This window comes from Pipistrellus hanaki (genome assembly GCF_964339955.1).
Source record: "Pipistrellus hanaki genome assembly, chromosome: 6".
Lineage (NCBI taxonomy): Eukaryota > Metazoa > Chordata > Mammalia > Chiroptera > Vespertilionidae > Pipistrellus > Pipistrellus hanaki.
The window spans coordinates 19,473,522-19,754,787 of NC_140508.1; the positions used below are offsets into that span (position 1 = coordinate 19,473,522).

The 281,266-nt window shown below is 41.2% G+C and overlaps 7 protein-coding genes, 1 long non-coding RNA gene and 1 pseudogene across 16 annotated transcripts; 3 read left to right on the forward strand and 6 right to left on the reverse strand.

Annotated features, from left to right (window-relative positions):
• The first annotated feature begins 234 nt into the window (after positions 1–234).
• Positions 235–152,806, forward strand: LOC311624437. The gene is made up of 2 exons (XR_014795321.1): positions 235–407; positions 152,085–152,806. It is a non-coding gene; the product is annotated as an uncharacterized lncRNA (long non-coding RNA).
• Positions 6,480–55,569, reverse strand: SEC23B (SEC23 homolog B, COPII coat complex component). Of its 2 annotated transcripts, none has more exons than XM_084887631.1 (20): positions 54,619–55,569; positions 48,904–49,127; positions 46,587–46,644; positions 43,795–43,881; positions 42,164–42,400; positions 41,760–41,845; positions 38,574–38,718; positions 37,993–38,151; positions 37,054–37,169; positions 31,796–31,919; positions 30,204–30,284; positions 26,867–26,956; positions 23,358–23,464; positions 22,013–22,166; positions 18,145–18,222; positions 15,184–15,345; positions 10,671–10,757; positions 8,412–8,567; positions 7,952–8,017; positions 6,480–7,057 (listed from the first exon to the last, which is right to left on the reverse strand). In XM_084887631.1, the coding sequence occupies exons 2-20, from the start codon at positions 49,122–49,124 to the stop codon at positions 6,968–6,970; spliced, it is 2,304 nt and encodes a 767-aa protein (XP_084743757.1). In that variant the 5' UTR covers positions 49,125–49,127; positions 54,619–55,569; the 3' UTR covers positions 6,480–6,967. The 2 variants fall into 2 exon arrangements, with proteins under 2 accessions (XP_084743757.1, XP_084743756.1); XM_084887630.1 differs by having other exon boundaries at positions 48,904–49,138.
• On the forward strand, positions 58,951–71,695 carry RBBP9 (RB binding protein 9, serine hydrolase). The gene is made up of 5 exons (XM_084887666.1): positions 58,951–59,136; positions 61,250–61,292; positions 65,854–65,959; positions 70,812–70,897; positions 71,387–71,695. The coding sequence occupies exons 1-5, from the start codon at positions 59,035–59,037 to the stop codon at positions 71,620–71,622; spliced, it is 573 nt and encodes a 190-aa protein (XP_084743792.1). The 5' UTR covers positions 58,951–59,034; the 3' UTR covers positions 71,623–71,695.
• Positions 74,483–91,713, reverse strand: POLR3F (RNA polymerase III subunit F). Its single transcript, XM_084887660.1, has 9 exons — positions 91,544–91,713; positions 90,428–90,545; positions 86,400–86,467; positions 85,843–85,910; positions 83,484–83,596; positions 81,890–82,033; positions 81,588–81,695; positions 80,144–80,335; positions 74,483–77,998 (listed from the first exon to the last, which is right to left on the reverse strand). The coding sequence occupies exons 1-9, from the start codon at positions 91,603–91,605 to the stop codon at positions 77,921–77,923; spliced, it is 951 nt and encodes a 316-aa protein (XP_084743786.1). The 5' UTR covers positions 91,606–91,713; the 3' UTR covers positions 74,483–77,920.
• On the forward strand, positions 91,979–152,806 carry DZANK1 (double zinc ribbon and ankyrin repeat domains 1). 6 transcript variants are annotated; one of them, XM_084887633.1, is made up of 21 exons: positions 92,087–92,345; positions 94,496–94,609; positions 97,862–98,015; positions 100,371–100,485; positions 102,127–102,220; positions 103,232–103,299; positions 106,635–106,720; positions 117,038–117,155; positions 118,171–118,284; positions 120,382–120,474; positions 126,577–126,690; positions 127,509–127,673; positions 129,147–129,351; positions 131,261–131,364; positions 133,912–133,986; positions 135,650–135,746; positions 136,485–136,585; positions 139,049–139,129; positions 139,649–139,776; positions 150,700–150,774; positions 151,704–152,806. In XM_084887633.1, the coding sequence occupies exons 2-21, from the start codon at positions 94,501–94,503 to the stop codon at positions 151,825–151,827; spliced, it is 2,220 nt and encodes a 739-aa protein (XP_084743759.1). In that variant the 5' UTR covers positions 92,087–92,345; positions 94,496–94,500; the 3' UTR covers positions 151,828–152,806. The 6 variants fall into 6 exon arrangements, 4 of the variants coding, with proteins under 4 accessions (XP_084743760.1, XP_084743759.1, XP_084743758.1 ...); XM_084887632.1 differs by having other exon boundaries at positions 92,088–92,345; positions 94,493–94,609; XM_084887634.1 differs by lacking the exon at positions 118,171–118,284 and having other exon boundaries at positions 92,082–92,345; positions 94,493–94,609.
• Positions 152,807–154,273: 1,467 nt separating this feature from the next.
• On the reverse strand, positions 154,274–163,145 carry ZNF133 (zinc finger protein 133; the record flags this gene model as incomplete). 2 transcript variants are annotated; one of them, XM_084887638.1, is made up of 4 exons in its annotated part: positions 154,274–156,214; positions 158,101–158,196; positions 158,316–158,442; positions 163,047–163,145. In XM_084887638.1, the coding sequence occupies 4 exons, from the start codon at positions 163,047–163,049 to the stop codon at positions 154,614–154,616; spliced, it is 1,827 nt and encodes a 608-aa protein (XP_084743764.1). In that variant the 3' UTR covers positions 154,274–154,613. The 2 variants fall into 2 exon arrangements, with proteins under 2 accessions (XP_084743764.1, XP_084743765.1); XM_084887639.1 differs by lacking the exon at positions 163,047–163,145 and having other exon boundaries at positions 154,293–156,214; positions 158,316–158,436.
• A 40,368-nt stretch (positions 163,146–203,513) lies between these two features.
• On the reverse strand, positions 203,514–240,993 carry KAT14 (lysine acetyltransferase 14; the record flags this gene model as incomplete). Its single annotated transcript, XM_084887629.1, has 10 exons — positions 203,514–204,243; positions 206,944–207,134; positions 210,664–210,839; positions 211,964–212,100; positions 220,379–220,944; positions 221,061–221,477; positions 224,058–224,239; positions 234,649–234,770; positions 238,768–238,886; positions 240,735–240,993. 10 exons carry the CDS (start codon positions 240,991–240,993, stop codon positions 204,070–204,072), a joined length of 2,343 nt encoding a protein of 780 aa, XP_084743755.1. The 3' UTR covers positions 203,514–204,069.
• A 267-nt stretch (positions 240,994–241,260) lies between these two features.
• On the reverse strand, positions 241,261–245,195 carry PET117 (PET117 cytochrome c oxidase chaperone; the record flags this gene model as incomplete). The annotated part of the gene is made up of 2 exons (XM_084887668.1): positions 241,261–241,419; positions 245,046–245,195. The coding sequence occupies 2 exons, from the start codon at positions 245,193–245,195 to the stop codon at positions 241,261–241,263; spliced, it is 309 nt and encodes a 102-aa protein (XP_084743794.1).
• Positions 245,196–266,841: 21,646 nt separating this feature from the next.
• LOC311624130 (large ribosomal subunit protein eL6-like) lies at positions 266,842–267,938 on the reverse strand (annotated as a pseudogene). The gene is made up of 2 exons: positions 267,253–267,938; positions 266,842–267,045 (listed from the first exon to the last, which is right to left on the reverse strand). The product of its transcript is annotated as a large ribosomal subunit protein eL6-like (transcript).
• Positions 267,939–281,266: the final 13,328 nt, after the last annotated feature.

The following is a 281,266-nucleotide window of genomic DNA, read 5'->3' on the forward strand; positions in this document are numbered from 1 at the left end:
TTTTCAATTTATTCAATAAATAGTCTCATTTTCAGAACATAAACGTGAAAAAAGTTTTAAACTACTTTTTCAGCTTGAATTTACTCTCGAATATCCCTTTTTCCGTCTAGTGTATTTACATATATGCAAATTTACTGTGGATTTTACTTGTTTTTATATATATATATATATATATATATATATATATATATATATATATATATATATATATATATATATATTTTATCCCTTTGCACTCCGAACCATTCTGGACATTGGCTACCAGCTACTCGATGCTACTTTGCAGCGGAAACGTGCGTTGAAATAACTCAATTCCCCGTAATCACTAATAAACTGCAATGTCCCCTGAGAGGGGACATCCGAGTGATATGCTAGAATTCCGATGTCCCCTGAGAGGGGACAGCGGAGTGCAAAGCGATATATAGGTAAAAAAGTATATCTTGCCAAAACTGGTTTGGCTCAGTGGATAGAGCATCGGCCTGCGGGGTTAAGGGTCCCAGGTTCGATTCCAGTCAAGGGTATGAGGCGGCTGGTCGATGTTTGTCTCATCGACGTTTCTAGCTCTCTATCCCTCTCCCTTTTTTTCTGTGGAAAATCAATAAAATATATTTTAAAAAATAATAAAATAAAGCTGTGAAAATCAAATTTCTCAAGAATATATATAAAAAAAGAAAATCTCCTACACAAGATTTTATGAGCGCCAAAACCACTTGAAACCAGTTTAGCTCAGTGGATAGAGTGACAGCTTGCTTTGTAGACTGAAAGGTCCCAGGTTCAGTTCTGGTCAAGGGCTTGTACCTTGGTTGCGGGTACATCCCAGGCTGTGGGTATACAAGAGGCAGCTGATCAATAACTGATAACTCTCATTAATGTTTTTGACTCTTAAGTCTCTCTCTCTTCCTCTGTAAAAAGTTAATAAAACATACTTAAAAAACAACTGTCCAGGGAATTTATTCTTCCTTTTAACCATGATAATAAATGAGCCTTGCCGAAGCAAGGTCACCAAAAATTTTGGTTGCCTCCCAAAAAAATTGGGAAGAGAGAGAGATACCCAAATCGGGTGAGAGAGAGTTACCTAGCTACCTTATAGCACATTCCTCGGGTAACAGCAACTCCTATTTCACTAACGGTGACTAGTTGCAGTGCTTGAATAAAATTTTTGAATTTATTCAGTAAATAGTCTCATTTTCAGAACATAACCGTGGAAAAAATTTTAAACTACTTTTTCAGCTTGAATTTACTCTTGAATATCCCTTTTTTCCGTCTAGTGTATTTACATATATGCAAATTTACTGTGGATTTTACTTGTTCATATATATAAAGAATATCTCCTACACAAGATTTAATGAGCGATGAAACCGGTTTAGCTCAGTGGATAGAGCACCGGCCTGCGGACTGAAGGGTCCCAGGTTCGATTCTGGTCAAGGGCATGTAACTTGGTTGCGTGCACATCCCCAGTGGGAGGTGTGCAAGAGGCAGCTGATGGATGTTTCTCTCTCATTGATGTTTCTAACTCTCTATCCCTCTCCCTTCCTCTCTGTAAAACAATCAATAAAATATATATTTTAAAAAATTTTATGAGCAACTTGTTCTCACAAATACATACATATATGTATCTATGTGGCTGAGAGCCGGAACCACCTGTCCCCAAGGCTCCCAGCAATCCCACTCTGGCCCTCGCACTCCCTTCACTCACACACCCTCACTCCAGACCTGCGGGCCGTCATTCCTATAAATGGCCAACAAGCACAGGGACCTCCTAGTCACCACAGATATGTAAGTTAAAACCACAACTGGACATCATTGCACACCTATCAGAATCACTGAAAATTAGACTGAGAACTCCCAGAGTTGTAAGGATTTGGAGCAATCAGAGCTCTTAGTGGTGGGAACACAAAATGTCACAACCTCTTTGCAATACTGTCAGTTTTTCTCTTTTTATTCATCCTAGAGAAACATCAATGTGAGAGCGAAATATCCCGGTGCCCCGACGTGTGTGCCTGAACAAGAGCCCGTGCCCTTTCCGTGTAAGGGACACCGCTCTGGGCTTGCCTTTTTTTTTTTTTTTAATCTTTTATAATTTTGTTGTGGGTTTGTGATTTTGTTTGTTTTAGAATTTTAATGGACTTTTAGAGAGGGAGAGGAAGAAACACCTATTGGCTATCGAGTATACACCCTACACCCCCTACCCAGATCTGAGCCCACAACACAGGCTGTGCCCTGACCAGGAATCAAACCAGCAACCTTTTGGTGCACATGATTTTGCCCAACCACCCTTGCACAGGCCAGGATAATAATGGCCATTTCTTAAAAAGTTGAACTACACCTATCATGCACAACTCAGACATTCCATTTCTATTTACCCTCCCAGTGCCTGCCCCCCCCTCCCCCGTTCACACAGCACATGGACACAGAGCTTTAGTAATAAGAGACAAAAATGAGAACTCAACTGTCCATCAAATAGTGAATGGGTAAATGAAATGTAGTATACCACTCGCCAATGAAAAGGAACTACTGCCCTAGCCAGATGGCTCAGTGAATAGAGCACAGCCTGGGACTGAAGGGTCCGGGTTCCATGCCCAGGTCACCGGTTCATTCCCCAGTAGTGGGGAGGCAGCCAATCAGTGATTCTCTCATCATTGATGTTCTATCTCTCCCTCTCTCTTCCTCTCTGAAATCAGTGTTTATCTAAAAAAGGGAATTACTGCCGAAACTGGTTTGGCTCAGTGGTAGAGCGTCGATCTGCGGACTGAAAGGTCCCAGGTTCGATTCCGATTAAGAGCATGTACGTTGGTTGCGGGCACATCCCTGGTGGGGGGTGTGCAGGAGGCAGCTGGTCGATGTTTCTCTTTTATTGCTGTTTCTGGCTCTCTATCTCTCTCCCTTCCTCTCTGTAAAAAAATTAATAAAATATATTTAAAAAAAAAAAAAAGGGAATTACTGTTACATGAAAAATCTGGATGACTCTAAAATGGATTATGCCATGTGAAAGCCAAACCAGACATATAATTCTAGAAGCAAATTAATCTGTAGTGAGAGAAAGCTGACCAGTGGTTCCCTGTGGCTGAAGAAAGGACTAAAAATGGGGCCTGAGAAAACATGGAGACAATGGAAATGTTCCTTTAAGTTGGTGGTGGCGGTTTCATGAGTGTACACAGTATTGTCAAAACTTACCGAATTATACATTTTATTTATTTATTTATAATATATTATATTGATTACTGGGGATGTGCCCGCAACCAAGGTACCTGCCCTTGATCAGAATCAAACCCGGGACCCTTGAGTCCGCAGGCTGACACTCTATCCACTGAGCCAAACCGGTTTCGGCCGAATTATACATTTTATATGGGTGCAGTTTATTGCATGTAAATTATACCTCAATAAAGTTGTTAAAAACAAAACAGAAGAATCAATATTCTGTTCCAAGCTTCCTTTTCTTATCCGAGCAACTTTACCCCACCCAAGTTATTTACTTCATGTTAATGACCCTCAAAGCCACTTAGTCCTCCTACAAGCAAATCCATATTAATTACTGCCATCCTGCTGTGCACTTTCAGTTATAGCTCACAATGTCGAAGATTAAATGTATCAGTGCCACCCCCACCAGGAAAGACACCTTTCCTTCCTTTTCTGCAAATCAGAGAATGACCCAAGCCAGAAACCTGAACTCATCCTCTTGCCTAAACATCCCATCTGTAACCTGTCTAAACACATACATACCTCTCTTCAGACCACTCTGGATTCCAGACTCCTCCCATCTATCCTGTCACTTTTCCAGAGTTTTAAAAACTTATAACTGATCATTTCATACTCTAAGCCAGTGGTCGGCAAACTCATTAGTCAACAGAGCCAAATATCAACAGTACGATTGAAATTTCTTTTTTTTTTTTATGGAAGTTTTTTTTTTTTTTTTTTTTAGATATATTTTTATTGATTTTGTACAGAGAGGGAGAGAGATAGAGAGTTAGAAACATCGATGAGAGTCATCGATCAGCTGCCTCTTGCACACCCCCTACTGGGGATATGCCCGCAACCAAGGTACATGCCCTTGCCCGGAATTGAACCCTGGACCTTTCAGTCCCCAAGCTGACGCTCTATCCATTGAGCCAAACCGGTTTCGGCTGAAATTTCTCTTGAGAGCCAAATTTTTTAAATTTAAACTTCTCCTAACACCACTTCTTCAAAATCGACTGGCCCAGGCCGTGGTATTTTGTGGAAGAGTCACACTCAAGGGGCCAAAGAGCTACATGTGGCTCGCGAGCCGCAGTTTGCTGACCATGGCTCTAGGCTAAATCAGAGGCTTTCTTTGCCTTGAGATGGAGTTCAGAGTCCTTGTCCCCCTCTTGGGATGGTTGCTCTTCATAGAACACTAACCCCTAACCTCCACATTCCACCTGGAAACAGTCACATCTTCTACATTAGGTCACCCAGTAGCATCCCTTCTGCCCCAGCACTGCAACTCATTTCCACCTGGAGTGAGCTGTGTCTGTCACATTCTTCTGTTAATTCGAAACAGAAAGGCCCAAGGAGGAAGTTTCTTTTTTTAAAAAAAATGTATTTTTATTGACTTCAGAGAGGGAAAGGGAGAGAAACAGCGATGAAAGAGAACCATTAATTAGCTACCTCCTGCACGCCCCCCCACCCCCCACTGGGGACCAAGTCTGGAACCCAGGCATGTGTCCCTACGTGGAATCCAATCTGGGACCCTTCAGTCTGCAGGTTGGTGCTCTATCTACTGAGCCAAATCGGCTAGGGCCCAAGGAGGAAGTTTCAGCCTTCGTCTGTATACACAGTTTTATGTACTCTTTCAGATGATGTAACTCAATTAAAAATTATATCCAAAAAGTAAGAAAAGTATCCTACGGAAAAGTTACAGAAAATAAAAGCTCTTGGCATTTAAATGTAACTGTTTAACAACCGTAAGACGGGAAACCCAAGAATGCAGAGCAGAGGCAAAAAGACAGTATGTACCTACAAATTCAAAAGACAGAGCATCAGAATCCAATTGGTAATAATCCAATTAATATGAGTTCCCAGCTTTACTTTTCTACATAGCACTCATTCTAATATATTATGTAATATACTTCTAAAGTTTAATTGTTGGTCTTCCCTCACTAGAACATAAGCTCCATGAGGGCAGGAATTTTTTACTTATTTATTTTTTAATATATTTTATTGATTTTGTACAGAGAGGAAGGGAGAGAGATAGTTAGAAACATCGATGAGAGAGAGTCATCGATCAGCTGCCTCTTGCACACCCCCTACTGGGGATATGCCCGCAACCAAGTTACATGCCCTTGACCGGAATCGAACCCGGGACCCTTCAGTCTCCAAGCCGACGCTCTATCCATTGAGCCAAACTGGTTTCAGCGAAGGCAGGAATTTTTGTCTTATTGGCTACCTTCCCAGTGCCTGGAAGACTACTCCATACATAGCAAATACATAAGAATTACTTGTTGCATGAATTAGTCCAAAATTCTGAAAGATAAATTTATTTGGGGTTTAGAATTTTACAGTCAGCAAAGCTGTCAAATATGAAGACAGAATGATTCATTGAATTATCTTCCACCTACTTTTTTTAAGGAAAAATTATATTAGGTGGGAAAATGACTTAGGGAACAGAAGAAAAAGTAGAACCCAAGAGTCCAAACAAAAAGGAATTCCGGGATGACAGCTGTCATAGCAATTGGCCTATGTTTAAAGGGAACATCAATAACCTCTAATACTCCATTTAGTAGAATATGAAGCTGGAATTCCTCAACAGAGAACAAAATCTTCTTTCAAAGAACAAAAATTATAAAACCTAGGGAAAAGAATAGCAAATATAAGATGACATCCTTTATTCAACTTGAGTCAGGCGATTTTTTTATTTTATTTTTTTAAATATATTTTATTGAGTTTTTACAGAGAGGAAGAGAGAGGGATAGAAAGCTAGAAACATCGATGAGAGAGAAGCATCAATCATGCCCTTGACCAGAATTAAACCAGTTTTGGCGAGTCAGGTGATTTTTTAAAAATTAAATTAAAAATATCGTGGCATGTGGGGATGGCTTCTGTTTTGGATGTGTGGCAGGTAACTGGTTAAAAGCAGAACCTGTTCAAGTTATTTTACTTATGCCCAAGATAAAGTGTTGTCACTCTATTAGAGCCACTCCTCCTTATGTCTACCTAGGCTGGACGGTTTACATGGAATGTTGTGAGTTAGGCACAGTGCCACTCTAGACCAATCTACCTCAACAAAGTCTCCCTTATTTCAAACTTTTTCTTGGTCTGTTAACAGACAGTAAATGAGGATTAAGTATAGGAAACACCTTTTGGGCCTATCACTTAAAAAAACACACACACAGACATCAGGAAATCAAATTTGTATTAGCATTATTTTAGCCAGTGCTTTCTTCATTCAAATGTATTTCCCTTTCCGACCATTATGGTTTCCACCAAAACAGGTTGCCAAAATACATTACTTTTTTTTTTAAAAATTAAAAAAAATACATATATTTTTATTGATTTTTTACAGACAAGAAAGGAGAGGGATAGAGAGCTAGAAACGTCGATGAGAGAGAATCATCGACCAGCTGCCTCTTGCACACCCCCCACCGGGGATGCGCCCGCAACCAAGGTACATGCCCTTGATAGGAATCGAACCCAGGACCTTTCAGTCCACAGGTCGTCACTCTACCACTGAACCAAACCGGTTTCGGCTACTTTTGATTTTATATGGACTGTAAAGTTAGAATAGAAAAAGCATATAAACATTTATAAGTACCAAAACATGTATGAAGTTATAATTTTTTTAATGCAAGAGGCACAGATAAGAAATACAAATAAATTATATAAAGAGTTAGATACAACACTTCCTTTGATTATTTATTTAAATCCACAAGAAAAGGAATGCTATTAAGCTTTTATAAACAACAATGAACACAATTGACAGTGTTTTCTTTAATTTGCAGCTCATGTGCTCAGCTTAAGAGGCACTAGAGACAGCCAGTTTCTTCAAATGATCCATGAATACCTGCAAGCTAACGTCGTCGGTTAGGATGGGTGCTCCCGTTTCCTGAAATTTAATGATAAAGGTTAATTGATAGGTATCTTGAAAACTATTTAGAATTCATGAATTAAGGACTCAGAACGTTCACAAAAATTGTCCAACTCTGAACATTTATAAGTGCTGTCCCCTTTGCTATGTGAACTCCCGTCAAACCCCATCCTTTGCCTAATGCATTCAAATGAAGCATCGATTCCTCACAAAACCCTCCCCTGACCCACTAAGCTCATAAGAAGGCATAAATGGCTGGAATAATTAGATAAAGAAGGAACCAGAGGCTGAAAAGTAAAGAGGACAAAGAACAAACAGTGAGCATTTGTAGATGCTTTTGCCCTGCCCTATTAGAAAAGAGAAGGGGAGGAAGGGAGCCGGGAGAGGAGAGACTAAAAAAAATAAATAAATAAAATAAAAGGAAAAGAGAAAGGAAGAGAGGGAGGACTTGGGGCAACTAATGCTGCTGGTCTATGAGAGCCAAAATGGAGGCCACACTATGGTGTACTGTCCTCGGGCCTGAACCTTTCATATTATTTTTTTTTTCTTTTAAAAAATATTTTTATTGATTTCAGAGAGGAAGGAAGAGGAGAGATAGAAACATCAATGATGAGAACCACTGATCGGCTACCTCCTGCACACACCCCACTGGGGATCGATCCTGCAACCAGGCTGAACCTTTCATATTATGCTGTGTATTGCAGAAAGGGATCCACACTGGGTAGCCACCCCCAAACCCCAATCTATGTTCAAAGTTTCCCCCCCAACAAATTATCCAAGTTATTCTGTCTCTGTGTCAAAAAGAATCCAATTTGTAATTAGTTTTGTGTGTGTGTGTGTGTGTGTGTGTGTGTGTGTGTGTGTGTTTTTAAGTAGCCAGGCTACTTCCCCAAATACCTGACAATTTCTTACCTGTCCCCAAGCATATAGGTTATTGTGTGTCTGAGACGGGTTCACTTTGGACAAAAGGAAGCGAGCCTTTAAAAAAAAAAAAAAAAAGATTTAAAGATTAAAGTGGCATTAATATTAGTATACTAGGGGGGAAAAGTTTTACATTTCTTTTGTTACTGAACAGGAGTCCATTTCTTTAGCTTAAGGCCAGCTGCTGATTTATTAGGGTTCCAGAAACACAAAACGTATTTTATATTGGCGATCCTCTACTTTTACACTAACATATTCTGACCACTCCTTTAAAAAGAAGTCATTATTGGAAGTTTATCTGCATGTCAATTTATGTCACCACATAAAATATTAACCATCTACTATTTGGATTTGCCATAATAATATATCATAAAAACAAATAATTAACCATGCTATTTGAATTTATAGCCATAAAAATATATCATAAAATTAACTGAATACCAAAACCAACCTGACTGCCTCCATGCTCTGTGTTAATGTAACGTGGCATTGGGAAGCGTGCTTGCAGAATTTCTTGAGCGTCATCTACTGGTGCCTGCAGAAGGTGCTTGAAGTTTTCATATTCAGGCATGTCCTGGTACCCAGCTTTACGCCACTGGGCGATGGTCTACACCAAAACAAACAAACCAAAATTACTGAGGAAACACTAAACCAACAGTCTTCTTTGACACTTCTGACACTCTAATACCACCTCTCCACCCCCAAATTTGCTTCCAGTGAAGAAGCCTTACATCAAGAATGACAAGTTTAGCCCAGCAGCAAAGCTCAGTGGTTAAGTGTTGACCTGTGAACCAGGAGGTCATGGTTTGATCCCCGGTCAAGGCACATGCCCAGGTTGCAGTCTTGATCCCCAGTATGGGGTGTTCAGGAGGCAGCCAATCAATGATTCTCTCATCAATGATGCTCTATTTCTCTCTCCCTCTCTGAAATCATTAAAATATATTTTTTTGGTGGGAGAAAGGAATAATAAATTTTTGCCCAGCCAATGTGTAGCTCAATGGTTAAGCACTGACCTAAGCCAGCAGGTGAACATCCCCCAAAGGGTCCTGGATGCGAGAAGGCGCAGGCTGGGCTGAGGGACACCACCTGATGCTCCCAGTGCACGAATGTTGCTCCTGATGCTCCCAGTGCACGAATGTTGTGCACCAGGCATCTAGTATCTATAAATAAGCTGAAGTGCTTTCACGTGTGAACTGTTAAACTGTTAATCTAATATCAGAAAGAGGATTCTCTTTAGATGCTTCCTTCTGCAGCCTCTTTTCCCTTCTGTGAGATTTCAATACTATTTTCTAGGTCTTAATTTTTTGACTGACTGGTGGCATGAAGGAAATTACCATAAGCTAACTTGGGCCATAAGAACACCACCTACCAGCAGACTCAGAGCTTACAGAAGGTGCGCAATAAATGTGTGAACTTTTTGTTTTTAAAGGAACCAGTGGGAAAGGCAGCTGGTCACAAACAGTCTTTGGTCTAGTCCTGTAGTTGGCAAACCGAGGCTCATGAGCCACATGCGGTTCTTTGAACCCTTGAGTGTGGCTCTTCCACAAAATACCACGGCCTGGGGGAATCTATTTTGAAGAAGTGGTGTTAGAAGAAGTTTAAGTTTAAAAATTTGGCTCTCAAAAGAAATTTCCATCGTTGTACTGTTGACATTTGGCTCTGTTGACTAATGAGTTTGCCGACCACTGGTCTAGGACCATTACTGATGGCTTACCACCTGTGAGTAAGTGGCTGGCAAATTGGGGGTTAATATGCTGAAAAAGTTTAAAGTTATAAAATGCTCATTAGTATTAGAAAATAAATTCTAAGTTATAAACAGAATTCTGAAACACAATTTGTATCTTTTCAGGATATCTGAAATCACTTCTAAAGTATAGATACTAGAAAGTCAAGTCAACCACCAAGGCAACTAACTATAGGTAAAGAATGCACAATAGAAGAAAAAGAATATCTCCCTGGCCGAAACTGGTTTGGCTCAGTGGATAGAGCATCGGCCTGCAGACTGAAAGGTCCCAGGTTCAATTCCGGTCAAGGGCATGTACATTGGTTGCGGGCACATCCCCGGTAGGGGGTGTGCAAGAGGCATCTGGTCGATGTTTCTCTCTCATCGACGTTTCTAACTCTCTATCCCTCTCAATTCCTCTCTGTGTAAAATCAATAAAAATATATATTAAAAAAAAAAAAAAAAAAAAAGAATATCTCCCTGAATATAATGCTTAGTTAAAGAATTTTCGTTAGAGGAACCATTCCCTTTCTTAGGGAATGAGCCACTTTTAGAAAGAAATGGACTGCCCTAAAAGCCTTCCATAGTCCTCCTAGAGGTCCACAGGCCCAGCCTAAGGTTCACTGAGTCACATTATCTCAAATAAAATCTTTAGTCCCAAACACGTGTTTACTACTAACTCTGACATAACTCTGAAAGGGTAATAGTGCATATAAGTTTAATGAGGAAAAGAACTGATCTTGCCTGACAACTCAGAAAGTAATAACTTATGGTGATTTGAAAGGATCACTTACAGCAAATGTTATTGAAATTACTAATATACAAATACCCTAAGGACCTGAAAAGAGATTTTATTCACTAGAATAAAAGCCACTGTACTCATTATAATAAACTGTGGGTTTCTTAAGTCCAGATTCTTGTTGCAAATGCATAAAAACCTATATTAATAAGTAAAAACAATAGTAAGAAATTAGAATATCATCTTACCTCACCAAGATAAATGACAATTTGGAAGAAAGTATCCATCAGCAAAATTCTGTCAGCTAGAATGCTGCTGCTGTCCAACAGTACTGGCTTAAAGAAAAAGGGGAGAGATGACATGGTCTTCCCTGTTCCCCACATGGCCAAAGCAGCAACCCCGAGCAGCAGGTGCGGTGCCTCGCCCCTTCTTGTCATCCCCACTTTCTGCTCCCTGACTTAGCAGTTCTCAGTTTCAACTCCGTGAAGGAAAGAAGCTCCAAACAACCTCTCATCAGTTAGGAAGGGAGATTAATGACATCTTTTGCTCTAGGAACCAAAAGTTATTCCAAACATTCTGTTCCATGCTGAAAAAGGATTTTATCTATCAGAGACACATTCTATCAAACCCAGTACAACTGCAGATGACACATAGGGATGGCTTTATGAAAAAGTACAGCTTTTAATACAAGTTTGAAAAGTTTACTGCAAAATGTATTTTTTTATGATTTTCATTTCAGTAATAAAAGTAGCTTATACTTATTAAAGAAAATTTGAACCCAGTGACAATAAATATTGATAGTTTGGTTTATTTCCATATAGTTTTTAAATCTTGCAGAATTTTTAGAAAGCATAATTTAGAAAATTTCCTATCTTAATTTTTTTCATGTATCGTTTTTAACATAAGGATTATCTATTGTATTATGTTACATAACCTGTGAATATTTCTTATTTTTTTCCTACTATTGAGCATTTGGATTGTTTTTAAATTTTCTATTCTAATAGTTCATTTACTATTTCTTTGAACAAAACATTTTCTATATATATAGGAATATATTCTTCAGACAGAATACAAGACATGGAATTACTGGGTTAAAGTATCTGAACACAATGAAAAAAGTACCTAACCATTTTTTAAGTTTTTCACTTGTAATCCTGCCTTCCACAAATAGCTTTACACGCCTATGACTTTTTCATATATATATATATATATATATATATATATATATATATATATATGACTTGGAAATAGCCGAAACCGGTTTGGCTCAGTGGTAGAGCGTCGGCTTGGGGACTGAAGGGTCCCGGGTTCGATTCCGGTCAAGGGCATGTACCTTGGTTGCGGGCACATCCCCGGTGGGGGTTGTGCAAGAGGCAGCTGGTCGATGTTTCTCTCTCATCGACGTTTCTAGCTCTCTATCTCTCTCCCTTCCTTTCTGTAAAAAAATCAATAAAATATATTAAAAAAAAAAAAGACTCGGAAATAATGTTTAACTACTATAAAGACTCAAAAGTTTTCTTTCTTTAGTTTTGCTCTATGAATAAATTTGCTAGAAAAAAAAATACAGTAAAACCACAATACAATAGATTAATTCAGGCAAGGGGGTGTCCGCCCGACGTGGCTCACAGGTTGAACGTTGACCCAGGAACCAAGAGGCTGCTGGTTTGATCCCAGTCAGGGCACAAGCCCCGTTTCAGGCTCAATCCCTAGTGGGGGGCATGCAGGAAGCAGCTGATTGATGATGTTCCTTTCTCGTTGATCTTCCTATCTCTCTATCACTCTCCCTTCCTTTCTAAAAATCAGTATTTTTTAAAAAAGCCAAAAGCCCATTATATAATAAAGTGGGTTTTCCAAATGTGTATGTTTAAAAATGGACAAATTAATTCGTGTATCTGTTTTTACTTATGTAGACATATTTGTGGGGTTAAAACTAATTATGTATGCCGGGACCAGTTTGGCTCAATGGATAGAGCGTCGGCTTGGGGACTGAAGGGTCCCGGGTTCGATTCCGGTCGGGGGCATGTATCTTGGTTGCGGGTATATCCCCAGTAGGGGGTGTGCAAGAGGCAGCTGATTGATGACTCTCTCTCATCGATGTTTCTAACTCTCTATCTCTCTCCCTTCCTCTCTGTACAAAATCAATAAAATATATTTTTTTAAAAACCAAAAAACTAATTATGTATGAAAAATTTAATTTCACAGAAAAGTTTTCTATATATTACAGTAATTTTAAATTTATACTGAATAAGTCTAGTAGGTGCGTGCATTCACCAGTTACCAAGAGTAAGCAAAAGCACACGGCTGGGGCATTACTTAGTTCAAGTACATCACTAGCACTGTAGATGGAAAAAATGCTGTAGATGGAAAAAAAGTGCTGTAGATGGAAAAAAAAAATCCAAGAGAAACCAAGATGGCGGCATAGGTAACCGCCTAACTGCAGCTTCACACAATAATTTCAAAAAATACAACTAAAATATAAAGTGGACATTATCCAGAACAAAGTTGACTGATGAAATTCTACAACAAGAAGGAAAGAGAAAACTAGAGGAAAATCAGAGGAGCTGTAAAAGCCTAAGGTACGGAGACACGTTGCATGTGTGGAGAGGACGGAGCCAGAGAGGAGGGGCAGCTGAGTGCCTGGCTGGTGTTCCCTAGTAGGAAGGAGATCAAAGCTCCGGACTGTGCCAAACCCCAGTTCTGACAGCACTGAACCCCAGTTCTGAGCAAGACCCTGGGGACCCAGACACATACAGAGGGAATCTGGGCTGTAAGGCGGAAGCTCAGGGAAGCGGCGAAAGGCAGAGTCACGCATATTTCGCGCAGAGAACAGACTGTTGATTGAGCCGCAGATTGCCCTAGCGGGAAGGAGACATAAGCTCCAGACTGCTCTTAACCTCACTTCCAACTGCATAGAAACCCAGCTGCGTGCTCATTGGAGGAGAGACTAGACTGTCTGGTAGCGGGCGAAACTCTAGGGCACCTTTCTCTCAGAGGTGCTTGCAGCAAGTACCAAAGGACACTGAGACTCAGGAACCTCATAGGGCAAGGCTAACTGGAAGCCAAGGCTGTAGGCTCCACCCTGAAACTCTGCCCCATCCAAGCTGAGCACAGAGGTTCTTGCAGTTTTCCAAGACTAGTCGAATAAGGCTGTCTCCTGGCATAGATACAGCTGATCCTCCCACCCTACCAACTCAGGAAAGCAGCAAAAATGCCAAGACAAGGAAACAGATCACAAACGAAAGAAATGGAGGACAAAAAGCGACTGGATATAGAGTTCAAAACCACGCTTATAAGGTTTTTTAAGAATCTCCTAGAAAAGGCTGATAAAATAAAGAAGACCTATGAAGATATGAAAAGGGATCAACTAGAAATAATAAAGGATCAACTAGAAATAATAAGGAATCAACAAGAAATAAAGAATACATTCTCTGAAATAAAAAATATTATACAGAGTTCTAAAAACAGAATGGAAGATTACAAGAATCAAGTCAAAGACTTGGAACACAAAGAGCCAGAGGACACTCTTCCACAGAAGCAAGAAGACAAGAGAATCGAGAAAGTTGAAGATAGTCTAAGAAACCTCTGGGACAACTTCAAGCAAACCAACATCAGAATTATGGGTGTCCCAGAAGATGACAGAGAGCAAGATACCGAAAACATATTGAAAGAAATAGTGACAGAAAACTTCCCCCACCTGGTGAAAGAAATAGACTTACAAGTCCAGGAAGCGCACAGAACTCCAAACAAAAGGAATCCAAAGAGGACCACACCAAGACACATCATAATTAAAATTCCAAGAGCAAAAGACAAAGAGAGAATATTAAAAGCAGCAAGAGCAAAGCAGGTAGTTACCTATAAAGGAGCACCCATACGACTGTCAGCTGATTTCTCAACAGAAACCATGCAGGCCAGACGGGAATGGCAAGAAATATCCAAGGTAATGAATAGCAGGAACCTACAGCCAAAAATACTCTACCCAGCAAAGCTATCACTGAGAATCGAAGGCCAGATAAAGAACTTCACAAATTAAAAAAAGCTAAAGGAGTTCATCACCGCCAAGCCAGAATTATATAAATTGCTAAAGGGGGTTCTTTAGGAAGAGGAGGAAAATAAAGATAAAAAGTATGAATAACAAATATGTAACTATCAACAAGTGAATCTAAAAACCAAGGGAATTAAAAAACCTGATGAACAATATTAACTGTTGAATATAATAGAATCAGAGGTATGGAAAGGGAGTGGACTGACAATTCTTGGGGAAAAGAGGAGAGGGGGGTGCGGGAAGAGACTGAACAAAAACTGTGCACCTAAGGATGAGGACAATGGGGGGTGGGGAAAGGGCAGAGGGTGGGGTGGGAACCTGGTGGAGGGGAAAAAAAAATGAGGAACTTTTGCAATAATATGAACAATAAAGATTTATTAAAAAAAAAAAAAAGTGCTGTAGAAAGTCATACCATGTGACAAAAGAACCAATTACCATAAACAGTGTACTGTGATCACATGCTAATCATTCCCTGAAAGCTGTTTATGAGCTGTCATACCTGAATTTAAATATGTACGCTATAGCTCTAGATATATAATATTTATTTATGTCAGTGAAATTACTAGTGTTTATTCCAACATAGGACCTATTGCTAAAATTTGTTAAAAATAACAGTGAATTAATAACCAAAAAATAACCTGGTAATATAATTATAAGCAAATCTTAGTTAAAAGCATTTTAAAATGAACTGGGAGAAAGGCATTCACATAAAGCCTTACCTCTGGTGGTCCATGGAATGAATAGGAGTAGAGAATGGGCTGGATCATGATGAGGGACTGGGTCAGATCTTGTCTGGCAAAATGGTGTCTGTAGTATGACGACTCATCAGGACTGTTGTTAAACACTTGAAGAAATGGAGATCTTCTAAGATGGAACATGAACTGCATTCACAAAGAAAAAGACAAACCATAGAGCTGTAACCTTAGATACCCAAAAGAGTAGACTTGCTTTAGCTCCCTAAAGCAGAAGAACCCAGACTTTAATGCTGGTTCCAGGGGCTGCGGGAAGAAGGAAATAGAAAGTTGTTGAATGGATACAGCATTTTAGTTTTGCAAGATGATAAGTCTATAGATTTGTTGCACAGCAATATGAATATGCCTAAAACTGAACAGTACATTTAAAATTGGTTAAGATGGTAAATTTTATGTGTTTTTTACAATTAGAAAATTTTTAAAAAGTATTTTTAAAGAGTGGGGGAAGCCTCTGGGTGTGTCAAAGGTTCCACATGAAATGGGCAAGATAAAGCATTTATTTCTGGAGTCACTGGGTTGGGTTGCAGAGGCAGAATGTTTGCTGTCAAAGGGCTCACAGCCCAGTGGGGAAAAGGCACATTTGGGGCGGCATGTTTTGAGCCCCTGTACAGGCAAGTACTGCTACAGTGGGATGGGGCTGGAGGGTCAGCAGATTTCCCACAGCCACTGGGTCTAAAAGAGGTTCCTGAGGGGGCCAGAGAGTTTGGGGAGAGGGGACTCCAGGCACAGTAACAGCAGATGAGCGGTTAGAACTCAGACCCAGGCTAGTATGTACAGTGAGGTATGTAAAGGAGAGAGGGACAAAATGATGATGCTCGAGAGGTATGTGCTTTAGCCTGAGAATTAGAAAGTGGAGGGCAGACTTTTAACTCATTCTGAAGAGTTACCAGAATATGAAAATCAGTTGCCTTGAGAAGTATAAAGCTTCCTGAGACTCCATATAGTGAAGCATTGTTCCTAAATGATTATCACAGCTGACATTCCATGCGTCCTATGTGCAAGGCATAAAGCACTTGACAAGAATTATCCAATTCTTCCAATAAGCCCAGGAGGTAGGTTCTCTTACCATCCCTAGTTTACACATCAGGAAACCAAGGGGCAGGTAGGCAACTTGCCCAAGGCCACCACTACTAAGTGGCAGAACCAGACTCTAATTCAGACTGTTGGCTTCACTGGCTGGGCTCTTGATCTCTATCTTAGATGCCCCAACAGAGGGGATCTTAAAACCAACTTATTCAGTGGTTTCCATACCATGCTCCTAAGTTTTAACAAAATCACAAGGCCCTGGGAGTGAGGTGGTGGAGTACTGTGGTGGGACCCAGTGGGTGGGGTGGTGCCGGGCAAAACTAGAGCAGCACCCAAGTCTGTCTGCTTATGTACTGGCTTTTAAGAGAGTCCTCTGGAAGCAAGGGTTCCACAGCTGTACAAAAACTCCAGACCAACTCCTTCCCTTCAACACGTTAAGTGCCCTGTCAGTCACCGGTGATTGACACTGTACTTTCTGTCCAGAAGACAAAACAGGACGGGCACTTAACGTGCTAAAGAGGAAACCAGCATTCACAGGGGTCCGGGACCTCATCCAGGATCAGCAGCAGCAGAGCCAGTGCTGGAACTTGGCCCTGATTCTGGCTCTTTCTACAACACTACTCAGCCTCAACCGCTCGGGCACAGGCCGGAGAAGAGGCACACATCAGGTACCACACAGCCCTACCCTGGGCCAGGGGTCCAGTGGGGTGACCTCTGAGCTCCCTTTTAACCCTAAGAGTCAAAACTATACAAGTTCAAGAATGAAACCTGTGTCCACTTCCCAAAGCAAAAAGTATTTGAAAGGATAATGCAAATTTGCATATATAGGTCTGTTTTTTTTCAAATTTATTTCTCATTAAGGTGTCTCTGAGGGAAGATGAAATAAAGTTGAGTTTCCTTCCAGTGCTAGAAAAGGTGCACCAGCAAGGAGCCCATCCTGAAAGGCACAGGCCCCAGCTGTGAAGACACAGGTTCACGTTTACAAAGCATTAAACATTAGGCTGGCCTCAGCTCATGTAATCCTCAGAGCCATCCACTGAACTAAGCTCTACTTTCTTCATTTAAACATGAGGGTGAAGCCGAGACCGGTTTGGCTCAATGGATAGAGCGTCGGCTTGGGGACTGAAGGGTCCCGGGTTCGATTCCGGTCAAGGGCATGTACCTTGGTTGCGGGCATATCCCCAGTAAGGGGTGTGCAAGAGGCAGCTGATCGATGACTCTCTCTCATCGATGTTTCTAACTCTCTCTCTCTCTCTCCCTTCCTCTCTGGACAAAATCAATAAAATATATTTAAAAAAAATAAAATAAAATAAAATAAACATGAGGGTGAAGGTTCAGAAAAGGTAAATGTCCAGATCTCTGACAACTTCAGGTTTCCCCCCAATACCCTTCCTTTCTCTTGTCCAATGACTCCCAAATGCTTAGTTTCTGCAAAAAGCAGTTATTTACAGAAGCTGCTTATTACTGTTTTCCCTAGTCACGATGCAGCCTAATAACCATGAACTTATCATTAAACATCTGTCATATTAACATGGTCTCCTTTATTATATTCATCTTCCTATGTGCTTCATTTTTTTGTCTGTCTGCTGCTGAAGTAGATGACTGTCCAGCCAGAACTTCTACAAATTAGAGATATTTGTTGGGGCCTTAAAGAACGACCTTGTTTTGCCTTTCCATGAAAGTTTATACAGTTCTTTTCTCTGTGTGTCATCTCTGTCTTCTGTTGGGCTCAGGAATTGCCTCTCACAGAGACATAGTATTTGTCTTGAAGTGAATAACCTTCATGTCCTGTAGCTTGAGTCGCAAAACATGCCAAGTCTTCACTTTGCCCTGAGAATAGCCAGTTTTATTTCTATCACAATGTATTCTTCTATTGTTGTTTTAGAAATGTATATTTCTTACCTGAGGATACAGAGAGAAGGAATCTGATAACCGAAAAGAAGTGGGATCTTCCTTGTTATACTGTCCAAACTTCTGACACTGTTGAGAGAAAACAACAAAAATCAGGAGGAAAACCCTAAGTTAGTGTCACCTGGAAAAATCCTTGGAGTACGAGAACTACATTTCAATTTCAACTCTGCCACTGACTGACTGTGAGTCCCAGACCAACACTTCTCAGTCACAGATAGGCAGACATATTCCCTCCAAGGTTATTAAAATGCAAATTCTAGTTTGGCAGATTGGGGAGGGACTAGGGATCTTACATTCTAAACACCACTCTGACTATTGAGGGGCTAGATAAGTTCTCGGGCACTTCTTCCATTAAAAACAAACAAGCAGCCAAAACTGGTTTGGCTCAGTGGTAGAGCATCGGTCTGTGGACTGAAAGGTTCCAGGTTCAATTCCGGTCAAGGGCATGCACCTGGGTTGCGGGCACATCCCCAGTCGGGGGTGTGCAAGAGCAGCTGGTCAATGTTTCTCTCTCATCGACGTTTCTAGCTCTCTCTCTCTCCCTTCCTCTCTGTAAAAAATCAATACAATATATTTAAAAAAACCCAAAAAACAAAAACAACAAACAAGCAAGCCCTGGCCAGTTTAGCTCAGTGGCTATATCATTGGCTTTTGACTGAAGGGTCCCCGGGTTCAATTCCTCCATGAGCACATTCCTGGGTTTCGAGCTTCATCCCCAGTAGGGGGTGTGCAGGAGGCAGCCGATCAATGATTCTCTCTCATCATTAATGTTTCCCTCTCTCCCTCTCTGAAATCAATAAGAAAATATATTAAAAAACGAAAAGAGCCAAAACCGGTTTGGCTCAAGTGGATAGAGCGTCAGCCTGTGGACTGAAAGGTCCCGGATTCGATTCCGGTCAAGGGCATGTACAAATTAGAGATATTTGTTGGGGCCTTATAGAACGATCTTGTTTTGCCTTTCCATGAAAGTTTATACAGTTCTTTTCTCTGCGTGTCATCTCTATCTTCATGTACCTCGGTTGCGGGCACATCCCCAGTGGGAGGTGTGCAGGAGGCAGCTGGTAGATGTTTCTCTCTCATCGACATTTCTAACTCTATCCCTCTCAATTCCTCTCTGTGTAAAATCAATAAAATATATTTTTAAAAAAAGAAAAAGAAAAAAAAAGAAACATCGATGAGAGAAACATCAATCAGCCGCCAACTGCACAGTCCCTACTGGGGATGTGCCTGCCACCAATGTACATGCCTTGACCGGAATTGAACCTGGGACCCTTAAGTCTGTGGCCAATGCTTTATCCACTGAGCCAAATCTGTTAGGATTCAATTCTTTCTTTAGAATTAATTCTGATTCCAAACCTCCTCCCACTTTACTTGTACTGCTGCCATCCTAGTCTGACCTTCCTTGAGCCTGCAAACCCCTACATCAGTCTCCTTAATAGTGTAGTCTTTTCTCTTTCCAAATTTACCTCGAATGGAACTGGTAAATGTAAATACAAGAATCATGCTGTTATCACACTCCTGCTTGGGAACCACACCGAAGTTCCCTCTCTCTCTAATGTTAAGGCAATGACAACTTAAAATGGAAGACATTTCCTAATTACACTGCACTTTCACTGCCTCCTTCCCCACTGCACGATCTGGCCTCTGTGACAGCCCTTTTGCCAAAGTCCCCAGCATAAGCTGAAGTGCACAGCCACCTCCCACAGGCTTGGGCCCCCCACTTGGCAAGCCTTGCCTAGTTCTCTCCTACTACCCTACTTTTTAAAAGAATTGATTCATGCCCTAAACAATTTGGCTCAGTGGACAGAGCGTTGGTCTGTAGACTAAAGGATCCTTGGTTCAAATCCAGTCAAGGCCATGTATCTTGATTGTGGGCATATCCCCAGTAGGAGGTGTGCAGGAGGCAGCTGATCTGTTTCTCCCTCATCGATGTTTTTGACTCTCTATCTCTCTCCCTTCCTCTCTGTAAAAAAAAAAAATCAATAAAATATATTTAAAAAAATAAAAGACTTGATTCATGGTTCACTTTCTACATAAAACCAACCACTTGCTCAATTTAAAAAAAATATATATATTTTATTGATTTTGTATAGAGAGGAAGGGAGAGAGATAGAGAGCTAGAAACATCGATGAGAGAGAGTCATCGATCAGCTGCCTCTTGCACACCCCCCACTGGAATATGCCAGCAACCAAGTACATGCCCCTGACCGGAATCGAACCCGGGACCCTTCAGTTCCCAAGCTCCATCCATTGAGCCAAACCGGTTTTGGCTCAATTTTCAAATTGTGTTTGAAATGTTGATATTCCCTGAAGGAAAAAAATGGTTCCACTAAACAGCAAGGGCAAACACAGAGCTAAACAAAGTTAAATATGTTTCTCTACTGGGCTTTCAGTGCCTCTGATCATAAATACCTGTCGTGAATTTCCAAGACAGTAAAATCATGAGGTATGACAGTTATTGATTTTTTTCTTCATGGCTACAAACTCACCCTTTCTGCCTGGGCTCTTTTAAAATGCTTCCTCTGCTAGTGGCACAATGCTGAGCTTTGTCAGTAGAGGATGCTGGAGGCAAGGGTTTGCTTCTGGGTTCCAGTGTGTCAAACCCAGCAGCAGCCTTATGGCTTCCCCTGGGCCCAGCTCCTGGAGCACATGGTACCCCACAGCTTTTCCTCAGCACATCAAAGTGCGGATTTTCATCTAATTCTAGAGGGTGAATTTCATGGCACAACACCATGGTAACTACTCTGCCGTTAGGACTCAGTGAACCATGGCCATGTCCCACCTAGGTCTAGACAAGCCCAGGGGGAGGAAAGACTCTTCCTTGGGTGACCTACCTCAGCCTAGAAGCAGTGGCAGTGCCTTTTACCTGCTATTCCTATATTATTTGCATTCTCTTTACATCTTACTACACAGCTCTCATTATTCCAATTCCAAGGTAGTAATTCTTGATATAACCTTTCCCTGTTGAAATTACTGTGTGGTTTTACTCTTCTGATTCGGTCCAGATTGACACATTAGACATCTCCCAACATTCACTGGGCCATCGACCACTATTTGAAAAATAAAAAATAAAAAAAATATCCAAGATCTGGATTGAAAATACAGAACACAACATTCACAGTGACTCATCTAAATCAACTCTCAAACACACAGCTTTGCATCATTCTCTAAATGTCCTGTGCGTGTTGTTTCTTCCCAAATGTAATGTAAGCCCTTGAGGAAAATGCCTATTTAATACTTAACACTCTCAGAATGTTCAGTGTTTGGTATTTATCAGGTAAGCAACTGATAAATTCTTGTTGACCTTGTTTTCTCAAAAGTAGAGCAGAGCCCTGAGTGGTGTGGCTCAGCAGCTAGAGGACTGGAGGATTGAGGGTTCAATGCCCAGTCCCGGTTGGGGTGTGTGAGGGAAGCAACCAATCAATGAGTCTCTCTCACATTAATGTTTCTCCCTCTTTCTCTCTCCAGCCTTCCTGCCTCCCTTCCATTTTTTCTTAAACTCAATGGAAAAAATATCCTCTGATGAGGGTGAACAAAAAACAAAAAAGAGAGCAGAGGAAAAAAAAATTTTTAAAAAAATATATTTTATTGATTTTTTACAGAGAGGAAGGGAGAGAGATAGAGAGCCAGAAACGTCGATGAGAGAGAAACATCGATCAGCCGCCTCCTGCACACCCCCTACCGGGGATATGCCCGCAACCAATGTACATCCCCTTGACTGGAATCGAACCTGAGACCTTTCAGTCCACAGACCGAAGCTCTACCACTGAGCCAAACCGGTTTCGGCAGAAAAAATTTTTTTTTTATTAAGTAGAGAGAGACCAAGATGGAACCTAGTGCCACACAGTTCCCAACTTACCAGTCGAATGAGTTGTCGGTCCAGCCACCGGAGTATATCAGGCCCCTCCTCTGACTCCGCTCGGAACACTCCTAGCCGGGCCATCAGGACTGCTGCAGCCTCCTGGTCAAATGCTGCTTCTATGTGTTTGAACTGACTCTGTGCATCTGCCCAACTGACAATCATAGAGTTAATACATGCTTATTACTGAGGAGACCAGAAAGCCAGCTCTTCACTAAGATAAAGAAACCTAAGTCCTGTGCCTTCATCTAAGACAACACAAATTCAAATTTCACTGTTGGTAAAGAATCACAGCAGTTGTACACTCATTTTCATTTACCCTCGTGTGATTTCTGAAGGCTCTAAGTACAAAATAAATTTATAGGGAACTTTCCTATATTCTACAAGACATCATGAAAACAGATACCCAAAAGGTACCAGTGTTCCTTCCTCTAAGTCAATCTTACAAAAATCTAAGTCTTTACAAATTCACAAAATGTCTTCCCTGACACCATGGTAAAGAGAATGAGCATACATACAAGTTTTCCATACAAATAAAGACAATATGAACAAAGCTAAAAGACAAAAGATAGACCAGGGACAGGTATAAGCAACAAACAAAATACAAGGAGTCCCTGCAAATCAATAAACAAGGAAAAATACAGGTTTTGTAAAATGAGCAAAGGCTATCACAGAAGAAATGCATTTGCTTAATAAACATGGAAAGTGCTCAACTCATTGATAAATGAAATAACACATATGAAAGTGGCATATTGCTCTATATCTGCATGTTAAAGATTAATAATGTCATTATTAATAAGAAGCCAGGGTATTCTCCTTACACTACTAAGAAAAACACAAATTAGCTTCTTAAGTAGTTTTGCAGTATCCAAAATTCCGCTTCTATGAAATGACTGGAACTATGAAGGCAGCACTGCTGGAAGGAAGGTAAGACCTGCAATGGCCTTTAGTAAAGGAGTGGTATAATATATCCCATCCAAACCATGTAACAGCCATTAAAATGAATGAGATATTACCTTATCATGAAATTGACAAAGAGGTCCTTGATATATTATTTTTATAAAGAAAGGTCCATGAACTTTTTTTTATTTTATTTTATTAATTCTGGGAGTGGGGAAAAGGGAGACAGAGAGAAAATATTGATATAAGAGAGAAACATTGATTGGCTGCCTCCTGCATGCTCCCGACTGAGGATCGAGCCTGCAACCCAGGCATGTGCCCTGACCAGGAATCAAATTTGTGATCTTTTGGTGCATGTGTTGATACTCATCTATTTGACAAATTATCTTGCATGGGGCAAAACATTGGACAGTAGCTTAACAGAAAGGAAACTGGGTCTACTCACTTTCGGGCAATGGTAGTCACACGGATGCGTCTCTGGGTGCTGGAGTGTTGGTACTGCGTGACAAACTGGATGGCACCTCGGCCACCTTGGGGGATCGGGGCGTTGTGCTGCAGGGTGAGAGACCATACACTGCGTTACTGTTACATACATGACTCAGATACAACATATAGAGCCTATCCGGCTCTTCCTGAAATGACTGACATGGTGGTGTTGGTAAGGTTCTTGAATTCTGAATGGTACACTTAAGATTTGTTCATATCACTCTTTATAATTTTTACTTCAATAAAAAAGAAAAGAACCAAATTCAAATAAATACTGACATCAAGTTAATGTTACCCATAAAGAAATGTTTGGGGATTTAACCACTGCTGATTCAATTTGCTTTAAAATGAATAAAAAATAAAGTGGATGGATGAATGGATAAATATGTGAAACAGCAAATACAGTAAATGTTAATTGTGGGATCTAAGTTGTGGGTATATCAGTATTTGCTGTACAATTTTTTAAAAATAAATCTTTATTGTTCAGATTATTACAAATGTTCCTCATTTCCCCCCTCTCCATTGCTCCCCTACACCAGGTTCCCACCCCACCCTCTGCCCTTTCCCCACCCCCCATTGTCCTCATCCATAGGTGCACAGTTTATGTTCAGTCTCTTCTCACATGCCCCCACTCCCCTTTTCCCTGAGAATTGTCAGTTCACTCCCCGTCCATACTTCTGATTCTATTATATTTACCAGTTAATATTGTTCATCAGATTTTTTTAATTCCCTTGGTTTTTATTTATTTATTTACTTTTTAAAATATATTTTATTGATTTTTTACAGAGAGGAAGGGAGAGAGATAGAGAGCTAGAAATGTCGATGAGAGAGAAACATCGACCAGCTGCCTCTTGCACGCCCCCTACCGGGGGATGTGCCCGCAACCAATGTACATGCCCTTGACAGGAATCGAACCTGGGACCTTTCAGTACACAGATCGATGCTCTATCACTGAGACAAACCGGCTTCGGCTCCCTTGGTTTTTAAATTCACTTGTTGATAGTTACATATTTGTTGTTCATAGTTTTTATCTTTATTTTCCTCCTCTTCCTAAAGAACCCCCTTCAGCAATTCATATAATTCTGGTTTGGCGGTGATGAACTCCTTTAGCTTTTTTTTTTTTATTACTGAAGCTCTTTATCTGGCCTTTGAATCTCAGTGATAGCTTTGCTGGGTAGAGTATTTTTGGCTGTAGGTTCTTGCTATTCATCACCTTGAATATTTCTTGCCATTCCCGTCTGGCCTGCAAGGTTCCAGTTGAGAAATCAGCTGACAATCATAAGGGTGCTTCTTTACCTGCTTTTCTCTTGCTGCTTTTAGTATTCTCTCTTTGTCTTTTGCTCTTGGAATTTTAATTATGATGTGTCTTGGTGTGGTCCTCTTTGGATTCCTTTTGTTTGGGGTTCTGTGTGCTTCCTGGACTTGTAAGTCTAATTCTTTCCCCATGTGGGGGAAGTTTTCTGTCACTATTTCTTTCAGTATGTTTTTGGGATCTTGCTCTCTCTCTTCTTCTGGGACCCCCATAATTTTGATGTTGGTTCGCTTGAAGTTGTCCCACAGCTTTCTTACATTATCTTCAACTTTCTGGATTCTCTTGTCTTCTGGCTCTTTATGTTCCAAATCTTTGACTTGATTCTTGCAATCTCCCATTCTGTTTTTAGGACTCTGTATAATATTTTTTTATTTCAGACAATGTATTCTTTATTTCTTGTTGATCCCTTATTATTTCTAGCTGATCCCTTTTGTTTTTCTTTTTTCTTTAAAAAAAAAAATATATATTTTATTGATTTTTTACAGAGAGGAAGAGAGAGGGATAGAGAGTTACAAACATCGATGAGAGAGAATAATCGATCAGCTGCCTCTTGCATCACCCCCACTGGAGATGTGCCCGCAGCCAAGGTACATGCCCTTGACCGGAATCGAACCCAGGACTTTTCAGTCCGCAGGCCGATACTCTATCCACTGAGCCAAACCGGTCTTGGCGAGTTGATCCCTTTTCATATCCTCATAGGTCTCGTTTATTTTATTGGCCTTTTCTAGGAAATTCTTGAAAAACCTTATAAGCGTGGTTTTGAACTCTAAATCCAGTCTCTTTTTGTCCTCCATTTCTTTTGTTTGTGATCTATTTCCTTGTCTTGGCATTTTCGCAGCTTCCCTGAGTTGGTAGCCTTAAAAGTCTCTGTGTTCAGCTTGGATGGGGCGGAGTATCAGGGTGGGGTCTACAGCCTTGGCTTCCATCAGCCCCGCCCTATGAGGTTCCTGAGTCTCAGTGTTCCTCAGTGTCCTTAGGTACTCGCTGCAGACACCTCTGAGAGAAAGGTGCCCTCGAGTTTCGCCTGCTACCAAACAGTCTAGGCTCTCCCCCAATGAGCCCGGAACTGGGGGTCAGTTCAGTTGGAAGTGGGGTTGGAAGTGGGGTTCAGAGCAGTCTGGAGCTTTTGTCTCCTTCCCACTAGGGCAATCCAGAGGCACAGTCAACTGTCTGTTCTCTGAGCGCAATGTGCAAGCCTCCAGGATTTCCTTTCGCTGCTCCCCTAGGTTTCCGCCTTACAGCCCAGGCTCCCTCTGTATGAGCCTGGGTCCCCAGGGTCTGGCCTAGAACTGGGGTTCAGTGCAGTCGGAACTGGGGCTCAGCACAGTCTGGAGCTTTTGTCTCCTTCCCGCTAGGGCAATCTAGCAGCAGAGTCAACAGTCCGTCCTCTGCACGTAATGTGCGCACCCCTGGGACTTCCTTTTGCCGCTCCCCTAGGTTTCCACCTTACAGCCCAGACTCCCTCCGTATGAGCCTGAGTCCCCAGGGTCTTGCCCAGAACTGGGATTCAGTGCAGTCGGAATTGGGGTTCAGCACAGTCCGGAGCTTTTATCTCCTTCCCGCTAGGGAATGCCAGACAGGCACTCAGCCTCCCCCTCCTCTCCTCGAGCGCAACGTGTCTCTGTATCTTAGGCTTTTGCAGCTCCTCTGATTTTCCTTCTGGTTTTCTCTTTCCTTCTCGTAGTAGAATTTCCAGTCAGTCGACTTTCCTGTAGTTCTAGGTAATGTCCATTTTGTATTTTAGTTGTATTTTATTGAAATTGTTGTGTGAGGCTGCAGTTAGGTGTTTACCTATGCAGCCATCTTGGATTCTTCATTTGCTGTACAATTTTTCTAATTTTTGCGTTTTAGCTTTTTAAAAATAAAATAATGGGGAAAGAACACACCCCAAAATTCACCAATTAAAAAGAAAAAAAAGTTCACCAATACAACAATGGCTGATAAAAGCCATTACGTTTCTAAGACCTTATCAGTTCAACAATAAGTGAGGAAACAATTTGCTGCCTAACTCTGAACAAACCCTGAAGGGAATTAAAGATACCATGCCAGACTGGCAGCATCACTTTGTGCAGAAAGAAGCCAGAAGCCACCAGTCTTGTAATAAATCAGAAAACACAACAATGAGACACAAATATTCATGAAGAAATCCTACTCACCTGATTGACTACTTCAAAGTAAATGCCGAGTGTAGATGTGGCATCTAGGGCACAGATTTTCCACTGACTCGTGCCACCGACACCAAGCTCCTAAGGGTGAGAAGAGGAATTAAAACAAAACAAGAAAAGCTATTCCTGTTGTTAAATGCCAATGAAGAAGCAAAGACACTGAAAAAGATAGGGCACTTAGAATATCTCATTTCAAATGAAAATTTAACTGAAAAAAGTACAATTATGGATTATAATATGGTTAAACATTTATATTTACATTACTTTTTGTACTGGTATTCTGATCAATTTTCATTAATCACAAAATATATCTGTATACTTACATGTACAAACACATCTTATACATACACTATGGTACCTAACACTAAAGTCAAATGAAAGAATTAAATCATGGCTGAGAAAAAAATAGTAGAAAAGAAAAATAATTATCTTCTTAACTTGAAAGTTTTATGCACTTCTTTCATCATTACTAGAGTAAGAAATAGTTACAGAATGTTAGCTCTTAAATATTAATTAATTAAATTTTTTTTAAAGTCTTCGTTAACTTTATTTATTTTTAATATATTTTATTGATTTTACACAGAAGGAATTGAGAGGGACAGAGAGTTAGAAACGTTGATGAGAGAGAAACACCGACCAGCTGCATCTTGCACACAGACCTTTCAATCTGCAGGCCAACGCTCTATCCACTGAGCCAAACCGGTCCCAGTATATTATTTAAAAAAATATATATTTTATTGATTTTTCACAGAGAGGAAGGAAGAGAGATAGAGAGCTAGAAACATCAATGAGAGAAACATCGACCAGCTGCCTCCTGCACACCCCCAACCAGGAATGTGCCCACAACCAAGGTATATGCCCTTGACTGGAATTGAACCTGGGACCTTTCAGTCCATAGACCGACGCTCTATCCACTGAGCCACACCACAGTCAGGCAGCAGAATGATTTTTAATCACCAAAGACAACATCAGATGTTTATCAGTCCAGAGGAATCTACAGAACAAACTTTGCTGAAATAACCTTACCTTCCATTAGTTCCTCCCATATATCTACTTTTCCTACAATTTGACACCTTAGAAGCTCCAAGTCCCTTTTCTCTGTCTTGTCACTTTTCTATATTGTTCTTTTGTTAAGATGATACTTAACCAGCCGTTTGAGTTACTCATCACTGAGTATATATGTGTGATGTATATATGTGTGGTACACATATTAACCCTTTGCACTCCGCTGTCCCCTCTCAGGGGACCTCGGAATTCTAGCATATCACTCGGATGTCCCCTCTCAGGGGACATTGCAGTCTATTAGTGATTACGGGGAATTGAGTTAATTCAACGCACGTTTCGCAAAGTAGCGTCGAGTAGCTGGTAGCCAATGTCCAGAATGGTTCGGAGTGCAAAGGGTTAATAAACTTATTTGTTTTCCACTTGTTAATCGGTCTTTTGTCAGTCCAATTTGTGGAGCCCTAGTCAATGAAGCTAAGACATGTAGAGGAAAACTTTTTTCTTCCTCTATAGCTCCAAGGCTCAACATGGCCACAAACCCTGCAGGGCTCCAAAGGTACATTTTTTCAAATTCCTTACATGAGCATTTGCCCTGCATTTATCAGAGGAAATATAAAGATAGAACTAAGAAATTACCATTTTATAATCTCCAATGAAATATACTGATTCCAAGTAAGGATAATTATTGGACACTAAAAATATTAGGTGAAAAGCAAACAAGATTTTTCTTGCTAATGGCAAAGGGAAAATGTGCCCTTATAATGGAAAGATGTGGGACATTAATCACCTTCACCACAAGATGAAACGCAAGCTCCCTAACACAGGACGCCAGGACTGAGGTGCTTCTGATGAAACACAGCACAAAGTATACAGATCACTCACCAAGTATACTGGACAAAAGGTTCAGCATGAATCTAAGCATTAGATTATAAAGGATAATAATGCCAAATGCAATGCTAGTTAGAGGGGGGGGGGAAACAGCTACAAAGGGCATTTGAGGGAAAATTAAGGAAAGAAGATGGGTTAGATATTAGGAAATTATTTTCTTAGGTTTGATAATAATGTGGTAGAGAACATCCTTATTTTTATAAGATGCATATTGAAGCACCATAAGACTAGATGCCATGATGTCTGAAACTTGTTTTCAAAGGTTCTGAAAAACCAGGTCAATTAGCAAATATGGAAAGTAGGTGATAACTAGAGAGATAAAGCACATGTAGCAAAACATGACAGAGCACTTATGACAAGAAAGTTAATTACTGCCCTACCTGGTTTGGCTCTGCCCTACCTGGTTTGGCTCAGCACAAAGTATACAGATCACTCACCAAGTATACTGGACTGTATACCCTGCAAACTGAAGGGTCCCAAATTCGATTCCGGATAAGGGCATATGCCCAGGTTGTGAACTAGGGGAATGCAGGAGGCAGCTAATCAATGATTCTCTCTCATCATTGATGTTTCTATCTCTCTCTCCCTCTCCCTTCCTCTCTGAAATCAATAAAAATACATATATATTTTTTAAAAAAGTTAATTACTCATTCTAAATGGTGGGTATATAGGAGTTCATTATATTTTGCTTTACACTTCTCTGCATGTTTGAAATTTTTACTCAAGGAACACAAATGTCTGCATATACAACAGTGTCATCCACTGCCCAATCAACCCAAAATGCTATGTGAGAAGGGAGACAAAGGTATCTCTAAGAGCAACAAGCATAGGGGTTTATTACTGAAGGGTTTTGCTGAACGCTTACCTTGTGCTAACTATAATGCTTTGTAACTCGTTGACCCACTGAACCAAACATGGGTAGTAGGGTCAGAAGGCCCTACACTGTAGCTCTTCCATATCAGCTATAACCCTGAGCAAGATACTTAACCTCTCTGCACCTCAATTTCCTCCCCTTTGACCTTTAGACAGATGGACAAGTGGTAATAAAACCACCTCTCAGAGTTGGAGCTTTAGCCTTTCTCTCATCAGCAGACACATCCAAACAGGTAACACAAGGCAAGGTCATCAAGCTCCGACATTTCTTTATTCTTTTTTTAATATATGTTATTGACTTTTTACAGAGAGGAAGAGAGAGGGATAGAGGGTTAGAAACATCAATGAGAGAGAATCATTGATCAGCTGCCTCTTGCACAACCCCTCCTAGGGATGCGCCCGCAACCAAGGTACATGCCCTTGACCGGAATTGAACCTGGGACCTTTCAGTATGCAGGCCGACACTCTATCCACTGAGCCAAACCGGTTTCGGCAAGCTCTGACATTTCTAATGGGCTAATCCCAGGGCACAGGAGGTAAGGGTAATGGAGAAAGTTTTCCTTACATTTTCTGACACACATGGTCCTTTCACATTCAGAGATACACAAGGACCAATGGCTCCTGCGATCTTCAGTTCCCGAGAGGTCTAAAACAGAATTAAATAAGAGTATAAAGTTAGATATCATTGAGAACCACCCTGCTCTCACAAAGGCCACTACTAAAGACTAGAGGAAAAACATGGCAGCATTATCATTCCACCAAGAGGAAACCCCACATGGATCATGTTACAAGCTTTTCCAGGGCCACTGTGATCTGATTAAATCACTGTAAAAACCCTTCCTTAGAAACTGTATTATCTTTGTTCCAAAGTTGATGCAATATTTTCAACTTACTCAACATTGAAATCATTGTGCACACTGTATAATTCTATTAACAATACTACATTCTTTTCTAATTCCCCGTATACAGTCATAATTATTTACTTCTAATCTGTGCATATACTGCTTTGCGTTGCTTTAAAAATAAGTAATTCAGGTGCTCTCCCTCTCGGGAGCACGCTTACACCTTCCTTCCCTCTCAGGCGTGCATCTCCTAAACTCTTTTGAGTCACCAAGAGACTTGCAAACAGGAAAGTAACGGGCAGCAGCAACTTGTCCTGAGGACCTGGGCTAACCCCCCTGAACCTGTCCCCTTTTCTCTGACTTTCCTGTGGGCAAAAGCAGCCCCACCTGGGTTAATTTCTTTCCTGTAAGATTTCTAGAGAGCCCAAGCAGCCACACCTGTTGCTTCTTCTATCGCTAGCACTTCCTTATTTCACTATCTTGCCTGACTTTTATTTCTTCTTTCGCTAGCCCTTCCTTATAGTCCCCAGCTTTAATAAACACACTCTCAAAAATCAGTGGGGAAAAAAGGAAAAGAAAAACAACAACAACAACACAATTAATTCATAAACTCCAACATGATGACAAGGCCAACAAACACACGTAAAACTTTTTAAATGAAGTTCACTTTAGCAAAGTCCATTCTTCTTCATATTAAAAAAAACAACCTTAAACATTTGAGAATGTTGTTTAAAGTTTAACAAAGATGATTTAACAATCATCTTCAACTCTCAAAGTACTGATTCCAATTGAATGTTATAATAGCCCCTTTTAATGTTTTTGCAATTTATAATCAAGTGTATAGTACTCTCTCAATCCTAATGGAAAAACAAAACCCAAACACAATCTGCACTATTTTAGAGCACTCTCGCTTCACTTCGGGCAGACATTAAATGTAACCAAGGTTCTGTGCATGCAGCCACCCATACAGACAGCTGGGAGAACGCTCCACTGTGTGTGGCTGCCTCTGTGCTCAACCCACCACCCCTTCTAAGCCTACTGCCCAGGAGCAGAGCCTACAGGGAGCCAGACAACTCTTTTTTAGAGCATTTATAGGCCATCCTCAAGAAGCCGAGGGATAGGAAAAAAGGGGACATCTGTAATATTTTCAACAATAAAGATACATTTTTAAAAAAGGAAACAAAGGAATGGAATGAATACACGTTGTTCACAACCTTTAAGTTGCCCGTGTCTCACAGGTTGGGGCTTCCACAAGTCTGACTACTAAAAAGTAAGAACATTATTTTTCCATTAAAGTTTTACCAATTTATTGTACCTTTACTTCTAAAGTAGCACCAAATGCCATTCGGAAATCTCCATTAAAGTCTTTACTAAAAATTCTTTGGAATGTTTGCTTGAAGAGAGATGTATTGAAAGAATCTCCCATCACCATGTAGCCTCTAGAAAAGAAAAAAAAGTTAGTACTTAGAAAGCCTGAAAGCCATTCAGATGTTCACTCAGTACTTACAAACAAGAATTTAAAGAGGAAGGAAGAAAAAATAAACCATGTTCATAATAGCGCTAACTTAAATGGAAACAGAAAGTTCAATTTGTACTTAGAAAAGACACTACTTTTTAAAAAAATATTTTATTATTTTTTTTACAGAGAAGGGAAAGAGATAGTTAGAAACATTAATGAGAGAGAGACATCTATCAGCTGCCTCCTACACACCTCCCAATGGGGATGTGCCTGCAACCAAGGTAGTACATGTCCTTGACCGAAATCAAATCTGGGACCCTTCAGTCTGCAGGCTGACGCTCTATCCACTGAGTCAAACCGGTCAGGGCAAGACACTACTTTTAAAACATAAAGAAAAGAACACTTTGGAACAATCCTGTGTCTCGATCACTGTGTCAGTTATACAAATCTATAGGGATGGCAAAATCTCAGAATTATACACACACACATGCTTGTAAAAACTGGTGAAATCCAAGGTCTGTAATAGAGCTAACTGTATTGTGCCAATGTCAATTTCCTAGTCTGACATTGCACTCTATATTTATGTAAGATGGTACCAGTGGGAGTAAACGGATGAACTACTTTGTCCTATTTTTTTTTTAAACAATTTGTGAACCACAATTATTTCAAAATAAAAAGTAAAACAAAATAAAAAACAAAACCCAAACATCTAATCAATAAACCCAAGGGTGCAGGTTTTAATAGGTCATCTACTGAGAAAACATCCCCAACTCTTCTCAGACTTCTTGTATGGAAAAATACCCAGGCCTGTGGGAAATCCTTTTTTTTTTTTTTTTTCCAGTTTAATTCACTGCTCAAAACAGTGAACCCCTGGCTTTACATAACTTACTTTTTCTAATTTGCAAATATACATATTCATCTCTTTTTGAAGTTACAGAAAAACATTGTTCAGAATTTCGGTATTTCACCCTAGCCAGGGTGGCTCAGTTGGATGAGCATGATTACATACACCAAAAGGTCACTGGTTTGAGTCCCAGTCTGGGCACATGCCAGGGTTGTGCACTGGATCAGGTGGCAGCAGAATGATGTTTTCCTCGCTCCCCCCCCCCGCCCGGCTCCCTCCCTCCTCCTTGCTCTCTGAAGTTAATAAAAACATATTAAAAAAAAAAAAAAAAAAAAAGCCAGCATTTCATGTTTTGGCAGATGAGCACAGCTTGATGCAGGTTATGCCTCCAGCATTAAACAGGATCTCAAGTGCTAGCCAGTTTTGCTCAGTGGGTAGAGTGCCAGCCCTAGGACTGAAAGGGTCCCGGGTTTGTTTCCCAATCAAGGGCACGTACCTTGGTTGCAGGCTCCATCCCCAACACCCCGTGTGTGGGAGGCAACCAGTTCATGTGTCTCACACAGATGTTTCTCTCTTTCTGTCTCTCCCCCTCCCTCCCATTAACTCTAAAATTCAATGGAAAAATATTCTCGGTGAGGATTAACAAGTTAAAAAATTTAAGGCCAATAAATATAACCCCCCAAAAAACACACACACACACACACACACAAAACACAACAACACAGGATCTCAGACTAGGGAAGAATACAAAATAATCTGGTCCAGCTATTTGTCTAGCTCTTGCCCTTATAGTGATTGCTATTTGGACCCAAATATCCACCCTCCCAACCTTCATTATCATGGTTTCCTGGAATAAAGACTATTTCCCAGACTGCTTTGCCTGTGGCTGTGTGACAGCTTTGTCTACTGGAAGTGGCCTTTGTGATTTAAGGAAATAGGGATGTTCTTACAGGAAGGGACACTTGCTTCTTCAATTCCTCCTCCTTCCTGCTGTTATAACATGGCTAGAGCCTAGCAACTATGTTGAACCAGAGCTAGCACATTAAGGTAGTGGAGCAGCACAGGAGCCTTAACCTCTGATAATGATAAAATCAATATACCTGCCCCGCTGCCTACCTCCAGTGAGAGAGAAAAATCTGTTTGGGATTTTCTTTTCTTTCTTTCTTTTTTTTTTTTAATGAAAAAAAATTTTTTTAAAAAATATATTTTATTGATTTTGTACAGAGAGGAAGGGAGAGAGATAGAGAGTTAGAAACATCGATGAGAGAGTCATCGATCAGCTGCCTCTTGCACACCCCCTACTGGGGATATGCCCGCAATCAATGTACATGCCCTTGACCGGAATCGAACCTGGGACCCTTCAGTCCCCAAGCCGACGCTCTATCCATTGAGCCAAACCAGTCTCGGCTGTTTGGGATTTTCTGTCACAATCACACAAACCTAATACTGACTCACACCCACCCTCTACCAAAACACCTGCCAGGTTATCATCCAGATTAGATGCTCCCAGAATCGGAAGCTTACACCCTCCAGAGGCAGTTCATTCCATGCTTAGACAGTGCTGATTGCTAAGAAAGGTCTTTCTTTACAATGAGTCAAATTGTTTCTCAGCAGCTCCTACCACTGGTTCAAGTTCTATCCTTTGGTCACATACAGATCTGATTTCTTCTCCACTGAGCAGGCCTGCAATTGTTGAATATAGCTCTCACACCCCATCTGTCTTCTAGCTCCTTCAAGCATTCTCCATATGGCATATGTCTCTGTCACTCTTACTGCTCCATTTTGAGTATCCTCAGTTCCTCTACACAGCCCCTTTGAACTGAAATGCTCAGAATGGAAGATGATACAATGGAGATAAGGCGTGACAAGCATCAAGGAAATCAAGACGATGATCTTCTTTGAAGATAATCAACTCCTCTAGCACAGTGTAGGATCACCTGTCTCTGCTGGAAGTCATCCCAAACTGTTGGCTCATTTTAGGTGAGCTACCCATTAAAGCCTCTAAATCTTTTTTTTGAAATGTTACTGCTAACACACTTCCCTGATACTAGTACAAAAGATGATGTGAGCCCTATCTGGTTTGGCTCAATGGATAGAGCATCAGCCTGTGGACTGAAGGGTCCCTGGGCTTGATCTCCAATAGGGGGCATGTAGGAAGCAGCCAATTAATGATTCCCTCTCATTATTGATATTTCTATCTCTCTCCCCCTCTCCCTTCCTCTCTGAAATCAATAAAAATATATATATTTTTAAAAAGTTATGTGACCTGCCCTAACTGGTTTGACTCACTGGATAGAGCATCGGCCTGCAGACTGAAGGGTCCCAGGTTTGATTCCGGTCAAGGGTATGTACCTTGGTTGGGGGCACATCCCCAGTAGGGGGTGTGCAGGAGACAGCTGATCGATGTTTCTCTCTCATTGATGTTTCTAACTCTCTATCCCTCTCCCTTCCTCTCTGTAAAAAATCAATTATATTAAAAAAAAAAAAAAAGTAATGTGACCTAAATACTAAACTCATTCAGGAGTCAAAGGCCTTACTGAAAATCTGATGGAAGTGATGGTTCCTCTCCACAGAAGAAACATACATACATAAACTCTGGTGTACAAATTTAAGGATATTCACAAAAAACACTACAGCTTTTGTGTGGCTATTCCAAGTCAGGAACTGCTGGTGGGCACTGTAGGAATTCACCATATTAAATGTGGCTCTCTGGTACAGCTAGTGTCACCTAACACATCTGCTGCTCTCCAAAACAACATCAGGTGACTTAGGCTCCATCTTCTTCCCTTGTGTTTTTACTCAGTGAGGACCAGCAGCATCACAGGCCCTCCACAGCCCTCCACCAGTGCTTCTCAACCTATCCTGTGCATACACATCACCTGGGATCTTATTCAAATGCAGGATTGAGTCAATAGGTCTAAGGCATGGTTGGCAAACTGTGGCTCACAAGCCACATGCGGCTCACAAGCCACAGTTTGCCACTCCGTAGACTAGTGAGTTTGCCAACTACTGACCTAGACTCTCAATTCTAATTACAGGTTGTTGTTGTTCCTTGTGATTAAGCCCCTATCCCAGTGGTCGGCAAACTCACTAGTCAACAGAGCAGTCAACCATGGCTCATGAGGCGCAGTTTGCTGACCACTGGTCTAGGGTAAGGCTCAAGATGCTGTGCTCCTAACAAGCTTTCAGGTGGGCTGATGCTGCCTGTGCTCAGCCACACGAGTACTCAAGGTCCACACCAGTGGTTCTCAAATTCTGCTCTTCAGTAGAATCACTTGAGGGAACTTTAAAAATGCTGATGTACAGGCCACACCCCACACTAATTAAGTCAGAATCTCTGGAAACAAGATCCAAAGGGAAGAGTTTTTCAAGTTCTCAGGTGATTCCCCAGCTTCAGATCAGTGCTGTGCATCAGTGATTCACTCACTTTCACATGCACCAGAATTCCCTGGAGAGCTGGTTAAAAAAGACTGCCAGCCCAGGCCAGTTTGGCTCAGTGGGTAAAGCATTGGCCTGCAGACTGAAGGGTCCTGGGTGCGATTCCAGTCAAGGGCATATGCCTGGGTTGCAGGCTCAATCCCCAGTAGGGGGTATGCAAGAGGCAGCCAATCAATGATTCTCTCTCATCATTGATGTTTCTCTCTCTCTCTCTCCCCCTCTTCCTCTCTGAAATCAATATAAATATATTTTTAGAAAACCACCCGACTGCTGGGTTGCACCTCCATAGTTCCTGATTCAGGTCTGGGTGAGGCCTGAGGACATACATTCCTAATCAGTCCCCAGGATCCCTGAAGGTTGCTGGCCAGGCCTCATTGCACTTCTCACACTGTGATCTGAGTGCACGTTATGGACTTAGGATCTAAGTCTGTGTGCACTGTGATGCACCCTCTAGGCTTAAGTCACTAAGCCAGGTGAAGGGTCTCCTAATGGCTCTGGCATTCGGACACAATTTCCCTTCTCACAAGGAAGTGCTTTGCTGAAGGCCACATACTTCATGTTTCCTTTCTTTCCTGCTCTAGTATCTTTAACAACTCTAAGAAAGGAAGTTAATCTGACAAAGATTTGTTCATAGTGAACCCTTGAGACTTCCTTTTCACCACTGTTTCTTCATCTAAGCAGCCCACACACCTTCCCAGCCATGGAAGCCACAGTCTAGAGCTATCTAACTACTTAACTAAGTCAGCCTTGTCCTTTCCTATTGTTGCATCACACATTTCTTTTTCCTTAAAATAAACACTCTCACGTTTCCAGGTGTTTGCTGTCAACATACCCAGTAAGATTTGCACAGCATTTCATCTCCAAAAGTCCGGTTTGATCAAGGGCACAAGCATAAATATCAATGCAGTGGCCATTTGCAGCAGTTCGATTAGCAAGCATTTCATAGTGCTGTGAAGAAAAGTAAACCAGCTTTAGGAAACAGTAAAATTATTCACCAGATATGCCTTACTATACCAAAGGGATATAATCAAATATAGGCATATGGAAATACTTTTTTTAAAAACATCCAGCCGAAACCAGTTTGGCTCAGTGGATAGAGCGTTGGTCTGCGGAGTGAGGGGTCCCAGGTTCAGTACCGGTCAGGGGCATGTACATTGGTTGCAGGCACATCCGCGGTGGGGGGCTGTGCAGGAGGCAGCTGGTCGATGTTTCTCTCTCATCAATGTTTCTGGCTCTCTATATCTCTCCCTTCCTCTCTATAAAAAAATCAATAAAATATATTAAAAACAAAACAAAAAAACAACAACATCCAAATAGACCTAACTGGTTTGGCTCAGTAGACTGAGCGTCAGCTTGCTGACTGAAGGGTCTCAGGTTCGATTCCGGTCAAGGGCACATGCCTGGGTTGTAGGTTTGACCCCCAGTAGGTGACGTGCAGGAGGCAGCCAATCAATGATTCTCTCTCATCATTGATGTTTCTATCTCTTTTCCCCTTTCTCTTCCTCTCTGAAATCAATAAAGATTTATTTTTTTTAAAAAAATCCAAATAATTAAGTGTTTTCAATCTCAAAACATTTTTGACAGTTTTAAAGCCACCGACTCTAAGTTCTCAGTAATTTAACAGCTGCCAAGATCAGCAAGGTCATTCCAGCAAGAGCAACTTGCTGACCATGAAGCATGGCCTCAGCAAAGTAGCTGCCACTCCAGAGGAGCCTAAACCCAGCACTGGGTTACCACAACTCGACTACAGCCTGTATCCAGAAGCACCTACCTTGGTTGCTTTCTTCATGAAACGTGCATTATCTTTCTCAATATCATGCCAGGAACGAATAGGAACTTTTAATTCATCTCCAACCACCATTCCAGGTCCCTGGGTGGGGGGACCTCCTGTAAACAACATAATCCTGGCTCCGGTGTTTGGAAAAGTGCCCTAAAACAGTAAATGGCAGCATTTTAGAAGCAGACAACTCCACCCCCAGTATGTTTCTGTTTCCCTAAAAATATACTACAAATATGAGTTCTCATCAGCTATACTGAATACTAATATTGCAGAATAACACAGATGACAATGCCCAGAAGCAGCCATCTCTCTTCCAACCTGAAGGTTGTGTACATTTTTATTAATTTACTGTGAACACTTCTCATTGTCCTAATTGCTTTGTGTTTCTCATGAAAACTTGATAAATTTTAAAACATCGAGGGGTTCTTTGAGGTGGGTAATAATAACTGAAGCACTTTCTGATAAATTAACAGTCAGCTGATTAGGTTGCAACTGGTTTTCAAGCACAACTTGAAAGCAACTTCTGAGAGCGAGTGTACATGGTTTGAAGAGTCCAGTCAATTCCCAGTTACCTCCAACAAGCCAACAGCAATAGACAAAGCAACACCAGTGGATCGCAAAGGTCTCTTCCCTTGATTTACGGGCCATGGGTCCCTCTGCAGCTCCCCCAGAAGGTCAGTGAGGTTCATGTCAATCTTGTGAACAGGCTGCAGAAACCTGTGTGATTTTGAATAGACACATCCATCCTGGTTTTAAAACATACTGTGGTCTTCAGCCCTAAGTAATAAGTAGTTACTGCTCTTCAAAATAATTACTCAGAATAACAAAACTTACAATTTTTTCTTCTAAGTTATCTCTAACTACAAAAACAAGTCAATTTTATTAAAAAATACATCTTAAAGCCTAATGTATAGCAATTTATATATGTGTACCATGGAAAAAAATCAATTTAAATAGGTACAAATCGTAAGGTTCATTATGTGGACAATCGTCATCCTTCTCAAGATTCATAATTTGTGTTTCTCTTGAGCCTTGGGAGTAATAGAAGTAACACTGGTTTCTTAACAGCATAAGAGACTGACCACAGCAGGTCAGACTATGCGTTTTATCATGTTTGCTGAATATTAACCCGGCCCAGGGCAGCCCCAGACACTCAAGGGGTTGAGTAAAATAAGTGCCTGATTTTAGGTTTGAGGACACCGAACAGAAGCCTTTTCAGTTTTCCCAGTTTTACTTAAGAATCAAAAAGGACAGCAGCCATGTGTTTAAGAGGAGGGGCACAATGGTCTGAAACCCTTTGTAATAATACAAGGCTAACAGGAAAAGCATTCTTATGTAAAAACATTTATAATTCAGTTATACGTATATAATATACATATACTGCTGTGTTAAATACATTATTTTTTTTTTTTTTTTTTTTTTTTTCTTTTTTTTTTTTTTTTTTTTTTTTTTTTTTTTAAGTTTTTATTTTTCATATTATTACAAATGTTCCTTCCCCCCTCCCACCATTGCTCTCCTCCACCAGGTTCCCACCCCACCCTCTGCCCTTTCCCCTCTCCCCATTGTCCTCATCCATAGGTGCACAGTTTATGTTGAGTCTCTTCCCACGCCCCCCTCTCCCCTTTTCCCCAAGAATCGTCAGTTCACTCCCCTTCCATACCTCTGATTCTATTATATTCAACAGTTAATATTGTTCATCAGATTTTTTTAATTTCCTTGGTTTTTAGATTCACTTGTTGATAATTACGTATTTGTTGTTCATAATTTTTATCTTTGTTTACTTTCTCTTCTGAAAGAACCCCCTTCAGCAATTCATATAATTCTGGTTTGGTGGTGATGAACTCCTTTAGCTTTTTTTTATTATTGAAGCTCTTTATCTGGCCTTCGATTCTGAGTGATAGCTTTGCTGGGTAGCTTATTTTTGGCTGTAGGTTCTTGCTATTCATCACCTTGAATATTTCTTGCCATTCCCTTCTGGCCTGCATGGTTTCTGTTGAGAAGTCAGCTGACAATCGTATAGGTGCTCCTTTATAAGTTACTACCTTCTTTGCTCTTGCTTCTTTTAATATTCTCTCTTTATCTTTTGCTCTTGGAATTTTAATAATGATGTGTCTCGGTGTGGTCCTCTTTGGATTCCTTTTGTTTGGAGTTCTGTGCGCTTCCTGGACTTGTAAGTCAAATTCTTTCCCCAGGTGGGGGAAGTTTTCTGTCACTATTTCTTTCAGTATGTTTTCGATATCTTGCTCTCTCTCCTCTTCTGGAACCCCCATAATTCTGATGTTGGTTCGCTTCAAGTTGTCCCAGAGGTTTCTTACATTATCTTCAATTTTCTGGATTCTCTTGCCTTCTAGCTTCTGTGGAGGAGTGTCTTCTGGCTCTTTATGTTCCAAATCTTTGACTTGATTCTTGCGATCTTCCCTTCTGTTTTTAGGACTCTGTAAAATATTTTTTATTTCAGACAATGTATTCTTTATTTCTTGTTGATCCCTTATCATTTCTTGTTGACTCCTTATTAATTCTAGTTGATCTCTTTTCATATCCTCATAGGCCTTATCCATCTTTTCTAGGAAATTCTTGAAAAACCTTATAAGCGTAGATTTGAACTCTATATCCAGACGCTTTTTGTCCTCCATTTCTTTTGTTTGTGATCTATTTTGTTGTCGCATTTCGCAGTTACAGATGGGACGGGGTTTCAGGGTGGAGCCTGCAGCTTTGGCTTCCGTCAGCCCCGCCCTATGCGGGTCCTTCAGTGCTCGCTGCCGGTGCCTCTGAGAGAAAGGTGCCCTCGATTTTCGCCTGCTGCCAAACAGTCTATGCTCTCCCCCAATGAGCCCGGTATTGGGGTTCAGTTCAGTTGGAAGTGGAGTTGGAGGTGGCGTTCACAGCAGTCTGGAGCCCCAGTCTCCTTCCGGCCAGGGCAATCCCGCGGCACAGCCGACCGTCCCTTCTCTGGGGGCAGTGTGCGCGCCTCCGGGACCTCCTTTCTCCGCTGCCCCGGGGTTCCGACTTACAGCCCAGCTCCCTATGGCTGAGCCTGAGTCCCCGGGGTCTGGCCCAGAACTGGGGTTCAGAGCAGTTGGGGGCCCAGCACAGTCGGAGTTTTATCTCCTTTCCGCTAGGGAACGCCCGCCAGGCACTCGGCCTCCCTCCTCTCCGGTTCTGTACTCTCCGCGTGCGCCGCGTGTCTCCGTACCTTGGGCTTTTACAGCTCCTCCGTGCTTCCTTCTGGTTTTCTCCTTGCTTCTTGTTGTAGGATTTCCAGTCAGTCGACTTTCCTGTAGTTCTGGGTAATGTCCATTTTATATTTTAGTTGTATTTTATTAAAATTGTTGTGTGTGGCTGCGGCTAGTTGCCTACCCGAGCAGCCATCTTGGATTCTCCCCTAAATACATTATTAAACATTCAATATTGTTGACTTATTTTTCTTTTTTTAAAAATATATTTTATTGATTTTGTACAGAAAGGAAGGGAGAGAGATAGAGTTAGAAACATCGATGAGAGAGAGTCATCGATCAGCTGCCTCTTGCACACTCCCCACTGGAGATGTGCCCGCAACCAAGGTACATGCCCTTTACCGGAATCGAACCCAGGACCCTTCAGTCCCCAAGCCGACGCTCTATCCATTAAGCCAAACCGGTTTCGGCTTAATTTATTTTTCTCTGAAAATAAGAAACTAAAAATTTTAACATTTTTATTCCCTTGAGTGGATTCCCCTGCATGCCAACGACTGTATGTGCAACACTATATCAGTGCCTCACCTGCTTGAAACAAAAGGGTGATCCTGTGGTTGAGCAGGTCTTGCTTGTTGCATGGGCATGGCAGGCTTGGTCAGGCCAAGCATATCCTAAAAAAGAACAAAAAAAAGACTCATTTTCTTTAACACTGAAAGTAAAGGGGTAATTTTTAAAAAAATACTCTTGCACCCAGCCAGTGTGGATCAGTGGTTGAGCATTGATTCATGAACCAAGAGACCACCAGATCGATTTCAGTCAGGGCACATGCCCACAGGTTGTGGGCTCAATCCCCAGTAGGGGGCATTCAGGAGGCAACCAATCAATCTTATTAATGTTTCTATCTCTCCCTCTCTCTCTAAAATCAATAAAAACATATGTTTAAAAAAAAATACTCTTGCTCCTGCTTGTGTACAAGTTAAAGCACAAACCTGTATCTGCTTTGCAGTTAAATCCTTGGTCCCTCGGAAGACATAACTTTTGGAGATTCCTTCACAGCTGAGTTCATGAACCTGCACCATCCTCCCAAATGTGATCAAACCCACCAGAGCATCTGGAGGAAGGAGACTCAGGGACATTTGTAGAGATTCTTTGAGTGCTTGAAGGTCCTCTTCTTCTAGGCATGTGTCGATCACATAGAGGAAGACTAGAGGGGATTGTGGACCTCGCTTTATGCAGAGAAAAACAACACAGTAATCAATATACAAATCAAATCAGGTATGTAAATAACAAGTCTTCAAATATATTTACTGTCCGGGGATAAGATCCAGTTCTTTTAAATTAAATCAGGTATGTAAATAACAAGTCTTCAACTATATTTACTGCCCGGGGAAAAGAACAGCTAAACAAACATCATTTAATAACAGGTTCTTTTAAAACAAACTGGGGGGCGGGGGTGGGGGGGGCGAATCTAACTAAAAGAAAAAATATTTGTATCTAACAAATTATTCCACGTTTTTGAAAACCTTCTAAGTATCAGACATTGTTCTAGATCCTGGGATACCTCAGTGAACCAAAACAGCAAAGATCCCTGCCAGCCTCACGGAGCTAACTTTCTGGAAGGAAGAAGGTAAGGGGGATTGCATATGCCAGGAATGTAGGTAAGGGGCAGGTTCTAGTATTAAGTGGCAGGTCAGGGTAGCCTTATTAAAAAAGTAACATTTGGCTGAAACCGGTTTGGTTCAGCGGATAGAGCATTGGTCTGTGGACTGAAAGGTCCCAGGTTCGATTCTGGTCAAGGGCATGTACATTGGTTGCAGGCACATCCCCGGTATGGGGTGTACAGAGACAGCTGGTGGATGTTTCTCTCTCATCGACGTTTCTAGCTCTCTATCCCTCTCCCTCTCTCTGTGTGGAAAATCAATAATATATATATATATATATATTTAAAAAGTAACATTTGAGTAAAAACCTGGAGGACAGGGAGAGAGGAGAATAAGAGTCCAGGTGAGCACAAGTGAGAGCAAGACCCACAGGCAGAGCACTGCAGCATGCTTGTTCCTGGCATGCTTGAGGCAAGACAAGGAGGCCCATCTGGCTGAATGAGGAAACTAGCAAAAACTGAGGTCAGAGTGGTAACACAGAACTGGCTCACAAAGGGCTGTGAAACTGTTTCTCTGGACAAGGGTAAACATGAAAGGAGAATTAGAGAAGGCCCCAGTAATTCAAGTGAGAGGTGGTGACTGGCCCAGGAAAGCAGCAGTGGGAAAAAAGTGGATGGATTCTGGATAAATTGTGAATATAGACCCAATGGGGTTTCCTAATAGATTAGATATGGGATGAGAGGGAAAGTCAAGGGTGGATCTAAGGTTTGTAGTAAGTTGAACAATTAGAAGATGAAGTACCATCAACTGAAATGGAGAAGGATGTGAAGGACAGGGTTTGAATTTATTCAGTGCTACCTCTTTTTTACAGCCTTCTCCCAAGACCTGAAAACGCCAGAAAGTATACATGAATCATAATTTAATGTTTAGAATCTTGCTGCCCTCACAGATTTAAAGCCATATGGAAGATAAAGCATTTCAAGAGAATCTCACTATTTAACATTAAATGTGCAACAAACCTGTATCATGTACTCAATTGTAGAAAACTGGGGCATCAATTCAGCGGGCTGATTCACCTCAGATATGCCTGTGTAAGCTGGAGGAAACTGAAGAGATGAAAACAAAGCCATGTTTTATTAGAGCTGAAAATTTTCTATGCTATACCTTTTATTTCCCATTTATAATAACAGTTTATTATAACATATTCATTCTGAAAACACAAAATAAGCATATGCCTAAAATACCAAAATTAGTATTTAAAGTCTATAACCATGCCTTATATTTACATTACAAATTTTTTTAACGCAGCTTTAGGTTAATTGTAACTTTTATTTTTATTTTTAAAATATATTTTATTGATTTTTTAATTTTAACTTTTAAATGAATAAAAAATGCACTATCGCCGCAACCGGTTTGACTCAGTGGATAGAGTCAGCCTGCAGAATGAAGGGCCCCGGGGTTTGATTCCAGTCAAAGGCATGTACCTTGGTTGCGGCACATCCCCAGTAGGGGGCGTGCAAGAGGCAGCTGATCAATGACTCTCATCAATGTTTCTAACTCTCTCCCTTCCTCTCTGTAAAAAATCAATAAAATATATATTTTTAAAAGTGCACTATTAAAAACCATTTTTAAGTGTTGTCCTGCAAACTAAAGGCAGAGATTTTAGCTGTCTCATCAAAATCTATGCGGAAGACCAAAGCTTTTATTTGGGTTTATTATTTCAGCTATTACCAATATAGTAATAATGTTTGCTATAGAAAAATTGGAAAGTATAGAAAAATATAAAAAAACAGAAAGAAAAAACCGTCACAGTCCTATCACTGTGAGATAGTCACTGTCAGCGTCTTGGCATTTTTTTTTTTTTAATTATTTATTCTCTTGGTTTTTTTTCTCCCCAATATATTTTATTGATTTTTTACAGAGAGGAAGGGAGAGAGATAGAGAGCTAGAAACGTCGATGAGAGAGAAACATTGACCAGCTGCCTCCTGCACACCCCCTACGGGAGATGTGCCCGCAACCAACGTACATGCCCCTGACCGGAATCGAACCCGGAACCCTTCAGTCCGCAGAACGAAGCTCTATCCATTGAGCCAAACCGGTTTCGGCTCTGTTCAAGATCTTTACCTATTTTTAAATTGGGTTGATTGATTGTTTTTTGTTCTTGAGTATTAGGAGTTCTGGATATTAATCTCTTATGAGATATATGATTTGCAAGTATTTTCAGCCATTTTATGGGTGTCCTTTTTACTGATGACATTGTCATTTGATACCTTAGAATTTTCACAATAAATTACATTAAAAATTCAGAATTGAAATCTGTGTTTAATGTAATTAAACAGAATTGAAATCTATGTTTAATGTAATTAAACAATGGATAGAACGTTGGCTCAATGGATAGAACGTTGGCCTACGGACTGAAGGGTCCCAGGTTCGATTCTGGTCAGGGGCACATGCTTGGGTTGCAGGCTGGATCCCCAGTACGGGCAGCCAATCAATGGTTCTCTCTCATCATTGATGTTTCTCTCTCTTTTTCCCTCTCCCTTCGTCTCTGAAATCAATAAAATATATATTTTTTAAATGTACTAGAAGGTGCCGAAACCGGTTTGGCTCAGTGGATAGAGCGTCAGTCTGCAGACCGAGGGGTCCCAGGTTCAATTCCGGTCAAGGGCATGTACATTGGTTACGGGCACATCCCCGGTGGGGAGTGTGCAGGAGGCAGCTGGTTGATGTTTCTCTCTCATCAATGTTTCTAGCTCTCTGTCCCTCTCCCTTTCTCTCTGTAAAAAAATCAATAAAATATTAAAACAAAAATGTACTAGAAGGTAGAAATGTTTAAGACTTGTATGTACTTCTGAATCTCTCATGGAGATAATTTGGAAATGGTATCTGCTTATAGTTTCCATGCCTACAGTTACTTATCAACTGTACATTATTCTTTTCATCCTGGGCTTATTGTTGCTATATCTGAGAATGAGACTGCTAATTATAATTATAATAAAATATATGAATAAATAAATGCATGTTTTTATACCTTAAGATCTACTAGAGCACTGTACATTATGTTGGTCACAATTTTTTCTGACAACTTTATTGTGTTATAGTTTATATATCAAGAAAAACCATCCATTTTAAATGTACAATTTAATGACTTTTAATAAATGTACAGTGTTGTACAATGATCACCACAATCCAGTTTTAGAACATTTCCATCATAGGCACATTTATTTTAAAGAGTCTTTCTTATGATTTGTGAGCTCCTTCTAGCTTTGTAGTTTAAAATTTTTTAAGTCAAAAGCAGCTCAACACTGATACTTGAACCCTAAAAGTTAGAAAGATCAGAAAATGGAAATTCAGTAATGTATACTATCCAATTAGAATAAACTGAAGTCAAATGAAATATAAACAATATATGTTCTCTTATGGTAACATACTCGCTGCCTACAGAGAACTTATTAGATCTATCACCTTGAGTTTAAATTGTTACCTGCCAAAGCACAATTCAACATCACTTAATTTTTTTTCAGAGTAATACAATTCAAACAAAGAAAATACATTTAAAAATATTGCCGAAACCGGTTTGGCTCAATGGATAGAGCATCGGCTTGGGGACTGAAGGGTCCCGGGTTCGATTCCGGTTGGGAGCATGTACCTTGGTTGCGGGCATAATCCGAGTGGGGGGTGTGCAAGAGGCAGCTGATCGATGACTCTCTCTCATCGATGTTTCTAACTCTCTATCTCTCTCCCTTCCTCTCTGTACAAAATCAATAAAATATATTTTTAAAAAATAATAAAATAAAAATATTCACATACCTGATTTCTTTGGAAACAGAAATTACAGGCCCAAAGTTTTGCCCGATAATCAACTTGACTGTAAAAAAATCAAAAACAAACACAACTAGGTAACATGTTCATTTTTAAGGTAAAAAGCATTCAGATGTAAACTTCAAGTTTAATAAACTGCATGAGTGATTCTGTACGGGTGTATGGATAAAGGTATGTAAAACATTCACTGCAGTTAGAATTCTGCCTGCTAAATACAACAAAGGTTTCCCTCATACAGCAGTAATGAGACATTAATAAGTCCTTTTTGATTCTTTCCCAATTTCCTAGATAATATTTAAAATGTCATTTTTATATTATAGCTCATATTCCTTTGCCCTGTTATCTTAACATAATCTTTGTAACTTTTCTAACATCTTTATTGCCCAGATATGTGAAACTACTAAATTTCAATACTAAAAAGTGTATTTTACACGAGAATAAACTTCCCAGACTTTCACCACATGTAGCTCACTTGAAGAAAAGTTGAGCAGGCATGCTTCTGAGTTGATAGAATTCCTAGAATTGGTTCAAGATACGTTAGTTGCCTCCCTGCCCCACTTTCTACATTTAGAAAATTAACAATATGTGGCACCTTAACCAGTTTGGCTCAGTGAATAGAGCATCAGCCTACAGACTGAAGAGTCCCAGGTTCGATTCCGGTCAAGGGCATGTACCTTGGTTGTGGGCACATCCCCAGTAGGGATGTGCAGGAGGCAGCTGATCGATGTTTCTCTTTATCCTTCTCCCTTACCCTCTATAAAAAAAAATCAATAAAATATATTTTTAAAAATCCACAAAAACATTAAGTGGCTATCATTTTAAAAGAAGGCAGCAACATCTTATATGTGGATACATTACATAAAAGCAAGGGAATGAAGTAAAAAGGTTCCCGCATATAAGAATTTTATCTGTTAAAAAAAATATATTTTATTGATTTTTAACAGAGAGAAAGGGAGAGAGCTAGAATGCTAGAAACATCGATGAGAGAGAAACATCGACCAGCTGCCTCCTGCACACCCCCTAACGGGGATGTGCCTGCAACCAAGGTACATGCCCTTGACCGGAATCGAACCTGGGACCTTTCAGTCTGCAGACCGACGCTCTACCACTGAACCAAACCGGCTTCGGCTGTTAAAAAATATTAATGACACTCTTCACCTATTTAAAAATTCTCTCAAATAGTACCCACATTTAAGAGAAATATCATAGGGACAAAAAAATTATACTTAACAATAAAATCATTGAGTTAAAACTTCGTTCGGAGCTCAGTTAATTAGAGTGTCATCCTGATACACCAAAGTTGCGCATTGCATCTCTGGTCAGGTCACATAAAAGAGGCAATCAATGAATGCATAGGAGGGTGGGGCAACAAACCCATGCATCTGTGCGTGTATCTTTCTCTCTCTAAAAATCAATCAATAAATTAAAATTTATAAACAACAAAAGAGTTAAAATTTCTTCTATATCATCAATATATTAGCTATGTATGAAAAAACTGTCTAAGTTTTTTGGTATTTTTTTTTTAATGCTTTAAAGGGCAGTAATAAAATCTAAATAACCTAAATACAAACTGAATCGCTTCTCAGCCTTTTGGCTAAAATCAAGTGTAGTATCTAAATACAAACTGAAACTCAGCCCCCAAAAAGTGAATTTCAAATCCTTTTCCTCTACTTCCACCTTATTCCCTCATAAATTCTAATTTTATCTGAAGAATTATGCCAGGGAGATCACTTTATTTTTAATTTTTAATTTGATTTTGAGAGAGGGAAGGAGGAAGGAAGGAATAGGAGAGAGAAACATTTGTTTTTCTACTTTTTATGCATTCATTAACTGATTCTTGTATGTGCCGTGACCGGAGATTAAACCTGTAACCTTGGCAGATTACGACAATCCTCTAACCAACTGAGTTTCCTGGCCTGGGTATCAGGGAGATTTCTAAAAGCATTCATCAACTAAGAATCTCACCATCGCCCGGCCAGTGTGGCTCAGTGGTTGAGAGTCTACCTATGAACCAGGAGATCATGGTCAGGTCACATGCCCAGGTTGCGAGGCCAATCCCCAGTAAGGGGGTGTGCAGGAGACAACCAGTCAATGATACTTTCTTATATTGATGTTCTCTCTCTCTCTACCTCTCCATTTTTCTCTGGAATCAATAAAAAAAAAATATTTAAAACAAAAAAAGAATCTCATCATCTACTAATCTCAAATTTGATGCCTTGCCCAAATCCAATCACTTAAATGAGAATCGTGGAAATGTCATAATTTACTGTATTGATCATTTACTAGTTTTTAAATGAATTCATACCAAAGTGGATTGAGAATGGCTTTGCAAGTTGGCCTGCTGCACAGCACAGGTTCATACTGTACAGGGGGCAGGTCTGGACGTTCTTTCAAAGGTGTAAGGAGACAAGCCAAAGGTACCACCATTCTCGTAGCCTCGAGACGGCTAGAAGGCCACACATTCCAACTGAAACGCACACCGTCCCGTTCTTCATTCTGCTGAATGAACTCCAGATACGTTGCCATCGTCTAAAAAGAAACTGAAGATAAGAGTTTTAATTATATGTGAAATTGTTAACTAAACTTCAAAAACAAAAAAATAAAAAAAGGTCCCCTAACGCAATGTTTCTTAACACTAAGTCTGGAAGAACTGTCACCGTAGGATGACAACATCTTGCTTCCCGATGACCCCCCAAAGCTGATTGACTTCAGTTATCTTTGACTACTGTTCCTTTCTCAACCCTCCTCTCTAAAACTTAAAAAAGTAAAAAGAGCAGGAGGCTCTTTTGAGATGATCATTTGATCATCTCTAAAATGCATTTAAACCTCCTCATATCATCTCATCATCTCAGCCAAGCTAATTTCAGCTCCTTGCCCAAGGGTTAGTCTCAAACTGTGTTTCAGGATCCAGCTACCTTCCTCCCTAATCCCTTTCCTTCCTTGATCTACTAAAATAAAAACACTACTAAAATTTTCATGCCAAGTGATCTTACTTTTGTGCCCTTTTCCCTCCTTCCTTTGTTACCTCTGGAGGAAACTGGATATTGATGTGGGAATCCAATTCATAATGGGAATAGCCACCAGTTCTGAGTGAATTTTTACTTGGAATCACCAAAATTACAAAGGAAAGTTTGCTATTATGTTTAGTGATTTCCTCACCAAGACCTCTTTACTCACCATGGTTGCTTATGTCCGTGCCTTGAAAGATTCCAGTAATAAAATAGTCATTCAGACTAACCTTTCAAACCCCAATAACACCAACTCCATCTAATGTTTTATACATCCTGTTTACATCCTAAAATCTAGGCTAACACACATTTCAGCTATTAGGGTTTAAGAGAACAAGCACCTCAAGAAAAATGGGGGAAAGGGAGAGGAGGGAAAGCAAATGAAAGAATCTAGAATATCACTAGCCTCTAGTGCTCATTTCATACAGTTCTGAATAATAGTCTCCATGTTATTATCAAAAGCATCTTACTGTAATGATTTGAACCAAGATAATAGTTATATATGGCTAGAAAAACGAATGAATGATTGAGTCTACTATACATAACCTATCCACAAGTATTCCAAATATTTGTTCCAATGAAATTCTATGGCATATATTTATTTGCTTTTTTTCTGACAAAAGTGGGAAATTGAAGCACTGTACACAGGAAGCACTTCTTCAGCTTCCTGGAAGGCAAATGGATCTAATTCTAAGATCACAGTTCTCAGCAAGTACCTCAACAGGCTTCACTGGCTACTTCCTCTCTCAAAACAGTTCATTATTAAAAGGTACTGGCTCCATCCAATGTCCTCAAGCAACTACATATTAAAACCCGCTCTCTCAGTTTCCCACTGTCTCCTCCCCTCATGCCTTCTTCTACGGATTATTTAACAAAAACCAAAAAACATTTTTTATTTTTCAGTTACAGTTAACATTTAGTTTCAGGCATATAACCTTGTGATTAGACATTTAGGTAATTTACAGTGATCATCCTGATAAATCTAGTACCCATCTGACATGATATGTAGCTACTACAATATTATTGACTATATTTCTTATGCTGTAGTTCAGCGTTTTTCAACCGCTGTTCCGCGGCACATGTTGCCTGGTGTGCCGTAGGTGCAGACAAGACAAGAATTTTATAATTTTTCACTATTTTGTTTACTTAATATTTCATAATAAAGTAATTATAAAATACTTTCTTTGTGTTTATTTGATTCCTATTCAAGAGAATTACTTTATATATAGTCAATATAGGCACAGAGTTAAATTTTTTAACATTTTCTAATGGTGGTGTGCCTCGTGATTTTTTTCATGAAACAAGTGTGCCTTTGTCCAAAAAAGGTTGAAAAACACTGCTGTAGTTTACATCCCCATGACTACTCTGTAACAACCAATTTGTACTTAACCCCTTTACCTTTCTCACTCATTTCCCCAAACCCTCTCCTATCTGGCAATGATCAAAATGTTCTCTTTATCTATTAGTCTGTTTGTTTTGCTTGCTTGTTTATTGTTCTTTAGATTCAATTGTTTGATAGATAACTGTCATTTTATTGTTCACATTTTTTATTTTTTCTCCTTCTTTTTAAAGGAGAACCTTTAACATTTTATGTAATAATGATTCAATGGTAATGAACTCCATTAGCTTTTTGTTGTCTGGAAAGATCTTTATAGGTTCTTCAATTCTAAATGACAACTTTCCTGGGTAATCTTGGTTGTTGTAGGTCTTTGCTGTCCGTCACTTTAAATATTTCTTGCCACCCGCTTCTGGCCTGCAAAGTTTCTGTTGAGAAGTCAGCTGACAGCTTTATGTGAGCTCCCTTGTAGGTAACTAACTTATTTTCTCTTGTTTCTTTTAAGAATCTGTCTTTTAATCTTTTGCATTGTAATTATGATATGTCTCAGTATGGGCCTCTTTGGGTTCATCTTGTTTGGGACTCTCTGTGCTTCCTGAACTTGTATATCTATTTCCTTCACCAGGTTAGGTACGTTTTCTGTCATTTTTTCAAATAGGTTATCAACTTCTCACTCTTTTTCTCCTCCTAGCACACTCATGATGTGAATGTTAGAAAGCTAGAAGTTATCCCAGAGGCTTCCTACACTATCTCCATTTTTTATTTTATTTTATTCTTTTTCTTATTGCTGTTCTGATTGGGTGTTTTTTAAAAATATATTTTGATTTTTCACAGAGAGGAAGAGAGAGGGATAGAGAGTTAGAAACATCGATGAGAATCATTGATCAGCTGCCTCTTGCACACCCCCTACTGGGGATGTGACCGCAACCAAGGTACATGCCCTTGCCCGGAATCGAACCTGGAACCTTTCAATCTGCAGGCTGACGCTCTATCCACTGAGCCAAACCAGTCCCAGCTGATTGGGTGTTTTTTGCTTCCTTATGTTATTCGCAGTTTCATCTACTCTACTGTTGATTGTCTATAAATTATTCTTCATTTCAGTTAGCGTATCTGTTAGGTCTGACCAAATAATCGAATTCTAAAAGTCAGTTCCCCGAAGGGTGGGGTGGGAACCTGGTGGAGGGGGGAAGAAATGAGGAACCTTTGTAATAATATGAACAATAAAGATTGATTTAAAAAAAATAAAAGTCAGTTCCCATGTGCATGAAATTCATGCCCTGGGGGTGGAGAGGGAGGGTGTCCCTCAGCCCAGCCTGTACCCTCTCGCAGTCCAGGATCCTTTAGGGGATGTCTGCCTGCCGGCTTAGGCCCAGTCCCCTAAGCTGGCAGGTAGACATCTCTCTCACAATCCGGGGTCCCTCGCTCCTTACCTCCTTACTGCTCGCTCCTTACAGTTTGGCTCGCTGCTCCTTAGTGCTGCAGTGGAGGCAGGAGAGGCTCCCGCCACTGCCACTGCGCTCGCCAGCCACGAGCCTGGCTTCTGACTGAGCAGCACTCCCCCTGTGGGTGTGCACTGACCACCAGATGGCAGTTCCTACATTGAGCATCTGCCCCTAGTGGTCAGTGTGCATTGTAGCAACTAGTCATTCTGCCATAACTGTTGCTTAGGCTTTTATTATACAGATATAGATTAGGTCATCTGGAAAACCAAAATGGTGCCAGCATCCAGGGACAAGAGAAGTCAAAGATTTTAAAGGTCTGCCGAAACTGGTTTGGCTCAGTGGATAGAGCACCAGCCTGTAGACTCAAGGGTCCCAGGTTCGATTCTGGTCAAGGGCATGTACCTTGGTTGCGGGCACATCCCCAGTGGGGGGTGTGCAGGAGGCAGCTGATCAATGTTTCTTTCTCATCGACGTGTCTAATCCTCTATCCCTCTCACTTCCTCTCTGTAAAAAAATCAATAAAATATATTTAAAAAAAGAAAAAGATTTTAAAGGTCTTTGGGTGGGCTTTTTCAGGTGGAGAATTCTCTGGGTAGGTCTGGAGGGGAAAGATAATGGTTTTAGCAAGTGGAATGTGGTATAAGTAAAAGGGAATGTCAATTGTAAAGAGGTCTAAAGGTCAGTTCCCAGGAGGGAAACCTGCCCTCCGGTGCACAAATTTCATGCACCAGGCCTCTAGTTAACTCATAATTCTTTAGCCCTTTCAGTCTCATGCGTTCCTTCTCCAGGGACACTAAAAGTATCCTTCACACTGACTGTCTCATTTTAATAGTTTCCATGTCCACTTTTATGTTTTTATTGATTTTAGAGAGAGGAAGGGGAAGGGATAGAGAGATAGAAACACAGATAAGAAACATCTATTGGCTGCCTCCTGCAAGCGCCTATTGGGCAATGAGTCTACAACCCATGGGCATGTGCCCTTACCTAAAATCCATCTGGTGACCTCTTGGTTCATGGGTCAATGCTCAACCACTTAGCCATACCAGCAGGGCTCCATGTCCATTTTCATGCTGTTGAAGTTCTAAGTTCCTGCAGCATCTCTATAACCACTGTTTTGAACTCTAAATCTGGTAGCTTGCTTGCCCTCCATTTCATTTAGTTTGTTTTTGTGTGTGTGTGTGTGTGTGTGTGTGTGTGTGTGTGTGTGTGTTTTCCTGGAAATGTCTCCTGTCCTTTCATTTGGGGTTTGTTTCTTTGTCTCCAAATTTTGGCTGCTTCCCTATGCATCTTTCTATGTACTAGGTAGAGCTGCTACATTCCCTGGACTTGGTAGAGTGGCCTTGTGTAGTAGGTGTCCTGTAAGTTTCAGTGGCACAGCCTCCCAGTTCACCTGAGCTGGGTGCTCCATATGGGCACTGTCCTGTTGTAATTGAGCCTTAATTGCTGTTGGCATCACTGGGAGGAACTGACCCCCAGGCTGATCAATTGTGAGGACCTGTTGTGACTACAGCAGAGGTGCAGAAACCGGCATTCAAAGCAGGACTTGCTTCAGTGGGCTTTGGTGCTCAGAAAGTCTGCCCTTTGAGCATTTCAGTACAGCATGGATTCTTAACCCACCCAGAACTTGAGGCTCAAACAATCCTCCGAAACTTACGTGAAATTCTGTGCCTCAGTGAATTTGCATATAGAACCATCTAGGAAAATGGTTTTATGGCTTACACCAAATTCTCAAAGGGTAAGGGTATCTGAGGAGATTAACAGCTGAATGAATGAATATATGAAAGGGCTGGAAAGATCTGATTGAAGTGTCGGACAAAAAAAAAAAAAAAATCTGGACCACTCTTACCCCATCCACCAAGGCATATTTTCAAGACACAGAAACCAAGTTTAACCAAAGATTAAATCCAAGGCAGTCAGAAGTCCTGTGTTCTGGTTTCAGCTCTATCAAGAAGCAGAAGTCATTTCACTTGAAACGCGAGTTCAAAAACTGAAAAAGGGGCCTGGGTCCTTTCGCACCCCTCCTTTCTGAGACACCCCTAGTCAGAAGCCGGCCTGCCGCTGGGGAAAGTCGGCCTGGCGGGGAAAGCGTCACCATCAGAAGACCCCTGGATCACCAATCGCCTCCATTCCTCTGCCCGCCGGTTAAAGGATTCCCACCCGGAAGCAAACCCTTCGCCGCCTACACGCCCACGCCTGTGCCCTGACCTCGGGCCCCTCCGGCGTCCCCCACTCACCTGGCCGGATCCGTCCACCTGGCCGCAGGAGCCCGCACCTACAAGAGACCGGCTGCAGCTCCCACCGCCAAGTCCAGCTCAGCTCTAAGTCGATTGGTCAGCGTCTCTGTGCGTCACTCCCGGCGCCGCCCACCGGCCAATCAAAAAGCGCTTCCTCCGGCAGACAAGCGGAAGCAAGACATTCAGGGAAGCCGCGTCGCCATCTTGGAGAAGGGCAAGACACCCGTCCCTCGCTCTACAAAAGCGCAGTTCCTCAGAACATCCTTTCCTCCACGGTCACCGCTGAACGTTTCCGCTTAAGAAAACCCCGGCGCCAGCCGGACTGTTTTCTAGACGCAGCCTCAGGTGCACTCTCTGATCCAACAGGACGTCCGCTCGCCTCGGTGGGAAGTTGCTCTCATCACCTTAGTTACCGGGAAGCGAGAACGATGACGTATGGCCCCGGAAGAAGGGGTGGCCCTGTGCAGAGGAAACTGATGCCGGCTGGAAAGAGGCGTCAGCGCGCGGGAAAGGGTGGGGCGGAAGGCGTGTGGGCGGGGAGTGTGGGCACCGCCTGCGCATGCCCAGATGTGTGGAGGCAGGTCTCTGGGTCTCGTTAAGATTCATGGTGCCTTTTGCTGCATTGCTGCAGAGAGAGAAAGATGGGTCGCCAGCAATTCTACTGGAGCCATCCGAGGAAATTCGGCCACGGTTCTCGTTCCTGACGCGTCTGCTCAAACCGGCGCGGTCTGGTTCGGAAATATGACTTCAACATGTGCCGCCAGTGGTGTTAACGTCAGTACACGAAGGACATAGGTTTCATTAAGTTGGATTAAGTGAACTTCCATGAATAGGTCATTTAAGTCATATACCTTAAGACAGAATGCTAAAAAATTAAATTAAATTTAAAAAATGACAGAATGCTATCTCTTTGTATGTAAAATAAATCAAATATTAAAAAAGAAAAGATTCATCGTAAATGCCAGTGGTTTGGTTCTGCTTCCTCGCATCGCAAGGTTTCCTCCTTTCTCTCTCCCTGATGGCTCGTGCTCTCTGCGAAGACTGCCCTAGAAGCACAGTTTCTCTCTGCTTTTCTATCCCTGTCCTGTGAGGCAGTGAATAATTGAGAATTGTCATAGTCAAGCACTTTATTTTTTTTAAAAATATGTTTTATTGATTTTTTTTTTTTTTTTACAGAGAGGAAGGGAAAGGGATAGAGAGTTAGGAACATTGATGAGAAACATCTATCAGCTGCCTCCTGCACACCCCCTACTGGGGATGTGCCCTCAACCAAGGTACATGCCTTTGACTTGAATCGAACCCGGGATCCTTGAGTCCACAGGCTGATGCTCTATCCACTGAGCAAAACCGGTTAGGGTCATAGTCAAGCACTTTAGATGACTAAATGAACCTCATAACTATGCAGAGTGCAACTTCTACAGGCACTAAAACTGTTTTACACCTTTTTATAAGAGGCAAAAATGAGACTAAGGTTGTTAATCTGACCCAGCCTCTCTGTAGCATATAAAACTATGCTTAAATTTATGCTTAGAATATATCTAGGTATCCAAGAATTACAATTAATTAGCTCAATTTGGTATTATAGAGTTTTAAAATTCAAGTCAATGTACTATGAAAATTACTGTTAATATAATGTTTGTCAGAATAATGATTCGGTTTTGTTGAGCAAATTTACATTTCTCAATTTACATGTTCCTAAAACATTATGTAAGAGTAATGTTAGTTCATTTGATCATTACACTTCTATAAATTTAGGACATTCAAATTAATTACTCTCTCAGGAAATGAGCTCAAATAAATACATGCATTATACTTTACATTGAAGGAAGACATAGGTGTTTTGTTAATCAAACATTAAGTATAACTTTGCAAAGATTTGCTTTGATTACATGAATCCAGATTCTGTACTAGAAATTTCTGTAAGAAGGCTTTTTAAAAAAAATCTAGCACATTTAGAGTATTGGAAGTTTAGCTGTTTTATTTTCTGGGACTTTAAGGAACAGGTAATTTATATACAGTAAGTGTATTTATCTTCATAAGCCATTCACACAGAACCCCTTTAAGAGATGTACTAACTTGATTTCATGTTCTTCAGCAACATGATTTTCCTGGTTTTATCAAGTGGATACATTGGGATGTTGGTGCAACCTCAAAAATTGTTAAAGTTTCAAAAAGGGAAAATTATGTCCTGCATACAAATATAAGATAAGAACATGTCAAAGCTTCTACATAACTCATTCATTAAAAAGAGGACCTCTTGGCCGAAACTGGTTTGGCTCAGTGGATAGAGCATTGGCCTGCGGACTGAAAGGTCCCAGGTTTGATTCCAAGGGCATGTACTTGGTTTTGGGCACATCCCCAGTAGGGGGTGTGCAAGAGGCAGCTGATCAATGATTCTCTCTCATTGATGTTTCTAACTCTCTGTCCCTCTCTCTTCCTCTCTGTAAAAAAAATCAATAAAAATATATTAAATTAAATATATCATATTGGTTTTTATTGTTTAAAGAATTACAAATATTAGTACATATGTCTCCTTTTATTCCCCCATTGACCTTCCCCCCCGCCTCCTGATCCCCCTGGCACATGTCCTCAGCCCACCCCCCTAGTGTCTTGCATCCATTGGTTCTGCTTATATGCATGCATACAAGTCCTTTCCCCCAACCCCCGTCCACTTTGTTAAATTTTGACACTACTGCAATCAAGATAACAAATGTGTAGCCCTGGCTGGTTAGCTCAGCGATTAGAGTGTCAGCCCATGCACCAAAGGATAATGGGTTTGATCCCTGGCCCAAGTTGGGGTGCATGGGGGGTTGCGGCAACCAATCAAAGTGTCTCTCTCACATCAATGTTTCTCTCTCTCTCTCTCTCTCTCTCTCTCTCTCTCTCTCTCTCTCTCTCTTTTCCTTACCCCCCCTTCCTCCCTCCCTTCCACTCTCTCTAAAAATCAATGAAAAAAATATCCTCCTCAGGTGAGGATTATAAAAACAAAGATAAGGAATGTGTATATCACCCTGTAATGTTTCCTTGTGTCTCTGATATATCTATTTTTTTTTTTTTTTTTAGAGTTTTGAGTAAGTGGAAACATATGGTACATACTCTCTCTTTTATTTATTTATTTTTTTTGGCATCTGTCACTCAATCCTTTTGTGAAAGGGAGAGGGATAGAAAGTTAGAAACTTTGATGACAGAGAAAATCGACGAGCTGCTTCCTGCAAACCCCCTACTGGGGATGTGCCCACAAGCAAGGTACATGCCCTTGACCTGAACTGAACCCGGGATCCTTCAGTCCACAGGCCGTTGCTCTATCCACGGAGACAAACTGGTCAGGGCAGTAACACTGACCTTTTAAAAGAAAATCTGGAGTCTAAGATCCAAGAGGGAAAAAGGATGTCTTGCTCTTCCTAGACATACTGGGGCAGTGTATCATTGATCATCTACTTGCACCTGCTCAAAACATAAACTGCTGGGGTGTTTCTCAATGTCAGATCTAACACACATGTAATGTACACAGTGAATAAGTCCATGGGAAGAGCATGTACTTTCCTCTCCATTCCCATTTATAATACACACTCTGTCCACCTCAATTCAATAAGCTTTGACTATATAAGATAGGAACAGTTCCTAAAATTTCAGGATTGCCATATTATAATAGGCAAACCATTTAATTGTTTTTTTTTCTTCTTTTTTTAAAAAATATATATTTTATTGATTTTTCACAGAGAGGAAGAGAGAGGGATAGAGAGCTAGAAACATCAATGAGAGAGAAACATCAACCAGCTGCCTCCTGCACAACCCCCACCGGGGATGTGCCCGCAACCAATGTACATGCCCTTGACCGGAATCGAACCTGGGACCTTTCAGTCCACAGGCTGACGCTCTATCCACTGAGCCAAACCGGTTTTGGCTAAACCATTTCATTGTTATCTAAGTTTCCCTAGTCTCTAAATTGGTTTAAGTTATTGTTATTCATATTCTCTACACAAACGGTGAAACCTTTTAAAGGACACGTTTAAAGTAATAAAAAATAACAACCAGAGCTGAAATCGACTATTATACTAAATCAAAAGGAAAAATGATAAGGATTCCAGGAATCCTCAACTAATAAATAGGCTGTGTTCTGTATGTTTGAACTAAAAGCACACTTTCCTATGAAAATACCAAAAATTCTAGTAAAGAAATAACACATTCTGGGTATGTCACAACCTGTCTTAATTAAGGGAGGGAGGAGGGAACGTGAGTGTCAGTAAGAGGCAAGTAAAAGGTGATATCCATTGGGTGCCTTGTGGGTTAAGGAAGGCTGGAGTAACCCTATTGGCCCCCAAGAACTACAATCCCCAGAATGCCGCAGTGCAGGCTCCCTTTGGGCTCTGAGCACTGCAGGATCGGCTGCCAGTGTAGTCTGGCTTACCTGCGATCATGGCTTCTCCTTGCAAGGTGGTGATTGTTCCCGGGAACGGAGACGTGAATGTGGCGGACGAGGACGGATGGTATTGCTGGGTGAAGAAGAGGCTGGATCAGGTAAGACACACCTCGCTGCGCTGGGAAATCAGCCTGGAGCTGGAGGGGACGGAAGGGATGCAGGACTGAAATTTGAACGTGTCTCCCCACTCCTCCTAAACCCAAGCCCTGTGTATTTTCATTTCTCCCCTTTGCTACACTTCTTAATTTCGATAAAACTCCCTTAGGGCTTAGTCGTTAGAGAACAAGGCACCACCTCTTAGAACTGCGGAGACCGAGTCCCCTCCCCCTCCTGGTATCTGCTGCTGGTTCAGATTTGGGAGTGCCCATAAACCTTTACAGCTGTTCCCTTTGCTCCCTGGCTCAGATTCTTTAAAATTCAACATGTAATATTAATGAATGTATACAAAATATATGTGTAATATGTATGCAAATTATGAATCATAATGTATAAGCCCATGCTTCCTCTTTTAAAAAAAAATATATTTTATTGATTTTTTTACAGAGAGGAAGAGAGAGGGATAGAGAGTTACCCTGTTTCCCTGAAAATAAGACAGTGTCTTATATTAATTTTTGCTCCCAAAAATGCGCTAGGTCTTATTTTCAGGGGATGTCTTATTTTTCCATGAAGAAGAATATGGTACACATTCATTGTTAAATGAAAATAAAGGAAATTTATTACCTGTCTACCGTACGGTAGTACGGTAGTTGTCAACACAAACCAGACAAACTGTGAATCCTACAGTATCAAGAATTTACTCATTTATTCAATGACAATCATGTAATCATCTTCTGGAACATCATCATAACAATCCAATTCCTGAATTTCCTGGTGAATTTCTTGTGACTCCATTTCTTTCAGAATCAGTGGACCAAATCTCTCATGTTTAGCCTAGGGGGGGCCTTATTTTCAGAGGGATGCCTTATATTTCACTCAGAAGGAAACCTGTAAGTAGGTCTTATTTTCGGAGGATGTCTTATTTTCGGGGAAACATGGTAGAAACATCGATGAGAGAGAATCATCAATCAGCTGCCTCCTGCACAACCCCAACTGGGGATGTGCCCGCAACCAAGGTACGTGCCCTTGACCGGAATCGAACCCGGGTCCCTTCAGTCTGCAGGCCGAAGCTCTATCCACTGAGCCAAACCGGTCTCGGCCCGTGCTTCCTCTTGTTCTACCCGGAATTCTCTGTCCCTTGATACCTGCATGGTTTTTTCCTCCTGAGAATCCATCATCAAACTAAAATCTAGAACATTACCAATAGCCATCTGTGTGCTCCCATCCCATTTCCCTGCCATCCTTATTTCATTTTCATTTCCCCCTCTTTTTAAAGTTAAAGTACTTTTGCAACCTCTATTGTATCCTTTAAACATGTATTGTTTAATCTGGCTTCTTTGTGAGCTTTGTAGAAATGGCATTCTACTGTGGCAACATAATTGTGGTTTTTGTTTCGTTTTTTTAAACTCTCTTCCATAACCAAACAATAAGATCACTTCCTGGGTTGCTGACCCCTTGAGCACTGAAGTAAGTTGCTAAAATAAAATACCTGGGTTGTGGCTGAAAACCATGGCTAGAGCTGTCCAAGAAGATGGGATCTCCAACCTTCTGTATCACATTTTATCTACTCCCTGGCCCACAGTCTGTTTGGCTCCAGGTCATTCTGTCTAGAACACATTCAGTAAAACCCTCTCTACAGTTACATGTATTTCTATATAGAGACCTACAGAGCTGGCTAGGTATGGATTAACAGACACATGACATTTATGAGGATTGTATATTCATACATAATCCTATAGTGCTTTACCTGGTTCATTTCAAAACCTAAGCAAACATTTATTAAATAAAGATCATATTAGGTGTTTCTTTTCTTCTTTTTAATATATTTTATTGATTTTTTACAGAGAGGAAGGGAGAGAGATAGAGAGCTAGAAATGTCGATGAGAGAGAAACATCGACCAGCTGCCTCTTGCACACACCCCCTACCAGGGATGTGCCCCCAACCAAGGTACATGCCCTTGACCGGAATCGAAACTTGGACCTTTCAGTCCGCAGACCGACACTCTACCACTGAGCCAAACTGGTTTCGGCTAGGTGTCTCTTTTCTTATTAGCAAAGTATAAGTAGTAATGAAGCTGTTTATTATAGCTTTTTTTTCTCCCTTTCATGTCATAGATACCTGGTTTCCAGTGTTTGACTAAAAACATGCCTGACCCAAGTGAGTATTAAAAGTGTTTTAATTTTTATTGTTCAGATTATTACAGATATCCCTCATTTTCCCCCCATAGCTCCCCTCCACCCAGTTCACACCCCACCCTACCCCAGGCCCTGGCAACCCCACTGTCTGCGTCCCTATGTACTGCATATATGCCTGTAAGATCTTTGTCCAATCTTTTCCTGCACCCCCCACGCTCCCTCACCCTGAGAATTGTCAATCTGCTCCATTTTCATGTCCCTGATTCTATTATTCACCAGTTTATTCTGTTCATCAGATTTAAAAAAATATATATTTTATTGATTTTTTACAGAGAGAAAGGGAGAGGGATAGCTAGAAACATCAATGAGAAAGAAACATTGATCAGCTGCCTCCTGCACACCTCCTACTGGGGATGTGCCCACAACCAAGGTAGATGCCCTTGACAAGAATAGAACCTGGGACCTTTCAGTCTGCAGACCGATGCTCTATCCACTGAGCCAAATCGGTTAGGGCTGTTCAAATTTTTTATTCATTTGATTTTTAGATTCACTTGTTGATATGTATTTGTTGCCACTTTGTTCAGAATTTTTTATATTTACCTTTTTCTTTTTCTTCCTCTTCTTAAAGAATACTCTTCAGCATTTCATATAATACTGGTTTGGTTGTGATGAACTCCTTTAGTTTTTTCTTATCTGTTAAGCTCTTTAGCTGACCTTCAATTCTGAATGATAGCTTTGCTGGGTAATCTTGGTTGTAGGTACTTTTTTTTTTTTTTTTTTTTAAATATATTTTATTGATGTTTTACAGAGAGGAAGGGAGAGAGATAGAGAGCTAGAAACGTCGATGAGAGAGAAACATCAATCAGCTGCCTCTTGCACACCCCACACCGGGGATGTGCCCACAACCAATGTACATGCCCTTGACCGGAATCGAACCTGGGACCTTTCAGTCCGCAGACCGACGCTCTACCACAGAGCCAAACTGGCTTCGGCTGGCTGTAGGTTCTTGCTATTCATCACTTTGAATATTTCTTGCCACTCCCTTCTGGCCTGCATAGTTTCTATTGAGAAATCAGCTGACCGTCTTATGGGTACTCCCTTGTAGGTAATAGTTTATCTCTTGCTGCTTTTAATATTCTCTGTCTTTTGCCCTTGGCATTTTAATTATGATGTGTCTTGGTGTGGTCCTCATTGGATTTCTCTTGTTTGAAGTTCTCTGAGCTTCGTGGACTTGTAAGTCTATTTCTTTCACCAGGTAGGGGAAGTTTTCTGTCATTATTTCTTCAAATAGGTTTTCAGTATCTTGCTCTCTCTCTTCTTCTGGCACCCCTATAATTTGGATGTTGGTACACTTTTTAAAAAAAAATTTAATAAATTTTTATTGTTCATATTATTACAAATATTTCCCCCCCCCCAATTGTTCTCCTCCACCAGGTTCCCACCCCACCCTCTGCCCTTTCCCACCCCCCATTGTCCTCATCCATAGGTGCACAGTTTATGTTCAGTCTCTTCCCCATATCCCCATGTCTCCTTTTCCCCGAAAATCGTCAGTTCACTCCCCTTCCATACCTCTGATTCTATTATATTCACCAGTTAATATTGTTCATCAGATTTTTTTTTAATTTCCTTGGTTTTTAGATTCACTTGTTGATAGTTACGTATTTGTTGTTCATAATTTTTATCTTTATTTACTTTCTTTTCCGAAAGAACCCCTTTCAGCAATTCATATAATTCTGGTTTGAAGGTGATGAACTCCTTTAGCTTTTTTTTTATTAGTGAAGCTCTTTATCTGGCCTTTGATTCTGAGTGATAGCTTTGCTGGGTAGATTATCTTTGGCTGTAGGTTCTTACTATTCATCACCTTGAATATTTCTTGCCATTCTCGTCTGGCCTGCATGGTTTCTGTTGAGAAATCAGCTGACAATCATATAGGTGCTCCTTTATAGGTAACTACCTGCTTTGCTCTTGCTGCTTTTAATATTCTCTCTTTGTCTTTTGCTCTTGGAATTTTAATTATGATTTGTCTTGGTGTGGTCCTCTTTGGATTCCTTTTATTTGGAGTTCTGTGCGCTTCCTGGACTTGTAAGTCTAATTCTTTCACCAGGTGGGGGAAGTTTTCTGTCACTATTTCTTTCAGTATGTTTTCGATATCTTGCTCTCTCTCATCTTCTGGGACCCCCATAATTCTGATGTTGGTTCGCTTGAAATTGTCCCAGAGGTTTCTTACATTATCTTCAATTTTCTGGATTCTTTTGCCTTCTTGCTTCTGCAGAGGAGTGTCTTCTGGCTCTTTATGTTCCAAATCTTTGACTTGATTCTTGCGATCTTCCATTCTGTTTTTAGGACTCTGTATAATATTTTTTATTTCAGACAATGTATTCTTTATTTCTTGTTGATCCCTTATCATTTCTTGTTGATTCCTTATTAATTCTAGTTGATCCCTTTTCATATCCTCATAGGTCTTATCGACCTTTTCTAGGAAATTCTTGAAAAACCTTATAAGCATAGATTTGAACTCTATATCCAGTTGCTTTTTGTCCTCCATTTCTTTTGTTTGTGATCTATTTCATTGTCTGGGCATTTTCTTAGCTTCCCTGATGGGGCGGGGTTTCAGGGTGAAGCCTACAGGCTTGGCTTCTATCAGCCCCGCCCTATGCGGCTCCTGAGTCTCAGTAATCCCCAGGGTCTTTCAGTATTCGTTGCAAGCACCTCTGAGAGAAAGGTGCCCTCGATTTTTGCCCGCTACCAAACAGTCTAGGCTCTCCCCCAATGAGCCCGGTATTGGGGTTCAGTTCAGTTGGAAGTGGAGTTGGAGTTGGCGTTCAAAGCAGCCCGGAACTTTTGTCTCCTTCCCGCCAGGGCAATCCCGCGGTACAGCCAACCGTCCCTTCTCTGCGCGCAATGTGCGAACCTCCAAGACCTCCTTTCGCCACTCCTCCGGGGTTCCGCCTTACAGCCCAGCTCCCTATGGATGAGCCTGGGTCCGCGGGGTCTGGCCTAGAACTGGGGTTCAGAGCAGTCGGAACTGGGGCCCAGCACAGTCGGAGCTTTTATCTCCTTCCCGCTAGGGAACGCCAGTCAGGCACTCAGCTTCCCTCCTCTCCGGCTCCATCCTCTCCGCGCGCCACGTGTCTCCGTACCTTAGGCTTTTACAGCTCCTCCGCTCTTCCTTCTGGTTTTCTCCTTGCTTCTCGTTGTAGAATTTCCAGTCAGTCGACTTTCCTGTAGTTCTGGGTAATGTCCATTTTATATTTTAGTTGTATTTTATTGAAATTGTTGTGTGGGGCTGGGGCTAGGTGTTTATCTGTGCAGCCATCTTGGATTCTCGCGGATGTTGGTACACTTGAAGTTGTCCTAGGGATTCCTTACACTCTTCATCTTGGTTCTCCTCTTAAAAGTGTTTTTAAATAGCCTCATCTTGTTGGGTTTTGATCTTGTATTTTCCTGGTAGAGAACAAGAATATCGTAGTAGAGGAGCTAAACAGAATATGTACCTAAAAATGAATGATGGCAAGTAGTTTGGGGAGGAGGGTATATACAAAAAACACACACAAAAAAAACCCCCACAAAAAAACCCAAAACTAATAGACAATTCTAGTAAGGATCAAGAAAAGCACTTGGGCTGGCCAGTTGGCTCAGGTGCCTGGAGCATCATCCTGTACACCAAAAAGGTTACAGGTTGGATTCCCAGTCAGGGCACATACCTAGGTTGTGGTTTAATTCCTGGTCAGGGCATGTACGGGAGGCTATCGATTGATGTTTCTCTCACTCCCCTTTTTCTCTTTCTAAAACCAATAAAAACATATCCTTGGGTGAGAATTTAAAAAAAAGGGAATAAATAAAAGTACTTGGACTTGGTAAAATTTAATTTTTAACTTTGTAAGCAACTTGACTTTCTCTTCCATAAATCAACAATTATTTCCAGGCAAAATTTATGGGTGTTCCACTTGAGGCAGAGATAGGATAAAACTCTACAGCATTTATGAGATCCTAATATTTAAAAAAATATAACAGTGACTCTTTTGTTCTGAGTTTGGCTATGACTTGTCTCAGGAATTTCCGTTTTGAAAAGAAATAATGTATAAATTTGAAAGAGAACATTGTCCTTTAGGTTGGAAAGTTTAAAGCTTCAGAGTTATAATTTATTATCTCCGCAGTATTTTCTTACAATGGTAAAAAATAAAAACAGAACTACAGATTTGATTCTTTCAAACAGCAACATGCAATGTCTCTATTAAAATGGCTCCATTGCCACTGTGATCTGAAGTTTTATTTTATTTACTTTTTAAAATATATTTTTATTGATTTTTTTTTTACAGAGAGGAAAAGAGAGGGATAGAGAGTTAGAAACATCGATGAGAGAGAATCATCAATCAGCTGCCTCTTGCACACCCTCTATTGGGGATGTGCCCGCAACCAAGGTACATGCCCTTGACTGGAATCGAACCTGGGACCTTTCAGTCCGCAGGCCGACGCTCTATCCACTGAGCCAACCGGTTTCGGCATGATCTGAAGTTTTAAAGTTGTGAATAGATGAAGGCTGTCCCTGTCAAATGACACTCTTTCTTTATCCTGAACCTTAGTTACAGCTCGAGAGAGCATCTGGCTGCCCTTCATGGAGACAGAGCTGCATTGTGATGAGAGGACCATCATCATAGGCCACAGTTCCGGGGCCATCGCGGCCATGAGGTGCGATCCTTGAATTATCACCCTGTGTGGGCTCCAACCGTCTTCTTGGGAAATACCTTGTGTATATCTGGTTTCCACTGTAGAGGAAATAGTGCTGACCTCAAAAGTGGCAATATAATTTATCGTAATGCTTCCTGGTTTGGTTAGTGGGTTAAAACCTTTTTTTTCTTTTCTTGGGACCCAGTGATCTTTTTTTTTTTTCTTTTAAAAAAAAATTTTTTTTTTAAATATAATAAATCTTTATTGTTTGGATTATTACAGGTGTTCCTCTTTTTTACCCCCCCCCCCCCCCCATAGCTCCCCTCCACCTGATTCTCCACCCCACCCCATGCCCTTACCCCTGCCACTGTCTTCATCCATAGGTGTAAGATTTTTATCCAATCTCACAATGGACTGGTGAATATAATAGAATCAGGGACATAGAAAGGGAGTGGACTGACAATTCTCAGGGGGAAGGGGATCTGAGTGGTGCAGGAAGAGACTGGACAAAAACCAGTGATCTTTTAAACACATTAGTGATTCCATCCTCAGCTGCTGCACTTCTCTTTAGAAAAACTCCTAGGCCTTCAAGGCTCGGAGTAGTAGCTCCAATGTCATCTCTACCTTCACTGCCCCCAGCCTGGCTTACAGACTTCATTATAGTTCCTTAACGTGCTAAGTGTGCGCCTACCTTAGGCCCGTACTTGCTCTTGTTCTACCTGGAACTCTGTCTGCATGGTTCTCTCCTCCTCTTTAGGCTCTGCTTGATCGAATATTCCCTCTCAGTGATGCCTCTTCTAATCACTCCATTTCAAACAACCACCTCACTTCACTGGCTCCTATTCCATTTATACCTTATTATCCCCTTTATTATCTATACAGTTTTTTGCCATCTGATATCCTGTTTATTTGTCTCCTGCCAATAGAATGTAAGATAAATGAGAGGGGACTTTGTTCTAAAACCCCAGTGTCTAGAAGAATGTCTGGCATATAATCAGTGTTCAGTAAGTATTAGTTAGCGGTTAGAGGCTGTTACTCCTTTTCTCCTTAAACCCCAAGTCTTTAGTATTCATGGGCATGTTCCTGATGATCACCAAAGAACATGACATCTCTCACTTTAGGGTTGTGAAGCCTAGGGGTTAGGGACTTAGCTGGCTGAATAAGCCTGTTCAGGTTGGGTTTCTTGCATACTTGCCAGGCTAGATGACAAAGGATTGTGGTTTTTATTCATGTAACATCATCCCAAGCAGTCCTTCAGGATGTCACATGAATTGCATGTCAAAGAATCTTGCCCAATTCCATAACCTTTCAGCCACACTAATTGAAGTTATAAGAATAATAATGCTTTGCAATATGGAATTACAGAATTATGGTACAGTCATTGTTTATAAGCTGCCAGGACTTGTCTGGAAAATGAAGAAATTCCTTTATGCTGCAATATGTACCAACTCAAGGCCAACCAAATATCTCTCAAGCCATTGGCTAATAAAGGTGTGCCCTTCTTTTATTTATTTCTTAAATATATTTTATTGATTTTTTACAGAGAGGAAGAGAAAGGGATAGAGAGTTAGAAATATTGATGAGCTGAAACTGGTTTGGCTCAGTGGATAGAGTGTCGGCCTGCGGACTGAAAAGTCCCAGGTTTGATTCCAGTCAAGGGCACGTACATTGGTTGCAGACACATCCCCGGTGGGGGGTGTGCAGGAGGCAGCTGGTCGATGTTTCTCTCTGATTGATGTTTCTAGCTCTCTGTCCCTCTCTCTTCCTCTCTGTAAAAAATCAATAAAATATATTAAAAAAAACAAAACAATTTATTAAAAAAAGAAAAAGAAAAAGAAACATTGATGAGAGAGAAACATTGATCAGCTGCCTCCTGCACACCCCCTACTGGGGATGTGCCCGAAACCAAGGTACATGCCCATGACCGGAATCGAACCTGGGACCTTTCAGTCTGCAGGCTGACGCTCTATCCACTGAGTCAAACTGTTTAGGGCTAGGTGTGCCTTCTTTTAAAGATCCTTGAAACTGATTGCAGGGTTGTGAGCAATATTCTAACTTCTAAAGTTAAGGTAGACAGAGAAAAATAGATACCAAAACCATGGGGGATTGTAGAGGATTGACAGAGTCCCAGAGGACCACCCCACAGATTACTTGTTAATCACAAAGGGGAAATAATGTCTTTACAAGGAAAGGATTTGATGGATATCACCCATAAGCCAGCAATTACCAACTTGCATGCCACAGCAGGCACACTGGTGTGCCATAAGAATTTTTGAAACATGCAATACCTGACTAGTTAGGAGCACCAATCTTTTTTTCCTGAGACTATCAGATAAAAACAAAACAAAACACAAAACAGCCAACATAATAACCATCAGATGAGAATGGATCAAAATTACGCGTTTTTTTTTTTGCCAGACTGGCAAAAAGTATCTCTTTTTTGTGTGCCACAGAATTTTAGTAATTAGTTTATGCATGCCATGAGATAAAAATGGTTGAAAATTGCTGCCTTAAGCAAGTAATCAAAGTTAATCTCAGCAATAATGGGACCACTGGCTTCAGGTGCCTCTGATGGATGAACTGGGAGATTCACATCATCTATGTAATATCCTTGCCAAAAATGTCTAACCTCAGTCTAATCATGAGGAAATAGGCAAATTCAGGTTATGTGATAATGTACAAGACAACTGTCCTAAATTTTTAAAAACTGTTTGTTTTTAAAAAAAATATATATATTTTATTGATTTTTTTCACAGAGAGGAAGGGAGAGAGCTAGAAACATTAATGAGAGAGATACATTGACCAGCTGCCTCCTGCACAGCCCCCACCAGGGATGTGCCCGCAACCAATGTACGTGCCCTTGACTGGAATCGAACCTGGGACCTTTTGGTCCGCAGGCTGACGCTGTATCTACTGAGCCAAACCGGTTTCGGCTGTTTATGTTATTTAAAACAAAAAATTTAGTATTAGCTGGTTTGGCTCAGTGGCTAGAGCATTGGCCTGTGAACTGAAGGGTCCCAGGTTCAACTCTGGTCAAAGGCACATGCCCAGGGTTGTGGGCTTGATCCTGTGTGGGGCTTGTAGGAGGCAGCCAATCAATTATTCTCTCTCATTATTGATATTTCTCTCTCCCTTCCTCTCTGAAATCAATAAAAATATATTTAAAAAAATTTAAAAGTGACTAGAGTCATGAAAACCAAACGTACTGCACGATCTTTGGATCTAGGATTGAAAAAGCAGTTTTAAAGAGCATTTTTTGTACAATTGGGGGGAAAAATAGAGTTAATATGTTTCAATGTTAAATTATTCAGTGTAATAGTGGTACTGTTATATGAGGATATAAGGATACATGCTGAAAATGTAGGGTGAAAGGTAGCAAAATTAATGAACCTTGGTGCTTGTTATTCTAACTTTTCTGTAGGTTTGAACATTTTTCAAAACAAAAGGTTGGGGAAAGAAGTTTAGGCCCATGAACAAATATCAACCCTAAATCTTTTCTGGCACCATGGCTCCTTGAAACTGTTATCATTCTATTTCTTACCTTCGCCTGTTTTTTGAGGAAACTGTCTGCAAATAGTTAACTGTTTCCCAGGCAATGTTCTAGGCACCAGGGTCACAAAGATCAAGGTTCAGATGTGCCCTTAAGGAGCTGATGGTTTACATTGGGGAGATAGATATAAGACTGCATAAGTAATACAATGCAATGTGGAGTGTGTGGTAAAGGAGGTATATTTCTGCTATTTACAGAATTTCTTAAAATAGTGTTGGAAGAGGTGGCATGCCTTAAAATGCAGATTCCTGCCAAGACCGGTTTGGCTCAGTGGATAGAGCGTCGGCCTGTGGACTGAAAGGTTCGAGGTTCAATTCCGGTCAAAGGGCATGTACCTTGGTTGAGGGCACATTCCCAATGGGGAGTGTGCAGGAGGCAGCTGATCGATGTTTCTGTCTCATTGATGTTTCTGACTCTCTGTCCCTCTCTCTTCCTTTATGTAAAAAATCAATAAAATATATATATTAAAAAAATGTATTTAAAAAATGCAGATTCCTGAGCCACATTCTCAACCTTTTAAAAAAATTTTAGATATATTTTTATTGATTTCAGAGAGAAAGGGAGAGGGAGAGAGGAACATCACTGATGAGAGAGAATCATTGATTGGCTGCCTCTTGCACATCCCCCACTGGGGATCAAACCCGCAATCTGGGCATGTGCCCTGACCCGGATTCAAACCGTGACCTCCTGGTTCTTAGGCCAACCCTCACCCACTGAGCCATGCCTGCTAGGCTTCCCAACCTTTTGAATCATGCTTTGGGACTGAGACCGGAAATCTATGTGTTAATCAAATAATGCTGATACATACTAATGATAGATTGCACACATTTAAGAAAATTATACTTTTTAAAAATATATATTTTATTGATTTTTTTTTACAGAGAGGAAGGGAGAGAGATAGAGTTAGAAACATCGATGAGAGAGAAACATTGACCAGCTGCCTCTTGCACACCTCCTACTGGGGATGTGCCCGCAACCAAGGTACATGTCCTTGACCAGAATCAAACCTGGGACCTTTCAGTCCGCAGAAAGACACTGTATCCACTGAGCCAAACCGGTTAGGGCATGATTATACTTTTATGTGTAGTGTTGGGAAAGGATTGCAGAAAAGGTTTGAACTACCTTGAAAAATGAGTAGAAACTCATATTAAGTAACCATTGGGCTTACAGTTCTGCAGTTTCATTATTATTTCTCATATTAACTCCAACAGCATATAGCACATACTTCTTGTAAGCTAAACCAAATGAGGTAAGTGGTTAACCGACTTTTTGGTGATCAGATTTAACATTAAATATTAGCTGACATCATTTCTCTTTCTTCAGGTATGCAGAAACACATCGAGTGTTTGCGATTGTATTAGTGTCTGCATACACATCAGACTTAGGGGATGAAAATGAACGTGCAAGTGGTAAGTTTGAAGGCAGAAACCCCAGAAGAGCCCTTCCTCTAGTCACATGGCTGCTTGTTCAGGTTATAAAACAGCATTGTCTTTTGGACCGGCTAAAAAATCTAATAGCACATGGAAAATACTTACCACCTATCGTTAGCTGTAAGTTTGGCACTTTGAGAGGTTGTAACCATTTCTAATCCATGGTCTAGAATTGAGGTCTGACTGTATATGAGCCATACTTCCCTTTCACAAGTACCTATGATATCAAGCCCTACAGATCTGAAAACCATTTGGGTTTTGATTCTTTATGCATCTTCTATGGTCTTCACTAAATATTTCAGAATGGCTAGAATAGAAATTATCCATTGGCACTGATAGTTTGTTTATATATATATATATATATATATATATATATATATATATATATATATATCTTTAAAAAAATTTTATTAAGGTATTATATGTGTACATATATTACCATTGGGTTATATATATTTTTCTCCCTAGGCTACTTCAACCGCCCCTGGCAGTGGGAGAAGATCAAAGCCAACTGCCCTCTCATTGTGCAGTTTGGCTCCACTGATGATCCTTTCCTACCATGGAAGGAACAACAAGAAGTGGCAGACAGTTTGGAAACCAAATTTTACAAATTCACTGACCGTGAGCACTTTCAGGACACAGAGTTTCCTGAAATGATTGAGGTGGTAAAGGCTATACTGAAAATATCAGCACAAACAGAATGAGGTCTGCTATTTTGGCATACCAGTATAGTAGAGCAATGATCAGATTATAGGTAATTTATCAGAAATGCCTAAACCCCCCCCCCCCACAAAGTTCAGTGTTCAAACTAAGTTACAAATAACATTTCCATTTTCCTTAGAATCTATATCTTTCCAAATTGCTATGAATTAAAGCAGTATTTTCCCTATGATAAGGGACATAAGGGCATGTTAACCATCCACAGTGAATAAGACACAAATGGAATCCAGGTTTCCTGGTTTCTAGCCCAGATTAAAACAAAATTAATTTAATGTATAAGAGTTGTACTCCTTTTTATTTTATTTTTTATTTTTATTTTTAAAAATATTTTATTGATTTTTTTAAAGACAGGAAGGGAGAGAGAGAGAGAGCTAGAAACATTGATGAGAGAGAAACTTCGACCAGCTGCCACTTGCACACCCTCTACTGGGGATGTTCCCGCAACCAAGTTACATGCCCTTGACCGGAATCGAACCTGGGACCCTTCAGTCCGCAGGCCGATGCTCTATCCATTGAGCCAAACCGGTTTCAGCCTCCTCCTCTTTAAAGTGTTGGAGAAAGAAAACATGACTGAAGGTCCTAGAGTGTTGGCTTAGAGCTCAAAACACTAGTTAGTGTTTTGAGCTGGCCCAAGATATTAATCCCAGATTGGGGCCTTTACCTTTGACACCTTGCCCTCTAACCCATGATCCTTCAAACAGGTTGAGAGACAATGAAACATAAGGATGCTATGAGGCAGGGTTTTGCAAGGGTCAGGCAGGGAGTATGAGAAGTCAACTTTGTTAAGACCACAGTTGGGAGGATAAGGGCTATCTGGAGAATTCATGTCATGTGGGAATGTGACAAAGGTGTGGCCAATTTTCTGAGGAAAAAACTTTATAGAATGCGTTTATATTTAGGGAATATATATGCATGTATAAATAACGCATATGTACATGAATTACGTGTAGTCCATGTACCTAAGGATTACTTGGCAAGTACAGTGTAAATAAAAAATTTACAAACATTGCAACACACACAAAATCCAAGCCATCCATTTGTGGCCTCTGCCGTAATTAACTTAGCCAGGTGCCTTAAAAGATTCTCTATAGCCAAAACCGGTTTGGCTCAGTGGATAGAGCATCGGCTTGTGGACTGAAGGGTCCCAGGTTCAAATCTGGTCAAAGGCATGTACCTTGGTTGCAGGCACATCCCTGGTAGGGGGTGTGTAAGAGGCAGCTGGTCGATGTTCCTCTCTCATTGATGTTTCTAGCTCTGTCCTTCCTTTCTCTCTGTAAAAAATCAATAAAATACATTAAAAAAAAAAAAAAAAAAGATTCCCAGTAAAGCCTGAGAAATGAACATAATGTCAAAGAATAAAATCATGGAAACAATTTGGATTTTGTTAGTCTTATTTTTTTAAATAATCTTTTCATTCCTGAAATTTTTGTTCTGTAGAGTTCTACTTCTTAGCTCCCATGGTTCTTTAGATCTCTTTCATTTCCCATTCTTTTTCTTCTGATCATATTTAAAAAAACCCTTTTCATTTCTTAACAACTTTTGCCTATTACTATCTCTAATATTGCCTTAAACAATCATTAGCTGCCAAAACTGGTTTGGCTCAGTGGATAGAGCATCGGTCTGCAGACTGAAAGGTCCCAGGTTCGATTCCGGTCAAGGGTATGTACATTGGTTGCGGGCACATCCCTAGTAGGGGATGTGCAGGAGGCAGCTGGTCGATGTTCCTCTCTCATTGATGTTTCTAGCTCTCTATCCCTCTCTCTTCTTCTCTGTAAAAAATAAAAACAAAAACAAACAAACAAACAAAACATGACATGGTTTATAAAAAAAAAAAACCACACACACAAAAAAAACCAATCGTCAGCCAATTATCATAGAAAGTTCAATTGGACAGCACTGGAATCTAGGGCATCCTATCTAATAAGAGTATTATGCAAATTGACCATCACCCCGAGATACATAATGGCCACCCCCATGTGGACACAAGATGGCCTGCAGGGGAGGACCGTTGTGGGCAGTTAGGGGTGATCAGGCCTGCAATGGAGACAGTTGGGGGGGGGGGGATTCAGGCCTGCAGGGGACCAGGCCTGCAGGGTAGGGCAGTTGGGAGGAAACTGGCCTGAAGGGGAGCGCAGTTGTGAGTGATTACACCAGCAGGGAGAGCAGTTAGGGGTGTCCAGGCCAGCAGAGGAGGGCAGTTGGGGAGACCAGGCCTGCAGGGGAGAGTAGTTGGTGGGGACAGGCCTGAAGGGGAGGACAGTTGGGGGGGACCAGGCTTGCAGAGTAGGGCAATTGGGGGGAGGGGGGAACCAGGCTTGCAGGACCAGGACCAGGAGAACTGGGGGTGGTGGTGACCAGGTCTACAGGGAAGGGCAGTTAGGGGTGACTGGGGTAGTGAGAACAACTGGGGGTGGTGGTGACCAGGTCTACAGGGAAGGGCAGTTAGGGGTGACTGGGGTAGGAGAGGAGGGCAGTTGGAGGTGACCAGGCCTGCAGGGGAGGATAGTTAAGGGTGACCAGAGTGGCAGGGGAGGGCAGTTAGGGGTAACCAGGCCGGCAGGTGAGGGCAGTTAAGTGTCAATCAGGCTGGCAGGGGAGTAGTTAGGGGGTGATCAGGCTGGCAGGCAGAAGCGGTTAGGGGCAATTAGGTAGAGGCAGGTGAGCAGTTGAGAGCCAGCAATCCTGGATTGAGAGGAATGTCCAATTGCCTGTTTAGTTCCACTGGGATCAGGCCTAAATGGGTGGTTGGACATCCCTCAAGGGGTCCTAGATTGGAGAGGGTGCAGGCTGGGCATAGGGACACCTCCCACCCCCATGCACAAATTTTTTGCACCGGGCCTCTAATGTATTTTATATTCTTCCCTGACCCACCATCTAATATGACTCAATTTGAAATTACTTGACTAGTTTGCTTAGTTGGTTATCAGAAAAATCATGGCTCTGTAAAACTCATCACCAAACTAAGATCAGAGAAGCTTCATTGAAGAATCCCACATAAACTATTAGTTTAACTGCCCAACCTGGGCATGTGCCCTGACCAGGAATCAAACACTAAGTCAGGCATGCTGGGCAGAAGCTTACTTTCTGTTTTTATTGATTTTAGAGAGGGAGAGGGAGAAACATCCGATGAGAACCATTAATGAGCCATCGAGTCATAGATTCTCATTTTTGTATATGGCTCATTATTAACTATAGCAAGGCCTTGCCAGACTCCAGGGAATATCCAATCTCAGGTGAGCAAAATATCTTATATTAAATGAAAATCAACTGTAGGATCAGGACTTCACTCACAACTTGATTTTTTGGTGGTGTCACGAGTCTAGAGCCCCACTATTTGTTTTGGTCAAAGTTTACTCCAGTACAAAAATATACATTTGTCATCGAAGGTGCTGTATTTTTAAATTATTGTCTTTTTCCTTCAGCTAATTTTCACAATTTAAAATGTGCTATGACAAAAAGGTTTAAAGAGAATCTTTATTCTAGTGAGGCAAGGGACACTTTTATGTTTTAGCCATTGATTGTAAGCTTTAAAAATAAATCTCTGGGGGAAAAAATTAAGACATAATGCAGAATCTATATTTAAAATTGATTCCTGCTTTCCAATGCGAATTCTCCTCCAAGTTCAGTTTGCTTATTAAATAAGACTATACCTCTGTGATAGGCCAGGTCCCCCGAAGGACAGATATTATCATTCCAATTCTCACTAGTGGTAGAAGAGAAATCTGTACTTTACAGGCTCCTGGATTCTCTGTATCTCATGTATAATATATCCAATACTTAAAAAATGTTATTTGTTTCAAAGAGCTAGTGTCATCAAATGCTAATTCTATATAGCTGGCCACAGAATTTGATTCTTAAAAATTGGTTATTTAACTGAATTTATTTTACTAATCCCATTTATTTCAAAATAACCCTTCTGGTTGTCCACTTAGCAGGAGTGGGGAACCTTTTTTCTGCCAAAGGCCATATGGATATTTATAACATACATCTTTCATTCAATGTAAATTTATATTGATAAATTTACACTCCTAGATTTGTTGAATTTTGAGTCCCCTCTATAATTGCCTTGTTGGGTCAGACCAAATAGTTTTGTGGATCTATATAGCCCTCTTGCTGGGTGTTCCCCACCCCTGGCTTAAGAATATCTCCAAACTGGTGTTTGAACTCAGGCCTCAGGAGTAGCTGAGCTTGAATTCCTTTCCTCTGGTATCACACTTTTGGCCTAGCCAAAGAAACTTTTTAATATTATATATAATTATAATTTATTATATAGATGTATTTCTTGAGATATGTGTACATATCTTACCATTGCCCAACTCCACTCCCATATATGCCCTCCCTCTCCGAGTTTTGCGTCCATTGTTTATAAAATATATTTTTATTGATTTCAGAAAGGAAGGGAGAGAGTGAGAGAGAGAGATGGAAACATCAATGAGGAGAATCAGTGACTGGCTGTCTCCAGCATGTCATCAAATACATTTGATTGAACCCGCAACCTGGGCATGTGCCCTGATTGGGAATCAAATCGTGACCTCCTGGTTCATAGGTTGATACTCAAACACTGAGTCTTGCAGGCCAGGCACATTTATTTTATTTTATTGCTTTTAGAGAGGGAGAGGGAGAAACATAGATAACCATCAATCAGACACCCCCCCTCCCCTGCCCCCTGCCGCCGATCAAACCTGCAACCTGGACGTGTACCCTTACTAAAATTGAACTGGGGACCTCTCTGTGTATGGAGTGATGTTCAACCAACTGAATTACACTGCCCAGGGCAACACAGAAACTTTTAAATGGAGTTAAAAGGGAAAATACAACAGCTGAGATCCTAAAAAGTCCTCCAGCTAACATCTGTGGAACACTACAAACAAGCTAGTATTTTTTATATGTCTAAAGAATGAAACTGAAAGTGGTATTAGAACTAAGGACAATGACAATGGCTTTCTGCTCAGTTTAGACATATTACATCATGAGTTTTAGAACAGAATAAAGAAAAGAAATAAGTCTAAAATAGGACAAGAACAAACGAATGGTACCCCTTCCCAAAATAAAGTCTGACTAGAGGGCAATGGATTATTTTTGGTTTTAATGTTACTTAAATAATAAGAATATAGGAAAAATTCTATTAAATAATACAACTGAGCCACAGAGTGAATTTGTAAGACTTTAACAAAGAAGGTCTAGAGGGAAAAAAACCCTTTTGGATGAGAATAATAATATTTATGGACTGAAAACATCCTTGACAATAGTTATTTAAGTTTGAGGTAAATGCAGTAGCTTAATCCTCCAAAATATTCCTTTTTAAAAAAAATATTTTTATTGATTTCAGGGAGGAAGAGATTGAAACATCAATGATGAGAAAGAATCATTGATCAGCTGCCTCCTGCATGCCCCTACTGGGGATTGAGCCTACATCCCAGGCATGTGCCCTTGACCAGAATCGAACCTAGGACCCTTCAGTCCGCAGGCCAACGCTTGATCCACTGAGCCAAACTGGCTAGGGCAGTGGTCGGCAAACTCATTAGTCAACAGGGCCAAATATCAACAGAACAACAATTGAAATTTCTTTTGAGAGCCAAATTTTTTAAACTTAAACTTCTCCTAATGCCATTTCTTCAAAACTGACTTGCCCAGGCAGTGGTATTTTGTGGAAGAGCCACACTCAAGGGGCTAAAGAGCTGCATGTGGTTCGTGAGCCACAGTTTGCCGACCATGGGGCTAGAACAAGAATACTTCACATAAAAAGGAACAGAATGTGGAAAAGAATGTTCCAACTATCCTCTCTATTCATACCCCAATTTGCACAGACTGTTCTGCTATTTCTGCCTTTCCTGTTTTAATTTATTCTCAGTGGAACCACTGAGGAAACAGAAATGGTGACAGTGAACCAGATATAAACAATTTCCAATGAAGACCTTAATAAATAGCTTTACAACAAGCATTTTTAGGCTCCGGCTATTATCCATTGGTAAATACGCATTTGTTGGGTTCTTTTTTTTTTTGGACAGTCAAATCTTGAAAGCTTCAGATGTTGTCCTCCAGAACTTCAAAGTATTTTATTTATTAAAGAAGGGATTTCACTTACCTGCTTTATATTCTGGTGGCTACTCTACCAATATAAATTTAGTCTTCATAGATTTAAAAAATATATTTTCATAGCAGTAAGTCTGTATCCATTATTGTGAAGTTTGCTTTCAAGGGAAATTGATCTTTCATCATGAGTTAAATAATTTGTTCCCAAAATAACTTCATTTGAAAGATGTCATAAAGTTCCTAGCTCTATTAAAATTCAAGCCATTCTGTCATGTAAATGCAGTTAGAGGGCGAAATCTCACCACCTTCATGGCAGTCATCAAAAACCTTTAAAACAGAAAAATGTTTATATTCAAACTGAAGTTTTAATTTATTATACCAATAAAGTCAAATTAAATGTCTCAAAATTTTATTAAACTATCCAAGACCCAACCATTTACTTAAAGCACTATTAAAAACAAAACTTTCAAGTTGAAAGAGATTAGGTCTGTATTTAAGGACATACTAATTATTAGGCCTGCCCTGTGATCATAAAGTTACATAATGGGAAATCTTTTACTATAGCATTAAGATGACCATGCTCACCTGCCCACTGGGGAAAAGGCTATTAGCAGGTAACACAGGAATACAAGGGAGATCTATACATAAGAATGACTTAGCGCAGGGGTCCTCAAACTTTTTAAAGTGGGGGCCAGATCACGGTCCCTCAGAGAGCTGGAGGGCCGGACTATGTGAACTACTAATTCCTACTGTAACACCTCGGCTGAGCTCACTGCCCAAAAAACCTGGCGGGCCGGATTAGACTCCTCTGCGGGCTGCATGTGGCCCGCGGGCCGTAGTTTGAAGACCCCTGATAGCCGAAACCGGTTTGGCTCAGTGGATAGAGCGTCGGCCTGCGGACTGAAAGGTCCCAGGTTCGATTCCGGTCAAGGGCATGTACCTTGGTTGCGGGCATATCCCCAGTGGTGGGTGTGCAAGAGGCAGCTGGTCGCTGTTACTCTCTCATCGACAATTCTAACTCTCTATCCTTCTCAATTCCTCTCTGTGTAAAATCAATTAAAAAAAAAAAAAAGACTTAGTTTTGACTAATGAAATGTTTCCTGTTTAGCTACTTTCCTTTTTGTGAAGGGTGCTGAATAGAATTTCCAATATGGTAGCCTTTTTTCTAGTAATTGAAACCATGGCATAGAATGCTTAGATATATAAAAAGGGCCAGTATCTATAATAATAAAAGCATAATATGCTAATTAAACTGGACATCCTTCTGGACGAAGCCAGGGCTGCAAGGGAAGCCCGGGTCCCAGGTGCCTGCTGGCGGACAGAGGGAAACCTGGGTCCTGGGTACCAGAGGAAAGCTGGTGCCAGCAGCTGGGAAAGGAAGGCCTATTCTTTTTTTTTTTTCTTTTAATATATTTTATTGATTTTTTACAGAGAGGAAGGGAAAGGGATAGAAAACTAGAAGCATCCATGAGAGAGAAACATCGATCAGCTGCCTCCTGCACACCTCCCACTGGTGATGTGCCCGCAACCAAGGTACATGCCCTTGACCGGAATCAAACCAGAGACCCTTGAGTCCGCAGGCCGATGCTCTATCCACTGAGCCAAACCGGTTTCAGCGGAAGACCTACTCTTGCACGAATTTTGTGCCTCGAGCCTCTAGTAATGAAATAAAACAGATTAGCAGCCCATGAATATAAATGTGATGAGGGCTGGGACAGTCCCTATAGCACACAGTTGGCACTCATAAACTATACGGGAATGAGTGAATGAATGAATGAATGAAGAGTACTTGGGCATACTGCAGGGGAAAGAACATTACCTCTGAATTTGAATCCTGGTTGTTACTTCTAAGCCACATGCTCTTAGGTCTTTTTTGGCCTAAGTTCCCTCCTACTTAAGGGAAAATAACTCCAGTAGCTCAAAGGGACATAAGGAGGATTTAATGAAACCACATAAATCTTCAAAAACATGTCTATGCTATGTTCTCATGTTCTCAACAAATTTCATTTCTCACACTACTAAGGTTAAAAGATTAATAGTTGTCAAAAATTGTCCATTTTAGCCCTAACTGGTTTGGCTCAGTGGACAGAGCATTGGCCTGTGGACTGGAAGGTCCCAGGTTCCATTCCGGTCAGGGGCGTGTGCCTTGGTTGCGGGCACATTCCCAGTGGTGGGTGTACAGGAGGCAGCTGGTCGATGTTTCCCTCTCATCCATGTTTCTGGCTCTCTATTCCTCTCCCTTCCTCTCTGTAAAAAAACCAATAAAATATATATTTTTTAAATTGTCCATTTTAAAACACAGATCTCTTATGTAAGGCAATGATTTGTTCATTAAATATCAAGATTACATGGAGGTTTGATTAATTCTTGGTCAACCCTGAGAGTCAGAAAACTGGGGTGTGCTTATTGGTACGTTACATGGCATTTGCACTTGGAGGTAGTCAAGTGTAACGTGAAGTCTCTTGAACTCACCGGGCAGAGTCCACACGGGGCCCGGACCAAGCCCGTAGGTGGGATGATTGGATTGACTGCTCTGTACAATTTCATGTGTCCGTCTACACTGCCAACTGTGCCTTCCTTTGCAGCGATGATAGTCATCTCCACTTTCCCATCATATATGAGTGTATTCAAGATGGTTTCAATGTCCTCCATGGACAACTCTACCTGTAAAGGAAATATATTAAAAAGGAAACAAAAAGGACAAAGACACATCCTTTTGGAGGGAGTTAAAAACAAGTCATGGAAAACACAAAGAGGCTGAACAATGATCCAAGTTAGCACAAACCACTCAAATGCTACAGACAGAAAATCTTACCTCAAACTGACTTTCATATCTTTGCTCTTTTATGTAAAACCTACAAGTCTTGTAAAGTCAAGTTTGGTAAGAATTGGATAGAGATTTATAAAATGCTTGAGCAGAAAGGTACTTTAAACATAAAACAGTCTTTAGTCAAAATCACTAGTTTATTTATAAATGAAAAATCTGGAAAATGAAAAATGACTTGTCCAAATGTTCACTTCAATTTCTTCTTTGATCATGAAAAGTATTCAGCACTATTTCCTTATGTATAGGACCTATGTAAAAGTCTTCAAAAAATATGCCGATACCACCATATATCTCATAAGAGAAAAATACCAATAAATGACAGCTGATGTGATGAATGTTGGCACATATATTGAAATGTGCCTGCCCTAGCTGGTTTGGCTTTGTGGATAAAGTGTTGGCCTGCAGACTGAGGGTCCCAAGTTCAATTCCAGTCAAGGGCACATGCCTGGGTTGTAGGCTCGGTCCCCAGTGTGGGGCATGCAGGAGGCAACCAATCAATGATTCTGTCTCATTGTTGATGTTTCTATCTCTCCCTCTTCCTTCCTCTCTGAAATCAATAAAAATATATTATAAAAGAAATGTGTCTAAGAAAGTCAGAATAGCCGAAACCGGTTTGGCTCAGTGGTAGAGCGTCGGCCTGCGGACTGAAGGGTCCCGGGTTTGATTCCGGTCGGGGGCATGTGCCTTGGCTGCGGGCAAGTCCCCGGTGGGGGGTGTGCAGGAGGCAGCTGGTCGATGTTTCTCTCTCATTGACATTTCTAGCTCTCTCTCCCCCTTCCTCTCTGTAAAAAATCAATAAAAATATATTAAAAAAAAAAAAAAAGTCAGAATAAACTTCTGAAAGTGAAATGTACTACGGTACCAGGCTCCGCTCTGCTGCTCTGTCTCCCAAGCTCAAATACACACAGTTCCGATAATGCCAATGGCAATGACCAACTTTGCCTAACTGGCTCAGGATAGTACTTTTTCAAAGTGGGTTCTGCAGAATATTCACAGGTTATCCCCTGAAACAATGGTCTGGGTCAAATGTGTTTGGAATAAACTATAAGTTTTAAAAAATAAGATAAAAATTAGAAACTGAGTTCTGACCTTACTGATCCCCAATTCACAGATATATTTCCACACTTCATGGGATGAAGCAAATGAACTATTTCTTTGTATCATTGGATTCTGTTTGCTTTCTCGGGCTGTTTCTGCCTATAAGGATACATAAATCTTAGCAAGAACACAACTGTTTTCTGAATACAATTTATACAGAGTGAAATCAACAGAACATATTTTATTTAGTAAAAATTACCAATTTAATATGCCTATGAAACAAGATCTACAAAATTAAACATTCTTTATGAAGAAACTTAAAAAAAATGATTGTTTATTCAACTATGCCTTACCTTGGTTTGTAGGAACTTAAAACACTGTTGGTTAAGCACCTCTACAAATTCAGATTCAAAATCCTGGTCACTGTACCAGGCTCCACCAGTCACAGACCGGTCTGGCTGCAGGTTATAGAGCATATACACCTTTTTCTTTGAGGCCTAGGAAAAAGCATGCACAGAAGAGGTGCTTATAAGCTAACAATCTCCTAAAACTAAGATGTGAAAAAAGCTCAGAACATTAGATTTAGATTCACAGAATTATTGTGAAAATGGTATAGAATTCCAGTTACCTTATAATGTTTTCCCTATTATTAGCATCTTAAATTAATAGGATACATTTGTTACAATGAGGAACCAATACTAATATATTATTATGAACTAAAGTCTACACTTTGTTCATATTTCCTGAGTTTTTCCATAATATCATTTTTTTCTGGTCCATTTCCCCACCCCAAGATACCACATTAGATTTAGTTGTCATGTCTCTTGAGGTAAATTTTAGATTGTGACAGTTTTTAAGTGTTGTTATTGATGAACTTGACAGTTTTGAGAATTACTGGTCAGGTATTCTGTAGGATGCCCTTAATTGGGATGCCCTTAATTGGGATTTGGTCAATGTTTTTCTGATGATTAGACTGGAAGAAAGATCACAGAGATCAAATGACCTTCTTATCACATCACTAGAGGCCCAGTGCACAAAATTCGTGCTCTTATGGGCGGGGGAGTCCCTCAGCCCGGGCTGTGTCCTTTTGCAGTCCGGAACCCCTCAGGGTATGTCTGCCTGCCAGCTTAGGCCCAATCCCTGAGAAGCTGGCCTTGCTGCTTCGAGCTACCTCGGAGGTGGGAGAGGCTCCCACCACTGCTGCTGCACTTGTCAGCCGTGAGTCTGGCTTCTGCCTGAGGGGCGCTTCCCCTGTGGGAACGCACTGACCACTAAGGGGCAGCTCCTGCGTTGAGTATCTGCCCCCCTGATAGTCAGTGCACGTCACAGCGACCGGTCATTCTGGTCATTCCACCATAATGGTCACTGGGCTTTAATATATATAGATAGATAGATAGATAGATAGATAGATAGATAGATATAGATATTAAGGGTATCTGACTGTCACCAAGCGATGATTGTCATCAATATGACTTATCAGTGTTGACGTTAACCTTAATCACCTGGCTAGCTGTAGTGACTCACAGTTTCTTCACTGTACTTTTTCCCCTGCCCTTTCCTTGGAAGAAAGTTATTATGTACTACCCACAATTAAGGATTAGGAATTATGCTCTACTTTTTTTAGGGTGGAGTGTCTACATAAATTTGAAATTCTTCTCTATGGACTTGTCTAATATGTCCCATTTATTTATTCAAACATCTCCTGGTATGGACTTATGAAAATTTATACTACTTGGTTTTGAGTGGGTAAGAAGTGACATATCTAAGCAGTATCTCCAAACCAATTATGAGCTAAATTTTAAAATATATTTTTTGATCAGTTGTTTTAAATCACAGCACAGTTTAAAGAACAATAAAAACTTGAAATATAATTGGAGTAATATATAATTGGAGTAATAATTGGAGAAATATAATTGGAGTAATTGGAGGAAAGTGAAAACTACTCACTGCTACAGACTTAACAGCTTTGATAAGCTTTTTACTTTCCAAATTCTTTAAAATTTTGTTAATTTCTGTTAATGGCAAATTACTTTTATACCGGATGTCTCTGCTCCATATTCCTGTAAGAAAGTAAAATAAGTTTAAAACTATAAGATTTGTGCTTATAATACCATTGCTTATATCTCATTCCAAAACCAGCAAAATATATATCTATAATATATATTGTTAGGGCACGACTATAGGAAAAATTAAGTGACATGGAGGTAATAAGACTCCACATAAAGTAACAAAAGTATGCAAAACAATATATGCTATATGTTCTATTTTCTATAGAAATTTCTTAGAATCCTAGTGTGGAACCTTTTTAAAAACAAATAAAAAGGATCTTTTATAATGGAAGAAAAATCTTGAATGTTATTAAATTCATGCAGTCATGTGCTACATACTGACATCAGTGATGGACCGCATGTATCCTGGTGGGTCCAAACGATTATAATAGAGGTGAAAATTTCTATTATCTGGTGTCCTAATGTAGCCCAACTCATTACTCATGTGTTTGTGGTAGTGCTGGTATAAACAAACCTACCAGTCGTATAAAAATACAGCATATACAATTATGTACAGTACATAATACTTGATAAGTGTCTATTTTACTGCTTACATATTTACTATAGTATACATTTAATCATGAATTTAGAATGTACTCTTCCTACTTATAAAAAAAAAGTTTACTGTAAAACTATGCTGCAGAAGCCTCACTTATTCCTAGTCTCATACATTTCGGGTTTACTGTGTCTCTTGATTGCATTCTTTTCTTTTGTGCTTGATTTAATCTTGTGTTGTTTTTATACAGTAATATGTTGTAAAGGCTTGTAGTTTAGGAGTAATAAGCCATATATCATATAGCCTAGGTATGTAATAGGCTTATATCATCTATGTTTGTATAAGTAAACTCTGTGATATTTGCACAAGGACCATAAAATCACTTAACTATGCATTTTTCAGAACTTATCCCTGTTGTTAAGTGGTGCTTGACTGTCTCTTCCACTCCCTCCTGTATCCCAACCTCTGTTTTCTATAAATTTCACATCAGATTATATATGTAAAACACAAAATTAAGTTTGGGCTACAGTCAGCTGCAATCTTCAAGGGAGAGAAAAAAACTGTTTATGTGAGCACCGATGTCCATATTACAACACTACATTCAGGAGATGGAAAATAGGAAGATTATAGTTCTTACAGCCACTCAACAGCCTGCACAGGGAGGTATAATTTTTCTTTCAAAGAAAGAAAGAGTGTTATATGTGAAAAGGGAATATTATGTAAAAATATTTTGCCATATTTTCTTCCCAGTGCAGAGGCATAATGAGATAAGAACTTTTTTCAACACAGAACGGCTTTTTCATTCATCTATTTTTAGTGGTTTCACATTATAAATGTTAAAGCTAACAGCCGAAACCGGTTTGGCTCAGCGGTAGAGCGTCGGTCTGCGGACTGAAAGGTCCCAGGTTCGATTCCGGCCAAGGGCATGTACATTGGTTGCGGGCACATCCCCAGTAGGGGGTGTGCAAGAGGCAGCTGGTCGATGTTTCTCTTTCTTGGATGTTTCTAGCTATCTCTCTCCCTTCCGCTCTGTGAGAAAATCAATGAAATATATTTAAAAAATAAATAAATAAATAAAATAAATGTTAAAGCTAACAGATCAAATATATCCTAAATTGTAATAACCAGCAATTTATTTATTTTTCTTTATAAGCAGCAATTTAGACATAGTTCTTCAATGAAGTTAGAGAAACTAAATAGCTGTTCTGTGACCTAGTCAGACACTGCCATACTGCTCTATACATCTGTTTGTTTTTTGAAAAACCAGAGATTTTATTAGCCACAATTTACATGTGATGAAGAAACTAAGGCTTTCCTAAGTATAAAGAGGATTAAAAAAAGGACCTTAACTTTTATTTTGGATAATACATTCACATGGTTCAATATTTGGAAGTTTCTTTCCATTCCTGCTCAGTTATCTAATCCCTGCCTCCTTTGAAGCAACAATGACATCACTCCAGATGTTCTCAAAGCATATGCATAGTACAGGGTGGGGCAAAAGTAAGTTTACAGTTGTTTGTATTGAAAATAATACAATAATTAATAAAAAAATACACCGTTTCGCATACTCACAACTATAAACCAACTTCCTCTCCCTTCCCACTCTCCACCCCCGCCCATGTAGAAGTATATTATTTTCCTCTCCTTTTTATATAAGTGGCAGCACAGACACTGATCCATTTCCCAGGAAGACAGAATCTCAGTCCCTATATCTGGTCCAAAAGTCAATGTTTTTTTTCTGCTTCTTCTTTCACATGCTTACCTTTATTTCCTGCATCCTCTATGATCTGATATACTAGTTTTTCTTGGTTATCTGATCCCTTCATTTTACTGCAGGGGAATAAAATAGAATTAAAAAGGCAAAGAGGTACAGGATAATCTAATAATCTACATGACTACTCCAATGAATCAGCAGACAAGGTCATCACATTGACTTATTTACTAAAATAAGAACTTACCTTAAAAAGAATGAGACAGGACTGTATGTACCAGAATGAAAAGATGTCCAAGACAGAATAAGTGAAAAAAACAAGTTGCAAGACAGTATGAATAGAATGATCCCATTTTTTGTTAAAAAAAAAAGAAAAAAAGAGAGATTATATATAAATATATAATCATTTATATGTATTTATATATCTAGAAGAAAAAAAAAATACCAAATTATTATAAGCAGTTATTTCCAGGAAATGGGAACTCATGATAGGAGGCAGGGGTGATATGCAAGAGGTTTACATTATGCAATTCTGTATCGGCTTTTTTTCAAAACATATATTTGGTAATAATCAAAGTTTTCTTAAAATGATGTGATTACGTGCTTACCCAGCATTCTGAGAATCCTTTATTCTATACAGAAGACCTGTATTGCTCCGTAAGAGATCCAACTGACCCTAAAATTTTTAAAGATAGAACATAGCAGTGAATTACTTTGGAGATACATAAAATCTAATGACAAATGTTAATATATTCTTTATTATTTTACACAGACTATATATACTACCTCCCATAGTTATTTGTCAGTTCTTGAGATTTAAATTTCTCCCATCACATATGGTGCATTTTTAAAAATTTAGCTCTTTATCTCATCATTTTCTAAAATATTAATATCTAATAATTACTTATATGCTTGATCCTGGCTTGGTTATATAATCAATGTATAAAGAATTATAAACAAGCATCTTTAGAACTTTTAACAGAAAGTTCACTTGTCCTCAATAAATTGTGATTCAAATAAAAAAAAATTCAATAAATATAAGTATAATACAAATAAAATATAATTTACATAAAGTTCAAATAAAAACTAACATGTAAAAACATTTTAAAATATATATATATTTTGATTTTTTTTTTTTAGAGGGTTAGAAACATTGATGAGAGAGGAACATCGATCAGCTGCCTCCTTCACACTCCCTACTGTGATGTGCCCTCAACCAAGGACATGCCCTTGACTGGAATTGAACCTGGGACTCTTGAGTCTGCAGGCCCACGCTCTATCCACTGAGCCAAACCAGTTAGGGCTGTAAAAACATTTTTTTAACACAATGATTAAACTTTACAAAGTTAATAGTGACATTTACTGATATGTGTGATTTCTATTTGTTACATGAAAATTAGGCAGAAGATGCCGAAACCGGTTTGGCTCAGTGGTAGAGTGTCAGTCTGTGGACTGAAGGGTCTCAGGTTCGATTCCGGTGAAGGGCCTGTACATTGGTTGCAGGCACATCCTCAGTAGGGGGTGTGCAGGAGGCAGCTGGTCGATGTTTCTCTCCCATCGATGTTTCTAGCTTTCTATCTCTCTTCCTTCCTCTCTGTAAAAAATCAATAAAATATATTAAAAAAAAATTAGGCAGAAGAGTCAACTAATGAAAAAAAGATCCGCAGTTTTGTTTTTCTGTAAAAATCAAAAGTAAGATAAAGCATGTCTTAACATACTTCTAAATTTCCCTGGGTCTGAACTTAGGAGCACCCAGATGGCTGTACCACTGGGCTTCTGGCAGTTTGGGGAAGATGTGGCTAAGAGAGGCCCCATTTCCATGTTAAGACTGGGCAGACCCATGATTTGGAAATGGGTTTACATATGGCTGAACAGTAATACCCTCCCTCCCTGGACACCATTAAGTAGCAAAGCTGAACTATTATACGAAGCTCAATTTAGAGGTTCCATTTGGTTATTTAACTCAGCCTATGAACATTTAATGAACCAGTACTGTGATTGTTGTTTGTGGGTACGAACATGAATTCTAAAAGCAAATCATACACCTGACTTCAAACCATCTGGATGGCGTTAAGATAGAGGTGAGTAATGGGTGGGATGGGCTCTCAGAGGAGCAGCTATGGCCCAATCTGGGATTCAGGGAGGCTTCCTGGAGACAACCACAGAGCCGAGTCTTAGAGGATAATGAGGAGTTCAGTCTATTCTGATAAGCTTTTTACTTTAAAAAGAAGAGAAAGAAGGGCCTTCTAAGCAGGGAAGACAGCATGAGCAAAGGACCTGAGACATGCAACAGCATGATGTGGTCCCTCTGAAACCTAACTTATGAGACACAATGATGGCAAAAGAGGAGGTAGGTAAGGAAGATAGAGGCTCAATGGGGTCAACCCGTGAGTTTTGACTTGAATCTCTAGCACTGAAAGAAGTATTTCTGATGGGGAAGTGACTTGGTCAGATCTGTATTGAAGATACATCAGACTGCCTGCTCTGAGGCAGATGGAGCCAGGAGAGCCAGTTGGGATGCACTGGAATAGTCCAGGTAAAAGCCAAGAGCCAGAACACATGCAGGGGTCATAGGAATGGAAATGGGGGGATAAATTTGAGATGTATTTAAGAGGCAAAATCAGTAATAACTTGTGATTGATAATTGCTCTTGCTTAAAACTCTTCAATAGCTCCACAACTGACTACAGCCTATAGCCAACAGGACTGGCAGTAGGTGGGGTCAGTCACAGAGATAGTAAAAGAGAAGGAGGTACTGAGGATGATTTCCAGACAGAAAGGAAAGGGTTGAAAGAGTGGTCAAAGGACAAAAACATTTTCTATTGCCACAACCTCCCAGCATCCCTTACTCTATCTTTCCTGGAGCTGAAGAGCTTCATCATAATGAAATGTCTAGAAATCATCAAGAGTCTTTTTTCCCCTGGTGCTAAAACAAGGTTAGCAATCTGGCTCACTGCTTGTTTTTATAAATAAAGTTTTATTGGGACACAGCCACACCAATTTGTTTATGTGTGGACCATAGCTACTTTCGTGTTTTTTTGTGTTTTTTTTTAATTTTCCTAATTTCTTCTTCAGGAATTTTAAAAAAATATATATTTTATTGATTTTTTACAGAGAGGAAGAAAAAGGGATAGAGAGTTAGAAACATTGATGAGAGAGAATCATTGATCAGCTGCCTCTTGCACACCCCCTACTGGGGATGTGCCCACAACCAAGGTACATGTCCTTGACCGGAATCGAACCTGGGACCTTTCAGTTCTCAGGTTAATGCTCTTTCCACTGAGCCAAACCGGTTTCGGCCATAGCTACTTTCTTGAAGAGTTATCTCTTATAACAGAAACCAAATGGCCTGCAAAGCCTAAAACATATACTATCTGCCACTTTATACAAAAAGTTTGCCAACCCCTTCAACTAGTAGGTTGAAGGGAACATTTTAACAGAAAGTTCACTTGTCCTCAAACCTCCATATCCAGAGCCCTTAAAAATCCAACAACGCTGATTTAAAAAAGCAAATCAGCCTTAGCCCTGGCCAGGTAGCTCAGTTATTTAGAGTGTTGTCCTGATAAACCAAGGCTGCAGGTTGGGCCACATACAAGAAATCAATGAATGCATCAATAAGTGGAACAACAAATTGATAGTCCTGTTTTTCTCCCTCCCTTCCTCTAAAAATACATAATTATAATAATAATAAAAAGCAAACCAGCCTTCAGATGATTCCTTATTTTAGAAATATTTTACCTAATTGCTATTAAGATCAACATTCCTCAGGACATGGGAATGTTGATGATAGGGGATAGGAAGGAGAAATAGGTAGATTTCGAACATGCGGTACCACTAGGACAGGAGAGAATGACATTAGGGCTCCAGGAAAACTGAAAAGGTAAGAATAGGTAGGAGGGCTTCACTAAAAAACAAACAAACAAAAAAACAAACAGAAAAGGTAAGAATAGGTAGAAGGGCTTCACTAAAAAACAAAAACCCACTGCTATCACTGGGGGCTGAGCCTGCACTTCCTCCCAGGGACCCAGCACTGTTGACATTTAACTGGACTCATTCCTGCCTCCTGAAATGCTCAGTGAGATTGTGGAGTGATACCTTAATGAGGTGGTTCTGTGACGATTCACAGAAAAATCAGGGGATGTGTTTCATAGGGAATGGCCAACACCGGGAGTAGGAAGCAAACAGAAGGTCAGAAGAAACTATGCCTATGTGCCTTTATGTATCTTAATGACAATTAGGTTAACAAATAAAGCAGTCTGAGCTGTTTCCTGGTTTAAAATCTTATCAGTCACAACCTAACACACTTTCAATGTTTCTTTTTTTAATAACAGTGTTTTATTTTTTAAATGTATTGATTTCAGAGAGGAAGGGAGAGAAAGAGAGAGAGAGAAACATCAATGATGGGAGAGACTCATCCATTGGCTACCTCTTGCATGCCCCACACTGGAGTTTGAGCCCAGAACCCAGACATGTGCCCTGACTGGGAATCAAACCGTGACCCCCTGGTTCATAGGTTGATGCTCAACTACTAAGCCATGCTGGCCAGGCTCTTCCAATGTTTTTATGACTAATAATAGGAAATAATGACAATGGTAATTAAAAAATGTAATTACATTAACTAGTTGGATTCACCTTACCATAGACAACAGTCTATTGATTGCCACTGCCCGCTGCTGAGCTTCTATATGAGGCATTTCATTTTGAATTACTTGGTCTGTGATTCCATGAGGAAACTGATGACATAATTCTATAATCCTAGGAACAAAGGCATTAATGATATTCTTATTTCAAGTGGGGGGGGGGGGGACTAGCAGAACAATTTGAAATTGTGTCTTCACATTTAGCAGACAGTCTGGGTTTCTATGATGGTTCTGAATCAAAGCTTTCAAAATACATGTTTACATTATTATTTAAGGGAAAAATTTTTCTCACTAATATAAATTCTAAATTAGAACAAAAGTCAAGTGAAAAAGAAAAAAAATATTAACGCTGCAGCTTCAATTTTCTCAGATGCAAGTACACAAAGTTAGGATACAGTGTATTGGGCAGCCATAAGTCTGCAAGCAGGAGCCAAATCAGGTATTTCTGGTGGGAAGCCAAAATTTATGACAATTCACAACTGGGACCCGTTTTTGGAATTATCCGTACCAAACAGAAATAAGCCCAAATATTCACAATGTCATGGGATCCTCATTTGCTATTCATACTAGCTTGAGAAAACTGGGGTCTTTAAAAACTATGTGGTAATCTAACAATAGTAGCGCACTGCTAGAGAATTACAATAGTGAGAGGCTTTAGGTGCCCTACAATCTTGACTTAAATTCCGCACCGAAACCATTTGTGGCTTAGTGTTGCTTTGTCATCACAAACTGCACCCTGATTTCGCCCACACGTCCTGTCATGGGAGTTCCCAAAGCGACAAGGGCCACTTGGGAGTCAGAACACGCATCCTCCTCAAGTCCTTAGGTAAAAACGCCATTTCCTGAGCGTCGATCACCTTCACACAGGAAGGCGGTGCATCATCACAACTTCCCTAACAGCATCGGGACAGCTACACAAAATTGCAAACTGTCAGAAACTCCTTCTGAATTTCTTAAGAGTTGTGTTCCTCAGGAGTGGGAAGGGGATCCACACCCGGCAACCCCCTCCCTGCGTGCTCACTGAACTTGTCCGGTATCTCCCGGCAGTCCCCGGAGAAAGGGTCCGGCTGCCCAAATGACCCGCCGGGAACCGAGCCTCACCCACTGACTCACCTGTTTTCTATTTCTACTGGATCCGCGTCGGGCGGCTGCAGCTTCACCTTCACCTCAGCCATGAGGACGCGGTTTCTTTACCAGCGGGGTGAGCTGTGCCTATCGGCCCGAGAACCAGCTGTGCCAGGCGATGGGCCTTCTTCCTCGTGTCGCAGCCGGTCCTTCCTTGTCTGTCGGCTTGAGGTGGCCACGCCGCGCCTGCTCCGCGTCACTCACGGGCGCCGCTACATCCTCTTTAAAAAAAACAACAACACATTTCCCCCTACATCCTCTTATTATTGCTTCCAGAGTGTCAATGCCTGTCGGGCGAACGAGCTTCCTTTCCTCATTCTGAATGGAGACGCCACTTTTTAGCATTTTTCCAACCTCGGAGAAGGCGTATTCTCGGACGCCTACGGTTCCTGCGGGTACCACTCTCCCAGTCAAACGTCACGGGCGGAGCTGGTTGCTAGGAAGCCAATTTTCCGCCAATCACCTGCTCAGTTCTCAGTAGGCGGGGCGAGGCTCTCAGCGTCAGTGGTAACCGAGACCTTGACCAAGGAGAAGGCAGGAGGCAGTGAGAGGTGGGCTAGCTCGCTGCGGACGGCGGCGGTACCCCCGCAGTGAGAGGTGGAGCACCTGGCCGGGGACGGCGGAGGAGCCTCGGAGGGCTTAATTCTGTCTTGGTGGCCGGTGATAGAGGAAGAGGTGGAGGAGGAGGAGGACAAGGAGGTGGGGGAGGACCTCCCTCAATCCTGCGGAGAAGAGGAGGACCTCCCTCAATCCTGCGGAGAGGAGGAGGAGGACCTCCCTCAATCCTGCGGTAAGGAAGAGAGAGTCTCTGACTGCCCCCCTCCCCCATGGGCGGGGGCCGGGACCAGACAGGGTTCCTGATCTGAGCGGCCGAGTGTGGGTGGATGGAGTTGGGGGTTAGGGTGCTGTTTCCCCCACAATGCCATTTGGGCCTCTTGGATTGGTCTACTTCTTGATCTCTTTCTTGGGGCCCACTCGCCGCCCCGGCCTTCCAAGGGCAGCTCCTACTTACTGCGTGCGAATGACTCCCCCTCCACAACCATTTTTTATTTTGAAGTAATTTTTCAAGTATTTTTATTTTATATTATTTCTTTATATGTTTTTATTGATTTTTAGAGAGAGAGGAAGGGAGAGAGATAGAAAGAAATATGGATGACGACAGAGAAACATCGATCTCCTGCACGCCCCCTACTGGGGATAGAGCGAGCAACCAGGGCATATGCCCTAACCAGGAATCCATCAGGTGACGCTCAACCACTGAGCCACACCAGCAGGGTTCAACTATTTTTATTTTAACTGTCTCTCACATAAATGGAAATGTGAGTTTGAGCAAGTGTCCCAAGTCCATCCATCCTTTCTTTGGGGCTAGTGATCTGTCAGTATTTGCGGTTCAAATTCTTGACCTCTACCCTGGAACTATGGTAACCAGGCATTAAGTTCATTCCTCCATTTGTTTATCTCATTTTTTTTTTTTGGAATACTGTCTGTGACAAAACTAAAACCCCAAGATATTCAGAGCAGCATTATTTAGAATTGCAACCACTAAAGCTAGTAATATCCTTAAAGCCCAACCACAAATTGATAAATAAGATTATATAAGCATGTGGAAAATTGTAAATAATAGTGATGGTGCAATAAGTAAACTATAAAAATGGAATGATTGTGTTGAGTGAAATCTATCCATAATTATTGGAATTTGAACAGGATAAAGAGTGATGGGAAATGGTCACTATATTAAGGGGGAGGGGAGTGTTTTTCCTCCTGAATCCTTCACATATTAAAAATTATGACACTGCCCAGGGAAAATGTCAGTAAGGCCTCCACACTCATACTTATTTATAAATATAGTAGACGGAGTGGGAGACTTGTATTTGTTGCTTACTTTATATATTGGTGCCATCTTTCAGCTGAGGCTTGATACTCTGTCATCCTTCTAAAGTTTCTTTGCAGCTTTCAAATGCAAGAATTACTTGGTGACAACTGCAGGGCCTGGAACCTGGAGCTTTCCCAAAAGAGCTGGCTCTAAATTAACATTTTGTGCTGTATACAAAGTTACCTCTGTTTCTCTGGCATGATGATTTGCCCTGAAGCCAAGAAAGGTAGCACAGGAATAAAAGGCAGGAAAGGCTGATAATGATCCAGAGGAAGCTCAGACCAGATTATTAGTGATGGTCTGTGTTCTGGTGCATTAATTTAATTTGTCCATCTATTGATATATATATATAAAAGCCTAGGCAATCGGCTGAACAGCCAGTAGCTATGATGCGCACTAACCACCTGGGGGCAGACGCTCAATGCAGGGGCTGTTGAGTGATAGCAACTTTGCAAAGTGCCCTCTCACACTCTGGGACCCCTTGGGGGATGTCAGACTGCCAATTTCAGCCCCATCCCTGCAAGCCAGGCTGAGTGACCCAACCAGTGCACGAATCCATGCACCAGGCCTCTAATAATTTAAAATAATTCCCTTGGCCCAGCTGGTGTGGCTCAGTGGTTACTCATCGACTTATGAACCAGGAAGTCATGGTTCGATTCCTGGTTAGGACACATGCCCGGGTTGCAGGAGTGTGCCAATCAATGATTCTCATCATTGAGGTTTCTATTTCTCTCCCTCTCCTTTCCTCTCTGAAATCAATTAAAAATATATTTTAAAAAACAATTCCTTTCCCCCATCTCATTCATTCATGCTTTTTTCCCAGGAGTAAGGTAATCATCTAGATAATCAAAACTCTACAGAAGACCTCAATAGTAAAAATACAGCTGAATCAATCATTATTTCAAATAAAAATTGAATAATATTTTTAGGTGATATAATAATAGTATTCTCTTTAGTTTTTATTAGCTTTACTGTATTTAAATGAGGTACTTCTCTTCAGCATGTGTGTTCAAATATATGTGGCTGTTGGAATTTATTTTCATTTACTTTTTAAAAAATGTAAGCAGGGAAAATGACTGCTGGTTCAGTGTGTGTTCCTCAGATCATACCATTGCGAGTGCCTCAGCCTGGAAAAGCCAACCATGAAATTGATAACAATACACTTGTGGAAATGAAGTCAGGTAAAAGTAAAACATATTTGGAATGCTTTAAAATAACATGGTCATACTCTTTATGTTCATCTGGTTATTGATTTTCTTTTTTGCATGTTTTCTATAACCAGGATCTTGAGAAGTTTATAAAACTTGCAAAATTTGCAACACTTATACTTTATGTTTATAGAACGGTGTATACTAATAATTAGATTGAGACCATTAGCTTTGATTGCCCTTTTGTGTGTATAGGTACTTCCATTTGTATAGGTACTTGACTCACGTAGGCCAAGGTAAGATGGCCCAGTGCTTCCCCAAATGTTTCCAGGATGGCCATTATTTTGCTGGGATAATAATTTTGATATACTAGCACAGGCTCTCCACTCACGTTGGAGATTGAATCCTGGCTTTGACAACATCTAGTAATTTTTGGTATGTTAATTAGCCTTTCTGAGTCTCAGCTTCCTCATTATGAGATAGTGATAATAATATCTATTATTTAGAGCCATTGTGAGGATTAAATGAATTAATGTGAGGGATGCAGGGTCTGGCATGTAATAATGCCAAAATAAATCTTAGCTGTTATTACAAAAATAAAGCCACTTATTATTACAAAGCAATATTTTGTGTGTGTGTTTTTAAAAAAATATATTTTATTGATTTTTTTACAGAGAGGAAGAGAGAGGGATAGTTAGAAACATCGATGAGAGAGAATCATTGATCAGCTGCCTCTTGCACACCCCCTACTGGGGATGTGCCCACAACCAAGGTACATGCCCTTGACCGGAATCGAACCCAGGACCTTTCAGTCTGCAGGCCGACGCTCTATCCACTGAGCCAAACCGATTTCGGCACAAAGCAATATTTTGTAATTAGTACAAAAAACAAGTCTTAGCTATTATAACAAAAAACATTTCCTACTAATGCCAGAAGTGGGTATATGTATTTACATATATATGTATACTATAAGGAAGAGGGAAAGTTTTATAGATAAAGCATATGAACAAATACTTGTTTAAAACAGACTGAGGCCCTGACCTGTTTGGTTCAGTGGATAGAGTGTGGGCCTGCGGGCTGAAGGGTCCCGGGTTCAATTTCAGTCAAGGGCATGTACCTTGGTTGCAGGCACATCCCCAGTAGGGGGTGTTCAGGAGGCAGCTGATTGATGTTTCTCTCTCATCAATGTTTCTGACTCTCTATCCCTCTCCCTTCCTCTCTGTAAAAAAAATCAATAAAAAATATTTAAAAAGAAAAGTAGACTGAGATTCCAATGTACTTTATTAAGTGATATGTGTAAAAATTATTTCTGTTTTTATGTTATGACCCCTGTGCTTCCTAGACCAAAAGTTTCAACTAAAAATATTAATATATTACATTATGCTATCTCCCGTTGTCTTAAAAGCTAATATATATTTTTTTAACTTTCAAAGCAAAATACAAATTTTAATATATGTGCCCATGACCCATAGAAATTGAATGTTTATTAACAAATGATGATATGAATAATAGAGTATCCAAATTCTCTAATATTAAAAATGTCTCATAAATAAGAGGTTTTATAATTCAGTAACAAAAAGAATAATAATAACCCATAAAAAATGAACAAAGCAGCCAGGACCGGTTTGGCTCAGTGGATAGAGTGTCGGCCTGGGGACTGAAAGGTCCCGGGTTCGATTCCGGTCAAGGGCATGTACCTTGGTTGCGGGCGCATCCCCAGTAGGGGGTGTGCAAGAGGCAGCTGATCGATGATTCTCTCTCATCGATGTTTCTAACTCTCTATCCCTCTCTCTTCCTCTCTGTGAAAAATCAATAAAATATATTTAAAAAAAAAAAATGAACAAAGCGTGTGAGAGGACATTCTATATAGGAAAGGAAATATAAGTGTCTCTTAAATATGTGAGAATATGCTTCTGCCTATCCTTCACCTGTTTGCTGAGCAGACCTTATCCTCTGCTTTATTACTCCATTGCATTTAATTACCATTGAATAAATTATATTTATATATATATGTCTGTGTGTTCTTCCTAAAATGGAAGCAGGGACTTTGGTCACTGGGGTATCCCCAGTGCCTAGAACAGTGTCTGCTACATAATAGGTACTTGGTAAGTATTTGTTGAAGGAATGAATCAATCTTACTCAAAAATGTAAGAAATATGAGTTAAAACAGCAAGATACTTTTTATTTTTACCTAACAGATGGGTAAAAATAAAATAATTGATAGCACACTTTATGGGTGTGTGGGTAAACAGGCATGTTCATGAATTGCTGGAAGCAGTGCAAGTTGTTTCAGCTTCCATGGAGGGAAGTTTGGCAATATTAACCAAAATTACAAGTGCACATACCTTTTGACTCAATAGTGCTAGTTCTACATATTTTACAAATATACTTACAAAAAGAAGTTTTTTCAGGGTTATTCTTATAGTGTTTGTAATGGCAAAAGAAAGAAAAAGAAAATATTCAGATGTCCATCTGTAGGTTCATCTCTATAAAGAGAGAATATAACACAACCAAGTAAAGAATGAGGTCACACTTTATGTACCAGTATAGAACAATATACAAGATATATTGTTAAATGAAAAAAAAATGTGTGGAACAGGGTATGATATACACCTTTGTATGAAAAGTAAGTGAAATAAGAACACATACATTTATGCTTGTATTGTTATACAAGGGAGCGGGAAGGAGAACTTTATTTATTATTATTATTATTATTATTTTATTATTGGGAAGGAGAACTTTGTCTATCATTTTTTGACATTTTGAATTTAGATTTATATTTATTACCTTTACAAATATTCCAAGATTGTAGGAATGAATCATTTACCACGTACAAGTATAAAAACATTTATTAAGCAATACTGAAAAAAGAAAAAATAGATCCTGCTTTCTAAATGGCTGTTCTAGTTTTAAAATAGACCCCTACTCTATTTGAATTAATTCCCTATTGGAAAAGCAGAATAGCATAGTGGTTCAAAAGCGTGGGCTATGGATCCAGCCTATCAGGAGTCAAATCACAACTCTGCTATTATTTGACAGATTTCTCAAGTTTTCTCAACTGTAAAGTGGGTATAAAATAGGGCCTAATTAATGGGATTTTTCAGATGAAATGAGCTTATTCATGTAAGGCCCAGTGCTTAGAATAGAGAAGGAACTCAATTATTGTTATTGTTATTCATTTCTACAATATATTTAAAAATCTCATTAAATAACGGACCCATCAGCATTATTCAGGGACTTGGTACTTTAATGCTAATCGCAGTTATCCTATTTCGGGTTTTTCAGATACCCCAGATGTCAGCATATATTATACCTTGGATGGCAGCAAGCCTGAATTTCTAAAGAGAATAGGTTATGGTGAAAATACTACATTTAAGTATACAAGGCCTATTACTCTGCCTGATGGAAAAATACAAGTTAAAGCTATTGCAGTCTCTAAGTAAGTTAAGATCATGGTGATTAAAATGACTTTATAATATAATGATGCTCTAATTTTCTTTCTTTCAGTGGGAATTAGTGCTGGATTAGAGGGTATAAAAGAAAATTTATTTTAATTTCAGCTTATATCTGTAACTTTTGGTTTTTGTCTTCTGCTGAGGTATATTGTAAAGTGCAGAAATCATAAGAGTACAACTTAAGAAATACTACTACGTATATTAATAATATTCTGTTTTTATTTTTAATGCTATATTGGAATTTCAGGAACCTTTTCAGGGCTTGGGACCTCTGAAGAGATTCATCAAGTTCTAGAGAAAATACTGTTTCTAGTGGATATTTCTTTTATTCCCCAGGACATAGCCTACAATCACCATGACCATTCTGTTTTTTGTTGTATTGATTCAATTGATTTAATTGCTACTGTCACTTCCATTTGTGATATTTGCTATTTTATTCCTTTCTTCCCTATTCAATGACTTTTACCACTTTACCAATATGGAAACACATCTTAATATGGAAACCTTGTGATGTAGAGAAAAACTCAATTGCTTTGCAAGTCTGTGATAGGGGAATTATTTTGTGCAGCAAGACAGGTTTGGCCACATCTTTGGAACACTATTAGTCCCCAAATCAATAACTGGCTGGCCCAGGTTCTGCTTTAAAAAAGATTATCAAGCCCTGACCAGTTTGGCTCAGTGGATAGAGTATCAGACTGTGGACTGAAGGGTCCCAGGTTTGATTCCAGTCAAGGGCATGTACCTTGGTTGCGGGTACATCTCTAGTAGGGGGTGTGCAGGAAACAGCTGATCAATGTTTCTCTCTCATCGATGTTTCTAACTCACTATCCCTTTTCCTTCCTCTGTAAAAAATCAATAAAATTATTTTTTTAGAAAAAGAAATAAGATTATCAGGGCTCCCTCTGGTGGCTGATCTACTTCATGGCTTTCTGAGGAGAGTTATAAATTCTACACCAAAGATTGTTTTGAAATTTGATAATTTTTAAAAAGAATTAAATAAAAATTAAACCAAACAACCCCCTAACACATATTCTTCTTCTTTATTAAGTATTGGCATTTTTAGCTTTTTTCTACTTGTTAACCCACTTCTATCAAAACAAGTCTTCATAATTATCATTAAAAATTAACAAGCTAGCCCTGGCTGGTTTGGCTCAGTGGATAGAGCATTGGCCTGCAGACTGAAGAGTCCCGGGTTTGATACCAGTCAAGGGCAAAAGCCCGGGTTGTGGGCTTTATCCCCAGTAGGGGGCGTGCAGGAGACAGCCAATCGATGATTCTCTCTCATCATGATGTTCTCTCTCTCTGCCTTCCTCTCTGAAATCAATAAAAACATATATTTAAATAAAAATAGTGTTAGGTGAGTTTCTGGTGCTCAGAATAAATCACCACCAGTTTTTAGTTATGAGCACCTCTACATGACTTTCTTGTGGAACTTCTTTTGCATCAAAGAGGAACAAGATTAATTGTAAAATATTATGAATAAATTGAAAACATAGTAGCATTTGAGGATTAACAGTTTAAGTCTACCACAGCAACATATATTATGCTACCTACAGGAAAATTCCCTTGAGTCACATGGAATGATATACAGATGACCTCATTCTTTGTTTTAAAATAGTTTGAGACTTAAAGTATAAAATCTTTATGGTCAGTATGATAGAAAGTCTCCAAAAATGAATCATGCCTCCCAGTATAGCCCCTCCACTGGAATGTGGGTTGGTCCTATGACTTACTTTTGACCAGTAGAATCTTTCAGAAATGGTGGTAAGGCTTCTGCTCTGGTCTCTTGGAACATAAACACTTCCAGCCAAATTGACCTTTCAGTTGACCTCCAGCCCAGCCAATATCTGACTGCAATCACATGAGAGATTGCAGATTTGTTTTAAAACATGTTTTGGAGCAGTTTGTTACAAAGTAATAGATCATCTTAATGAGAATAATGTAAAGAAAGACTATAGAAGTTATATATATATTTTTTAAAATATATTTTATTGATTTTGTACAGAGAGGAAGGGAGAGAGACAGAGAGTCAGAAACATCGATGAGAGAGAGTCATCGATCAGCTGCCTCCTGCACACCCCCTACCGGGGATATGCCCGCAACCCAGGTACATGCCCTCGACCGGAAACGAACCCGGGACCCTTTGGTCCCCAAGCCGACGCTCTATCCATTGAGCCAAACCGGTCCCGGCTAGAAGTTATATTTTTATTTCCAATTTAAAATATACTAAATCTAGTAGCTAGACTAAGGGACTTTAATAGAGTTATCTTAATTGCTGTCCGGCTTTTTTGGACTATTTGTGCGATGCCCAGACTTTTTCTTTTTAAAATGATTTTCAGAGACTGCAGACAGAGCGGCATTGTAACAAAGATGTTTCAGGTGGACTATGAGCCGCCAAATGCAGCCTTTTCCGAAGACAGTGTTGAAAACATTCTTGAAGATTCTTCAAAGCAGGCAAGTAGTGAAACTATAATACATTCAGGTAGTCACCACATTCTTGGTTCCTCCTTTCTCAGTGGTCAGATCTTCCCGTTCATTTCATCACCACAGTCCTTCTACCTTCAGCCCTGGACATTATCAACCATTGCAACATATCTTTGCTGATTTCCCCCCTTTGGTCCGCCTGTAGATTTTCCTGCCTGTCATAACTGCCCATGTTCTAGTGTCCTCAGTGACTCCCTATTGAAGTAACAAACCTTTAGGTTGGCATCCCAAAGGGTCACTTTCTGTCCTAAGTCATTCTTTTCTTGCTTTGTGACTCCCCTGTATATACTCCAGCCAAACTGAACTGTGTTTTCTGTATTCTATCACTGCTCCCCTGGCACCCAGGCCTTCTCCTTTTATAAAATGCTGTGAATATGTGATTACTTTGCTCCTTGTCTATCATCCCCTGGCACTGTAAGCTCCAACGTGGCACAGAGTACGTCTGCCGTGCTCAATTCCTTGCACAGGGCCAGGTAGGAGAGGGTGGTGAGGATATATTTGTTAAATAGATGAACCAGACTAGTGGAGAAGCCCTCAATGGGCTTCTGTTACGTTGAAATCTTCATTCTCAAGCAGCTGCAAAACACCACTTTGGGGAGTGAATGAGACTTAGCTAAAAATGACCTTTGAAACGGCAGACCCTGCGTTGTGGGCCTCAGTGAGACAGATCCAAGGATCAGAAGATGGGCCAACCCATGGAAAAGCAATCAACTAAAGAGTCTGTCACAGAGGTCGTGTTTGGGGTGACATAAAGTTTTCTGGGGAGTCCCGTTAGCCCAACAGTGGTCCAGAAGCCAGCAGGGAGGCTGTGGAACCAAAGCAGTGGGTGTGGGTAGAACATGGCGGCTCAAGTATGATCAAGGAAGGGATCTACACAGGGCAGGGCCAGCTAGCAGAGACTGAGCCTACAGGTGTCAGCAGGTGCACAGGCTTGATCAAGCAAAAGAGACTGAGTCCATGGAGAAGGAAGCCCAGAGAGGAGTGGTAAGGACTGTATGTGGGCAGGTACTGTATATAAGTCCTATCTTGGGGGTCAGACCAAGATAGGACTTATGTTCAGTACCTGTCTTTGCTCCCTGGATTTGGTAGTTCCTCTGTTATTACTCAGACTCCCATGGTGGCTGTGGCCTGCCTCCGTGTGCTGCTACCTGCCTCTCATTTTGACCACTTGATCTGGTGGGGCTCACGCTGCCAGCCAAGCAGCTCAGATACAAAGCTGTGTATTTCCAGAGTAAGGTGAGGCAGAAGTCACTTTGTAAATCCTTTCAAGTAAGAAGTATGCGCTATGACACTGCCTCTACCATGTAACTTAATGTTCACATTTTAAAGTGGGCTCAATGGATAGAGCATCGGCTTGGGGACTGAAGGGTCCCGGGTTCGATTCCGATCAAGGGCATGTACCTTGGTTGCGGGCAGATCCCCAGTAGGGGGTGTGCAGGAGGCAGCTGATTGATGACTCTCTTTCATCGATGTTTCTAACTCTCTATCTCTCTCCCTTCCTCTCTGTACAAAATCAATAAAATATAATTATAAAAAAAAAAAGTGGGCCTAATGAAGAGAATAATATGCTTTTTTTTTTCTTTTTCTTTTTTTTTTCTTTTTCATTCCTAGGAACTGAAAAATGGATTTGTTGCACCAAAACCAAGGAAGAAATCTAAGAATGTTGAACATAAACCTGGTTGGAATGTTCACCATAGACATCTAGGTATGACATGAGAGGATGATGTTAACATCTAAATGCCACATAGGTTCATAATTTACTTTGTCTGTAGGAGGGTTGGAATTAGAAATACTGGAACAGTAAAATAAGCCAGAATTTGAATTTTAATGCTATGTAAGCTAATGCTTATTCAGGAGGGCTAGCTAACCTAGCAGTCTAACAAAGTCAGGTTTATAACTCCTTGCAACACACAAGAGGATCTATGGGGTTGAAAACAAAGAAAAAGATAGTAGGTTTCAGGGGAGAGTGGACTTTGTGTGAAATGTAAATGAAAGCAGCGTGTTTGAAAGGCTCACAGCACATCAGGACTAAATGTGAAGTGATCACTATCTGGTATGGACTGCCTAAGGGAGCCAGTGTTCTCTTATCTTGGAAACAACAAAGATAAATGTGACCATTGCCTCAGAAACCCTTCTCTGAAGCTCCGCACTGGAGTTGGAAATTAGGGCTGCTTGTGGATGTCTAACTTACATCCTCAGGCAAGAGTCAGATGTTTCATTCTTACTGAGATGCTTTGAAACAACAGTTTCTAAAACCCTGATTTTTAGAGAAGAAGGTTTCTTGGCAGGCAAGAAATAATGTCACTCAATGGATGTCCAAAATTAGGACATTTTACTCCTGCACTGTGTTCTGGGGAGAAATATTTCCTTATAAACTTGCAATTGGATTTATCTATTTTTTTAGCCTGATGTGAAATGTTTTGGAATGTATCTGGGCAGATTTTAATTTTCTTAGTCTGGACTAATTTTTTTCTTTCTCAGTGCTGAGTGGGGGCATCTTTATGTAGTTGCTACTTTAAAGAAAGACTGTGATGACAGTGGTCCCTTATAAAAAGTTTTGCAACTATGAAGACATTTGCATGATTTTATATATATATATATATATATATATAATTATAGTTGTTCACAGAATGATGTTTTTGATATACTAGTATTTGTATACCTCGAGGTAGGTGAAAGAACTAAGTATAAAACATTGAAAGATCTTTGCTTTCAGACAACCACATGGGAAGGCCCCCTTACCGTGAAGAATCGGTTTCTAGACCACCCAGAAATCCGCCCCAGGTAACTTCTAAGGAAAATCTTCAGGGTATTAAATACCTACTGCCTTTTTAATGTCCCCCACGAAATACTTTAAGGTAGTGTTTCTCAGGCTTTCACCACGTGCCAAGAACTGTTTCAGAGCTGGGACACTGGGTTTGATAAGAAAGCCTCCTGTACTCATAGAACTTATATTTTATTGGGGATAGGAGTAGGCAGATAATAAATATGTAAATAAACAAAAAATTGTAAGTTGTGATAAATATAATGAACAAGATAACACTGGGTAAATAGAATAGAGCAGTGATTCTCAAAGTGTGGACCTCACAGACCAGTAGCATCAATATCACATGGGAGCAAATTTTCAGCCCTGCCTGGTTTTGCACTGAAGGGTCACGGGTTCAATTCTGGTCAGGGGCACATGCCAGATTGTGGGCTCAGTTCCCAGTTGGGGGGCATGTGGGAGGTGGCTGATCAATGATTCTCTCTCATCATGATTTTCTATCTCTCTCTTCTATATATATATATATATATATATATATATATATATATATATATATATGTATGTATATATACGAAACGCAAATTTTCAGCCCCTCCCAAGGTCTACTGAATTAGGGACTTGGGAGGTGGGCCCACAAATCTGTTTTAATTAGTCCTTTTTCTGATACACACTCAAGTTTGAGAACCAATGGGATAGAGAATGACCATGAAGGAAGGACAGTGTTCTAATTCAGGGTAATAAAAGAGGGCGTCCTTGAAAATATGACATTTGAATTGAGCCCTCAAGATGAATAGAAGCCAACCCTGTAAAGATATTGGCAGCAGTAATAGCAAGTACAGAAAAGGGGGGATTGCAAGGAGGCTGGTGTGGAGAGCAAGGTAAGAGGTGAGGTGTGAGAAGTAGACTGGGGCCAGTGCATGGAGACCTGTGGTTCTCAAACATCTCTGCGCATGAGAATCACCTGAGGGGTTTCAAGTCAATCCCAGGAAGCCAGCCTCAGGAATTCTGATTTTATTGGTCTGATATGGGGTTTGGACTTGGTTTTATTTTATGTTATTTTAAAAATTCACCCACAAGTGATTCTAATGGTCAGGCATGATTGGGAATAGCAGATGCTATAGGTGAGTCCCATTGTAAGGAGTTTGATTTTCTAATTGTAAAGGGAATTCATTTGGATGCTAAGACATAATCTTATTTACATTTAAAAGAAGAGAAGGGGCTCTGGCTATGTGGCTCAGTTGGTTGAGCTTCGTCTCATACACTGAGAGGTCACCAGTTTGATTCCCGTCACGGCAGAAGACCAGGTTGCAGGCTCAATCCCCAGCAGAAGGCAGCCCATCAATATTTCTTTCTCTCTCTCCCTCTCCCTTCTTCTCTCTCTCTCAAATCAGTTTTGAACAAATTTTTTTTTTTAAAAAAGGAGGGGAATAAAAGTTTTCTCTTTGGCCACAGTATGGAGATTGGGCTGTAGAGGAATAAGAGGGGAATATCATTTGGGAGAGATGAGAGATAAAGGTAGTTTCTACCAAGGTTGTGCAAATGGTCATCATAGGAGGCAGTGGGAATCCAGATGTGTTTTGGAGATAGAGCTGACAGGTTTGGCTGAGGGATTAGATAGATAAGATGAGGGGAAAGGAAGAGTCAAGAGTGACTCTCAAGGCTCTGCCCTGAGCATCTGGAGGAGATGATACCATTAATTGAGATGAGGAAGATGAGGGAGGAGCAGGTGTTCAAAGACTCATTAGAAATTCAAGAGGCCCTGGCCAGGTAGCTCAGTCAGAACATCATCTTGATATGCTAAGGTTGTGGGTTTGATTTCCCATTAGGGAAAGCCAAGAAGCAACAATGAATGCATAAATAAGTGGAACAATAAATCTCTCTATTTCCCTCTCTCTTAATCAATAAATTAAAAAAAAAAAATCAACTGGAGGTGTTAAATACACTGTTGGCCATGCAAGTTCAAACCCAGGGTAGAGTCCAGGGCTGGAAATACATATATGTGGGAATAGTTAATATACCAGAGTGGGCAAAAGTAGGTTTACAGTTGTTCATATGGGAAATACAATAATTAATAAATAAGGGTGTCCAGGAAAAGAAGATAGCACAAGACAAAATCATTGACTTTAGAGGTTGAGTATAAGAGGAAGAGCCTGAGAAGTAGGAAGAAAACAAAACAAACAAACATAGAAAGCCAAGAGAAGAAAGGGTTTCTGAAGAAGACAGTGGTCATCTATGTCAAATGTTACTGGGATTCAAATTAGACAAGGACAGGGACTTGCCCATTGGATTTAAACAAAATGGAAGTGATTTATAATATAAATAAAAGCTATATCAATACATTTTTTTTTTACCATATAATACAAAAAAGATGCTCTTATACTAGTGGCCAACTGCTACTACTGTTATAGCAATTTGATTTTTCAATGTTTATAAAATCCAATTTAGAATTTTGGCATATAATGCAACCCAAGAGCTCTTGTTCTCTCTTCCTCCAATCTGAGCCCCAAGTAGAGCATTTATGGAGTCACATTTTTTTATATAGCCACAACTGCTTCTTATGTACTCATGATTCCAAGTCTGATCACACTTGTAATCTATAATAATAAAAGTGTAATATGCTAATTAGACTGGACAGCCAAATGACCTCCTAGATGTCATTCTGGACATCCTTCTGGACGAAGCCTCTGTGGTGAGGGCTGAGACAGAGGCGGTTAGGGCTATCAGGCAGGCAGGTGAGTGGTTGGGGTGATCAGGCAGGCAGGCAGGCAGGCAGGCAGAGGCAGTTAGGGATGATCAGGCAGGCAGGCAAGCAGTTAGGGGAATCAGGCAGGCAGGCGAGCCAAACCGGCCCGGGCAAACTTATCTTATGGTTTTTGTGTTTTTGTTAATCCTCACCCAAGGATATTTTTCCACTGATTTTTTTAGAGAAAGAAGAAGGTAGAAAAGGGGATTGGGGGGAGGGGGGAGAGAGAGAGAGAATAACAACGTGAGAGAGATGCATTGATTAGTTGCCTCCCACATGGATCTCAACCAGAGCTGGGAATGAACCTGTAAGCCAGGTGCATGCCCTTGACCGAGAATTGAACCCTTCAGTGTGCAGGGCTCATGCTCTAACCACTCCGAGCCACACCGGCCAGGCCTAAATTTATGTTTTTAATGTAATATACATATATGATTATGATTAGCACTTTAATTTTTTAATGGTGGGTACTGGAATAATCATTACCTATGACTTCCCCAACCATGATTTTTAAAGGGTGGATGCTAGATGTAAGGCAAAATATTATAATTTGCCTTAGTGAAATTTTACTATGCCACAGCTTTTACCAAGATTCTGTTACATTCTTAATTTTAGTTCCCTAGTTTTGCGCACATAACTGGCCATCCGAGTTTGACAGCCACAGAGATCATGAGAATTCAAAGGGAGACAGACTTTCTCAAGTAAGTAATCTCATTCTCTTCACTATTTCTTAAATCCTTCTATGACGCATATGGTCAAAAAGAATTTAAGGATGAAACGTAATGGTGTTTGGCTACCCCTAACTGTGTTTTATTAAATTTTTACAGATTTTAAAGGCATAATTGGCATATAATAAACTGCATTTATTTAGTGAGTACAATTGACATATGAATATAACTCTGAAACTATCACCACAGTAGAAAATGAACAAATCTATTACCTCCAAAAGTGTATGCCCTTTTGAAATTTCTCTCTTGTGCCTCTCCTTATTCCCAGGAAACTATTGATTTGCTTCTTGTCACTGTAGCTTAGTTTGCATTTCATTCCATATGTAACTATAGAATGTTTCTGAATGTACTCCTCTTTTTTCTTAGCTTCTTTAACTCAGGCCAATTATTTTGAGATTATTTTTAGATTTGTCCATGTTTTGCATGTATTAAACATTTTTTTCTTTTTTTTTTCTTTAATGGTTGACACGGTTACAGATGTCTCCATTTACTCCACCCTCATTCCTTTGTCTGCCTGGCCATCACCCCACTGTTGTGTAGTTGATAGGTTATGCATATATTGTATATTCTGTACCTAATCCCTTCACCTTCTTTCATCCAGTACTCCCTTTCTCCTTACCCCTGATAGCTATCAGTCCATTCCATGTATCCATGCCTCTGTTTCTATTTTGTTCATCAGTTTATTTTGTTCATTAGATTCAACCTATAAGTGAGATCATATGGTACTTGTCTCTCTCTGACTGGTTTATTTCACTTAGCATAATAATCTCCAGGTCCATCCATGCTGTTACAAAGGGTAAGAGATCCTTCTTTTTTACAGCTGCGTACTATTCCATTGTTGTAAATGTACCACAACCTTTTTATCCACTCATCTACCAATGGGCATTTGTAAATAATTTTGTAAACACACTGTTTCCAGATCTTGGCTATTGTAAATAAGGCTGCTGTGAACATAGGGGTGCATATGTTCTTTTGAATTGGTGTTTCAGAATTCTTAGAATATATTCTCAGAAGTGGGATACTGGGTCAAAAGGCAGAAAACTCCATGCTATTTTCCACAGTGGCTGCACCAATCTGCATTCTCTCCAACCAGGGTTCCCTTTTCTCCACATCCTCACCAGCACTTGTTTGTTGACTTATTGATGGTAGCCATTCTGACAGGTGTGAGGTGATATCTCATTGTGGTTTTAATCTGCATCTCTCAGATGTTTAGTGACATTGAACATTTTTTCATGTCTATTGGCCATCTGTGTGTCCTTTTTGAAGAAATGTCTAGTTAGATCCTTTGCCCTTTTTTAAATTGGATTGTTTGTCTTTCTGGTGGTAAATTGTATAAGTTCTTTATGTATTTTGAAAATTAACCCCTTATCAGATATATCATTGGCTAATATCTTCTCCCTTATTGTGGGTTCCCTTTTCATTTTTAAAAAAAATATTTTAATTGATTTTTTACAGAGTGGAAGGGAGAGGGTTAGAGAGCTAGGAACATCGATGAGAGAGAAACATCGATCAGCTGCCTCCTGCACACTCCCTACTGGGTATGTGCCTGCAATCAAGGTACATGCCCCTGACCGGAATCGAACCTGGGACCTTTCAGTCTGCAGGTCGACGCTCTATCCATTGAGCCAAACCAGTTAGGGCTCCCTTTTCATTTTATTGATGGTTTCTTTTGCTGTGCAGAAGCTCTTTAGTTCGATGTAAGTCCCACTTGTTTATTTTTCCCCCTTGTATTTCCCTTGCCTTAGGAAACATACCAGCAAAAATATTACTATGAAAGATGTCTGAAATTTTACTATGTTTTGTTCTAGGATTTAAAAAAATATATATTTTATTTTGACTTTTTTACAGAGAGGAAGGGAGAGGGATAGAGAGTTAGAAACATCAATGAGAGAGAAACATTGATCAGCTGCCTCCTGCACAACACCACTGGGGATATGCCAGCAACTGAGGTACATGCCCTTGACCGGAATTGAACCTAGGACCCTTCCGTCCCCAGGCTGATGCTCTATCCATTGAGCTAAACCAGTTAGGTCTGTTCTAGGATTTTTATGGTTTCATGACTTACATTTAAGTCTTTTATCCATTTGGAGTTTATTCTTGTGTATGGTGTAAGTTGGTGTCTACTTTCATTTGTATGTATGTATCTGTCCAATTTTTCCAATACCATTTATTAAAAAGACTCTCTTTACCCCATTGTATCTTCTTGCTTCTTTTGTCAAATAATTTTGTCAAATATTAATTGACCATAAAGGCATGGATTTATTTCTGTGTATGCCTGTTCTTGTGCCACTCCTTTTTTCTCAAGATGTTTGCATGATGTACCTTTTAGTGTTTTAGGTCTTGCTTTGTTAAAAATTGTACCAGGCAATCCCTGCATTTTAATTAAGATGTTGAGAGCCTATTTATTTTACTTATTGATATGTTTGAATTTAAATCAGCATCATGTTATTTGTTTTCTGTTTATCTTATTTTTTATTTGTTGCCTTTTTTTCTGCCTTCTTTTGGATTAATTGGTATGATTTATGATTCCATTTTATCTCCTTTGTTGACTTATTAGCAATAACTTTTTTTAGTGGTTGCTCTAGAGTTTATAGTATATGTACTTTTAAAACTTATCATAGTTTATTTTCAAGTAATATTATACTTAATATATAGCATAAGAACATTATGACAGTATATTTCCAATAACTGAATATCAATAGCTTTTGTGCTATTGTCATACATTTTATTTTTACAAATATTATGAACTCATAATACATTATTACTTTTATACTAGAGGCCCAGTGCATGAAAGTTGTGCGCTGAGGGAGGGGTCTCTCAGCCTGGCCTGCGATCCTCTCACAGTCTGAGACCTCTTGGGGGATGTCCGGGACCCCTCCCTCCTTACCGCCGGCCTGCTCGCTGCTCCTTACTGCTTGGCTCGCTGCTCCTTAGCATTGCTGTGGAGGCAGGAGAGGCTCCTGCCACTGCCACTGCACTCACCAGCTGTGAGCCTGGCTTCTGGCTGAGTGGCGCTCTCCCTGTGGGAGCACACTGACCACCAGGGGGCAGCTCCTGCCTTGAGCATCTGCCCCCTGATGGTCAATGTGCATCATAGCGACTGGTTGTTCTAGTCGTTTAGTTGTAATGGTTGCTTAGGCTTTTATTATATAGATAATTATTGGGTCGGCAGCTAAGTAATTGCGGGTTTCACACATATATGGCTTCAGTTGAATTTTTAGTTTGCAGACGTAGTACAAATGTAAAACACATTTTGTTATTTGATAGTTGGCTATTCAGCTGTTAATCAGTAAAAAAAGTTTTTTGATCTGTTTTGTGGTTTTCGTTTGGCGTTCGTTGAAAAATGGAAAATCAAAAGGAACATTTTCGTCATATTTTGCTTTTTTATTTCCGCAAAGGGAAAACGCATCGCAAGCTCATAAAAAGTTATGTGCTGTTTATGGTGACGAAGCCTTAAAAGAACGGCAGTGTCAAAATTGGTTTGCCAAATTTCGTTCTGGTGATTTTTTACTCAAAGATGAAAGACGCTCTGGTCGTCCAGTTGAAGTTGATGACGCCCTAATCAAAACAATAATCAATTCAAACTGTCACAGTACAACACGTGAGATTGCAGAGAAGCTTCATGTATCACATACATGCATTGAAAATCACTTAAAACAACTTAGCTATGTTAAAAAACTCGATACATGGGTTCCTCACGAACTGAAAGAATCACAGTTAACGCAACGCATTAGCAGCTGCAATTTGCTAAAGAAACGTAATGAAAATGATCCATTTTTAAAACGACTGATAACTGGCGATGAAAAATGGGTTGTTTACAACAATATGAAGCGGAAAAGATCGTGGAGCAGGCCAGGTGAACCAACTCAAACAACATCAAAAGCTGATATTCATCAAAAGAAGGTTTTGTTATCAGTTTGGTGGGATTACAAAGGAATTGTCTACTTTGAACTCTTACCACCCAACCGAACGATCAATTCTGATGTCTACATTGAACAACTAACGAAATTAAACAATGCAGTTGAAGAAAAGCGGCCCGAATTGACAAATCGAAAAGGTGTTGTATTCCATCATGACAATGCAAGGCCACACACATCTTTGGTCACTCGGCAAAAATTAATGGAGCTTGGTTGGGATGTTTTGCCACATCCACCATATAGTCCTGACCTTGCACCATCTGATTACTTTTTGTTTCGATCTTTACAAAACTCCTTGAATGGTAAAAATTTCAATAATGATGATGATGTCAAATCGTACCTGATTCAGTTTTTTGCTAATAAAAACCAGAAGTTTTTTGAACGTGGGATTATGATGCTGCCTGAAAGATGGCAAAAGGTCATTGATCAAAATGGGCAATACATTACAGAATAAAGTTATTTAGTTCCATGAAAAAATTGTCTTTGATTTTCTTTTAAAAATCCGCAATTACTTACTTGCCGACCCAATAATTAGTTTTGCAGTCCTTTATACTTTTTATTGTGCTTAAATATACATAAACAAAATTTAGCATTTTAAGTGTAAAATTTCATGGCATTAAGTACATTTACAATGTCGTGCAACCATCTTCTCTATCAATTTCCAGAACTATTTTGTCATTCTACACAGAACCTCATTCCCATTAAGCAATAAGTCCTCATTACTCCCTCCCTTCAGTCTCCAGTAACATCTGTTCTACTTTCTGATTTTATAACTTTGTCTATTCTAGTTACTTCATATAGATGGAATCAGACAACATTTGTTCTTTTGTGTCTGATTTCACTTAGCATAATGTTTTCGAGGTTTATCCATGTTATCATGGATGTATCAGAATTTCATTTCTTATCTTATGTAATAAAGAGCTAATATGCTAAATAGACCGGATGGTGGAACAACCTTCTGGAATGACCTTCTGGAACAATCAGAGGGCAGGGCAGCCAATGAGGCAGCTGGTGCTGCGAGGGCTGGGGCTGCAAGGGCTAAGCGCCTTGCATGAATTTCATGCATTGGGCCTTCAGTTAAACATAAATAATATTTCATTGTGTGTATATATACCCCATTTTGTTTATTTGTTTATCTGTTAATAGATAGAAACATTTCCACCTTTTGTCTATTTGAATAATGCTATTATGAACATTGATGCACAAATATCTGTTTTGAATCCCTGCTCTCAATTCCTTTGGGTATTTGACTAAGAGTGGAATTTCTGGATTATATAGCAATTCTATGTTTAACTGTTTGAGGAACTGCCAAATTGTTTTCTCCAACAGCTGCATTATTTCACATTTTCATCAGAAATGCACAAGGGTTTCAATTTTTCAGACTCTCACCAGTACTCATTTTTTATTTTTCGGATAATAGTCATTTTAATGAGTATAAAGTGGTATCTCATTGTGTTTTTGATTTACATTTCCAGAATGGCAAGTAATATTGAGCTTTTTTTTCATGTGTTTCTTGGATATTTGTAAATCTTCTTGGGAGAAATGTCTATTTAAGTCTTTTGCCCATTTTTTATTTTTATTTTTTATTTATTTATTTATTTATTTTTTAACTGATCCAAGAGCTATTTTATTTTTTATTTTTTTTTTCATTTTTTTTAATAAGTTTTTATTTTTCATATTATTACAAATGTTCCTTCCTCCCCCCCCCCCCCCACCATTGCTCTCCTCCACCAGGTTCCCACCCCACCCTCTGCCCTTTCCCCTCTCCCCATTGTCCTCATCCATAGGTGCACAGTTTATGTTCAGTCTCTTCCCACGCCCCTCTCCCCTTTTCCCCAAGAATCGTCAGTTCACTCCCCTTCCATACCTCTGATTCTATTATATTCAACAGTTAATATTGTTCATCAGATTTTTTTAATTTCCTTGGTTTTTAGATTCACTTGTTGATAATTACGTATTTGTTGTTCATAATTTTTATCTTTGTTTACTTTCTCTTCTGAAAGAACCCCCTTCAGCAATTCATATAATTCTGGTTTGGTGGTGATGAACTCCTTTAGCTTTTTTTTATTAGTGAAGCTCTTTATCTGGCCTTCGATTCTGAGTGATAGCTTTGCTGGGTAGCTTATTTTTGGCTGTAGGTTCTTGCTATTCATCACCTTGAATATTTCTTGCCATTCCCTTCTGGCCTGCATGGTTTCTGTTGAGAAGTCAGCTGACAATCGTATAGGTGCTCCTTTATAAGTCACTACCTTCTTTGCTCTTGCTTCTTTTAATATTCTCTCTTTATCTTTTGCTCTTGGAATTTTAATAATGATGTGTCTCGGTGTGGTCCTCTTTGGATTCCTTTTGTTTGGAGTTCTGTGCGCTTCCTGGACTTGTAAGTCAAATTCTTTCACCAGGTGGGGGAAGTTTTCTGTCACTATTTCTTTCAGTATGTTTTCAATATCTTGCTCTCTCTCATCTTCTGGAACCCCCATAATTCTGATGTTGGTTCGCTTGAAGTTGTCCCAGAGGTTTCTTACATTATCTTCAATTTTCTGGATTCTCTTGCCTTCTAGCTTCTGTGGAGGAGTGTCTTCTGGCTCTTTATGTTCCAAATCTTTGACTTGATTCTTGCGATCTTCCATTCTGTTTTTAGGACTCTGTAGAATATTTTTTATTTCAGACAATGTATTCTTTATTTCTTGTTGATCCCTTATCATTTCTTGTTGACTCCTTATTAATTCTAGTTGATCTCTTTTCATATCCTCATAGGCCTTATCCATCTTTTCTAGGAAATTCTTGAAAAACTTTATAAGCGTAGATTTGAACTCTATATCCAGACGCTTTTTGTCCTCCATTTCTTTCGTTTGTGATCTATTTTGTTGTCGCATTTCGCAGTTACAGATGGGACGGGGTTTCAGGGTGGAGCCTGCAGCTTTGGCTTCCGTCAGCCCCGCCCTATGCGGGTCCTTCAGTGCTCGCTGCCAGCACCTCTGAGAGAAAGGTGCCCTCGATTTTCGCCTGCTGCCAAACAGTCTATGCTCTCCCACAATGAGCCCGGTATTGGGGTTCAGTTCAGTTGGAAGTGGAGTTGGAGGTGGCGTTCACAGCAGTCTGGAGCCCCAGTCTCCTTCCCGTCAGGCCTATCCCGCGGCACAGCCGACCGTCCCTTCTCTGGGTGCAGTGTGCGTGCCTCCGGGACCTCCTTTCTCCGCTTCCCGGGGTTCCGACTTACAGCCCAGCTCCCTATGGCTGAGCCTGAGTCCCCGGGGTCTGGCCCAGAACTGGGGTTCAGAGCAGTCAGGGGCCCAGCACAGCCGGAGTTTTATCTCCTTTCCGCTAGGGAACGCCCGCCAGGCACTCGGCCTCCCTCCTCTCCGGCTCCGTCCTCTTCGCGTGCGCCGCGTGTCTCCGTACCTTGGGCTTTTACAGCTCCTCCGCGCTTCCTTCTGGTTTTCTCCTTGCTTCTTGTTGTAGGATTTCCAGTCAGTCGACTTTCCTGTAGTTCTGGGTAATGTCCATTTTATATTTTAGTTGTATTTTATTAAAATTGTTGTGTGCGGCTGCGGCTAGTTGCCTACCCGAGCAGCCATCTTGGATTCTCCTCCTTGCCCATTTTTTAATAGGTTGTTTGTTTTTTAAGTTTAGGAGTTCTTTATATACTCTGAACATTAATTCTTTATCAGGTATATTATTTGGAAATATTTTCTCCCATTTGTAAGGTTCTCTTTTCACTCCCTTGTTAGTGTCCTATGATACACAAAAGGTTTTTTTTGTTTTTAAAAAATATATATTTTATTGATTTTTTACAGAGAGGAAGGGAGAGAGAGATAGAGAGCTAGAACCGTCGATGGGAGAGAAACATCGACCAGCCGCCTCTTGCACCCGGGGATGTGCCCGCAAGCAATGTACATGCCCTTGACCGGAATTGAACCTGGGACCTTTCAGTCCGCAGACCGATGCTCTACCACTGAGCCAAACCAGCTTTGGCACAAAAGGTTTTTTAAAGTTAAATTTTAAAATATTTTTATTGATCTCAGAGAGGAAGTGAGAAGGAGAGAGAAAGAGAAACATCAGTGATGAGAGAGAATCATTGATTGGCTGATTCCTGCACATCTTACACTGGGGATCGAGCCCACAATTCGGGCATGTGCCCTGACTAAGAATTGAATCGTAACCTTCTGGTTTATAGGTTGATGCTCAATCACTAAGCCATGCCAGCCAAGCATCTATTTCTTCTTTTGCTGCCTATGCTTTGGGTGGCATATCTAAGAAATCATTGCTAAACCTAGTGTCATGAAGCTTGTCTTTTATGTGTTCTTTTAAGAGGTTTATAGATTTACCTCTGACATTCAGATCTTTGACCCATTTTAGGTTAGTTTTTGTATATGTTGTGAGGAGGGGTCCAATTTCATTCTTTTGCATGTGGATATCCAGTTTTTCTAGCACCATTGTCAGAAAGACTGTCTTTTCCCCCTGACCCTCACCAAATATCATTTGACCATACATACAAAGGTATATTTCTGGGCTCTCTATTCTATTCTATTCTATTTGTCCATATGTCTGTTCTTTTTTTTTTTTTTAAATTATTTTTTAAATTGATTTTCCACAGAGAGGAAAGGAGAGAGATAGAGAGCTAGATATGTCAATGAGAGAGAAACATCGACCAGCTGCCTCTTGCACACCCCCTACTGGGGATGTGCCCACAACTAATGTACATGCCCCTGACTGGAATCGAACCTGGGACCTTTCAGTCCGCAGACCTACGCTCTATCCACTGAGGCTCAGTGGCTGAGCCAAACTGGTTCGACCATATGTCTGTTCTTATGTTAGAACAATACTTCATATATTAGTTAGCTTTGTAGAAAATTTTGAAATCAGGAAATGTGAGTCATCCAACTTTGTTGTTCTTTTTAAAGACTATATTGACTATCTGAGGTTACTTGAGATTCCATATGAATTTAGGATAAGTTTTCTTTCTGCAAAAAATGTCATTGAGAATTTGATAGGAATTTCATTGAATCTGTAAATTGCTTTAGTTAGTATTTTCATCTTAATATTAAGTCTTCTGACTCATGAATATAGGATGTCTATCCTTTTATTTATGTCTTTTAAAAATTTCTTTCTGAGAAGTTTTATAGCTTTCATTGTACATGTCTTTTACCTCATTGGTTAAATTGATTCCTAAACATTTTATTCTTTTTGATACTATTATAAATGGAATTGTTTTCTTAATTTCATTTTCAAATTGTTCATAGGAATAAACAGATATTTGTGTGTTGATTTTTTTTATCCTACCACTTTTCTAAATTTCTTATTAGCTGTGTGTGTGTACACCTTAGGGTTTTCTACATATAAGATCCTATCATCCATGAACAAAGATAATTTTACTTCTTTCTTTCTTTCTAGTTTTAATGCCTTTTATTTTTTTCTTGCCTAATTGCTCTATATAGAACTTCCAATACTATGTTGAATAGAAACAGTGAACGTAGGTGTTCTTGTCTTGCTATTGATCTTAGGGGAAAAGCTTTCAGTCATCCACCACTGAGTATGATGTTGGCTCTGGGGTTTTTGTATGTGACTTTTAGAATGTTGAGGAAGTTTTCTTTTGTTCCTAGTGTATTCAGAGCATTTAATCATAAAAAGAATGCTGAGTTTTGTCAATGCTCTTACTTTGGCTGATATTCAGAACCCTGGTAGGTTGGTGAGGGCTACACGATGGGATTCATCTGCCTAGGAAACTGGGACAGATGTTGCTGGGGCAGGGCCTTGGCACTCTAACCAGGTGAGTGGAAACAAAGGCAGAGCTTAACAGACAGTGATCCTTGCAGGGGTCTTCAAACTACGGCCCGCGGGCCACATGCAGCCCGCAGAGGAGTCTGATCCGGCCCGCCAGGTTTTTTGGGCAGTGAGCGCAGCCGAGGTGTTACAGTAGGAATTAGTAGTTCATATAGTCCGGCCCTCCAGCTCTCTGAGGGACCGTGATCTGGCCCCCACTTTAAAAAGTTTGAGGACCCCTGCAAGAGTCACACAGACTTGGCTCAGTGCTCAGGGAGAAAGTTAGAAAAGTGCAATGTAGACATTACTAGAATTCCCTTGGCTTATCCTCACAAATCCAGTGCCAAATCCAATGTGATAGGACAAGTCAGATCCCCACAAAAAGTGGGATCTAGGCTGTTTCTAACTTCAGCTGCATTCAGGAAGTGAGATGGCCTGTAGGTGAAAGGTACCAGTGGTTCCAGCTTGAGTCCACTTTGTAATAAAATGACTAGAGAACTTGTCCCATAGCCTATGAGAGTATTTTACTTTTTTTATTTTTAAAGATTCTTGAACACTTATAGATTTTCACCTGACTTCTTACATGATCAGTCAGGAACCTTTTCTGTTTTAGGTGTGCCCAGTGCCTCGCCCTTCGCCCATCTGATCCCTTGGTTCGCTTCTGTCAAGATTGTGGCTTTCCTGTTCCACCTGTATTTGGTTGTCGTCTCTCACCCTCAGAAGGAGCTCAGGTGAGCAGCAAAGTCCTTAAAAGTTTCTTTCATTGGGTTATCTGATCTTTATTTGCAGCAGCAGAATAGTACCTGGCATGCACAAACCACAAACATAAATACTTGTTGAAAATATTACTGGCAGGTTAATCTCTTACTGTCTAACTAATGAACAAACTTGGTTGCAATGCCACTTAATTTTTTTTTTTGTGTGTGTGTGGCCTTGTAGAAGCACAAACTCAAAAATAGTGAAATCTTATTGTTTCAACGATGCATAAATGGATAAATATTAATTTCCTATTTATGTGATATTTCTGTTTATAATCTGGGTATAGGAAGGAAATATATTCTAGAAATAAATCATATGTATTAATTACAAGTCTATATATAGTCATAAGATACATCATTCTGTCCAAAGAAGCTATTTATATAGGCTAAAGATAGATTAGTATATCTAAATTTAAAAGTTTTAGCCAAGTATAGATAATAATTTATATTATCTTACTACTAAGTTTGCAGTTAGTTAGAAAACATACTTGGCTTACTAAAAATTAATACCTTTACCAAAACACATTCATTCTTTTAAAAATATATATATTTTATTGATTTTTTACAGAGAGGAAGAGAGAGGGACAGAGAATTAGAAACATCGATGAGAGAGAAACATCGATTAGCTGCCTCCTGCACACCCCACACTGGGGATGTGCCCACAACCAAGGTACATGCTCTTGACTGGAATCGAACCTGGGACCCTTCAGTCCGTAGGCCGACACTCTATCCACTGAGCCAAACCGATTTTGGATCTCTTTCTTTCTTTCTTTCTTTCTTTCTTTCTTTCTTTCTTTCTTTCTTTCTTTCTTTCTTTCTCTCTGTTTTCTAAAATAAACATGGTTTTAATCTTAATATGAAAAAATAAGAATAGAAGTAATTACTTTAAAAATGTTTTTACAAAAGCAAATTAACCCGTACATTCTATGATCTACTTATACCTTCAGTTTTGCATCCCATGACAAACTTGACCTCTTTCTTTGCCCAGTTGGGCTTGTGTGCAGAATGTGGAAGCATGGTGCCCATGAACACTTCCTTCTGTGTGGTGTGTGAGGCTCCTCTTGCTCTGCAGATGCAACCACCGGCCAGCTTCCACATGAAGGTAATGAAATGCAACTTTGTAAAAACATGAATGAAATATATAGAAAGTAATGCTTGAGCAATTGTCTTTCTTCAGTTGATGGAATTGGCTAACAAGTGATAAGCCAATATCTGTGAACAAAATCCACTCGAATTTTTGGAAAGGCATGTTGTCCAAAGTTTAACTTTCCAATGGGATCTATAATATTAAGAAGAATACATACTCAGCAACCATTAATGGTAAAAACTCTCAGCAAGTCCTATTCGGTTTGGCTCAGTGGATAGAGCATCAGCTTGCAGACCAAAGGGTCCCGGTTCGATTCCAGTCAAGGGCACATACTTTGGTTGCAGGTTCCTTCCTGCCTCGGGTCCTGGTTGGAACTTGTGCAAAAGCCAGCCAATCGATGTGTTTCTCTACATTGATGTTTCTATCTTTTCCTCTTCTACTCTTCCTAAAAATCAATGGAAAAATATCCTCGGGTGAGGACTAACAAAAACAAACAAACAAACAAACAAACAAACAAAAAATTCTTAGCAAAGTGGGAATAGAGGCATCATATCTCACTATAATAAAGGCCATATATGACAGACCCAGAGCCAGCATCTTACTCAATAGGCAAAAGCTGCCCTAACCGGTTTGACTCAGTGGATAGAGCATTGGCCTGCAGACTCAAGGGTCCCAGGTTTGATTCTGGTCAAGGGCATGTACCTTGGTTGCAGGCACATACCCAGTGGGCAGTGTGCAGGAGGCAGCTGATGGATGTTTCTCTCTCATTGATGTTTCTAACTCTCTAGCCCTCTCCCTTCCTCTCTGTGTAAAAAAAAAAAAAAAAAAAAAAAAAAAAAAAAAAAAAAAAAAAATCAACTATATATATATATATATATATATATATATATATATATATATATATAAATAAAGATAAAAGACAACAATACACTGTTCACTGTGGTGTCAAGGCCAACCAACACCAGAGCAAACAGGCTGTGAAGAAGCTCTATAAAAAAATTAAAAAAAATAAAAATAGGCAAAAACTACAAGCATTTCCCTTAAGAATAGGAACAAGACTGGAATGTCTGCTTTCACCACTCTTATTACCAAGCCTCTCATGATTAACAGAGAACAATGTTTCTAAATATGGAGACAAGAAGAAATAAAAGGCACACAAATTGGAAAGGAGGAAGTAAAACGGTCATTATTTGCAGATGACATGATGTAGTACATAGAGAACCCTAAAAATTCCACACAAAAAAAAATCTAGAATGGATAAATGAATTCAGGAAAGTAGCAGAATACAAAATAAATATCTAGAAATCAGTTGGTGTTTTATACACCAATAATGAAGTATCAGAAAAGGAAACTAAGAAAAAAATTTCATTCACAATTGTTTCAAAAAGAATAAGATACCTAGGAATAAATTTAATTAAGGATGCAAAAGACCTGTACTTAGAAAATTATAAGACACTGAAGAAAAAAATTGAAGAAAATACAAAAAAGTGGAAGCATATACCGTGTTTATGGGTAGGAAGAATTAACATTATTAAAATGTGGAATCTAATGACCAAAATGAACTTACAAGCAAAATAGTTACACTCATAGAGAGCATATGGACAGATATCAGTGGCGGTGGAGGTACTAAGAAAAAAAGAAAAAAAGAGAGAGAGAAACTAAACAAACAAAAAGAATACATAGAAATGTGTTCTCTGCCGAAACCGGTTTGGCTCAGTGGTCTGCGGACTGATAGGTCCCAGGTTCGATTCTGGTCGGAGGCATGTACATTGGTTGTGGGCACATCCCTGGTAGGGGGTGTGCAAGAGGCAGCTGGTCGGTGTTTCTCTCTCATCGATGTTTCTAGCTCTCTATCTCTCTCCCTTCCTCTCTGTAAAAAATCAATAAAATATATTTTAAAAGAAAAAGAAAAGAAAAAAGAAATGTGTTTTCTGAATATGGATTTAGAGGACAAATTGCACGGCAGCCTACTTAGACAACTTTTTGCTTCATATATTTAAACTTCAACATTGCAATTAATGTTGTTCTTAAAGTGGCTTCATGCCTTTGTTTGCTTCATTTGCACATTTCTTTGCTCAGAGGAACATGAGTTTCTTATTCTCTGTTTTCAAGGAGAAAGTGATCTGTCGCACCTGTGGCACAGGGAATCATCCTTACCTGAAATACTGCCTCACCTGTGAGAGCACCCTGCCTTCATCAAAGGAGGTATGTGCCTGTCCTATATTTAGTGGCTGCTAAGGTTCCGTGTTAATGATAATGGATAAATATAATCTACAGGGCAGGAGCAATGTCTCTAAATGTGGAGAGAACTCTATATATTTACCAACACAATTTTTTTTTTCAAAGTCTTCATGGGGATTCAACAAAATCTACAATTTCTTACAATTTTATTTACTAAGTTTGCATGGAAGGCTGGCAGCAGCCATTGGTTAATGCAGTGTTTCCCAACCTTCTCTCATGATGAGAATCACCTGGTGGAGTTGTTAAAACACAGATTCCTGAATCCCAACTAAGAAGTGCTAAACTAGAATTTTTGAGAACATATAGGTAAAATTGCATACCTAACTTAGTGCTCTGTATATAACATCTGTGTTAGAGCACTAGTTAAGTATACAATTTTACCTATATGTTCCCAAAAATTCTAGTTTAGCACTTCTTAGTTGGGATTCAGGAATCTGTGTTTTAACAACTCCACCAGGTGATTCTCATCATGAGAGAAGGTTGGGAAACACTGGGTTAATGGACCCATTCACTTTCATTTACAGTCAGGTATGTCTGTATTTAACTGTACCATGCTATGTTTTGAAATTGAGAACATTGCCGGCACCCACTTCTGAGTTTCCTATCAGCTTATTTCGAGTGTTTAAGATGAAGGAATAGGAGTATATGCAACTTAAGTAGAGCGAATGGGTTGTTTAGATGATCTGTATTATGTTTATAAAATATTTCTGATGAAGATGAGTCTTTAAAAATTATTTCCAGGTGACTCTTGCCCTGGCCTAACAATAACCAAAGAGAAGTCGCTATTTCCTAGCCAACTTTGAAGGGAAAAACTTGACACTTTGGGGGATTTGTTTTCATGTCAGAGAGATTCCTTGGGAAACTGGACAAATGAGTGATGATTACTGTGATCAATATGGTTAGTATCAAATGAGGGTGTGTTGGTTTTTCTGGGGTTGCTAAAAACAAAGCACCACAAACTTGAGTGGCTTAAAACAACAGAAGTTTATCATCTCACATTTCTGGAGGACGGAAGTCCAAAATCAAGGTGTTTTCACACTTCTTCTGAAGCTCTAGGGAAGGTGCTGTTCATGCCTCTTGCCTAGCATCAATCTTCCCTTGGCCGGTACAGGAAGCACTTCAGCCACATGGCCACCTTCTCACTGTGTGTCTTCACATTTTATCCCCCCTGTGTGTCTGTCTCTGGACCACCATAATGACCTCATATTAACTTGATTACCTCTATAAAGTTACTATTTTCAAATAAGTGCATATTCTGAAGTATGGGGGTTAGGACTCCAACGTATCTCTTTGGAGGAGACACTGTTAACTCCATAAAAGGGGAGTTGAACAAGATGTCTTTTAAGGTTGTGTCTAACTGCTGACAATATAAGATTAGCTGATTTGAAGGAACTCTTTTTGTTACAATCTTTATTGAGGCATAATTTACATTCAATAAAACTCACTCACTTTATACAGGTTAATAAATATCAGTAATTATACATAATCATTTAAACTACCACCACAATGAAGTTACACAACAATTTCGTTACCCTAAAAAGTTTTCTCATGTCCCTTTGCATTTGAGGTCCTTCCCTAACCCCAGAAAATTCTGATCTCTTTGGACACTGTGGTTTTACCTTTTACAGAAGTATGTAGTTTTTTGTGTGTTTTTTTTGTTTGTTTTTTTGTATTTTATTTCCTTCACTTAGCACAATGTTTTTAAGGTTCATTCAAGTTGTTATATGTATTAATAACTTTGATCATTGCATGCTATTCCACAGAATGGATATAAATACAACTATTAACCAAAAATGGGCACTTGTGTTCATTTCTGGTGTCAGGCTATTATAAATAATGCTGCTGTGAACATTTACATACAAAACTTTATATGGACATAGTTTTCATTTCTCTTGGGTAAATGCTGAGTAGTAAGATTTCTGGATACTACCTAAATTTATGTTTAACTTTGTAAGATAATTGCCACACTTTTTTCCAAAATTGCCACCATCAGTATACAGAGGTTCCAGTTTCTCTACGTCCTCACCAAAACTTGGTATTATCAGGCATCTATCTATCTATCTATCTATCTATCTATCTATCTATCTATCTATCATCTATCTATAAAAGCCTAATATATAAATTGTCCCCTCGGGAGTTTGACTGGGATACGCGGAGTTTAACCGCTCGCTATGACATGTGCTGACCACCAGGGGGTGGTGTGGAACGAAGAAAGGCCCCAGCCAGCAGCCAGGGAAGGGAGGCCCTGGCCAGCAGCTGGAAGGCCCTGGTCAGCCCAGATTATCTGCTAGGCCTAGGGATCCTACCTGTGCACAAATGTGTACCAGGCCTCTAGTTTCTTTCTTTTTAAAATCAGTTTTATTCATGAATTCTTTTTAGGATTTTAATGTCTATGGGAACTGTAGTGTTACTCCTACTCTTTTATTCCTGATATTTGTAGTTTGTGTTCTCTTTCTACCTTACTATCTTTTCTCTCAGTTTGTCTTCAGCTAAAAATTTGTAAATTTTATTTGATTAGCTTCTAGTTCATTTATTTTCTCTATTTTTTGGGGGGCGGGGTTTCCTTCTTTGAGTTTTTCTCTTTATTATTTCCTTTCTCCTCTTTGCTTTGGGTTTAATTAATTAATTAATTTATTTATTTATTTTTAATAAATCTTTATTGTTCATATTATTACAAATGTTACTCTTTCCCCCCACCCCCTCCATTGCTCCCCTCCACCAGGTTCCCACCCAACCCTCTGCCTTTTCCCCACCCCCTATTGTCCTCATCTATAGGTGCACAGTTTATGTTCAGTCTCTTCCCACATCCCCCTATCTCCTTTTCCCTGAGAATTGTCAGTTCACTCCCCTTCCATACCTCTGATTCTATTATATTCAACAGTTAATATTGTTCATCAGATTTTTTAAAAATTTCCTTGGTTTTTAGATTCACTTGTTGATAGTTACGTATTTGTTGTTCATAGTTTTTATCTTTATTTACTTTCTCTTCCGAAATTCATATAATTCTGGTTTGGTGGTGATGAACTCCTTTAGTTTTTTTTTTTTATTGGTGAAGCTCTTTATCTGGCCATCGATTCTGAGTGATAGCTTTGCTGGGTAGATTATCTTTGGCTGTAGGTTCTTGCTATTCATCACATTGAATATTTCTTGCCATTCCCGTCTGGCCTGCATGGTTTCTGTTGAGAAATCAGCTGACAATCGTATAGGTGCTCCTTTATAGGTAACTACCTGCTTTGCTCTTGCTGCTTTTTATATTCTCTCTTTGTCTTTTGCTCTTGGAATTTTAATTATGATGTGTCTTGGTGTGGTCCTCTTTGGATTCCTTTTGTTTGGGGTTCTGTGCGCTTCCTGGACTTGTAAGTCTAATTCTTTCACCAGGTGGGGGAAGTTTTCTGTCACTATTTCTTTCAGTATATTTTCGATATCTTGCTCTTTCTCATCTTCTGGGACCCCCATAATTTTGATGTTGGTTTGCTTGAAGTTGTCCCAGAGATTTCTTACATTATCTTCAACTTTCTGGATTCTCTTGTCTTCTTGCTTCTGTGGAGGAGTGTCTTCTGGTTCTTTATGTTCCAAATCTTTGACTTGGTTCTTGCGATCTTCCATTCTGTTTTTAGGACTCTGTATAATATGTTTTATTTCAGACAATGTATTCTTTATTTCTTGTTGATCCCTTATTATTTCTTGTTGATTCTTTATTATTTCTAGTTGATCCCTTTTCATATCCTCATAGGTCTTATCGATCTTTTCTAGGAAATTCTTGAAAAACCTTATAAGCGTGGTTTTGAACTCTATATCCAGTTGCTTTTTGTCCTCCATTTCTTTCGTTTGTGATCTATTTTGTTGTCTCAGCATTTTCACAGCTTCCCTGATGGGGCAGAGTTTCAGGGTGGAGCCTACAGCCTTGGCTTCCATCAGCCACGTTAACCACTCCCTATGTGGCTCCTGAGCCTCTGTTCCTCAGGGTCCTACAGTACTCGCTGCAAGCACCTCTGAGAATGAGGTGCCCTTGAGTTTCGCCTGCTACCAAACAGTCTAGTCTCTCCCCCAATGAGCCCGGAACTGGGGTTCAGTTCAGTTGGAAATGGGGTTCAGAGCAGTCTGGAGCTTTTGTCTCCTTCCCGCCAGGGCAATCCCGCGGCACAGCCAACTGTCCCTTCTCTGCGTGCAGTGTGCATGCCTCCGGGGCTCTGCCTTTCGCCGCTCCCCTGGGATTCCGCCTCTCAGCCCAGACTCCCTCTATTTGAGCTTGGGTCCCCAGGATCTGGCCTAGAACTGGGGTTCAGAGCTGTCGGGTCTGGGGTTCAGCACAGTCCAGAGCTTTTATCTCCTTCCCGCTAGGGAACACCAGCCAGGCACTCAGCCTCCCCCACCTCTCGGGCTTTGTACTTTTTTGCGCGCGCAGCATGTCTCCGTACCTTAGGCTTTTACAGCTGCTCTGCTTTTCCTTCTGGTTTTCTCTTTCCTTCTTGTTGTAGAATTTCCAGTCAGTCGACTTTCCTGTAGCTCTGGGCAATGTCCATTTTATATTTTAGTTGTATTTTATTGAAATTGTATGCAGCTGTGGTTAGGTGTTTACCTGTGCAGCCATCTTGGATCCTCCATGCCTTCCATTGTTTGCTTTGGGTTTAATTTAAAAGGCTTTTTCTAATTTCTTAAGATGAGAACTCAGGATATCAACTAAAAATTTTTTCCCCTAAAAAATAAAAATTGTTTTCTCTAAAAGAAAATATAAATTATATATAAGAATTTCTTGCCGGGACTGGTTTGGCTCAGTGGATAGAGTGTCAGCCTGCAGACTGAAAGGTCCCAGGTTCGATTCTGGGCAAGGGCATGTACCTTGGTTGCGGGCACATCCCCAGTGGGGGGTGTGCAAGAGGCAGCTGATCGATGATTCTCTCTCATCGATGTTTCTAGCTCTCTATCCCTCTCTCTTCCTCTCTGTGAAAAATCAATAAAATATATTTAAAAAAAAAAAAAGAATTTCTTTAGCAACATCTCAGAAATGTATAACAATTGTATTTTTATTATAATTCAGTTCAGTGTTATTATATTTTTTATTATAATTTATTTTCTTTCAAAATATATTTTATTGATTTTTTTACAGAGATAAAGGGAGAGGGATAGAGAGTTAGAAATATTGATGAGAGAGAAACATTGATAAGCTGTCTCCTGCACATTCCCTACTGGGTATATGCCCACAACCAAGGTACTGGGTATGTGCCCTTGACTGGAATCGAACCTGGGACCCTTCAGTCCACAGGCCGATGTTCTATCCACTAAGCCAAACCAGTCAGGGCAAGAAAAATCTTTTACTGGGCAATACAAGTAAGTAGTAGGAGCAAAGATTCTAATATAGGTCTACCTATCAAAGTCTCAGAAATTCTTATGAAACAATTCTATCTTCCTTCCCAAAATAATTCTTTACATGTGTCAGGAATGGAAAATAAATTAATATTTCCAGATGGAAACCGGAACCCCAAATGGTAGAAGATAAACTTCAATGGTGACACCTGTTAGCTCAGCTGTCCTCGGTTACCCTCTTTCTTCGTTGATGTTGGTGTAGTAAATCTACAATCGGCTTGCTACCTCGGGTATTAAAGATACTAAAGAATATTAAGCTGAAACCGGTTTGGCTCAGTGGATAGAGCGTCGGCCTATGGACTGAAAGGTCCCAGGTTCGATTCCTGTCAAGGGCATGTACATTGGTTGCTGGTACATCCCCAGTAGGGGGTGTGCAAGAGGCAGCTCATTGATTATTCTCTCTCATCGATGTTTCTAACTCTCTATCCCTCTCTCTTCCTCTCTGTAAAAAAATCAATAAAATGTATTTAAAAAATAAAAGAATATTAAGTTGTATAAGGCAGCAGTTTCGTCAACTTTCTGTAAAGGAATGCATGCTCTTTGTACAAATTTATTAATTGGTGAAGCTTATGATAGTTTTTCTCTTTTGTGAGGAAATACCTTATTTCTAAGTCTTGTGTTGATTTGGGGCTTTTTTCTTTTCTGTGGGAGGATTGGAGAATATAGTATTAATCTGCCTGTCAATGCCGTTGTGTTCACTAGTCCAGGTGCAGTGGAGATAAAGGTGGTCCTGGGAAAGGGGAGACCATTTCCTGCTCCAAATGCGGTCGCCAGAACCGCCCGGGTGCTTTCTTCTGTGACTGGTGTGGAGCCACGGTGGGTATTTTAACACTGAGCTTCTTGGTGCAGAGCCCCTCACCCCAACCCTAGAAAGATCCAGGTTCTCCCTCTTCCACCACTTTGCTGAAATCACATCTTGGGATTTGGGTCCTAGCACCTAAGAATCTGGAGACAAGGATAATTAATTCTCTTGATTTGAGAATGGTCTCTCATTGCTGTTTTAATTTGTATTTCTTTGAGGTTAAACTTTTTCACTCATTTGTTGACTGTTGATATTTTTTCTTTTGTGAATTGTCTGCCTTCCTGTTTAATAAAACACTCAAAGTTATTTATCTGAGTGTTTCATGTAAATAATACAAAAGATTTAGTGAAGGGTTAGTCTTTCTTCTCATCCCAGTCCCACATCTCCTCTCTCTAGAAGCAACCATTGTTACCTAGTTTGTGAGCTGTTCTTTCAGCCTTAATGCATTAATAAGTAAACTGGTGGTAGTTTGGATATATTACACCTAGCAATATGTCTAGTTAGTAACCTCCTCATTCTTTTCAGCAGTTTTATAGCATTTTGCTATCTGTATGTACCATGATATAGTTAGGCCATACTTACTTGCTGGACATTTAGATTGTTTCCAGTTATTTTCTCTAAAATCACAATCCTTCAGGGAATGGTCTTGAATACACTTCTTTGTGTACTTGTCCATCCATGGGATAAAATACACATTTATTCTAAAAGGTAGAAATGCAGGGATTGAGGGTATGGTCATGTATTATTTTGATGACTGGTATGGAAATAATTTATATGGGAAAAGTATGATCCTAATATATATTAAATTATAAAAATATTTTCTGTCCTCTAGCCTGTCGTTGCTACCTGCTTCTCTGTTTGCCTCAAATGTGGGGCCAACAATCACCCATCTGCCCGATTCTGTGGCTCCTGTGGTATTTATCTGAAGTCCTTGGCAAAACTTAGTGCGGAGAACAGCCGGGCTCTAGCTGCTGGAGAACAGGGCCCTTTTGCTGAGGTGAGGCCTCCACTGTAAGAACTGGTGCCTGGGAAGAAGTTGTATGTGAATGTGTGTATGCTACTCTATGAATCAAGCCAGGGAAAGAGAGCCAAAACATTTAGACCTTTCACATGGATTTTTCAGCTAGATGTGGAAATAAAATTAATTAATTTAGGTTTTAAACACTCGAGTGATTTCTTCAGGAATCAAGTATATATCATTTATTATATTTACCATAGATTGAAATCTAATTGCATTTGTAAGGCAATAGATACAATATATTTTAGGAGAAGTGGATTTAAAATATATATATGAGCCGAAACTGGTTTGGCTCAATGGATAGAGCGTCGGCTTGGGGACTGAAGGGTCCCGGGTTCAATTCCGGTCAAGGGCATGTACCTTGGTTGCGGGCATATCCCCAGTAGGGGGTGTGCAAGAGGCAGCTGATCGATGACTCTCTCTCATCAATGTTTCTAACTCTCTCTCTCTCTCCCTTCCTCTCTGTACAAAATCAATAAAATATATTTAAAAAAAAATAAAAATAAAATATATTTAAAAATAAAATAAAATACATATATGAGATAGAAAGTACTTCTCTTGGATGTCTTATGTAGCACATCAAGAACTTTCCCCAAGGCTCTTTTATATTTTAGAAACTTAGATCAGGCATATAAAATTGCTTTTTCCATTTATAAAAAGTGGACATGTTTGAGGAAAATTTCACAAGGTTATTTTCAGAAGGACTTGAACACTCACCAGCTTTGTGTTAGCCTTTCATGAAGGCTAACACATTTAGTAACTTTTGTGTTCATTTTTAGTAACTTTGTGTTCATTTTTAGGAAATTCATAGCCTCCTTAATCGAAATTGGGTTATACATTCTGGGACTGCCAATAGTCTACATGACATTTTTGTGCAAATGTGTTCTTTCCTGAAGACACTTGAGTGCCATCTGTTGGAAATTGATTATATTGATAATATACTAATTTTGTTAGACATTTTCTACCCACCAGAAAAATTATCCTAATAAATATGCAAATATATTATGTCCACTATGTGAATGGTACCCCTTTAGATGCAGTACACAATCTAGATAACCTTACATGTTGGTTCTCTTACATCCTCAGGTCCAGACACAGGGGACTATTTCACAGGAAATATTGGTGCCCAGAGGTTGGGTGTGGATGGATAGTAAAGTCTGTGCTTTAATGAAGTGTAGGGCTGGGAAGATAGATATCTTCCAGGCCTCGGGCAGAACAGGGAACATCAGTTAATTTGCTGAATTTGAGACAGTAAGTGGCTAAGGAGATGGGGCTAGGAGTTGCTGAGAAAACAGAAGAAAGGAAGATGAGGCAAAGGCTGAAAACCCTCTTTTAGATTAAAATACTGTTGTTCTTTGAGATACAATTTGAGTTCTGATTTCAATTGTTTTCTGTGGGTAATCTGAAGGATTAATTAAATTATAATATTTTATGTTTCTGCCTCACTTGTAGTCCCGATCTGCCTGGCAGTCCGTAAATGGTCCGTTACCCAAACATGATGGGTCTAGGAGGAATGTAGGTACACAGACCGCTGGCCTGTTCTACCCATCTGGCAACCTACTAGCAAAAAAGGAAATGGAAATGGCTTCTCATCAGCAGAGACAGGAGAAAATGAGTGACCATAAGCCTCTCCTTACAGCCGTCAGCCCAGGAAGAGGTGAGGATAAAAATATGCTTTCTTGTCAGGAGAGAACTCATTCTTTCTTTGAAAGAAAATCTCATGGGTGGGGACATACATGGGGAGGGGTTGGGGATGGGAATGGGGGAATAAAGACAAATATGTGATACCTTAATCAATAAAGAAATTTTAAAAAAAGAAAGAAAATCTCAATTTTTCTTCCTTTAGATTTGTTTTTATATATAAGAAATAAGTTCCGTTATTTTACTTTTTTAAAGTAATTTTCATTTGAATTAAACTGCTCTTCTTTTAACATTTAGTATGTGATGTTTTGACTCACAGTCCCCTCATCTAGTCTATAAGTTAAATAGCTCACATGGACTTCTATTGTGGCAGAAATGTTAACCTGTGTCGTCATTGCTGTTTGCTATTATCCCTTTATGTTATTGTGGTAACATTGACATAACAATTCACCCTTTTAGCCATTTTAAAGTGTACAATTCAGCAAGCTTTAGTACATTAGCAATATTATACAACCTTTACCACTCTATGTCTAGAACTTTTTATCACACCAAAGTAATTTAAGTGTGATAAAAGCATATTAAGCATATTCTCTTTAAGCAGTCACTTCCCACATCTCCTTTCCCAAGTGCTTGGCAACTATAAATCCATTTTCTATACCTGTGAATTTGTGTGTTCTGGACATTTTATATAAATGGAAGCATATATGGTCTTTTGTGACTGGCTTCTTTCACCTAGTATAATGTTTTCAAGGTTCATCCATATTTTGGCATGTTTTAGCTTTTCATTCTTTTTATAGCTGAATAATAATCTATTATAAGCATTTATGACATTTTGTAGATTCGTTTATCAGTTGGTGGACATTTGCATTTTGTTCACCTTTTGGTTATTATGAATAATACTGCTGTGAACATTTATGTATAAGTTTTTCTATGGACATGTTTTCATTTCTCTTGGGAATATACATAGGAGTGCAATTGCTGGGCCAAATGATAAAATTATGTCTAACATTTCCATACTACTTTCCAAAGTGGCTGCACTATTTTACATTCTGCCAGCACTGTAGGAGGGTTCTGATTTCTCACGTCTTTGCCAACACTTACTATATTTTCATTGTCGCCATCCTAGTAGGGCGACGTGGTCCCTCATTATGCTTTTAATTAATATTTCCCTGATGACTAATGATGTTGTCTTTTCATGTGCTTCTTGGCCATTATATTTTTTCTCTGGAGAAATGTCTGTTCATATCCTTGTTCAATTTTTAAATTCAATTGCTTGTCTTTTATAATTGAGATGTTCAAGAGTTCTACATATTGATGGGGATGTATACATTTGCCAAAGCTCACATTCTAAATTTTATATACAGGTTATGTAAACATGTATGTTAATACTCATATGTTAATACTCATCCAGGATATGTTTTGAGAGAGAGGAAAAGGAAGAGAGAAGAAAGAGAGAGAGAGAGAGAGAGAGAGAGAGAGAGAGAGAGAGAGAGAGAGAGAGAAAGAAAGAGAGAGAAACATTGATTGCTTGTCCCCTGTACAAACCCCAAATGGGGATTAATCCACAATATGTGCTGTCACTAGAAATCAAACCCGTAACCCTTTGGTGCATAGAATGAAGCTCCATCCAAATATGGTTGGTTACTTTAAACATAATTTTATAAGAATAAATGAAAAATACCCAATGCACAAAAATCAAAATATGGTCTTTTGAGATTCTAGAATATTCTATAATTAATCATGTATAAAAAGAATCTGGGAACAAAAATGGAACTTATAGTACATAGCTGAGGTTCAAGTAAGTAAAAACCATCACAAAGTTACAAAGGAAAACAACCTTTCTGAGAATACATGATCCACATCAGCATTTTCTTTCTTAGCCTCAGAAGAATTAACCATGTGGATGGGTTTCTCTTCTTCCTTAGGATACTGGAGAAAACAGTTGGATCACATCTCTGCTCACCTCAGGGCTTATACTCAGAACAACTCTGAGTTCCGGGCCTTGATTGCTGAACCCAGGATGGGAAAGGTGAGTGGACTCTGAGTGGAACTTCCACTTCACAGTGTCCCATGGGATCAGGCTAAAGTATCCTCTGCCGGCTTCACCTGAAATTGTTCTTTGCTTGGCTCCTTTCCCTTTCCTGTCCTGCTTTCTACATTTCCTTACTATCCTTCCTTGCAGTCACTGCCTTTATAAATCACCTGCACTTGAGTCTTGTCCTAGGGTCTGCTCCTGGACATCTGACCTAAGACAGTAAATTGTGAGCATTCACAGACTGTGGAAATCCTGGTGGTCAGAGCTAAATGAACCAGAATAGTTTAATCCAGCCAAATTGTCTTCTTAAACTCTACACTATATTGTCAATAGTAATTAAGAGATTTAACCATATAACAATATATATATCATGTTTATCATCTCTAGTCCTCAAAACAAATCTGCAAGGTAGGAGTATTAGCACTGTGGCAGTTTTTTAAAACATGGCCACAGATTCTTCAACAGTCTTCCCTTTAGAAGATGGAATCTATATCTCCTCACCTTGAGTCTGGTGGGCTTGTGACTGTTGGGCAACAGTATGTAAGAAATGATGCTATGGGAGTCCCAAGTGGTGGTCATATATGCACGTGGCTTCCTATGGCTTTGCATGCTCATCTCAAAACTCCTTGGAGCCCAGCCCTTTTGCTGTGAAAAACCCAGGCCCAAGACGTGGCCACATTAGGTGCACCCGTCTGCAGCTCCAGCTGAATTCAATCCTAGAGTCATCCCAGCTCAGGAGCCAGACAATGAGTGATGAGGCTTTAGGCTATTCCAGTTCCCAAACATGAAGCTACCTCTAGCCATATGAGTCTTTGAGGCCTCAGATGTATGGAACAAAACAAGCCATTGCTGCTGGGCCCCATTGGAATCCATGAACTTATAAAAATGGGAGTTGTTTGATGTGACTAAGTCTGGGACTTTTTACACTGCAGTAGATAATCAGAACAAACCTTACCTGACACCTGGGGACACTGGTTCAGAGAGGTTTGGTGACTCCCCTAGAACCATACTGCTAAGTCTCGGGGGAATTCAGGCTTTGAAGTAGGTATGTCAGACCCCAAATACCATGGCCTTTATCTGCTGTTGTAAAGAGACACCTTGTAAGAAGACCTGTTCCTCTGTCATGAGACTAGAGGAACCTTTGAAAATCAGCCTGTCTGCTTCTCTGACACTAAAAGGCCAACAATGAAACTATTTCATGGTCAAGTATTGCTCAATTTCCTTTGATCATCTATTTTGATAGTTTATTAGTTTTTTTGGCCTAATCCAGTGGTCTGCAAACTATGGCCTGTGGGACAATTCTAGCCTGCCATCCAATTTTATAAATAAAGTTTTATCAGATTGCAGCAAGATTCATTCATTTACTTATTTTCTGTAACTGCTTTTGTGTTACAATGGCAATGCTGAGTATTCATGACAGAGACTCTATGGCCCACAAAACCTAGAACATTTACTATATGATCTTAAAACATTTGCTGATCTCTGGTTTGATCTAAATCCCTCCCACTGCTTACAGAGAAAGCTACTCAACTACAATATAATACACTAGAGGCCCAGTACATTGGGGAGGGGAGGGATCCCTCAGCCTGGCCTGTGCCCTCTCACACTCAGCAGGGAATGTCCCCAGGGGGATCAGGCCTAAGCCAGCAGGTGGACATCCCTCTTACAGTCAGGGCTCTCGCAGTCTGGGACCACTTGTTCCTTACTGCCTGCCTGCAGTGGAGGTGGGAGAGGCTCCCGCCACAGCTGATACACTCACCAGGCATGAGCCCCGCTTCCGGCTGAATGGCGCTCCCCATGTGGGAGTGCACTGACCACTGGGGGGCAGCTCCTACATTGAGCGTCTGTCTGCCCCCTAGTGGTCAGTGTGTATCATAGTGACCCATCATTCGGTTGATTTGCGTATTATGCTTTTAGTATATAGAATTACCTTTGATTGCCAAAACCTGGCCTCCAGGACACCTTTCCTAAGATGGTGGCATCCAGCCATATTTCTTGATTAAACTTAAAGCATGTCTCTTGTATAAAGTTGGATTTTGCTTTCTTATCCATTCTGGTAGACTCTGCTCTTTTTAAAAAAATGTATTTTCATTGATTCCAGAGAAAAAGGGAGAGGGAGAGAAATAGAAACCTCAATGATGAGAGAGAATCACCAATCGGCTGCCTCCTGCAGCGCCCCCATGAGGACCAAGCCTGCAACCCAGGCATGTGTCCTTGACTAGAATCGAACCGGGGACCCTTCAGTTCACAGGCTGACACTCTAGCTACTGAGCCAAACCAGCCAGGGCAGTCTCTGCTCTTTAATTGGAGTATTTATTTAGTTCATTTATAATTAATGAAATTATAAATATGGCTAGAGTTGTTTCACCCATTTTGCTGTTAGTTCTGTTTTTGTTCTGCTTATCTTTTTTGCCTTATTTTGTGTTAATTAAATATTTGATTAAATTTATAGTTTAACATTTCAGAATTTCTTTGTTGTAGCTCAGGGCACTGAGTTCCATACCCACAGTTGTGACTCCTCTCTCATACTTTTTTTAAAAGCTTCTTTCTGCTACTGTTCACGAAGATGGCTATGAAGTTAGCATCAGGTTGAATTATGTTCAAGTCTCAAACAAGGTGAGTGAAACCTTCAGAAGTTATTTTATTGGGGAATTGATTGAACTAGTAAGTTGTGGCTTATCATTTGTTGAAATGTTTCTGTGTAATTCATAGAAAGGAAAAGTTTCAGATATCGTGGAACTTGAATGTAGGTCAACACTTTCGTGGAATTAGGTAAATAACTGAGCTAAGCCTGAGAGAAGCATTAGGGCACATAGTGATACAGTGAGAACAGGAATTGTCACCCACCCGATTGGGCCTGTGATTTTCAGGCTTATTTCTATTCACTGACATCTGGTGGCAGGTCTGTGATACAACTGCTTTGGGAAAAGACTGACAAAACTGTTTGCTGATATGTACTATGACCTGTTTGCCTGTAAAAAAGAAACCAAGTGTTGTGGCCATGTCTCTCTCCTTTGATCTGCCCTCTATATGGTGACTGGGGCATTGCCGCAGAGCCTGTAAGTGTGTAACAAATATTGATTGATATTGGCAGCTTTAGTGTCATTGGACAAAAAGTCAAAATATACAAAAGAAGAATCCGTGGATTGAAAAGATGGATAAAGAAGGCAAGGAAAAAGAGAGGAACTACTATTTATTGTTAACCAGCAGGGTGTTAGCAATGTCTTTAAAATTAAGATAGATTTATGGGCCCTGCCTACCACAAAGGGAGGCTGGGCATATCCAAGGGGATAATGCATACGAAAGCGCTTTGAAACCAAGTAAAGCACTAAATGCCATGTTTCCGGTGTGGCCAGATCAGAGCTTAGGTCAGGGAGGTATTTCAGGAGAAGGGGAGTGAAGGACTTGGGACAAGGCAAGGGAAGGAGCTAAATGAGCAAGTGGTTGCAAGTAATGTCTGGCTTTACCTGGATCCGTGAGGAGCCCTGGATTGTGAATGACACCACACAGTTGTCCCCAGTTGAGGCAGGGGGGCGAGGGGCATAATTTCTACGGGAAGGCAGCACCCAACTACTGATGGCAGTTGGCCGGAGAAGGGGGTCAGCTGTGAGCTGTTAGTGACCAGCACAGCAGCTGGCCGGTTAGGGGGGACTGGGTGGGCACCAATAGCATCTACAACATGCTATCTATCAAGTAGAAGGGAGGTAAATATGCCCACGTTCACTGTTCTTTTCTTAGCCTGCAGTTTGTGTTCAGAAAGTAGCAGGTGGTTCCCTGTGGCAGGAACCGGCAGCCACGTGAGGGTAGGGTGGATACAGGATTTCAAGTCTGGCCTATGCATTATCTATCCTCATTTTATAAACATCTGTTTCACCTCATTTTTACTTTCACAACATGCCTTTGAGGTAGACCTTAATATTTACACTTTGTGGGTGAGGGAACTGAAAGGCTCAGGGAAGTTAAGCAACTTGCTTCTTCCAAGGTCCCCTAATTCCAAGACACAGAAACGTTCTGAGCACATGGAAGGTGGGCTGGCAGGAACTTGTTGGGAGGCTATTGTGATAATCCCGGTATGAGGTTGTAATGACCGAGAGGAGGGGCCAGACTGAGGACCTGTTTAAGAGGCTGAATGATCAGAACATCCTGGGTGTGAGGGAATTGTAGGAAGGATGTCCAGGTGTGGACAGAGCTGTCAGTGACAGAAAGGAGCAGGTTGGCAGGGAGGTGTAAGGACACAGCATTCTCATCGTCATGGTGCTTGCATGTTTTTGTTGGCCAGAACTTTTACATGAGTAAGGCGATGAATTTCAGCGACCACTTTCTGAGCACCGTCACCGAGGGTGGTCACGGGATATTTGGCAGCAGGTATAGCTTGGGTAAGTTGTGCCCTTCCATTTATTTTATTTTATTATTTTTTGTAAATACATTACTATTAACATCGGTATGATAGATATTATTTATTTATTTATTTATTTATAAATATATTGTATTGATTTCAGAAAGGAAAGGAGAGGGAGAGAGATAGAAACATCAATGATGAGAGAGGATCATTAATTGCCTGACTCCTGCACGCCCCCTACTGGTGATTGAGCCCACAACCCACACATGTGCCCTTTACCGGAATCAAATCAGGGCCCCTTCAGTCTGCAGGCCAACGTTCTATCCATCTAGCCAAACCAGCTAGGCTCCTTCCATTGATTTTTAAAGCCATTGACTAGGAACACAGACTTGGCAAGGGTGGCAGAATTGCTTAAAATTTGCCAGCCCAACCATATGTCTTACTTTCACGTGCCAGCCATTTTATTTATCTGGCTTCCCTGAAGGCAGGGGTGAGACTTTTGAAGTCTTTCACAGGCTTGGGAAGATAAACAGGGGTGGAGTGCTCTTTGGGGTCTAAAAACTATAGTCATTTCTATTCCTCTCCTTCCCCCCATCCTCTCTGGTCCTGGACTGAGATGAATGGCTACCAGAATCCTTCCTACCAAATTTATTCAAACAGAAATTTCTACAAAATTTATTTTATCCTCTTGAGGGGCATGGCACTAGACTCTAGTTCTGTGCCTCAGGGGAGAGGCTGGGGCATCATTTTGATCCGCAACTCTTTGTCGTTCCAGTGAGTGACTACTGCCACAGCACCTCCGATACCACTGAAAAAATCAAGAGGACAAAGACTTTCAAGACCAGAACATTTCAAGAAAGGAAGGAGCAGCTTACAGTATGTGTATCCCTTGGTCCTTAACAGATGTCTTCTTTGGCCTGTCTACTTAATGTTTTATTTTTAGATTTTTATTTATTTATTTTTTTTGTTCAATGGAAGAATTGTTTTCATTTTTTGTTCCTTTTTCATGACAGTTTGTATTGATTTTTTGAAATCCTTTAAAATATCTCAAGATTATTAATTAGAATTATTTAAAAATTCTCATCAGTGTCCTGAATCACCTCTTCTTCCTCTGGTGTCAGTTCTGTGTGCCCATCTTTCGCGTTCTTGTTTTTGGTTTGTCTCAAATGTGATGACCCTTGGTTGTCTGGTCACATTAACAAGTGAAGAGCTAGTTTGATTCTCACAAGCACCTGGCATGGGTGCCCAGCATGGGTGGGTCTGGAGTCTCTGTGTGGGTGGATGGGTATGTGTGGGGGCAGGCTTCCCTGGGGGGTTGTGGGCAGAGGCAGGAGAAAGTACAAGATGGCATTTCCTCTGGTGATGAGGGTGGTGCTACAAAGTACTCCGGTGTGAGCTGTCTTCCAGACCCTTCCTTATGTCTGTCATAGAGGTTGGGGCTCTGCCCTTCTTGGGCCCAAGTGCTCCCAGGAAGTGCCTGTGAGGCAAATCATGCACTCTCTGGAAAGTAGTTATCAGGGTTTAAGCAGAGAACAAAAGCCCCTGTCTTTGCATTGAAGAGGAGGACACCAGCCATCTCAGATATTTACAAGAAAGCCCTCTGATGACACACACATGATGCGGCCCAGCACTCAGCTTCTACCCTCCTTGTTGATTAACTTTGAGCATGCGCAGGGCTCCCTGTAGAAAGCACACTCACCCTGGTTTTCACCCGGGTTTTTCCTTTGGTTAGAGTTCCTTGTCTGTCAGATCCCATCAACTTTCCATCTCTGGATTCCTCACCATTTCTGATCCTCTGATGGCATCCTTTCAGAGTTTCCACAGCTGGTAGAGTTTAAATAATTTCAGTGGGAGCTTTGCAGAAAGAGACAGTGGGTATCTTTGCTTCTTGTAGTCAGTCCTGCCCTCCAGCTTTCAGTTAAGCCAGGCCCTCAGGGTCCTCGGACTCACATACCCGCCGCCTAGCTTGCATCGTGATTCCTCTGGAAGCAGGGACTCTGCTCTTCATCTTGTCATAAACCCTAATAAATGTGGGAAGAATACCTGAGAATTGTTTAAAACTTAATTGCTTGTGATTCCTTGTACTCTACCTTCTCCCAGTTTGAAATATTGTCAGTACGTATAACAGAAGTATAGAATTCCATAAACTTCATAACAGTTTTACCATTTTGGAAATTCTACCCACTTATTCTATACGTGATCTGAATTCCCCAGTGTTATGTGCCTTTTATCTTCTCATTCTCTTTTAGGGGCCAAGTGGCAGAAGCTATACCATCTGTTCATTCATTCAGTGATTACTTTTGAGCACATCTATCCTAGGTGCAGTTCTAGGTCTTGAAAATAAACAAAAGCCTTAAAGTTCTCAGACCTCATGAAGTTGACATTCTAGTACATTTTTCCCCATACGGAATGGAATTCAGTATAAACAACCGCCCCCTGCCCCTCCCCCGATGGATGAGAGCACCTTGTTCTGAGCTGCTCACTGGGAGGACACAGGGCGAACCCTGCATCTTCTTCCCAAAGGCTCAGAGGCCGTGGCCAGTGTCCTCATTCCCGGGGCTTCCGGGGAGCCAGGGAGGTGTGGTGTTCCTTCCGCTTTATAAACAGGTAAATGCTGGTCCCGGAGCTATCCCACAGTCACCCTTGGGTGGGATCCAGAGGCAGACACCTGCTAGAGGGAATGTCCCCTGCTTCCTTTAGTCTTCCAGTAACCAGCATTTACAATCCTTTCTGTATAAGGAAAGATGATATAAAAATAAATTTCATTGCATTTTGAAAATATAAGGATAATAAAATCTTCAGATTTCTGATGATAGGTAGATGAGAGGTTATTTCTCCCCCAAGCAAGAGATCGACTTTATTGGTTCTCTCACACCTCAGGTGAGAATGTATTGTGAGCTGTCTTACCGAGGCTGACTTTGAGCACTTTATAACAGCATGCAAAGTAAATTTTAGGATTCACCCGGTTGCTTTTCCTAGAAATAGTCATAATAAAACCAGTGTGGTGTTTCTTGGTTTTGGTGAGATTTCTCCTTGCATCCCTGTCCTTGATAATATAAAACAATGTGAGTGTGTTATCCTTCATCAAGGCAGTATTTCAAAGACCAGGAAAATGTACATTAGGTGTGTTTATCAGTGCTGCTGGCTGTTGGAGACCACACACACACACACACACACACACACACACACACGATTGTGCTCATGCTCCCCTGTCCCTGGGGCTCAGAACTTAACCCTGGAGAGGAGACATTTACCTCGAGGGTTGAGCCTGGGTAAGAGGGACTTGACAGTAAAGATATTTTGTGGCAGTGGAAATGACCACATTCTGTAATGCTGCAGCCCGAAAACAGGCTCCTGCTGAAGGAAGTCGGACCGACAGGGGAAGGAAGAGTCTCTGTGATTGAACAGTTGCTTGATGAAGTAAGTGCAACCGAAGAGCAAGTCTCCCTGGGGGTTCCAGCCTGTGTTTCATCTCTGTCTCTTTCCGATGGAAGTTCTGTTCAATGTTGTGATTATCACAGGGCCAGTTAATTTTTTAATGCTGGGAATGGATTAAATGGCGAGTCCAAACCTTTACATGAATTGTTGTTACCTGTTGTTAGTTTTCATTACAAAGGAAATAGGCAGAAACCTGCATATGAGCCCAAATAAGAGGCACGAAGATGGACAGAACCCCTGGTCTGTGAGATCCCATGTTTCCTAAAGAGGCAAACTTCTCTGGGTGCCTACTCCTCCCGATGTGGAAACAGAAGTTTTACCACCCGAGTGACATGGCAGCTCTGTCTGTTCTTTGCTGGGTCTCGGGGTTCCTGACTCCCTTCTCTGTGGACTTAAAGCTGCTTAGTTCCATCGAGGATGTTTGTTTGTGACTAAGAAGGTGATCAGATGCTCCTGAGTGCAGGGTTTTGTGGCAGGCTTGTCCTTTTCCGTGTGCTGCAGGGAGCAGATCCCAACTGCAGTGACAATGAAGACCGACCCGTTATTACCGTGGCTGTGATCAATAGGCACCACGAAGCGATCCCAGTCCTCGCGCAGAGAGGAGCAGACCTCGAGCGGCCGTGGGGACCGTAAGTGAGACACAATGGAGGAGAGTTCTGGCGCCATGCGGCAGCCAGCCAGTACCTTGAGCTCTGCTGCAGCAGGATCAGCTACCTGCACGCCCTGTGCAATCTCACCCACTTAGGCACCATCTGCACCCATTGTAGCCTTAGTAATAGACTCAATAGCTCATATTTTCTAAATCTGGTTAGAATGAAGTCTTCAAAATGGACCTTTGGATTGCCTAAATTTTAGTAGCTTTTACAAAGGATGGTACATTTTGTTAATTCATTAATTTATACTATCGTGGGGCTGGCAGGTTCTTAGTGCTTAGGGTGTTAAGCAATGCTTTCATCATGATCTGAATTGTAAGAGAAGAAAGCCCCATAGGAATATACCCACGAAGTTAATGCACAAAGAAAATGATATGCACTTGTCTCACAGGTTAACATCATTGGGGAGGAGATGGGTCCATCTGAGCTCAACACATAATCTCCTGGTGCCTTGGTTTCCCCAGCTGTGAAGCAGGACAGAGTGATACCACATCATGTGTGATGACTTTGTTACCTACTGTCCTGGTTTTGGTGCTGTCCTGCCTCTTGACCTCTCCCAGCCTGTGTTCCTGTTGCTGTCTTGCAAATAGTAGGAAACCTGGGGTGGAAAATTCCTTGAGTATGGGTCCTTCCTGTTAATTGCCTATCCTGCTGACCAAGCTGTTGAACTAGATGTCTCTAGGGGCATCCCAGGTGTCTAACGTTACTGCCTTCTGAATTATTAAGACAGGGTCAAAGCCCAGGTCATCGAATCATACTGCTGAGTGTCTCAAGCCAGCATAGGGGACAAAAGTTCAGTAGTTTTGCTTCTGTTTTTCTCTGTTTCAAAATTTCTTCTAGTGTTTTTATTCAAAATATATCCCTCTTAATTTTCAGATGTGCATTTTTATCAGTCTTTGCCCAAAAAGACAGCTATACTATACCAGTAGGCATGACCCCCTTTTTAGTTTTATTTTATAGCAGGATTTTGGCACACCGGTGTAAACATTTGATGGCTGGAGTTTACTTTCTTAAGTTTTCTTAGGGTTCACATTCATCATACTCTGCCAGCTTCTTTATTCCACACTGTATCATCATTAACAATAAAAATACTACTATCTTGTTTTGTGTTAAGGTATAGTTTATATTTGTATAATTCAGATAATCTTTTCTTATAGCATTTAAGTATGTTATGGTTAATACAAAAATATATTGAGCACATTTTGAGCTGATGCTCAAGTCTGATGAGTCCTAGCTTTATGAAAAGCCCAGCTAAGAAGATGAAACTATCTTAGACGGGCAACAGATTCACTGGTTTTCTTTGGTGTTCTTCAGTTTTTACTTTTGCTTTATCACCATTCGAACCCACCATGCTGTTTATCCATGTGATCTCATTGCATTTCTGCTAAGTCTCTGGTTATGCCATCTGTCTCGAGGGTATATAATAGCCCTTTGCCATTCTTACTGCGTGCTCCTTGGTACTAGTAGCAGAATTTAGCTCACATGGGGGGAGGGAGGAGAGCTGCTAGACTGAATGCCTTCCCCCTAAATAGAGCTCAGAGATCTCTTCTTCCTTTTCAGTTTATGCCAGTGGAGGAAAGCAGATTTTTCCACTGGAAGCCAAATTATGCAAGTCTGGTTTATATTAGTTCATTTGAAGTATTTAGGCCTAGGTCAGCCTGCCCTCTGCCCCACAGCTGGATCTCTGTGGATCCAAGAACACATCTTCAAGTTTCCATTCATCCTACTGCTCTCCAGGTATAAGCCAGCGGAGACCTGGCTGTCCTGGAGAAGAGGCCCAGGGAACTGTCCTCAGCACCCCCCCGGATTGAAATGCGCCTTCCCTCCCAGGCACGTTTGGCTAGTGGAGAGAAGCAGCCCTGTGGCTTCCACATGCGGTCACTTCCATTAAGGAGGTTGGCAGGTAGCAGAGGCCTCCCTAGTGTTTCTGTTTATCATGTTTGTGTCATTTCTATCGGAATAAACTCATATTCAACAGGAAGGAAAGGGCTAGGTACACATCCTCCACCGAAGCTGATACCTCTTCGCAGACTTCAGAAACAGACTCAAGGTCTCGCTGGGAGAAGGACACAGAAGAGGGTTGTCTGTTTTGGACAGTAGTTGGACAGTAGTTTGGACAGTAGTTTGGACAGTAGTTTCTTCACGGGAGTTTCAGACAATTAATCTCTCAGATCTGCTCCAGGTGGAGAAAATGCAACTCGCAGTCTACTTCTTAGAGGTTCAGCTGTGGAGATTTGTTCTGTTTGGTCAGTGGTCGGCAAACTCATTAGTCAACATAGTCAATTATCAGCAGTACAATGACTGAAATTTCTTTTGAGAGCCAAATTTTTTAAACTTAAACTTCTCCTAACACCACTTCTTCAAAATAGACTTGCGTAGGCCGTGGTATTTTGTGAAAGAGCCATACTCAAGGGGCCAAAGAGCCGCATATGGCTCGTGAGCCACCGTTTGCTGACCATGGTGTTAGGTAATTGAAGATTTACAAAGAGAATCTAACTTAATCTACTATGATGCTTAGATTTGAATAAATAGTTTGAGTTGTTTGTTGGTTAAGAGTAAAATTTCTTTAAAATACTAATTCCAGGAACACCAAGGTATAACTATTGTATGAAACATGTTCTAAAAGGTCTGATGAGAGAACACCGCTATTCAGAGGAACAAACTCAAACTAATCTGAAGCATGGGGTTCTGAAAAGGAGGTATATTCCATCTAGCATACCTTCCATATATTTATTTTATTTTTTCCACCATTTATCCCCTCTATGCCATCTTCTACCCCCAACCCCCACTTTCTATATTTGAGTTAAGTTGTTGGATGAGCAGTATACAAAATTAAAATTGGCAGAGTCACAATTCATCATTTTCCAAAACTGTAAATCGAATACACATTCTGCTCAGACTGGGGATAGTTGTGAAGAAAGACGATCATATGTCTACTTAGGAAATGTGGTGACTCCATCAGCATATCTAAGTTCAAATGGTAAGTGTCTTATAAAGACCCAAGGAACTTGAGGGGTGAAGTGGCAGAGTTAAGCCATATGCTACTAGGGAGAAGGAAAGCTGAAAGATACAGAGGAGATTGTTGTCACTGGTGTGACTGAGACATCCTTTGTCAGTGCTTCCAACACATGCTGTGTACCCCTCTGCCTGCATTTACAACTGGTATCCTGAGCTCCCAGAGAAAGGACCCCGGCCCTGGCACAAATGGGGACATTAGGCTGGCATTAAAATATGTGTTGAGTAGATGAACAAATTATCGGAATGACTGATAGCCAGGCAGAAGTAATTCAATTGACCTCATGAAAAGTGTAAACTTAGAAGGTGAGCATTGGAAATTCTGCTCTTGGAGAGAGAGCACGTAGACAGAAGAGAGCAAAATGTAGAGAAAATGAGCATATTCTTCTTGCTAGGCCTTTTTATCCATAAAATAGAGATAATAATACTTATTGTTATAGAATCAGTTGGAGGAGAAAATGAGACCATGTATTTGTAATTTCTAGGAAGAGCCTAATAATTGGACATTAATAAATGATAGCAAGCTTTGAATGGGAAATATGGACTGCACAATGAAACCCAGGGTGAAAGGTGTTAGTTTATACAATTTAAGTTAAAGTTCTGTATTCTATTATTCTCTTTTAAAAAATATTTTATTGATTTTTTTTACAGAGAGGAAGAGAGAGGGATAGAGAATGAGAAATATTGATGAGAGAGAATCATTGATCAGCTGCCTCCTGCACACCCCCCACCGGGGACGTGCCCCCAACTAAGGCACATGCCCTTGACAGGAATCGAACCTGGGACCTTTCAGTCCGCAGGCTGACGCTCTATCCACTGAGCCAAACCGGTTTCATCTGTATTCTATTATTCTTTTTTTTCTTTTTTAAATATATTTTATTGATTTTTTACAGAGAAGAAGGGAGAGGGATAGAGAGCTAGAAACATCGATGAGAGAGAAACATCGACCAGCTGCCTCTTGCACACCCCCTAAGGGGGATGTGCCCGTAACCAATGTACATGCCCTTGACCAGAATTGAACCTGGGACCTTTCAGTCTGCAGACCGACGCTCTACCGCTGAGCCAAACCGGTTAGGGCTGTATTCTATTATTCTTAATAGATATCACCAAGTCTTCCTAGGCCTGAGTTTTCATAATTAAGAAAGGGCATGTTATACTAGTCTTTTAATATATCAAATTCTAAGAAGTTGGACTTAAAAAGAGTTTCTCATAATTTACTTCATATATGAAACAATCAAAGATCTTGTTAAGATGCATATACAGTTGATCCAGGAGGATGCCACTGATCCAGGTACCATAGTTCGAGTAGTGAAGATATAGAGACTGTTTTTAACACATTGCGGACCAGTAGTTTTATTGCGAGCTTTACCCAGTGGCCAGATAAGTTTCTATTGAACTACGTAGTACAAAAAACGTTTTACATAAATGTTAAAGGCACGCTTTAAAAGTAAATATCCATTGCATTTTTAAAATATATATTTTATTGATTTTTTACAGAGAGAAAGGGAGAGGTATAGAGAGATTGAAACATTGATGAGACAGAAACATCGATCAGCTGCCTCCTGCACACCCCCCACTAGAGATGTGCTCGCAACTAATGTACATGCCCTTGACTGGAATCGAACCTGGGACCCTTCAGTCTGCAGGCCAACGCTCTATCCACTAAGCCAAACTGGTTAGGGCCCCATTGCATCTTGAAGTTATTTATTACATGTTTTTACAAGCTAATATCTTTTTTAAGGCCACAAGCCGTAGAACAGAAAGCACGAGAATTCTCATGATCCGTCTGGAATGTATTGATATGAATTGAGCTTTTAAGAGACAGCCCACCATGGCATTTGGTAAGGAAATGGCCTCATAATGCTATTGGACACTGGGGATTTACCCCTGTACCTGAGCTGTCAGTTATGTTGACCTGATTTTAAAAAATAATGATGATGATGATATCATCACCACCAACAACAACAATATGAAGGCTGATCCCCAAAACTTAGTTGCTTGAAGAAACTATATAGAACCAATGGGCAGACCTTTGGAAATTCTGGCAAAGGCACATTGCGTTGACACTTCCATCTATTGCCTCTGGGAAAATAGGAGGAAAAACACCATTCAGATTTGCTTGACACCAGGAGCCTTAGCCAAATAAGTTATTTAAGTAACAAGTCGTGTGCATGAAAAGATTTAAAACTAGATAAGATCCTGCCGGGACCGGTTTGGCTCAGTGAATAGAGCGTTGGCCTGCGGACTGAAAGGTCCCAGGTTCGATTCCGGGCAAGGGCATGTACTGTGGTTGCGGGCACATCCCCAGTGGGGGGTGTGCAAGAGGCAGCTGATCAATAACTCTCTCTCATCGATGTTTCTAACTCTCTATCCCTCTCTCTTTCTCTCTGTAAAAAATCAATAAAATATTTTTTTTAAAAAATTAAAAAAATAAAACTAGATAAGATCCAGAACCATCAGGGTGTTTGGTGCTTTTAGAGTGCTGTTGCAGTGAAAAACCAGTGAAAGTACTCAGTTTTTCAATTACTTTGGAAAAAGGAGAGGCATCTATTTAAGTGGACAGTTCAGATTCTGGTGCCCAAATCAGAGGATTACCCTTCCACATCTATATGGGAAGGGTCATAGTTATACTTACCTGAAATTCTTGCAACTCATATAGGTTTCAATCTTGGAGGCAATGCTTCTTCCTTTAATTTGTCTGCTCATTCTTTTTGTGGATGTATTCATTTCGCTAGTGGTTATTGAGCACCTACTATGTGCCAGTCATCATCTAGGTAATGGAGATACAGCAGTGATGAAGGCAAAATTCTTTCCCTTGTGGAGTTTACAATATAGTGGAGGAGACAGACAATAAACATACAAATGAATAAGTAATTTTGGAGAATAAGTCTTGCAAAGATAATAAAGCCAGGTAGAAGAATAGAAGATGTGGTCAGGAAAGGACTCAAACCTACCCCCTGAGACCAGAGACACAGACTTAGTCTGGAAGAAACTTGCTTTAGGTGCAGAAGATTATTGGAGAGGTTGTTCCAAAGTGAGATTTCCTTATTTATGACTAGTCTGGCAGAAAGATTTTTAAAAATATGTTTTTATTGATTTCAGAAAGAGGAAGGGAAAGGGAGAAAGAGAGAGAAACCTCAATGATGAGAGAGAATCATCGATCGCTACCTCCTGCATACCTCCTACTGGGGATCAAGTCTGCAACCTGGGCATGTGCCTTGACCTGGAATTGAACCGTGACTTCCTAGTTTATGGGTCTATGCTCAACCACTAAGCCACACCATCTGGGCTGGCAGAAAGATTTAAAAAATTTGTATTTGTTTATTGAAAACAATTCTTACATGCCAAATAATTTTTTAATTTTATCAAAGTAAGACCTGCACATGATAGAAAAGTCAAATCCTATAGAAGGGATTAGCAGTCCTCCTCTGCCCTTCTTTTTTTCTTTTCTTTTCTTTTCTTTTTTCTTCTGAATTTATTTTTTATCTTTTTGTTGAGAGTATTACAGATGTCCTCCCTTTTATCCCCATTGTGCCCCCCACCCAGTTCCCACCCTGCCCTAGGCCTTCACCAGCCTATTTTCTGTGTTCATGGGCAAAGCAGCTATACATATACATTGTTAGGTTAATCTCTTCCTGCCCCCTGCCCTCTTCCCTCTGAGTTTGTTCCATGTTTCCATGCCTCAGATTCTATTTTGTTTATCAGTTAATTTTGTTCATTAGATTCCACATATGAGTGAGATCATGTGATATTTGTCTTTCGCTAACTGGAAAGCTGTGGTGTATTTACACAAGAGAATACTGTGCAGCTGTAAAAAAGAATAATCTATTACTCTTTGAGATAGCTTGGAGGGATCTGGAGATTATTATGCAAATGAAATATCATGTCCTCACTTCTTCATCCCCATTTCTTGTTCCTAGGGACAACTGCAATGAGATATTTTGTTGTTGTTTAGATATATATATATTTCTTTTATTTCAGAGAGTAAGGGAGAGGGTGAGAAAGATAGAAACATCACTGATGAGAGAGAATCATTGATCGGCTGCCTCCTGCATCCCCCTACTGAGGATTGAGCCTGCAATCTGGGCATGTGCCCTTGATAAGAATTGAACCCAGACCCTCCTTCAAGTCCACAGGCCGATGCTCTATCCACTGAGCCAAACTTGCTAGTGCTACATTGAAATATTTTTTAATTCTCCTGGGAGTCAGCTACATCAGTCACTAAACAATATGCTTAAACTGATAATTCCTGATTTATCATGGTTAGGTATTATCATCTTGCCAATTCCTGATTTATATGTTTAGGTATTATCATCTTGCCATGCCAGATGATGATTTGTTTCACTGACCCTACCTGATTATTTCTATCCTCATATTAATGTTTTAATAATTCTATTATTATTTTTGGTTCTTTTATTAATTCCTGCTATAAATAATGTTCCTAAACTCATATTTTGATTGCTATCTTTTTTAGACTTATTTTAGAGACAGGGTAAGAGGGAAGGAGAGAGAGAGAGAGAGAGAGAGAGAGAGAGAGAGAGAGAGAGAGAGAGAGAAAGATATTTGTTGTCCCACTCACGTATGCATTCATTGGTTGATTCTTGTATGTGCCCTGACTAGGGATCAAACCCACAATCTTGGCATATCAAGGTGACATTCTAAACAACTGAACTACCCTGCCGGGGCCTTGACCATTATCTTTCAATGGTATCTCTTGACTGCCTTGTATATTAATGCATATATTACTGCTTCCTATCTTTACCTCTACCCCTTCTTCCCCTTCCATCTCACAATTTACATTACTCTTTTATTTCTATTATTATTTTTACAAGGCTGATCAGTTATATTTTCTTGTGTTAACATAATGAAGACATATTTCTTGTGATTAGGTATCCTAATTATAATTTATTCTAATCATTGATTTCAATAGTTGAGAAGCACAAAGAACAATTGCATTGTAATAGCTATATAAATATTGTTCGTTGAAGAATTAAGAGATATGTTGTGATTACATTTCCTTCTTTGTGGATTTGAGATAATGACCCCTAGGCCAGTCAAAGTAAAATTTTCTTACCAGAAATGCCAAATTGATTCTCTTTACACACCATGAATTGTTCAAAATCCTGTTGCATTTCATATTCTTTCATAAACTATGAATAACATATAACTTTTGTATCTTTGATTTTCCTTGAATTTATGATTGCCTTTGTTTTTTTCAGGCTTGAAAAAGAACATGGCTTTACCAAATTCATAATCCTGTCTCACTTCTTACTTTTTCAGTGTTGTTCTTAGAGACATTCTTCTTGGAGTACATTTCCTATTTGGATTTTGCCTGATAGCTTTTCAGCTCTGCTGCACAATGGTGATTGTGGGATTTTTATTTTATTGGAATTCACCTGTAGTTATTGTTCACATTTTCCTCTTTCTTGCTTTTGACCTTTGTCAGGATAAAGTGTGGCCTCAGGTAACTTCTTCAGAAAGGGTGTGTAGAAATACATTCTGAATCCTTGATCGATCTGCTGCCTCCTGCACACCCCTACTGGGGATATGCCTGCAACTGAGGTACATGCCCTTGACTGAAATCGAATCTGGGACCCTTCAGTCCACAGGCATCAGCTCTATCCATTGAGCCAAACTGGTTAGGGTTGTCTTCATTCGTGATTAATGCTTTGACTACTATTAATTTGTATTCAAAATAAAATTTCCTCAAATCTTAGAAAGCCTTGCTCTCTTACTTTCTAGCATCCCATGAAAATTTTACAGCAATTTTTTTCTTTATTTGTGACCTATTCTTTCTAGAAGCATTTATCCTTGATGTTCAGAAATTTCACAAGGGTGTCTTTTTTTCATGTGCCATTTTTTTCATTCACCCAGTTGGTCCTTTTAGTCTAAAAAGTCATGTTTTTCTTCAGCTCAAGGGAAATTTCTTTTATCTCTCCATTTTTTTTGTTCTCTCCTTCTAGATCTCCTATTAGTTTGATGATGGATCTCTTGAGTTGATGATATCATATATATATATATATATACTTTCCCCCATATTTTCATCTCCCTTTTTCTCTTTTCTTAAGATAATTTCTTAACCCACCTGTTTAATACTTTCAATTTCAATAATCATATGTTTACTTTCTAAGAGCTACTTTTTGTTCTTATTGTTTTTCCTTTTTTTTGGGGGGGGGGGTGGCTAAAAACAACAGATTTATTCTTATAAAGTTCCAGAGACCATAAGCTAAAGTCAAGGTGTCAAAAGGTTATATTTTCTCAGAAGCCTTCAGGGAAGAATTATGCTTGCCTTCTAGCTTCTCGTAGTCCCCAGCAACCCTTGGCATCCCTTGGCTTGTAGCTGCATCACTCCAGTCTCTTCCTTTGTCATCAAATGGTTGTTTTCTTTTTGTTTCCCTGTGTTTATTGTTTCTTCTTCATGGCCTCATGTTTTGTTTTGTTTTCATGTTTTTGTCTGATATTGTCTTCAATCATTCTTAGGATACCAATTAGATTTTGTCTTTTAAAAATTTATGTTGCGTGTTTTGGTATTTCTCAGATGCCTGTGATCCCTTGTTGTCTATCCATATTAAAATGGGGAATAAGCTAAATGAGTGGGATTCTGTGTACTTGAGAGGAGTTGGTTAACTGGGGAGTTTTGGGGTAGATGAAGCTTCTCTCAGACGGAGACAAGTGGCAGACTTCCCCCTGAGCATGGCAATTGCTTACCTGATTTTTTTTCTGGGGGCACCATTTGTCTTTTTCAGAGTAGAGGCCACCATATTTTTCTTTCCTTTGGGATAAATTGATGGCTGCAGGTATATTTGCAGGTGCAGGGGATGGAACGGTTGTATCAGGGGAAAGAGCAGGCCTGGGAGAATGCAGAACTTCCATTGTTCATCCCCTTTCTAGTCCAATTGTGACTCCCATGTACCATCACTCCTGCCCTCTCTGATCAGGATCCTTCCATGAGTTCTAGGATGCAGGTATCACCCATCCTTCATTTCAGGCATCCACTGCTCTCTCTCTGGGCCAAACCTGGCCGGGCAAGGTGGAGAGACAGTCTGGCATGCAGCAAAATATGCTCTGTCTCACCTCTAGAGCTTGCTTTGTAGATTCTAAGATTGGCGTTTATTTTCATAGCCTACAACCCAACTCACTGAAGCCAAAGTCAGTTTCCTACACAAGAACAGGAGCTTCCGCCCAGCCTGTGTGGCTCAGTGGTTGAGTCTACCTTTGAACCAGGGGTCATGGTTCAATTCCTGGTCAGGGCACATGCCTGGGTGGCAGCTCGATTCCCATTAGGGGGCGTGCAGGAGGCAGCTGATCAGTGATTCTCTCATCATTGATGTTTCTATCTCTCTCTCCCTCTCCTTTCCTCTCTGAAATAAAAATATATATTTTAAAGAGAAATAGTAGCCTCATCTATGAAAAGGTTATTATCATATAGACCAGTGGTCACCAACCTTTCAGACTTCATGGACCACTGGTTGGCGACCGCTAATATAGACAATGCCCAAGAGGTCCAAGCCAGTGGTGAGACTATGTCTAATATGTTCCATAAACTCTGGTAGGAAATTTACTGAAATAGTATTTATTAGCATTTGTTAAATCACCTACAAACCTGATCTTTGTGAGGTTTCTCACTTTACAATATGAATGTGTCAGATAAGTTTTTAAAAATACATAATAAGAATTGAATGTGTCCAGAGACCTTTCACTTTCTATCTAACATCACAGCTTAGCCACCATCACAGTATTTCTCCAAGGGAAGCGGCAGTGAGGGGAGACTCAAGAGATTATATCAATTTGTTAAATAGGGCAGTGGGTGAAACCAAGGCCCCTGTGGTCATGTGTTCCCTGCCCAGTTTTTTTAGCCAGGGTGATTTTTTTCTCTCCAAACAGGTACCAAAATACTGCTCTTCATGAAGCCACTCTGCTTGGCATGGCAGGAAGGGAGTGTATTGCTGCTTTGCTGGGGTAAGTTCCCTGGCCGCTTGGGAAGACTTTTGAGGGCCACAGTGCTCCCCCGATGACCCGGGTGATTTTGAAGGACCCTGGTACCTGAATATATAGTTAGTCCAGTGAATGGGAGCCACCACTCACCATGGCTTCTGGGACTAGGAGCTTTTAAAAAAATATATTTTATTGGTTTCAGAGAGGAAGGGAGAGAGAGAGAGATAGAAACATCAATGCTGGGGGAGAATCATTGATCAGCTGCCTCCTGCATGCCCCTTACTGGGGATCACGTCCGCAACCTGGGCATGGGCCCTTGACTGGAATCGAACCCTGGACACTTCAGTCCACAGGCTGACACTCTATTTACTGAACCAAACCAGCTAGGGCCAGTAGGAGCTTTTAAACACACAATTAAAATGTTGCCCACCACCGAAAACGGTTTGTCTCAGTGGATAGAGCGTCCGCCTGGGGTCGGAAGTGTCCCAGGTTCGATTCCGGTCAAGGGCATGTACCTTGGTTGCGGGCATATCCCCAGTGGGGGGTGTGCAGGAAGCAGCTGGTCGATGCTTCTCTCTCATGGATGTTTCTCGCTCTCTGTCCCTCTTCCTTTCTCTCTGTAAAAAAAAAAAAAAAAAAAAAAAAGCCAATAAAATATATTAAAAAAAATAAATAAATAAAATGTTGCTCACCTCTTAAACACCTTTAGTTGTAGGACTTTGATGCAATGGCCAGGATTGGCAATTGAACGTATGAAATCAGAAAGTCCCTCAAAAGGTCTCACTCATCCCTTTAAGAGCCACCCTTGAGGCTGAGGGTCATGGTGGCCTCTTGGGGACAGAATTGGGAAGGTGGGGCCAAGAGGCTCCCAGACTGGCCTCCGAGTCAGGGAAGAGTCAGGCGTTCAGATCCAAGTGCCTACGTCCTTCATTTCACCCCCATTCCTTTCCCAGATGCAATGCAAGCATCCGAAAGAAGAATATTAGAGGCCACACCCCCCGTGACCTGGCTCTGTCAATTGGGGATGACCTCATCACCTCGCTCTTCGCTGCTAAGCTCGGCCTCGATGACTATTAGGCACTAGGACCTCCACGGAGCTTCACGTAAAGAAACCATCCAGCCCTGGCAGTTCTTTGCTCGTTTCCTTCTGAAATGTGTATTTGAGGTTTGGCAATTGTGGTTAAGATGAACTCATATGTTTTTGTCTTTTAATTATTGTGACAGTGTAAGCATGGGTATTTCCTAATGTGATGGTGATGAACTTGATGCATGTCTTATTGCTGCTTGTTTTAGATTTTCTTTTTCAATAGATAATAATTGCACAAAATGCAAAGCTAAAAAGTATAAAGTATCATGTAGTGAAAAGTCTGCTTCCCATCCCTGACCCTCAGCCACCCACCTCCCCTCCTCAGAGGTAGCCAGTGGTAGTGTCAACTGTGTCTTTCCAGAAATAGTATAGGATTGTATAAGCCGTGTGTGTGGTGTATGCATGTGCAGGTCTATAGAGTAGGCATGAATACAAATATAGATGATATACACATATATTATCTCTCCTCTTGTGAGACAAGTAGTAGTGAACTACACACTGTCCTATCTCGTTCTTTTGCTTAATGTGTCTTGTAGGTGGTTCCAAATTATTATATAAAGACTGAGTTTATTTAAAAATGTTTTTCTTTTCTTAATATCTTTTCTTGTTATACTTCCATTTCCCCCCTCCTTTACCTCCCTTTTTCCAGTTCCTACTCACGCCCACGTCTTCACTATCCTATTGCCTGTGTCCGTGGGCTGTGCCTATAAGTTCTTTGGTTTATCTCTTCCTACCCCCCTTCCCCCAACCTCACATCAAGGTGTATCAGTGTGTTCCATGTCTCTGTGCTTTGGGTATTATTTTGTTCATTCGATTCCACAAATAAGTGAGATCATGTGATATTTGTCTTTCTCAGATTGGCTTATTAAAAGTGTTTTTCTTGTGTTGAATTCGTGGACATTCCTATTGTTATGGCTTGTAATTTGGTGACAAATAAGGTTTAAATAAAGTACTTGCATGAATGCCTAATTTTGACTTATTCCTTTTTTCAGAATGTTATTTCAGTCTTTGGTGATTGAATCGTGGAGTGCCTAAGTTGTTTTTTACTGTGTATAACAAGAATATTCATTAATATAAAATAACTTAGCACAATAAATAACAGACTTTGTTAATTGGTTGCTATCACTACCTGCACTTTATTTCCCGGGAGTGGTGCTCTGAGATGGGTGTGGTTGGAGACCCCAGGCTCTGACACTAATTTGTTGTTTTTGTGTGTGTTTTTTTAAAATATATTTTATTGATTTTTAACAGAGAGAAAGGGAGAGAGATAGAGAGCTAGAAACGTCGATGAGAGAGAAACATCAACCAGCTGCCTCTTACACACTCCCTAACGGGGATGTGCCCACAACCAAGGTACATCCCCTTGACCGGAATCGAACCTGGGACCTTTCAGTCCACAGACCGACGCTCTACCACTGAGCCAAACCGGCTTCGGCTCTTTTCTTTTCTTTTTTTTTTTTTTTTATATATTGTATTGATTTTTTACAGAGAGGAAGGAGAGATATAGAGAGCTAGAAACGTCGATGAGAGAGAAACATCGACCAGCTGCCTCTTGCACACCCCCTACTGGGGATGTGCCCGCAACCAAGGTACATGCCCTTGACCGGAATCGAACCCGGGACCCTTCAGTCCCCAAGCCGACGCTCTATCCATTGAGCCAAACCGGTCTCGGCTCTGACACTAATTTGTTTGGTCAAAGAGGAAAGACCCCCCGGGATTGGAGTGCTGGGGTCAGTGTATTATTAAGGAGGCTCCATAATGGGAGAAGTAGGGACAAAGCCTGACAAAAAGCAAGAAAGGTGGCTAGGAGATGGTTTAGCAAAGACAACAATAGACATTTGAGAGCTAAGAGGAGAGATGCAAGACGGGGAACTGTCACAGCAGCCGAGGGAAGAGGGCAGCTCCAGATGCAGGTAGACTCCAGAGGAAGCCGTATTCTCTGGAAGAAACCTGGAAGGTTTCCTCCCCTCACCCGAAATCTCTAAATACAGTTCCTAAAGTTTCTCTCTATGTAAGGGACTAGACTTTCTAATGAATATACTAGTGACTCTATGTCTTCCAAAGAATTGAATTCTTAAAAAAAAAAAAAAAAAAAAATATATATATATATATATATATATATATATATATATATATATATATATATTATTGGTTTTTTACAGAGAGGGAGGGAGAGTGATAGAGTTAGAAACATTGATGAGAAACATCGATCAGCTGCCTCCTGCACACCTCCTACTGGGGATGTGCCTGCAACCAAGGTACATGATCTTGACCAGAATCGAACCCGGGACCCTTCAGTCCGCAGGCTGACACTCTATCCACCGAGCTAAACCTGCCAGGGCAAGAATTGAATTCTTGTAAAAATAGTGGACTTAGGAATTCAAGATTATCTATACTACTCCTGATTCCCTATTTTTATAGATGAGTAAGTGAGATACACAGCTAAGTTTAGAGAGTTGTAAAGAAGCAAAGTTTATTAAAGGCCACAAAACATGAAGACTTTGTGTGAAGAAAGTAAATGAACCAAATGTCCTTTGACCACTTACGGAATGCATTTTTCTACCCCATTTCATCAAAGTGTAAAAATTTTGATTTAGTCCTCACCAGCATTTTCATTTTTAAAGAGCGGGTAACAGGTCAGAAGATTGCTAAGAGTGAACACATCCCAGACATTTTGATTGCTCAATAGGTCTGTCAATCTGGAGTGGCAGTTTGTGGTGGAGAGACTTCATTCTCCTGTGTCTGCTGAGGCGAGCCTCGCCCACATCTCGCACACCTAAGGCTTCTCCTCCTGGTGTGTCATCTGATGTAAGACGAGGTATGACTTTTGGATAAAGCCTTGGCCGCACACTCTGCATACACAGGGCTTCTCTTTTGAATGGACCCACTTGTGGGTGATTAAAGCTGACTTGTTGCCAAAGCCTAGGCTGCACTGCTTGCACATGTAGGGCTTCTCCCTCGAGTGTTTCCTCTTGTGCCTGATGAGACCTGCCTGGTGACTAAAGCCTCGCCCACACTCTCTGCACACGTATGGCTTTTCCCCTGAGTGTGTCCTCTGGTGTGCAATGAGGTTTGACTTCTGGCTGAAGCCTCGCCCGCACTCCTCGCACACCATGGGCTTTTCCCCGGAGTGTGTCCTCTGGTGTCTGATGAGATTGGACTGCTGGCTGAAGCCCCGCCCGCAGTCCTCGCACACGATGGGCTTATCCCCTGAGTGTATGTTCTGGTGTCGATTGAGGTGTGACTTCAGGCTAAAGCCTCGCCCACACACCCCACACACGTAAGGCTTCTCCCCGGTGTGCGTCCGCCTGTGGGAGATGAGGGTTGAATTCTGGCTAAAGCTGTGCCCACACATGCCGCACACATAAGGCTTTTCCTTTGAGTGTGTCCTCTGGTGGTTGACAAGGGTCGTCCTCTGCCTGAAGCATCGCCCGCATTCCTTGCAGGCGTAAGGCTTCTCCCCCGAGTGCGTCCTCTGGTGTGAGATGAGGTTTGACCTGTCGCTGAAGCCTAGTCCGCAATCACTGCACACGATGGTCTTCTCCTCCAAGTGCGTCCTCTGGTGTCTAACGACCGCTGACTTCTGGCTGAAGCCTTTTCCGCACTCCCGGCACACGTAGGGCTTCTCCCCCGAGTGTGTCCTCTGGTGTATGATGAGGTTTGACTTCTGACTGAAGCCTCGCCCGCATTCACCGCACATAAAAGGCTTTTCACCTGAGTGTGTCCTCTCGTGTATGATGAGTGTTGACTTCCGGTTAAATCCTCGTCCACACTCTCTGCACACGATAGGTTTCTCCCCCGAGTGTGCCTTCTGGTGCCTGGCAAGGCTCTTCTTTAGACTAAAGCCCTTCTCGCACACCCCGCACACATATGGCTTCTCCCCTGAGTGTATCCTCTGGTGACTGAGCAGGTTTGTCATCTTGCTGAAGCCCAGTCCACATTCTCCACAATTGACTGTTCCAAATCCCAAGACTTCTATCCTCTGCAGTAATTTGTCTGTTTCCTCCAGATTCTCCATCTGGGCCGGGGTGGCCTCTGTCTCCACCCCTCTGATGCCATTCCTAGAGCTGACTGGCTGCCTTTGGGGTGGCTTGGATAATGCTGTTAAAGCTCTTTTCTTTGTTTTTCCAAATGAAGGCTTGGTGCCTTCTTTCCCTTGACCTTCTGCTTTATCACCCCAGCAACTTGGGTCAGAGGCTTGTTGCTGCTTTCTCTGGTCCCCCTGGCACAGATCCCCTGGCTGGACGTGATTTTCTGCGCACAAGCGTGGGAAGATCCAAGGGGGATGACTACACAGCATGTGCCGCACGTGGAACTTCTGACCAGAGAAATCCGGAGGGCAGAGAGCACACAGGTGGAGCTCTGGCGCTGGTTCTCCTGCAGAGAGAAGAGGCAGAGCCAGAGCTGAGGTTCAGGAGGGCAACCCAAGTAATTCTGCTGAGTCTGACGGAGAGACTCAATTCCCTGTTCTTCAAAATACTTAAAACTTAAGTGCTACCCAAACAAGACCTTCCTTTACATGATCCTTTTCCAGCCCATCACAACATATTCCAATTTCCACTACAATCCAGAAAATCCATTCCTGAACCTATTCTATTGGTTGTATCACACTATAAAATCATCATAGGCAGTTTCAGATCTGTAAATAGGGCCAAGATGCAAGTCTCACCCCCTCACTACAACCATCTCCTAACTCACAACCACCCACATTTATATAATTGGGTCCACAAGTATTTTCGGTGACTGAGAGATCTCTAACCAGAGGACCCATGTAGAAATGCCATGTCTTTCCCGATTTCCCTCTGAAGACAAAGGGATAGATTGAGAGAGAAGTCATCTAGACTGGAGAACTCCTAGTGTAAGAAGAGGTTGTGTGTGAGATGCCTAAATAGTTTCCCCACTCATTAATGAATGTTTGTTAGAAGATTTCTTTGTGCCATAATGCAATGGGCAACACAAACAGCCTTAAGAGATGCCCCTTGCTGGAGCTCCTGATCAGTTCAATTCCTGATAATTTCTATAATTAATATAAGTGGACTTCCCCAGAAATCAATATAAAAGAAAAATTTTCTTCTTATAATACTTCTTAAGTAGGAGATGTCAACATTCAGAAAAACAAAATGTAAGCAAATACAGTGCCACCTGCACAAGGAATGTTAGACAAGTTACTTAGGCTAAAGAGAAAGGATATCATCAGGTGGAAACTCAGATCCCCAGAAAGAAAATGAAGAGTATAGAAAATGGTAAATTATCTGAATGCTTATAAAATAATTTCTTCTTGATTAAAAAAGTACATATCGAGCCCTAACCGATTTGGCTTAGTGGATAGAGCATCAGCCTGGGGACTCAAGGGTCCCAGGTTCAATTCTGGTCAAGGGCATGTACCTTGGTTACAGGCACATCCCAAGTAGGGGATGTGCAGGAGGCAGCTGATTAATGTTTCTCTATCATCGATGTTTCTAACTCTCTCTCCCTCTCCCTCTCCCTTCCCCTCTGTAAAAAAATAAATTTTAAAAAAACAACATATCGTATTAGGGAATTTACAATGTATATAAGCGTAATACAAATAGGAACTATAGAATAAAGAATGTTGGGGAAAGGGGTAAGTGGAACTATGCAATTGCAATGTTCTTACATTTTTACATAAAGTGGTAGCCATAATAAGTAGGATAGGAAAAGTTAGGGCAATATATTGTAATTCCTTAGAGCATAAGTCAGCAAACTTTTTCTTAAACAGTCAGGTAGCAAATAATTTTAAGCTTTGAGGGTAAGAAGCATAAAATTGAGGCTATTTTGTACTTATGTAACTATTTAAAAATGTAAAAACTACTTCTGGCTCACAATTTTTTAAGAATTCAATTTCTTGGTTGGATTTTTAGCCTTCCACCCTCTCCCTGGGCTTGCCTTAGTTCTTTAGCTCACTCAGAATTTTTCCACATTCTTGCTTGATCTTTAAAAAAAAAAAAAAAAAAAAAAAGTAAAGAGAAAGAAGTCTGTGACTATGAAGAGAATGAGTGAGGTTGAGAGGGAGACTCAGCAGAAGGTAGAAAGGCTTCTGGGGGAGGAAGACACACCAGGAAAGGCCCGCCCCAGGGTAGGGATGAAGGTCTGGCAGGGAGGCGGCTGTGCCAGGCAATGCAAACAGCAGCCTGCGGGGTGAGGAGCAGGTCTTCCCTCCCTCCACCTGAGCAATGCCTCCTCTCCCCTACCCCCGAGCTGCCCACACGCAGCTCTATGACCCATTTGCCCAGTTCCCCACTCACCTGGACAAGTGGCTGGTGAGCATTTTCTCTCCTCTCTCCAGGTTTCCTTTCCTTGCTCCAGCTGGGTGATGAGCTTTGGTTTAGAAAATGGGATTCCTGCTCACGGAGAAAGAAAACAAAGTGGCTGCACCTTATGGACTTGAGGGCCAAGTCAGAAGGCAAGACCTTCAATGCCCAGCAGCATGCATGGGGGTCCAAAGAGATGCCAGGCTTACCCAGTGAGACCAGGTTGCTGTAGTTTTCCAGCATCACCTCCCTGTACAGCGACCTCTGAGCGGGGCTCAGCAGCAGCCACTCTTCCTGGGTGAAATCCACAGCCACATCCCTGAATGCCATGTGTGCCTGTAAAACAAAACACAGCCCTGCTCACCAAGGAGCCAGCCTTGCCCGTGACGCAAGGTAAGGGGCAGAGAGACAGCGACCCTGGGGGAGGCAGGAGAGATATCTAAATCCTGCCTTTGACTGCGACCTTGGTGCCAGCGTTCCAAAACCTGTAAATCTCTGTGGCTATCCAGCAAGCAGCACTTGTGAATCTACACATTCAAGACCCTGGGTGAACTGTTTGGAGAATATAGGGCATCCCCCCAAAATGTATATACACACTTTGTATAAAGGCAGTGTTTATTACAATGCATTTCATTTTCAAAGTTGAGCTATCAGCTGTTAAAGTGTATATATCGATACATTTTTTTGGGGACACCCTGTAAATGTAAAAAAAGAGTCCCTAGCTCTCAGAAACTTTAAATCTAGGCAGAGAGAAGAAAAGACAACATATATAAATTAAGCAATAGTAAAACATAAAAGACTTTATGAGTTTTAAGAATTTAAAAAATTAAACAGCATAACCAAATGAATCAATATTGAAGCACCAGGCCCTAGCTGGTTTGGTTCAGTGGATGGAGCATCAGCCCTCAGACTGAAGGGTCCTGGATTCGATTCTGGTCAAGGGCATATACCTCGATTGCAGGCTTGACGCCCGGTCCTAGTCGGGGCTTGTGCAAGAGGCAACCAATTGATGTGTCTCTCTCACATCGATGTTTTTTCTCTCTATCTCTCCCCATCCCTTCCAGTCTCTCTGAAAATCAATGGAAAAATACCCTCAGGTGAGGATTAACAACAACAAAATACTGGAGCATCTGAGTGACTAAGTTCATATCATTCAATAATGGCATCGACTAAACTACAACTCAATCCTTCCCCTGAATCCCATGGCCCCTCAGCCTTCTCAGGCCTGAGAGGCACAAGCGGGAAGTGGTGAAGAGCAGGGACTTGAATCAAAATGCTTGGGTTTGGGGCCCAACTTTGCTGTCAACTAGTGCCTTAATTTTCTCACCTGTGAAATGTGGATAACAGCAAACTTACAGCCCCACACAATAGATGCTCAGGGCCAACCTTCTTGGCCATTCAATCTACAAATTTATTTCTAATTTCTAATTCCATTCTCAACCCCTTGTCCAGTTCTACTCATATCCTTAATATTTTTTTCAAAATGGAGGGCACACTGAAGATTTCATACTGCCCTGTTTCCTCGAAAATAAGACAGTGTCTAATATTAATATTTTCTCCCAAAGTTGTGCTAGGTCTTATTTTCAGGGGCTGTCTTATCTTTCCATGCACTAGGTCTTATTTTTGGGGAAACATGGTAGTACCTCCGAGGGAAGGCAGGGGAGGGTGGGGGAAAAGGGGAAAGGTCAATCAAAGGACTTATATGAATGTACATAAGCATTAACCAATGGACACAGACACTTGGGGGGTGAGGGAATCAGCAAGGGGGGGCATGGAGGGATAAGGTCACATATGTAATACCTTAATAAAGAAAAAAATATTTTAAAAAAGAATAAGAAAGATTTCATGAGAGAGTCCTTAAGAACTTGGTCTTGATAAAGGAAGCAGAGAAGAGGACTGTGAGCAAAGGGAGAATGGAAGCCACAACATGGACAGGGAGGACTACCCAGGAGGAATAGGCACCTACTGGTAAAACAGCATAGGTGGAGTGTAGATACCTGTAGGTTTTAAAATTTATTATCATAAAATATACAAAACAAAATTTTACTTTTTTAAAAATCATTTTTAAATTTTAAATATTTTTACTGATTTCAGAGAGGAAGTGAGAGGGAGAGAGAGGGAGAAACATCAGTGATAAGAGAGAATCATTGATTGGCTGTCTCCTGTACACCCACTCCTGGGGATCGAGCCAAGGCATGTGCTCTGACTGAACTGAACTTTAATCTCCTGGATCATAGGGCAATGCTCAACCACTGAGCCTGTTTTATGTGTACATTTCTGAACGATTAAGTATATTCACATTGTACAACCATCACCGATATCCATCTCCAGAATTCGTTCATCACCCCACACTGAAGCTCTATAACCATTAGACAATAACTCCCTCCTCACCCTCCAACCCTGCTAACTTCCATCTTTACGGAAGCTTACTAGTCCATCACTGAGGTGTGTGTAAGTACACTCTATAATGTTCACACAATGACAAAATCTCCGGACTGCACACTACTCAGGACATACCCCCATCACTAAGCAATGCATGACTGTATTTATACTTTAGAAGCCCAAGTTAAGAGGAGGGGCGGGGGAGACAGGCAAGAAGGTGGAGAGGAGACAGGAAGCTAGGGTAGTGCAGGAGTAGAGACAAAGGGAAGAAGGAGGAATTAAGGGGTACCGATTAGGTAGAACTGAGAGGATACACAGCCAATCAAAAGGGAGGGAGGTTTGGAAAGAGGCAAGGAACTGGTAGCAGCTGCAGCTATTAACCTAGATCCGTGGTCAGCAAACTGCGCTTTGCGAGCTACATGCGACTCTTTGGCCACTTGAATGTGGCTCTTCCACAAAATACCACGGCCTGGGCGAGTCTATTTTGAAGAAGTGGCGTTAGAAGTTTAAAAGATTTGGCTCTCAAAAGAGATTTCAATCATTGTACTGTTGATATTTGGCTCAGCTGTCTAATGAGTTTGCCAACCACTGACCTAGATCAAGGAGATCAGAAGAAACGGGAGGAAAGAGAAAAAAAAAACCAAACCAGCACCCTAGATTCCAGAAATGTCTTCCTCTTCCACTCCTGACAAGGGCTGTTCAAAGAAAAAAAATTAAACAACCGGGGAAAGAAATATTGATTCTGTTGGGTATAACAATTGTGATTCCCTTAAATTAAAAAGCTCTTCTGTGTTAGAGATACCTACTGAAGTATTTAAGGTGAAATGCTATGACAATTTGCTGCAAACCACTCTAGTAGGGAAAAAGAGTAAGTGAGGGTATTGGATGGAAAAAAAATCAGAATGTTGACAACTTCACAAACAGACGAGCTCTGAAGTGAGCAGTCTGCACAAATGCTGAGAGAAGAAATGCGGGGGGTAAGGACTGAGAGGTCACGAATGAGGGCCCCAGGTCTGAAGAACAGTCCCTGTGAAAACTGTCACTCATACCATAGGCTTTGTTTCCTGGGGAAACCAGCTGGGGCTCTGATCACTGGATATCAAAGGTGAGCAAAGGAAACCCCACCAGGAGTTCACATGCAAAAGACAAGTAGGACCCTCCCTGAAGCTGGGCTGCCAGAGCCCAGATCCTCCCTTTGCCCACTAGGACGTCCTCTCTGGGCAGCAGGAGACAGGGGGGCAGATCAAGAACAAAAAGATTACGGAGCATCACTGGAAACCCTCAAGATCCAGCAGGGTAGGGCTTCCTCGTCCTTAAAAGCATCAAGAATGGAGCTGTCACATTACAAAAGATGGTGGGCAGCTTGCTGGGAAGAGAGTGTGGGCTGTGAACACTGCCTGCTCCCACATGCTACTGGTGCTGACCCTGAGCTGATCCTCTCTCACCTTTGCTCTAATGAGGAAAGTTAACACCTACCAGGCACTTAGTATATACACTGAGTGGCCAGATTATTATGATCTCTGAACACATACTAATCTGGCCACTCAGTGTATATCCTATATAATAAAGGTAGTTCAACCAGCAGGCAGGAGAGCCAACGGCCCATGTCCCTTACTCCTGGCCAGGCTGGCGGGACCCCACCCATGCACAAATTCATGCACCAGGCCTCTAATTTTACACACACACACACACACTGAGTGGCCAGATTATTATGTGTTCAGAGATCATAATAATCTGGTCACTCAGTGTATATACCAGAGACTGTTCCAGGCACTGTACAAGCTTTACCTCATTCTACCTTCCCAACCCAATGAAGTAAGGATTTGTTATCATTTTACAGATAAGAAAATTGAGGCACAAGTGAGGTCAGTTTCTTGCCCAAGGGGGCACAGCTATAAAGTGACAGAGCCTGGATGGAATCTGGCTGTGGGTGATATGAAACCACGGTGGATTATAAGGGCTCTCAGTGTGTCATTCTGAGGTGAAATGAGGGGTCAGGAGGTGATAAGCACTGAATCTGGGTGATGGTTCTATGAAGTTCTATCTACTAACGTCTTAAAATTTTCTGTAATAAAAAGTTAAAATAAAGCTTAAAGCCCCAAAGCCTGGCCACACCAGAGATGTGGGGATTCATGATTCCTGGGATCAGTGACAGCCCTCCGGATCTCTGAAAAACTTGCCCAGGGGCCCCCAGCCCTACTTCTTCCAAGGCCCGAACCTAGGGGTGACCTGCCAATTTGAGACCCTAAGATCGCGCAAAAAAATGGCCATTCCAACACCTAGTCCAAACCAGGGACCTTTGGCCAAGCCCGCCAGTCCCGCACCCCACCTCAGCAAAGCTCGAAGTAAGACTGTCAGCCCCCATCCACCAAAACCCCAGTGGCAGCCCCACTCCACCACCTGGGGAATGACAGGACCCCCAGAGCCTACTTACTCAACCCCTCAAAACCCAGGGACTTGTGGCCTGAGAGACACCCCTCCCCCTCCAATACCCCTATTTCGGCCAAGGCCAAACATGTCAAACCCACAGGGACCCTAGGCCGGAGCTCAGCACCCACCATCCCTGGGCTTCAAGGTTGAGCTTCACTCACGTCGGAGATGCGCGCCCACACCCCCAAACAAGACATCCGGTAGCGCACGGCCTGAGCCACGACAGCACGCCCCCATCCCTACCTCCTCGCCCGCCCACAGCACCATCCTCAGCCCCAGCCCCCAGCAAGCCTTTCAGACCCACCTTCCGGAGCAGGGAAGGGCACGGTGAGGCAAAAGTGCCGCGGGATCCTCACTCACCAGCGCCACCGGAAGAACAAGGGGTCAATGCAGCCACCAGCTGGGGACCGACTCCAGCCACGCGGCCGGACTACATTACCCAGAATCCTCCACGGCGCGTGGACCACGCCCCCAGGATGCTCGGCTGGGCCGGAGCGCGCAGCTGGCCCGCGCTCCCATTGGCCTCCGAGGGAGCACTGCGGGATAACTTACTCCGGTCCCTGGAGAATAACCAGTGTGGCGCCTGGCTTACACTTTTTATTCTTCAAACCACGTTCATAAAACATGTACAGGGCCATGAGCGTAGTACTCCGTTGTGCCCGACCCCTCTCCAACGCGCTTGCCTCAAAGACTACATTTCCCAGTGGCGCCCGCAGTGCCTTCCACATCCGGCTCCGCCCATCGGCGCGCGGAAGGGAAGCGAGGGGAAGCTGCTTTTCCGGTTTTGGAGTTAATGCGGGGCAGAGAGGGTCGGGCAGTCCAGTTTCCCAGCTTCTGCTGCGGGTTGCTAATCTGTTCCCGGGATTCCGTGAGCGCCGGAGGTATGCGGGCTCGTCCAGGTCACATGCCCTTTTAACTTCATTTACACGAAGAAGGGAGGGGTGCAGTCTTCTCCCCGCGGGTTCATCAGAGCACCAGTTCTCAACCCAAACACTCCACTGCCGGTGGCCTGAGACCTTTTTCCTCCCTGGGAGTCCAGGAAATTATAGGCAAACTCATTTATCTCCTGGGGAAGAGGACCTCTTTGGCCATAGCGCGGGGCCGAGCCTTTTTAAATTCAATGTTTTTTTTTATTTCATAGAGGAGTGGAGAGAGTGAGAGAGATAGAAACATCCATGATGAGAATGAAGGACACAGTGGGCATGTGTCCTTGACCAGAATCAAATGTCCACTGAACCGGCTAGGACTCTCTGGGTCTGTGTGTGTGTGTGTGTGTGTGTGTGTGTGTGTGTGTGTGTGTCTCTTATCTCTGAGAACTGGCTGTGCTGCTGCCATCTGGGGACACCTCAACTGAGGTGCCAGAGAGCAAGCCCCACTTCACTTGGTGGGTGGGCATTTTCACCTTGACACCTCTCACTTCTCTACCTTACAGAGTAGGCTTTCCAAAGCTTACTCCTTCTCTAGGAAAACCAAGAACATTTCTACATATCCCAGAGAACCAGGAAGAGATGCGAATTTTCTAAAATTTCTCCTTAGCTCTTGCAGGATGGATCCACTCCCTTCTCTTGCCCTCAGGCTGCCTAGTTCATAGTGAATTTCAACTCAGCCCTGGCCCTGGATAAGTGCCCTTTTTATTTAGAACCTTCTCAGGTCTCTCACAGTCCCACCTATAACTCAGTCATTTACCTAGAAATTAGCTGTTGACACAGAGAAGTTCAAAGTATCAATGCAGGGACATCCATGTTTAAGTGTCCAGTGATGCTTCCTGTATGTGAGAGTCAGGGATCACAGGATCCTGGTGATAAGAGACCAAGGAAGACTTCCAAGATGAGGGGCTGTCTGACCTCCTGTGAGGGGAATAGGGATCACAATGCCGGATATCAAACTATATTACAAAGTCATCATAATAAAAACTGCCTCGTATTGGCACAAGAACAGACACGGATCAATGGAACAGATCAGAGACCCTAGAAATTTACCACACCATATGGTCAATTATTTGACAAAAGAAGCAAGAACATACAATGGAGTAAAGACAGTCTAATCTCTTCAACAATTGGTGTTGGGAAAGCTAACACATGCAAAAAGATGAGATTAGACCACCAATTTACACCATACACAAGAATAAACTCAAAATGGATAAAAGATTTAAATGTAGCCGAAAAACCGGTTTGGCTCAATGGATAGAGCATCAGCCTGCGGACTGAAAGGTCCCGGGTTCGATTCCGGTCAAAGGGCATGTATCTTGGTTGCGGGCACATCCCCAGTAGGGGGTGTGCAAGAGGCAGCTGATCGATGATTCTCTCTCATCAATGTTTCTAACACTCTATCCCTCTCCCTTCCTCTCTTAAAAAAATCAATAAAATATATATTTTTTAAAAAGATTTAAATGTAAGCCATGAAACTATAAATATCCTAGAAGAAAACATAGGCAATAAAATCTCCAACATCTCACAAAACATTTTACTAATCCATCTCCTAGGGCAAGAGAAACAAAAAAATAAACAAATGGGACTACATCAAAATAAAAAGTTTCTGCACAGCAAAATAAACCACCATCAAAATGAAAAGGGAATCCATTGTATGAGAGAACATATTTGCCAATGATACATCTGATAAGAGGTTAATCTCCAAAACATATAAAATACTCATAGAACAAAAGAAAGACAATCTAATTTAAAAAGTGGGCAGAGGACCTGAATAGATACTTCTCCAAAGAGGACAAACAAATGGATATATGAGAAAAATGCTCAAAATCACTAATCTTTAGAGTAATGCAAATTTGAAGCACAATGAGATATCTCCTCACACCTGCCAGAATGGCTATCATCAAACAAGTGCTAGTGAAGATGTGGAGAAAAGGGAATACTAGTTCACTGCTGATGAGAATGCAGATTGGTGCAGCCACTATGGAAAACAGTATGGAGTTTCCTCAAAAAATTAAAAATGAAACTGCCATTTGGTCCAGTGATCCCACTTCTAGGAATATATTCTAACCTCCCTCCCCCCCCACCCCCCCCAAGACATCAATCAGAAAGATTATATGCACCCCTACTTATATATACTTATATGCATAGCCCATGGAGATGGACAATACGGAGGTGAAGCCTGGAGGTGTGTGGGGGGGAGGTAAGGGAGAAAACAGGAGGCATTTGTAATACGGTCAATAAGAATATATATATTAAAATTTTTCAAAAGAAGAGACTGGAATTAGTTTGCCTTGATGGGAGGTGTGGGTCAGGGAATACAGCTTCTTTCCTGTTTGAGATTTAACCAGCTGAGGGACAGACCATGGGTGAGACATTTGACTTCTTTGGGCGCCAATTTCCCCATTTCTAATGTCAGCTTGATCTAATCACTTCTAAGGTCCTATCTAAGAATGAAAGTGCAGTAGGTGGTTCCCGACCTTTGACCAAATACACTCATCCACTGAAAGCCCTGCCCGTTTTCCAAGCAGCCTCAACTTCATTGAACATCAGGGGGCGCCCTAAACACAGCGATCTATCTATTCCTTTCCCTCTAGGTCCTTCTGACAAATCAGGTGCAGCATGGGAGCAAGGCCAACTTCTGAAACGTCAGGATTCAGACCTAGCTGGTTTGGCTCAGTGGATAGAGCGTTGGCCTGCAGACTAGAGGGTCCTGGGCTTGATTCCAGTCAAGGGCACATGCTTGGGCTGCAGGCTCAGAGATCATAATAATCTGGCCACTCAGAGTGTGTGTGTGTGTGTGTGTGTGTGTGTGTATTTAGGAAAGTAGTGAGTTTTGGGTACTTAGTGCCTTTGTTTTATTTATTTATTATTTTTATTTTTTAATTCTCACTGAGGATATTTTTCCATTGATTTTTAGAGAGAGTAGAAGAGAGAGGGGAAGACAGAAATAGCGATGTGAGAGAAACACATCAATTGGTTGCCTTCTACACAAGCCCTGACCAGGGCCCAGGCTGAAGAGGAGCCTGTAACTGTGGTACATGCCCTTGACCATTGAACCTGGGACCTTTTTGTCCATAGGCTGACGCTCTATCCACTTAGTCAAAACAGCTAAGGCATAATATATTTTTTAAACGAAAAAATATATATATATATAATTTCTGGTGTTCTTGATAATAGGTTGCTACAGACTGAATACTTTTGTGCCCCCAAAATTCATATGTTGAGACCTAATCCCCAGTATTTGGAAATGGGGCCTTTGGGAAGTGATTGAGTCGTGAGGGCAGAGCCCCCATAAATGGGATTAGTGTGCCCATAAAAAAGACCCAGAGAAGTCCTTTACCGTTTCTACCCTGTGAGGGCACAGTAAGGTGGCCAAGTGGGCCTTCACCAGACCCAGAACCTGCCAGCATCTTGATCTTGATCGGACTTCCAACCTTCTGGACTCTGAGAAATAAATAGTTGTTGTTTAAACCACCCAGTCTAAGGTATTTTTGATACAGCAGCCCAAATGGACTAGGATGGGTCTTCATGTGAGAAAACATCTAATTAAGGAACTGATGCTAGAGTCCTAGAAAAAACCTTAAGATATCTTCTGGTCTCCTCTACTTCCACAAGATGTAAGTAGAAGCTAGAGATCCTACACATTTCCCTTTGGTAAAAGAACATTGCATTTAAGCCTGAGTATATCATACTCAGAGTTTAAGCCTGAGTATATCATAAATTATGTTTGTTCTGACTAAAAACTGGATTCCAGGTAGGTCGCTGTAGTATAATTCCAGCAGCTAGCAAAGGAATGGATTGTGTTTCCTTTCAGTCTTCTAATATTTGGGTGAAATGAATATATACATTATTGTTACTGCTTTTACATTTCTCACCAGCAAACCAACTATCTTCAGCAGGAAAGGAAAGCTTCCACTCGTCCAGACAGCTTCTTTATGCAAATTAGAAAAATGCTCCTTCCTCAAGGCATTTTACTTCCATCTTCCTGAAAATTTTCCTAATAGATATTCATTTCTACAAGGTTTAATATATGAATTGCACACCCTCATTTCGTTCAGTGCACACCCTGCACAGTGATATCAAACAGGTCTCTTGCTAGTTCTAATCAAGTCCTGGAAGAGAGAAGAAGAGCGGAATATTTCATAACTTAATTTTTTTAATGTATTTTTTATTGATTTTACACAGAGAGGAATTGAGAGGGATAGAGAGAGTTAGAAATGTCGATGAGAGAGAAACATCGACCAGCTGCCTCTTGGACACCCCCCACTGGGGATGTGCCTGCAACCAAGGTACGTGCCCTTGACCAGAATCGAACCCGGGACCTTTTAATCCTCAGGCCGATGCTCTATTCACTGAGCCAAACCAGTTTCGGCTCATAATTTAATTTTTTAATTGCCTTATTTCTACCTTTCCCCCTGGTGACGTCTTCTCTCACCTGGAGGCAAACTCAAAATTTCATTCCAGTGATTAGGAGAGAAACCAAGGTAAAAGCCTAACTGAAGCCTCACACAACAATTTCAAAAAATACAACTAATATATAAAGTGGACATTATCCAGAACTACAGGAAATTTGACTGACTGGAAATTCTACAACTAGAAGGAAAGAGAAAACCAGAAGGAAAATCAGAGAAGCTGTAAAAGCCTAAGGTACAGAGACACAGTGTGCACATGGGGAGAGGATGGAGCAGGAGAGGAGGGGCGGCTGAGTACCTGGTTGGCGTTCCCTAGCGGGAAGGAGATAAAAGCTCCGGACTGTGCTGAACCAGTACCGACTGCACTGAACCCCAGTTCTGGGCGAGACCCTGTGTCCCAGGCTCATACAGAGGGATTCTAGGCTGTAAGGCGGAAACTCAGGGGAGTGGTGAAAAGCAGAGCCTCGGAGTCACACACATTGCGCGCAGAGGAGTGGTTGTTGACTGTGCCGCTGGATTGCCCTAGTGGGAAGGAGACAAAAGCTCCAGACTGTGCTGAGCCCCAGTTCCGGCTGCACTGAACCCCAGTTCCAGACCAGACCCTGGGGGCCCAAGCTCATACTGAGGGAATCTGGGCTGTAAGACAGAAACTCAGGGGAGTGGTTAAAGGCAGAGCCTCGGAGTCGCGCACATTGCATGCAGAGGACTGACTGTTGACTGTGCCGCTGGATTGCCCTAGTGGGAAGGAGACAAAATCTCCGGAATGTATTGAACCCCACTTCCAACTGCACTGAACCCTAGTTCCGGGCTCATTGGGGGAGAGTAGTGGGCAAAATTCTAGGGCACCTTTCTCTCAGAGGTGCTTGCAGCAAGTACCAAAGCACTGAGTACCAAAGGACACTGAGGAACACTGAGACTCAGGAACCTCATAGGGCGGGGCTGACAGGAAGCCAAGGCTGTAGGCTCCACCCTGAAACTCCTCCCCATCCAAGCTGAGCACAGAGGCTTTTGTGCATAGACACAGCTGATCCTCACAGCCAATTAGCCTAGAGGTCAATTCCTCCCAGTGATACCAACAACAATTAAGACTTAACTACAAAAGGCTGTACACACAGTCCACAAAGGGGTGCACCAAGAGTGTCCACCGCAGATAACTGGGAAGCTGACCCACTGAACCATATAGGACACCTTAACACACAAAGCCACCCTACCAACTCAGGAAGCAGCGAAAATGCCGAGACAAGGAAACATTACAAACGAAAGAAATGGAGGACAAAAAGCGACTGGATATAGAGTTCAAAGCCACGCTTATAAGGTTTTTCAAAAATTCCCTAGAAATGGCCGATAAAATAAACGAGACCTATGAGGATATGAAAAGGGATCAACTAGAAATAAAGAATACATTCTCTGAAATAAAAAAATATTATACAGAGTCCTAAAAACAGAATCAAGTCAAAGATTTGGAAAACAAAGAGCCAGAAGACACTCCTCCGCAGAAGCAAGAAGACAAGAGAATCCAGAAAATTGAAGATAGTCTAAGAAACCTCTGGGACAACTTCAAGCAAACCAACATCAGAATTATGGGGGTCCCAGAAGATGAGAAAGAGTAAGATACCGAAAACATACTAAAAGAAATACTGACAGAAAAGTTCCCCCACCTGGGGAAAGAAATAGACTTACAAGTCCAGGAAGCACACAGAACTCCAAACAAAAGGAACCCAAAGAGGACCACACCAGGACACATCATAATTAAAATTCCAAGAGCAAAAGACAAAGAGAGAATATTAAAAGCAGCAAGAGCAAAGCAGGTAGTTACCTATAAAGGAGCACCCATACGACTATCAGCTGATTTCTCAACAGAAACCATGCAGGCCAGACGGGAATGGCAAGAAATATTCAAGGTGATGAATAGCAAGAACCTACAGCCAAAAATACTCTTCCCAGCAAAGCTATCACTCAGAATCGAAGGCCAGATAAAGAGCTTCACTAATAAAAAAAAAAGCTAAAGGAGTTCATCATCGCCAAACCAGAATTATATGAATTGCTAAAGGGGCTTATTTAGGAAGAGGAAGAAAATAAAGATAAAAATTATGAACAACAAATATGTAACTGTCAACAAGTGAATCTAAAAACCAAGGGAATTAAAAAACCTGATGAACAATATTAACTGTTGAATGTAATAGAATCAGAGGTATGGAAGGGGAGTGGACTGACGATTCTCAGGGAAAAGAGGAGTGGGAGGTGCGGGAAGAGACTGAACATAAACTCTGCACCTATGGATGAGGACAATGGGGGGTGGGGAAAGGGCAGAGGGTGGGGTGGGAACCTGATGGAGGGGGGAAAAATTGAGGAACTTTTGTACTAATATGAACAATAAAAATTTATTTAAAAAGAAATTCATGCCAGTGATTAGAAAGTCTTTACCATATCCTAGCAATTAAGTACATTTTTGGGAGAAAGCAGTTAGCTAATATTTAGATGACTACAACAAACAACAAGCAAATAAATTTGTATACACACACACACCTTCAAAAACCAAACCGACCAAAAACACAGAAGACATCCCAATTCTGGCTGGCATTGGGCCATCGTCTTCAGCTACCAGATTAGCTTTCACGCTTTTATCACCTCTGCTGAATGAGTATTGTTCTGTCATTTTGGAATTACAATGGCTCTGCAATCTCTGGAACCAAAACCAGACTCAGTTTGTATACGCGGGAGAATGTAAGATCTGTCCCATATCGGTTTCTGGAACTCCAGACCTCATCTCCAATGCCAGGTGGATGTCTTTGCTTGGCCATCAAGTGTCTCAAGTTCAGCAAGTCTGAAATTTACCCCATTCTTTTCCTTCTTAATCTTTTTTTCTCCTGAGTCCCTTGATATCCATAGATTTCATTACTCTCCTCTTAGTTTCACAAATGATTAATCACCTTTTTTAGAGTCTTTCACAATATATCCCTTTCCCTTCACCCCAATATTAAGTCATTTATCAGGCACCCATTGCTTTAATCCCCCCCCCTTTTTTTTATTAAGGTATTATATGTGTACATATCTTACCAATTCCCCGCCCCCACTCCCATACATGCCCTCCCTCCCCAGAGTGTCTGCTCTAATTCTTAGACCTGTCAGCTCCCCTGTGTTCCAGTGCCTCCGAGTTGGAAGTAGCTTTGGTCCCTTATTCTGTCTCCCTGGAGTGAGGCAAGAGTTCCTCAGCCAGTGTTCTGGCCTTTGGAAGGCTGCTCACCTTTCACTTTTCTGTGCTCCTGTTATCGAACAGAGATCTGACCACTCACCTGAGCTGCTTGTAAACCTCCAGCAGTTCCTCACTGCCTTCGGTGTCATTGTATCTCCCTACATCCTCACAACTTGATACTCAGAATCCACAAGACTTGGTTGAAACCTTGAAATGGAAAGATAAGAATGACGAGACAGGCAGGTGACTCCGGGGACTGCTGGGAGACTTTTGATGAGCTTTTGGAATGGAACAGAGGAGACTGTTGTTGCCCAGTCAGGCCACTTGTTAGTTAGCTAACGAGGAAACTCAGATTATAAAGAAATGTATTTGTATTGATTTCAGAGAGAGGAAGGAAGAGGGAGAGAAATACAGACATCAATGATGAGAGAGAATCGTTGAGTGGGTGCCTCCTGCATGCCCCCCTGCTGGGGATTGAACCTATAACCCGGGCATTTTCCCTGACCAGGAATTGAACTGTGACCTCCTGGTTCATAGGTCTGTGCCCAGCCACTGAACCACACCAGCTCGGCAAAACTCAGATTATTAAAAATCAGAACTTTCACCAGAAAGTTTCCTGTTTTGTACACTTGACATTCTAGAGTTCTGTTAGACCATGACTTTACAAAATGAAATAAAAGGATCTGTGCTGTTGACTATAAAGTGATTATCTTTAAGAAAGACCGACACCAGGAGAAAAAAAAAAATCACTGAATTGAAAGTTTAGAATTATGGAATTGATTTATGAGCTCCAATAAGGGGTCAGGTATTAAGTTGTTGCCTTTTCTATGTTTCTTCAATTTATTGCTCAAAATTTTTACAAAAGCTAATTCAGTCTTGTGTATATGATATATTTTTAATTCCTTGGAGTTCAAAATTCTACTAAAAATAAAACATGAATGGCTCCTGTTACCTTGCCTGTTTAAATTCGTTGATATCAAATTTGTTTTCTTTTTGCCTGGAAAAGTTTCTGGATTTCATGATTTTTTAAATTCATATATCTTCTCCTCCCCCCCCCCCCCACCCCTCCGCCTTTTATTTTTATAGTGTAACACTTGGAAGACTCACGTGCTTTTGGCATGTGTGTTAGAGATATTCTACAGTTTCCTTTAGTGACGTGTTAGAATCTTTTCTGTTTCCTTTTTTGGAGAGTGTTTCAAGCACCCAGGCTTGGATATTGCTGTTTTCACATTTGGATGGCAACATGCACACGCATTTCCCCCAATGTCTCCTGCTCCTCGCAGCTAGTGGCAACAAGCTCTAACAGGTCCAGAACGAAAGTGAAAAATTGCAGCACGCAGTTTCCAGTTTCATCTTTACGGCCAGTTTCCCACGTGATTTTGAGACAGTCCTAAGTGCAAAAGGCATAATGGGATGATAATACCCCACCTATGGATAGGTTTGCCATATAGATAAATGAGATCATGCCTGCAAATGACTATTAGCTCAGCTTCTTGGAAGAAGATGATTATGGAGCCACAATAATTACAGCAGTCGTTGTTTTTAGTGCAATCTGCTCTAGTGTACTTTGTCTCTGCCTGGTTTCATTATAATCAGCAGCTTTCTAAGGAGATCACAATGGAGGTTTTTATGAAGACATTATATATATAAAAGCCTAAGTGATCTTCCAACTGTTAGCCCATCCGACCAGGAACTATGACACACACTGATCACCAGGGGGCAGATGCTCAACACAAGAGCTGCTGAGCTGTGGTGACTTGGCAGCAGTGGTTCTTGGGTGACACACCTGGAACCAGAGAGGAAAGATCCCAATTCCAGGGTGCATCACCCGAGAACTGCCCTCTCACAATCCGAGACCCTTTGGGGGATGTCAGAGAACTGGTTTCGGCCCGATAACTGCAGGCTAAGCTGAGGGACCCCACCTGTGCACGAATCCATGCACCTGTTCTCTAGTAGAAGGATAAAAGAATTAAGAATGGCAGTAAATATGTAGGATGGTGTGTTATGATGACACATTTTTCCTTACAACCATCTTTAACCTGGTTCTTTCCAGAGGCACCTGTGTGATCATTTCTGTTTTGAGCAATCTACTTCTGAGGGTCTTCATCATATAGTTTATACCACTGTAATGCATATTTCCAGTGTCTTGGGACATGGAGGACAAGGTAAGAAAATTTGGGCTGAGGAAGCCACATTGTTTGTCCATTTCCATGTGGGAGAATTTGACTTCAACAGTTGAGCAATTCTGAGGCTTCCAGATGGTTAGGTGGGTTTCAGAATTCAATGTGTCTGAGTCATTCAAGGGGGGAGGGGTTCAAACAAAAGCTTCTTGCACTTGAGAATGCTTGCTTTTTTAAATCATCTCCCGAGGATATGTTTTTAAGGAGAGCTTCAGATTCTTTTTTTATATTTTTATTGATTTTGTACAGAGAGGAAGGGAGAGAGAGAGAGAGAGAGAGAGAGAGTTAGAAACATCGATGAGAGAGAGAGTCATCGATCAGCTGCCTCTTGCACACCTCCTACTGGGGATATGCCCGCAACCAAGGTTCATGCCCTTGATCGGAATTGAACCCGGGACCTTTTAGTCCCCAAGCCAACGCTCTATCCATTGAGCCAAACCAGTTTTGGCTGTTTTTATTGTTTTTAGAGAGAGAGGAAAGAGGGAGAGAGAAAAAGAGAGAGAGAGAGAAACATCTATCGGTTGCCTTCTGCGCGCACACGCGCACACACACACACACACACACACACACACACACCCCACACACCCTGACTGAGGATTGAATTTGCAACCTAGATATGTGAACTGACCAGGAATCAAACCCACAACCCTTTGGTGCACGGGATGATACTCCAAGCAATTTAGTCACTTGACCTGCTTTATGTGAGTTGGTCGATTGCTATTCTCTGAAAGGCCACAAAATCTTATAGCTGCTCACAGGGTCTGTGCAGGTAGTCAAAGCCAACATCATGGAGGACAATTTGTTAAATCTTTTCTTTTTCTTTTAAAAAATTTTTAAAAATATATTTTTATTGATTTCAGAGAGGAAAGGAAAGGGAGATAGAAATATCAATGAGAGGGAATCATCGATCGGCTGCCTCCTGCACGCCCCCAACTGGGAACAGAGCCTCAACCTGGGCATGTGCCCTTGACCGGAATCAATCCTGGGACCCTTCAGTTCGCAGGCCAACGCTCTATCCACTGAGCCAAACCAGCCAGGACAAATCTTTTCTTTTTTAAATATATTTTTATTGCTTTCAGAGAGGAAGGGAGACGGGGAGAGAAGTAGAAACATAAATGAAGAGAGAGAATCACTGATTGGCTGCCTCCTGCAGTCCCACACTGGGGATCGAGCCCGAAACCTGGCATGTGCTCTTGACCGACTGGAATTGAACCCGGGACTCTTCAGTCGGAAGGCTGACACTCTATTCACTGGGCCAAACCAGATAAGGCAAATTTAGTGATTTTGAAAGTCCTTCAATGTAAAATATCCCTTGCTGGTTTCACAATATGCTTTTCGCTTCCATCAGTGCCTGAGCTAACGACCTTGCAGGCACATCCTCTGCAGCTCTTCTGAAGAAGATAACATAAACGCAGCTGCTGGGGCCTTGCTCCTTTAACCGTATCCCAACCTCTGGGCTTGGAGTTGGGATCAAGAATTTTTAAAAGCTCCCCAGACGTTTATAATGGCAAGGCTGAGAATCAATGACACAGAGTTTTTTAGTGTTTCATTCATTGAGTTTCTCATCTTTCTAAATTTTCTCTTGAAATCACAGTCCAGAGGGACCTGTTAGCACTCGCTAGCCTTGCTAAAAGAAAATCCTAAATTTGAACCGGTTGGTTGATTGATTCACACTTTAGTCAACATGTTTGGAGGTTAATCTTGCCCAAAGGGAAGAAATGAAAGTTGTTGGGTGTTGTTTTTTTTGTTCAAAAAAGGCCAACTCTTATCTCATGTGAGAAAACAGAGATGGCATTTTGCCTTTTCAATACTCTGCATGCCCAGCCTGAATCAGCGGTTTGCATGTGATCACAGTCATCTTTCAGGTTTACAAATAGAAGTTGTAAACTGCCTGGGGTGGGGAGGGGGGCGTATCTTTGCCTTGGATCTCCTTGGAGTGCTAGGTGGGCCCACAGCCTTCACTCATCGTCAGGCGGGCTGCCCTTGGGGAGTATCACCCTGTACAACCTCACCCTGCAGTCCTGCCGGGACCCATCAGGGAACTGATTAATATTCCTCATTCATGAATGGGTTTTGTATATATTTGCTGCCTTTTGATTACATGGGGCCAAATGGGCTGCATTTCTGTCATAAACACTTTCTGAGGAGCTGCTCTTTTCCTCTCCATCCCACACGCCTGGTCCTAATTGAGATGCTCATCGGCTCTTACCTGGCTGGACGTCTGCAGTAGCTCTCTAAATCAGACTTGCTGCCTCTAATCTCATCCCATTCAAACCCAGCCCACACATTGGCCAGAGTCAACTAATTAAAACTCAGCCGGGCCTGAATGGCTTCAGTTGTGTAGACCTATGAACCTCAAGGAGGTCAATTCGATTCCCAGTCAGAGCACATGCCCAGGTTGCAGGATGCAGCGAATCAATGGTTCTCTCTCATCACTGATGTTTCCTCTCTCTCTCTCTCTCTCTCTCTCTCTCTCTCTCTCTCTCTCTCTCTCTCTCTCTCTCTCTCTCTCTCTTCCTCTCTGATCAACAAAAATATTTTAAAAGAAAACAACAACAACAAACACTCAGATGTGGCCAGTTCTCATCCTTGTCCAACACCCTCCAGAGGCTCCTGAAGACATGAGGACTTTCCTGAGCTTATCTTAGACCGTTTCCTTAGCAGCCACCCCATTGCTCTGGCCCCACCAGATCCTCTAGCAATGCTGATTTATGACTCTCCATGCACATCCCTGCGGTCATTGTTTCCATCACTTCCTGTCATCCCGATGCTGGTGGAGGGATTCTGCCTGCTGGTTCTGTCAGGCAGGATAGGTAGCTGCTAGGGCAGGAGGAAGGGAAGCGGGGTGGAGAGGGCAGCTTATCTCACTCCTGAACAAGAAAATCATTGGTCAATAAAAATCACCAGATAGTGTCATAAATTCTGGGAAAAACTACAACAGTGTAAAAGGGGCACTTTGAAATCTAATCTGTTGCTCAAGATATCCAGAGGGGGAAAGTATAAAACCCTTGAATCCCCACCGACTTGCTGAGTTGTCTGCTTGTGCTTTATGCCAACTGTATTCTTACTAAATTCAGTTGCTTTGCTTCAACACTGCTCTCTGCCACTCGTCTGAATTCTTTCTCATGAATGTGACAAGAGCCGAGGAGGTGAGAGATCCCCTCTCATTTGAGCAGCTCTCCAGTAACAGCGGTGGGCATGGCCAAGTACACACACGGCACTGGACAGGTGAGATGGATAACAGTTTATTGGTCACATACACTCTCAGGCCAGCGAGGAGGACACCAACACTATGCAGGGACACACAGGGCTGCACCGGGAAACAGTGAACAACCTATTTCCTCAGGAGGTTGACTTTGCAGTATCAAAAAGTTGGGGTGCCCTCTGGCTCAGGCTTTTTTGAACGATTGGTTGTTCTTTTTTTTAATATATTTTATTGATTTTATACAAAGAGGAAGGGAGAGAGATAGAGAGTTAGAAACATTGATGAGAGAGAGTCATCAATAAGCTGCCTCTTGCACACCCCCTACTGGGGATATCCCCTCAACCAAGGTACATGCCCTTGACCGGAATTGAACCTGGGACCCTTCAGTCCCCAAGCCCACGCTCTATCCATTGAGCCAAACCGGTCCCGGCCAACTGGTTGTTCTTATTTGAACAATTCCAGGGGCTGACAGGAAGCAGAAACCCGTGGCTCAGAGATTAAGTAGGAACTGTGACTGGTCCCTTTGACAAAGAGGGTGGTTTTGCAAGGGGACCCTTTTTTCTGGGAGCAGCGTGGAGGGGAACGTGCGGTTACGGCATCTGAGGCTTTCCCAGTTTTCACCAGATGTCAAAGCAGCACCTAATATTGGGCCCTGACTTGGGGCCTTACACCGCAGGCACGAGTGTCTTCCCTGTGCACTTCTCCATCTCCCCTCTGCCACTGACTCTGCGGACTAACTCCTGGTTAGCTCTGGCACCCTCTCCACCAGACACTTGCCCTGACCTCTCTCCTCCAGATAGGTAACTTACCCATCCTAAGAAGCTCTCATCACACCCTCTGGCTAAAACAATTACATCTCATTTTCCGTCTTTCCTCTAGACTGTAATCTTTTAAGGAGCAGGACCCTGCACAACTGATTTGTTTCAAATCTCCAGTGCCTGTTCAAGAAGAGATGGGCATTTTAAGAATATAACACAAAGCTTTACTTTTACCTAAAAAGTTCTAATTTGCTTTTACTACATTTTACATGGTCAGAAAAAGAGAGTCAGTTGGAAACAGTCAGGAAACGAGGAAAATTTTAAACTCTATTAAAAAACAAACAAAACCTGCCTGGCAGGTGTGGCTTAGTGGATTGAACACTGTCCCCTGGACCAAGTGTGCCGTGCCAGCACAGCCAAGGGTTCGGCGAGCCTGAGGGAGGGCCGGCAAAGGATGAAGCAAAGACAGGCAAGGAGAATAAGCTGGGTCTAGGACCCATGTGTCAAACACAAGGCCCGCGGGCCAAATCCAGCCCGCCAGGCCTTGCAATGTGGCCCGCACCGCGCTGTCATCACTGCACTCCGCTGTCAGTTTATGACATTGTCAGTTTATGACTGTTCAGTAAACCATTCGGCCCGCGATTTAGGCTGGATTTTAGATTTTGGCCCCTTCTCTGATTGAGTTCGACACCCCTAGGTGGATCTTCTGTGTGTGACTGAGACCACAGAACAGATCCAGACTGCAAGCTGATGCTTTATTTTATGGTGGGGGTAAACAAGGTAATTTACAATGTTCTTGTAAGTTTACTTGTTTTTGCAGCACTTGCTGCACCTCCCACAGCCCCTTAGCTACCCAGGAAAGATCTAGGGAGCAGTCACAAGATCAAGCTTAATTATGCTTCGAGGACTGTGCCCTCTAAGCTGGGGTTTATTTGCAGCTTTGACAGCATGTCAGTCTGAGGCTTAACCTTATAACCACTCCCTACAACCAAAGAGATCCTGGGTTCGATTCCCAGTCAGGTCATAAGCCTGGATTTCGGCCTTGATCCTTAGTAGGGGGTTTGCAGGAGGCAGCCAATTGATCTCTCTCTCTCATCGATGTTTCTGCCTCTTTATTCCTTTCCCTTCCTCACTCCCTAAAATTGAAAAAAATAATAAATAAATAAAACTGTGAGGGGAAATTAATTAAAAATAGTTTTGCTAATGTATTCTCTTCCTCCTCTATTTTTCACAGTGCTGCGTTTGGCCCCATTGAACATCTGCCTTCAGTCTGCCTTGGAGATTTTGCTGCCCTCCTTTTAAATTGTTAAGCACAGCCCTAACCGTTTGGCTCAGTGGATAGAGCATTAGCCTGCGGACTGAAGGGTCCCAGGTTGGATTCCGGTCAAGGACATGTACCTTGGTTGAGGGCACATCCCTAGTGGGGAGTGGTGCAGGAAGCAGCTGATCGATGTTTCTCTATCCCTCTCCCTTTCTCTCTGTAAAGAAATCAATAAAAATATTTTTAAAAATTGTTAAGCACAGGCTCAAAGATAGTCTGTAATTCTTAAGAACCGTTTCAAATCAGTGTGTTGGTAACCAGTTCCTGTGATGAGGAACTGAGCTAATGTTAGTTTCCTTCAGGGCATATTCCGATCAGCAACAAATGTCACACCTGGACCAGTGAATCCAGGGCATCTGGGCTGAGGCATTTGGGGGTCACTGCCTCCAGAAACCTTCAGGAAGAAGCAAACATGAACACACAAAGCTTTTATAACCCCAACCTGCCCATAGAAGTATCCGACATCTTATGACTGGCAAGAAACAGCCAGATTCACACCCAGGTGTGCCAGCCCCTGAGGCTGGGGAGCTGGCTGGGCAGGGAAGTGGGTCCGGTGAGCGGGCTGCTGTGGAGGATCACGCACAGCAGAGGGGACACGCTAGCAGCCTGCGGCTTGGCTGAGCCCAAAGACAAGTTTTGTTCGGCCTGCACTATACTTAATTTCCCCCCCAATTTTTAAAATGTTGTATAATACACGTGAAATTTCCATCTTAACCATATTAAGTATATAGCTCGATGGTATTAAGCACACTCAACCATGTTGTGCAACCATCGTGACCAGCCATCTCCAGAGCTCTTCATCTTATCAAACTGAAACTCCCCATTAAACACAAAATCCCCCAATGCCTGGCAACCACTATACTTTCTGTAGAATTTCTAAGAATTAGACAAATCTAACTACAGTACCTCATATAAGTAGAATCATATAGTGTTTGTCTTTCTGTGACTGGCTTATTTCTCATAGCATAATGTCCTCAAGTTTGTCCATGTTGTAACATGTGCTAGAACACCCTTCCTTTAAAAAAAAAAATTAAATTGATTTCAGAGAGAAGTGAGAGGGAGAGAGAAAGGGAGAATCATTCATAAGCTGCCTCCTGCACGCCCCTTACTGGGGATCGAGCCTTCAACTCAGGCATTTGCCCCGATCAGGAATTGAATTTTGACCTGCTGATTCATAGGTTGACACTCAACCACTGGGCCATACTGTCTGGGCATGACAAATCAAAAGATCTGCCAGAGCTGGGCACGTATTCCCACAAGTCAGCGTTAGCTGGAGGGGCATGGGCTGCTCTCGAAGGGGCAAGCATTTTCCAGCTCACCACAGTCCCTATCACTCCCTGATGCCTGATCTCTGGGAATGTTCAGCATTGCCCTCAACTTGCCTGTGTGTCCAACCTTTAGGTAAATGGTTCAGCCCCGCCCGGCTCCTCAGGCTTCGTGAAACTGCTGAAGCAGCTCTGGGGCCACATGTGACTGGAGCCTCCACATCTTCACATGCTTCTTGTAACAGGAGCCACGCAAATGATAAAGAACCTTTCCCCATAGAAGTTAATAAATCAGTCAAGAATCTAGGTGTGACCAGGGAGTAATATCCTGAGCCCAATAACTTCGGGAGGGCATTTGAAACAAAGAGCACCTTTTCCTGGCCTTATCCAAAGCAGCAGAGCCAGGCATGCCGCCCACATTCCGGCATTATGCTTTTAGGACCACTGTCCCTTTGAATAAACGGCAATGGCTCCATGGGGCTTTCTGGAAGGGACAGTTTGAAATGCCGAAGTTGCCAGCATGGAACATTTCTTGTTGCTACATTACCTAAACAAATGCTCGAGGGCTCTAAGGTGACTAATGCCCTAACAATGCCCCACAGAAAGGAGCCTGTGGGTGCTCCACGCTCCCACGGTTTGCAGTCAGAGCCCAGGCACTTTGGCTGAAGAACGGTACCTGGGATCCTGTGTGTCTGGGAAGATGGGAGGGACCCTCAGTGCTGCTCCCAGATTAACTGGTGAATCACTCAGTCCCTCACAGTGAGCAAGGCAGGAGCAGAAGTTTCTGGGACACACCCAAAAAGGAGAGTTACCCAGGCCCAGATTCCTAGGCCCTCTTCTCAAGGACCTCTCCCTATTAACAACAGAGTGGCACCTTCTCCCAGCCACCTGGAGGATGTGTACCCATTTCACAGAGGAGGGAATGGAGGTTTGCGTCACAGTGGCCATCACCTTGGATGGGAACTATAGAAGCGCTAATAAAGATCTATTTGACCATTTTGGAATTCAAGTTCTTAGCTACGTTGATTAGGCGCAGCCTGAATCAATTAGCAAAAAGGTGCTCAAGCTATCCATGGCAGAATCCTGCCATTTTGCAAATGTAGGCCTGGCCCCAGAAATACTTAAAGGGTCCATGCACATAGTACATATAAGGTTCAATTTCAGGCATTCACTGGGGGTCTTGGGACATATATACCCTGCAGATAAGGGGACACAATTGTACTATAATATTAGGGTTCTGTGTGCTTCTCTAAAAGGACTGCCAGAGGGAAGGGGGTTGGAGAGGCTGGGTGATAAAAATAAAGGGATTAAGAATTACAAATTGGTCATCACAAAATAGTTCCGGGGATGTAAAATACAGCATAGGGAATGTAGTCAATAATATTGCAATAACTACGTATGGTGCCAGGTGGACCACTTTATAAAGCATATGATTGTCTAACCATTATGCTTTGAAACTAATACAAAGTAATATCAAATTTAAACTGTGACTGAAAAAGTTAAGTAAATAAACAAATGAAATTGCCATTTGCTTGCCCTGCCCGCCCAGAGCATCATTCCACAAGCAAATCTGTCTCCTTGCCCCTTTTAGTTTCCTACATGAAGCGAGAGCACCTTCATCCATTATGCTTTTTATCCTTCATAATACAGTGAAGTGGGTGCTGATCTGGTACATGGAGGTCAGCAATGTGGCCTCCGATGTGTGGCACAGGCAGGGCAATCCTCAGTGACTGTGCTTGGGTCCCTGACGATCCACCACTTGTTTACCCACAAATCTCAGCAATAAACTCAGCAAAGATTCTAGGTTGCTGACAAACTCAACCCCTGTTTTTCCATATGGCAAAAACTTCCTAAATAATATATATATATATACTTTTAAAATACATTTTATTGATTTTTTACAGAGAGGAAGGGAGAGAGACAGTCAGAAACACCGATGAGAGAGAGTCTTCAATCAGCTGCCTCTTCCACGTCCCCCACTGGGAATCAAGGTACATGCCCTTAACCAGAATCGAACCCAGGACCTTCAGTCCGCAGGCTGATGCTCTATCTACTGAGCCAAACTGGTTTTGGCCTAAATAATATTTCTAAAAATATATTTTTATTGATTTTTTTTTTTTTTTTTTTTTTTTATGGAGAGGAAGGAAAAGGGATAGAGAACTAGAAACATCAATTAGCTGCCTCCTGCACACCCCCTACTGGGAATGTGCCGCAACCAAGGTGCATGTCCTTGATCGGAATCGAACCTGGGACCTTTCAGTCCACAAGCCAATGCTGTTTCCACTGAGCCAAACTGGTTAGGGCCTAAATAATAGTTTGAATTAACATTCTTTTAAAATACATTACTATCTTCTTCTACTTTCTTTTCCTTTCTTCCTTTTCTTTTACATTTTTAAAAGCAATTAATGGAAAATTTTAAAAAATACATTACATATTTTCTTAATTTTTTTCTTTTGGAGCTTTTTATTTTTATATTTTTTACAAGTTCATGCCACCCACTTATCCTATATTATTTTCAGCCTCTTTTTACTCTATTTGTATTACCTTTTTTTTTTTTTCATCTTTATTGTTGAAAGTATTACATATATTCCCTTTTCCTCCCCATTGACCTTCTCCAAGTTGCCCCCTCACCCCCAGCCTTCACCACCCTATTGACTGTGTCCATGGGTTACGCATATATGCATACAAGGTCTTTGGTTGATTACCTCCCGCCTGCCCAAACCCCCACTCCCGCCTTCTCTTAGAGATTCCGCACTCTGGAGCAGCTTTTTTTTGTTGTTGTTAATTGTTGTTAATCCTCAAACCAGGATATTTTCCAATGATTTTTAGGGAGAGTGGGGGAGGGAAAGACAGAGAGAAACATCGATGTGAGAGAAACACATCAATTGGTTGCCTAATGCACCAGGGCCCGGCCCAGGGAGTACCCTGCAACCAAGGTATGTGCCAATGACCAGAATCAAACCCCGGACCCTCTGGTCTGCAGGCCAATGCTCTAGCCACTGAGCCAAACTGGCTAGGGCTAGCAGACTTTTTAAAATACATTTATTTAGGAGTGGAGCATAATACCTGTGGATATAGAAAATTTGAATTCAGTGCTTCTATAATGAAAAACAAGTATGAAAAAAGTGAAAGGAAACATGGGTTTGAAATAGTACAGCCTATAATATATATATATCCCACCCAGTGCTCACACCTGCTGCAGGTGCTGGCCCTGCTGGCACCCGCTACTGGTGATGGAGCTGCCACTCACACCCATTGCCAGTGCCTGGGGCTGGCCCAAATTTTTTGGCGCCATCAGCGGGTGCAAGCAGTGGCTGCTGGCCCTGATCACCCGTCAGGGCTTCTCTACCTCCCCTGATCCTGAGGGGAGATCAGGCAGCAGCCGTTGCTCGAACCCACTGACAGCACTGGACCTGCTTGCACCTGCTGCTGGCCCTGGCCCCAATTGCTCTGTGCTGGCAGCAGGTGTTCATCAGTGCATGGGAGCCATGGCAGCAGGGCTGAAGGCAGACAGGGGACCCAGGACCGCTGTGGGAGGGGCTGGGCAGGGGCGTGGAGGATGGGCCCAGACCCACCACTGGCCTCCTGGCCCACAGTTCCTTTCAAGGTGCACTAATTCATATTCTAGAATACTTAGTATTCTAATAAGTGGTGCTAATCTACCTTTGCTAACATGTTTCCACTCAGGGTGCTTTTCTCATACCTACCTGTAGGAGATGGAGCATTTTTTCCCCCCAATGTGGAAATGGAAACCTAGAAATATCTTGTAATATGCCCTAACTTTCTTTCATTCTTGCTCTAGCTTTTGCTCTCTCTCCCTTACCATTTAAAGAGAAACTCCTTAAGAAGGAGGAATTCATACTCTATGCTCTTCATACATTTCATGTGCTTGCTCTATTCTATTTGCTGGACAACCTTTTAACCCCAAATCCTATTCTAAAATAGTGAGCTGTTCAGATTCAGACTCTCTTATGTAATAGATAAAATTCCTTTTTTTTTTGAACCTTCCTCTTTCTCTGCTAGTTCATCTAGCAGTTTAGCAGATTTTTAAAGAGAATCAAGATTCAAATAAGAACCTCACTTTGCAATTGTGATAGGATTTTTTTAAGTACCCTAATCTAAAATTTGGCCTACATCTCTTTTTCCTCTTAAAATGTTGAAGAACCCTAAATTCTCTTTATCAGAAAAAAAGTATCTATTGTTTACTTTCTAGACAGAGGGTAGAGAATGTTATCTTTTTCTTTGTTAATTTATGTTTAATTATAGTTGACAATATTTGTCTTTTTCTTCATGCCTTGGGATTATCACTTAAAATGCCAGATACTGTTCTCCGATACAATGGAAATCTTTTCAGCGCCTTCCTACCATGAAAATCTGAGCTGAGGTTTTGTTAATCTTGTTTGTTCTGCCTCTGCTCCTGTGATCCGTTGGTCACACCTCAAGGCCAGACCTGCCTGCAGTGGCCCTCTTCCTCCCCTAACCAGCAGTTGGCTGACACAAGCTGCTTACCGGACTGTATAACAGTGGGGAATTGTAAGCCACACCACCATTCTGTTTGTGTAAGAATCCTAGAACTAACTTCAGAAGATGCAGACTCTGACCTTCAGTCATCCCAGATTCAGGAGATTTGCTCACCTTCAAATGTAGAACCGGGATGATGAAGACCAGGATGATCACATCAGACTATCACTTGACCAGTTTTGAGGTCCTTATCAGAACTGACTGTGTTGACCTGCACATAGAGAATTTTTTGCCCCCTATCTCTTGATTTCGTTGTTCTGCTTTGCCTTTTCCTCATTAAAAAAACAAAACAAAACAACTCTGCCACCCTAGCTAGTTTGGCTCAGTGGATAGAGTGTCAGTCAGCTTGTGGACTGAAGGGTCTGGGGTTTGATTCCCACCAAGGGCACAATGATTCCCTCTCATCATTGATATTTCTATCTCTCTCTTCCTCTCTGAAATCAATTAAGATATATATTTTAAAAACAACAACAACAACACAAAAAACCTCTGCCTACACTGAGATGTTAAGATGGGCTTTGTGACAAGAGTCGCCAATCTTCTCAGGTTCCCAGCACTTGAATAAACCTCTTTCCTTTTTCACTAGCATCTATCTCACAAGTTTGGTTTTTGTGGTAGTAGGCAACCAAGCCTTAGTTTCAGTTACACTTGGGGCCTACCATCCCTACTGGGGTGAGTGAGAAGTATGCTCCAGTCCTGAACTTGAGCCTTAGTGTGGTGACTTGGCTTCTCATAACCCACTATGTCTGCTCTCTCAGGTGGTGTTTCTGCATACCAAGCTTCTGGCTAGGAGAGATCAGTGTGTTAATAAGCACAGCAGCTAACAGCACTGTTTTAATTCATTTTGCCTTGATTCTTATTTTAAATTATAGATCCACTTTTGATACAAAAACCACCACCACTAATGTTTATTGAGCACTTATGGTATGCCATGCTTTATTTTAAGGATCTCACATAGAAAATCTCATTTAACCATCCTATAAAGTAAGTACCCTGTTTCCCTGAAAATATGACAGTGTCTTATATTAATTTTTTCTCCCAACGTTGCGCTAGGTCTTATTTTCAGGGGATGTCTTATCTATCTTTCCATGCTCTAGGTCTTATTTTCAGAGGATGTCTTATTTTTGGGGAAACACGGTACTATTGTATACCCATTTTACAATGGGACACAGAGGCACAAGGGGTCAAATCCCTTGCACTGGGATGCCCAGCCAGCACCTACACCCGAGAGGCTTGCTCCAGAGCCCCAGATCTTGACCAGCATGCTGTTAACGAACTGATAGTTAACAAAGTGAAGGGTGACTTAAGAATGCTAGTCTCCATTGCTCTCTGGGTCTTTGGATAAATAAATTAACTTCTCTCTTTAACTGTTAGTAAATGGCAAGAAAATTATAGTCCTTGAGCACCATTTTACAATCCTCTATTGAAAATGAAGACAGTTGGGTCAGAATGGCCAACATCAACAAATCAACAAACGACAAGTGTTGGCGAGGTTGTGGAGAAAAAGGAACCCTCGTGCACTGCTGGTGGGAATGCAGACTGGTGCAACCACTGTGGAGAACAGTGTGCAGTTTCCTCAAAAAACTGAAAATGGAACTCCCATTTGACCCAGTAATCCCACTCCTAGGAATATATCCCAAGAAACTAGAAACACCAATTAGAAAGGATATATGCACCCCTATATTCATAGCAGCACAATCTACAATAGCTAGAATTTGGAAACAGCCTTAGGTGCCCGTTAGCAGATGATTGGATCCAAAAACTATGGTACATCTACACAATGGAATACTATGCTGCCATAAAAAAGAAGGAATTCTCATCATTTGCAGCAACCTGGATGGAATTGGAGAACATCATGCTGAGTGAAATAAGCCAGTCAATGAAAGAGAAACACCACATGACCTCACTCATTTATGGATAATAAAGAACATTATAAACTGATGAACCAAAAGATAGATATAAAGACAGTAAAGCAACAAGTAGACTGTCAAATTACAGCAGGAAGGGTAGGGAGATCTGGGGGAGATAATAGATCAACAGAAGGACTTGTATACATGCATAGAAGTACAACCAATGGACACAAAACTCTGGGGAGGGGGGGCAATGTTAAATTATGTACACAGGTAATAAATGAATTAAAAAAATGGGGGGAAAAAGAAAGAAAAGAAAATGAAGACAGTTGGGATCACTATAACCATCCCAGGACTCACTTGAATTATTCAAATATAGGAACTATTAAAGAAAGGTCCAACCTCTTAAAGTTAACTAATTCCAGGCACATGTAAATTGGTATAATCACCTTGGAAACCTGTTTGGCACCATTTTCACCCAGACTCTCTTATACAGCAAGAAAAATGAGTACATGGAACCACCCAAAGAATGTTCTCTGTATTTGTTTGTACCATCCTCCAGCTAGAAACAACTCAAATGTCCATCAACAGAAGGATGGATAAGTAAATCTTGGTTTATTCACACAACTATCTTTTATAGCAATGAAAATATGTGACAGAAACATTCACAGTGACAGATACACTACTGCTACACTCAGCAGCATGAATGTATCTCACATACATGGTGTGGAGCCTAAGAAGCCAGAGCCGGAAGAGTGCACACCATGGGATTCCATCTATATCAAGTGTGACAACAGTCAGAGCACAACCACGCAGTCAGACGTCCACTCAGACAGTGGTTACCCTGGGGTTAGAGTGACTAGGAGGGGTTGACCAAGCTCTGGTTCTTGATCTGGCGATAGGGTTTGTTCAATTTGGGAATATGCATTGCACTGTACACTTACAATTTGTTTTTCTGAGTTTATATACCTCATAAAAAATTTTAAATGATAAAAATATATCACATAATAAACAAAAGATTACAGAAGGCCTAACATAGCTGTTAGTGGGAGAAGGAACTAAAAAATTTGAATCAGGGGCGGAGCTTGAAGATGGCGACCGAACAGATGGACTTGTTCTGACCCCGGTCCCAAAACAGATAGAAGCAACATCTGAGTCGCTCAGGGAATGTTGATTAGCAGCTAAGGGGCAGCGGATCACTCTAGGAAGGTAAGGAAGTGTCCGCTGGACAATTTTTCCTGACCAAGCGGCCAGCACTCCCGACTTCTCCCGGAGCTCCGGGCTCAGCGCAAAGGCGGCGCCACCCTACCAGGAAGGGAGCAGCTTCTCTGAGGCCTGGAAAACCCACAGCCGAGGAGTCCATCGAGCACCTGTGGCGCCCCGATCGGAGCAAGCGGGTGGATTCAAGGAAGCTCTTCAACCACCCACAGAAAGGTCAGAGTCTGCGTGGCTAGGCTGAGAGTTCAGGCTGCGATAGCGCCATTGCTCCAGCGAGGCCCCGCCCCCAGAGCGGCCCTGAGCGCGCCACCAGGAGCACCGCGAGGCCCGGCCCCAGTGCGGCCCTGAGCTCCACGGCCCCGGAGCGCCAGGAGGCCCCCGGCCCCAGTGCGGCCCAGAGCACCGCGGCCCGGAGCGCCGCGAGGCCCCGCCCCCAGAGCGGCCCTGAGCGCGCCACCAGGAGCGCTGTGAGGCCCCGGCCCCAGAGCGGCCCAGAGCACCGCGGCCCGGAGCGCCGCGAGGCCCCGCCCCCAGAGCGGCCGTGGCCCCGCCTATATTGTAGCCCGGGAGAGCTGCGAGGGCCCGCCCCCAGAGAGAAAGAGGGCCAGAGCAACCAAAGTCTGGGAGGTCAAACCAGTAACACTGACACCTAAGGGCTGAACTACAAACTGCCTTTTTTTTTTTTTTTTCTTTTTTTTTTTTTTCTTTTTTCTTTTTCTTTTTCTTTTAATTAATCAAAAATAAATAAATGGACACAAATAACTAAGATATAGCCTGCCTAAAATTAAGGACTACCTTACAAAACTGAGGTGCAGTGGAAAGCTGGGAACTGCAAGACTCTCTGATCCAAGAACCAGGCATACCAAATACAATAACAGAGGAAGTGATTGAACTCTACTGGACAATTTTATGCTAATTATACTATTCTTTATTTTATTTTCATTTTTTACATTTTTTATTTAATTTTCATTTTTTACATCTTTTACTTCAGAAACGATTTTTTTTCTTTTTTCCTTACTTGATTTTACCTTTTCAATTATTACATTTTTCAATCTCTATCTTCACTATTACTACTGCTATTTTGCAATTTTTTTTTCTTTTTCTTTTCCTCCCCAGTACCATTTTACTTCGTCTTTATTTTACATTGGGAGTAACCTTCATTCTATTTTAATCTCTACTATAGCATCATTCAACCCTATCTCAATTCGACCTTTACCCCATCACTCTCTTACTAAACTTTAACCTTTTAGTCTCCAGTTTATCCTATCCCTTTCCGGCTTTAGTTTTTCCTCTATTCTTTCTGTATACCCCCTGCTAAAGCTCTCACTATACTCATAGATCTAAGTTCCAACCCCTGATACAAGTGTATAAATATCACTCTCTGCACTATATTAACTAGTTAAAAAAAAAAAAAAAAAACACACACAAAAAAAAAAAACGGTTCTACTTTCTATCCTTTTCTCATTGTTTGAGTGAAGGTTGATTATTGTGAATATTGGTGCTTTTCAGTGAAATTGTTATGCTTATTCCAGTGTTGTTATTGTTGCTTTGTAATTTTTTTTAAATCCTCTGTTTTTGTTTGTTTCTTTGACTTCTGTATATCATAACCTTACTTAATAATAGTGGATATTGTATTGTAGTTTGTATTAATCTCCAAGTATTGTTACCGGCATTGGCTGGGCTCACTGGTTGATCTATGGCAATTTTCTCCACATATATATAGTTTGTTTCCCATTTTTTTAGTTTGCTTCTTCTCTCTCTCTCTCTCTCTCTCTCTCTCTCTCTCTCTCTCTCTCTCTCTTTCTCTCTCTCTCTTCTTTTTCTCCCTGTTTTCTAACTTCATTTTGTCATTACTTTATTTCTTCTTTGACTTTTTTTTTTTTTTAATTTTTCTTTATTTTATTTTTACCTTCCTTCCTTCCTTCTCTCCTATACCCTAATTTGCCTATCGCTAGGGGTTACCTTTATTAGAGGTTATTAATATTGTAAATACATTCCTGTTAAGTGCCTCTCGTGTTGTACATGGTAGTGTTGTATTTTGCACCTATAAATTAACGCAAGAGAAAGAACACCACATAACCAGACATCCTGAAAAGAGATACCATGGGAAGACAAAGAAACACCCCACAAATGAAAGAAAAGCAGGCATCACCAGAAAAGGAAGTAAACGAGCCAGAGGCAAGCAGCCTACCAGAGCAAGAGTTCAGAATAATGATTATTGGTTGGCTAAAAAGAATGGAAGAGAAATTTGACAATAACCAAGAAGAAATGAGGAAGAACCATCAGGAATTGAGGAAGAACCAAGAAGAAATGAAAAATGACATCGCTACCATGAAGAACTCAATAGAAAGCATCAAGAGTAGACTAGATGAAGCGGAAGACCGCATCAGTGAGCTAGAAGACAAGATGGAAAAAAATACCCAATTAGAGCAGCTTCTAGAAAAAAAGATTAAAAAGCAGGAGGAGAGCCTACGGGAGCTTTGGGACATTACAAAACAAAATAATATTCGAATAATAGGGGTTCCAGAAGGAAAGGAAACTGAGGTAGACGTGGAAAAAGTATTTCAAGAAATAATGACAGAAAACTTTCCTGAGATAGAGAAGAAAAAACCCACACAAATCCAAGATGCTCGCAGAGTCCCAAGCAAAATGAATCCCAGAAGACAGACGCCAAGGCACATTATAATTAAAGTGGCAAACAACAACGACAAAGTAAGAATCTTAAAAGCAGCCAGAGAGAGACAGAAAGTTACTTACAAGGGAACCCCCATCAGACTAGCAACTGATTTCTCAACAGAAACATATCAGGCCAGAAGGGAATGGGATGAAATATACAAAGTCATGCAAAGGAAGGGTTTGAATCCAAGAATACTGTACCCAGCAAGACTATCAATCAAAATTGAAGGGGAAATCAGGAGCTTCACAGACAAAAAAAGACTGAAGGAATTTATCTCGACCAAACCAGCAATGCAAGAAATGCTAAAGGGTCTACTGTAAAAATAAAGAAATAGGAATTGAAGAAGGAACATGGGTATAGAATAAAAATGCCATCAAATGAGTACCTATCAATAATAACCTTAAATGTAAATGGATTAAATGCTCCAATCAAAAGACATAGGGTGTCAGATTGGATAAGAAAACAAGACCCTTACATCTGTTGCCTACAAGAAACCCACCTCAGAAAAAAAGATGCACACAGACTGAGGGTGAAGGGATGGAAAAAAGTTTTCCAGGCAAATGGAAAGGAAAGAAAAGCTGGGGTAGCAATACTTATATCTGACAAATTAGATCTCAGAGTGAAGGACATAACAAGAGATAATGAAGGTCACTTCATAATACTAAAGGGTACAATCCAACAAGAAGAAATAACCCTGGTAAATATATATGCACCCAATACAGGAGCACCCAAATACATAAAAAAACTGCTGGAGGACATTAAGGGAGAGATTAATAGCAATACAATCATAGTAGGAGATTTTAATACCCCACTGTCACCCTTCGACAAATCATCTAAACAAAAAAGCAGCAAAGAAATATCAATCCTAAACGACTCACTAGACCAGATGGAATTAATTGACATCTTTAGAACATTCCACCCCAAAGCCACAGAATATACATTCTTCTCAAGTGCACATGGGACATTCTCAAAGATAGACCACATTTTGGGACATAGGCAGAGTCTATTCAAATTCAAGAAGATAGAAATCATATCAAGCATCTTCTCAGACCATAGTGGCATAAAACTGGAAATTAATTACAATAAAAATAATCCAAAGAAATCAAATACATGGAGACTAAACAACATGCTATTAAACAAGGACTGGGTTACCAGAGAAATCAAGGAAGAAATTAAAAACATCCTGGCAACAAATGACAATGAAAACACAACAATCCAAAATCTATGGGACACAGCAAAAGCAGTTTTGAGAGGGAAGTTCATATCCTTACAAGCCTATTGCAAAAAACTAGAAAAAATGGTAACAGATGAACTAACTCTACAACTCAAAGAGTTAGAAAAAGAGCAACAAGAAAAGCCCAGTGTAAGCAGAAGGAAGGAAATAACAAAAATCAGAGCACAGATAAATGACATAGAGACCAAAGAAACAATACATAAGATCAACAAAACCAAGAGCTGGTTCTTCGAAAGGATAAACAAGATTGATGGACCTCTAGCCAGGCTAACCAAGAAACAAAGAGAGAGGACCCAAATAAACAAAATCAGAAATGAAAGAGGTGAAATAACAACAGACCCCACCGAAATACAACAGATTGTTACAAAATACTACGAACAACTCTATTCCAACAAACTAAACAACCTGGAGGAAATGGACATATTCCTAGAAAAATACAAACTGCCAAAACTCAATCAGGAAGAATCTAAAAATCTCAATAGACCAGTGACGTGGGAAGAAATTGAAACCGTCATCAAAAAGCTTCCAGCAAACAAAAGCCCAGGGCCAGATGGCTTCACAGGAGAGTTTTACCAAACATTCAAGGAAGAACTAAAACCTATCCTCCTCAGACTATTCCAAAAAATCCAAGAGGAAGGAACACTTCCGAACTCCTTCTATGAAGCCAACATCACCCTAATACCAAAACCAGATAAAGACAACTCAATGAAAGAAAATTACAGGCCAATATCCCTCATGAACATAGATGCCAAAATCCTCAACAAAATTCTAGCAAATCGACTCCAGAAGAACATCACAAAGATCATACACCATGACCAAGTAGGATTTATTCCAGGAATGCAAGGATGGTACAATATCCGCAAATCAATAAACGTGATACATCACATAAACAAATTGAAAGATAAAAATCATATAGTCATATCAATTGACGCAGAAAAAGCATTTGACAAAATCCAACACCCTTTCCTGTTAAAAACTCTTAAAAAAGTGGGAGTACAAGGATCATACCTCAACATAATAAAAGCTATATATGATAAACCCACAGCCAACATTATACTCAATGGGCAAAAACTAAAACCATTCCCTCTAAGAACAGGAACAAGACAGGGATGCCCACTCTCGCCACTCCTGTTTGACATAGTTCTGGAAGTACTAGCCATTGCAATTAGACAAGAGGAGGAAATAAAAGGCATCCAAATTGGAAAAGAAGAAGTAAAGTTATCCTTATTTGCAGATGACATGATATTGTACATAAAAAACCCAAAAGACTCCATTAAAAAACTAATTGACTTAATAAATGAATTTGGCAACGTAGCAGGATATAAAATTAATGCCAAGAAATCCATGGCATTTCTATACACCAACAGTGAAACTACAGAAACAGAGGCTAAAAAAGCAATTCCATTCACCATCGCACCAAAAAAATTAAGATACCTAGGAATAAATTTAACTAAAGAAATAAAGGACCTATTTGCGGAAAACTACACGACACTGAAAAAAGAGATAGAGGAAGATGTAAGGAGATGGAAGAACATACCATGTTCATGGATTGGTAGGATCAACATCATCAAAATGTCCATACTTCCTAAAGCAATCTATAGGTTCAATGCACTCCCCATTAAAATACCAACGACATATTTCACTGACCTAGAAAGAACTCTCCAAAAGTTCATTTGGAACAATAAAAGACCCCGAATAGCCACAGCGATTCTGAGAAAGAAGAGTAAAGTAGGAGGGATCTCAATACCAGACTTCAAACTATACTACAAAGCCACTGTTCTCAAAACAGCCTGGTACTGGCACAAGAACAGACAAATAGATCAATGGAATAGAATTGAGAACCCAGATATCAACCCAAATCACTATGCTCAATTAATATTTGACAAAGGAGGCACGAATATACAATGGAGTCAAGACAGTCTCTTCAATAAATGGTGTTGGGAAAATTGGAAAGACACATGCAAAAGAATGAAACTAGATCACCAACTTACACCATTCACAAGGATAAACTCAAAATGGATACAGGACTTAAACATCAGACGGGAAACCATAAAAATACTAGAAGCATCCACAGGTAGCAAAATCTCAGACGTATGCCAAAATAACTTCTTCACTGATACGGCCCCTAGGGCAATGGAAACTAAAGAGAAAATAAACAAATGGGACTACTTCAAAATAAAAAGCTTTTTTACAGCAAAAGAAACCATCAATAAAACAACAAGAAAGCCCACGGTGTGGGAGATCATATTTGCAAATATTACCACTGATAAAGGTTTAATCTCCAACATTTACAGACAGCTTATACAACTAAATAAAAGGAAGATGAATGATCCAATTAAAAAATGGGCAATGGACCTAAACAGAATATTTTCAAAAGAAGACAGAAGGAAGGCCAAAAGGCACATGAAAACATGCTCAAAGTCACTAAGTATCCGAGAGGTGCAAATCAAAACAACAATGCGGTACCATCTCACACCTGTCAGAATGGCCAACATCAACAAATCAACAAACGACAAGTGTTGGCGAGGTTGCGGAGAAAAAGGAACTCTCGTGCACTGCTGGTGGGAATGCAGACTGGTGCAACCACTGTGGAGAACAGTGTGGAGTTTCCTCAAAAAACTGAAAATGGAACTCCCATTTGACCCAGTAATCCCACTTCTAGGAATATATCCCAAGAAACTAGAAACACCAATCAGAAAGGATATATGCACCCCTATGTTCATAGCAGCACAATCTACAATAGCCAGAATTTGGAAACAGCCTAGGTGCCCGTCAGCAGATGATTGGATCCAAAAACTATGGTACATCTACACAATGGAATACTATGCTGCCATAAAGAAGAAGGAATTCTCATCATTTGCAGCAACCTGGATGGAATTGGAGAGCATCATGCTGAGTGAAATAAGCCAATCAACGAAAGAGAAACACCACATGACCTCACACATCGGTGGATGATAAAGATCTTTATAAACTGATGAACCAAGAGACAGATATAGAGAAAGTAAAGCAACAGGCAGACTGTCAAATTACAGTGGGGAGGGTAGGGATATCAGGGGGAGATAATAGATCAACCGAAGGACTTGTATAAATGCATATAAGTACAACCAATGGACATAAAACTATGGGGAGGGAGGGGATGTGTGGGAGGGAGGGAGGGGGGCAATAAAAAAAAAAAATCAAGAAAATATGTAAAAAATAAATAAATAAATAAATAAATAAATAAATAAATAAAAAGAAAAAAAAAAAATACTTAAGATGTGGATGTATATCAAGCATGTCAAACTCAAAGGCTAACATGGGCCAAATAAACAAGTTTTAAGTTTATGTGGGCCACAAAAAAATGAAAGCTTCAATTTTCATAGAAACATTTTGATAGAGATATGCTGAATACAAAGGGCTGAAATAAATGAATGATTGTTAACATAAAATAAAGGAACATTTTAATTAAAAAAAAAAAAAAAAAAAAAAAAAAAAAAATTTGAATCATAAGATGGACTGCTTCCCCATAGACACTGGACTGTCAAGATGAATTCTGGGTCTACCTGGCCCATAGCAAGGAGGTTCAGGTAGGAGGCACCCCAAAATCATCTTTCTTGATACCATTTCAACCCCCAAATAAAACGTTCCTTCTATAATACTCATAGTACATCCCATACAAAATTCTCTCCTTGCATTTATTTACTTAACAAATACTTAAATAGCACTTACACGTGTATTAATAATTAATTCATTTAATCCTCTTAACAATCTTTTGAGGGAGGCACCATTAGCATGCACACTCTACAGATGGGGAGACTGAGACATAGAAAGGTTAAAAAACTTGGCCAGTCTCCCAGATAGCATGTGGCAGAGTGGTCAGGTGAGTGCAATGAGGAAGGTCCGTGTGGCAGATGGAGCAGCGCCCAGGGCATGTTGCAGGGGGAATGGCCTGTTGTGGAGTTCAGCTCCCACTGTTGAACTTGAATGACACCTAATCTTGAGTTAGCCACTCTCAGGGCTGCAGAAAGGATGGTGTCTCAGTACCCAGCAGAGACCCCACTGTCGTCAGACTGTCCACACAGCACATCCAGAGTGGAAATCTCCCTACCCATGCTCCTGCCGGCTCTCCTGCTGGGTGGCAGCCCCCAACACCTCCAGCCCTCAGTGGCCACTTCTCTTGCCCTCTAGTGCCACTCAGGGGTTTAACAGCTAAGTCCAATATTGGCAACATCACCTGCCAGCCAGGAGACCTAGGCACGTAACTGCTCTGAACTCCAGTTCATCCATCTGTAAGTGATGGGAAATGATCCTAGGACAGCTGGGCTTCAAGTGCTAATATGTGACATGTAATAATAACTTTAACAAATTCTGCCTCCTTGATCTCCCTCAGGTTTGGCCTCTGCCCATGTCCCAGCTGCTGGGTCCTCTCCTCATGAGAGCCGTGCTGGTCTGTTCACCAGTCTTCTGCAGACTCTGCCAGTCCTTTAGGCAGTCTGTTCACTCTGGCCAAGGTGGTTTTCCTAACTCCAGATATGATCCTGTCATTCCTTTGCTTAAAACTCCTTTCTGTTAAAGCTTTATGCTTATGAGATTTTCTATACTAATAAAAGGTTAATATGCTAATTAGACGGGTATATCCCAGCTGTAGACATAGACTTCTAGGAGGACAGAACTAAGAGCACCTTACACGGCCCTGCAATGAAATCCTGTAAAAATAAACATTAACTAATTTTTAGGAGAAAGTAAAATTGTTACTTGCAGGCAATATGACTGTATATCTGAGAAACTCAAGAGTGTCGACTGAAAAATGAATAGAAATAAAAAAATTCAGTAATGTGGTTAATTGCAAATTTAATATGCAAAAATATTTTTTCATGTGCAAAAAACCCATTAGAATAATATAAGAAAAATCCCACTTACAGTACATAAAAAGAGAGAATACCTGGGTATAAACTCAATTAAAATGAGTTTATATAAACCAAAACTATAAAGCATTAGCAAAGATTTTTTTTAATTTAATGAATACCCTATTTTCAAATAGGAAAAACTAATATTATACTTTTCCTCCTTAAATTTATCTAAGAACTTAATGCAAAGTCAATGAAAAGATCTACTTTTTAATTAGACAAGATGATTCTAAAGTTCAAATGAAAAGTAAAATATGCAAGAAAAGCTAAGAAAATACTACAAAGAAGGTTAATAGGGAGAGACTATTCTTTCCAAGTAATAAAAAGCATTACAAAACTATACTTAAAGAAGTTTGAAATAGCATATGAATTAACAGCTAGATCAATGGGACAAGCTAGAGAGCCCAAAAATAGACCCAAATACATATGGAAAGGTGGCATTTCAAAGCAGTGAAAAAAAAAGATGGATTATTCAATAAATGGCTTTGGGACAGCTGAGTGCCAGCTGGAGCCATACCTTACTCCTTACACCAAAGTCAATTCCAGATGGATGAAAGTACTTTTAAAAACAAAAAAGTACCAGAAGAAAACTTAAGCATTTTAAAAAAGAATCATATTCAAGAAGAGATCTTTCTAAGTAAGACATACAACCCAGGAACCATAACGGAAAAAATCAATAATTCACATTGTAAACATGTAGGGAAAGAGCCACTCCTGATGAGAGGTAAATGGCTGTAATTTTTTCCAGGTCCACTTGGGGTTCACTATCAAAATTAAAATGTATTCTTTGATCTAGCAGTTCTTCCTCTGCTAGAGATTTACCCTATTGATATATATGAGGGCAAATCAGTGAAGAGAATGTTAGAGAACCATCTATATTAATAAAAGGTTAATATGCTAATTAGACTGGAAGACCTTCCAGACAAAGCCATGGTGGCGGCACCAAGGCAGAGGCGGTTAGGGGTGATCAGGCGAAGAGGGGAGGGCAGTTGGGAGTTGGGGGAGAGCAGGCGAGCACGGGGGGTAGTTGGGGGTGAGTAGGCCAGCAGGTAGAGTAGTTAGGGGTGATCAGGCAGGCAAGCAGGTGAGTGGTTAGGAGCCAGCGGTCCTGGATTATGAGAGGGATGTCTGACTGCCGGTTTAGGCCTGATCTGGCAGTCGTCCAAGGGGTCCCAGATTGGAGAGGGTGTAGGCCGGGCTGAGGGACACTTCCCTTACCCCGTGCATGGATTTCGTGCACTGGTCCACTAGTTGCTTATAACAGCATTGTGTTGGAAACAACTCAGCTGTCCTTTCAATAGGAAGCTGGCCAAATGTGTTCTAGAATGGGTTTTGACAATTTTTTTCTTAAAAAGGCTTTATGGGCCAAGAGAAAAAAGAGAGTTAATTATATGGGTACTACTTTATTTATTTTTAAAATATATTTTTATTAATTTCAGAGAGGAAGAGAGAGATTGAAACATCAATGATGAGAGAGAATCATTGATTGGCTGCCTCCTGCACGCCCTCTGCTGGGGACTGAACCCACAACCCGGGCATATGCCCTTGATCAGAATTGAACCTGGGACCCTTGAGTCTGCAGGCTGACACTCTATACACTGAGCTAAATTGGCTAGGGCTATATGGGTACTACTTTAAAACTATTCTCAGCTCAGGCTAGAATACCCATTCCATGTAATGCTATCCAGGGTATGATGAGGTATGTCTAAACATTGATTGTGTTGAAAAGTCCCAATGTAAACATTTTTAAAGAGATAGAGCCCTAGCCAGTTTGGCTCAGTAGATAGAGCCCGGTCTGCGGACTGAAGGGTCCCGGGTTCGATTATAGTCAAGGGCACATGCTCAGATTGTGGGATTGTGGGCTCTATCCCCAGTAGGGGGAATGCAGGAGGCAGCCGATCAGTGATTCTCTCTCATCATTGATGTTTCTATCTCTCCCTTTCCCTTCATCTCTGAAATCAATAAAAAAAAATTTTTTAAAAAAACAAGAGACAGCCGAAACCGGTTTGGCTCAATGGATAGAGCGTTGGCTTGGGGACTGAAAGGTCCCGGGTTCGATTCCGGTCAAGGGCATGTACCTTGGTTGCGGGCACATCTCCTGTGGGGGGTGTGCAAGAGGCAGCTGATCGATGACTCTTTCTCACCGATGTTTCTAACTCTCTATCTCTCTCCCTTCCTCTCTGTACAAAATCAATAAAATATATATTTTAAAAAAACAAACAAACAAGAGACAGAGCATTATACAAAACAAACACACAAATATCAGTTGCAGTTCTATATACTAACAATGGACAATCTGAAAAGGAAATTAAAAGAATAATTCTATTTATAGTTGCTTCAGAAAGAATAAAACACTTAGGAATTAACCAAGGAGAAGAAACATTTGTGCACTGAAAAGTACAAAGTATCAATAAAAGAAATTAAAGACATAAATAATAGAAAGACATTTCATGTTCTTGGATTAGAAGACAATATTGTTAAGATATTATTATTACCCAGAGTGATCTACAGAGTCAGAACAATCTATTTCAAAATCCCAATGACACTTTTTGCAGAAATTGTCCAGCTGGTGTGGCTCAGTGGTTGAGCACTGACCTGTGAACCAGGAGATCAGGGTTTGATTCCTGACCTCCTGAGTCATAGGTCTCTTCCTGTCTGAAATCAATAAATTGTGTGTACACACACACACACACACACACACACAAATGAATAAGAGAGCCCCAATGTATTCTCCATGGAAACAATTGAAGAGCATTACGCTAAGTGAAATAAGCTAATTAGAGAAAGATAAATATCACACGATCTCACTCATATGTGGCATATAATGATCAACATAATTTGATGAATAAGAATAGATCCAGAGACAAATGGTGGTGGTGGTGGGGGGGGAGTAGAGAGAAACCAAAGGACTTGTATGCATGCATATTAGCATAACCAATGGACACAGACACTGGAGCAGTGAGGGTTTGCCCAGGGTGGGAATGGCTGGGGGTGGCTGTCAAACAGGAAAAAAGAGACATATGTAAAACTTCAGACAATAAATAAGTTTTAAAAAATGTAACTATCAGCCAGCCAACTACCAGAAGCTGAGCTCCCTAGTTGACCTGCAGCTGACCACAGACCCATGAGGATGCCCAGATGAGATCAGAAGGACTGCTCAGCCTAAGTTATTCACTCACAGAATCATAAGCAAAAAATTGGTGGCTGTATTTTGCCACAATTTTTGGCATAGCTTTATGCAGAATTACTGTGGCAATAGGTAACAGACCAGAAGTATACAACAGAGGTGTGGAGGAAATTAAATGAGGCAGTCTATGTAAAAGTGTTTAATTCAGTGCCTGACATGGAACAATATTCCGTGAATGTCAACTATTATTCCTGGTGTAAGGCACTGTGCACCATGTGAAGATCAAAATTATGATCTCAAACAAATTACTTGTCATAGAAATTGATTCCACCTGAGCCTGCAACTGGCTGCTTGTGGACCATATGTAGTCCCACCTACAGAAGACTGGGCTCTGCCTAAAATTTCTAGCAAAACCTTTTTAAAGTATATAATTAGCAGACACCCGTGAACTAGCTGAGAAGGGATGTGTGAAGTGCGGCCAACAGGTGGTAACGTTGGACTCATCTGCCATGTAAAGATGAGGCATCTGCTACAAGGTAGCAGATAGGTCTCAACAGTCTGTTGGTGTTGAAGGAGAAAGTGGTGTGGCCAGCTTCCTTAGAGGATGTTTCGGTCCTGCTCTGAAAAATCACATGGGGTGTGATGCGATGGTCCCTGGAGACCAGCCTTACTCTCTCTGCAGGAGAGCTCTGAACAAAATGGACTGGAGGAATTTGAGTAGCTACATGACTCCGTTTGAAATCTAATTTCAGAAGTGACTCATATTCAGCACCAAGGCCATGGGCTATACGTATGGAATGTTCTGCAGCTGTTTAAAAGTAAGCTAAACCTATGCTTTCTGACCTGGAAGGAACTCTACGATGATTACGAGAGAAAAATCAATGCCTGGCCAGTGTCGCTCAATGGTTGGGCGTGGACCCATGAATCAGGAGGTCATGGTTCGACTCTGGGCCAGGGCACATGCTGGGGTTGGAGGCTCCATCCCCAGGAGAGGGAATGCAGGAGGCAGCTGATCGATGATTCTCTCTCATCACTGATGTTTCTATCTTCCTCTCCCTCTCTCTTGCTCTTTCTAAAATCATTTTTTTTTAAATCCTCACCCTAGGATATCTTTCCATTTATTTTTAGAGAGTAGAAGAAAGAGGGAAAGACAGAGAGAAATATGAATTTGAGAGAAACACACCGATTGTTTGCCTTTTGCACATGCCTGGGCTGGGGAGGAGTCTACAACTGAGGTACATGCCCTTGACTGGAACAAAACCTTGGACCCTTTGGTCCATAGGCCATAGACATTCTATCCACTGCCAAGCTGGTTAAAGCTGAAATCAATTAAAAAAAAAAAAAGACAATAGCCAATACAATAGCTATCCAATATGAATGAATCAAAATCATAACTATTTTTTTTAAAAAAGACCACTCCTTCCTCATTAACCAGCTGATCCTATATAATAAAAGCACAAGGAACGGCAGAATGAGCAGTTGGTGGGGGGAGGGGCCACCGAGACGTGTGCCAACGGGCAAGAGGGAGGGAACAATGATGGAAGAATGCTCCTTTCTGAAACCCAGCCACCATTCCAAGACACCCACCTGGGAGAGAATCAATATCCCTGGCCAGCACCTCCATCTGAGCTCCCAGGTGATGGCAGCTGCCCCAGTGACCCAGCCGGCACCATGTGGAGAGAACTGCCCAGAAAACCCACAGATTCCGAGATAATAAACCCAGAAAACCCACAGATTCCGTTCAACACCCCCCACTAGGCGTTAAACCACTAGATTTTGTGGTGGTTTCCTATGTGGCGATAGGTAGCAAAGACATCATTTATTCTTTTTGTTGTCACATAGTTCTGGTGAATGTTGAGATGCACAACCCATAAGGCTCTGAGTAACTAGTCCCAGACTGAAGTACCTCCACTTTCCCACGACCCTGCTGCTCTGACCTGCAGTGCAGTGGGAATGCTGTAATACTTGCCGGCATCTTTCTGAGGGCTGACAGATGTGAAAGCCCTTCTTAGCACACCAGGCTCTACTCGAGCTCAGTGCTCAGTGTAGAACAGGCATTGCTATATGAGCTCTAAAAGCAGCTTCCGCCAGGAAGCCTGGACAGCTTTCCTCTTCACATCTAGAAAGCCATTTGCATGAGCATACAATGGAGTGAAGATAGTATCTTCAATAAATGGTGTTGGGGAAATTGGACAGGTACATGCAAAAAAATTAAACTAGATCACAACTTATACCATCACAAGAATAAACTCAAAATGGGTAAAAGACTTAAGTGTAAGTTGTTAGAAAAAACCATAGGTAGTAAAATCTCAAACACCTCTCAGAGAAACATGTTTGCTGATACATCTCCTAGGGCAAGGGAAATAAAGGAAAAAATAAACAAATAAGACTATATCAAAATAACAAGCTTCTGCACATCAAAAGAAACCAACAAAATGAAAAGGGATCCCATTGTAAGAGAGAACATATTTGGCAATGATATATCTGATAAGAGCTTAATTTCCAAAATATATAAAGAACTCATACCACTTAACAAAAGACAAACAAAAAGTTGGAAAGAACCTAAATAGACACTTCTCCAAAGAGGACATACAGATTGCCAAGTGACACATGAAAAAATGCTAAAAGCCACTAATCATCAAATTAAAATGACAATGAGGGCCAAAACCGGTTTGGCTCAGTGGATAGAGCATTGGTCTGTAGACTAAAAGGTCCCAGGTTCGATTCTGGTCAAGGGCATGTACATTGGTTGCGGGCACATCCCCGGTAGGGGGTGTGCAAGAGGCAACTGGTCGATGTTTCTCTCTCATCGACATTTCTAGCTCTCTATCCTTCTCCCTTCCTCTCTGTGAAAAATCAATAAAAAATATGAAAATAAAATAAAATAAAATAAAATGACAATAAGGTATCATCTTACACTTGACAGAATGGCTATCATCAACTAATCAACAAATGACAAGTGTTGGTGAGGATGTGGAGAAAAGGGAACCCTGGTACACTGGTGGTGGAAATGCAGACTGGTACAGCCAATATGGAAAACAATATAGTTTCCTCAAAAAATAAAAAAATGGAACTGCCATTTGATCCAGATATCCTAAGAATCCTGAAACACCAATCAGAAAGAATATATGCACCCTTATGTTAATAGCAGCGCTATTTATAATAGCTAAGTTCCAAAACAGCCCAAGTGCCCATCAGATAAATAGATAAAAAAAAGATGTGGTACACAATGGAATACTATGCAGCTGCAAAAAAGAAGGCTCTTTTACCCTTTGAGATAGCATGAGGGACGTGGAGAGTATTACGCTAAGTGAAATAAGCCAGTCAGAAAAAGACAAGTATCACACTCATGGGTGGAATATAATGAGCAAAATAACTGTGTGTAATCCAGGAAATTTGTATCAAATGTATCCCTGGGAGCAATGCCTTTACGAGTTACATATTTCATGCCAACTTTCAGGGGGTCATTTATAATTTCCCTATGTTCATGATTCTCTCTTAGCCTGAGCGTTCTGAGAACTCACTTTTATCATGTTAACCTTCCAAATACCATAAAAAATGTCTGGGATGTATTAACTATTAGCAAATACTTTGTGAATAAATAAAAAAACAAAAAACAAAAAAAGAGTCCATCTCCTCCAACACCCCCCACACACCAAACAGCCTAGTCCTGCAGACCATACAGGTCTGCCCCCAGCACACCTCCATCCAGGCTCAGCCACTCCAACAACAAACCAACTTCACAGGCAGAGGGAGGCTGAGACCCTCCACTCCCAGGCCACTCTCTGGTGGGAGATGCTAACAGAACAGGCTAAGTAATGTACAGACACGACATTTAGTTTATTTTGACTGTGACCAAAGACAGAGAGACACAACAGAACCTCAGTGACTTAAAGTCCTGCTGGGTTCAGCGACAACACATGAAGTCTGGGGAAAGGGTTGGCATCCCTTTACATAACCATTTCATAATCTCTCATCATCCCAGAACTCTGCATGAATCTTTAACAGTGATCGCATTTGCTCATTCTTTAAATTAGGACAGTCGGATTCTTTCTCACCAATAGTATCAGTTTAGATACTTTTAATCTTACAAACTGTCCGATGGAAGGAGGACAGCAGCATCTCAGTGTCAGTTAACTGTGGAGTCCCAAAATGTGGGGTGAAGGCCTCTCCTGAAAGGACTGGACACAGTGATCTTCCTGTCGGGCTTGGCACTACTCATTCCACCGACCACCTCTTTTCTCATCTTAGTTGAGAGTTTCGATGAATATCTAATCGCAGAGATTAGACTCACAGTGTAATGAGTAAGGTCTAGGTGAAGACCTGTCTGTAGAAGCATACGTGTTTCTCTGTGAAGAGCTCTATTTAAGTCCCATCAGCGTCGGAGCCTCAGAAAGAACGCATGTTTACACTCTGTGCTCTCCAAGGGGTAATACTTATCATAAAAATCTAAAACATATTCCTCAGTCTTGAATCCAAACTTCTGGTACAGCAGCATTGCTGGGTTGCTTGCTGAGACGTGAAGAGTTACATCCTTGCCCATGCAGGTCTGCCAAAAGAGTGGAAAAATACAAGATGAAAAGGAGAAAGCCCGAGGGAAAATGAGTAGGTGAAGAAACTCTTCTAAGAGGAGGTAGTTAGTTCTGGAAACCAGAGATGTCAGGGACTGAAGCTGAGACTTCGCAACACCTGGCAACAGCTGGAAACCGAATGACACTTTGCCACTGATCAAAACCTTCCCTGAAGCATTCATCAACACTGAGGAAATTGATGGCATGCTGAGCATTCTTTTTTCTCTCAGAAGCGAAGGGCCAAGGGAGATATTTCATTATCAACTATATTATTTATAATTCAATTACAATTAAATGTCAAACATACTTATATCAAACTCTATAAAAATTTTGAAGAAATAGTGAACAAAGTTAATTCTGCTTTTAACAACTAGATGTTAAATTATGTGACCAAATATGAAATATTAGGGCTTTCATTTAATTATAAAACCTGAAGAATCTATATAGACCTACAAAATCCTAAAGTCCACCTCAAAGTGACAGAATTCACTTCTCAGATCTGAGATTTCTATACTTATCATTGCCCAATCGTAGGGAAAAAGAGTAATAATCATTCTACCAATACAAGGCAAGTCCTTAGATTCTTTAATTAGGTACCCAGACTGAAGTAGCCCAAAAGTAATATGAATAAAGAACTTCCTTTAATGAAAAAGGCACCGAAATACTGAAGTTGATAGGGTCCTTAAGACATTATAGCCCATGGTTTCCCCCAAGGCCTCAATTAAGAACTCTGTTAAAGGCAGACGGCTCCCTTCCACTCTCTGTTTAATTCACATCTGCATTGAGTACACCAAGGGCAAGAATGTGTACTGAGGTAAGGCTAGTATTCTTTCCACTGCAAATATGCAGTCTGACCTAGGCCAACACTGAGTGCTTTGACCGAGGAAGACTGTGTCTGGGTCTGGGCTATGGGCTAAATACCTGCTAACAAAGATGAATACTCTTCCTCCAACCCAGGAAATGCTCTGTGGGGACTGCCTGGCCAGGCCTGTGACAAGCACACGCATAAACTGTCATCCCTGCCCTGCTCCCAAGTCCTTGCCAGTGAAGGGAAAGGCAGAAATCCTGCAGGCGGTCTGCTAGGACAGAAGGAGGAACACAGAGTAGAGGTCAATCTGTGAGTGAAGTGGGCAGAGAAAGAAAAAGGGGGTGTTGTAGAAATAACTGAGAAGGTCTCAGTCCATGACAATACAAGGTAGCACATATATTAACCGCTGAGAGAGGTGAGAAGAAAGCAATTTCTACAAGATGGTTCTCAAGGTTCTGGCCAACACCTGGGAATTACTGAGCAAGTTTCATTAAAAATTGGATAAACATTTTATCAACTCCATCCTCTATTTGAAAGAAATCCTAAAAACCAAGTTTATAGAATCAGAACAGACAAGTGGTTGCCAGAGATTGGGGCGGGGGAGAAGAAGTAGAGGGTGGACAAAATGGATGAAGGGAATCAAAAGGTACCAACACCTAGTTATAGGTAAGTCATGAGATGTAATGTATAGCATGGCAACTATATCTAATAATACTACACTGCATATTTGATAGCTGCTAAGAGAGTAAATCTTAAAACTTCTCATCACAAGAAACACAAAATTTTATAAGTATGTATGTTGATGGATGATAACTAGACTTAATGTAGTGATTGTTTTGCAGCATATACAAAAATTAAATCATTATGTTTGTACACCTGAAATTAATATAACGTTTTATGTCAATTATATCTCAAAAAAAAAAAAAATTCCAAAACCAAAAAGGAATTTTGACCAGTAATACAAAATTGTCTATACCAGTTGGTTTCTAAATAAAAGTTACCAGAAAAATTCTGGGTGAAAACAAAAATTGTTGCATGTTTTTCTGATGTTAGTATGTAAATATATAGTATACTTTCTTCAAAGCAATCCAGATATATCAAAGGATGAATTATAATTCGATATTAGAATCAAATCTTTGAAGGTTCATTACCAGGTTATAAAGTGATGGGTAAAATGAAAAAACAATCAAGAATTACAGACTATGTAATACTGACTGATACAGCTTGGCTAAAATATTTTAAAACGCTTAAAACTAAAAACATCATAGTTCCATCTCCATGTCAGAGTTGTGGCGCTGCTGATTTTAAGAGCAGCAGCATTACCAACATGGATAGTACAAGTGTTTCATGCTTTCCCTTTGGCATTTTCTTTTTATTTACTACACACATTCACTTCTTTAAAACCTAGGTCTAAATAGCAATCTTAGCCCTGAATGGTGCTGTTAAATGGTTAGAGCATCAGCTAAAGATCACAGGTTTGATTCCCAGTCAAGGGGCATGTACCTGGATTGCAGGTTTGATCCCACTGCGTGCAGAAGGCAACCAATTGATGTGTCTCTCTCACACTGATGTTCTCTCTCTCTGCCTTTCCTCCTTTTCCCTCCCTTCCACTCTCTCTAAAATTCAATGGGAAAAAATATCCTCGGATGAGGATTAACAAAAAAATAAATAGCAATCTTATTTTAGAGAGGTAAAGATTTTTGTCTGTGTGTTTTAATAACCTCACAAATGATGGTGACTGGCTTCCTGTCACTTGGTCTCATATTCCATTGGGCTGTGCTGGAAGGGCCCCGCTCAGATTCACTCCTCCTCCAATTCTCTCCAAAGAGCCCAGAAGCAAGTGGGTAGAAGATGAACACAGAACACATACCTGAATCAGATGATAAATCATGAAAGTTGCAATCCCTGCTCTTCTCCATTCAGGATGGACAAACAGAAATGAAATGTAAGCTTCGTTGTACTTCACGTCAGGAACCATGAAGCCAAAAGCAATGATAACTTTTTTATACAGGACAACAACACTGAAGTCTGGGTACTGCAGGCACTCAGAAAGGTCAATGCCTAAGGAAAAGAAACAATCAGAGATTCAAACCATGTGCCTTTTGAAACTAATAAACACCAAACTGTTCGGTCTGTACTTGCAGCTACACCTGTGTGCTAAGGAAAAAAAAACAAAACAAAATGAGACAAAGATAGTACCACAGACACCACACATTCAGATCATAAAATTAGAAATTAAAAGTGAATTTTAGAATATACCAAACTTATCATCATCTTTTCTAAGTACACATGTTAAAAAATGGAGAGGCAGGATCAGTGTGTGTGTGTGTGGGGGGGGGGGGGGTAGCAGAGTGAACAGGGTCAGAACTGGACACACCTGTTTTGAGCTCAGGCTCCTTGCCACATGTATCCGTGGGCACATCTCTAAATGTCTTGGCCTTGGTTTCTACAATGTTTAAGGTGACAGTCCCTAGACCTCCTCACAGAGGTGGAGGGAAGATCCGCTGAGAGTGTCCATATCATTGTATTCTTTACCTCAGACATATTCAATTGTAAGCTCGTTTGTACAAACACTACATTTTACAATAAAAAGGTTAAATAAGAAATGAGTCCTTGCATAGCAGATGGAAGTCACCTAGTGTACAGGCAGGAAATAGTAAATGTTCCCAGAATGTTCCTTCAGCTCCCATACACTCTCAAAAGAGCAAGCACAGCTCCGCCACCACACGCACTACTACATGATTGCCAGACAATAAGGATGACAAAGCTCTCATCCCGATGAATCTTATCTAACATCTGGAAGACGTATTTCCCCCTTTCTATTTCAAAGCATAGTGGTAAAGCAGATCCACAAAAAGTGTGTTTATATTTAGCAATGAAAATGCTCCTCTATAATTGATGGCTCTGGTCATTAGAGATAGTCAGTATATTAATGCTGATAAAATGACAAATCATAATGGGTTAAAGTCTATGACTGGGGTATTTGGCTTTTTAAAAACCCCTTTTGGGAGAATCCAAGATGGCTGCACAGGTAAACACCTAGCCGCAGCTGCACACAATTTCAATAAAATACAACTAAAATGGAAATTACCCAGAACTATAGGAAAGTTGACTGACTGGAAATTCTACAATGAGAAGCAAGGAGAAAACCAGAAGGAAGAGCAGAGGAGCTGTAAAAGCCTAAGGTACGGAGACACGCGGCGCGCGCGGAAAGGACAGCTGGAGAGGAGTGAGCGGCTGAGTGCCTGAGTTCCCTAGCGGGAAGGAGATAAAAGCTCCGACTGTGCTGGGCCCCAGTTCCGACTGCTCTGAACTCCAGTTCTAGGCCAAACCCCGGGGACCCAGGCTCATCCTTGGGGAGCTGCGCTGTAAGGCAGAACCCTGGGAGAGCGGCGAAAGGAGGTTCCAGAGGCGCACACATTGTGTACAGAGAAGGGACCGTTGCTGTGCGCGGGATTGCCCTGGTGGGAAGGAGACAAAAGCTCCTAACTGCTCTGAACACCACCTCCAACTCCACTTCCAACTGAACTGAACCCTAGTTCCGGGCTCACTGGGGGAGAGCCTAGACTGTTTGGTAGCAGGCGAAAATCAAGGGCACCTTTCTCTCAGAGGTGCTTGCAATGAGTACGGAAGGACCCTGGGGATTACTGAGACTCAGGAACCGCATAGGGCGGGGCTGACGGAAGCCAAGGCTATAGGCTCCACCATGAAACCCCGCCCCATCAGGGAAGCTGTGAAAATGCCGAGACAAGGAAATAGATCACAAACGAAAGAAATGGAGGACAAAAAGCGACTGGATATAGAGTTCAAATCTACGCTTATAAGGTTTTTCAAGAATTTCCTAGAAAAGGTCGATAAGACCTATGAGGATATGAAAAGGGATCAACTAGAATTAATAAGGAATCAACAAGAAATGATAAGGGATTAACAAGAAATAAAGAATACATTGTTTGAAATAAAAAATATTATACAGAGTCCTAAAAACAGAATGGAAGATCGCAAGAATCAAGTCAAAGATTTGGAACATAAAGAGCCAGTAGACACTCCTCTGCAGAAGCAAGAAGGCAAGAGAATCCAGAAAATTGAAGATAATGTAAGAAACCTCTGGGACAACTTCAAGCGAACCAACATCAGAATTATGGGGGTCCCAGAAGATGAGAGAGAGCAAGATATCGAAAACATACTGAAAGAAATAGTGACAGAAAACTTCCCCCACCTGGTGAAAGAATTAGACTTACAAGTCCAGGAAGCGCACAGATCTCCAAAGAAAAGGAATCCAAAGAGGACCACACCAAGACAAATCATAATTAAAATTCCAAGAGCAAAAGACAGAGAGAGAATATTAACCCTTTGCACTCCGAACCATTCTGGACATTGGCTACCAGCTACTCGACGCTACTTTGCGGCGGAAACGTGCATTGAAATAACTCAATTCCCCGTAATCACTAATAAACTGCAATGTCCCCTGAGAGGGGACATCCAAGTGATATGCTAGAATTCCGATGTCCCCTGAGAGGGGACAGCGGAGTGCAAAGCATTAAAAGCAGCAAGAGCAAAGCAGGTAGTTACCTATAAAGGAGCACCCATATGATTGTCAGCTGATTTCTCAACAGAAACCATGCGGGCCAGACGGGAATGGCAAGAAATATTCAAGGTGATGAATAATAAGAACCTACAGCCAAAGATAATCTACCCAGCAAAGCTATCACTCAGAATCGAAGGTCAGATAAAGAGCTTCACTAATAAAAAAAAGCTAAAGGAGTTCATCACCACCAAACCAGAATTATATGAATTGCTGAAGGGGGTTATTTCAGAAGAGAAAGTAAATAAAGATAAAAATTATGAACAACAAATACGTAACTATCAACAAGTGAATCTAAAAACCAAGGAAATTAAAAAAATATATATGATGAACAATATTAACTGTTGAATATAATAGAATCAGAGGTATGGGAGGGGAGTAAACTAATGATTCTTGGGGAAAAGGGGAGAGGGGGATGTGGGAAGAGACTGAACATAAAGTGTGCATCTATGGATGAGGACAATGGGGGGTGGGGAAAGGGCAGAGGGTTTGGGGGGGAACCTGGTGGAGGAGAGCAATGGGGGGGGGAAGGAACATTTGTAATAATATGAACAATAAAAATTTATTTAAAAAAAAAACAAAAAACCAATCCCTTTTGGCTCTACTAATACTTTCTAAGGAACAGCTAAGTAAGCAAAGCATACAGAATTATTAAGCAAATTCAAAAGGGTCCATATGCCTTGGCTACCAGACTGTGTTTAGCTGATAGATATTACCTGATATCTAAACATATGTAGAAGCAAGCAGGATGAATCTTTTAATTCTGGAAGCAGAGGCAAATAGGGAAGAAAAACAAACAAAAACACTGTTTATTAATTTAAATGCAGGCTTTCTCTTGATCTTAGGAAAGAAAGAGGTACTTATATTTTAATATTTCTATATTAGTACAGACAAACAATAAAATCTTAAGTAAAGTGTTAGGGTTACATGACATACACTAATTTTAAAAATCATTAAAATTTACTCTATAGAAAACCCATCTGCCCAGTTTGAGAAGGGGGAACATACCAGGCCAGAAAAACTCCTGACACATAGAGTTGATGGTTGGGATGTGATTTGGCCGGACATAGCAGTAATCGAGAGGTGCATCGGGCTCCGGCATCCAGTGAGGGTCATTTCTGTGCAGGTGGTAACGAATCTGTGACAGGAGCTGCAGTTTGGGTGGCTTTGTTTCATAATCGCGCCTCCAGTACCACAGAAAATAAACAAATTTAAGTAAAAAAAACCCAAAAAAACCCTCAATATTATTCCTAGCCATTTGATTCATCCAAACTCTGATCTGCTTGAAATCTTGAATTAATTTGCACTACTTTATATAACAACTAGCTTGACAACAGCTACAGGACTTTTTGGTATAAATTTAAAATTTACTCTTTCAACATTTGTCAGTCCAAACCCCTCTGTACCTGTAGGAACTCTACTGGTCCTGGTGAGGGTTATGAACAGAGTGAGGAAACAAAGAGCATCCTAATTTAACCCTCAGTGCTCAGACCAAGACAGAGTCCAGGCAGGGGAGATCCAACCCTGCCAGGGCAGCTGCGGACCACCAGGCGCCAGGAGAAGCAAAGCAGCCTGGCCCCGTGTCTGTCTGGGAGGCAGTGCTGTGTAGGGAGCAGGTTGACTATGAGCTGCAGAACAAGTATGATTAACAGAGACCATATACTCTGTCACCACATCCGAGATTGCACTGGGGCCTCTTGTCAGCTCAGCTTTGCGGCACAGCCTAGCCAGGAGTAGGGAATGTCGGGCCCCTTGGACATACATGCCCCCGAAATCATTTGGTCTGGCCCTGCCAATACATTAGGGGTGAGCTAATTAAATGTTTGACTAAATAAAGCAGGCTAATTTTTAAGTTGATAATTTTGTATGGCCCACAAATGATGTTATAAATATCTAAAAGGCCTTTGGCAGAAAAAAGGTTCCTCACTCGCCATAGATTCATCATTAGAAACTGTCCCAACATCCAGTCCAGACATGGGTCCAACTGAGACATCATTCCTATATTTTTTTACTTCACAGACTACTAAATATATACAACTTTAAAATTTTAATTGAAACAGTGAATATGATCATCATAATGATAAGTTAACTTATCCTTGCTTTTTATGTTTTTACCAAAGGACCATCCTTTTTGCAAACAAGTAGAGTTGAAACAAGTCAAGGCTGAGGCTAGACACAGCACAGACTCAGCCTTGCTGACTGCTGCTCACAGGTTTTGGTATTTCTCCACTCCAGCAGAGAGCCGGAGACAGAAACCACAAGCATTACTTCTCATGACACACCCAACATCACGCTCTTCTCCATATACCTGATGTACGGTTTCAAGATCCGAGAAGTATAAGGGCTGATAATACTCTGGTCCACAGCCAAGTCTTCCGATCCCACTAAACGGTACAAAAACTTGGTGGTTTGGTGCCGAAATCCTTTCCTGGATGGCAAGGCAGTCTATAAGAAAGAAACACTGGTTATATAAAAACAAAATTATTCAAAAGATTGGTTCAATTTCCACAGATAATTAGTACTATGACATTTTTATGTATTGGAAAGGTCTTTTTACATCACATATTTGAAAAGTTCATTAAAAAAAAATTTTCATTATGTCCTAGGCGGTTTAGTTCAGTGGGTAGAACATCGGCCTATGGACCAAAGGGCCCCAGATTCTATTCTGATCAAGGGCATGTACCTCGGTTGCAGGCCCCTCCCTGGCTTGGGGCCTGGTCAGGGTGTAAGCAGGAAGCAACCAATCGATATGTTTCTCTCATGTCGATATTTCTCTCCGTCTTTCCCGCTCTCTTCCACTCTCTCTAAAAAAAAATTCAATGGAAAAATATCCTTGGGTGAAAATTAAAAAAAAAAAAATCATTGTATAAAATAAATATGGAAGAAGAAACCAAGAAGGCCGCATAGGTAAACAGCTGAAATTGCTGCCTCGCACAACCACTTCAAAACTACAACTTAAAGAAAAAATGGACATCGTCCAGAACCACAGGAAGGCTGGCTGAATGGAAATTCTACAACTAGAAGGAAAGGAATAGCACACTGAGACTCAAAGGAGGTGCAGAAGTAAAGTACAGAGGTACAGAGGCGCACGTGCGGAAAGGGGCTGGCAACTGAATAGGTGGCTATCTTTTTCAACCAGGAGGGAGACACAAGCTTCCAAATGCTCTGAACTCCAGTTCCAGGTGAGACTCTGGGGACCCAGATTCATACAGGGAGAAATTGGACTATCTGGCTTCAGACAGAACTTGAGGGCAGCTTTCTCTCAGAGGTGCTTGCAGCAATTACAGAGGAACACTGAGACCCGGGGGATACTTAGGGCAGGGCTGAGGATCATCCATAGCTGTTTGCTCTGCCCTAAGACCCCGCCCCACCCAAGCTGTTCTCAGAGGCATATGAATGGCCTGGCCCTTTGCAACCTAAAATTACCTAACAAACTGAAGCTGTGTCAGAGAGCCCCAGAGCCGCCAAAATAAGTCCCAAGCCCCACAGCAGCTTATATGCTTCATAATTGAGCCTCATGTGGGCACCTCCAAACCCCAAACAAAGAAGAAAAATCTGCAGATCTCTCCTTAGCTCCTGCTGGGTGGCCCCACGCAGAGGCTAAATTTGCATCACCTTGGATCTCCCAGTGGTCAGAGTGGGACCATCCAGATTACAACTCCCCAGATTCATAAGATACACACTCAAGGGCAGACTCAGTAAGAACCAAAGCCCCACTGAAGCAAGTCTTGCCCCATAGGGTGTCTCCAGCTCAGAAGTTCTCCCAGGGTAGACACAGCTGATCCTCACAGCCAACTGGCCTCAAGGTCAATTCCTCCCAGTGATACCAGCAACAATTAAGGCTTGACTACAACAAGACTGTGCACACAGTCCACAAAGGAGTGCACCAAGAGTGTCCACCTCAGGTAATTGGGGAGGCGGAGCCACTGGGCCCAATAGAACACCTATCACACAAAGCCACCCTATCAACACAGGGAAGCAGCCAAAATGCTGAGACAAAGAAACAGGTCACAAATTACAGAAATGGAGGAAAGCAAACGAATGGATATGGAGTTCAAAATCACGGTTATAAGGTTTTTCAAGAATTTTCTAGAAACTGCCGATAAATTTAGTGAGACCCTCAAGGATATGAAAAAGGACCAACTGGAAATTAAGCATACACTAACTGAAATTAAAAAAATATATATATTATACAGAGATCTAACAGCAGACTAGAGGATCACAAGAATCAAGTCAAAGATTTGAAATTCAAAGAAGCAAAACACACCCAACTAGAAATTCAAAGAAGCAAAACACACCCAAAAAGAAAAAAAGAATCCAAAAAGTTGAAGACAGTGTAAGGAGCCTCTGGGACAACTTCAAGTGTACCAACATCCAAATTATGGGGGTGCCAGAAGAGAGAGAGAACAAGATATCGAAAACCTATTTGAAGATATAATGACAGAAAACTTCCCCCACCTGGTAAAAGAAATAGACTTACAAGTCCAGGAAGCACATAGAACCCCAAACAAAAGGAATCCAAAGAGGACCACACTAAGACACATCATAATTAAAATGCTAAGAGCAAAAGACAAAGAGAGAATATTAAAAACAGCAAGAGAAAAACAGTTACCTACAAGGGAGCACCCATACGACTGTCAGCTGATTTCTCAACAAAAACTATGCAGGCCAGAAGGGAGTGGCAAGGAATATTCAAAGTGATGAATAGCAAGAACCTACAACCAAGATTACTCTACCCAGCAAAGCTATCATTCAGAATTGAAGGTCAGATAAAGAGCTTCACTGATAAGAAAAAGCTAAAGGAATTCATCACCACCAAATCAGTATTATATGAAATGCCGAAAGGTATTCTTTAAGAAGAGGAAGAAGAAGAAAAAGGAAAAGATAAAAATTATGAACAACAAATACATATCTATCAACAAGTGAATCTAAAAGTCAAGTGAATTAAAAATCTGAGGAACAGCCGAAACTGGTTTGGCTCAGTGGTAGAGTGTCGGTCTGCGGACTGAAAGGTCCCAGGTTTGATTCTGGTCAAGGGCATGTACATTGGTTGCGGGCATATCCCCGGTAGTGGGTGTGCAAGAGGCAGCTGGTTGATATTTCTCTCTCATCAACGTTTCTAGCTCTCTATCTCTCTCTCCCTTCCTCTCTGTAAAAAATCAATAAAATATATTAAAAATAATAATAATAAAAAATAAAAATATGAGGAACAGAATAAACTGGTGAATATAATAGAATCAGGGGCATAGAAAGGGAGAAAGGGGTGTGGCGGTTGTGGGAAGAAAGTGGACAAAAATTGTACACCTATGGATGAGGACAGTGGGGGGCAAGTAAGGGTAGAGGTTTGGGTGGGAGCTATAAGGGGGAAAAAGAGGAACAATTGTAATAATCTGAACAATAAAGATTTATTTAAAAAAATAAGATATGGAAAACTCATCCTTGTTGTAATAATTTCAAATTAAAATAATCAGCCCTAGCTGGTTTGGGTCAGTGGATAGTGTCAGCCCAAGGACTCAAGGGTCTTGGGTTCAATTCTGATCAAGGGCATGTACCTCAGTTGTTGGCTCGATCCCTGGCCCCATGTGCGGGAGGCAACCAATATGTCTCTCTCACATCAATGTTTCTCTCTCTCTGTCTCTGCCCCTTCCTTTCCACTCTTAAAATCATTGGAAAAAATATCCTCAAATGAGGATTAACAAAAAATCAAATCAAAGTAATTTTTTAAAAATGTTAAGTAATTTTAAAATGTTTAAAGTCAGTGAAGTGAGTGAAATGCAGGATTGAGCACAGGATTTATTGTTTCTATAGATTTCATTTTATCTATCTTACACTTTCAGTCAATTCATCAAATATTAACCAGCACCAGTGACATGAAGGTACATGGGTTGGGTTTTATGAGTAGTAATTTGTTATCCAAACAGCCATGGGGGCCAATTATTGCAGTACTTATTAAAATATGTCTCTATTCCATTGAATAAATTTGACAAAAGTAGGACCATACAGATTATCATCCCTAAAGCAATTCACCATAGTGGAGAGGCCCTACTGGAAGTTCGAGGAGAATGTGGTTTGTCTTTGCTCCTTAGGCTGGCGTCCTAGCTGAACAGGTAGGTTTGGCCCTGGGAGTCTGAACGGAGATGTCTGTTCTTCAGTGAGATCTGCTCCAGGGCCCTCAGTCATGTAGTAACAGAACATGTGCAATTAGGGTTTTATAGCGAAGAGTTCAAATGGAAGATTAAAAGGCACACTTATTAAGTGGTTTGCCAAGGAATGGATAAAGTTTAGAAACTTGAGTTGTTTTTGTAGAATCAGTTTGCTCTTAGTGACTAGAAAATAACTTTGTTGGAAGAAGAGCAAAAATTCCCTCTTTTATAATTTTCTCATGATCTTACCAAACTGGACACCAAAACTTTCAAAAGCCAACTTTGAAATTCTTCCAGGACTTTAAAGTTTCAAAGTGAAATTGAAAGCTGTGTGTTACAGTTTCCAAATATGGCCCCAACAATTCTTCCCACCAGTGGGTACATGTGGCTCCTCATATCACAAGGCAGAGTCCATTTCTCCTCCCCATGAATCTGGTGGGCCTGTGACTGACCAATCAGAAAGTGGCAGAAGTAACATTCTGGGACTTTTGAGCCCAGGCCTTAGGGGACTGGCAGCTTCCACTCACCCAGCTCTCAGCTAAACACAGCCACAGAAGAACCACCCAGTTGAGTCCAGTTGACTCAGAATCAGAAGAAATATTAAATAGGCATTGTTTTTAGGCACTAAGCTTTGGGATGATTTGTAATGAAGCAATAGACAGCTGAAACACCAGTGATAGAACCACTAGCCCATGAAATACTATCTACTCAATGTCTCATCGTGAGTTCTGAGGAATTCTGTAGATATTATACAGTGCCCCAACTTCTTTCCATTGCCACTGCTTTCCCAAATCTGAACCACCCTCAATTTCTGTCCAGATCACTACCAGTGCCTCCTATCAGTCTCTCCGCTGCCTGCCACTCTTATCCCATATCATCCATTCTCCACACAGAGCCAGATTTTCCTTTTAAAAACTAAATTCACCTCTCTTGAAGAAAGCTCCTATCTGGCTTTCCACTGTAAGTTCCTAATACAATTCAGACCCCTTGCTGTGACTGGTAGAATCTAGCCCTGTTACCCTCTGTGGCCTCATCTCCCATCACCCCCCTCCTCCATCATCACTATGTTCCAGGCTCAGACACCAAACTAACTCCTACCTTAGGTGTTGTGCCTGCGTCTTCTGCCCTGAACCTTCCTCAGCCCCGCTCCTCCTTGTGGATCAGAACCTGGTTCAAGTGTTACCTCTACAGAAAGACCATCCTTAATTACCCTGTCCAAAGTGGCTGCTGCCCTCTGCTCCTCCATTCCACTGCAGACTCTCACCTTGTGGGAAGTGATCCTGTTTGTTAAGGGAGTTAGTATTGTTACCTCCATGCTCACCAGTGGCAATTCCACAGGGTGGGGAACCTTATCTGTCTTAATTCACTGCAGTATTGCCCATTAGAATAGTGGTTGGCACATACTAGTATGAGGTACTCAACATTAGTTGAATAACAAAATGGTGAGTGGGTGGGGGGAAGTCCCAAAGTCAAATAAGTTTGGAAAATGTTAAATGAGCTTCCCCAAACTCTGGTTCTAAACAAAGAGAGGAGCTAGATGGATTGTTGGTTCCCTTCCCCAACCCAATGTGGAAGACATCAACAAGTGAGAGGGAAGACAGAACACAAAGGCTGTGAGGATCCCTGCCTACTACTGGACCATCTTTTAACCCCATGGAATAGTAGCCCAGAATCGCATCTGTGCCCTGCCGGTCTTCACCAAGCACTCTCTGACTCTACTTCCTGGATCAGCTGAGGATACTTGCCCCACAAATAACTGCTGATCTACCCACAAGTTGGAAGGAAGCATGTCAACCCAAGCAGGAAGTGCAGAGAATCCCATCGCCATGGCCCAGACTTCTGTCACATTCTCTGGTATACACTGCAGCCTCGGTGAGCCTTGTTACCCATAGCTCCCTAGTGACCTTGACCACTGACTTCTCCAGGACGGGCTCATGGAAGGGACAACCAGAACATAACTGTATGAGTTTCCTAGAGCTGTTGTATCCATAGGGTGACTCAAAACAGGAATTTATTCCCTCACAGTTCTGGAGGCTGGAAGTCAGAAGTCAAGGTATCAGCAGAGCCATGCTCTCTGAACACTCTGGGGGACAGTCTGTCCCGTGCCTTTCTCTTGGATTCTGGTGTTGCCAGCAATCATTGGCATCCCTTTGCTGTGGATCCAGCACTCTGCCTCGGTCATCACATGGTACTTCCCCAGGTGCCTGTCTCTGTGTCTCATTCCCACCTACTCCAGCATGAACTCGTCTTAACTAATTATATGTACAAGGGGCCTATTTCTCAGTAAGTCACATTCACCTGTAGCAGGAGTTAGGACTGCAAAATATCCTTTTGTGGGACAGTGTATCTACAACAACCCCCCACAGACTACTTAGCTTTATCTTCTGGAAACCTTCATCTGAGAGGCAATTTCCTTCCACAGCTAAGTGTTTCCCACTTCATTTTTAAAAAAATGAAAGTATAGTGTTTAGGAATATAGTCATTAAAAAAGTAGGAGAACGAATAACAATAAGTCAGAGAATGACTCCCTTGTAGGGGAGCAGGCAGTATACAGACTTCTCAGGTGTTTGTAATGCTGTTTCTAAACCCAGGAGCTAGAAACACAGTCATTTATTTTATTATTCTCTAAGCTATACTCATATGTACTATGCACTCTCCTTGGGCATCTTGGGGTATGACACATTTCATAATTAAAAATATAAAGTATAGATATTATAAAGAAAACCTCATGAGAATAAAGAACAGATGATGGCAACAAAAGCATATGAAAAAGTGCCAAGTGACTTAGACTTGAGAGAAAAAAACATAAGGCAGCAGGGAGGACAGGCCAGGAGCAGCAGGATGTGCAGCTCAGAGCCTCAGGAAAGGGCAACAATCGGAAAGGCCAGGTCCTATTAAAGCTGAGAGTCCATTACTTCAGAGGTTAAAGCCCCCAATGCCCATATCCAAAAATGATCTTCCCTTCCATGGGCAGAAGACTAGACTCTGCAGAAGCTCAAAGGAGAGAGATTCTGGAAACAGGGGCCCTGGCACAGCCAAGGGTGAAAGTACTATCCCAAAACAGGGACACTTAATGGAAATTTTCCAGCTGAAAGGTCGGCTCCTGGCCTCCCTTACTTGGCTCCTAAGATGCAGGGAGGCAGGTTACTACTTCCCAGGAAAGATGAGAAATAGGAGAAAAAAAGAAAATTAAGGGGATCCATCTGGAGTAGGGATCATTGGCAAACTACAGCCCATATGCCAAATTCAGCCTGTTTTGGTAAATAAAGTTTTATTGGAGCACAGCCATATCCATTCACTATGTCCTCCCTGTGCTGCTTTCCTACTACAACAGCAATATTAAATAGTTGCAACGGAAACTGTGTGGCTTGCAAAGCAGAAACTATTTACTATCTGACCCCTTACAGAAAAGTTCTGCTAACCCTTGTCCTAATAGCAGTGCTCTGATAAGCCAGACCAGAGAAAACAGAAGATAGGAAATTAAGAAGATTTTCCAGAACCCAAGGACTTTCAAATAGAAAGGGCCCACACACCAAATGCTGAGCACCATGAAACAAAAACCTCCACACATGGTACACACTGAATAATATCAGAACAATGGCAACAAAGAGAAGAGCCCACTTTCGTTGCCAAAGAAGAACAAAACAGAAAAATGTGCAAAGAATCCAATGGGCAATTCACAGAGAAACGAGGGAACATGATTCTAGGTGTAACCTCACCTGTAATCAATGGAAAGTAAATAAAAAACAAGTTTTCACTTTACAGCTCTCAGTTACAATAGCTAACTAGCAGAAGGCTGGTTAAGAGCAGGGCTAGCGCAGACACAGGGAATCTGAGACCTCTCGCTCCTGCTGTGTGAAGATGTGTTCTGGCAGCCTGAGTGGAATTCATTGTTCCAGGAGCACACTTAGCATTGGGTTCCACTGAGTCACCTTGAGCCACGCTGACACCATACTGATGCCCTGGCTTCCATGTCTCCACACTGTCTTCTAACCACACAAATGTTTACATGTTTTCAGATCCTGCTCAGCACACGGTCTGATACACTATGTTCTCAATAAAACTGTCGGTCAGAGCCATGACACAAACCATATATGACTATCCTTAGAGACTAAATGATACAATGAAAATGTCTAGGGCTCTAACTGGTTTGGCTCAGTGGACAGAGTGTCGGTCTGAGGACTGAAGGGTCCCAGGTTCGATTCTGATCAAGGGCATGTACCTTGGTTGCGGGAACATCTCCAGGAGGGGATGTGCAGGAGGCAGCTGATCCATGTTTTTCTCTCATCGATGTTTCTAACTCTCTCTCACTTCCTCCTTATAAAAAAATCAATAAAATATACTTTAAAAAAATGTCTAGGTTCTGCCTTGAATGCCTAAAGAGGGAAATACCCCAGTTGTATTAAGAGACATCCATACTGAACAATTTCAAAAAATAAAGCCCAGCAATTTTTGTATTTTTCTCTCTCCCAAAATTCCTCAGGACTTGAATAGTCACTGCCTAATTGTGCGCAACCCCTGGTGCTGCCTACCCCACCTCCACTCCTGCGTCAAGAGTTTCAGCTTGTGTGTTAACTCACCTGGTATCGGTCAAGGATTCTGTAGTCCTGACAGGTGGTTCTGTATGTGGCTTGGCCAGCTGGAAGCCTAGAAACTCCTTCTTTGGCTCCATAAATCCCATCAACTAACAGAAGAGCAGCATTAACAACTTGATCCAAGTCAAAGAGTGGTAATCCCCTGTCCCTTTTTGCTTGTCTGACAATCAGTTTGCGCTTCAGTCTCCGAGCTTCTGGTGTTATGGCCACGGCACTGGGACAAGCTTCCAGCCTCTTCAGGAGCAGCTTCTCCTCGTAGATGCTAACAGGGGTGTACTTGGGCCCCTTGGGTTTCCTGTCCTTCTCCAGCTGTGGCTTCCTCTTTTCTCGAGCCCTTGTTTGCAAAGATGTGTTGGAATCTGTGTCTTCACTGTCAATGTCCATCCTGTCAGGTTTTTCCTCCTCACTGTCGACCTCCTGCTTTATATGTTCAGGTGCTCTCACCTTCTTCCTGCCCCCAGGCACTGCCCCAGAAGCGGCTGACCCAGCAGGGGGCGGGACATACTCCATCCCTGGGTCTATGACTCCATCACCTTCCAACTCATCATCATCTGTGAACGTAAAAAACAGGACAGAAGAAATACAGAGCATACCGCACACAAGGTGAAAACATACACTTGTGTATCATGGGCCATGCATAAAAAGACCCACGAAAGGCAAGACTTACCGTGAAACAAGGCTTGTGGTGGCATCACATCTGGAATCAGATCTGCTTCTGAAAGCAAGCTGGGCGTGGCTGAGTGAGAGGCAGGGGTTCCGGGGGCAGAGAAATCCAGAGAGGGAGACGGAGACGGGCTAGTCAGCGGAGTGCGGTCAGAGGAGCTCAAGGATGAAAAGTCGATCACTTCTCCTTTTTCTAGAATCACATCTGGCCTGCGGCCTCGGCTTATGAACTTTACGGGGGTCGAAGACGTGCTCCTGTCGAGAAAGCCAGCAGCCTCCTTCTGGGCTCTTCTGATGTCCTTCGCTTCCTGAGTCCGACATCTTTTCTCTTTTAATTCCATGGCTGATTCCACAGGATTGCGACTCGCCCGTTTTCTGAGTCCCTCAACAGTAATGATGGGATCTAAAGTTGGTTTTGAGGCTGATGGAAAAGAATAAATATCTCAATTTTTAAATAACCACTCAATTTTAGTTTCTTTTGCTAATTTATTTTTGTAAACTTACTATCACATTCAAAATAGAGAAATGTTTGCCCTGGTAGCTGTGGCTCAGTTGGCTGAATGTTGTCCCATGCACTGAAAGGTCACTGGTTAAATTCCTGGTCAGGGTACATGCCCACATTTCAGGTTCAGCCCTGGACCATATGGGAGACAATCAATCGATGTTTCTCTCACATTGGTATTTTTCTCTCTCCCACCCTCTCACTCTAAAATCAATAAAAACATATTTAAAAAAACCCACACAAAATAGAGAAATGTTCAATTGAATGCCTTAAATGAGGACTTAGATATCTCTTAACAAGAAAAAAATTATAATGAAAATTTAAACAATTAAACTCTACTTTTTACAGACTGGAATAGATAAGTATTAAAAGTTTGATGATGCTCAGCAAGTATATGGGGAAATGAACATTTTCATACCAGGAAGTATATTTTATTACAACTTTTTGGAAGGTAGCCTGCCAATTCTGATTAAAGTTTTGAATGAGCATGCACTTAATACAGTAACACACTTTCAGGAATTAATCACACAAAAATTTGCACATGCACACAAATGTGTACAGTTATATTGTTGTCTATTTTTTATATATTTTTTTATTGATTTCAGAGAGGAAGGGAGAAACAGAAACGTCAATGAGAGAGAATCATTGATCAGCTGCCTCCTGCACATCTATGAGGATTGAGCCCACAACCAAGGCATATGTCCTTGACTGGAATCGAACCTGGGACCCTCCAGTCCGCAGACTGACACTCTATCCACTGAGCCAAACTGGCTAGGACTATATTGTTGTTTAAAATAACAACAATAAAAGGTTCTAGAAATAACCAAAATGTCCATCAATAGGGGTTTAATAAATTATCATATAACCATTCAATGGAATGCAATGAAATAAAAGAAAATATGGCAGCTCAGCCAGCGTGGCTCAATGGTTGAGCATCGACCTATGAACTAGGAGATCATAATTTGATTCCTGGTCAGGACACATGTGTGGGTTATGGGCTCGATTCCCAGTGGGGACTGTGCAGGAGGAAGCTGGTCAATGATTCTCTCTCATCACTGATGTTTCTGTCTCTCTCTCCCTGTCCCTTTCTCTCTGAAATTAAAAAAAATAATAAAATAAAATAAAAAGAGGAAGAAAACATGGCAGATCTGCATGTACTGCTATGGAAAGATATCCAAGGTTTACTATTAAGTGGAGGGAAAAATGGAGAATAGATATTGTGAGTCCATTTACAGTTCTTCTTTAAAAAAAAAAAAGAAAGAAAGAAAGAAAATGCTTAAATGTGCATACGATTTCTAAATGCATTCACAAGAGTCAACAGTGGTTACTCTGGAAGTGAAACTGCAGGAAGGGGTGGGTGCAGAGGAGCAACTTCCACACCTTATATCCTTCAATCCTACTTGACTTTCTTCCCAATTATATTTTTTTTAAATGTAAAAGCTCATTAAAGCCTCTTTAGATTTAAAAAAAAAATCAGACCAATGTGTGACAGTAAAGAATTACTATTAATTCTCTTAAAATTATGAAAATGATATTATGGCCGAAGCCGGTTTGGCTCAGTGGTAGAGCGTCGGTCTGCGGACTGAAGGGTCCCAGGTTCAATTCTGGTCAAGAGCATGTACCTTGGTTGCAGGCACATCCCCGGTGGGGGGTGTGAAAGAGGCAGCTGGTCGATGTTTCTCTCATCTATCTCTCTATCTCTCTCTCCCTTCCTCTCTGTAAAAAAATCAATAAAATATATTTAAAAAAGAAAAAGAAAGAAAATGATATTATGGTTAGACTACAAAAAAGAAAGAGTTCACACCACTTAGAGATACATACTGAAATATTTAAGAATGCTATGTTGGTGCCTAGGATTGCTCTTAAAGACTCCAAGGGTGGGATGGGTAGAGGGTTGGGGGAAAGTACTCAGGGTCTAGATCAGGAATGTGGAACCTTTTTGTCAAGGGCCATTTTGATATTTATAACATCATTCACAGGCCATACCAAAGTGTCAACTTAAAAATTAGCCTGCTGTATTTGGTCAAACATTTAATTAACTCACCCCTAATGCCTTGGCAGGTCCAGGCTAAATGATTAATTGGGCCTTATACGACATGAGGGCTGGATGTTCCCCAACCCTGTTCTAGATAAAATGAGATTGCCAGCAGTTAGCTGTTGAAGTGAGGTGAAAAGTATGTGGAGATTCATTATATTACTCTCTGCACATTTAAAAAACTTTTCCATAATAAAAAGTTTAAAAACAAAATCTTATTAAAATAGAGAACCTTTCAGATATCAAAGGAACTTGAATAAAACTGGTAACTTAATTAGGAGATTATCCTATTTTTACTTAGTATTTATTTACAGGATACAAAAAACGTGTCACAATAAAACTGTCAAGCAGAGTCCCTCCAGAGGCAGAGGAGCTCTGCCGGTTACAGTGGGACTGTCTCCTGAGTTCACCCTTGCTCAGCTTTGGGCTGGCTAGCACCTCCTACACTGCTCTCACAGCAGTACCTTTTACTTTCAAAGCAGAGGCAGACAGCTTCTCTCCTTCAGGTTTCATTGTCGGAGGCTTGTTGTGAACAAGTTTCCACCATCCTGGTTCTCCGAATTCCTGAGCGCCTGAACGGAAGTACATAGGACTTCCCACGCTGAGGCAACCTGCTACTGTGCTCCACCAGGTCGAAGTTTTTTTCCTGGAGAGTCCAAGAATTTAAAAATGATTGTTTTTTTTAAATTCTATCATTATATAGAAAATACATTCTATGTATACTCTGTGACTCCTAGCCTACAATATGCTCTGAACCTGAAAACTTTGAAGGAACATAAGTTAAGAGAGGCTCTGAGGTCTGTTTGACTTCAAATCCTGGCTCTACCACTTTCTAGCTGCCTCAGTTTCCTCAACTTTAAAATTAGGATCATAGGACTTACCTCACTAGGTCGTTGTGGCAATTAAATGAAATAATTCAAACAAAGCTCATAAAAACAATTCTGATCACAATCATCATGATTATCGAGTTCTATAAGTTAATTTTAATTAAATGAGTCGCTTTTATATGTGAATTAAATACAGTTCTCAAGAATGCATGCAGGAGAATCATTAGCCTCATATTTTTTTTTTTTCTGTTGTAGTTCTTTTTTACCCAGGTATCAGATATATCTCTCAATCTGTTCCTATTTTCCATTACACAGCAGAATGGGAATAAAACTATATTGTATGTTCTACAAACAACTGAACTTTGGGGGAATAACTTTGGCAAAAAAAAAAGCAAGCATTTCAAAATAACTACACAAGAATGTATATAACAAACATTTTTAAATATGTTAAATGTCAACTATTCAGATTCCTTCTGTTGAAAATTCTTTCAAAGGCAACTATTTTATTTCCATCTTGAAAACATTAAGTCAGTCACCAGAAATACTTTCATAAGAAGGCCAGACTAACAATTCCAAAATATTGCTAAGGGGCAAAAGAAAAAAAGTATTCTTAGTAACAAAGAGATGTACTAGAACACACAGAAGAAAAAAAAACTTTAACAGCCACTAAGCACTGTCTGTGATAGGACAAATGACACCTTAGCTTTCACTGGCAAAATGTTTTGGTCCCAGAGCACTCTAAATCCTTTGGTCTCCTCCACTCAACTTTTTCTAACTTTCCAAGCCCCCTCCTCTTGCCCAAAGAATATGATCAAGGGGGAAGCCATTCTACTTGCTTTCTCACACAATGAGTATGTTAGTCCAATTGGTGGTGTCCCACAGGTACTGTAGGCTCTGTTCACTTCTTTTTTATCTTTTTCCTTGCTTTTCCTCAGATCTTATAATTCCCATTGACCCATCTTCAAGTTCACTGAATCTTTCTCTGCTTCCTCAAATCTGCCTTTGAATCCCTCCAATGAATATTTCATTGCAGTATTATACTTTCCAGTTCCAGAATTTCTTTTTAAGTTTTCTCTTTAAAAAAAAAAAAAGAAATATATATATATATATATATATATATATATATATATATTGTAGATAGATAGATAGATAGATATATTATTGATTTTTTACAGAGAGGAAGAGAGAGGGATAGAGAGTTAGAAACATCGATGAGAATCATCGATCAGCTGCATCTTGCACACCCCCTATTGGGGATTTGCCCGCAACCAAGGTATATTCCCTTGACCGGAATCGAATCCAGGACCTTTCAGTCCTCAGGCTGACGCTCTATCCATTGAGCCAAACAGGTTTCAGCTCTTTTTAGGTTTTCTATCTCTTTATTGATATTCCAATTTTGTTCAGACAATATTTTCTCAATTTTCTCCCCATCTTCCTTTAGTTCTTTGAGCATCTTTAAGACAGTTGTTTTAAAGTCTTTCCTTCATAGATTCCCCATTATGTCTTCTTAACGAAGTCCTGGTTGGTTTATTTTTTTCCCCCTTGAATGGGCAATACCTTTCGCTGTTCTTTGTATTCTTTCTAATTTTTTTATGTTAATCAGCTTAACAATAACCCACAACCTTCGGACCAACTAATTTTTTTAATTGAAAATTTAATTTAATACTGTAGTAACTCTAGACATTAGATTAACCTTCCCCAAAGTTCTTTAGTTTATTTATTTATTTACTTACTTACTTACTGTTGTAGGCTGTCCCCCTGTGCCAAATATCAGTATGAGTTGTATAAAATTAAGGTCTTCTCAGGTCATTTCTGAGCTTGCACCTTCCCATGCATGTGTAGTGACTTTCTAATTTCCCCTTTATATATACACTATATACGTAGTTGCTAGCCTTCAATGTCTAGCTCCAAAAGGAGAATAAAGAGAAAAATAAAGGGGAGAGAGAAAGGCACCAGCCTGTTTTTTTTTAATTTAATAAATCTTTATTGTTCAGATTATTACAATTGTTTCTTTACCCAACTTCCCCCATAGCTCTCCTCCACCAGGTCCCCACCCCACCCTCTGCCCTTACCACTCCACCGCTATCCTCATCCACAGGTGTACAATTTTTGTCCAGTCTCTTCTTGTACCCCCCCCCCCCGCCACGAAGACATCCCTTCCCCCCTGAGAATTATCAATCCCCTCCCATTCTATGCCCCTGATCTATTATATTCACCAGTTTATTCTGTTCCTCAGATTTTTATTTTTTATTTTTATTTTTTAAAATATATTTTATTGATTTTTACAGAGAGGAAGGGAGAGAGATAGAGAGCTAGAAACGTCGATGAGAGAGAAACATCGACCAGCTGCCTCCTGCACATCCCCCACCGGGGATGTGCCCACAACCGACGTACATGCCCCTGACTTGGAATCGAACCTGGGACCTTTCAGTCCGCAGACTGACGCTCTACCACTGAGCCAAACCAGTTTCAGCTGTTCCTCAGATTTTTAATTCACTTAACTTTTAGATTCACTTGTTGATAGATATGTATTTGTTGTTCATAATTTTTATCTTTACTTTTTTCTTCTTTTTCCTCTTTTAAAAGAATACCTTTCAACATTTCATAGAATACTGGTTTGGTGGTGATGTACTCCTTAATTTTCTTATCTGTGAAGCTCTTTATCTGACCTTCAATTCTGAATGATAGCTTTGCTGGGTAGAGTAATCTTGGTTATAGGTTCTTGCTATCCATCACTTTAAATATTTCTTGCCACTTCCGTCTGGCCTGCATAGTTTCTGTTGAGAATTCAGCTGATAGGTGCTCCCTTGTAGGTAACTAATTGTTTTTCTCTTGCTGCTTGTAAGATTCTCTCTTTTGTCTTTTGCTCTTGGCATTTTAATTATGATGTATCTTGGAGTGGTCCTCTTTGGATTCCTTTTGTTTGGGGTTCTGTGCGCTTCTTGGACTTGTAAGTCTATTTCTTTCATCAGGTGGGGGAAGTTTTCAGTCATTATTTCTTCAAATAGGTTTTCAGTGTCTTTCTCTCTCTCTTCTTCAGGCACCCCCATAATTTGGATGTTTGTACACTTGAAGTTGTCCCAGAGGCTTCTTACACTATCTTCATTTTTCTGGATTCTCTTCTCTTCTTGATTCTGCATAGGAGTGTCCTCTGCCTCTTTGTATTCCAAATCTTTGACTTGATTCTTGCGTTCCTCTAGTCTGCTGTTGGGTCTTTGTATAATATTTTTTTATTTCAGTCAGTGTATGTTTAATTTCTAGTTGGTCCTTTTTCATATCCTCGAGGGTCTCATTAAATTTATACGCCTTTTCTAGGAAATTCTTGAAAAACCTTATAACTGTGGTTTTGAACTCTATGTCCAGTCGTTTGTTCTCCTCCATTCCTTCCATTTGGTGATCTATTTCCTTGGCTCCTCATTTTCACTACTTCCCTGAGTTGGTAAGATAGCTTTGTGTGCTGGGTGCCCTATATGGTTCAATGGGTCAGCCTCCCAGTTACCTGAGGTAGACACTCTTGGTGCACCCCTTTGTGGACTGTGTGTATAGCCTTGTTGTAGTTAAGTCTTGATTGTTGTTGGTGTCACTGGGAGGAACTAACCTCCAGGCCAATTGGCTATGAGGACCCGCTGTGTCTATAACGGAAGAATTGCTGTGCTGGAGACACGTTTATGGGGCAGGATTTGTTCCAGTAGGGTTTTGGTGCTCACTGAGTCTGTCTCTTGAATGTGTTATGAGAGTAGTTGAAATCTGATGTCATCTCATACCAACCACTAGATACACTAGTTTCTGGATCTCCAATGGGGTGTAGGTCAGCTACTGTCTGAGGTGACCCAGCAGGAGCTACAGCAAGAACTAGTTTTCTTCTCTTTGCTTGGGATTTGGTGGTTTTGGAGCAGTCTGATTGGAGCTGCAGTTTATTTCCTTAAGTTGCCAGAGGGCAGGCCATTTATATGCAAAAGCCGCTGTGTGGAGCCTGGGCGGGTTTGTAGAATGTGCAGGAGCAGGACCTCAGGACGGGGCGGGGTCTCAGGGCATCACTAGGCTGGGGCGTGACAAAGAGCGATGGCTGCCATCAGCCTTCCCTGCCTTTCCGCGTTTCCAAGTCCCCACGTCCCTGGGATCCAGCGCAGTAAACAATGATTCTTGCAGGCATCTCTGCAAAAAAGTCACCCTCACTTTCCGACCCCATGGCCGACAGACCAGTTTCTCCCTGTAGGCATCTGGGTCCCCCGCATATCCCCAGAAACTGGATTTCAGAGTTATCGGGAGCTTGTTTCCCTTCAGGTTGACAAAAAGCTGCATGCCTAGTCGCCTGCCACCAGCCCGATTCGTGTGCCTCTATACCTCAGCTTTTCAGTGTTTGTGCTCCTTTCTCTTTCCATCTAGTTATAAGACTTCCATTCAGCCAGCTTTCCCGTGGTTCTGGGTGGTAGACATTTTATCTTTTAGTTGTAGTTTTGAAATTGATGTGCATGGCGGCAGTTCAGTTGTTCACCTACGCCGCCATCTTGGTTTCCTGATTCACTCGGCACCAGCCTGTTAATCCCTAAAGTTGGTTCAACCAGAGGGAAAGGGGCTTGCCACAATAGGGAAAGTGCAACAACAATGGCTGCCCACCTTTGTCTGCAACCTTGTGATCAGCAGCAGTAATCAGTGATCAAAGCACAGATCACAATATTTGGAGGAGTCTTCTTTTTGTATGCTGTGGCTCCCAAAAACTGTATGCAAGCTGCTCTGAGAGCATGCACATTGTTGCCTGCTGCAGGCTGAAAGGTGTGGGATAGGCAGAAGCTATAGTGCTAAGAGTTGAAATTGATTAAAATGAACAGAAATTTCCTGTATAAACCCTCCCCTGGAAGTTGCAAGTCTTCAACAGACTCCAAAATTTCAAAATAGCCGAAACCGGTTTGGCTCAGTGGTAGAGTGTCGGTCTGCGGACTGAAAAGTCCCGGGTTCGATTCCGGTCAAGGGCATGTACCTTGGTTGCAGGTACATCCCCAGTAGGGGGTGTGCAAGAGGTAGCTGGTCGATGTCTCTCTCATCGCCCTTCCTCTCTCTAAAATATCTAACTCTCTAACTCTCTAACTCTCTCCCTTCCTCTCTGTAAAATATCAATAAAATATATTAAAAAAACAAAAACAAAATAGTTACAGCAGACAGAGTCTACAATTCCAATTGTTGTCTAAGTAGGAAGGCAGATTTCTGATGCTTCCTACTTTACCATCTCCCCAGAATAGTCATATAATTGCTGTGAATTTTAAATATTAATGTGCTGTCTCATATTTTATCAAATATAAGATCTACTGATTTTAAGATACATCATTTTATGTACAAGAAAGGAAACTATCAAATTTTGACACATCATCACTACTTGTAAGATATATCCAGCTGTCAGAGAAATAAAAATTTGAAATATTATGCATCTTAAAATTAATGAGATATGGTTAACAGAATAAAGCATTCCAACTATTCTTCAAAGGTATAATCAAAGTTATACCTTCTGGAAGAATTTAAGGCTAGGATTGTAAAAGCAAATAAAATGTTCATACACAATGGTAATTAAACTATAGTAATTAATAAAGCTTTTGTATACTTTTTTGCTTCTACAATAGGTACATAAAGTTATTTAGGTTAGCCCTAAATAAGTCTTTATACACTTAAACTTTGGTAAAAATTAAAGACATAAAAGCAAGTCCTGTAAATATCTGGAAGAAAATGTACTTAAATTTAGAACTTCATTACACAGTATACTATTCGCTTAGCTCTTTTTTTAAAAAAAAAAAATTGATTTAAGAGAGAGAGAAAGACCGATGTGTGAGCGACCTAGGTATGTGCCTGGGAATTGAACCTACAACCTTTTGGTGCACCAGAAAATGCTTCAACCAAGTAAGCCACACAGCCAGGGCTATTTGGTTAGCTTTTATGGCAAATGAGAAATGGTTATTATTGTTAGGAATTTAAAATATGGTCTATGGATAGCAGAATTAAAATCTTTAATTAGTTATAAAAAATGTTGGACTATAAGTGCTCTTTTGCAGCGTGGTCCTTTGGGGTGTATGTTCATATACAGAGACATCTGAGCACATGGTAATCACATCATGGTAAAAACTTCAGTGATTGCTTCAGGTGACTTTGCAATCACTGATGTTTAAAGCAGAGTTCCCAATAACAATAACAACAACAACAAAACAAAAGACAAAATAACAACAAACAAATAGAAAAGAAAAGACAAAAACAAAACCAAATAAAATAAAGCAGAGTTCCCAAAGTAAAGGTTAGCATTGTGCAGGAAACTGAGTGGCAAGGAATCACAGAGTAATTTTTCCTTCTCTTTCACTCCTTTTCGTTAGATCAAGGAGAAAGTTTGTTGCTTGAAATTCTAACATGTACCCACCCCTTTGATAAAGAAAAAAGGTCTCAGATTGCCTCAATAGGCCATGGGTTCCAGCTACAACTTAATGGCATTGTTTTATTTTTAGTGCATTTATTTTTATAGTTTCATTATATTTATGGCAAATTATATACATACTAGAGGCCCGGTGCACGAAATTAATGCACGGGGTTGGGGGGGGGGGTGTCCCTCAACTTAGCTTGCACACTGTCCAATCTGGGACCCCTAGAGGGATGTCCTACTGCCGGTTTAGAGTGGGACGGGTCTAAACCGGCAGTTGGACATCCCTCTCACAATCCAGGACTGCTGGCTCCCAACTGCTCGCCTGCCTGCCTTCTTGATTGCCCCGAACTGCTTCTGCCTGCCAGCCTGATCATCCCCTAACCACTCCCATGCCAGCCTATTGATGTCTAACTGCTCCCCTGCCAGCCTATTTGCACCCAACTTCCCTCCTCTGCCGGCCTGGTCACCCCTAACTGCCCTCCCCTGCAGGGTTGATCGCTTGCAGACCTGGTCCCTCTCAACTGTCCTCCCTTGCAGGCCTGATGCCTCCCAACTGCCCTCCCCTGCTGGCCATCTTGTGTCCACATGGGGGCAGAATCTTTAACCACATGGGGGCAGCTATTGTGTGTTGGAGTGATGGTCAATCTGCATATTACTCTTTTATTAGATAGGAAAGAGGCCTGATGCACGGGTGGAGGCCAGCTGGTTTGCCCTGAAGGGTGTCTCGGAGCATGGTGGGGGTTCCCTTTGGGCATGGGGTGGCCTGGGCGAGGGGCCTGTGGTGGTTTGCAGGTCAGCCACTCCCCCTGGCGACCCAAGCAAAGGCCCTGGTATCTGGAATTTATTTACCTTCTACAATTGAAACTTTGAAGCCTGGAGCAGAGCCAAGCCTCCTGCTTGCTCCATGGCTGCTGCCATTTCTGTTTGGATTTGTTTACCTTCTATAGTTGAAACTTTGTTGCCTTGAGTGGAGGCCTAGGCTGGCAAGGGCAGGCGGAAAGCTTGGCTTCTTCCATTCCCTGGGAAATCCAAGCCTCCCTCCTGCTCTCTGTGACAATAGCCATTTTGGTTGAGTATTTGCATACTTGGTCTGATTGGCTGGTGGGTGTGGCTTGTGGGTGTAGCAGTGTGATGGTTAATTTGCATATTATTCTTTTTATTAGGTAGGATTTTTTGCTCACCCTGGTGGTGTGAAGTTTCTTTTTAAAGTGAATGTATTTTTTAAGTGACTTGTTTTAAATAAGTAAATAATAATTCAGGTGATACATTATTATGGCCCAAACCGCTAGTCTAATGGTTAAACTACACAGCAGCTGGAAAGTAATTAATGCCTTTTGGTAAATGTATTAAAAAAAAACCAAAAAAACAGGCACTAGAAATGAACAAATGACACGAACAACTTCTGTTAAAATAACGGCAATATCCTTAAAAACAGGCAATTTAAATCCAAGTTCTTCCAGAAGACAATCCATTAAACAGAGTAGCATTGAGATCATGAAAACACTCCAAGATCTAATTTTATCCGTTTTCTCCCTTTTTTGTCCCTTATAAATGGGATGTATTAAGTCCCACAAATAGTGCTAAATCATTGAACTAAGACAACAGATTTCTTTTCTTTAAGAAAAAGAAGCAGTTATACTGTCAATTCTTTTCTTAGTACCACTAAAATTACTCAAGAACAAAAAGAACTTCTTTTGTAAAAATGTACTGAATCTATTCTATTTTTTCCTCACAGCAAGCCTTCAGAATGTCGTCCCTCTTTTTAAATGCCTTCCCTGATTTCCCAGCAGCATTAGCAGAGCTGTGACTTCTCAGCACCAGAGGAAATAGAGGCTGCAGTGAGTTCAGAGTGAGGATGTGTACAAACTCCCTGCTCTGACCTGCTGTGATCAGAGCCTTTACCTATCTTGTCTACAATGACCCTATATGCAAGATTTACGAATCTCACACAGGACTTCAAATGGCAATTAACAATCAGAATCTCAAAGAGAACTGACCAATCCAGTTGTAAACTCATTAATCTCTAAATAGCAATGAGGATAGCAATAAAAATCTTAGTAGATTCACATGAATCTTTAGTTAAAAAATATGGTCTCAAGCCCTGGCTAGTGTGGCTCATTTGTTTGGAGCATTGTCTCGTGTACAAGAAGATCAGGTTTAATTCCCAACAAGGGAACATAACTGGGTTGCAGGTTCAATCCCCAGTTGGGGCATATCCAGAAGGCTACAGATTACCGATTAATGTATATTTCTCTCTCCACTCCCCCTTTCCTCCTTCTCTAAAAACAACAACAAGCAAACAAAAAAACACAATATGGTCTCACTGACATCCCTAAGTCTGATGAACTAAAGCAGCTACCAAGGAGGAGTGTACTTAGCAGCAAAAAAAAAAAAAAAAAAGGCATTAAAATGAAAAGAGGAGCCAAAACTGGTTTGGCTCAGTGGATAGAGCATCGGCCTGCGGACTGAAGGGTCCCGCGTTCAATTCTGGTCAAGGGCATGTACCATGGCTGCGGGCACATCCCCAGTAGGGGGGGGGGGTGTGTGCAGGAGGCAGCTGATCGATGATTCTCTCTTATCAATGTTTCTAACTCTCTATCCCTCTCTCTTCCTCTCTGTAAAAAAATCAATAATATATATATATATTTAAAAATGAAAAGAGGAATGAATAAGCCGTATATATAATAATGTATCTAGATCTTGGTAAGCACTGTCATACCAAAAAATTTAAAACTGTTTCTCCCTTCTAGTTAATAAAAATAAATAAATAAAAAATAAGACTTTATTAATGAATAGCAATATATATATGGGTGCAGTCAATAGCTGCCATTATTTTTCTTCTTCTGATAAGGCAATGATTTTAAAAGGATAGTAATAATACTATCTCCTCCAATTAAATAGTTACTCATCCAACTATTAAACAGCCTCACTTAATCAAACTACGTTTTAACATTCTACAAATCTCTTCAAAATCTCTTAATGCTCAGTATAAATATTATAGTTACTTCTCGAAATAGGATGAGTGACTACACTTTTAATAGTATATACTTCCACTTTGGTTTTTCATAAACAAGTTTTTTAACCTAAAAAAGAAACATTTTCTGGATTACAAAATTCTCTGTAATTGCCACTAGCAAATGCATACTTTAATTCTCTAAAGCAGTGATTTTCAACCAGTGTGCCACAAGCATTTTTATTTTTATCTTTAAAAATAATTCTTTAGCCGAAACCAGTTTGGCTCAGTGAATAGAGCGTCGGCTTGTAGACTTGAAAGGCCCTAGGTTCGATTCCAGTCAAGGGCATGTGCCTTGGTTGCAGGCACATTCCCAGTGGGGGGGCGGGAGGGGGGGCAGGGATGCAGGAGGCAGCTGGTCGATGTTTCTCTCTCATCAATGTTTCTAACTCTTTATCCCTCTCTCTTTCTCCCTGTAAAAAATTAATAAAATATAAATAATAATTATTATTATTTATTGCTGAAAGTATTTCATATGTGCCACAAGAATTTTTAGAACATGCAATACCTGATTATTTAGTCAGGGGCACTGACCTCTTTTCCCTTAGATTGTCAAATAAAAATAAGAATGGCAATAGCCAACACAACAATAGCTGTCCAGTGTGAATAAACCAAAATTATACCTTTTCTCTTTTTTTGTCAGACTGGCAAAAATGTACTTTTTGGTGTGTTGCAGAATTTCAGTAATTAGTTTGCGTGTGCCATGAGATAAAAAAGGTTGAAAATTACTGCTCTAGAGGGCTACACTAGGCTGGCTCAAATCTTATATTCATTCTTTACATCTTTGTTCAAGTATAAAAATTTTTTAAAAATCACATTACCTATTCCCTAGTAAAAAAGTCCAATGTTTCTCAATAAAAGCACAGATATCCTCTTTCCACCTGAAATAACCTTGACGTCCACTTCCTTCCAGAGACAAGTTGTACATTGCCAACATGACAACCTGAAAAACAAACCAAACAAGGACTGGGACAGAAGCATGATTAAGGGTGTTAATCTTGATTTATATTCTAAATAGTAATGCTGGAGAACAGAGGGGGAGAGGGGGAAAGGAAGGATAGTATCTTGGAATATACTTTCTTTTTTTGCTCTCAGATGAGTCTCACTAATCCACTTAGTTATGTGCAGTCTTCCTTTACGTGTTACACATGCAGGGTTGCTGTGTGGGTGACTGATTATGATAAATAACCACTGTCCTGGGTGAATCCCCAGCCCAGTAGCCCTCCATCCTACACAATGCAGAACTAACAAAAGTGTTAACTACTGGCCATCAGGAGGCCTCTGGGTATCTACTACAGCCAGCATATTCACCAACAGTGCTAACTTTATTGAATATTTTGAAAATCATCCCTGCATATTTTTCTAAGCGCTTTAGAGGGCAAAAACAAATGACTCTCAGAATTTAAGAGCTGAAAACAATGTGACATACCATCTACTCAGTATTTAATCATTTTTAGCTGTGCAAACCTTTCTTCAAACGAAACCAGCAATCAACAAGGGGCAGAGACCTGAAAAGGCCTGGCTGCTCTGCCCCTTCTCAAAGGGCTCACTCCCCAGAGTTCAATCTGAAAACTCCTAATCTAGAACAACCTGGTTATTTTACAGACAATAATTTCATGGCCCCGAATGGGGAAATATCTTCTAGGACTGTAAATAACACATGCTCACTGTAAAAGACTTAATAATAGGAAAAAAGAGAAAAGAAGTACGTAAAGATCACTTTAAATCCACCAAGAAATAATCAGCCCGGCCAGTGTTGCTTAGTGGTTAGCATCCAGGAGGTCACCATGAATAGCACATGCTTGGGTTGCAGGCTCGACCCCCCAGTGTGGGGCATGCAGGGGGCAGTTGATCAATGATTCTCTCTCATCACTGATATGTCTATCTCTCTCTCCATCTCTTTCCCTTTCTGAAACAATTAAAACTATGTTAAAAGAAATAATCACTTTTAACATTTTTAGTGACTGTCCTTTCGGACATTTCTTTTTGTGTCTACATGTAATTTTATAATTACGTAATTTTATGTAAATGAAAAAAACTATACAAGCTATTGAAAACCATTTATTCAACCTAATAAAAATAATGATTAATTTGGGGCCAACGAAATTGAAAAGGGGAGAGAGACTCTAAAGGAAAAAAATCCTGCCTGGCAGGTGTGGCTCAGTGGTTGAGCATCAATTTATGAACCAGGTGGTTACAGCTAGACTCCCAGTCAGAGCACATATCCAGGTTGTGGGCTCAATGCCCCGTAGGGGGCGTGCAGGGGGCAGCTGATCAATGATTATCTCTCATCATTGATGTTCCTATCTTTCTTTCCTTCTCCCTTCTTCTCTAAAATCAATAAAAATATATTTTTTAGGAAGGTGAAGACCTGGGAAGTGGAAAAGACTAGGAGGAGGGGTGTAAAGAGGGAACAAATGGGAGACATCTGTAATACTATCAATAATAAATAAATATGTATAAATATATTTTTAAAAAATTTTAATCCTTAAATAATTATTTCAATAAGGAGGGTCCTGAAGCTGTAAGGAATCTAATAAAGTGCAATTCATGGCCCATCACGTGGGTTCACAGCATTAACTCCCAACGAGAAGACTTATGCCTGAAGGCAATTCTGCTGCTTCCACTGAATTTCAATATCCACCAACCTTAAACTTGTAAAACTTTCCGATGGCCTAACAAATAATTAACCCCGTGAACAGATTTTTCAAATTCTTTCACTGATTTTTGCATCGGGTCTACATCAACCAAAAAGCAGTAATTGTTCATGAGGAGTTACTATTTAATGAATATGGAATTTCAGTTTGGGAAGATAAGAAAATTCTGAAAATGGATAGTGGTGATGGTTGCCAAACAATGTGAATATACTTCATATCACTGAATTGTACACTTAAAAATGCTTAAAATCTTAAACTTTTACACTATGTATATATTACCTCAATTTTTAAAAGTGACTGTTCAAGAAATACTTTAAGGAAAGAATGAAGTGAACTTCTGCCCACTCTCAACGACTCCTAGAGTAACCCAGAAACAGGATTCACTGTTAATATCAGTGGTAGATACAGAAGTATCTATTAATTTACTTATTTCTGACACTGTTTATAAATTTAATTTTTAAAAATATATTTTGTTGATTTTTTACTGAGACGAAGGGAGCAGAATAGAGTTAGAAACATTGATGAGAGAGAAACCGAACAGCTGCCTCCTGCACACCTCTCACTGGGGATGTGCCCGCAACCAAGGTACATGCCCTTGACCGGAATCGAATCTGGGACCTTCCAGTCTGCAGGCCAACGCTCTATCCACTGAACCAAACTGGTCAGGGCGAGACTGAGTTTTTAAGATGCAACAGAAACACTGATCGGTAGCTTGCCAAGAATGAGATGTGTCTGACCTAAGTTATGATTTCGTCAGACCAATATCATCTATCACCGATGTGTCTTTGGAAGTAAAAAATAATTTTCAAGGGATGTTAGTTTAACTAAATATGCAAACTGAGCTAATATTACAAATTCTGAGCCACACAATAAAAAACTACTTTTTCTTTTAAAAAGAACCTTCACAGAAAACTCACATTCTTGAAAATAACAAAAATACATATATTTGCTCTTCCATATTACAGCTTTTGAAAAGCTACTTGCAGGCCAAATGAAAATCTGCCTACATATGCACACATCAGAATAACCTATTAATATTAACCTGACCGTGGCTAGAGGCAGGTCTCATGTATGCTTTGAAAAAAAATATTAGAATTACAATATTCCTGAGACTATATCCTCAATATAAACTACCTTTCATTTTCTACTCATATATTTTCAGACAAGTCAAAGACTCACTCTCTCCATTCAGCCCCAACAGATTTCATGACGAGCTGTCTAATAAAGCTCTGATAATTAAGACACCTAAGGTTGCTAAAGCAACTACAATTTACAAGAACACCTGAAGAGGCCTAGATGGTATAATCTTTCTCATTACCCTGTTCATTTCCTTCATAGCAAAACAGTGCTATAGGTAACTAACTTATCTGTCTGCTTACAACATAAAATAAATGTCTAGAATGTCATGTCTAGGGGGTAGGGGTTATAGCTCTCTTGTAGTTTCCAGGCACTCAATATTTGTTGAATCAATAAACATAAAATTGAATATGCATAATTTATTCATTTTTAGAACTTAAAGACGATATGTACATTGTGCCTATTATAGATACACTAGTATTAATATAGAAACAAACCAAAAAAATTAATATAACCCAAGATCAATAAAAAGCTATCATTCATACTATATAGTTGGATTATGGTATTGGTATTGAAGATGGTTAAAAGTAGACATAGGTCCCTGATCAGGTTGGTTGGAGTGCTGTCCTGGGCACCAAAAAATTGTGGGTTCAATTCCCAGTCAGTGCACATTACCTTGAATGTGTGGGTTCGATCGCCAGGTGGGATGCGGGAGGCAAGAGATTGATGTTTCTGTCTCCCTTCCTCTCTAAATTAATAGGGTGAGAATTTTTTAAAAAGCAGATACAAAAAATATTCAAATAGGTTTGCATTCAAACGCAGAAAAGTGGATTATGTTGGTTTCTGCAATCAACCACATTATGTCTTCCAGACTTATTTCCTATGTGGCCATCTTTACAATTTTTAAAATGGTTTCATGGTTCAAAAAACGTGAACCTCATTTTCAATTAAAATCAGTTTGGTATTATAGAAAAAAGGATATCGTGTGTGAAGCTTTCAAGTATCTCAAACCCAATTCACTAAGTTAGCAATGAGTCCATCCAAGAACTTCTTTCTCCACACATTCAATATATAATTTTCATGAGGAAATAAAAACCCTCCAAACAGCTCAAAATCTCATATATATAAGTTCCTCTTTCTGTGGATATTCCAATAAATTCCTTGGGGACCAAACTCCTGAATTCTATAAGAAGAGCCTTTACTCACTTGCTGCCATGTTAGCTTCAGCCTTTCATACTGCTCCTTGCCATCTTCTGAGCAATCGGAACAAGTAAACCTAAAAAAATTATCACCCTTAAGGTAACTGAGCTGTTCCCTCAGCTGACCTAGGAGAAAAACAAAAAAGTGTATCATAGATTTATCTAAGAACAGGGGTATCTCAAAAGTTTAATTCTTTTAGCAACCAGATTTTAAGTTTCCCCTACTGTTTTTTCTTTATTTTCAGCCAGTTCATGACAGAAAGAGGCAGGGAAAGGAATAGAGATTTTTAAATTTTTTCCAACATCAGTGTTTGCCCATGAAGATAGTTGATTCCCTAACTTTTAGAAGAAAGATTTTGAAAAAAGTAGTTATTATTGCTCACTGGATTTTCCAACTGTTAACATTCCAGACTCCTACAGTCTCTTCACACATTCTTTCAAAAATACCCGAGCTCCCACTGAGTATCAGGCACTGGGCTAGGAACTGGGAATAGTGTGCCCAAGACAAGCATAGTATCTGCTCTCAGTTTACAAATTCTGTAGGGGAAACATGAGGAAATAGGTAATCACAACAGCACAGTGGTTCTCCATCCTCACTGTACATCAGAATGGTTTTGTTTTAATGTCTTGGCTTATCCCACATGCAATAAATTAATCTCTGAAGTGGAGCCTGGGTCCACATTTTTAAGGTGACACACGCTCTGGAAGACATGAAAACCACTGCAGTAGTAAAGGCAATGTGACGGCACATAAAAGGGGTGCCCGATCTATATTGGGAAGATAGGAGAGCTAGAAAAAGTAGCTTCTACAGGATGACTAAAATTGGCTAGGGGAAGGGAGGAGCTTGTGTGTATATCGGGGGAGGGCATGGAGGCTAGAGATGAATATTCCAGAAAGAAAATTAAAATGTGCTGAGACTCAGGGATAAGAAAGACTTGTTTGTAGAGAATTAAAAGCTCATCCTAACAGCAAAGGTCTGTTTATGTGTGAGGAGAATAGGATATTAGAGAGAGAGGCTAAAGAAGTTAGCAGGGGCATAAACATAAAGGGCAGGTTAAGACGTATACCATCAGGACAGAGAAAGCCACTTAGATTCTCAGGCAGGATCCTGAATTAATAAGCAAAAAGAGACACCTCACAAACAAAAGCTACTTATAATAAACTCGATTTGTTTTCTGTGAAAAGTTATGTGTTAGTAGTAACTATTAATCTGAATAGTTGAATATTCAACAAAAACATTTCCACATAACCAGAAAATAACCCACTTCACAATTACCTAGTTACAAATTCCATTACACAAAGAATTCCTCTAGTGCGTACATCTTTACTAGTCTCTGCCTAATAGGAAAATCCTGTTGTGGTAAGACTCATGATGACTGGCAAAGCATATCTTCCTTGAGAACTAGAAGCTAGCAGTTGAAAGACTGAGTTGAAAAACTCAAGTATCAGGGGAGCATGTGTGTGTATAGATCTCTTGCCAGCAGATCACTGAGATCAACAAGAGAAAAGAAGAATGATCCTAGGAAAAAAAAGAGCACAAAACACTTTAATCTGCTAATTTTGGCCTTACGTCAGCCTACAGTAGCAGGAATTTTCCATGTGAGTTAAATACTAAGAGTAATTTTATGAACTTGAACTTTTATTCTACACTGGGCCCCAAAGTCTTAACATAGACTTTTAAGAAAAATCTGGCTAATTTCTTAAGTAACACAAGATATCCAATTTTCTAGTCTTTATTGGGTCACCATCAAGAACGTTACTTTAACAATGTGATAAATATCAACAGTAATTTTTATTAGTATAAATGTGTTTGTTTTATATAAATTTGTAGTTAAATCAACTAAACTAAAAATAAATATAATTATCCTTTTATTTAGGTCTATTTACATTCATGTTTTGTTTTTGTTTTTTCCACAGGTTAGGAAAACAAACACATAGAAACTGACAGATCAAAGGAATCGAGAAGCTCCTTACTGGCTGGTATCCATTTTTGGCATTTGTCACAGAAGTAGGACAGCTGCTCCTCCATCCAAGACACATCTCCTTCATCACTGTTGAGAGAATCCCCACTCTGATCGTGAGACAAGTCCACAGATGCCTGGTCCTCCGACTCAACAATCAGGAGAGTCTCCCCTTCCACTTCACCCTCCTCCAGTCCTTCTGAGGTAGAGGTTCTTGTGGCTTCATCATCATGGCGACTTATCAAACTACCTAAATGGATGTTACTATCCATCCCTTCTTTCTCAGAGGGTCAGAAGTGCTTTCGTAACAATCCTAAACTCTGACCAAGCTTAAAGAGGCTTGTACAAAAACTTCAGAAGAGTGTCTGCCCTATTCTCTAATCAGATATAACGAACTTTTAAAGTAATAATTTGGTATAATCCATTGCCCTTTTCCTTGATTGAGTTTAAAAGGACAGTGACCAAAAAAAGGTTGAAAATCTTACTAAGCTATTCTCCATCAACACACTCACATGCACACACACATCAATATTTCACATTCATTTCAAGTCATGTTTTTTGAGATCCTTTGCCAGTAACATCTTCTCTCTTTCGGCTTCAAGTTGCTCAGTCAAAATAATCTGTTCTCCCAAAAGACGGATGTTTTCTTTTTTCCGATTTTGTCTCTCAATGTCTCTGATCACTCCGTCACGAAGCCTCTAAAAATGTAAGAAACAGATTTCAGTAGCACCCTGAACAGGTGGTTCCCATCCTTGTTACATTCAAAACCAAATAACAGGGTTACCAAAATACACTTAAAACTTCCAGACTCCAAATACCCAACTACTATTTTAACTTTCTCTATAAATGTAAAATGTAATTTAAAAAACCCCATCAAATTAATCTGGGGTTATAACATTATTACTTAAATGACTATTGACCATATTTTAAGAAATTCTTGAACATTTATTATAGAAAATTTAATCACAATTTAAAATAACTATCACTATGTTGAATTTTAAAAGTTTAATTGATATATGACACTTAAAATATTTGGTAAGAATTACTACAGTAACTCTGTGAAATACTTTCCTGTTAGCAATTTTCCTAGCTGAATAAACATCAAAGAAAAAAAAAAAAAGATTGCTAAAATATGAACAAGCTACAAGGTAGATGCAAAAAACAAACAAACAAAAACCCAGCTTCTAGTATACAAAGAGAAAAAGTAAAAATTACTAATCAATTTGTAACAGAGAGAGATGGGGGAAAAATAGAATGCCACTAACAGAGGAAAAATTAAAGGCCCATCAATGGTAGTTACTTTGATAAGCACTAAAGAACATGGCACCAAAGATGACTTTTTAAAACATCAATCCAGTCGTGACTAATAACATTTTATAGTCACAGGTCACAAAATGCTCTAATAATTTTCTAATAGCCTTGTGATGCAGAATTAATGGGAGTAGGGGAAGGGGTCTGAACTTGTTTTTTTTTTTTTTTTTTTAAATTATTATGATGTCTATTTAAGACACTTTCATCAAGTATCTACTTGCTGGACCTCGAGGCCTAGAGCTGCATTCCCTATTAGGGGGAGTAGAGGATTCTAAGACTAATAACTCAACTGAAAACCAACTTTCTTGATCACTGACCCCTTGGCAAGAACTCCAGAGACAGAAATGGAAGTGCTCATTCCACTCCTCCCTCCCCAATTCCTCCGATCCTGTGCTCCTTACACCCCCCTACCCCCAAAGCTCACACCTTCCACACCTGTCTGAGATCCTACCCTTTGCAGAGACTGTAGTACATGCTTAGGATCTTGCTCTGCATCCATCATTTGCTATCTTCCTCCAAGTTTCAATGTGTATGCCGACTGCCTCCCACATCTTTCCTGTGCGGTCCACTCAACTACCTTACGAACCACCTCACTTACTACTAACTGTTACGGCTTGTCCACTATTCCAATTCTAACACCTAGAACTCTGGCTCCTCACCTAAGTACTACTTGTTTTGCAGGGTTCCCATGAGGGTTAAAGGTAATGTATATAAAATGCTTAATACAGTGCCTGGTATGTAGTAGACAGTCAAGAAACAATAGTCATTATTTATTTCTTGCTTCCTTGAACCTTCTTGCATTTGAACCTTCTTCTTACATATCTACCAGCTCTTTCCTACTGCTAGAGAGAAAGTAAGCCCACATGAATGATTGGATGTAAGATAAACCCAGGTTATTCTGGTCAATCTTTTCTTCATCTCTAACTTCCAAATATCTAACTTTACCTGTTCTTCCACTCTAGCAGGCAGCCAGGGTTTTTTTTTAGCCAGGGGTTCTTAACCCTGGCTGCCTGCTAGTATCCTCTGGGTCGCTTTTATTTTTTTATTGATTTCAGAGAGAAAGGGAGGAGGGCGAGAGAAACATCAATGAGAGTCATTGTTTGACTGCCTTTTGCAAGCCCATTACTGAGGATTGAGCCCAAAACCCCTGCACGTGCCCTTAACCAGAATTGAACCCAGGAACCTTCAGTCCGTCGCTGACGCTCTATCCACTGAGCCAAACCGGCTAGGGCTGGGTAGCGTTTAAAACCTACTTAATTGCTTTTAAAACATATGTAAGCCCCGCTGATGTGGCTCGGTGGCTGAGTTTCAACCTATGAACCAGGAGGTCCGAGTTTCAATCCAGGTCAGCGCACTCGCTCCGGATTTCCCACTCCATCCACAGTGTGGGGTGTGCAGGAGGCAGCTGATCAATGACATCACTGATGTTTCTCTCTTCCTTCCTCTCTGAAATCAATAAATAAAACATATCTAAGCAGAATCCTCATGCCCAAGAGATTCTGATTTAATAGGCCTGGAGTAGGGCCCAGCCTCAGCTGCATTGTAAAAACTTTCCAGGAACATCGGGGGTGTGTGGCTAGGTTTCAGAACCAAGCTCTAATAATCCAGCCCTACCAGACACTCTCTTGGTAATTCCCTGTTCACTGACCTCAGAGCTGTATCTGACACACACTACTCCATCTCAATTTTTCTTGGGATCACCATCTTTTTCCTTCTTAGGAGGAAGACTTCTGCCTCTATTACAAGAGCTACCCCTTTAGAAGCCCAAATCTCTAGTCTCTTCAATGCCCTTTCATCATTAATCACCATCCCATTCCCTCCTCTCCACACAATTCTTGTATCTTCACGGGCTTCCTCTCCTCTGATTTCCGTGGATTGTGATCACCGAGGACAAAGACCTCATCTGCTTCATATCTGAATACCCAGCACACAGCACAGTCGAATGCAAGCGATGACTTTACTACTGATTCAGGTCACTGCTTTCACCCCTGGCACACTAGGCTCTACCAATACCCTCGCCAAGGTGTCCTCTGAGAGTTCACCTATGATCCAGTTCCTGTTCCCACACTCAACATTCAGTGCTGTTTTCAGTTAGTCTGTCTCCGGAGCGGCTCTGCTTCCAGAGTGTTTCCTAAAAAATTCCTGGCACACAGTGACCCGTCATTAAGCGTTTACTAACTTGAATAAGAAAGTATGGGCAGAGAGACACAGAATGGACAGCCAGACCAATGATCAGTAAGTCAGGATATTTCTAGGAATATAAGTACAAAAAAAAAAAAAAAAAAAAAAGGGAATTTGGAGGCTGGTATCGTTGACGTCCACAAAATCTAGTTTTCATGGAGATCAACCAAGAACTTGTGTGTGTGGATACAGACAATAGTGAGGTGAAGGCCGGGGGCGGGGAAGGGGGGAGGGACAGGCTAGAAGGGATCAACAGGGAAGAGAAGGGACACGTGTAGTATTGCTTTCAACAATAAAGAAAACAACAACACACAACCACAAAACAACATACAAGCATCTCCCCAAATTACGAAGGCGGATGCGGGAATGCTTCTTTAACGTGGGATAAAGTCTTACTAGCACTAAAACACCGTAGGACCAACCTTGGGCCTGGGGGTGAGGAGAGGCCATCACCTGCTGAATGCACCCCAAGGAAACGCCTTCCCGCCTCCATTCTCTGGGGTCCCAGTGACAGTCTGGAAGGCCGTATCCCTGCAGGCTGGCTGCCACTAGAAAGCGGGGCCGCTCACCGCCCCACGGGCGTGCGTTCGCGGGAGCCCAACTTCAGCGGGAGGCCCGGGCTCCCGGCGCCCGAGGCGGGACGGTGGCCCGCACCTCGAGGGCGCACGCGGCCAGGGGGGCTGCAGCCGGGCCGCGGCGCCGCGGGGGAGAGGACAGGACGGGAGAGAAGGAAAGACCAGGACCAGCGGGAAACCACGCGGAGAGAACAGAGACACCCCCCGCCCCCCAAGGCCGCCGCCGGGCCCGGAAGAGACCGTCACGTGACACCGACCTGCCGGTCCTGCCGCTGGTTCAGATGCACGCCAGCCACGGTGGCCGCCGTCAGCACCACCGAGAGGCCCAGCACCAGCTTCGATCTCCTCGACATCCCCGCGCCGGGCGCCCCCTCCCACCACGCGAGGGCCTGGGTGCCGCCGAGCATGCGCCGCCGCCAGTGCGAGCCAGACCCGACCCCTAGAGCGCAGATCCCCAGCCACTGCGATGCCGGCCCGCCGCCAGGCGCGAGCAATCGAGAGCCGAGCGGCTCCGCGGCAATGCGGCTACGGGTGGGACCTGGGGGAGAAAGGAGGGATGCTCTCTCTACCCCGCAGGCGGCAGGGTTAAAGCACTCCCCATTCAAATTCTAAATTAGAGCCCCAGCACCTCGTCGTCGGGGTGAGTTGGAGGGTTGCAGGCCTGCACCTCCTCATTGTATCATCTCCTCGGCCACCTGTGGAGATGCTGGCCCAGGTGCTTTGCTCAATAGCAGCTTCACCAAACTCAGCCCTCATTGTCCCTTTGGCGGGGCAGGTACCACCAGGAGATGGAGGTTTGCTAGTTAAATGTAGACACGGTCACCTGCTCTCACCTTGACGCTGTGGGGCGGCTGGTCAGGGACTGGTTTTCTTAAAATCGTAGTCTTTTGCCTAAAGAGCCTGTTGACGGGGCAGCGACACCTCCTTGCCCCCTGATATGAAAAGAGCTGGTTAACTCCTTGTCCAGGGAATCCCCAAGAGATCACTTTGACACCTTTAGCCTCAGTTCCCCGCCATTTATAAAACAGGATTCCTGAGCCCACATCACTGGAAACATAAATGATGGAATGAGGGAGTGCTTCGAGAATAGCTTAAGGTACTGTCCAAGATGTAGAAAGACGTTTGGCTTTCTAATGAAGTTTTGTCATTAAATTATTCTTTCTTACTGGAATTCACAGAGAACAAACTTTTCCTATGGAAACAACTTAGGGTGATATTAACTTGGGCTCGATCTTAACCTCACCCAAGGGCTCCTTTGACATTCATTTCTGTAGTGCTTTGCTATTCCAGCCTAAGTTATGCAAGTGTAAATGGCATGATTGAGACCGCTCTTAAGAAATGTAATACAATAAGACTAAATAATAAAAAAAGGTAAAATTACCCTTTCAAATGTCATTTTGTGCACAACATATTTCTCAGCTGGAGGAATGTACCATTGAATTGGAAAATAGGAGTCTTGCCCTAATGCACCTTGAAGTTGGAAGCAATTTGATTCAGGGTGTATTTGCATATTTCTGTAAAGAAAAAAACCTATTAGACTATTTTTAATTGTCTACAATTAGACTACTTTTATATTGTCTTCTCCAGATATAATTTCCCTTTAAATCAATAAGCCTTCAACATGTCCTTAGATTGTAGCCTAAAGAGTTAGATGGTCTTTCATCCTATCATCACTAATTTTTCAACGTCTTCTTAAAATATTTTGTTATTATACTTTTAAAAGATCCTTTAAATGTGTGAAATTAAATGATGGATTATCTGTTTAAGTATTTATAAGCCTGAGTAGGATGTATTGTTGATTTTTGTCACATAAATTACTATGTGAGAGAATGACTGCATGCCATCAAACACTAAAACCACCTTTTTTAAATCGTTAACATGATTTCCATCTAGTCTAACTATATTTCTAAGTGTGTGCAGTGTGTTTGAACAAAAGCAGTTTTCTGGGACAACTTGAAGAGTTTCTAGTAATGAATACAAGCCCAGACTTGCTAATTGACTTTTTATTTTATTTTTTCCAACAAACTTTGACTGAATGTGCCAAGAGCAATGGATTCAAGGTTCCCCCATCGCCACTCCATCCCTCAGGCAGCTTAATTTCTGCAAGGAAGACCGATTGACATATCAAATAAGCACAATTTAAAAAGCAGTTTACAAATAGGAATGGTTATGGACTGCATGTTTGTGTGTCCTCCCCGGCCCCCTACTCTTATGTTGAAACCATAACCTCCGATGGCATGGTATCAGGTGGAAAAGCCTTTAATAGGAAATTAGGTTTAGGTGAGGTTATGAGGGTAGAGCCCATGATGGGATTACTGTCCTTGTGAGAAAGAGACTAGAGCTCGAGCTGTCTCTGTACCATGTAAGGACACGGCAAGAAGGTGGCCATTAGCAAACCAGGAAGAGAGCCCTCACTAGAATCTAACCATGCCAGCACCGGATCTCTGACTTCCCAGCCTCCAAAGCTGTGAGAAATACGTTTCTGTTTAATCTACTCAGTCTATGGTATTTTTGTTATAGCGGCCACAACTGAGACAACAATAAACTGTTCCCCCTAAGTGTGGGCGTAGGTCTAACTGCTCTAGAGACAGTATCACCCAACACAGAAGATTCAAGACCAAGTGCTCCATCAGAATCTTCCAGCAACTCTCCTACAGGAACCAGGTGCTATCTGCTCTTAAATTCTCATCTCTCTCTCTTTCTCTCTCAATGGTAAACCATCTCTAATGCTGATTAAATGGAAAAAATCCTGCTTAACCATTGGAGACTCTGGGTGAGAGGTGCTACTGAAATAATCACAGATATACTCACAGGTGGAATTTCTACTACAAGGTCTAAGACTTAAATTTGAAGCCAACTCACCCACAGGGAGGGTAAAAAACATGACTTCATAACATTAGCAAACATTAGCACATTCAGGCACACATTTGGGATGATTAGTAATGTTGAGTATTTTTTTAATCTACCTGTTGACTATTTCCATATATAATACAAGCCTAATATGCTAAGTGTCTGGTCATCTGGTCATCTATTCAATCTGATCTGATTCTAAGAATGGTATTAATTAATTAAAGCATAATATGATAATGATATGCTAAGGTTGCTCAACCGCTCACTATGATGTGCACTGACCACTGGGGGCAGATGCTCTGACTGGTAGGCTAGCTTACTGCTGGGATCTGGCCAATTGGGACTGAACGAGACAGGCTGGACATGCCCTGAAGTCCTCCCATGGTCCCTCCCTGGCTGACCAACCTTCTGCATCCCTCTCCGGCCCTTAGTGCACCGGTGGGGGTCCCTTGGCCTGGCCTGTACCCTCTTGCAATCCAGGACCGCTCAGGGGATGTCAGAGAGCCAGTTTAGGCCCAATCCCGGAGGCCAGGTTGAGGGACCCCACTGGTGCACAAATTCGTACACCAGGCCTCTAGTAAGATTATAAATTCGGAGGATCTAATGTACACCATGGTGACTATCCTATGTAATAAAAGACTAATGTGCAAATAGACCAAACAGTGGAACAACCAAACAACCGGTTACTATAACATGTGCTGAACACCAGGGGAGCATGTACAGAATATGGTGGGAGTGAGCAGCAGGTGGCAGAGTGTGGAACATGGCAGGTGTTGGCTGCGGCAGGATGGTGGAGCAGGTAAGTGGGGGCACCAGACCAAGGCAGGGCACTGGTTGCTGTCATCGGGGCGAGGCTCTGGTAGTTACTGAAAATTCTTTACTCCCGCACACCACTGTCCCGCCTGGCACCTGGCGCCACCCCATCGTCAGTGGGTGAGAGTGGGGCCCACATTGTCAGCGCATTGAGGGGGGGAACAGGGCTGAAGGCACACATGGGACTGGGGCCATGGCAGGAGGGGCTGGGTGGGGGTGTGGAGGATTGGCTGAGACCTGCCCCTGTGCCCAACACAGCCTCATGGCCCACAGTTTCTTTTACAGTGCACAAATACATGCACTGGGCCCCTAGTAGTTAATAATACTATGTGTAAAAATAATAATAATAATAATAATAATAATAATAATAATACTGTGTGTATACCTGAAACTTACTAGGCTAGTAGATCTTAAGCATTCTCACAAAAAAAGTATGTGAAGTGATAGATGTGTGTGAATAGCTTGATTATAGTCATCATTTCATAATGTATAGGTATATCAAATGATCACATTGTACACCTTAAATATGTACAATTTTTCTTTGTAAGTTATGCTCCAATAAAGCCAGAAACAAAAGAAAAATTATATATTTTAAAAGCATTAAGCAGAAAAAAATTATTTACATATATACACATACTCAGGGGAAAAAATGAAGTTCTGATACATCCTATAAGATATGAGCCATGATATCTTGAAAGCATCATGCGAAATAAAAGAAGCTAGTTACAAAAGACCAGGTATTATATGATTCCATTTATATAGTAGTTAATAGGCAATTCCATAGAGACAGAAAGTAGCACACTGGTTGCCAGGGGATGGCGGGGAGAAGGGAGGGTGGGAATGATTGGGGACTGTTAACGGGTTTCATTTTGGGGTGATGAAAATGTTCTAGAATTAGATCATGATGGTGAGTACACAACTCCGTGAAGCACTAAAAACCACTGAGTTGTATACTTTAAAAGGGTAAATTTTATGGTACATTATTATTTTAATAAAGCTGTTAAAAGAATGAAAAATAAAGGTGTTTATATATATATCAACTAATTTCATCTTCACAATAACCCTATAAGATACATGCTGTTAGTATCCCCATCTTCCAGGTGAGGAAACTGAGGCACAGAGAAGTGGGTAACATGACCAGTGTCCAAAAGTTATAGAGCAATCTGGTTGGTTTTTAGTTTTGTCTTCAAAAGACCTAACAGATTAAATGTGCCTGGTTTAAACATTTTAAACAGAGAACATATATCTTTAGTCAATAGATAAAAGAATAATGTGTAAATTTAGAATCTTCCAATTCCATATTTTAGCTACTTAAAAATGGGAGGGGAGAGACAGGCAAGAGAGGGAGGGCGATGTGAGGAGATGCATGGATGGGAGAGAGAGATAAACAGAAGAGAACAGAAAAATGGACTGGAACTCTAAGTAGGTTCTGAGGCAACAAGATTTGCCTCTGGGGGACTTCGGTGGGACCTGCCCATTGTCGTGGCCTTTTGCATCTCTGTTTTGGGGTCTTGCATTCCTCCCTTTAATAGGATAGCCCTGCTGCCCTCCCTTGGGATACTGTTCTCAGAAGTTGGCATCTCTGAGCCAAGCTCTGCTGAAACAAAGAGGTGGAAAGCAGGACTTCTGGCTTCACTCATCCTTTAGGTTTTGGGGCCTCAGTTTCCTCCTCTGCACTATTGGGGCAATGATATGTCCGATTCCTCCTTGGCTTACTGGTTGAGATCATTAATTAATACCATGCCTACATTCAGATCAGCATGTGGTGATAGTGCATGCCACAGCATCCCAGCCAGAGAGTCTCCAGTGGCCCCCTCTGGGAGGCCATAAGACTCACTACCTGGAGAGGGCTCCTGTCACTACCCCTGGGGGCAGTGGCCCTGAATTCTTGTCTTCACAAATGTAGGAGATGTCTGTTTGCTTGCAGCTAAGTGGGCTTTTGGGTGACATCCCAGCATGAGCATTCTCACCTCTCAATGTGCTTGGCCACATTTGTGGACTGGAGTTTCTTTTTCTTTTTTTTAAATAAATCTTTATTGTTCAGATTATTACAACTGTTTCTCCTCACCACCCCCCCCCCCCCGCATATCTCCCCTCCACCTGGTCCCCACTCCACCCTCTGCCCTTACCCCCCCCCCCCCCCCCCCCGCCTGCTGTCTTCATCCATAGGTATATGATTTTTGTCCAGTCTCTTCCCGTACCCCCCACACAGACACCCATTTCCCCCTGAGAATTATCAATCCCCTTCCATTCTATTGCCCCTGATTGGAGTTTCTTCATTGTTTCCAAAGACTTGGTGTGACTGAGTTCTTTCAGATTCAAAACCCAGTCACGCCGAAACCGGTTTGGCTCAAGCCGAAACCGGTTTGGCTCAATGGATAGAGAGTCAGCTTGGGGACTGAAGGGACCCGGGTTCGATTCCGGTCAAGGGCATGTACCTTGGTTGCGGGCATATCCCCAGTAGGGGGTGTGCAAGAGGCAGCTGATCAATGACTCTCTCTCATCGATGTTTCTAACTCTCTATCTCTCTCCCTTCCTCTCTGTACAAAATCAATAAAATATTTAAAAAACAAAACAAAACAACAAAAAAAACCCAGTCACATTGTCAGGAAGAAAAAAAAAAGTCAACATTAGCATTGTTAATAGAATAAAAGAGCTGTTAGATCCTTTCAAAATAATTTCTGAGTGCTGTACATTTATAAATCATTGTTAAAATAAAACAATGGCTTTCACTGACGATAGCACATGTTGGCAAAAACATGGAACAGCTGAATGTTCTGTGTCCTGGTGGGAGTGTCACTGGAACACTTTACTTGTATTTGCTGGAGCTGAACTGGCTTGAACCCTCTGAGTCAGTAATTTTACCCCTCGACACAAGCGCAACAGAACTACACACATGTGAGCACCAAAAGACATGTGCAAGTATATCTGTGCAAATTTCACTTACAGAAGCCAGCACGCCGGTCATCTTGTTGAGAGAGTACTTGCTGGGAGAGGGCAAATGGGATGCTGGTATCATTCTGTTGCTTGACCTGCTTGCTGGTACTAATTGTGTGTGAAAATCAATCAAGTGGCACACACATTTTGTGCTCATATCTATATGTATGACCCACTTCTTAGAAAAACCTTACGTAAAGTTATGAACTAAAAAAAATGGTTTTATATTTTATAATTATTTCTCGCACCAAGAAAGGTTTTTTCCTTCATGATGACTATCACAAATTAAAGAGGTTATCATTTAAAACATCTTGATCAGGAATTATGTGTAGACATTTTATTTTATTTTCATGTTAATCCTCACATGGGAATATTTTTCCATTTATATTTATTTTATTTTATTTTAAAAATAATTCTTTATTGTTGAGAATATTACATATGTCCCTTTAATTCCCCCATTGTTTCACTGATTTTTAGAGAAAAAGTGGAAGGAAGGGGGAGAAACAGAAAAAAAGATACATCCAGCCGAAACCGGTTTGGCTCAGTAGATAAGAGTGTTGGCTTGTGGACTGAAAGGTCCCAGGTTTGATTCCGGTCAAGGGCATGTACCTTGGTTGCGGGCACATCCCCAGTGGGGGGTGTGCAGGAGGCAGCTGATCGATGATTCTCTCTCATCGATGTTTCTAACTCTCTGTCCCTCTCCCTTCCTCTTTGTAAAAAAACAATAAAATATATTTTAAAAGAAAGAAAAAAAAGAAAGAAAAGATACATCCATTGGTTGCCTTCTCCACGTGCCCTGACTGGGGCTCCTGATGGAGCCTGCAACCAAGGTACATGCCCTTGACCAGAATCAAACCTGATCTATCCACTGAGCCAAACCCACTAGGGCTATGTACAGACATTTTAAACATAAAATTTAAACATTTTAGACTCAGAGAAATAAGCTCTTCTAGTTTTTCTTATGGTGCCAATTTAAATACAGTTTTATTTAAGACACTGCATTTTCCACTTTACAATGCAGTGCTTATAAAGTGCACCATTATTTTCTTTCCTTGTGTCTAGTTTTTCATTAGAAAAATCACAGACTTGTTATCAGAAAATTTTATACAAATTCAATGCTTAAATCTGTCCCAATACTGTTTTTATTTTTCTTCTCATAATCTATAGTATCATAGTTTTTTGTTTTTATTTTATAAGAATATTATATAAAGAAAATAGGGATAATCATTATCTGTAAACTCCAGTTGAAATGATCCAAGTTCCCTCAAGTTGATCCCAGTGAGCTACACAAATACCCTATTTTTAATGTTTAACAGGGTGGGACAAAGATTAGGAAGCATGATTAATTAACACTTTTTGCTCTTAGGCCAGAACTTCTAAACCTTATATCTGCTTTTATTCTATTCTAGAGTCTTAGTATCCTGAAATCACATCAGCTCCCATCCCTCGCAGCTTTGGACTGACCCAGATGTGACCAGAATGACCACTGCTGTCCTGGAGGCGACAATGGTTCTACATCCACAGCTTCTGTCCCTTCAATGTCAGTTCTGATGGGAGCTGGAGAAGGGGGTAGTGGTGGCATTAAAACAGGAAGCCTTAGAAGTAAATCTGCTCAGACTCAGGTGTACTGGAGGTCTAGGAGCTTCAAGATACCCATCCCTCTCTGAGTTCTAAAAAATTGAAGTCCAGCATGGCTCAGCCGTTGAGCATTAACCTATGAACCACGAGGTCACAGTTCGATTCCTGGTCAGGGCATATACCTGGGTTGCAGGGGCTCAATCCCCCAAATTGGGGTCTAAGTGCAGGAGATAGCCGCTCAATGATTCTCTGTTGTCATTGATGTTTCTATCTCTCCTTCCCTCTCCTTTTCTCTCTGAAATCAATAAAAAAATATTTTTAAAAATTAAAAAAAAACTTGAAGTCCTTTAGAAATTGATTGTTTGCATGATAATTCTTATGCAAAATCACTAGAAGACAAAACCACTGCCACCAGATTGAACTTGCCTTCTAAGACAAAAATATGAAGCTGACTTTCTTTTTTTTTTTAAAAAAATATATTTTTTATTGATTTTTTACAGAGAGGAAGGGAGAGAGATAGAGAGCTAGAAACGTCGATGAGAGAGAAACATCGACCAGCTGCCTCTTGCACACCTTGTACCAGGGATGTGCCCGCAACCAATGTACCGGAATCGAACCTGGGACCCTTCACTCTGCAGACCGACGCTCTACCACTGAGCCAAACCGGCTTCGGCAAAGCTGACTTTCTTAAAAACCTCTCAGTGGCCCTCCATTTCTATAGGATAAAGCCCCAAACTCTTTAGAATAGCACTCTGCCCTATGCACTTCCCCGCCTCAGCCTTGTCCAAATAAGAGGAAACATCAAAAAGAAGGCTTGGAGAAGAACCAAGAAATGAAAACTAGTGGAGGGGAGTACAGTCATGTCCCTTTGTTTGATCAACATGGTCACATAATGCTTGTCCACCTTCACTCATGCAAGGGTGGGACTTGAAAAATGCCTCCACAACTGAGTGTGTAATTTGGCTTGTGTTATGTGGGCTTGAATCAGGGCCAGGTCCTCACAGCTAATATGGGAGAGCTGGTTTCCAAGTCACCTCTGTCTTAGAGAGCGTTAATCACCAGCACTCTAGTGGGAGGCATTAATGAGAACACAGGGATTGGGAGGTTTAAAGTGGAATAGATGGTGGCACAACTAAAACAGGTGAGGGCAGAGGCATGAGGCAATGAATTAGGAAGTTGTGTGGGGCAGGGCTGAGAAAGAAAGAAGAGGCCGGGAGAAGTGGTTTGTTTGGGAATAAGGTGGAGAATGTCAGCTGAATTGATGCCAGTGACCAACTTTTTTTTTTTAATTGTGTAAAAGTTACAATGCCAGCACCCATTGATTGCCGAAATAGCGCATGACCTGGCACCCCATATTGCACCATTATGACTATTTAAAATGCAGATATAAAGTTCTGCCTTGTGTATGGGCCTAATGGGGGCTCTACAGGTGGCTAATACTTTGGGGCCCCATCTTCCTCAGGCTTAGGTTCTAAAGTCAGCCATCAGCATATAAGTAAAAAATCACAGTCAAAACTTCTCTTGAAAATACCCTAGAAAGATGACATATTGGAGACAATAGACTTTCTCAGTTTTTCCTCTGGCACTGGAATTGATCACTGAATTCAATGGAGGAGCTACCTGATTGATTTGGAATTCTGCATAAGAGATTTGTCTCTTCTCTTCCCCATTTATTAGTTTAATTAATCATTTATTGGTATCAGTTTCATGATTCATGACACTTATTTTATATTTTGGGTTATAATGCAATATTACTTTATTCCGTTGCTCAGGTTGCTCAGCTTTGGCCACTGGGAGCTCTTTTCATTGGCTTCTGTAACCTTTGATTTATCCCAATCAATGTGGGTTTTTCTTTTTTCACTCTTATTTTAAAAAAATATATTTTATTGATTTTACACAGGAATTGAGAGGGATAGAGAGTTAGAAACGTCGATGAGAGAGAAACATCGACCAGCTGCCCCCTGCACACCCCCCACTGGGGATGTGCCCGCACCAAGGCATGTGTCCTTGACCGGAATCGAACCCGGGACCCTTCAGTCCGCAGCCCGACGCTCTATCCACTTGGCCAAACCGGTTTTGGAGTTTTTTTTCACACTTATTTTTTAATTGATTTTTTACAGAGAGGAAGAGAGAGGGATAGAGAGTTAGAAACATCGATGAGAGAGAAACATTGATCAGCTGCCTCTTGCACACCCCCTATATGCCCCTGACCAGAATCGAACCGGGACCTTTCAGTTCACAGGCTAATGCTCTATCCACTGAGCCAAACCGGTTTGGGCTTTTTTCACACTTCTTATTTTCTGGCACTACCATACGCTCCAGGCTCATCTTGGATATTTTTAGTCCCAGTCCTAGAATCAGCCATTTCTCCAAGGATCCCTGGTTCCTTTTATTGAGTAATTAAAGGCCCAGTGGGGGGGAGGGGTCCCTCAGCCTGGCTTGTGTGCCCTGTCGCAATCTGGGATCCCTGGGGGGTGGGGTCGAGGGTGGGGGGGAGTGTCCGACTGCTTAGGCCCACTCCCTGCAGACATCCCTGTGGGAGCTCACTGACCACCAAGGGGCAGCTCTGGCCCCACCCCCTGTTGTCCCACCCCCCCCACCCCCATCGTCGTCCCCTCCCTCTGCCCCTCTGCCCACTGGCACTCTCCTGGGCTGTCCTGGCACCACTCGCTTGCAGGCCCCACCACCCCCCACCAACCTGTCGTTCTGCCATTCAGTGGATTTGCATATTAGGCTTTTATTATATAGGATGGTACTAAAAACCAAGATTTGGGTCTATGTGTGCTTGTTGCCATTGGAGTATTGTTTTGTTTAGGCCCTGTCAGATGACAGACCAAATAAATATGTGTGCATATACTAACCTGTATATATGCACGTAGCTATAAATATTTCTCTATATATAACTATCTGAATCTATATTAAGTTAAACATGATGTCTCCAATTCTAATTCATCCTTACATGGATTATTTTAGTCTCCTCCCTCTGTTTATCTGTAAATTTCCTCTCCAACAGTAATATGCCTGGCTCCCATCAGTCTCCATAAATTTATTTAATTGTTCCATTTTGGTATACTTTAGTAGCGTAGTCTCAGTGTTGTTAACCTGTACCCTCAAGGGGAATCATGTTATCAATGAGAACAGCATGCTTTTTTTGCAATTCCTTTGCTTTAAGTCTTACAGATTCCATGAATTTCCAAAGTTATTAAGTCAACACTTTTTCCCCTACTCCTGTCAGTGAGATTGTTTCATATATTTATAATACAGTTATTGCCGGAACCAAAAACCTTTGAGAAATTTGATGAGACCTCCAAGAAGCTTTGTGAGACCTTCAAGGACCTTAATGAGAATGTCAAAAAAATGGAAAAGGACCAGCCAGAAATTAAGCATACAAAGTCTGAAATAAATAATATACAGAAACTCAACTATAGATCAACATGCCCCAAAGATCTGAAATATAAGAAAGCAAAAATCACCCAACCAGAAAGGCAAAAAGAAAGAAAAATTCAAATGTGTGAGGATAGTGTAAGGAGCCTCCGGGATGGCTTAAAATGTACCAACATCCGGATTTTTGGGGTGCCAGAAGAAGAGAGCAAGCAGAATATTGAAGGCTTAATGGAAGAAATAATGACAGAAAACTTTCCCTACCTGGTGAAAGAAATAGACTACAAGTTCAGGAAGTGCACAGGACCCCAAACAAGAGGAGTCCAAAGAGGAACACACCAAGACACATCATAATTAAGATGCCAAGAGCAAAAAACAAAGAGAAAATCTTACAAGTAGCAAGAGAAAAACAGCTAGTTACCTACAAGGGAATACCCATACAACTGTCAGCTGATTTCTAACAGAAACTATGCAGGCCAGAAGGGAGTGGCAAGAAATATTCAAAATGATGAACAACAAGAACCTACAACCAAGATTACTCTATCCAGCAAAGCTATCATTCAGAATTGAAGGTCAGATAAAGAACTTCACAGACAAGAAAAAGTTAAAGGAGTTCATCAACACCAAACCAGGATTACATAAAGTGTTGAAGGGTATTCTTTAAGAATAGATAATAAAAAGATTGTGAATGTATTTAATGTCACTCTTATTTACCACAATGAAAAGATAAAATATGAGCTAGTAGGGTTGAGAAGTCAATGCCAAATGAAATTTGTCAGAGTATGCATTTTGAGTATTACTCTCAGTATAGAATAGACACTGCTGATAATAAATCAAGAGACCTAAGGAATAGACTTAAATAGACAAAATGAAATTGAAATAACCAGAATTTAAAAGGATTAGAAAGAAAATTATAGATGTGAAAAATAGGCACAGAAAATCCAATCCTATATAATAAAAGGCTAATATAAAAATAGATTGAGCCGGGACCGGTTTGGCTCAATGGATAGAGCGTCGGCTTGGGGACTGAAGGGACCCGGGTTCGATTCTGGTCAAGGGCATGTGCCTTGGTTGTGGGCATATCCCCAGTGGGGGGTGTGCAAGAGGCAACTGATCGATGATTCTCTCTCATTGATGTTTCTAACTCTCTATTTCTCTCCCTTCCTCTCTGTACAAAATCAATAAAATATATTTAAAAAAAAATAAAAAATAAAAAATAAAAATAGATTGAATGATAAAATGACTGGCTGCTATGACATTCACTGACCACCAGGGGACAGCACTTCTCAGCCAGAAGCCAGGCTCACAGCTGGTGAACACAGTGGTGGTGGCAGGAGCCTCTCCCACCTCCACAGCAGTGCTAAGGAGGGTGCAGGCTGGCTGAGGGAATACCCATACAACTAGTGCATGAATGTCACGCACCAGGCCTTTTGTTTATTCAGAATTAGTGTCCCTGAAAGAGAAAACTAAAGACATAGAACAGAAAACATATTTACAGGTTAAATTTAAGAAATGTTTCAGAAATAAAAGAAGTATGAATGTACAGAATAAATGGGAACATCATGTCCAAAAATAATTTGTCTCAAAAACGTATTCAAGTAACTGGATTTAAAAGATAAAGGGTGTATACTTAAGGCAAGCATGCTAAGTAATTAAGTAACTGAAAGGAAAAATCATGCTGTCCTGAAGTCTCCACAATTATTTAATATTAGAAAATAGATGAGCGAAGTCTACAAAATCCTCACAGAAAGCAAGTGTGACCAAAAAATTTATACCCAGCTCAACTGTGCTTTATGTACAAAGCCAACACACACAAAAAATTTTTAAGTGTGCAAAAATTCAGGAAATACAGTTTCCTTTAAAGCTTTAAAGAGAGAGAGAGAGAGAGAGAGAGAGAGAGAGAGAGAGAGAGAGAGAGAGAAGAGAGAGAGAGAGAGAGAAATATGTTTCTTAGAAATGTATTTGAGAGCTGAAACCGGTTTGGCTCAGTGGATAGAGCGTTGGCCTTCAGACTGAAAGGTCCCGGGTTCGATTCCGGTCAAGGGCATGTACCTTGGTTGCAGGCACATCCCCAGTAAGGGGTGTTCAAGAGGCAGCTGATCGATGGTTCTCTCTCATCAATGTTTCTAACTCTCTATTCCTCTCTCTTCCTCTCTGTAAAAAATCAATAAAATATATATTTTTTTAAAAAGAAAGAGAGGAGGAAGAAGAAAAAAGTAAAGGTAAAAAATTATGAACAACAAAAAAGCATCAAATACGTACCTACCAACAAGCGGATCTAAAAATCAAGAGAAGAAAAAAAAATCTGAAGAACAAAATGGACTGGTGAATACAATAGAATCAGGGACACAGAAAGAGATTGGACTAACAATTCACAGGGGGAAAGGGGTCAGAGGGGTGTGGGAAGAGATTGGACGAAAATCTTACACCTATGGATGAAGACAGTGGTGGGGGTACGGGTGTGGTGTGGGGTTGGGAATCAGGTGGAGGGGAGCTAAGGTGGGGAGGGGAGAGGAAGACCTATAATAATCTGAACAATAAAGATTTATTTTTTAAAAAGTGATATAACTAACAAAAGCTGAAAAGAGAAAGAAGGCTGAAGTAGGGTACATATATTGATTTCCTAAATTTCGTAAGCATGTCAAAACTCTGGGGTATTACTTATACAAGTCAAAGTAGACATCTGAAGTATAGAACTTAATGAACTTTTATAAATGAATACATCCATGAAGTCACCACCCAGATCAAGATAGAGCATATTTCTATGTACCCACCAATGTACCCTTATGTCCCATTCCAGTCATGATCCTGACTTAGGTTCATCTTGCCTGTTTTTGAGCATTATATAAATGGGATCATACAATGTGGTCCCTTTGTGTCTGGCCATTTTCACTTAATATTCTGTAAGATGCCTAGCCAGTGTGGCCCAGTGGTTGAGCATCAACCTATGAACCAGGAGGTCATGGATCGATTCTTGGTCAGGGCTCATGCCCAGGTTATAGGCTCAATCCCCAGTGTGGGGCATGCAGGAGATAGCCATTGATGATTCTCTCTCGTCACTGATGTTTCTATCTCTTCCTCTCCCTGCCTCTCTGAAACCAATAAAAAATACATATATTCTGTGAGACTTATGCATGCTATTGCATAGTATCAGTAGTTTGTTCTTTTTAAAAATATATATTTTTATTGATTTCAGAGAGGAAAGGAGAGGGAAGGAGAGATAGAAACATCAATGATGAGAGAGAATCATTGATTGGCTGCCTCCTGCACGCCTCCTGCACACCTCCCACTGGGGATCAAGCCTGCAACTTGGGCATGTGCCCTTGACCGGAATTGAACCTGGGACTCTTCAGTCAGCAGACTGACGCTCTATCCACTGAGCCAAACCCGCTGGGGCTAACTTGTTCTTTTTCAGTGCTGGGCAAGGTTTCTTAGCATAGACATAACCCAGTTTACATATTCTCCTGAATGGACACTTGGGGGGTTCCCAGTTTAGGCTGTCATAAATGAGGTGCTATGAACATTTGTACACATATATTTTAAAATATATTTTATTGATTTTTTACAGAGAGGAAGCGAGGAGAGGAATAGAGTGTTGAAACATCGATGAGAGAGAAACATCGATTTAGTTGCCTCCTGCACACTTCCTACTGGGGATGTGCCTGCAACCAAGGTACATGCCCTTGACCAGAATCAAACCTGGGACCCTTCAGTCCACAGGCCAATGCTCTATCCACTGAGCCAAACTGGTCAGGGCTGTACACATATTTTTTAAAAATTATTTTATTCTTTATAGTCTTTTTGGTACACCATTTATGAATTTTAAGATATGTTTAAATATATACAACCACTGAACAATCAAGATATAGTCTGTCACTCCAAAGAACTCCCTGCTAATCCTCACCCCTAATCCCTGACAATCACCAATCTAGTCTCCATTACCACAGCTTTGTCTTTTTGAGAATGTCATAAAGATGAAATTGTATAATATGTAACCATTGGAGGCTAGCTTCTTCCACTCAAATAATTCCTTTGATATTCATCAATAATCCATTCCTTTTTATTGCTGACATTATTACATGCTTTTTGGTAGACATCGTACTCACTTCTACTGGCTATGCTATTTTTTTTTTTTTTTAGCTTTTTAAATTATTATTATGTATTGGTTTTGGGTGCACCAATCACATACTTTACATAGTGTTCCCCTCAATATTTTCAGTACCCCAACTGGCACCACACATAGATGTCACAACTATTGGGGATACTTCGAGGAGGGCAACTGCTTGGTCAGTTTCACCAGATGTTTAACTTTAGTAGGTACAGCCGAATACTTTTCCTACAAGGTTGAGCCAGCAATTCGAGATGGTTCTGATCGCTCCCTGTCTTCACCAGCACTTGGGAAACATCCTGGCCAGTGCGGTTGAAAATTTCAGTTGTTCTGATAGGTGTGTATGCAAATTCAACTTTAAGGTTTGTCACAAACCATGGAAAGAATTAGCCATCTTTCGTAGCAGATGCTATTGGTGACCTGCCCAGATTCCCTGGGATCCCTTTTACTGTCCCACAGCTGCTGCAGGTGCTGTTGCTAATGGCTCACACCTGGGACTTTATCCAGCTCGGGCCCTTGGACCAATAGAGCTGCCACACAGTTCTCCTCCTGCTCCCCTAGGCCTCAAACACAGGGGGTGGTCACAGGCAGTCCTGGCTGTGAGGGGGTACAAAAGCCCAGTTCCCCTGCTTCCAGGCAGACTTTCACAATGATGCAATTTATACGTTTGAGCTCCCCAGGGATCAGGCTGCGAGTGACCTCACCTGAAACCCCATCCTTGTTTGGCTGTGGGGTCCTACTCCCCTCACTCCCTTACAAGGTTTTCCTGTGAGCACCACCCTATAAAGCAGTTAGGCAAGAACTCCCATTTTCGGCTCTGCTGCTAAGGAACCTGACTCCCCACAGCTTTGCAACATCCATTTCTCCATCCTCCGGCCCAAGGGCCCCCTTTCTGTGAATACTGTTAGAAAAACTAGATGTTTGATTGCAACTCCCAGATAACCTGATAACCGGTGGCTTAAACAAACAAGGATCTGTGTGTTTTCTCCAGCAACTTTTGCCTCAGCCTCAGTGTGACAAGTGCCAGTGAAGTGGCAGTTTTCCAGGCAGAACTAGGAGATAAATGAAGTTACCCTTGACCACACCACTCACGGTCAGGACCCTTCTGCCTCTGTTGGGCCCCCTCCTGCTTTCCTTTCCATGATTCCCAGTGTTGTCCGAATGCTCCGTCCAGTCATTTTCAGTAAAAATATAGAGAATTTTTAGTTACTTGGGTGCTTCAAAGACTCTGCACACGCAAATTAATATTTTATGCCAAACAATAGAAATTTTAATTCCTGGGATTTTTATCATTAGGTAAATTAATAACTGTGCAGTTAATTTTACTAACATAGAAAGGGAGTGGACTGACAATTCTCAGGGGAAGTGGGTATGAGGGATGCAGGAAGAGATTGGATAAAAATCTTACACCTATGGATGAAGACAGTGGCAGGGGGTAAGGGCATGGGGTGGGGTGAAGAATCAGGTGGAGGGGAGCAATTGGGGGGAAGAGGAACACCTGTAATAATCTGAACAATAAAGATTTATTATATATAAAATAAATAAATTAAAAAAAACTTATTCTCTTCAGTGATCATATAAACTTATCCATGTTCAGTATTTTTAAAAAAATATATTTTATTGATTTTTTACAGAGGGGAAGGATAGAGAGCTAGAAGCATCAATGAGAGAGAAACATCGACCAGCTGCCTCCTGCACACGTCCTACCAGGGATATACTCGCAACCAAGGTACATGCCCTTGACCGGAATCGAACCCGGGACCTTTCAGTCCGAAGGCCAACGCTCTATCCACTGAGCCAAACTGGTTTCAGGTTTGTTCAGGTTTTTTATTGTTTATTTGTTTTCAATATTTTTTTTATTGATTTCATAAAGGAAGGGAGAGAGAAAAATTAAAACATCAATGATGAGGATCATTGATTGGCTGCCTCTTGCATGCCCCTTACTGGGGATTGAGCCTGTGACCCAGGCATGTGCCCTTGACCGGAATTGAATGTGGGAGCCTTCAGTCCACAGACGGAGGCTCTATTCACTGAGCCAAACCAGTGACAGTCATGAGTTCTTTGGTTCAATTAGTGTTTGTAGAGGGCCTGACCCAGGCTCTAAATAAGGTGTGGGGATTACAAATATGAATAACATATTGACTTCTCTTTTAAAGATTCTGGGTGTACACATACCATTACACTTTTCACTCTATTGTGATTGTCGGTTTGTTAATTTCTATCATTTAGATTGTAAGCTTCTTGAGGTCAAGGACTATGCTTTATCTCTCCTCCTATAATTAGCATAGTGACTTTAAGACCCCACATATGTTTGTGGAAAGCAAAGTGGTAGAGAAGGCTAAGGGAGAATGAAGAAAGAGAGGTAGGGAGGGAGGAAGGTGGAGTAAATTAAAGATTCACTAATTCCTTGTGTTTTTCCCCACTGAGAGACAGAGTCTAGTTCTACTTCCCATGAATCTAAGCTGATCTTGTGACTTGCCTTAACCAGTAGAATGCAGCAGCATGATGCAAGTCCAAGCCTACGCTTTAGAACACATGTGTCAAACACAAGGCCCGCGGGCCAAATCCAGCCCGCCAGGCCTTGCAATGTGGCCCGCACCGCGCTGTCATCACTGCACTCCACTGTCAGTTTATGACATTGTCAGTTTATGACTGTTCAGTAAACCATTCGGCCCGCGATTTAGGCTGGATTTTAGATTTTGGCCCCTTCTCTGATTGAGTTCGACACCCCTACTTTAGAAGGTCTGGTAGCTTCTGCTTTTGCTTTGTGGGGGAAGCCAACCCCATGGAAGAAGTCCAGTCATCCTGAGACTACCATGCTGTGAAGAAGCCCAAGAAAACCTCATGGAGAGACCATGCAGCGGAGAACTGAAGAACCCAGCTGACTGCAAGGGCTGAGGCCTGGACATATGACCCCAGTTGTTCCAACCAGACCTCAGCTCTTGGAGCCATTCCAGCTGAGGCTCCAGACATCATAGAACAGATCTGAGCTCTGATCAAGGTACTAATCCACAAAATCAGGTTCAAATGAAATGTTTTTTAAACCACTGAGTTTGGGGGGTGTTTTGTTACACAGCAAGAGACATCTGAAGATATTCACCACCAAAAGGACAATTGACAATTTATTATCACCAATAGTTTTTATTGTATTTAAGATATGCCTGCGGGAAGAGAACAATTCTTTATACACATCACTCGGGTCTCCAACTCCGTGGTCACATGGCCTCTTCTGTCCATGGGATCTCTTTCTGTTCCCTCTTATAGGAACACTTGTGGTGGCATTTAAGTCTCCCACCCCCAAGGTAATCCAGGATAATATTTTCAATTTAATCAAACTGACCCTTTTCCCAAATAATATAATATTCCCAGGTCTCAGAGGTTAGGGCTTGAATATGTTCTGGGGAGGGGGCATTTTTCAGCCTACTTCAGTGGGAGAGAGGAAGGAAAAGAGGTGAGGACATCAACTTGCCAGCTTCTCCCACTTGAAAGGCCACCTTCTTTTAGAACAGTACTGCCCTCCCAAATCATTCTTTCTGACATGACCTAAAAGATTTCAGCTTTATGTATGCATTATCAATTCCGTCATATGGTGGCCATGACCATGTGACTCTAACTCTCTGACTGTAGCGAGTGTGACTGACTCTGAGCTTCAGCCACTACACTCTGAAGTCCATCACTGAGTTGAGGAGGAGGCCATGCTTCCCCATGGGTTGCTCCAGCCAGTGATTAGCACAGCAGGGAAACTGAGGCAGACCCACCCAGGAGACATGGGACTCCTCTGAGAAGTGACTTTGGCTGAGGACTCCCTGAAAGCCCTGCAGAACCTTCCTTAAAGCTGCCCAGCCATTGAAGACACTTCCACCAAACCTCCTCCTTCCCTTCCCCATTTTCCTTCACTGGGATCAGACATCTATCTTGGTCTGACAGCTCTCCAAATTCCTCCCAGTTCCCTCTCCATTCTCCCTCAGGCATATTCCCTGATGTCTTGCATGTTTAGTTTGCTTCTTAGACAATCTAGACTAACACATATTGCCTACGTAAAACTCATCAATCTAGAGTAACACATATTGCCTACATAATACTCATCTACGTAAAAGTCATCATTAAATAAATGTATTTTAAAAGGAAATTTTATATCACTACTAGAAACAGAAAGCCAATATCACTTGTCACAAACAGAGGGCAACTGAAAATAGAGACATGGACCAACAAAATGATGTTAAATTTCAGTCATGTATCCCTTGCTTGCCAGAGGATGAAAGTCTGAGGTTGGATTGCTCATTAAAAGGACTTTAGGCCAAAACCAGTTTGGCTCAGTGGATAGAGCGTCGGCTTGTGAACTCAAGGATCCCAGGTTTGATTCTGGTCAAGGGCATGTACATTGGTTGCGGGCACATCCCCAGTAGGGGCTGTGCAGGAGGCAGCTGATCAATGTTTCTCTCTCATCAATGTCTCTGACTTTCTATCCCTTTCCCTTCCTTTCTGTAAAAAATCAATAAAATATTTCTTTTCTTTTCTTTTCTTTTCTTTTCTTTTCTTTTCTTTTCTTTTCTTTTCTTTTCTTTTCTTTCTTCCTTCCTTCCTTCCTTCCTTCCTTCCTTCCTTTCTTTTCTTTTCTTTTCTTTTCTTTCCTTTTCTTTTCTTTTCTTTTCTTTTCTTTTCTTTTCTTTTTTTTTTTTTTTAAAGGACTTTAGTGAGTATTAGGAAGGTGTTTAAGAGCTATTAACAGCCGGGACCAGTTTGGCACAGTGGTAGAGCGTCGGCCTGCGGACTGAAAGGTCCCGGGTTCGATTCCGGTCAAGGGCATGTACATTGGTTGCGGGCACATCCCCAGTGGGGGGTGTGCAAGAGGCAGCTGGTCGATGTTTCTCTCTCATCGACATTTCTAGCTCTATCTCCCTCTCAATTCCTCTCTGGGTAAAATCAATAAAATACATTATTTAAAAAACAAAAAAAAAACAAAAAAAAAACAAAAAAACAAAACAGCTATTAACACCAAGGTAGGACTTTCTCTTTGACCTAATCAGAAGGATAAAAACAGAATTAAAAAGAGAATCATTTTCTCACTTGGGACCTCCATGTGAACATTTACTATAGAACAGTAAATATGCCTCAGACAGTCTCAGAGCCTTGCAGGTGATTGACAGGCAACAATGATGACATGTTGCTGGGAAGCCTTATGGTAGGAAAAGTATTAAGATATTAATTTGTGTTTTTGCTTTAGCAATACCACTCAGGTAGATGTTCCTTGTCTTTGGGGAGGTCTGGAAGCAACATTTGTTTTTGTTTGTTTGTTTTTTGTTTTTTAAAGGAGACCATCCTGGATATAATCCACTCTTATTTTAAAAATATATATATTTTATTGATTTTTTCACAGAGAGGATGGAAGAGGGATAGAAAGTTAGAAACATTGATGAGAGAGAAACATCGATCAGCTGCCTCCTGCACACCACCCCCCACTGGGGATGTGCTCGCAACCAAGGTACATGCCCCTGACCGGAGTCGAACCTGGGACCTTTCAGTCGCAGGCCGATGCTGTATCCACTGAGCCAAACCGGTTTCAGCTGAAAGCAATGTTTTTAAAGGCAGGTTTTAAAGAAAGCACAAACTCATGAATGGGGGATACAGAGATGTGGATGCAGGAGCAAGCATGGAGAGAGAACAGGGGGTTACAGCGGGGGTGACAAAGCTGGGGAGACTCAAGATTCAGAGAGCAGTGAAGCTTCTTGCCCTTTGCTGAGAGCAGGACCTAAAGGGGAAGAAGAAGAAGGTGGATCCATGGCAAACCCACCATATTGAAATGGAACCTTGAAGCCAGGTAAAGGAAATGAAATTATGTGATGTCCTCACATCTGAGTTTGTGGATCCGGATTCATATACACCTACAGTACAAGCATCTCAAGAGGATTATTAGATCAGTAACTCAGAATGATAATCAACTACCTCCTAATTTACATTGAATTTTTACATTGAAATTTACCTATTTATGTATATACTAGTAGCCCTATGCACGAATCCATGTGCCAATAGCTGCTCTGCACCTGCTGCCCAGAGCCTCTCTGCGGCCCAGAGGCCCATCTGTGCCTTGGCCTGGCCAGAGGCCCATCTTGCAGCCGGGGGTGGAACACTTGCCTTATCACCGTGGCGACGAAGAAAGCATTCCACCAAGCTACTCATGCTGCCCGCTCTCAGCAGCTGCCCTCCAGGACTGGGGGACTCTGGTGGGGCTGAGAGGACTGGGTGCCGCCATCTTGTGGCTAAGGGCACTGTCATCTTTGTGACGGAGTGATGTTTAATTTGCATATTACTCTTTTGTTAGATAGGATATATATTTACATTGACTTTTTTTTATATATCAGTTATTTAATCGGGTTCTTATAAGAAATTCAGAACACCAGTCTGTGAGGAGAAAGCCCATTGGTGAGAGCGAACATAGAGCGGAGATAGCCCTGGAGCTGAGGGACAGCTTTGATTTTTGGCAGAATTTGAGAGTCCACAGCTTTCTGGCCAACTTTGCGCTGTTCTATAACTTCGGATTTCTCTTTCTCTGTGTCGAAGATCTCACCCTCCTGGTTTTTGGGCTTGCGCAGCTTCTTCTTCTTTTTTTTTTTTTTTTTTTTTTTTAATATAGAGAGCTAGAAACATCAATGAGAGAATCATTGATCAGCTGCCTCTTGCACACCCCCCACCGGGGATGTGCCCGCAACCAAGGTACATGCCCTTGACAGGAATCGAACCTGGGACCTTTCAGTCCGCAGGCCGACGCTCTATCCACTGAGCCAAACCGGTCCTGGCAGCTTCTTCTTCTTGAAGTAAGCATCGGTGAGATGTTTGGGGATTTTTACGCCACTGATATCAACTTTGGTGGAGGTGGCGATGACAAATTTCTGGTGTGTTCTATGAAGAGGAACTGGATTGAGGGCCAGAGGTCCAGTCACAAGTAGCAAGCCACTGCTCAGCTGCTTCAGGAAAACCACCCTCTTGCCTCTGTGGCGCCCAGCGAGGATGATCAGCACGGTCCCAGGAGGGGTGCTGGCCTGCAGTCTCCTCACATGCTGGCTGAAGGGCTTCTTGCCATGGCTCAGCAGCTTTGGAGGCACATCTTCAGTAGGATAATATCTAGGCATTTTGCGGAGTTTAACCACGCGGGTACCACCATTCTTGTCGCCACCAACTGGTTTTGTGACAATAGCAAGGACTTTCTCCTTCTTTTTCTTTTCAATCCTGGATTTAGGGGTGGAATACTTCCTCTTGTACATGGCCTTTCGAGAATACATAGCCGACCGGGAATATCTGCCGATTCCTCTGACGAGGACGGGGTTTCGGCTGCAGTGCGGCTTCCCCTTCTTAGGCACCTTAACCTTGCCGCGGGCATCAGCCTTCTTCTTGGCTTCAGGTTTCTTCTCCTTAGAATCCAGCTTCTTCTCCTTAGTATCAGGCTTCTTCTCGTATCCAGCTTCTCAGTTTTCTTTTCACCCGCCATCTTGCAAGATGGGAAAGAGTACATTGACGTTTTTATGATATCCAAATGACAGGGGTTTATTGTCCTGTGTGTATGTGCTTAATTTACAGAACCATACCTTCTGTCTCATAAGTGTGTAAGCTAAAAAGTAATTGTGATCTTGTGGCTTTTTTAAAAAAAAATATATATATATTTTATTGATTTTTTACAAAGAGGAAGAGAAAAGGATAGAGAGTTAGAAACATTGATGATCAGCTGCCTCCTGCACACCCCCTACTGGGGATATACCCGCAACCAACGTACATGCCCTTGACCGGAGTCGAACCCGGAACCTTCCAGTCCGCAGGCCGACGCTCTATCCACTGAGCCAAACCGGTTCCGGCGATCTTGTGACTTTTGAAGAACCAGCCTGTAGTTCATTGGGAAAGGACATGTCTTTTCCTTGTCTCAGGAGAGCAAAATAGTGAGCAAGTACCATCCTAATAGCTATTTAGTTGAAACAGATGGTAGCAAGTGAGAAAGCACAACTCCAACTGGCTTAAGCAAGAAAGAGGATGAGAATTTATTTGACCACTCCAGCAGTAGGTTTGCTTCAGGCAGGGCTAGTACTGTCATGAGCACTCACTCTTATTCTCTCCATCTCCTGGCATTGCTTTCCTCTGGGGGGGCATCATTCTCAGGCAGCTGCTGGTGGCAAAGTTGGCTACCTGCCCGGGGCTTGTATCTCATCCTCTCTCAGCCTTGGGCGGGAACAGGGAGTCTAAACAACAGCTCCTCTCCAGTTCTGGTTCAGTTTGGATCTCACGTCTGCCCTGGAAGCAATCGCCCATGGCCAAATTGAAGGCTCTAAATGCCCACCTCCTGCAGGAGGGGCGGAGTCAGCCTGCCCAGACTGCACGCTCAGCTACTGGAAGGTGGGGGAATGGTGCTGGAGGGCAGGTGAAAAGACCACGTGTCCTCCTCAGGTAGACTCTTCCCTTCCCCAGACACAGTGGGAAGAGCAGGAAGAGCTCTCATCTCATCTCATCTCAGCAGGAAGAGCTCTCATCTCATCATAAGAGCTCTCTCTCATCAATGAAGGGAAGACTCTTCCCTTCCCCAGAAGCAGGAAGAGCTTGTTAGTGTGGAGGAGACACTGAATCTTGTTCTAGGAAAATGCTAAGTGTGTCTACAGACTAAGTAACCCTCCGACATGAGGGCTCCACACATGGCACATCCAAAGTCGACCATGGGCCCTGATGGACACACTGCTGGTTTCTGCTGAGCTCATAATGTGCATTCTTGGTGTCCTGCTGCAGTGTGAGGGATTCTTTTTCTTTTTTTCTTTTTCTTTTTTTTAATATATTTTATTTATTTTTCACAGAGAGGAAGAGAGAGGGATAGAGAGTTAGAAACATTGATGAGAGAGAATCATCAATCAGCTGCCTCTTGCACAGCCCCTACTGGGGATGTGCCCGCAACCAAGGTACATGCCACTGACCAGAATTGAACCCGGAACCTTACAGTCTGCAGGTTGACGCTCTATCCACTGAGCCAAACCAGTTTCGGGCGAGACAGGGATTCTTGACCTTTCTGCTTGTTGACTCACTTGTGATATGGAATAGTTCTCTCCCACAAAGGGCTGCTTTGTGAAACAATCTTATGTACATCATGGAAAGCATTCGATTAACATTGGTCATTGTTATCTGAACAATAGAAACATACTTTCTACAAGCACCTTCACAAACATAGTCCCATTTGATTCTCTGAGAGGAGAGTGAAAAACACATAAATGAGATATTATTTTAGGAAGGAAGACACTGAGGCTCAGAGAATTTTAATGATGTTGCCGTGTTGGCAGAGCCAGGTTTCAACGCCAAAGCATTGGCCTCTCAGTGCTACCTGCCTGTTGCCCCAAATCACAATGCTGACCGAGAAAATGTGGGGATGCCGAAGGGATAGCCTTCCAAAATGACATAGGCTCTTTTTTTATGTAGTTTTTTTAAAAAATTATTTTTAATTTTTAAATTACAGTTTACTTTCAGTATTATTTTGTATTGGCTTCAGGGGTACAGCATAGTGATTAGATAATCATATACTTTACAAAGTTGTTGCCCTGATAGTTTCATTACTCACCCAGCAACCATATACAGTTATCACAATAGTTTAACTCTATTTCCTATCCTGTACTTTACATCCACATTACATCCACAATTTGTACTTCTTAATTCCTTCACCTCTTTCACCCTATTCCCCAAGCCCCCTCACCTCTGGCAAACACCAGTCTAGTCTCTATGTCTGAGTCTGTTTCAATGACACAGGCTCTTCATGCCAGCCATTACTCGTCTAGACCAGCGCTGTCCAATAGAATGACAATGCAAACCACAGATATAATGCTAAAATTTCTAGTAGCCACCTTAAAAAATAAAATAAATCCTGAAATTGATTTAAAATAATGTTTTTATTGATTTTTTAGGGAGGGAGGAAGAGAGAGGGAGACAGAAACATCAGTAAAAGAGAAACATCAGTCAGCTGCCTCCTGCATGCCACCCACTGAGGATCAAACCCACAACCTGGGTATGTGCCCTGACTGGGAATTGAACTGGTGACCTATGGGTGCACAGAGCTACACTCAACCAACTGAGCCACATTGGAGGGCTCAAAATTGATTTTAATGACATATTTTGTTTGACCCAGTGTACCCAAAGGAGAGCTTCACTTATAACTCAACATCCAACACTATTCATGGAATATTTTGCATTCTTTTTTTTTTTTTTTTTTTTTTTAGTAAGTCTTCAAAATCCGGTGTGTATGTTATACATATAGCACATCTCAGTTGAGACCAGCTCCCTTTTAGGTGTTCAGTAGCCACATATGACCAACTGGGGATTCTCGTTTTGAGCAGTGCAGGACTAGAGGCAGATTAGGCATACATTTAGGACACCTGCAAAGCAGGGGCATGAAAGAGAAGGGATGAAGAGAGAAAGAGATTTTGCTTCGGTGCCTAACCAGAATCTTGCAAATTAGTCTAGAAAGAAAAGATTTAAAATAAGCATATGTGTTTTGTGGTTTAGTACTGCTTTTATTTTGAATTATAGCAGGGTGGGAATGGTGGGACACCAAACCTTATGTTTGATGAGGAGACAAGGCCAATTGCAGAATAGATGACCTAAGATGTGGCAACAGAACCCACTCTAGCTAGTTCAATCAGAAAAAGAATTTATTAAAGAACTATAGGCCCGGTGCATGAATTTGTGCACAGGTAGGGTCTGGCAGGTCTACCCTGATTGGGGTCAGTTGGGGTGGGGGGTGGTCATTGGGGTCAGGGCCATCCCAGGGGGGGAGGAACCATGGTAGAACTCCCAGCTGAGGGGACAATTTAAATATTAGCCTTTATTATATAGGATGGTAGGTAGCTCATGGAAACCAAAATTTCAGTCTCTGAAGGGAGTCGCCTGAAATGATGCTCAAATCGCAGTTCCAGGCTTCTCCAGTAGGGGTTCTGTGGCTGCCCTCTCCCTCAGCACTGCAGCCTTCCTAACTGGAGTTTGCCTGTATAGCAGAACCTGGGTCACATGCTTGCATTCAGAGCATGGAAGTCTGGGAGAGCAATTTTCTGTGTCCTTGTGAGGAAGAGAGACTCACTCATACGGGGAAATTATTCAAAAATAGAGGTGTGGAAAAGATTTTGGGTTTCCTCAAGCATGGCCCCATATTCACTACACCAACTGATTTGGTTTTCTTATTTAAAAATTATTGTGAGCCGAAACTGGTTTGGCTCAGTGGATAGAGCGTCGGTCTGAGGACCGAAGGGTCCTGGGTTCAATTCTGGTCAAGGGCATGTGCATTAGTTGTGGGCACATCCCCGGTGGGGGTTGTGTGAGAGGCGGCTGGTTGATGTTTCTGGCTCTCTGTACCTCTCCCTTTCTCTCTGTAAAAAATCAATAAAATATACTTTTAAAAAAAGAATAAAAATTATTGTGACATATATAACACAGACAAGAGAACTATAATATGTATACATGGTAAAATAATTATTTTTACCCTCCAGGTTAAGAAATTTGGCATTACCAGTACAATAGTCCTGCAGGAGATACTTTCTAAGACCCCCAGAGGATGCCAGACACCAGGGACATTACTGAACCAATCTGGGACTCCTCAGGGGGATGTCAGACTGCCAGTTTTGGCCCAAGCAGAGGGACCCCACTGTGTACGAATCCATGCACCGGACCTCTAGTATGTATATAAGTTCTTTGGTTAATCTTTTCCCGCCCTTCCCCTACCCTCTTCTCTCTGAGATTCATCAGTCTGTTCCATGTTTCCATACCTGTGCATTGAGTGTCTTTTCCCTGATGGTCAGTGTGTCAAATGGTTGAATGGTCACTCAGGTTTTTATATATAGATATAAAATGTTTTTTTTCCTATACCCATATACCCTTCCTATACACATAAAAAAAGCACTTTACCATTTCTCTTTGGCATATCCGAATTGCCAGCATCATTCCTCTTGTGCTTTGGGACCATTATTAAGTAAAATAACAGCTACTTGAACATAAGCGCTATGATTCCAAGGCAGTGGATCTGATACCCTAGCTGGTTACTAAGTGATTACTGGGTAGAGAGCTCATACAACATGGAGACACTAAACAAAGGGGTGATTCACATCCCCAGCAGGAGTAAGATTTCATCACGCTACTCGGAACAGTAATTTAAAACTTATGAATTGTTTATTTCTGCAATTTTCCACTTAATATTTTCGAACTGTTGTTGACCACAGGTAGCAGAAATTATGAAAAGTAAAACTGTGGATAAGGAGGGTGGAGGGGGAGACACAGAAACCCCCATTTGTCCTTCCCTAATTATATACCTGTTCCTCTTCCCAAGTGATCACCACTATCCTGACTTCTATATCAATATCAATCATTTTCTTGATTTGCTTATGTTTTTTTAAAAAATATATTTTATTGATTTTTTACAGAGAAGAAGGGAGAGAGATAGAGAGCCAGAGACGTCGATGAAAGAGAAACATCGACCAGCCGCCTCCTGCACATCCCTCACCGGGGATGTGCCCGTAGCCAACGTACATGCCCTTGACCGGAATCGAACCCGGGACCTTTCAGTCCACAGACCGACGCTCTATCCGCTGAGCCAAACCGATTTCGGCGATTTGCCTATGTTTTTTTAAAATATATTTTTTTATTGATTTTAGAGAGGAAGGGAGCAGGATAGAAAGGAGAGAGATAGAAGCATCAATGATGAGAGAGAATCTTTGATCTGCTGCCTCCTGCATGCCCCTTACTGTGGATTGATCCCAAAACCCAGTGTCCTTGATGGGAATCAAACCCAGGACCCTTCAGTCCTTAAGTTATCACTCTATCCACTGAGCCAAATTGGCTAGGCTGCCTATGTTGTTTTTTTTTTAAATTGAAATATAATTGACCTATAACATTGCATTAATTTTTGGTATCTAACATAATGAGTTTGTATATGTTACAAAATGATTATAAGTGTGTGTTTTTTAAAATTTGATTTTTTGGGAGTGAGGAAGGGAGAGGGAGAGAGAGAGAGAGGGAAACATCAATCTGAGAACAAAACATCAATGGGCTGTCTCCTGCAAACCCCCTACTGAGGACTGAGCCCAAAACCCAGGCATGTGCCATGACTGGGAATCAAGCTGGCAACCTTTCTATGCATAGGAGGACGCCCACCAACTGAGCCACACCAGCCAAGGCTACCACACGTGTTTTTTAAAAAAATATATTTTATTTATTTTTTACAGAGAGGAAGGGAGAGAGACAAGAGTTAGAAACATCTGTCAGCTTCTGTCTGCATACTCCCCACTGGGTATGTGCCAGCAACCAAGGTACATGCCCTTGACCAGAATCGAACCTGGGACCCTTCAGTCCGTAGACCAATGCGATGTTCTATCCACTGAGCCAAACTGGTTAGGGCTACTACACGTTTTTTATTTTATTTATTTTATTTTTTTAAATAACTCTTTAAGAACATTTAAAAAATATATATTTTATTGATTTTTTAGAGAAAGGAAGGGAGAGAGTTAGAGAGTTAGAAACATCGATGAGAAAGAGTCATCGATCAGCTGCCTCTTGCACACCCCCTATTGGGGATGTGTCCGCAACCAAGGTACATGCCCCTGACCGGAATCGAACCCGGGACCCTTCAGTCCCGAAGCCGACGCTCTATCCATTGAGCCAAACCAGTTTCGGCTACCACATGTTTTTTAAACATCCATCTTAACTAAACATAATTACAATTCTTTTCTTGTGATGAGAACTTTAAAGATCTTAGCAACTTCCAATTTTTTAAATTAAACTTTTTATTTTTAGATCATGCACATTGACATGCAGTTGTATTCTCTTCATCAAGTTTTCCCAGTGGTAAGTTTTACAGAACTACAGTACAGTATCACCAGCAGGGTGTTGGCATTGAGACAATCCACATGTCTTATTCAGATTTACTGTTTTACTTGTACTCATTGTGTGTGTGTGTGTGTGTGTGTGTGTTTTATTTTTATTGTTTAATCCTCACCTGCAGATATTTTTTCCATTGATTTTTAGAAAGAGTGGAAGGGAGGGAGGAGAGGAAGAGAGAGAAGCGTCGATGAGAGAGAGACACACATTAATAGGTTGCCTCCTGCATTCCCCCTTTCCAGGGCTTGGGAACCTGCAACTGAGGTACTTGTGTCCAGTCCAAGGGCCAACGCTGTAACAACAGAGCAAAACCGGCCAGTGCTGTGTGTGTATTTAGTTCTATACAATTATTATATATCACATTTGTAGGTTTGTGTATCACCTACCATAGATACTGAATGGTTCCATAGCCCAAGGATCCTGCATATTTCCCTTTTGTAATTCTTAATTTAAAATTTTTTGATTGATTGATTTGATTTTTTTATTAAACCTTCATTTTAAAAATATTTTTATTGATTTCAGAGAGAAAGGGAGAGATAAAAGAGATAGAAACATCAATGATGAGAGAAAATCATTGATCGGCTGTCTCCTGTATGCCCTGCACTGGGGATTGAGTCCAAAACCTCAGCCTCCTGGTTCATAGATCAACACTCAACCACTGAGTCATACCAGCCAGGCTTAAGGTTTGTTTTTTTGGGGTCTAAAGAAATTCTCCTCTACCCTATAGTCCTAAAAATATTCTCTTATATTTCCTTCCTCCCTCTCTTCCTTTCTTTCTTTCTTCCTTCCTTCTTCTTTCCTTCCTTCCTTCTTTCCTTCCTTCCTTCCTTCCTTCCTTCCTTCCTTCCTTCTGTCCTTCCTTCCTTCCTTCCTTCCTTCCTTCCTTCCTTCCTTCCTTCCTTCCTTCCTTCCTTTCTTCCCACATTTAAATGTTTAATCCACCAGAAATTGATGTGTGCACATTATTCAGTTGCCTTCCCCCCACCCCAAATGGATATCCAAGAGTATTAATTCCATACCCACATTACTGAGTAGCACATCGTTTCCCACTGCTCTGCAATGCCCTCTTTTATAAGCCAAATGTCTGCACAGGTGTGAGTCTGTTTTGGGTTCTCTGTTCTGTGCTGGTGGTTTAGCTGTGCACCAATGGCCCACTAGTTTAATTACTATTGATATCTAACAGAGCGAGCTTCCACATCTGTTGTTCTTTCATATAAACTTTGGAATGAGTTTGTCAGGTCCCACAAAAATATTTTTTTTCAAGTATTTTTGGTTTGCATTAAATTTACAGATGAATATGTGGGGTTTTAACTTATTTTTCATTCAGTCTCTTAATCTGTTAATCTGGTAAATTTTCCATTGATTAGAGTCTTCTTTAATGTCTTCCAATAGAAAAGGTTTTCTAATCTAATCCACAAAGAGCTTGCACAATATTTTAAATTTTTTATTTCAAAGCACTTTGAATTTTAGGTCATTTTTTCATTAGACTTTAAATTTTTCTTACTGTTACTGACATGTAGAAAGGCAATTGACACATGTACACACACTGACATACACGATTTCCTATACAACCTTGCTAAACTATCTTATTAATTCTAATAATTTATCTATATATACTTTTGAGTTTTTCACATAGACAATCAGGTTAACTACAAATAATGAGATTTTTGTATTTTCTGTTATAATCCTTATATTTTTATTTCTTTTTTTATGTTATTTATACCTGCAAGGAAGCCAGTCTACCGTTGAAAGGAGTGATAAGAGCAGGCAACTTTGTCTTTTTTGGAGGTGCTATCTCCACAGGTGACTTCAGTTTGTGAAAATTTGTCTAGCTGTGTACTTATGATTTATGCATTTTTTCTAACACAATGTTAGACCTCAATAAAAGGTTTTTAAAAATTTAGGAATCCTGGAGAAAATTATGCTAATATGAAATAAGCCAGAGAAAGACAAGTGCCATATGATTTCACTCAGATGTGGAATCTAATGAACAAACTGAACTACCAAGCAAAATAGAGACAGACTCCTAGACAGCAGGCAGACAGCTCTGGTGTCTGTGCATCTGTGTGTGCGGGGGTGTTGGTGGGTGGTGCAGGGATTGAGCAAAAAAGAAAAAAAAAGAGAACTCATGGACAACAGTGTGGTGATTATGGGGGGGCAGTTTGAGGTGGAAGAGGGAATAGAAGGGATAAATGGTGATGGAAAAAATTAAATAAAATTTTATTTATTTATTTTAAATCTTTATTGTTGAAACTATTACATATGTCCTCCTTTTCCCCCCATCGACCCCCTCCAACCCACCCCTGCCCTAAATTAAATTGTAAAAAATTAGGAATATTTCCCCAACATCCTAACCTTTTCTTATAACTGTATGCTCTAAGGATGCCACTGAGCAGGTTTGTACCTGTCTATTTTCTTTTTAAAAATATATTTTTAATTTATTTTAGAGAGGAAGGGGCGGGGGATAAATCATCAGTGATGAAAGAGAATTATTGATTGGTTGCCTCCTGCAAGCCCCCCACTGGGATTGAGCCGCCAACCCTGCCATGTGCCCTTGACCAGAATCAAACCCTGGACACTTCAGTCCACAGACCGATGCTCTATTGACTGAGCCAAACCAATTAGGGCTGTACCTGACTATACATTATTGGAGAAAATAAGTCTTAAGTGAGAACACGAATGAATCCTTTCACACATTTGAAGCACTACCAGGGAGAAAGGGCCCAGGCATAGTCTCAGCAGTCCCTGAGGGCAAAATGGGGCGAGGAGTGAAAATATGGGGAAACAGATTTCCATGAAGTAGAAGGAAAAGCTTTCTAACATCATTGCCTAAGCAGAGAACAGTCTGCTTTTTGAAAAAGTGAGCTCGCCAGCACTGGAATATTCTAACAGGACTGGATACACACATACTAAGGATAATACACTATATGCAGGGCCATCTTTTCTCCCTAATAGTAGGCAGGGTGTGGACCATGTCATATCTTTTTTTCTCTTCCAGTTACAAGCTTTGATGTTTTTAAATAATTGGATTTATTTCTTATTTCACTTTTTTTTTTAAAATATGTTTTATTGATTATTTACAAAGAGTAAGAGGGATAGAGAGTTAGAAACATTGACCGATCAGCTGCTTCCTGCACACTCCCTACTGGGGATGTGCCCGCAACCAAGGTATGTGCTCTTGACTGGAATCGAACCTTGGAACCTTCAGTCTGCAGGCCAACACTCTATCCACTGAGCCAAATCGGTTAGGGCTCTTATTCCACTTTTAAAAAATATATATATTTTATTGATTTCTTTACAGAGAGGAAGAGAGAGATAGACAGTTAGAAACATTGACCAGAGAGAGACTTCGATCAGCTGCCTCTTGCACATACCCTACTGGAGATGTGCCCACAACCAAGGCACATGCCCCTGACCGGAATCGAACCTGGGACCTTTCAGTCCACAGGCCAACACTCCATCCACTGAGCCAAACCGGTTTCGGCCTCTTATTCCACTTTTAGGGGGTGCACTATGAACTCCTCATAATATGTAGAAAACTAACTTTACAAACATAAAAGTCAACAGAGGCAAAACTGGTTCTTTTAAAAATGTTAATAATATTTTATAATAAACCCTTTTATTATAAAATATAATAATATTCTATTATAAACCCTTTTCAAGTCTGATCAAGAACCAGAAAAATAACATATTTTAATTCCTTTCACTCAGAAACACCCAACTAATATCATATAGTTGCACATCCAACAATCGTTGAATAAAAGTGTAGTTATCCATGTTATTTCCATCCCCAATTCTCCAAATTTTGCATTTTTCGACGTGTCTAGTCTTATATTTCATTATTCTACAATCTTTTCTAGCTAGAGTGGGTTCTGTTGCCACATCTTAGGTCACATATTCTGCAATTGGCATTGTCTCCTCATCAAGGATAAGGTTTGGTGTCCCATCATTCCCACCCTGCTATCATTCAAAATAAAGGCAGTACTAAACCACAAAACACATATGCTTATTTTAAATCTCTTCTTCCTAGACTAATTTGCAAAATTCTGGTTAGGCACCGAAGCAAAATCTCTTTCTCCCTTCATCCCTTCTCTTTCATGCCCCTGCTTTGCAGGTGTCCTAAATGTATGCCTAATCTGCCTCTAGTCCTGCACTGCTCAAAACGAGAATCCCCAGTTGGTCATATGTGGCTACTGAACACCTAAAAGGGAGCTGGTCTCAACTGAGATGTGCTATAAGTATAACGTACACACCGGATTATGAAGACATACTACAAAAAAAAAAAAAAAAAAAAAAAAAAAAAGACTGCAAAATATTCCATGAATAGTGTTGGATATTGAGTTATAAGTGAAGCATTACTTTGGGTACACTGGGTCAAACAAAATATGTCATTAAAATCAATTTTGAGCCCTCCAATGTGGCTCAGTTGGTTGAGTGTAGCTCTGTGCACCCATAGGTCACCAGTTCAATTCCCAGTCAGGGCACATTCCCAGGTTGTGGGTTTGATCCTCAGTGGGTGGCATGCAGGAGGCAGCTGACTGATGTTTCTCCTTCACTGATGTTTCTATCTCCCTCTCCCTCCCTCTCTCCCTAATAAAATCAATTTCAGGATTTATTTTATTTTTTAAGGTGGCTACTAGAAATTTTAACATTATATCTGTGGTTTGCATTGTCATTCTATTGGACAGCGCTGGTCTAGACGAGTAATGGCTGGCATGAAGAGCCTGTGTCATTGAAACAGACTCAGACATAGAGACTAGACTGGTGTTTGCCAGAGGTGAGGGGGCTTGGGGAATAGGGTGAAAGAGGTGAAGGAATTAAGTACAAACTGATAGTTACAGAACAGTCATGTGGATGTAAAGTACAGGATAGGAAATAGAGTTAAAATATTGTGATAACTGTATATGGTTGCTGGGTGAGTAATGAAAATATCAGGGCAACACTTTGTAAAGTATATTATTATCTAATCACTATGCTGTACTCCTGAAGCCAATACAAAATAATATTGAAAGTAAACTGTAATTGAAAAATTAAAAATAATTTCAAAAAAGAAGTACATAAAGGAAGATCCTATGTCATTCTGGAGGGAGAGAGAGGTGGAAACATCAGTGATGAGAGAGAATCACTGATCAGCTGCCTCTTGCACACCCACTACTGGGAATCAAACCCGCAACCCAGGCATGTGCCCTTGACAGGACTGGAACTCGCGACTTTTAAATCCTCAGGCCGACGCTCTTTCCACTGAGCCAAACCAGCGAGGGCTACAACCTTTTCAAATAACGGACAAAGTGATCCAGTCACTCATCGCTTTGAGTGAGGAAAAAAAAAATAAATAAATAAAGCTCTGTTAATGGGGTTGGAGTTTTTTTTGTGAGGTAAGGAATTTTGAGCAAAATTTTAAATATTTTTAAGACGTTTTAAATATTTTTAAGACGAGGCATAATCTGATTTTGCCGCTTTGCTGTATCTTTACTTTCATTCAACCAAAGCTCCTTCCTTCCAGCAAATCTCCAGTTTGTTGGCAGATATAAAAATACATTCGCAGAGTCTCCCAGATGCTGTGCCATCAGCCTCTGAGACTGGAAGGGAGGGAGCCTCGTTTCCTTAGGCTGCTGTACACACGTCCTCCTCCCGCCCCTCGCTCCGGCTACACAGATCAAAGTCTTCCCCCCACCCCCACCCCCCCCACCCCCCATTCTTGGTAGTTCTCAAAGAAAATCTGGAATCCAGACAGGGCTGAGCCCAGAGAGGGCGACCCCTTGAGGGCAGACCTTGAGGCATCCCCCGTCCCCTCTCTCCCTCCCTCCGCGGTGGCTGGAGCTGCGCCCCCTCTCCGTTCCGCCCCAGCGCACCACCAGCGGAGAGAAATCCGTTACCGGCGGCCGTGTCCCTGAGGGCCATTCCGGGCGGAGCGCGGGGAAACCGCTGTGCACACCCTCCGGGCCTGCGGGCTGGGCGCCTAGCGGCTCAGGTTACACACAGGTGAGTGTGGCCCCTGGGCGAGCTGAGGGAACCCCTGGCCAGGCGCGCCCCCGGAGCTGGCACCCATCTGACCACCCATCTGACCACCTCCCTGGAGGGCGCGCCGACCACAGGGGCGGAGGCAGAGCTGTGCTCCCCTGGGCGCACCAGACAGAGCAGGGGCCTTGGGAGGGGAGCGTATCCCCCCCATCGCGGGCAGGACTGCTCTTGGAAACTTGGTATCTTTCTCTCTCTCTTCCCTCCCCTCCAGGTATAAAGATAGACAGGGAAACACAAAGCCGAAAACAAATACAACATTCCCAGCCACCACCCGGGCTGAGGCAGTGAAGGGGATGTAGCCTTCTCGCTGGCTTCCTGAGAAGGTACTTCCCAGCCTCGGAATTGGGGGGGAGCAGGCGGTGAGGGGAGGCCATCGTGGAAGCGGGCGAGGATAAGAAATTCGTTTTCAAGCTGTGTGTTTGCATCAAGGGCAATGGGCGTTTTATTTCCTCTGTGTTCCCATTTCTGGTGATGATGGGGCTCTTGGGGTGCAAGGTCTTGAGGTGGAACCCACTTTGGGGGAACAAGCCGACTTGTGTTTCTTTCAATGAATGGTACGGAAACAATGGGTTCTAAAGATGCTGAGCTCTTCCATTTATTATCGCCGTGTGCATGAGGTGGGACTGTGGGAGTGGATGGGAGCTGAAAGCCCTCAGGTTCCCCCTTTACCAGATCACAGCCCTGGGGAGTCTCCCCACAACTTCCCCCCTCCGCCCACAAGGATTTCAGCAACCGCAGGGAACGGTTCACAAAGTCCATGTTCTGGTCGGAGACAAAAGCTCTTGGGGGGGTGGGGTGGGGGGGATTGGTGTGTGTATGTGTTTGTGTGTGTGTGGGGTGGGGCGGTGTGTGTGTGTGTTTTGGGGGGGGGGGGCATTCTCAGGAGGCCCTAAGTCTGGGGAGGGATGCCCTGGGAAG

What these genes read in the sequence shown, in the direction of transcription:
- RBBP9 (XM_084887666.1), top strand. Translation starts at nt 59,035, where the DNA reads ATGGCTTCTCCTTGCAAGGTGGTGATTGTTCCCGGGAACGGAGACGTG. An exon ending in TGAAGAAGAGGCTGGATCAG is followed by an intron (nt 59,137 to 61,249) that starts GTAAGACACACC and finishes TTCATGTCATAG; the next exon opens with ATACCTGGTTTCCAGTGTTT. An exon ending in TGAAAATGAACGTGCAAGTG is followed by an intron (nt 70,898 to 71,386) that starts GTAAGTTTGAAG and finishes TTTTCTCCCTAG; the next exon opens with GCTACTTCAACCGCCCCTGG.
- POLR3F (XM_084887660.1), bottom strand. Translation starts at nt 91,605, where the DNA reads ATGGCTGAGGTGAAGGTGAAGCTGCAGCCGCCCGACGCGGATCCAGTA. An exon ending in CCAGTAGAAATAGAAAACAG is followed by an intron (nt 90,546 to 91,543) that starts GTGAGTCAGTGG and finishes CTTTGTTCCTAG; the next exon opens with GATTATAGAATTATGTCATC. An exon ending in AAGGATTCTCAGAATGCTGG is followed by an intron (nt 85,911 to 86,399) that starts GTAAGCACGTAA and finishes ATTCCCCTGCAG; the next exon opens with TAAAATGAAGGGATCAGATA.
- DZANK1 (XM_084887633.1), top strand. Translation starts at nt 94,501, where the DNA reads ATGACTGCTGGTTCAGTGTGTGTTCCTCAGATCATACCATTGCGAGTG. An exon ending in AGGGAGACAGACTTTCTCAA is followed by an intron (nt 106,721 to 117,037) that starts GTAAGTAATCTC and finishes TTTCTGTTTTAG; the next exon opens with GTGTGCCCAGTGCCTCGCCC. An exon ending in CGGCCAGCTTCCACATGAAG is followed by an intron (nt 118,285 to 120,381) that starts GTAATGAAATGC and finishes TCTGTTTTCAAG; the next exon opens with GAGAAAGTGATCTGTCGCAC.
- SEC23B (XM_084887631.1), bottom strand. Translation starts at nt 49,124, where the DNA reads ATGGCAACGTATCTGGAGTTCATTCAGCAGAATGAAGAACGGGACGGT. An exon ending in CACCCTTTTGTTTCAAGCAG is followed by an intron (nt 38,719 to 41,759) that starts GTGAGGCACTGA and finishes AAAATCACACAG; the next exon opens with GTTTCTGCAGCCTGTTCACA. An exon ending in TTGTCATTTATCTTGGTGAG is followed by an intron (nt 8,568 to 10,670) that starts GTAAGATGATAT and finishes GTTTTGGTGTAG; the next exon opens with ACCATCGCCCAGTGGCGTAA.